Source organism: Geotrypetes seraphini, chromosome 8, assembly GCF_902459505.1.
Source record: "Geotrypetes seraphini chromosome 8, aGeoSer1.1, whole genome shotgun sequence".
Lineage (NCBI taxonomy): Eukaryota > Metazoa > Chordata > Amphibia > Gymnophiona > Dermophiidae > Geotrypetes > Geotrypetes seraphini.
This window is the reverse complement of record NC_047091.1, coordinates 66396720-66639496: the sequence shown is the minus strand read 5'-3', so window position 1 is coordinate 66639496 and position 242777 is coordinate 66396720. Positions and strand designations below refer to the sequence as shown.

At 44.1% G+C, this 242777-nt stretch overlaps 3 protein-coding genes across 5 annotated transcripts; 1 reads left to right on the top strand and 2 right to left on the bottom strand.

Annotated features, from left to right (window-relative positions):
• Window positions 1-15379: 15379 nt before the first annotated feature.
• Window positions 15380-36209, bottom strand: LOC117365189 (phospholipase A and acyltransferase 2-like). Its single transcript, XM_033955268.1, has 4 exons — window positions 36038-36209; window positions 29529-29631; window positions 28543-28814; window positions 15380-17052 (listed from the first exon to the last, which is right to left on the bottom strand). The coding sequence occupies exons 1-4, from the start codon at window positions 36050-36052 to the stop codon at window positions 16942-16944; spliced, it is 501 nt and encodes a 166-aa protein (XP_033811159.1). The 5' UTR covers window positions 36053-36209; the 3' UTR covers window positions 15380-16941.
• Window positions 36210-77511: 41302 nt separating this feature from the next.
• LOC117365405 (forkhead box protein A4-A-like) lies at window positions 77512-109558 on the bottom strand. Of its 3 annotated transcripts, none has more exons than XM_033955816.1 (2): window positions 109337-109558; window positions 77512-78742 (listed from the first exon to the last, which is right to left on the bottom strand). In XM_033955816.1, exons 1-2 carry the CDS (start codon window positions 109475-109477, stop codon window positions 77582-77584), a joined length of 1302 nt encoding a protein of 433 aa, XP_033811707.1. In that variant the 5' UTR covers window positions 109478-109558; the 3' UTR covers window positions 77512-77581. The 3 variants fall into 3 exon arrangements, with proteins under 3 accessions (XP_033811707.1, XP_033811708.1, XP_033811709.1); XM_033955817.1 differs by lacking the exon at window positions 109337-109558 and adding an exon at window positions 95389-95561; XM_033955818.1 differs by lacking the exon at window positions 109337-109558 and adding an exon at window positions 95363-95531.
• On the top strand, window positions 81204-174269 carry LOC117365406 (somatostatin receptor type 1-like). Its single transcript, XM_033955819.1, has 2 exons — window positions 81204-81380; window positions 172465-174269. The coding sequence occupies exon 2, from the start codon at window positions 172928-172930 to the stop codon at window positions 174014-174016; it is 1089 nt and encodes a 362-aa protein (XP_033811710.1). The 5' UTR covers window positions 81204-81380; window positions 172465-172927; the 3' UTR covers window positions 174017-174269.
• The last annotated feature ends 68508 nt before the right edge of the window (window positions 174270-242777 follow it).

Below are 242777 nucleotides of genomic sequence, written 5' to 3'. Positions count from 1 at the left end.
GGGTCAGGGTGGAATGGAAGGGTGGGGGAGGGGGAGGGAGAGAAAGGGGGCCGATGCTGGTGGAATTGGTGTGCAGGGAAAGGAGAGAGAGACATAATGGGGAAGGATACTGGATGGAATTAGGTTGGAGGGAAAGAAAGGGGGCAGATGCTGATGGAAGTGGGGAGAAGGGAGAGGAAAGAGTGAAATGCCAGACCATGGGGGTGTGGGAGAGGGAAGGGAAGAAGAGGAGAGAGATGCCAGACCATTGGAGGAGGGAAGGGAAGAAGATGGATGCCAGAATAATAGGGGTGAAGGGAGAGATGGAAGTGGAATACAAGGAGAGAAGATGCCATATAGAAGGTGAAAAGGATTTAGGTCCCAATTCCTGCCCCATACTTTCTCTGTCTCTGTCATTTGGAAGTCAGGTACCTGGGGACATATCTCAAAGACCAGAAATCATCTTCCAAAACATGTCCAAATTTTATTATGAGTTTCACATCTTTTATATGAATCAGGTTTGTTAGCATGTGTCAGCATGTGACGTAAACACAAACCATATATGGACACAGGTCACATGAAACTTTAAACACATCAGCATTTTTTCTATCTGGAGATTGAAGTCCACTGAGGGTCAGAAAAAGCCTTAACCAGCAGAGCTTCTAATCTAAATCTGTCTGTAAATACGGCTTAACAAAACAATTGAATTCACTTCACAACAACTCTGTTTAAACATTCATGTCAAAGAAGGAAAGACAAACAGGGCCTGGTTTTCTTACAACTTTAAACAACAAATGCCTAAGGAAAATTATCAAGGTTCATGATACGTGTCCCTTCAAATCCCCTCTTACGTCATGAAAATGACGTCATAAATACACAGCATGAGCTGGAAGGGAGTGATACTCTAGATATGTCTCTCAAGGAGGGGTTTTTTAGGAGCTGTAATACGAATAACACAGTACATGAGCAGTCAAGACAAGAGTGCAAATAATAAGAGATTATAACAATAAAAAGGTCTTTTACCCAACCCTGCATTCAACTAAAGTGCTGATCCCAAGAATTAGATAAATCAGAGTTACATTTGAACTCAGCAAAGAGGTCTGCTAATTTCTGAATGTCCATAGGAGGACCTATATTGTCAGAAAGAAAAGTACAACAGCATAAAATACTGAGGAGAATTTAACAGAATTCTCAGCTAGAATCATATCTAGGGCCATATGATTTTGAGAACCATCTGAGAAGTGGAGCCTAATTGATCAGTAATACCTTGCAAGGCGTCCCTAGAATAGTTCACAAAGCGTTGCTGATTATAATAATTTTAACTAATCCGATCAACATTCTTATTAATAGTAATAAAGGGAATAAGGAACTCAAACCCAGCCTTAACCTGAGCTCGGGCCTTAAATTCATCTGGGACCCCTCTTGGGACCCCTATAGCATCTATGTATACATGTGATCAGATTTATATCAAGACAAATAAAAGGAAAAACCATGTGAATAGGAAGGATGCCTTTCAGAAAGAATATGCAGAAGCATAGTAACCTTAACTAAAGTGCACTGGCCTATCCACTGGCTGGGTAGCTTAACAGCGAGCCAAAAGTCTCCATAAAGCCAGTAAATATCAAATCTGATGCAGCAACAATAGGGCATACCTATGAGCCAAGACAGAACAATAACCTGGAGGTAAATTACCTACAAAACTACTCTGTGTCAGATTAGAAACATGACATGTGTAATTGCCCTTATAGATGGTAACGGCAATATCAAGCTTTTGCTGTCCTGGCAACAAAGGGTATTTAGAACACTGCAGTGCACAAAGAGGATAGGTAAAATTAGAGGAGATATTGGTAAATAACCCAAAAAGCATGGTTGGATACCAGGAGGGAGGTCCAGAGGTACGGTTCCTAGATGGGGTCTAGCTTGAGCACATATGTAACAATTACTCTTATTATGTTGATCAGCAGTGAATTTCATCCATTCTAACCAAAGGTTACGTTCTGAAAACCCTACCTCAACAGCCACAATATCTTCAAAAGTGGGATTGGCAATAGCCATCATGTCAGTAAGTTTATTGAATGTAGGGGCCAGTGGGTTAGTATTTTTTGGGGCCCCCACAAAATGGCGGGAGAGGATGAGTGGAGGTAGATAGATCCCGTAAGAAAACTGATGGGTCGGATAGCTAGACCCACCCTTAAACCACATGTCCATAATGTACATACCTTCATCAGTAGGTCTAGGGTTGTCAATAGTAAGAGAAAGCTTAATAATTTGTACAGGAACACTTTTCCTATAACAGTGTCCAACCTTATGAAGGGTCATACAAGTAAGCAGTGATTTACCATTGTGGTCCACTGTTTTTCAGAGTATTTTCTAGTTTATAAACCCAGTCAGTATCAATATTCCACCCTACCATTCCCCAGAATGCACACTTAACCCCCCAACGTGAGTCAGTAACATATATATATATATGTCTTTAGTTTTAGGAATCTCTGAGGACCAATGGCACAGCCTTGGGATATCAATTGATGAACAGTCCGCAATGTCACAATACTCAAAGGAGAAGGTGGCAACTTGCACACTGCTGGAATTATACCATAAGGTAGCATACTATCAGTCTTTTCTGGATTCCAATTGAAGGACAGCCTTTGCGAGGGAGTAGTCCAGCTTGACGTCGTGTTCGCAAAGAGGTGTTGGGGGTGCTGTTTACAGCAGGAGTGTCATTTACAGATGGGTATGGGCAGAAAGTGTCGTGGACCCAGAACACATCATCCCTGTAGACCCAGTTAGAAATGATCCATACAGGGAGAAAAACTAGCAGCAGCGGTGCCAGTAAGAGAATGATAAAGTTGGTAGAATGCTGCAATGAAATCATCATGTTGTTACACTAGAGGAGGTGAAATCTGCGCAGGGAAGACTTGCTTCTGGGGTTTTAGGTTAACCCTCTTCAAGCGACTTGTGTGGATCCAAACAGGAAACTCCTCAGTGAGTGCAGCGGGCCTGGTCACAGCGATCACAGTAGTGGGAAGGCCAAAGGGGAAATCCGTCTGCTTCCGAACCTTGGAAAGCTGCTGGATAATCACCAGGCTGGAAAAAATGGGTAGGAATCTGTGGAGAGAAAGGAGAAGTGCAAGACACGTTTCTTTGAACAAGCCCTAATATTTCAATTAGCTTTTAGACGTATTCCTCCTGTATCAAGGGAAAATCTACCCATGGGGGCGGGGAAAGGTCATCCCGTGAGAATCTCAAAGGGAGAGCAGCCAGATGTCTGTGCATACAGAAAGAGATACTTGAAAAGAGATGCTTGAAAAGCATTCCAAATATCATTCAGCAGCTGTACTCCAATGTGATCCAAATAAGAGATAGAAAACAAGAGAAACCATGTTGCCTGTACTGAATGTGGCAACATGTAACAATACCAATTCATTTACTTAGCATAGCTATGGCAAAAGAGAGACAATACTCAGTTACTTAAGGTTCTTAATTGAACAATCCAAAAGGATATGTTTTTATCGTGCTGCATATAACTATTATGCACCTCAGAGAGACCATACTGATGTACTGAATGTATTCAGAAATGTATATTGAATGGATCATATGTAGGAAACACCACGAAATAAACGCTGTATAAAGTAAAACTTTTTCTTAAACATATAACCCTTAACTAAACTATATTCAGAATATAAAAGCTATAAGTAAAAGAACATTGCGCAGTTAGGCTAGTAAGAAGTGGAAAAAGAGCTCTAGAAATGGCCAATATTATGTATCCTGGGGTACCCACTAAACTAAAACAAGTAGACATGACACAGACAAAACATAAAGTTTTAAGCGTGGAGCTATTACTCCATCTGTCAAGTGTGCAGGGCTGAATTTAACTCTGCAAATAAACACATTGATATAAAAAAACCAAAACTACAAATAATGTATATCATAACCATCTCATATTTGGAAAAAGGCATAAAGCTAATGTCTCTTTGGAGAGTCTCTATCTCTGCAGTGATAAAGAGGACCCGTGGAAAACATTAGAAATATCTGTGCCAAAATTGATCTGGGATGGCTATGTATAAATCCGGAAAAAACATTTTAAATTAGCAACATCCTAATTTCAGCTAAAACAATAGAAAGGAATTGTATTTTCCAATTTATTTTCAATTCACAACTGTGCCAGCTGTAATTATCGAACTATATATCTCTGTATCAAGGAGCAAAAGGTCAAGAATGAAAATATCACTAGCAAGAAGTTAAAATGTCGAGCGAGCACTACGATAACCAATACCATGATATTGGGCAATGAATAAGGGAGAGCTAGAAGCTGGTATCCAGGGTTTCCCCTCTTTGCGCCAAAGTCCGTCTAAAAGGGCGGCTTTGGGCACCTGCCAAATGCCAGGCATCAAATTCAGAGGAAGCTGTGAAAAAAGAGAGGAAGAGAATCCTGTTCACCCATGAGTCCCAAAAGCCCATTTAAAAGAAGGGCTTGTACATCGTGAAAAGTATGAAGGGTAATGGGGTGACCTAGGGTCAGAGAAGTAACCATCTCTACCACCATAGCACAAGCAGCCAGGGCTTTCTTGAACAGGAGTGACTATAAAAAAAAAGGCAACAGAGCGTAACTTACCGCCATGTTCTCCCTTCATGGTGTTACAATAGTCCCAAACAAAGAGATAAAACATGTGGGCATAAGCAGGAAAACCCAAACTTGAGCTAGAAACCAAAGCACATCTTAAATGTCCAACATTTCATAAGTCCATCTGATAAGAGCAGTCATTTCAGAAACCAGGGTCTGTCTCAAAATCTGGTCATAGAAGGAACAAGCAGAGATCCATTGGCGGCAGTGACCAATCATAGCAAGAAAAGTAAGCATGTCTTTCTTGGTAGCTGGGCGGGGCAGACCCAGAATAGCAGCAATGCAGAAAGTGCAGATTTTCCTCTGACCATGAGACAGGACAAAACCCAGGTATTTCACTTCAGATGTACACCAGTGCAGTTTATTTCATGACACCTTGTGACCACACACAGACAACCATTATAAAAGGTGCAAACTATCAGCCTGACAGGTCTCCTGAATTATGGAACACAAAAAGTTGTACAAAATGAGAATAGGACCATGAGGGGCAGTGCATGACTTGTAGAATAGCCCGAAGGACATTCCACACTAGGTATACTGTTGCTTAAAGGTGAAGGCAAAAAAAGAGCTGAAAAGCCTCACCAACAGGGACTAAAATAAAACATTCTTTAGGACAATGACAGAAAAAAAAATCATTGGCTGCCGGTGGAATGGTGGAAGAAACATAAGTGCAATGAGAATTACCAAAACACTAACAGCCCTAAAATCTAGGACGAAACGGGGAATGCCATCAGCTTTGACAACAAGAGCGATGGGCGTATTATAAGAAGAGATGGTGGTTTAGATAATGCCGAGAAAAGTCAAGAGACAAGCAGTGGAATCTCACCTTACTGCTTGATAAAAACCAAGAATGAGTAACTTCAAAGAAGCACTATAGGGGGTCAGTGGAAGCCCAAACAGAGAAGTCTGGGGGAAGGGACAAAAACATTCATGCACACACCCTGATAATGAAAGCTGCTTGTATACAAGCTGCGAAGGAAAGATCTTAGACTGATTCAAACAGCGCTTTCACTTCATTCCACATAACAGCACGTCCTACCTCAGTATTAAAGATTGTTAATGTGAGCTGAAGGAAAAATGTCATACATACACACAGCCGTACAAGTCTCATTTGTCTAGGAGTATCCTAAGTGCCTTTATGACTCATTACAAAACCAATATAACAATGCAAAAATATTCGCTTATCTTACCTTATAAGCGAGGTACAGTAATAAGAGACAATAAAATCTTATACTCTATAAAAGTTTTAACCTTACAAATGACAGAGTGGGCAGGGGGGGGGTTCTATAAATAATTTCATTCTTCCCGAAAGAATGGCAGCTGCTTATATATTCACGAGGGGCGCTTACCGAAAGTACCCCGAGATTTTTCCCAAAAAAACTCCATAATAGAACCCAAAGCTTGAACTTAAAATAAGGGGTGGGTACAGGTCACCACTACCTAGTGAGTATTAAAGAACAGAAAAAATTCAGAAATACTCACAAAATATTGGTGATATCATCTGCCCATCCCGGACGAGCCCCCAACTGAAAAGGATTTAGGTCCCAATTCCTGCCCCATACTTTCTCTGTCTCTGTCATTTGGAAGTCAGGTACCTGGGGACATATCTCAAAGACCAGAAATCATCTTCCAAAACATGTCCAAATTTTATTATGAGTTTCACATCTTTTATATGAATCAGGTTTGTCAGCATGTGTCAGCATGTGACGTAAACACAAACCATATATGGACACAGGTCACATGAAACTTTAAACACATCAGCATTTTTTCTATCTGGAGATTGAAGTCCACTGAGGGTCAGAAAAAGCCTTAACCAGCAGAGCTTCTAATCTAAATCTGTCTGTAAATACGGCTTAACAAAACAATTGAATTCACTTCATAACAACTCTGTTTAAACATTCATGTCAAAGAAGGAAAGACAAACAGGGCCTGGTTTTCTTACAACTTTAAACAACAAATGCCTAAGGAAAATTATCAAGGTTCATGATACGTGTCCCTTCAGAAGGGGCAGAGAGAGGGTAGACAGTGGATGAAAGGAAGAGAGTGACAAGACTATGAGGAAAGCAAAAACCAGAGAAGACAATGTAGAAAAAAATTATATTTATTTCTTTTTTTTGCTTTAGGGGAGATGCATCGCTGTTTCTATGGTGTTGCATTGTATGCAGAGTCCAGCTTCTTGGTGGTTCAATTTAACCTTTGTCTACATTTTTCTATTTTATCCCCCCTTTTACAAAACTGTAGAGCGTTTTTTTAGTACCAGCCATGCTGGTAATTGCTCAGAATTCTATGAGAGTCTGAGCTGTTACCACCATGGCTAAAAACCACATTACAGAGGGGTTAGTTTGTGATGACATATTCCATACTAGGCGAAGGTGTTTTCTGTGTTCTGTGTGTTCGAAAGACATGGTTTTCAGTTAGGATTGACTGTGTAGGATTGATCTGTACTAGTCTGGCTTGTTTAGTTTTACAATGGGTGTATGTAAGATGCTCCCTTGTCCTAGGTACACTCTTGTGTGATGTGTGGATTGTTACTAAAAATCATGTTTTTCATACAGATGGGGGGGGTGTCAAAAATGATGGGCCTTGGGTGTCACATATGCTAGGTACACCACTGCCTTCATAGTTTATATCCGAGGCATTTACTCACAGGAAATTGAATGAACACGTCCATGCTGACTCCGCACACTCACACCCGAAATTCCTCCAATCATGCATCTCTTGCCTCAGAATTTTAATTTAATTTTGAATGGAAAATGCCGTTAAAGTCTTCCATTTTAATTTGCCACAAATAAATATTTCACAAACTTCTCCCTTTTAAAATCACGTGTTCAGTCAAAGATTTAGGGCTCCTTTTACTAAGCTGCGATAGCAGTTTTAGTGCGTGCTTAGCTATTCAGTCTCCAGAGGGATTGTACAAGAAAATCTGTTTGTGACACCTAATTTCCCTTGTTGTTCTTGATTTGCATAGCCACACCTCGCCTCCAGCCCCCCATCCCCCAACTATCCAGCCTGCTCTTTGTTTTAGGGAATTGGCCATGCCTGAGTTTCGTTTTCCTGTTAAAGTGTCCTTTTCTGGTAAATCACATGTTGCAGTTCTCTTAGTTTCTGCTGTTCCAGGTTACACAGACATTGACTGATGTGCTTGTAGTCACGTACTGTGCTGTACAAACTAAACTAAACAATAGAGCTTGGCATGGTTTACAAATATTAGCAAAGAGAACAAAATACAATATGATTTTGGGATCGTAAGGGGAGAAGCGGAATTTACAACTTTGAAAATAGCCAAGTTTTCAGATGTTTTTGAAATACAGTCAAACCTCGGTTTATGAGTGCAAAACGTTCGCAAAATCTGTGCCTCGGAAACCGAGCTTGACTCGATTTATGAGTGCCCCTCCCCCCCTCCCCCCCGCAATCTGGCATCCCCCCGCTCGCGTCGCCTTCCCCCCACCGCGATCTGGCATCCCCCACTCACCCACCCAAACACATTCTCTTACACCTATCTGGGGAATCTCGGAGAGAGCGAGAACTAGAAGGCCTTGAGCATGCACAGATGCTCAAGGCCCAGCACAAGGAAGAGGGAAGATCTTCGGGCACCGGCACCGGCATATCCTGTGTGTTGGTGCTGGTGCCGGTGCCAGATAGGGTAAGAGAATGTGTTTGGGTGAGTGGGTGGGTGAATGGGGGATGCCAGATCGTGGCGGGGGGGCGATGCGAGCGGGGAGGATGCCGGATCGCGGGGGGATGGAGCAGCGCCGGTGGCCTCGGGAGGGGGGAAGTAAAGTGGAACAGCGCTGGTGGCCTCGGAGGGGGGGGGGGAAAGTAAGGTAGAGCAGCGCCGGTGGCCACGGGAAGGTAGGGAGGAGATGGAACGAATCAAGCGAGTTTCCCTTACATTCTATGGGGAAACTCGCTTTGATATACGAGTAAATTGGTTTATGAGCATGCTTCTGGAACGAATTATGCTCACTGTAGTTGGAAAGAGCCAGATTGCGCAGTTGAACAGAAAGATTATTCCAAAACTCCGTAATTTTGAAAAGTAGAGACCTCCCTAATTTGCCAATGTAGATAACACCTTTCGACGTAGGAAAAGACAATTTTAATTTCTGAGTAGATCTGGTAATATCAGATCTTGCAGAATTCCAAGACAGGGGAATTAAAGGAGGGAAGATGCCATGTAAGATCTTAAATGTTAGGCAGGCGCATTTAAAATAAATCCTGGAAATTATTGGAAGCCAATGAAGTTTTTGCAAAAGAGGAGAGACATAATCAAATGTACTTTTTGCAAAGATCAGCCTAGCCGCAGTATTCTGGATCAATTGAAGTCTTTGTAAGATTTTCTTGGTCAAGCTTAGATAGACCGAATTAGAGTAATCCAGCCTCAAAAGAATAATTCATTGTACAAGAACAACAAAATGTTGTTGATAGAAACAGGATCTCACTTTTCTTAACATATGGAGACTGAAAAAACATTTTTTTTTTACCAGAGAATTAAGATGATCATTAAATGAAAGTGTTGAATCTATAATGACACCCAAAACTTTACTTGAGAATTCAATCTGCAGTGAGGATCCTGAAGGCAATAGAATGGACGAAGGTAGCTGCTCTAATTTTGGACTAAGCCAAAGTAATTTTGTTTTGGACTCATTCATCTTCATTTGTACAGTAAGGGCCCAGGACTGGAGTTTCGTTATACAATCTATTATGTTCTCAACAAGGCTAGTGAGATTCAAGTTTATCTCAAGGAGAACAAAGATGTCGTCTGCATACATATATAGTGTTTCACAGGGAGATAAATGGAGAAGCTTCAAAGTAGTCATGTAGGATAAGATCCCTGCGGGGCTCCGCATAGTGGCTTCCAGGAGGGTGACATAGTGGTTACACAGACACTGACTGATGTGCTTGTAGTCACGTACTGTGTAAAAAGCTAACTGTACATTATGTTCTTCTAGGCTTCCATGGTGCCTTTGTCCTCCATCTTGTCTCTGTCCTCCATTTTGTGTGCACTTTCCTTCAATCATTTTTTTCTCAATAAATAAATAAAATGCTCTGTGATTCTGTACATCCTTCCATACTACGCCTCCCTCTTCAGCAGTCCTTGGACTGGTATACAGTTAAACTGCAGAGCCAAACGTCAGTTGGTGTTCCTGCTTGAGGGAGCCTCCACTACATTGGGATTTGATGCATCGCTGTCCCCACCGGCGATTCTTCCACCCCCGTGTCCAGCTGGGGTGCAGGGTGAGACGATGCTCCCGAGCCAAACCGAAGATGTGGAGCTCGAGAACCTCGAAAGCAGAGTCTCACCCGTAGAACCGAATGTCCATCAAAAGAGCGGCAATGACTACCCAACTGCGGATAACACGGTGGTTATCCTCGACATCATCTGGAAGGCAATTCAAAAACTTACTGACTCTGTTTCCAAATTGACCCAAGAGACAACACTGCTCGTGAATAAGGTGGAAAATTTTTCTCAATCTTTGGATTTGAATAAGCAAGAAACCTTAAGGCATTTCATGCAAGTAGATAAAGAAATTGAGGCCTTGAAAGATTCAGCCTCAGCCATAATGAAAGAGAATAATGTAATACACCAAAAATTGATAGAATCGAAAACTTTAACTGAAGGTTAAATTTAAAGATCTTGAATTTCCCCAAAATGACTGAGATGATATTGGTTGATTTATTTAAAAAATACCAGTGTAAATTTTGGATTTTCCTTCTGCAAATATTCCTCCTTTGAACAAGGTTTTCTATCTAACTTATTCCTAAAAAAAAATAATAATAAAATACTGGTTCCTTCCTCTCAAGAAATGGAAAATCAAGCTCAGATTAAAGGAAATTGAGACTTAATTCAAGATTTGTCAGCCATACTTGTAGAGTCACTTATAGAAATTACTGAAAGATATACACTTTTGGTGTCATTTGTTTTTGAAAATGATTTGAATCTTGTTATGAAGCAGTTTTTTCATAAATCACAATTGCTATTTTATGGACAAAAAATTTGGATATACCCAGATGTTACAAACACAACTCAGGATAAAAGAAAGTTGTTTCTAGTTATGCAGGAGGAGGTTAGATCCTTGGGAGCTTCATTCCTGCTGGTGTATCCATGCAAATGCGTGGTGAAATATCTTGGGTTAAAATACATATTTTATGGACACAATTACAAAACGTGCTACACTCTTGGTAACTTTCAAAACAGAACTAGAGAAACAGGTTATTTTGAAGTTGTATTTTACTAACAAACAAGCTCTGTTTTGTAGCCGAGTGTTAATATTTCCAGATGTCTCTAAGCAGACTCAGATAAAGAGGAAACAGTTTCTATTGCTTAGGCCTAAGGCCCTAGTGGTGGGTGCGACCTTCTTTTTAAAATTTCCTTGTAAATGCCTTATTTCATTTGCAAGTGACAAATGTGTATTTCTGGAACCAGTCCAGTTAGAAGATTTTCTTAGAAATAAACCTTTGCAGATAGTTTCTTAAATTATTATTTGTTTGCTGGAGAGTGTAATTGATGAACTAAAGAATGTGCCACATCTCTTAGCTTGCCAAGATGTTACTTTACCTTTTCTTTTAAGCTTTGGCACTTTTGGCCATTTAATGTGGACAAATTGCCTTTGACTTTATTTAAAGAGCATTTATATGCTATGTTTGAACTGGATATTCCTGTGTTTTTGTTATGTAAATATAACAAATAAATTAATAAAAATATAAAAATGCATATTTTATGAATCTCAACAGTTGAAGGCCTTCGTAGATATGAAAAAGATCACGAGGGGAGTAGAGTCAACTAGAGAATGATAAGAAGTAGCGTTCGACAAGGTTCCGCATGAAAGGCTTATGAGAAAACTACTGAGCCACGGAATAGGAGGAGAAGTGCACAGATGGATTGGCAAATGGCTAGAGAACAGAAGGCAGAGGGTTAGCATCAATGGGCAATTCTCGGACTGGGAGAGAGTGACTAGCGGTGTGCCCCAGGGTTCGGTTCTCGGGCCTATCTTGTTTAATATTTTTATAAATGACCTTGAGGAGGAAACAACAAGCAATATAACAAAGTTTGCGGATGATACAAAACTATGTCGGGTGGTTGGCTCTTTACGGGACTGCGAGGATCTCCAGAAGGATCTAAACCAGCTGGAAGCTTGGGCGAGAAAGTGGCAGATGAATTTTAACACGGACAAATGTAAGGTGATGCATCTAGGAAAGAACAACAAAGAACATGAGTATAAGATGTTGGGGGTGACATTAGCCAAATGCGAACAAGAAAGGGATTTGGGGGTACTGATAGACAGAACCCTAAAGCCTTCGGCTCAATGCGCGGCGGCGGCTAAGAAAGCAAACAGGATGTTGGGCATGATTAAGAAGGGGATCACGAGTAGATCGGAAGAGGTCATAATGCCACTTTACAGAGCAATGGTCAGACCTCACTTGGAATACTGTGTCCAGCACTGGTCTCCATACCTTAAGAAGGATATAGCTCTGCTGGAGAAGGTGCAGAGGCGAGCCACGAAACTAGTCAAAGGTGTGGAAAAATTGAGCTACAAAAAACGCCTAAGAAAACTGGGACTATTCACCCTCGAGAAGAGAAGATTGCGAGGGGATTTGATAGAGACTTTTAAAATATTAAAAGGATTTGACAAAATAGACCAGGAAACAGCATTACTAACATTTTCGGAGGTGACACGGACACGGGGTCATAGCCTAAAACTGAGTGGCAGCAGGTTTAGGACAAATGTTAGGAAGTTCTGTTTCACACAGAGAGTGGTTGGCGCTTGGAATGCTCTCCCGGAGGAGGTTGTGGCGGAGACTACTGTTCCGAGTTTCAAGCGCAAGTTGGACGCACATCTTCTTGAAAATCATATTGAAGGATACGAGAAATCCGGGTCTCCTAAAAGGTGTACTTAAATGGGCCACCGCGTGTGCAGATCGCCGGACAAGATGGACCTTGGTCTGATCCGGTGAGGGCATTTCTTATGTTCTTATCAGTTCTCTTTCATTAGCCTTTTCTGTTAAATATTTTCCTTTGTCACCTCCTTTTTTATACACTATTTACATGCCCCCTCGCCAATTCTAGTGGTCTAAGGAGGATTAGATTTTTTTTTTCTTTTTTTTTTGTATGCTTTTCATAGTGTTGGAAATGTGAAAAATTTTCCTGATTTAATTTTCTTCCATGTTCTGTATCAAGAGTGAATCTTGTTAATATATGTTTAAAAAGATAAAGAAGAAGAATAATAATAAAAAATACTACGCCTCCCTCATTCAGCAGAGAAGTGCATTTAGTCACCTAGGCTACCAGGGAGTTCACTTTGCACTGTGTAAACAATTGCTGACATTCCTGAGCCATGAATATCAGCTCCATGGTTTTTATCTTTTACTCTTGGTGTGATTGCTTTTAAGGGTTTATAATTTATTTATTTACCCTTTATTTTCCAATATAAAAGTCTTTTTTATTTGGCAATATCATCTTTTGCTGGTGCATCAAAGTTTATAATACCACAGTGCTTTTTATAAGTTATAAACTTTTGGTATTTCTTTAGAGTTGTTTTTGTTAATTTGATATATGTCTGTTTTATTTACACACACCCCCACACCCACACACACCCCTTTTACCTAAGCCGCCATAGAGGTTTCTACTGCAACCCAGAGTGCTAAATGCTCCAACGTTCAAAGAATTCCTGTGAGCGTCGGAGCATTTAGTACCCCAGGCCACGGTAGAAACCTCTACCACTGCTTAGTAAAAGAAGGCCCTTGTTTTTTATTGATATTTTTCACATTTCCTATGATGTTCTTATGTACTTTTTATGATTTTTAATTACCCGTTACCATTTATTTTTGTGTTAATTACCCAGATTCCTGAGGCAGGCTGTTTAAGTTGAAACACGATTTATGTCACGTACTCAGTGCATTTCCAATAAAGAGTTCTGTGGACACTTCTGATGCTCTTGTTTTTTGTCAACCCTGCTGTTTATTGCATCCTTGATTCTCTGCAGTGGACTTGCTCCTCTTCCTTTTTTTGTATTAAAATTATCCTCCAAGATACCAATAGAAATGTCAAGAAAACAATTTCCTCTCTGGCTGTAACCAATGAAAGATTTCAAATGAGCATTAACTGTATCAACTAACATGGCAACCATACTATTTTATTAATCGTTATTTATTTATTTACACAGATTTTGATATCCTCTCTTAAAACCAGCTGTTTACAATAGATTTTAAGACAACAAATAAGTTTGAAGTGGGTAAGGAGGACCAACAAAAAGGATACACAGAAAAAAAGAAAAGAAGAGGTTACGGGGGGATAATGGGGCAATGACAAGCATGAGATAGAGAATGGTATGGCAGGCAGAAGAAAGGAAAAATATAGGTCCCAGAGTATTAGTTGAGAAGGCCATCTGAAATAACCACATTTTAACAGCATTTTTATAATTTTGATAAGGAAGCTTTGGTAAGTATCTTGATCAGAAATGAATTCCAAATGTGTGGTCCTAGATAGGAGAATGTAGACTCTCTCATCGTATCAAGACACATATGTGGGAGGCGAGGAGAGAGAGTAGACTAGCTTGGAACAGAGACAGCAAGCAGATGTGCAAGATATAAGGACAGTTGATGAATGAGCTGATAGACTCTAAGTAACATAGTAACATAGTAGATGACGGCAGATAAAGACCCGAATGGTCCATCCAGTCTGCCCAACCTGATTCAATTTAAAATTTTAATTTTTTGTTCTTAGCTATTTCTGGGCAAGAATCCAAAGCTTTACCCTGTACTGTGCTTGGGTTCCAACTGCCAAAATCTCTGTTAAGACTTACTCCAGCCCATCTACACCTCCCCAGCCCATCCTCCACCAAACGGCCATACACAGACACAGACCGTGAAAATCTGCCCAGTACTGGCCTAGTTCAATATTTAATCTTATTTTCTGATTCTAAATCCTCTGTGTTCATCCCACGCTTCTTTGAACTCAGTCACAGTTTTACTCTCCACCACCTCTCTCGGGAGCGCATTCCAGGCATCCACCACCCTCTCCGTAAAGTAGAATTTCCTAACATTGCTCTTGAATCTACCACCCCTCAACCTCAAATTATGTCCTCTGGTTTTACCATTTTCCTTTCTCTGAAAAAGATTTTGTTCTACGTTAATGCCCTTCAAGTATTTGAACGTCTGAATCATATCTCCCCTGTCTCTCCTTTCCTCTAGGGTATACATACTAAAACTAATTCCTTAAACTTGATTTATGTTGATCATAAGAACCTAAGACCACAAGAGTTGCCATACTGGGACAGACTGAAGGTCCATCAAGCCCAGTATCTTGTTTCCAACGGTGACCAATCCCGGTCACAACTAACTGGTAAGATTTCAAAAGAGTACAACAGATTTTATGCTGCTTATCTTAGAAATAAGCAGAGAATTTTCCCACATCCATCTTAATAATGGCTTCTGGAGTTTTCTTTTAGGAAATTATCCAACCCTTTTATAACTCTGCTAAGCTAACTGCTTTCACCATGTTCTCTGACAATGAATCCTATTTATGGAGAGAATTCCAGACATCTCGGACATCATTGTTACAAACTCTTTTTTCAACTCGAGATTGATGCAATGCTATTAGCAAGCTTTCTGTTCACCTTTGCGTGTACACCGAAAGAAGTTATATGAATCCAAGATCCCAAAACTTGGAACTGCCTCCCACAACACCTACGTCAACCGGACATATATTACAACTTTAGGAGAATGCTAAAGAATCATATCTTCTCTTCAAGCTTATAATTCAAAATGCAATGACATTTCTGCTTCTTCAAATCTATAATTTATTGATCATGACCACCGATTAGAAATCTTATAAACCGCATTGAATCCTTGTCAAAATGTGTGGTATAGAAGAAAATGTATGGTATGTTATGGCAGAGTTTAATTACACACTGAGTAAAGAAATATTTTCTCCGGTTTGTTTTAAATTTACTAAGTAGCTTCATTGTGTGCCCCCTAGTCCTTTTATTTTAGGAAAAAGTAAACTAGAGATTCACATCTAGCTGTCCCACTCCACTCAGTATTTTATAGACTTCTATAATTTCTCAGCACACATTATGAATCAGCTTTACTGCAATTCACAGGATCAGCTGGGGATGCTTTAATGTTTTCAAGGAGAGGCTGTCATACAGTACATTACTAACAAAACTTTACATTCAGACCTATAATAGGCTGTCAATATTTAGAATGGTATTGCCAAGGGATGTCAGATTGCCTCCGGAACACTCTAGTTCCTCGGGGGTTTAATTCCTCATACTTCCCGATGTGGCATACCTATTTTACTTTTTATATCTTTAATATTTCATTTGATCTTCTTTTGCTATTAATTCTATTATGCTTATTGTTTACATATTTTATCCATTTCTGTGCATTTTCATTATTTAAATTGATAGTTTAATAACTTAGCTTTTCAGCTTCTGAATGTTGCGTCCCCTTTACCAACGTGTTTCACTCATTCTTTGTAAAAGCTAGGGTATTACTATTCCTGTTAAGAACATAAGAACATAAGAAGTTGCCTCCGCTGAGGCAGACCAGAGGTCCATCTCACCTAGCGGTCCGCTCCCGCGGCGGCCCATCAGGCCCATTTGCCTGATCAGTGGTCCCGACTATTCCTATAGCTTACCTCTCACTCCTATCCCTATAACCTTCCTCTACTCCTATCTGTACCCCTCAATCCCTTTGTCCTCTATCCAAACCTTCTTTGAAGCCCTGCAACGTGCTTCGGCTTATCACAGCCTCCGGAAGCGCGTTCCATGTATCCACCACTCTCTGGGTGAAAAAGAACTTCCTAGCGTTTGTTCTAAACCTGTCCCCTTTCAACTTCTCCGAGTGCCCCCTTGTACTTGTGGTCCCCCATAATTTGAAAAATCTGTCCCTGTCTACTTTTTCCTTTACATGCCGTCGCCTAGGGGCAGGGGCCAGGGACAATCTGATATTCCTTGGCAATACCATTCTAAATATTGACAGCCTATTACGGGTCTGAATGTAAAGTTTTGTTAGTACTGGATACAATAGAAATATAAATTAAGCAATACAGTACATTAGTCTAAACTGGACAAAATGAGGGTACCTATAATACTTATCAGTATTTTAATGCTGGACAGTGGTGATAAGTACTCAGATGCAATATATCCCTGCCTCAAAGAACTTACAGTATAAGTGGGTACCCAAGGTAGGAGGAGAAGCTCAAATTCACAAGGAGTATCAGTGGAAAAAACAGGATTTGAGGCCTAGCTTCCCTGGTTCACAGTCCATTGCTTTCATCACTAAGCCGCTTTTTAAATAAAATGGAAGTGAGAAAATATTCATCCACTAATGCAATGGGGTCATTGTTTTTCTCGTTTGTTCCTTGTTGCCACAAAGCCAACAGCCAATGCAGCAAAGCCAACCACAGCGCCAAGTGCAACCCAGCCAGCAGTGGCGATGGTTTTGTCCACCTGGAAAGAAAGGACAAAACCAGTCAATAGAAAATGTAAATTTTTCAGATGTGACTCATTGCTGCACGGGAACTCTTTTTAGAGATAACAGTCACATTACACAGAGAATAAAGAACATCTTTCAGGAATCAAGATATCAATAAATTAACCCGTGTGTGGTCCAGTGCCATCATTATCCCCTCAGTCATCTCTACTATTTGTTGTTTCTGTTTTTGCTGTTTGTTCTCTTGTTTCTCAACCTAATTGCCATGTGGAGGAAGGGAGGGGAGGGGGGTCTATCTAAGCATTTCTGTTCCTACTATGGGCCAGATGCACTAAAATCAGCGATTGTCTAACAATCGTCGCTCAACTAGTTTTGACTGGTTGACCATGCAAATAAGCTCATTAATATTGAAATGTCATGCAAACTATAGCAGAGCGATCGATGCTCTAACATGGCTTCCTGATGCACAAAAGAAAGTGATTGCTTTTGGCAATCTGAAAAAAGTGACCAGTCAAGACCAGGAACTGACTTGTCCCACTGATACAAAAATATTTATAACATGCCAAATCTTTTTTTTTTTTAAAATTTAATGGGCAGAGATGATGTGTGTGTATTGTACACGCACAATATCTGCCCCATTAAAAAAAAAAAAAAGCTGGTGAAAGCCTTCCCCAACATCCTCCTAACAAACTGGCACTGGGACTGACCCACTCCCACTGCAGCAAAAACGGCAGGAGGGATGCCCACCCCATCCCTCCTGCCATGCAAACGCCGCCCCCCCTCCCCCTGCATGAGAAAAAATTGGCTGGAGGGATGCCCACTCCCTCCGGCCATGCCAACCACCCCCTTGAGAGAGAAAAAAATTGGCAGGAGGGATGCCCACTCCCTCCTGCCAACAGAGAACCCCCACCACACCAGATGCCACCCCCGAACCATCCCCTCCCCTCATCCCTTGCTTCCCAAAAAAGGCAGGAGGGATGTCTACCCCCTCCTGTCACTGGATGCTCATCCAAACTTCACTCTCCCCCCACCAGTAACTTTGTGTGAAGAGAATAGGAGGGAGGCTCGATCCCTCCCAGCTCTGAGAACCGCAGATCCAAAATGGCGGGCTTTCGTCTCCTCGGTGTATCATGTGATGCACGAGAAGGGCTGAAGGCCCTGACTGGCTCAGACGCCTAAGGCCCCTCCCAATGGACCCCTCTAAAGGGAGGGGCCTACAGCTTCTGAGCCAATCAGGACCTTAGGCCCCTCCCCATGCATCACATTATGCACTGAGGAGGGGAAGGCTCACCATTTTGGATCAAAGCTGGGAGGGACCGAGCCTCTGGGGAGGTGAGTCGAGGGGAGGTTTAAAAGAGCATCCCTCCTGCCAATTTTTTCTCGCATGGGGAGGTGGGCATTCCTCATGCCAATTTTTCTCACAAGGGGGGGCAGCATGGCCATTTGCTGGCACGGAGGGGTCAGTTCCAGTGCCAGTTTGTTGGGGGGATGTCGGGGAGGGCTGTCATCAATGGGGGGGTGCTTTTTTCTTTTTTTAATGGGGCATATATTGTGCATGTTTAACACACACAAAGCATCTGTGCCCATTAAAAAAAAAAGTTTCCTGCCCCAAACAGCTGAGTGGCAGAATGCTGCTTTGGGGCTTCCTCTGCCTCTCAGCTATTTGTGCTTCCCCTGCAGGCTCTGTGCATAAGAACATATGAATAGCCTTACTGGGTCAGACCAATGGTCCATCTAGCCCAGTATCCCGTCTTCGCAGAAGCCAATCCAAGTCACAAGTACCTGGCAAAAAACCAAATAATAGCAGCATTCCATGCTACCATCCCATGTCTGTCTCACAGCAATCAATCAGACGGAGGAGATAGGGATTACAACAAACCTCTACTCGATGGAAGGGGTAGAGAGAGGGACAGACACTGAATGGAAGTGTGGGGGAGAGGAGGGATAGCCACTGAATGGAACTGTGAGGGAGAGGGGGAGCAGACGCTGGAAGAAGTGGGGAGGAAAGAAAAAAGGGCACATGTTGGATTGAGGGACGAGGATAGAGTTAGATACTGGAAGGGGTGATGGAAAGAGGTGGCAAGCTATAAGTAGACACAGTGAAAGAGGGAAATTGAGGACTGAATAATAAAAAAGAATTTAGACAGAGACAGAAAATAAATTGAGAAGAAAGACCAGGGAAGAACGGGAGGAAGGGAACGGAGAGAGAGATGCCAGAGCAGGGGGGAAGGGGAGGAGACAGATACTAGACCTAGGAGGAGGAAAAGAGGAAGGAGACAGATACTGGATCTGAGGGGAAAAAAGAAGGAGATATGCTAAAATTTGCTGGGAGGGAGGAAGGAAAGAAGGAGAGAAAGAGGCAGAGAAAGGGGGGGGGGTGTTGTAAGCAGATTAGAAAGACTACAGAGAGAAAGGCCTGGATGAAAGGGGAAAGACAGGAGGAAGATGCAGGACTATGGGAGGTTCAGACAGAGAGGGAGGGAGAGAGAGGGAGACCTGGAACAACGGTACAAAGGAGAACTGACACTGGATCTGGGGAGGGCAATAGAGGGAAAAGAGAGAGAGACCTGGACCCAAAGGGGATGGGGCTGGATTGTGAAAGAAATGTTGGATGCAAAAGAAAGAAAGAAAGATTGGATGTACAGTCAGAAGGAAGTGCAACCAAGAGACTCATGAAATCACCAGACAACAAAGGTAAGAAAAATGATTTTATTTTCAATTTAGTGATTAAAATGTGTCTGTTTTGAGAATTTATATCTGCTGTCTATATTTTGCACTATATGTGTCTATTTTTCTATAGTTACTGATGGGACATTGCATATTTTAAAGTAATCTGTTTGATATCTTTGAAAAAATCCCTGAAACTCGTAAATGATAATTAACATTTTCTCTGCGTACCATGTGCTTTGTGTTTTTTAGATATATTTTATGTTTACCATTATGAATTAATAAGATATTGTGTGTACATGAAAATAAATGGAAGAAATTGGGGACAGGGCAGGGGGGTGGGGCTAGGGCGGGACTGAATATTAATAGATGTCCCGTTTTGATGAAAAAAAATAAAAGGTCACATTAGCCTTACCTCCCAGCTGCTGCTGCTGCTAATCGCCAACAAGAAGTCTTCTTTCTGACATAAATTCTGACGTCGGAAAGAAGACTTCTTGTCGGCGATTAGCAGCAGCAGCGGGGAAGTAAGACTGCAGCGGCGTGGACCAGGGGAAAGGAAGGAGAGAGGCTTTTTTTTTTTTCCACGGCATTGAGGGAAGGATGTAGGCAGGCAAGCTGGCTGGCTTTAACGCGGCAGGGAGGGAGGGAGATAGGTAGGCAGGCAGGCAGGCTGGCTGGCTTAGGGAGTGGACAAAATCTGGAAGGCAGTGGGGGGACATAAGAAGGAGGCACTAAGGACATGGAAAGGAGGCACTGGGGGCACTATGGACACAGGACGGAGGCACTGGGGGCACTGTGGACACAGAACGGAGGCACTGGGGGCACTAAGGACATGGGAAGGAGGCACTGGGGGCACTAATGACATAGGACAGAGGCACTGGGGGCACTAAGGACAGAGGCACTGGGGGCACTAAGGACACGGGAAGGAGGCACTGGGGGCACTAACGACATGGGAAGGAAGGAGGGAGTGAATAGAAAGGGACAATTGTTGTGCCTGAGTGTAGAAAGAAAGAAATGAAATAAAGGATACACAGTCAATTAATAGATGTCCCCTTTTGATGAAAAAAAAAATGGTCATGTTACCTCTGACTTACTTTCTCTGCAGCAGAGTCGGCAGCCGCGCTGAGGTGCAGGAAGGTCCCGTGATGACTTGTCTGCTGGCTATGCTCCGGAAGAAGTAAGTTACGTCGGAGGGGGTAGACCCGACAGACGCAGTCATTGCGGGACTTTGCTGCAACTCCCTGCGGCTACCAGGTCCACCCCCTCCGACTTAACTTACTTCTTCTGGAGCAGAGCCAGCAGACGAGTCATCGTGGGACCTTCCAGCTTGCGGCTGCCGAATCCGCTCCAGAGCAAGTACGTCAGAGTGGGGTGGATTGGCAGCTGGCAGCTACCATCATCGCGGGACCTTGCTGCATGAAGGGAGAGAAAGGAGCAGGACTGCTGGAATGGAACATAAGAACATAAGCATCGCCTCTGCCGAGTCAGACCACAGGTCCATCATGCCCAGCAGTCCGCTCCCCTGGCGGCCCCCCAGGTCAATGACCTGTAAGTGATCTAATGCTCTAAAGCATTTTGTACTGTATAGTAACCCTCTAATTGTACCCTTCAATCCCATTTTGAAACCCAAAATCGTACTCTGCTCTACCACCTCTTCTGGAAGCGAATTCCAGGTGTCCACCACCCTCTGAGTGGTGGAGGGAAAGAAAGGGGCAGGGTGGTATGGAAGGGTGGTGCTGATGGAATTGATGTACAGAGAAAGGGGAGAGACATAAGGGGGAAGGATATTGGAGGGAAAGAAAGGGGGCAGATGCTGATTGAAGAGGGGTGGATGGAGAGAGAAAGGGCAGACATTGGATGGTAGTAGGGTGGATGGAGAGAGAAAGGGCAGACATTGGATGGTAGTGGGGAGCCTATGCTGGATGGAAGTGCAGATGGGAGAGATAAGGGAGCAAATGCAGGAAGGAAATGGGAGGAGAGAAAGAGGGGAGCTGGATGGAAGTGGACAGAGAGAGGAGAAGGTACTAGATCAGGGCTAGGGAACCTTTTTGGCTGAGAGAGCCATAAACGCCACATATTTTGAAATGTAATTCCGTGAGAGCCATACAATATGTTTAAAGTTTAAACATATTGTATGGCTCTCACGGAATTACATTTTAAACCTAAATACAATTAAATGTGTGCATTTTAGGTAAGACCAACACTTTTAAAGTACAATAAATCTCTGAATTCTTTTTAATAACGTTGTTATGCTGTTCCTAACCAATGATGAATAAAGTACTTCTTATCATTAATGCGACTTCTGGTGCTGCATGGTTTTGCTGATGGCTTTGTAGTCTGGTTGATATGTGATGAGGTTAAGTTTCATGCAGGCGTTGAGACTTCCATCCATTAAACGTGATCGTAGGTTGGTCTTGATGTTCCTTAGATGTGAAAAAGACTGCTCACATGCATATGTAGAGCCAAACATTGTCAGTACAGCAATACTCACATGCTGCAGTGTGTGGTATGTGACGGGAAGCGCGTTCCAAGTTTTGACAATCAGCTGGTCCACCAATTTAAGTTTTTTCATTTCTCCCCACTTGTGTTTGCTCACCAAATCTGCTTGCTGTCGTGCAAGTTTTTTCAAATCTTCATTCAGTGACTTGAACTTATTCACCCACATGTCTGAGGCCTTCAGGTCAGCAGCTTGTAGCTCAAAATCTCTGACGGAGACACTGGGGATGTAACTCAGGTCGGCGCTATCCACTGCACCCTCGTGTGGATGAGTGATGAACTTAAAAAGACGAGTGCGCTCACGAAATTCTCCAAAGCGCGCTTTGAATGACTGCAGGAGATTAGATGTGAAGTCCGCTAGCTGCTGAAGATCAAGATGTTGAGCAGGGTCACTTGCTGTGCATGCATCTTTAAACTCCCCCAGTTTTTCAAAGTGTAGTAAACGACCAGTTTCAATGTCGGCGATGAAGAGTTCTAGCTTGTTTTCAAATGTAAACACTGCTTGTTGAAGGGATAAGACTGTATTTCCAACGCCTTGCATTTTCACATTGATCTGGTTCAGATGTTCAGTGATGTCCACGAGATAGTAGAACTTCAAGAGCCACTCAGTGTTAGCTAACTCAGGATGCTCGACGTTTTTCATTTCAAGAAAATTCCGGATTTTGCTCAGACAAGCCGTGAAATGGCTGAGCACTTTCTCTCTTGACAACCAATGCACATTGCTGTGCAGAAGCAGACCAGGATAATTATTCCCCACTTCTTCCAGCAGTGTTTTAAACTGGCGATCATGTAAAGCTCGGGCAACAATAAAGTTGACCACCTGAATGACCAGCGACATCACCTCATCAAGCTGCTTACCACACATCTGAGCACAAAGTGCCTCCTGATGTAGGATGCAGTGAAAACTTAGGACGGGTCTTTTTACATGTTCACGAAGAAATGCTACAAATCCTCTGTTTTTCCCCGCCATGCACGGAGCACCATCAGTAACACCGAAACAAGTTTATCCATCGGTAGATTTTGTTCTTTAACGAATTCAATGAAAGACTTGAATAAATCCTCCCTTCTTGTTGTCTCTTTCATAGGCAAAACAGCAAGTCTTTCCTCATGTAGTGTGCCACCGACAGCATACCATGCAATCACACTGAACTGGGATAAATGGCTTATGTCTGTTGATTCATCCAAAGTGAGAGAAAAGAATGGTGCTGCATTTATGTCCTTCACTTGTGTTGCCTCAATTTGATTTGCCATCATGATGGTACGATCGTGAACAGTTCTTGCCGACAGAGGCATGTCTTTTATTCTTTTGATTATCTTGTCTTTATTAATAATAATAATAATAATAATAACTTTATTCTTGTATACCGCAATACCATGGAAGTTCTATGCGGTTAACAATAGAAGAGACTGTACATTTACAGTGATGTTACATATTACAGTGTTGTTACATTTGCAGTGATGTTACATATATGGTAATGAAAAGGATATACTAAAGAAGAGACTGTACATATACAGCGATGTTAAATATTATAGTGATGTTACATTTACGGCGATGTTACATATATGGCAATGAAAGGCATATGTTGTGGAGGCCAGCACAAAGGCCGGGCAGTTAGATAAAAACAGAGATTGAGTAAGAGAGGCCATAAATGGCTTGGTAAGGAGGGCGAAGTCGGAGGGTTGGAGGCATATCGGGATCGGGAGGGGGGCAGGGGAGGAGGGAAGGGAGAGTTAGCGAAATTTGTCGAAGAGGTAGATTTTCAGTGACCTCCTGAACAGGTGGTAGGGCAGAGAGTTAGAGATGAGGGCGGTTAGGCAATTGTTCAATTTGCCCGCTTGGAATGCTAGGGTTCTATCAATGAATCTCTTGTAGAGACAGCCTTTTAGGGAGGGAAAGGTGAATAAGTGGGTGTTTCGTGTGCGAGAGGGGCCTGCTATTTCAAGGTGCTCAGAGAGGAAAATTGGGGAGGAGCCTGTTAAAGTTTTGAAGCAGAGGCAAGCGAACTTAAAGATGATCCTTGCCTCTACTGGAAGCCAGTGGAGTTTGGTGTAGTATGGGCTGACATGGTCGTATTTTTGAGATCATAAATGAGGCGGACGGCCGCATTTTGGACTATTCTTAGACGTTTGATGGTATTTTTATAGGATCCGAGGTAAATAATGTTGCAGTAGTCTAATATGCTTAATACCAGGGATTGAACGAGTAGTCGGAAGGCTTGGTGGTCGAAAAGTCGTCAAAAAGTTAATTGGCAAAATCAAGCATGAATGTTTTGGCTTATTCCCCATCTATGAATGGCTTTCCGTTTCTCACAATTGCTAAGGTACCAGCAAAGCTAGCCGAATTCCAGTCACCTTATTGGGTCCAAACACGGAGTTGCTGCTGACTAGCTTGCACTCTGCACAATAGCTCTTGACATGCTTTCTTCCTGCCGTCCCCCAAAGGATATTTTGATGCAAATGTAGTATGGCGTGTGTTGAAGTGCCGCTTTATAATTGACCGTTTCATCGATGCAATTTTATCATTGCATATTAGACACACTGCAGAACCTGCTCTCTCCACAAAGGTGAATTCCTCTGTCCATTCCTACTGAAAAGTACGATACTCCTCATCTTTTTTTCTTTTAGCCATATTCTTCAATAAAAGGGTTCTTCAATAAAAGGGCAGGGTAGCCAATTACATGTATAGCTGGTGGGATGGACCCTTACAGGCTGTCAAGGCAGGTTAGGCCCAAGTCAGCGGCTTGAAATTCGGCCACTGGTGGAAAGTGGCATGATTTGTGGCTGCCTGTGGATGCGGCTTCAGGCCCTTTCGGCCACGGATGCTGCGGGGGCCGCAACTGTAGCTAGGCCGAAGCTGGGGCCTCAATTTCTGGCAGCACGTTTTGCATCGGGCCACTGACAGTAGCTAGGCAGAAGTGGGGGCCTCAATTTCTGGCTGTATATTGGCTGCGGGGGCTACCAACTTTAGCTAGACCAAAGCCTCAATTTGTGCCTGCGGCCCGTTCTTCCGCGGATGCTGCAAGGTAGGGTGATGGATCGCCTGTGAATGTTGCGATGCCGAAGCCGGATGTTGCAATGCCGAAGTCGAATGAGGATGCGATGGAGGGCGTGGCCTGCACTCGGCGGAGATGACGTAAGAACATAAGAACATAAGAAGTTGCCTCCGCTGAGGCAGACCATAGGTCCATCCTGCTCAGCGGTCCGTTCCCGCGGCGGCCCATCAGGCCCATTGCCTGAGCAATGGTCTATACCTATCTGTACCCCCCAATCCCTTTTTCTTCTAGGAATCTATCCAAACCTTCTTTGAATCCATTTAGTGTTTTCTTGTTCACAACAGCCTCTGGAAGCGCGTTCCATGTATCTACCACCCTCTGAGTGAAAAAGTACTTCCTAGCGTTTGTTCTAAACCTGTCCCCTTTCAATTTCCCCCAATGCCCCCTTGTACTTGTGGTGCCCCTTAATTTGAAAAATCTGTCTCTGTCTACTTTTTCTATGCCCTTCAGGATCTTGAAGGTTTCTATCATGTCTCCTCTAAGTCTTCGCTTCTCCAGGGAGAAAAGTCCCAACTGCTTCAATCTGTCGGTATATGGGAGATTTTCCATTCCCTTTATCAGTTTGGTTGCTCTTCTTTGTACTCCCTCAAGTACCGCCATGTCCTTCTTGAGGTATGGCGACCAGTACTGGACACAGTACTCCAGATGCGGCCGTACCATTGCACGATACAGCGGCATGATAACTTCCTTCGTCCTGGTCGTAATACCCCTCTTAATGATACCCAGCATTCTGTTTGCTTTCCTAGAGGCTGTGGCGCATTGCGCCGATGCCTTCAGTGTTGCGTCTACCATCACTCCCAGGTCTCTCTCCAGGTTACTAACCCCTAGTGGTGTTCCCCCCATTTTGTATGTGAACATCTGGTTCTTTTTCCCCACGTGCATGACCTTGCATTTTCCCACGTTGAAGCTCATCTGCCATTTTTCGGCCCACTTTTCCAGCTGCGTTAGATCTTTTTGGAGCTCCTCGCAGTCTTCCTTGGTTTGAGCCCTGCTGTATAGTTTGGTGTCATCTGCAAATTTAATGACTTCACACTTTGTTCCCACCTCTAGGTCATTTATGTAGATATTGAACAAGAGCGGTCCCAGCACTGACCCCTGCGGAACTCCGCTCGTGACCCCTTTCCAGTCTGAGTAGTGGCCCTTTACGCCAACCCTCTGCTTCCTGTTTGCCAGCCAGTATTATAATGTCCCCCGAGCGCAGGCCGCGCCCTCCATCGTGTCCACATCCGGCTTCGGCATCGCAACATCCGACTTCAGCATCGCAGCATTCGCAGGCAAACAGCCCGCAGCAACTAATGACACCCTCCATCGTTTGTCCGTGAGCCAGATGTGGCCATCAAAAGAGCCATATCTGGCTCGCGAGCCATAGGTTCCCAACCCCTGTACTAGATGGAAGGGTTGGAGAAAGAGGGTACACGATGGAAGGAGGGGTTAAATAAAAGGAAGGCACATGATGGGGAGAAAATGATTGAGTTAGGAAAACACTGGAGGGGTGAGGGAAAGAGGTGGCAAGCTTTAGGTAGACAGTAAAAAAGGACATTGATGAGAGGGTAGTAAGAACGTAATCTAGACAGATGCAGAAAATAAATTGAAAAGGAAAATGAGGGAAAAAAGGGAAAGGAATTGCAGAGGAGAGGTGTGGGAGAGGGAAAAAGAGGAGAGAGATGCCAGACCAATGGGGGTGAAAGGAGAGATGGAAGGGGGAGGCATACAGTTTCTGGAAGGGGCATAGAAGGAGAGAAGATGCCATATAGGGGAAGAGAGACAGCAGACAGTGGATGGAAGGAAGAGAGTTACAAGAAGATGAGGAAAGCAGAAACCACAGAAGACAAAGGTAGAAAAAAAATTATATTTATTTATTGCTTTAGGAGACATGTGCCACTGTTTCTGTGGAGCATTGTATGCAGAGTCCAGCTTCTTGCTGGTTCAATTTAACCTTTGTCTATGTATTTCTATTTTATCCCCCCTTTTACAAAACTGTTGAACGTTTTTTAGCGCCAGCCGTGGTAGTAGCAGTTTTGTAAAAGACGGAGGGGTTACATATTCCATACTAGGCGAAGGTGTTTTCTATGTTCTGTGTGTTCAAAAGATATGTTTTTTTGTTAGGATTGATCTGTACTACTCTGGCTTGTTTAGTTTTACAATGGGTGTATTGATGTTGTACGGCTCATTGCAGTATGTAAGATGCTGCCTTTTCCTAGGTACTCATGTGTGACGTGTGGATTGTTACAAAAAATTATGTTTTCATACAGATGGGGAGGGTGTCAAAAAATGATGGGTGTCACATATGCTAGGTACGCCACTGAGTACATGATAAGAAGTCCTCCTAAGAAGCACTAGCGAAGGACAGTGTAACTCAGGAAGGTGGGGGTCTGTTCTCCGGAGTTATTAGCCTTAGTATTGGAAATGCATTTGTCAGGGAAATATAGAAAGGTCAGTTTTGGCACCAGGTGACATCACGTTTCAGTATGGCTCCATGATAAGTGTTTACACAAGGGGTGTCCAACCTGCGGTCTGCATACGGCCCCATGAAGTATTTTGTGTGGCCCCGGTCGAGGGTGATGCAGTGTTTTCCTCTGCTGCCCCCGGGTGTTTACCATCTTGCCGGATCCCTCCTCTGTCTTGCTGCAGCGTTTGCGCTTTTGTGCGACCCAAGAAACACCATATAGCCAATAGAAAAGCAAGTATGTAATCTGTATCTTAGGCTACTGAGCTGAAGTGTATAAATGTTATGCTGGCTGGCATAAGAGAAGAAGGAGGGGAGGCGAAGAGATGAATCCTAATACAGAAGCCAGCTACATTGTATGTAAATTATCCTTATCTGCCCAGAGTGCTGCATTTCAGTGTCTTTTGCTAATAAATATATTTCATACCAGTAGCCAAGGAGTGCGAGGTCTATTTCTGTGATGCGATCAGCAGCCTGCCGCTGTCAGTGAGCAGGTTACCCATTCCAGAAGGAAGACTTTTTGGCCAGTCCTGGATTTCTGCCAACCTCATCCTGGTGCATTATGGGACTTGCAGCACTAATTTCAATGGATAGACTACAAATGCTACACTGCTTTGGGATGTAATTTTAAAACCAAGACTGGCCAAAAGTCTCCCTTCTGAAATGGGTAACCTGGTCACCCTACCTATCAGGCCAGGTTTCCTGAATAGTTAATGACCTTCTTTCTTAGACTAAACATACATAAATCTATTTGGATATTCTAAAATGTCAGACCAGTTCAGGAGATCTGGAAGGCGGACTTTGAGATCTATCCCCAGTGAGAAAGTAAATGGGCGTGTACGCACCTGTTCAGACACGGCTTGGTTGTAGCGAAGCGAGGTCACAAAATGTTCACAGTTATTGCTAGTCAAGCTGTAGGGTAGCCTCTCTCCCACCATTTCCTTGGCTCGCTGAATGATTTTGTTTACAGGGTATGGGGTATATTTCTCATCATATTTGTTGTTCACACAGTAGAAATTGCGTCCCACCACCAAAGACAAAGGGTCCTTCCTCACCTCGGCCCACTCAGTTAGGACAGACATGAGGCTGGAAGAACCAGCGTCATCAGCATACTCACCTAAACACCCAAGAAAAAGAGGTCAGAAAAGTACTGGGAAAGGAAAACCTCTGCTCGGGTATCAGCTTTCAACAAACTAGAGTATTTATGTTATTGTTCAAAAGTTTTACCTCTAACTTCTCTCACCTTACCTTCCTCCACATCATATACCTGCATACACTTCAATGGTAACCCTGACTGAAAGATGTCATCAACTAAACTCAGAGAGTAGGACACCAAGGCAGAAAAAAAGTATTTCCACATGTGTTGAGAATATACAAGCTTTATTAATATGCTTACAAAGTCCAAAAACACAGCTGGAAAAGCTATCTGCTATAGGGCCCTTCTCCACCATTATGCTGATTTTTGTGTTGTGGCGATTAGCCTGTCTTGTTTTGGGGAGATATTTCTTCCCCGTGTAACTGTTTTTAAGAAGCTTTTGAAGAGAAATATGGGTGCTGAGCACTTATCTGCTTATTTTGTATGATACGTGGATGAAATTTATATGTGTCTATATTTATGGTTGTTTTGTAATACTTACTGTGAATGTATTACTGCAACCCACCTTGTTAAAGTGGGGCTATAACTAAATAAACTAAAAACCCCTCTTAAAGATCTGATCCCCCCCAAGTCATTCACCTGCATGTATTTCAATGGCATCCACCTCTTAAATATATATTCCAGATACCTTGATCCTGTATTGAGAATTTACTATAGCTTATCTCTTGTCCTTACTTGGAGGTGCCAGGTGGATCACATAGCCATCTCCTATATAAATAGCCCAGTGTTGATAACCGAAGCGGGAAATTTCAATAAGGTCGCCAAGTTTGGGTTTTCTCTGAAAGGCAAAAGAAATCTGTTATTCTTACAGACCTGGCAAGTGCCCCCACCCCTATCCATCTCTTCCTATGTACATTAACTTAATAGTTTCATGGTGAATGTCCTCTAGCAAAGACACTTGAATAACAGTGGTGCCCCAGTAACTCCTGGCTCTGCCCCCAGACCAACCCAGCACTAACCGGACAGTCTCTGGATTTTCAGCAGTCGTATGTTCTTATGTTCCACTACATATCAGCCCCTATGTTTATAAATTTAAGTTTGCTATTAATTTGTCTAAATTTATGAGCCTAATATATGACTCTAGTTAGGGTTACCAGATGTTGGGGGAAAGCTGGACATGTCCTCTTTTTAGAGGACTGTCTGGGTGCACGGAGAGATTTCCAAAACCCGGCAGTTTGTCCAGATTTTGGAAGGCCTCTATGCATGCGCTGATGTCGACATGATGCAGTACTTGTATACTGGTCAGGGGAGTGAGAGTGGGGGGAACCTGCCAGACACATGCACATAAAAGTTCTGTGGTAATTCACTGTGCACATGTCCAAACAAAAAAGTGCCAGCACACATCTGTATCTGTTGTTCAACACAGAAATATTTCTTGTGCATAAAATTTCTTGTGCATAAAATTTTTGTGATGCTGGTTTTTATGTTTGTACAATAGCCGGGTACCAGACGTCTGAGAAAATCTGGACATGTCCTCTATTTTAGAGGACTGTCCAGGTGACCGATGGATTTTCCAAAACCTGGCAGTTTGTCTAGGTTTCGGCCCAACGAACTCCAGCCGCATCAGGAGGACCTCTGAGCATCACACACATCTGCACATAGCCAGGCCCTCCAGATGCAGCCGGAGCTCGTCGGGGAAGAAGAGAGGAGGTTTTGTGGGGGCGGGGCGGAATGGGGAAGGGTTAAAGGCAGAACAGGGTGGGGCCATGTGTCCGGGGGTTTGCGGGCTAAAATATGGTATTCCTACAGATGTGTGCTGATATTTTTCTTTTCACACATGAGCTCCCATCTGTCACTGATCTGGTCACTGAAAAAAAGACAAAACTGTTATTTAACCCCCACAGACCAGCATTAAATCCTCTCAGCCAATCTTTCTACACTGCCTTGGACCTGGTGAAACATTTCACATGTTGTGCACACATTAAAAACTACCATATCCTTTTGTGCTCAGTAGAGGAAGGATTAATGGCCTCATTACTATTTCATTTAAATGCAGCGTTTACCCATCTATATTGCACAAGTTAACTTCTGCGCTTTGTGTGGCCAGTAACATGCACGTACACCTCACAGTTACTCCACGCTACGGCTGATAGTAGCTTTCTGAATTGGACCCCAGTGGAAAGCTGGGACAGACAGCCAGCATAACAATTTGATTTGCACAGAAGACAGATTATTTTTGTGCAAGATTTTTCCACCAGATTCTATATATAGAGGTGCATAATTAAAAAAAAAAAACATCTAAGTCCATTTTGGGCCTAAGTCGCTAGTCATCCAAAGTCCATTCTTAAAAAATACATCCCAAATGGGATTGTTTGTTTTTTGAGAATCGTCTACTTGCACATCCAGCCGTTTGATCGTCCAGACCACTAAGTCATCTATCTTTACACCCCATTCTCGTCCAAAAAATTGTCCAAGCCTAAAACGCCTAGAAAAAGACCTTTTAGACGTGGGAGGAATCAGCAAAGTGATGGACTGGACACCCAGACATGGCAACAGAGTAGTGGGGCACCTTACAGGGCACTGCTGTGAACTTCACAAAAAGAGTGCCACATAAACATCTCACCACAACTCCCTTATAGGTCATGGTGAGCCCCCACAACACCCTCAAAACCTACTATACCCACCTGTCTACCACCCCAATAGCCCTTATGGCTGCAGGTGGCACCTATATAATAATAATAAATTTTATTTTTGTATACCACCATACCATGAGTTCTAGGCGGTTTACAGTACAGTAGGGTTTTGGGGGGTGCACATTTTTCACCATGAATGCAGTGGTTAGAGTGGCTTATGGGCCTGGGTCCTCCTCTCTATGGTTCACTAGCCCACCCCCGAAGACTACCTAAGCCACCTCTGTGCAGCTCTACTAGGCTTTACTATGCCAGGTGCTGATGTTCTGGAGGCAAGTATGTATGTTTTTATTCTGATTTTTAAGGGGGGGGGTCAGTGAGGGTCTGTACTTTGTCCCCGCAGTGATTATCTGGTCACTTTGGATACCTTCTGGGCACTTAGACCTGTTTCTAAATCGTCTAAGTCACAACGTATAAGTTCTGTCTAGGAAGTCCCGTTGAACTTTTGATTATCGCTGCAGGATGACTAAGTCTAGGTTGGCCCACATCCTGCCTACCGCCCACCCTAACCACTCCTTCAGAAACGCCCCTTTTCACTCTGGGGGGTAAAGCGGCACTGAAAAGGCCTAAGCTGTTGTTATATACCCGTTATATATAACCCGTTTCAATTATCGGCACTTGGACGACCTGTCTTTTAGGTCGTGCAAATACCGATTTAGCTGGCTATTTAGATGTATTTCCGTTTCGATTATGAACCCCATAGTATTCAAATTTTTGCACGTGCCTGCTTTGTGCAACCAATTTAATTAACCAGCCAATTAGCAGTGAAAATTGGGTGCTAACAGTCAGTAATTGGCATTAAATATTTGGCAACAATTTGGATTTATGCATGCATCTTGCTAAGCGCTATTCTATAAAGATACATATGTAAATCTTTTAAGTGCACAACTGAAAAGGGGGCGTGGCCACAGGAGGTGCATGGGTGGATCAGGGACATTCACTAAAGATGCATGCAGCATTATAGAATTTGAGGGATCTGTATCTAATTTATGCACAAGGATTTACACCAAATTTCAATGAGCATAAATCCCTGCACCCAAAGTTGAACACGAATCCCAGTGCTATGCGCCGATCTATAAAGGACGCCCAACTTAGTGCACTGTTTATAGAAGCATTTTTTTTTCCGTGCCCACATTTGTGTGCCATTTACAGAATCTAGTTCTTTGTGTCCAGTAACTTCTGGAAAGAGAACATATTCTACAGAAATTCTGCAAATTTCCCCAGTCCTTAACCCAGGGTTCTGCAAACTTTTAAGAAACCACAGAATACTAAACTCAGGGTCGCAGTTGGACAACATCTGGAAATGCGCATACATCTTCATGATGACATCACGTGCATGCGTGACATCATCACATCAACATCCACGCATGCACAGAGGCCCTCCAGATTGGACCCTGAGCCTGCTATTACTATGTCGGTGGGGGGTGCTGGAGGAGAGGTACCGACACCAGCTGACTCTCACATGCCTCTCGCTCCTGTAATTAGTTAGCTGGCATCTCTCCTCCTTGCCGGTGTCTTACGGCACACCCAGAATCTTGCCGTGGCACACAGTTTATGATACACTGTCTTAAACGGATAAATAGGACATTCTTTTGTACAAGCCTTTAACATAGTAAAGACCTAAACAGTCCATCCAGTCTGCCCTATAATTTACGTGCATTACAATTTCATGATTAAAGTGTCTTTTTTTCTTTGTTATTTCTAGGCCACAGACTAGAGAGTTGCGCGGGGACAGAAATCCCACCCGTCCCCGCCAAAGTCCCACCCGTCCCCGTGAGGTATCCTACCCGTCCCCACCTGTCCCCGTGAGGAATCCCTCTGTCCTCACCCGTCCCCGCGAGGAATCCCCTCCGTCCCCACTCGTCCCCGCGAGGAATTCCCTCCGTCCCCGCCCGTCCCTATAAACTTCAGAAATATTTTATTTAATTATGCTACTGAATTAAAGGCTCTGGTAGAAACCCATTTACAAATAAGCAAAAAGACTTTATTAATTTGGAAATATTAATTGGGAAGAATACATACTTTGTAAACGGCTTTCTACCAGAGCCTCTAATGTTTATAAATTTTTATCAACACAACTAATATACTACTTTATCCTGAAGAAAAAAAAAAAAAAAAAGAAATAGAATTATTTTCCTACCTTTGTTGCCTGGTTTCTGCTTTCCACATGTTCTCATTAAATTCCTTCCATCCACTGTCTCTCTTCCCTCTGGATCTTCCATTTGCTCTGTTACTGTGCCTCTCCCTTTCTCCCCCCTTCCAAATTGGTCTGGCACCCATCTTCTTCCCTCCGCTCCCACCATAGTCTGGCATCTCTGTCTTCTTCCCTGCCAGCGTCTTCTCCCCACTCTCTCTTCCCCATGTCCTGTCAGCGTCCTTCTCCCCCCTCTGTCTTCCACATGTGCTTTCAGTGTCCTTCTCCCCCCTCTGTCTTCCCCATGTCCTTTCAGCGTCCTTCTCCACCCACCCCCATTTTCCCCAGGTCCTTTCAGCGACCTTCTCCCCCCTCTGTCTTCCCCATGTGCTTTCAGTGTCCTTCTCCCCCCTCTGTCTTCCCCATGTCCTTTCAGTGTCCTTCTCCCCCCCCCCCGTCTTCCCCATGGCCTTTCAGCGTCCTTCTCCACCCCTTTGTCTTCCCCAGTGCTTTCAGCGTCCTTCTCCCACTTCAGTTTTACCCATTTCCCTTAAGCGTCTTTTCCTCTCCACTCCACCTTTCCTCCCTTTCTCTCTCCCTGCCCCCTTACTTTCGTGGCGCTTCCCCGCCTGCCCGACAACAGAGCAAGCCCGGTCCGACAAACCTCCCTGCCCTTAACCGCGAATCTAAATTACCTTCTTACAGCTGCTGTAAGAAGGTAATTTAGATTCGCGGCTACAGGGCAGGGAGATTTGTCGGACCGGGGCTGTTGTCGGTCAGTCGGGGAAGCGCCACAAAAGTAAGGGGACCTGGCCGGCTGTGCTTCACCCGGGGTGGACCGCCCCCCTCCCTTGGTACACCACTCGAGCCTACTCTCCTTCTCCTCTGCCTGCAGCACAGAGAGCTGAACGGAAGTCTTCCCGACGTCAGTGCTGACGTCGGGAAGACTTCCGTTCGGCTCTGTGCTGCAAGCAGAGCAGGTAGGGAGAAGAGGAGCCACGCGACTGAGTACATCCAGCCCCGCAGGAACATACATCCAGCACCGCAGGAACCCCGCGACCCTCGGAGGCGTCCCCACGGGATCCCCGTGACCCTAGGGGGCGTCCCCACGGGATTCCCGCGACCCTAGGGGGCGTCCCTACGGGATCCCCGTGACCCAAAGGGGGAACCCGCGGGATTCCCGTCGTCCCCGTTCCCGTGCAGCTCTCTACCACAGATCTTAGAAGTCTGCCCAGTACTGTCCTTAGGTTCTAACTACTGGAGTGGCCATCGAAGCTCACTCCAGCCAATCTAAACCATCTCATCATTTGCGGGATTCAGACCATGAATGTCTGTCCAGCACTGTCCTCATGTTCCAAATTGCTGCAGCTCCCATCGAAGCCCTTCCAAGTCATCATCCTAAACTGAATTGCCATATACATGACATCTCGTCCCAGTTTTACATTGGGATGAGATGGGACTTAGGGTTAGATTCATGAACTTGCCCAATCGGGCCCGATCCGGGCAGGTCCGATGAATTTACAAAACTCCAATATGCAGATGGGGGCGATCAGAGGATCTGCCTGGCCGGATCGCTCTATAGCGATCCCAGCAAATGCTGGACCTCCGGGCCCGGCATAGATTTTTTTCTTTCTTTTTTTTAGGAGCCCGTGGTTTTAACCCGCTTAAGCCCACGGGGAATGGTGGGAGAGTCGGGGTAGGCAGGCGATCAGGGCAGGCAGGCAGGCAATTGAGGCAGGCAGGCGAGCCGGGGCAGCGACTATTTTTTATTTTTAAACTTGCTTTCTTTTTAGCCCGGGGCAGAGCAAGCAGGAAGACGAGCATCGGGGTGGCAGGCAGGAGAATTCAGAGGGCAGCAGCGAGCAGGGCTTCGGAGAGTCAGAAAGACTTTTTTCAACTGGTCCCCAGCAGTCGCTTCTTGGGATGATCAGCCAGCCCAGTCGGTTTAGACAATTTGGTTGGTGAATCGCATCCCTGTCTACTTTGCATGCAAGAATTCGAAGCGGATAGCAGGAAAGGTTAGTGAATGGGGCCTGAGGGAAATCTGGTTGCAAAGTACACAATCGGTTTGCATTGTGAATCTAGCCCTTAGTTAGAAAAGATCTTCCCTTCCCCCCCTCCGCCACGTTGGAGCAAAAGATCCGTAGGTGACAGACATATTTATCATTTTTAGCTCAGGCAAAAATGCACATTCAGCATCAAAAATGGGGTGAGACAACTGAACAGAAACAGGAAGAGAAAGAGAAAGAAAAATTCAGCATCAGAAATGGGGACAGAAAACTGAAGAGAAACAGGAAGTGAAAGAAAAAAAAAAAAAAAAAAAAAGATTAGAGGCATGTCAGTGTCATTCAAGTCCCCATCAGGTGATCTCATACCCACAAAATATAAAAAGAATCATTATTAGTCCCCAAAATGCTTACTGTGGAAGGAGGCATCCTTTGCCTGTCAGCATTCAGACTTTGGCGAGCTGCCTTTGCTGTGCTTGCTGTTTTCAGTCACTTTCAGTTTCTGTCTGCGTCATAGGAAAACATACAAGAGAGCAATAATTAACTCTTTCACGTGTCTCAGGAAAATTTAGACTTGCTTCAGAATCTTCTCACATGAATCTAGGTTCTAATCTAGCATTGGAGCGTCAGGGTCTTTGCAACTGGCACTTTTGCCTTAGCACATTTGTGTTCTGAGGTTTTGCGTGCATTCTGCAGCTTCTCTGTAACAGCGGGATCTGGATAGACCCCGTTGTCTGCCCACACATATATATATATATATATATATAACACATAACCACCTGCCCCTTCTTTACCCACCCTCTTAATACTCAAAAAACACTAATGAGTCTTTATGTTGGTATAATTAGCCGCAGCTCAGTTTATTAACCAAACACATAACAAATCTTAACTTCATTAACATAATGAACATTGTATAAACCAAACCCTGAGCTACCGAGTGTCTTAATTTCTTATTCCCTCAACCCCGCCACTACAGCAAGAGTCAGAGGGGTGGCATGTCCCTCATGCCCCTTTTTCCCGGGTCACCTGACCCACCGGGTACGGCTCCCTGCCGTCCCAACGCTCATCACCTGATGAGCCTCCTGACCCTGTAGCTCGGGAATCCGCCTCCCAAACTACAACAGCCACACCCAGCAAAGGGCGGGAAAAACTGCCCTGGAGGACCTCAGGAGGAGTCGAGTCCTCCAGGGTGCCGGCTTTAACCCCTCGCCCCGCGCCACTCCACCAATGAATTTAAACTTTTCTTCATTGACAGGCTCTCCAGCCAATCCCTGCCTGTCCTCTTATGCCCTTCCCCCGAACTACTCTAACCTGCCTACCCCCAGCCGACGGGCGACACGAGGGCTCTACCAGCCCCGTGTTACTTTACGCCCGTCGACACACGGTCTCGGGCTCCCATTTATAGTACCTGCAAAGTTTTTCCCTGATATCACCTGAGTAAACCCTGGAAACTCATATTTTTATTTATTTTTTTAACAAAAAGTATTTCCTGGCTTTCAGGTAGCTGTTTACCCCTCACCACCACCACCACCAGAGAAAGAAACTGGCACAGGATTAAAACAAGTTATAATTTCAAAGCACCATCTCCAGTCTGAAGTACAAAAATTGGCAGTGGCTGGCAGCACACCTGATACAAAAATTTTTGAAAAGCATTTAAGTGGTGTTGGAGGACCTCTTGCGTAATCCACTGTCAGCGAAGGATGAAATCTGGGATAAATTTGATATGTGCATGCAGAGAATAATCAGAGTGAGGAAAGGAACACCAAATAGAAGAAATATATGAAAGAGTAATGCAAAAATCAAAGAGAGACAGAGAAAGAAAATGAAACATTATTTGATAGAACTGAGACACAGAAGTGGAGTAAAGTCACATAAAGGACAATTCTATAAGCTAACCTCTCTATTTAACCATGCGTTACATACATACAGTATGTTTAGAAAACTGGAATATATGTACAGTACATTATGGCCCAGATTCTGTATAGGATGCCCGGGATGGGCGTCCTATACTGAATTGGGCCTACACCCGCCTAAAATAAACCCGATTCTGTAACCAACATCCATGTTATAAATGATGGTTACAGAACCGGGTTACCATGGATGTGGCCGCTATACTTATCATGGCAAGGGATCTCCATGCCGCGATAAGTATAGTGGTCGCGGCTGCAAGTACCCCCCCCTCGAACATCACGACGGCTGGAGGGTGCCCATCCCCTCCTGCTGGGAGAGCCCCTCTCATCACTACGATCGCCGACAGGAGGGTGCCCAAACCTTCCTGCTGGGAGAGCCCCTCCAATACAATTGCCAGCAGGAGGGGTCCCAACACCTCCTGCCGAGAGAGCCCCCTTTCTCACGTGCCTAAACGGTGCCTAACTTTAGACGCATTTTGCAGAATCAGGGCCTAAGTGCTGCATTAGAAATTAAGATGTGCCATGCTGGATCAGACCAAAGGTCTGTGGAACAGGGACAAATTCTGTCCCTGTGTCATTCTCTCCAAGTCTCTATAATATATCACTGTATGATTTAAAACTACAAACAAGAAAAAGCCCACATATTCCACAGTAAAGAAAAAAAGGAATCCCCAAAACAAAGGCAGAGACTGTGGAATCCTATGTTCTTGACATGATGTTGAGTTAAAATCAACACAAAGTATCCTTATAGTCATAGTGGATATTTGTGTTGATTTTAACTCAATAAACATCACTTCAAGGACAATGATTTAAAACTGCACAATACAAGCAACAATAATGCCACATTGCACAGCATAATGAACTTCCGGTGTTTCCAAAGAGTGGCCAAGAACCAGGAAGAATGTCAATCTGGGGGTGGGGCGAGGTCATGTGTTCTCTTTTTTTCACTTCACAGATATGGTAACCCTAACCAAACAGCAACAAAATCAATACTGTTCTATGAATACCAGCTACACCAATATTTATTTATTTATTTAAAAAATTTCTTCACAGCTGGAGAATGGCACGGTGACAAATTTAGTCACCGTTCCCATCCCCGCGAGATACCATCTCCATGTCATTCTTGTAAGGAGCAAGGGAAGAATCAGAGTATGAATGGGCATAGCCACTGGCCCTCAAGCCTTACGTTGAAGAATGCTGGTGTAGAAGGACTGAGGTTGAGATAGACACTAAAAGACACAGGATGGTTTCCTGCGGTTATCTACGGGGACGGGGACGGTGATGAATTTTGTCACCATGTCATTCTCTATTCACCGCTTAATGCCTAAGGAGCTTACAACATAAATATACAGACGTAATCAGTAATAACATTTTTTCTATCAAGGTAAATGCTTTTTTTTTTTTCCCTTGAAAATTTATTGAAAGTTTTACAAAATGCAAATGCAAAAGGGAAAGTGGTACACAAAACAAGTACAATAGTCAATAATGTACAGACAGAGTGTTGGTGTCATATGAAAAGTACATCAATGTAGGTGAGGGAGGGGTATAAAGTATAATACTCAATAATCCCTAATCTAATGTAGGTAGGGGCAGAAAAAAGAAGGATAAGAAGACAGGGGAGGAAAGGAAAGAAAAAAGGAGGAAGAGCAAGATAGAATCTAGGAAAGAGAGGAAGAGGAGAGGGGCAAGAAAGAAAAGGAAGATGGAAAGAGATCCTCAGAGGCCCGGAACAAAGAAAAGGAAGGAAGAAGAAGAAAAAGATAGGAATAAGCAACAAGTAAGTAAGAAGGAGATAAGAGATGCAGTGAGAGTGATAAATTACAGAGAATTCAAGTACTCTGTAAAAATGCTGGCTAGATTAGAGACGGGATGTGAAAGTGAGATATACTTTGCAGGGATTCAGAATTTGCTGGGTGTTATGAGAAACTCCAGAAAAGGAATAACAAGGAGGTCTCCTCAATAAAATTTTATGGGAGGAAGACAGACGACCTGAAACATTTCATAGATACTGCAAGAAATTACCTCCCCTCCTCCTTTTACTAAGCCACAGTAGCGGTTTTACCATAATCCGGGGCACATCGGAGCATTTAGTCCAGCAGAAACCTCTACCACAGCAAGTCATCAGTCCTCCATAGCCCCAGGTACATTATATAGATTGTGAGCCCACCGGGACAGATAGGGAAAATGCTTGAGTACCTGATTGTGAAACTGCTTAGCTAACCTTGATAGGCAGTATATAAAAACCTAATAAACTTGAAACTTGATTATATATAGATGAACATTATAGGGCTCATAATCAAAAACGAAAGACATCCAAAACCCAGAGTTTGGACGTTTTACCTTCCCAGTCGTCCAAGTAGCAATAATCAAAAGCCGCCCAACAGTACGTCCTGCACCGCAATAAGACCAAAGTAAGTCGTACAAAATGGAGGCATTCCGAGGCGGGTATAGGCCGGAAAAGTACAAATACAATAACCAAAATTAAATCAGTTTGCTCTGTGCATTCTAAGTGGCATTTTCACTTAGACCTACCTTGGCTACGTCTAAGCTGGTCCTGATTGTGTGCTGTCCTCTGTCTGTACAGGTAATGGAAGAGAGCTTAAGTTCGTTTGTGTCCCCCTCCCTCTGACCATCTCTACTTGAACGTCCCTACTTCTTTTTTTACACCCGCTTGTCTCCCCACGTTTCATAGACCTCTGCAAAAGCCCCTTTCCCATCCCACTTACTTCCTATCTGCATCTCCAGCTCTGTATCTTCCATCTATTTCATCGTACTCATTCACTGTGGTCTCTGTATCGTGTGGCAGGAGCTGCACAGGAGTGAGTGATCTGTTTCCCCACCTAGCTTCATCCCTGGGGGGAGGGGGAGGGGGGTGTCAGGTGACTGCCTGGCTGGGGCCTGTATAAACTCTAATTAGCTCTGCTTTGTTTGGTAGGTGGTAGTGGCCTGCACCTCTGTGGGCAATGGAAGCCCTGAATGCTGTGGTTGCTGCGGAAATCCTTCTGCAAGGAGAGGAGCGAGATCATGAGAGGCGCCATCACAGAGCCCACCGCAGGAGGGTATTTAGACCGCGTTCCTGCTTCCTTGGCCTGACCGACCAGCAGTGTGTGGAGAGATACCGCTTCGATAAGGCCACCATCCAGGATCTCTGCCTGCAACTGCACCCCCTCTTACAGGCCCGTACTCAGCGCAATAACCCTATCCCTGTGCACCTAAAAGTCACAGCAGCCCTCACTTTTCTGGCAACTGGGAGCTTCCAGTCGGTCCTGGCTGCCAACACTGGTCTCACTCAGCCTGCCATCTCTAACTGCCTCACTCAATTTCTCCGTACCTTCCTGACCCACACTCAAGACTACATCTCCCTTCCCACCACTCCCCAGGCCCTACAGGGCAGCATGAGGCAGTTCTACAATGTGGCCCAATTCGCCTCAGTCATCGGGGTAGTAGACTGCACCCACATTGCTCTCAGACCCCCCTCGGGCAGATGAGGCCAGTTACAGAAATCGAAAGGGTTGGGAACCACTGGTGTAAACAACCAGGTTTTTAGAGTTTTCCGGAATTGTAAAAATTGTCCTATCAGTCTGGTGGAGTCAGGAAGACCATTCCAAATTTCAACCAGTTTGAATGCCAAAGATTTGCTAAGCTTCCCAGTACATTTAAGTCCTCTAAAAGAAGGATATGATAGTTTAAGGGCTCCTTTTACGAAGGTGCCCTAGCGGTTTTAGCGCGCGCTAGACGCTAACACCTCCATAGAGCTGGCGTTAATATTTTCCGTGTACCGCGGGGTTAACGCACGCGGCATTGTAGCGTGTGTTAAAAAACACTAGCGCACCTTCGTAAAAGGAGTCCTAAGTTTCAAGTTTATTAAAAATTTGATTACTCATTTATTTAAAATTCTAAACGATGTACAAAACGGTAAAATTACAGATTTATTGTTGTGGTCCTTGAATAGCATTCCAGCATAGAGGGATAGTAGGGTCGAATATTCCACAGAGGAATTTAAAAACAACACATGCACACTTGAACTGTATCCTGTAACGAACTGGTAGCCAGTGAAGTTTTCTCAATAATGGGGATACATGATCATATTTTCTCTTTCCAAAAATAAGTTTAGCTGCTGTGTTATGTATCAGCTGCAGCCAGGGCAGGATTAACCAATAGGCCAAGTAGGCACATGCCTAGGGCCCGAAATGGTCAGGGGGGGCCCAATGAAGGAATGCACCAACATTGTTTTTTTCCAAACGGCGATGGGCCCCTCCAACATCGATTGGCACCCCCCCTCCCCCCCCCGATCAGCAACACGGGCCCCACCCTGATCGGCAACGCGGCCCCCCACATCGACGGAAAGTAAGACAAGCAAGCAACGTGGGTAAGAAAGGCAACAGGAACTGTAAATTTGCAAGTGGTGCTACTTGCCCAAAGCTTCCCTCTGACACAGTTTCCTGTTTCCACCTGGGCGCATGGTGGGATGGGGTGGGGCAGAGGGCCCAGTGTACTTGTGTGCCTAGGGGCCCTCGATGAATTAATCCTGCCCTGGCTGCAGCCAGTCTAAACTATCCTGTTTAATACTCAAATACTCATGAGACTCAGACAATTGACCTAACATTAAAAACTCCCTTTACCCCTTTTCTTTTTTCCCTTCCCCCTTTCTTTTTATTTCATGCAATGTATCCTTTCCATTTACCCTTATGTAGCATGTTATGTCTGTACTGTTCATGTTAGTCTGTTTCCTACCATTTTTATATTTTTAAAATATTTTTTATTTCTGTATAATTATAAACCGTTTTGCATTTAAAAGACCAAATAAACTTGAAACTTGTAACCCCTAACAAAGGCCGAGCTCTCAATAGCCAAACCATGATCAAAGCGGTCCGGATCCTGCAGTTCAATTGAGCCTTGCGTGAGAAGGCGAGGATGACAAGGGAGCCAGAGCTCCTCCAGATTGTTGTTCTTTATTGTATGGGCCCTAATCCTCTGAGGGGCTCCCTAGCCATTTATTCAGATGTCGTCTGTTTTCTGCAGGGTGCTCTGAGGCTTCAGCCCTCGTTGCAGCTCCCCTGTCTGACTTGGAATCTCAACCTGGTTCTCCGCTCTCTGGCTCATCTACCTTATGAGCTGCTGGAGCAAGCATCCTTAATGGATCTTACGATCAAGACTTTTTTTTCTGATGGCCATTACCTTCGCCCGCAGGGTTTCAGAGCTTCAGGCTCTTTCCTGCCAGGATCCCTTTCTGAGTATTATGGATTCCGGTGTGGTGCTGCGCACTGTTCCCTCCTTTTTTCCAAAAGTAGTTTTGGCTTTCCACGTTACTCAGGAAGTTTGGCTTTCTGCTTTTGCTTCCTCCAGTTAGAGAGAGCAGGATTGGGTGTTGCAGTCCCTGGACATGTACAAGATTCTGTTGTAGTACCTGGAGGTTACAAATGATTTTTGTCTCTCTGACCATCTCTTTGTTCTGGCGGGTTTTGCCCGTAAGTTCAGGTTGGCTTTCAAGGCTACATTTTTCAGATTGATCCGTATGGCCATTTTCTCTGTTACATAGTGGCTGGAAAGAAGCCCCCCTTCGTGGTGAGGGCTCATTCTATCAAAATCATCTCATCCTCTTGGGCAAAGTCATCGGTGATCTCTTTGGAGGAGATTTGCTGCCTGGTCCTCTTTGCATACATTCACCAAGTTTTACAGGATCAATGTGGCAGCCAAGCAAGATGCTGCTTTTGGCAGCCGACTTATCGGTCCCACCTGACTCTCTGAGCTGCTCAGGAATAGAGTGGGATAGTACAAGAACAAAAGATTAGGTTCTTACCTTTGCTAATCTTCTTTCTTGTAAAACCACACTCTGTTCCTGGAACCCGCCCTGGGATTTGTTGATTCATTGATTGCCTGCCTTTACAAGTACAGTCCTAGTAAGCTGGATTTCTGTTTTCTGACCAGCCTTTATAAGAGTGTCATCAGAATGGGTTTAGCACTTAGTTTTGGGAGGTCCCTAGTTCAGGTGCCCCTTTCTGACAGTGCAGGTTATGTCTCCTTATAGCACTCTTTTTCTTCATTCAGGTTCCTAATGTTTAATGATCTGTTTCAATTGTTGCTGTTTGTTCTAAATTTCTTGTTATGAGGATTAGACTTATTTGTTGGGGAGTGTCCCTGTACCCCTCTCTTTTGTCTTTATCCTCTACAGATGTTCCTGGCTGCTTTGTCTAGATTCCTGGGGCGCATTCCTAAGGTAGGAGGGGAGGGGCTCAAGACTCTGTGTAATGAGACTTCCTACAAGCTCTGACGAGTATGGGAAAATAACCCATTAGTCCTTTACTCTGCCTTCTTCTTAAGCACTCCTGGTAGGGTTACCAGATTTTGTCTGTAAATAAAGAGGACACGTGGCCCCGCCCTGTTCAGCCTCCACATGAACTTCATCTCTTCTTGCCTGAGCTCAGGGTCGCATCTGGAGAGCTTCTGAGAATGTCCAGATGCAACGTAATAAAATCACATTACATCCGCGCATGCATGGAGGCCCTCCAGACGCGGCCCCGAGCTCAGGACCTTCTAAAACCTGGACAAACTGCCGGGTTTTGGAAATCTCTCCCCTTCCCCTCCCGGGCACCTGGATAGTTCTCTAAAAAGAGGACATGTAACCCTTACTCCTGGCATTCTTTCACCATTATTGAAACCTCTCTTTTAGGGCTCCTTAAGTATCCTTCAAGGATTCTCCACACTAAACCATGATGGTCAGTGCTTAAAGAATATTGATTGGTTAGTGTTCTTTGGCTTGCAAAAGCCCTTCAGATGTTGATCTCTTAGCATAGAAAAGTTCTGCTTCGCATAGCGAGTGGTGAACGCCTGGAACTCTCTCCCGGAAGAGGTGGTGGAGGAAACCACCATTCTAGGATTTAAGGAAAAATTGGACACACATCTTCTTGCAGGACACATTGAGGGATACGAGTGGCTAAGATATTCGCCGGGGTATGCCTGGCTGAGCCTCCGCATGTGCGGATCACCGGACTAGATGGACCCCAGGTCTGATCCGGTGCAGGCATTTCTTATGTTCTTATGTTCATAGCTTTCTCATGTAATGAAACCCTCTCCCTCCCCTTTCTTCTCAGGAATGGAGGGATAAATTAAAATTCTCTTTTCCATAACACAAAAAAATGAGCTGTTCTGGTTCATATGCAGTGATATTCCTTTTTCTGCACTTCTGCCTTTGGCTGTAAAAATTTAAACGAAAATCAATTCAATCACTGAAAATTAGAATTTAATATAAGGCATAAAGAGTAAAGAGCATGGATTTGATATACTGCCTTTCTGTGGTACAACCAAAGCAGTTTACATATATTATATGGAGGTACAAGAGAAGACTCTACACCAGTTAATGCACATACACAGTGGCGTAAGGGGGGGCAAGGGGTGGTGGTCTGCCCCAGGCACCATCTTCCTCGGAGCGCCGGCACCCCTTCTCCTCTCTCTGCCCCCCTTTGCTCTCCTCCCCCTGCCGCGTGGGTGCCCCTTCCCTTCCCTTGTACCTTTTTAACTGTGGTACAAGTAGCCACCATCTTGCTGCCTGCTTCAGCACTTTCTCTGATGTCACTACCGGGACCAGCACCTAGGAAGTGACGTCGGAGAGAGCGCCAAAGCTGACGTGGGCAGTAAGTTGGTGGATGATTGCGCACGCGCAAAGCAAGATGGGCGGGAAGGAGTGTCACCGCACCGGGCACTACTCACCCCTGCTCCAACTCTACACATGCAATTGTACACTAGGAGAATAGGCAGCCTTTAGTCTTCTCCAGGGCTGTCTAGCTATTAATTAGGAAAATTTCTTGACATATACCTCCAGGGGGCACTGTTACAACATGACACACTCCTCCGACTGCTCCGTTGGATATCTCCTTTCTGCAGAAGCACAAAAGATTTTCATTTAAGTTGATCAATTTCTCCAGGTGTTTGCATCAGTAAAACTCAATGCTAAATAGCCAAGTGATGTAAGTGAATCAATCGCTTGGCTATTTTGCATGGGGTTTTACTAATTTGCATGGCTGGATCGGATCGGAAAATGGACGATCGAGGGGAAAAACACGCGGTGGGCCGTTTAGAGAATCGGGTCGGTTAGCAGCGATCGTCGCTAAACCTGTTAGCGACGATTGCTGACTTTAGTGAATCTAGGGCCATGTTAGCATCTCTCAATCGTAATTAACATCAGTTTCACATGTAGGTTTGTATTGGGGCAACTACACATGGAAGTGGCTCTATTTACACGTGAGAACTGCAAAATTGCCACTGCTTGTTAAGTACCTACACCTCCTCTTGGAAGGTACAGGGTCTGAGACATTCATTTCTTCATTGTGTAGAAGGGGGGAATAGTTTAATGGTTAGTGCAGCAGACTGTGATCCTAGGGAATAGGGTTCAATTCCCACTGCAGCTCCCTGTGACCCTGCTCAAGTCACCTAACCCTCCATTGTCCTAGGTACAAAAACTTAGATTGTGAGCCCACTAAAGATAGAGAATCTGCATGTAACATGTTCAACACTGCATACATCTAGTACCGTTCTAGTAATGATTAATAGCAGTACACTTCTCCCTCCGTATTCGCGGTTTTGATTATTCACGGTTTTTAACTTGCTGGCTCCTCCCCCCCAAATTACATCAGCTTGCATAGAGAAATCGCTGATTCCAAGCGTTTACAGAGAAAATCGCTGATTCCCAGCACTCTCTTCACCGTGTTTTGCCTCTCCTTCAGGAACAGGCCAGGTCTCTCACCATGTTATTCGCGGTTTCACCATATTCACGATGGTGTTTAATAGAAAACAGCAAACAACATATGAAAAAGTTATTCGCGGTTTTTCAGTATTTGCGGTTCTGTTAATCCCTTATCACAGCGAATACGGAGGGAGAAAAGTGGCGGCTCCCACTGTATTTGCTAACAAATAAAATACATGTGTACTCCTGCAGGTATTTTAGAATAGCTCTGGGTAGGAAGATCCTTTTTTTAAACTACCACCAGACCTGAGCACATCCTGATCTCAATGTTCTATGAAAAATAGGGCTCTTAACTCATGTTGATTTTTTTTTTTCCACTGAAGCTGAGTTTCAAGGCTTGTAATACCCTAAACCTCACTCTATGAACTTCTGTTCTCCCCTCAGGGAGTTGAACTGGCTGAGTGGTTTCCACCCAGCCCCAGAATTTACAAGGTCAAAGAATGAGGCTGAGGGGTGACCCTTTATGCACACAGAACAAATTAATATCCAGTAATATCAGCAGTAAAATCCTGCACCACTGGGAGTGGGAGGCTCCTGTCCCATCTGATGCTTAACTTTTATCAAGCCTGAATATTTGGGAGGAGGGGGAAAAAAAGATCTGGAGGAAGAGAGATGATTTAATCCCTTGTTAGCACAGTGCTTTCTGGCCACACAGGAGCAGAGAAGAAAGGAGATGCACACAACTGGCTGTGTTATAGGATCTAATAGGGCTCCTACACAGAATACAAAGAGAACACACACAGTGTGCACTAAAATCTGGTTTAATGATCACACACTCACTCACAAAAGCAAGATAAAGCAGCAAAGTGTACTAAAAGGAGCAAATTGAAGACCTACCCTCTGCCTCCTCCCCTGTCCTAGATACATTAGTAAAGGAAGTCCCCTGCGGGTGCCAAGGTCTCCCTGGCCATTGATCAAGTTTATTTTAAAGAAGTTGTTCACTTTCAGCTTTTTGTTTTCTCCTTAAAGGAAATTGGAGAAGGAGCAACCAAGCACAGAGGAGCGAATTTAGGCCTTTTATTGGCATCTATTGCAGCCCAAATATAGAAACAGAAACATGATGGCAGATAAAGACCAAATGGCCCATCCATTCTGCCCATCTGCAGCATCCACTATCTCCTCCTCTCCCTAAGAGATCTCATGTGCCTGTCCCACGCTTTCTTGAATCTAAACATAGTCTTTGTCTCCATCACTTCTACCGAGAGACTATTCCACGCATCCAGGGCCGGATTACCCAATAGGCCAACTAGGCACGTGCCTAGGGCCCGAAATAGTCAAGGGGCCCGCTGAAGGACAACTTACCATGCCATTTTTTTCAGACAGCAACGGGCCCTCCCTTTTCCCTCCCTGCACGGCAACGAGTCCCCACCCGATGACAACAACACCGCCACCCCCCCCAGCATCAACGGACAGCAATGCAGCCAATGAAGCTCCAAGAAGGTTCTGCGATGACTGCGTCTACTGGTCCATCCCCCTCTGACATCACTTACTTCTTCCGTTGCTGGGGGGGCCGGCGTAGTCATCAGGTGGGGGCCCGTTGCCTTGCAGGGAAAGAAGGGGGGCCCGTTGCCGTCTGAAAAAAAAAAAAATGGCTGCATTGCCGTTGATGCCGGTGGTTGGCTGCATTAGTTTCCGTGGATGCCGGGGAGGGTGTTATTGTCATCGTCGATGCCGGGTGGGGGCCCGTTGCCGTAGGGGAGGGGGCGCATTGCCGTTGCTGTGTGGAAAGGGTTGTAGAGGGAGAGAAAGGGGGCATATGCTGATGGAATTGGCGTGCAGGGAAAGAGGGAAGGATACTGGATGGATTTAGGTTGGAGGGAAAGAAAGGGGGCTAATATTGATGGAATTGGTGTGCAGGGAAAGGGAGAAAACAAGGGGGAAGGATACTGGATGGATTTAGGCTGGAGGGAAAGAAGGGGGCAGATGCTGATGGAAGTGGGGGGAAGAGAGAGAAGAGAGTGAAATGCCAGACCATGGGGGTGTGGGTGTGGGAGAAGGAAGGGAAGAAGAGCAGAGGAGAGAGATGCCAGATTATTGGAGGAGGGAATGGAAGAAGATGGATGCCAGACCAATGGAGGTGAAGGGAAAGATGGAAGGGGGAGGCATACAATTTCTGGAAGTGGCATAGGACAGGGTAGTTGGGAAGAGAAACGGAAAGATGATGGACCCTGGGGTGGTGGGGAAGGAGGGAGAGATGCTGGATGAAGAGGTAGTTGAGAAAAGGACAGATGGTGGATCTGGGATGGTAGGGTCCATTGACAAAGCTGCGGATATGGTTGCCAGTCTCACTTTGAACAACTTACATAATACTCCTATTTGTTTTCAAAATGAAGTTCTCCCACTTACCTGCCTTCTTAGATAAATATCTTATCTCACATACCCCTTCTAGGGCCCTTAGATCTTCCGATCAGAACTTACTGACGGTTCCCTCGATCAAAGATCTCTATTATACCAGAAATACTATCTTTTCCGCAACAGCCCCTTCCCTTTGGAATGCAATGCCACCACATTTCCGCCATGAAAACTCTCTAACCAAATTTAAAACCAACCTCAAAACATTTCTGTTCAAATATGCATACCAAAACTGCAGTAAAGAATCCTTTCCAAGGAAAAAAAAAACCCAGAACCACTTTTATGAAGCGACCTCCCTTTCCTCCTTTATTCTCCACCCCTTCTTCCTTTCTTCTTATTTTTATTTTTTGATGTAATTAAAATCTCTCCCCTCCCACCTTCTCTTGTATCTAGCATGTCTAAACTTTGTCCTTGTCTAGGCTACAACCTGCCTTATTTTTATTTCAATTTTTTTATGTTTTATAAATTTATAATATTGTAAACCAGCCAGATACCTGTGATGATCGGTATACCAAATTATAAATAAACTTGAAACTTGACACATGTGCAGAATAGTCCATGGAAAGAGGCATAAATGTGCGCATGTGTCAGGAAATGCTACGTCATAGGTATGCATACGTATGTGTCAATCATAGGTGTGCCAATGCTATTGAATGGAGGAGAAGTGGGGAGGGGGCAGAGAATTACCAACAAACTATGCAATTGTCAGCTTTCAACTAACATGCATAAGATGCGCCTTTAATACATGCACTCAAGATGTGTGTTTTTTCATTTGCTATCTTGAGATTTTTTTTTTCCATTGGTGAATATAGGATACATTTACTGAGAAATATGATGGTGACATCTGCCAGGATATGTAGTTTATTTTTTTTATTTCCATGTCATGCAATCGTCAACCCCAGCCCCAGACACACATGCCTGAGATGCGCTTTTAACAGTACTGGCACCCCCAGACCAGCTGGTAATTTTGGGGCGTTAAAAGTCAGCGCTTCAGTTTGTGCATCACCAGGTGATGTCAGAGCATCACCCAGAGTCTTGTTTTAATATTGCTGACTTCGTTGTACACATTTGCATAGCAGAGTTGGAGGCTGCTAAGAAGCATGGAAAAGACCACAGTGAGCATAAGAAAATAAGAATAGCCTTACTGGGTCAGACCAATGGTCCATCAAGCCCAGTAGCCTGTTCTCACGGTGGCCAATCCAGGTCATTAATACCTGACCAAAACCCAAGGAATAGCAATATTCCATGCTACAAATACAGGGCAAGCAGTGGCTTCCCCCTTATCTTTCTCAATAACAGATTATGGACTTTTCCTTCAGGAAATTGTCCAAACCTTTCTTAAAACCAGCTACGCTATCCGCTTTTACCACATCCTCTGGCAACGCGTTCCAGAGCTTAACTATTCTCTGAGTGCATCAGTAAATAAAATATTTCAACGCTAAACCAGTTAAAACTGCTTTAGTGTCAATCATTAAATGCATGGTAGATTTAGAACATTGGGGCTCCTGAGTTACTTGCACAGTCCTCTCTTCCCTACTCCAAGTCCCTGCTCCTAGATGAACATAGGACATGGTCTACCCAGTTGACTGTCTTAGGACACACAACCTAGCATGATTACCTCTGGACATTGCCCTCTGTATCTACCCCAAGCAAGCTGTGATGTTAGATATCTTTCTTGAGAAGATACAAAATATTGATCTGAGGCTAACTGCAGGACTCCCAGACCAACGAGAGCCCAGCTGGCATTGTCGATGTTATCCACCAGTATCTGGGTACTTAAGGAGCCTGCTCAGGTGTGTGGCTGGGTACTTAAGGAGCCTACCCATAGGAGCAAGTCTGGACCCTTTGGAGTACATAGGAGAATGCTGGGCTTTATAGAAGTGAGATACTTTCTGTGTAGTGAGTACATTTTACAGTTGAGATGGGTAAACAAAAGATCAAGAGCTGGGGTCCTGTTGTTTCCTTTCCTGTGGTTCCTGATCCCATGGATAAACATGATTGTTAACACTGGTGGGGCTTAAGGCCAAGTATGGCTTAACTTTGAGGTGTCTCATGAAGTTTTTTGGGGGGGAAGGGAGCCAGTTTCTCTCCCCCCACCACTTCCTATAACTTCTATAAATTCCTCTGTTAATAACTATTGGATGATTTCATGTACTATTACCACCAGAGCTCTTGCAGGAGTCAGGGGCATACCCTGAAGTGTCCTTGAATGTAGTATCAGTGCATAAAATGGGTTTAGTACCATCACTGTCTGAATCAGCTCAGAGATTTCATTCAAGATGGAAATATTTCTTTAGAAGATATTTGGCAAGTAATAACAGAAACAGAAAAAAATGGTTCAAGGGATGGTAGCTCAATTATGCAATTTTACCAGACACTGGCCTGGATGCATTAACTTTCCAATCATCTAACGATCGTTGCTAAACCATTTTGACTGGTTTAACGATGACCTAAAATGCCGACATGATGTACACAGTGGCCCACCGTGTGCTTTTCTGCGCATTTGTACATTCTCCAACTCTGTTATGCAAATGACCTATTTAGTATTACAACAAGGTCATTAATATTAAAGCTAGCCCACCGATCGATGCCCTAACTTCGCTTAGCCATGCACTAAATGTACAGCTTAAAGTATCTGAACCACTCAGAGTTATAGGCCCCTCCCAGTGCATCTCCATTGGCGGTTCAGGGCCCCGTCTGGAGGGCCTTCACGCATGAGCGGACATCGATGTGATGACACCACATATGCATGTGATGTCATTGTGTCAATGGCCTTGCACTTCCGGATGCCCTTGAGCCACAGTAACCACATTTAGTGTACCACAGCTTTGCAAAGATTGCGAGACACTGGGCTAGAAAAAGGAATTTGTGTTTCCTCAACTTTCTGTGCACCCAATTAAATGAACATAAGAATTGCCACTGCTGAGTCAGACCAGTGGTTCATCGTGCCCAGCAGTCTGCTCCTGCAGCGGCCCTTAGGTCAAAGACCAGTGCCCTAACTGATTCCAGCCCTACCTGTGTATGTTCTGGTTTAGGAGGAACTTGTCTAACTTTGTCTTGAAACCCTGGAGGGTGTTTTCCCTTATAACAGCCTCCGGAAGAGCGTTCGTTTTCCACCACCCTCTGGGTGAAAAAGAACTTCCTTACTTTCGTACGGAATCTATCCCTTTTTAACTTTAGAGAGTGCCCTCTTGTTCTCCCTACCTTGGAGAGGATTAACAACCTGTCTTTATCCTCTAAGTCTATTCCCTTCATTATCTTGAATGTTTCAATCATGTCCCCTCTCAGTCTCCTCTTTTCAAGGGAGAAGAGGCCTAGTTTCTCTAATCTCTCACTGTACGATAACTCCTCCATCCCCTTAACCATTTTAGTCACTCTTCTCTGGACCCTTTCGAGTAGTACCGTGTCCTTCTTTAAGTACGGCGACCTCACATTTTATTTGCTAATTATTATAAAAGGTTTTAAAAAGTTCTAATCGTGATTAAATTCGAGTTAATAAATGTTTCTATATCTCTAACAAATTAGGGTGTCTTATGGACTTTTCAGAGCCATCAAGTGCTTTGGGTTTAACAATTATCTGGAAAATTTTCACATTTCTGATTGGGCGACTCTGGTAGAATAATTTGTCACAGAGAGTGATAGAAATCCACTCTTGAAGACTTATTTTCATTGTAATGAATCTCTCTTCTGTGATATGAAATTGCAGGTGCCCTTGATGTTTTTGGAGCAACTCAGGTAAGTAGGAAATAATTTTTGGCCCCTAAGCTAAATTCTTTGGCTATAGGGGGCATCATTCCTGAAGTATTCCTACAAAAAATTATTTTCTTTCTTCGGCCCTTACATTTGGGAAATGATATCCAAGTCTCTCTCTGACAGTCTAGTACCTACTGCTTGGAAAACAGCTCTTGTTTTCCCAAAACTCAAACAACATAATCTAGATCCTTCTTTGCCTAAAAATTACCGCCCTATAGCCAATCTACCTCTAATCTCGAAACTAACGGAAAAAATTATTCATACCCAACTTACAGAATTCATTGAAAAAACCCATGCCCTACATCCATGCCAAAATGGCTTTCGCGCTTCACATTCAACAGAATTGTCTCTGTTAGGCCTTATCTCAACGATACATTATTACCATGACCATCAAAAATCTGTTATTCTCATTTCTCTGGACCTGTCCGCAGCCTTCGACACTATCGACCACTCTCTTCTTATTAATAGACTTAAAGACTGTGGTATCACAGGCCCAGCTCTTTCTTGGTTCACATCCTACTTTAATGAACGCAGCTCTAAAGTCCATGTAAAGAACAAAACTTCTCAACCTATATCTCTAACATACGGTGTCCCACAAGGTTCGATTCTCTCCCCACTACTATTTAATATCTTCCTGTCTCCTCTACTTACTTTAGCACAATCTATTGGATTTACAATTTTTGCCTACGCTGATGATATACAACTCCTTCACCCAGTCAACACCACAAACATCTCAGACATAAAAGACATAAACGATAAATTAGACACTATATATGATTGGCTTTTCTCAAATAAACTCTCCCTTAATATCGATAAATCTCGTGCCATCCTAATTCCAACTAAAAACTGTGCCCCCTTACCGGGACAACTTTCCATTAATTCCATTCCAATACAAATAGAAACAAAAATAAAACTATTAGGCGTCATCATTGATAAAGACCATATCAGTTCAATTGCAAAAATTTGTTTCTTCAAACTTCGCATTATTCGGTCACTACTCTCAATCTTAGAGACCGATTCAATCAATATCTTAATCCATTCCTTAGTCATTTCTCACTTAGATTATTGCAACTCTCTTCTCAACGGTCTCCCCCAAAAAGAAATCCGACGCCTACAATTAATACAAAACACAGCAATAAAACTCATTCACAAAATAGGCAAATTTGAGCATGTTACTCCTCTTCTCAAAGAGGCACATTGGCTCCCCGTTACCCACCGTATCACCTATAAAATCATACTACTCTCCTTCAAAATAAAACACTTTCACCAACCCTTATTTCTCGACAAACTTCTCATTCCCCAATGTTCCCCATGCATTCTAAGGTCAACTGATCAAAAACTTCTCTTCATTCCCTCCATAAAAGACTTTTACTACACCCAGAAAACAAATTTCGTAGTAACTGCCCCAACATTATGGAACTCTTTACCACAGCAACTCCGTGATGAACAACATTTAGACAAATTTAAGATAAGCCTAAAGACTTTTTTATTTCGTGACGCCTTTGGCTACGTTTAGACTTACCTTTAACTCTCCCCTTTTGTTTCTTTTTTATTTCCTTTTTCTTTCTATTCTCTCTCTCTTTTCCTTTTCTAATACAACCAACCGCTTTGATAAAGCGACCCACCCTATATGTTCTTTCCCCTTTCCCACTGTCTCCATTTCTTCTCCAACATGTAACTTTTCCCTTCCCTTCCCTTTTACCCTCACTTTCAAGTCTGTCCAGTCGATGTTATTTATGTTCACCTAATCATTTTTAATGCTTAACATTTTATCTTACTTTTATCTCTTTTTAGATTTATTGTAAACCGTCCAGATATTCTTTGATGGTCGGTATATTAAAAACCAATAAACTTGAAAATTGAACTTATATCTGATAAGAAATAAACAGTGTGGAGGTTTGTGGGGTTGTCACTGTTAGAATGCTTTTGCTTTCCCTAACCCCCTTTACAAAACTAGTGCAGTTTTTAGTGCCAGCTGCGGTGGTAACAGCTCCGACACTCATAGGAATTCTCCCCCTTTTCTAAAACCATAGCACGGTGGTAACAGCTCTGACACTCATAGAATTCCTATGAGCATCGGAGCTGATACTGCCATTGTCTGCGCTAAAAATCGCTTCAGTTTTGTTAAAAAGGGGGGAGGGGTCTATGAATGTCAGAGCTGTTACCGCTGCCATGGTGGTTACTGCCGCCACGCTAAAAATCCATGCTGTGGTTTTTGTAAAGGGGGGGAGAAATCTTTATCATGGAAGCGGGATCAGAAAGGCACAGCAGATACTGATGGTGTGTGGGGAGGGAAGATGGGAGATGCATAGGGAACTCTAAAACTGTTTATAATGTTCAGAGTGGCTGAAGAAAGCAAGGCATTTAACAGCTAACTTGAGTGGATTTATGTGGTGGGTTTGTGAGATCAGCCTTCCTGTTTGCCATCTCAGTGGCAGGTTGGGCGGGGAGGCAAAATCTTCTCAGCAAACACAGATGAGTGGGAGGGAAAGAGAGTAATACACGAAATGGGCTTTTATTAGGAAAAGATATTTCTGATCCAAGGACTGATTCCAGTGATTTATTTAGAGGCCCAGATGCTCAAACGTTTTCCTTGCAAGTAAGAGTGGTTAAAGCCAGGCGTACTTGTAAGGAAGCTCTATTTCCTATGCCGAAAAGGGTTCTCCACTAGCTTAGCTGATGGGAGCTCTGCTCTCCCAGTGGGTTCCCCTGATATGTAGTTCTCAGTAGCTGGCTGTTTGGGGCTTCCCTTGCCAGCTCAGCTGATCGGGACTCCAGAGTCCTGATCAGCTGAGCCAGCAATGCAAGAAGGAGCAGAAAAAAAATAATGAGCTGTCAGGAGGGATGGGGGGAAGATCTGTGCCTACCCTTTTGCTCTTCTGATTAGGTGCTCTACACAATTAGTAAGCATGATTTGCATGCTATTGTGCTAAGCCTGGCAAAAGATTTGCATGCTATTGTGCATAGCCTGGCAAAAGAAAAATGCTTCTAGTTCTGCTTTCGTTGTTGGGTTGCTAAGAGCCAAGCTGCAGGTAGCAGTGCTAAAAGGAATCGTACTCCCTGCAGGTCACCACAACTTCTTATCTGACTAAAAGACTCCTCCAAAGGCCACTCGCTGACTAAAACATGGACAACACACACACACACACACGATGCCCCTTTTATTTTGTTTACCCTAATTCTCATTCTGCTAAAGACCCCTCCCTCACTCTTAAACTAATTTAAAGTTTGTTTGCCTTACAGTGCTATAGAAGTGATAAGTAGTAGTAGTAGTTGGTAAATGGGGCAGAAGCAGGAAAGCAATCAGAAGCACAAACAAGTGAAGGAAAAAACATCAAAGAGGAAGGGGCTCAGAAATTCCACTTAGGTCCCGATGCACAAAAATCGTCTTAAAAATCTTGCGGGTTGCTGTGGGGCCGATAAATTGTCCGATTTGTAAATGGCATTTGATGTTCATATAATTTCACATGCAAATGAGTTTCCTGGAGTTCCGCCATAATCCTGTCGGATCAGACGTTGGAGAAAGCGACTGACACATGCGCAGAGTCAGCCAGGGAAGCCCCAAACAGCTGAGTGGCAGTGGAAGCCTTGAAACAGCCTCCTGCCACTCAAATTTTCAGGGTAGAAAGAGTAGTTTTGGGGGTTTTCTTTTTTTATAATGGGCACAGCTGTGTATGTGTTACACACGCACGATATCTGTGTTTTTTTTTTTATTATTTAAATCCTGGGAGGGGGTAGGAGGGTAGGGTTTTTTAGAATTGTTCAATGGATATATTTTTATGTTCTTATCAGAATTTTATTTATTGATTAACTAATGGAAGGGAGGGGGGAAATAATTTTTTGTTAATAATCTTGGTACGTTTATTGTGCTTTAATTTTTTTTTTTTTGTTCAAAATATTTTTATTAATTTTATAGATAGGATAGTAACAATAGAAAAAGCTTCCGAGGAAGTCCAAAAAGAAATGGAAGTGACAACTCCCATCAAGTATATCAAATTACATTATATGTAAATGATTTATTATGCACAATTGTAGTATTAAAAATGAATAAAGATTAAAAAGAAAAAAAGAAAAGTCAAATTGAGACCCTTCCCATTGACAGCCCACACCCCCATACTTAAAAAAAAAATAAATTAGCTGGAGGGAAGTCCACTCCCTCCTGCCTCAGCCACCTGGAATCCCCATATCCCTGAACCCTCCCCACCTTTAAATTAAAGAGCAGTAGGAGGGATGCCCACTCTCTCCTGCTGCCAGGACTCCCTGCAAACCCCCAACACTCCCATGAACCCCCAACCCCCTCCCTACAAGCCCATACCTGTCAGATGAAAATCCAGCGGGAGGGATGCCCACTCCCTCCTGCTGCTGGGGCCCCCCCATGATTCTCTGACAACCCCTCCCCCCAAACCTCAGAAAAACATCCCCCCCCCACAGCCCTGTATCTGTCAGATGAAAATCCAGCAGGAGGGATGCCCACTCCCTCTTGCCAGCAATGGCCCACTCCCTCCTTCAAAATGGCGGGCATTCCCCTTCCTTCAGTCAGGCTACTTTATGGTTGTTCTAAATTTGATCATGTTACATCTCTTTTAACAAAAGACTGTGGATGTGGATGTTCTGAAAGTTAATTTATTATTCGCTCTTCACAATAAAAACATAAAAATAAAAGTCTGAGTTTGTAGTACACGTGTGATTGTCCTACCGGACAAAGAGGAGGAATGTGTTTGGTGCATGCGCACAAGACCTGTACTGTCGAGTTAGGATAAAAATTTGAATCGAAAAAATTGTACTGTAATTATGGCAAATTATAACCTATAAACTGTATATTATGTACACTATCGGCCTCTTTTACAAAGCCACGCTAGCAGCTGTGCTGTGCTAATGGCCCCGAAGCCCGTAGAGATTTAAAGGGCTTCAGGGCCATTGCTGCGTGGCTTTGTATAAGAGGCAGTATATGTTAACCTGTAACCCATTCTGACACTTTGGGGAGTATGGGATATAAAACGAATGAAATAAATAAATAATCATAAAACTATTGTGCACCTATGCCAGGCAAGCGCCTTTCATCTGCACCTATAAACATTTCAGGCATAGAAGAATAACGCCAATGTCTACTTGCACTTTCTATTTTGCTTGGACTCCACGTTTGTTTCGAACTGTTAGTGTTTATCAGCTGTATGGGCTTCCTCCCATTTCTATAAGAACACAAAACCAGCAGTTTAAAGTGAGAAATTATGAAGAAATCCTCTCTTCAAAACCTTCAACACCACCCCCAAGTGGGTGGTAAGCGTCCAGCGTTAAGGGCAGCGTTTGTTTCTGACACTGTTCTCTGAGCATTGGGAGGGAATACTAAATGACATCTGACATTTAAATACAATTTGCAGCCATCTTTGGTATGCACATTGTTTCCAGCCTTAGAGCCCTCTGAACATGCACGCTAGTCTGGCACTAAGGAGCTAATTCTACAAATGGCGCCCCGATTTTAGGCGGCCTACTGCTGTCTAAAAGCCAATTGGGATGCAAATTAAAAAAAAAAACAAAAAAAACTCCCAAGGCAGGTCGCCTACATTGTAGGCACCTCCGGGAACTTAGTGAGGCATGAAGGGTCACCTAACCTCGCCTAAGCCAAGGTATGGGTGTGGTTTCACCCGGAAGTGGCCTTAGGTGAGCTTAGGCAGCCCTAGATGACCCTAGACGCCTCCCTAGGCCCTCGGAAGGCACCTGAAATGTAGGCCAGCATTATTGCTGGCCTACATTTGAGGCACCTTCAAGTAAATGTGGCCGCTGAACTGTTCGGCAAGGGCACCTCCTTGCCGCGATCAGTTTAGTGGCTGCAATAGGGACCCATCCCCCTCTGCAAAGACTACTGGCAGGAGAGAGTGCCCAACTGGCAGAAGGAGTGCCCAATTCCTCCTGTTGCAACCCCCCCTGGCAGGAGGGGCCTAAGGGATCTGGCCAATCGGAATCTAAGGCCACTCCCAGCACATCCCACAATGCACTGGGAGAAAGGCCTTAGATCCCGATTGGCCCAGGCACCTAAGGCCCTTCCCTTAGGTCCCTCCATGGTGCATCCCACAATGCACTGGGAAGAGGCAGGCTTGCCATTCAGATGAAGGTGGGCCAGCCAATTACTAAAGGTAGGGGGGGAGTTCAGGTGGGCTGCGGGGGTTCAGATAGTCTGTGGGGCTTCCAACATAGGCAGGATGCATTAGAGAGAAAGAAACTCTGGAGCTGCAGGGCTCTGTGCTTGGACCCATGCTCTTCAACATCTTTATAAACGATCTGGACATAGGTACGACGAGCGAGGTGATTAAATTTGCAGACGATATGAAGTTATTCAGAGTAGTGAAGATGCAGGGGGATTGCAAAGATCTGAAACGTGACATAATCAGGCTCGAGGAATGGGCATCGATATAGCAGATGAGGTTCAACGTGAATAAGTGTAAAGTGATGCATGTCGGTAACAAAAATCTCATGCACAAGTACAGGATGTCCGGGGCGGTACTTGGAGAGACCTCCCAGAAAGGGACTTGGGAGTTCTGATCGACAACTCGATGAAGCCGTCCACGCTGTACCGGGCTATGGTGCACCCTCACCTGGAGTACTGCGTACAGCACATGAAGAAGGACACGGTACTACTCGAAAGGGTCCAGAGAAGAGCGACTAAGATGGTTAAAGGGTTGGAGGAGCTGCCATACAGCAAAAGATTAGAGAAACTAGGCCTCTTCTCCCTCAAACAGAGGAGATTGAGAGGGGACATGATCAAAACATTCAAGGTACTGAAGGGGATAGACTTAGTAGATAAGGACAGTTGTTCACCCTCTCCAAGATAGGGAGAATGAGAGGGCACTCTTTAAAGTTGAAAGGGGATAGATTCTGTACAATCGTAAGGAAGTTCTTCACCCAGAGAGTGGTGGAAAACTGGAATGCTCTCTCTGAGTCTGTCGTAGGGAAAAACACCCTCCAGGGATTCAAGACAAAGTTAGACAAGTTACTGCTGAACAAGGACGTACGCTGGTAGGGCTAGTCTCAGTTAGGGCGCTTGTCTTTGACCAGAGAGCCGCCATGTGAGTGGACTGCTTGGCATGACCCAGCAGCGGCATTTCTTATGTTCTTATGTAAGCTGAAGAACCCTAGCTTTTCCTCATAGAGAATAGTCCCATCCCCTTCATCATTTCCCTCGCCGTTCTCTGTACCTTTTCTGATTCAGTTATATTTTGATTGAGTTGCGGTGACCAAAATTGCACACAATATTCAAGGTGTGGTCACACCATGGAGCAATAGAAAGGCATTTTAATATTTTCAGTTTTCTTTTCCATTCCTTTCCTAATCATTTCTAACCTTCTGTTTACTTTCTTAGCCACTGCTTTACACTGAGCAGAGGGTTTCAACACATCAACAATGGTGGTGACTCCTAATGTGGGAACCCGCACCAGGTAGCTCTTCTCTCCATGCATCAGGTTGCACATGCTCATATTAGAAATCATCTCCATTTGCATGCCCGATCTCCCAGTCTCATAAGGTCCTCTTGCAATTTTTTCACAATCCTCTTGTGATTAAAGAGCTTTGAATAACTTTCTACCTTTTCTAATTCCACTATGGGGCTCATTTTCAAAAAAGAAACACATCTAAAAAGTGGCATAAAGGGGCAGACCTTCCAAATCACTATTTTCAAAACCCTTTTTATAGTCGGATTTCTATGCTGTTTGTATGCATCTGAATCTCAAGGGGGGGGGGATGCTAGAGGTGTGGTTTGGGCAGGACTAAGGCAGGCTTATGATCTGGATGTATTTCTGCAATAATGGAACATTGCATTGTATGCCCAGGGCACAATTTGGATGATTGAAGCCAGACCTGTTTTAATAATGAATAAGTGCCAAAAAGGTGTCCATGTCAAATAACCACTGGAGCAGTGGTTCCCAAACTTATCCTGGGGGACCCCCAGCCAGTCAGGTTTTCAAGATATCCCTATTGAATATGCATGAGAGAGATTTGCATACCTGTCACTTCCATTATATGCAAATCTCTCTCATGCATATTCATTAGGGATATCTTGAAAACCTGACTGGCTGGGGGTCCCCCAGGACAGGTTTGGGAACCACTGCACTGGAGGAATGAAGGTTTGACCCCACCTTACCCTGCCAGTGATTACTGAACCCTTTCCAGCCCCCAAAGATGTGAATGAAACAGGACATACCTGCTTGTATGACAGCTTCAGATGTTATGGCCAGTCCTAGTAGAGCAGCAAGCAAGTTTCTGGAGTTGCCTATTGGGTGGTGTAGTGATCCATTGAGATGGGGACTCAGGCCCATACCACACTCCTACATTTGTGGTGGAATATGTGAGCCTTCGTCAACCCACCCAAATCTTACCATACCTATATATAGATGACACCTACAGGCATAAGGGCTATTGTTGCTGTGTATAGTTGGGTCCAGTAGGTTTGGGGTGGGTTTTGGAATATAATATAATATAAGGGTGTTACGGTGAGATGTTTACCTAGGACTTTATATGTGAAGTTCACTGCAGTGCCTCCTAGGGTGCCTCATTGCTCTGCTGGAATACCTGTGTGGTCAGTCTACTATAACTGCTGACCCCCTCCTATGCCTCAAAAGCTTGTATTTTTTGTTTGGTTTTTTTTTTAATTTTTTTTTTTTAAATCAGTAATTCAAATAGATAGACACACTGAGGACAAACACATCTGAGAAATGGCCATTTTCAAAACAAAAAGATGAATGTGTCATGTTTATGGTCTAGATTTTCGTGCGTGTTCCACAAAACATGTCATGGATCCATTAATGGATAAACAACCCAGTAAACAATTAAAATCATTAGGTCTTAATAATCTTATACATTCATGTGGATTGAAAGATATATGGCGCATTTTTCATTTTAATGCTCGCGAATTTTTGTTTTGCTCCCAAGTTCATAAAACATTTTCAAGAATTTATTATTTTTTTGTTTCGAATCATTTAGTTCAACAGGTTACTAAAGCCAGCATAGACCCAATCCTTTTGACAGATCATGCTAGAATTTGGATAGAATATCAGTTCACTGGGAAAGATTCTACTAGACCTGTTTGGAGATTTAATAATACATTGTTTGCAGATTCAAACTTTCTTGAGGAAATTCAAACTAAAATGAATTCTCTTTCTTCCTCCCCTCTTAAAGTCAATCAATTTGTTACCTTTGCTTAATCTTCTGTAAACCGCATAGAACTTCACGGTATTGCGGTATATAAGCTGTTATTATTATTATTATTTTTAACTCAATGCCTCGGAGGAAATCTCTTTGGAAACTATATGGGATGCTTTCAAAGCTACAATGAGAGGGCAAATAATTTCATATTCGGCATATATTCGGAAATTGCTAAAATTAGAATTTTCCAATTTGGAACAAACTATTTTGACTTTAGAGTCACAAATGGCCTTGAAATGGGAACAAAATACTTTACAGGCCCTTTTGAAAACTAAATATAAATATAATGAGATTTCCTCACAATTGGCTAGGAAAGATTTGTTTTCTCAGCAGGCTCTGTATTATGGAAACTTGAATAAAGCGGGAAGATTATTGGCTAACTATCTTAAAGCAAAAAAAAAAAAAAAAGTAAAGATTGCTGCCATAGATGAGAAAGGTAAGATTCATACTCAAATTGAAAATATTTTAAAACAATTTTTGGATTATTACAAAGCTTTATATTCTTCTGAGCTTTATTCAAATAAAGAAATTGAGGGATTAGAATTTTTAAAATTAATTCATGGGCCAAAAATTCCCGAGCATATAAAAGGAAATCTTGAAGCGCCTATATCACTTAAGGAACTCCAGACAGCATTGAAGTCCCTCAGAGTTGGATCCGCTCCAGGTAGTGATGGATTCACAGTGGAGTTTTTCAAATCATTTCAAGTTATACTATTACCTCATCTTCTAAATTTTATATCAATCACAAATGACTAAAGGTTATATTTCAGGTACTATGGTGAAATCTTTAACCATTATTTTGCCGAAGCCAAATAAAGATCTCATGTTGGTTTCAAACTACAGGCCTATTTGTTTAATTAATGTGGATGGGAAACTCCTGGCTGAGTTATTGGCTCTAAGACTAGCCAAGGCTCTCCCTTATATGATTGGTATGCACCAAGCAAGTTTCGTTGCTCAAAGGCATTCATCAAATAATACCAGATTGGCATTACATATGCTAAATTTAGCAAAACCAATGGATGATCTGGCCATCTCTGTTTCTTTGGATGCAGAGAAGGCCTTTGATCGTGTAGAATGGACTTTCATGTATCAAGCGATGGATTGGTTTGGTATAGGATCCGGATTTATACAAATGATTCAAACCTTGCATAGTTCCCCCTCAGCCAGATTATATATTGATAATACATTTTCGGAGCGTTTTTGTCTAAAGAGGGGAGTTAGACAAGGGTGTCCCTTATCTCCTTTGCTTTTTGATATTGTTTGGAACTCTTGTTGCTGGCCATTCAGCAGGCAAAGGAGATACAGGGAATTCCATATGCAGGTCGGGATTATAAGGTTTCAGTCTATGCAGATGAAATTTTGCTTCATTTGATAAATCCTGAATCTACCATCCCGCATTTACTGGAATTGATTAATCGATTTGGCAAATTTTCTGATTGCAAAATAAATTTGCATTAAATGTGCATTGTGTAAAAGGCTTATTTGATCCATTCCCATTCCTTTGGAAGAGGGTATAAAATATTTGGGTATCATGATTCAGAGAACATTGGAGACACAATGACAGTAAATGAAAAATCCCTATTATTGAAGGTTAAAGAAATGTATGAGCATTGGAACCCATTACATCGTTCTTGGTGGGGGAGAGTCCAAACTAGAGAGTTGCGCGGGGATAGAAATCCCACCTATCCCCGCCAGGATTTTCTCCGTCCCCACCCGTCCCCACCAGGATCCTCTCCATCCCCACCCGTCCCTGCCAAGATCCTCTCCGTCCCCACCCGTCCCCGCCAAGATCCTCTCCATCCCCATCTGTCCCTATAAAAAGCAGCAATTACTTCTGACGGGATCATCAATTCCACAGTTTCTTTTGTGTTTGTGCTGCTGTTTTCCTTGTGGAATCTCTTTGGTGGAACCCTTTTTTTGTTTTCTGTTCAGGTAATTAACTTAACAACCCCCTCTTTTACTAAGACTGACGTGTCCATTATATGGATGAACCCTGCTTCCAAAGCCTTCCATCCCCGTGGGAGTCCCGTGGGCCAGAAGGGGGTCCCCGTGGGAGTCCCGTGGGTTGGGGAGGATTCCCGCGGGACCCCTGTGGGACCCGCAGGATTCCTGCGATCCCCGTTCCCGTGCAGACCTCTAGTCCAAACCATCAAAATGATGATTTTGCCTGTAGTTTGCTACCAAATGAATATGTTGCCGGTTTATTTCCAAGGGTCCTTGAATGGGATCCTTACAAAGTTTATTTGGCTGGGTAAATCTGTTAGAATAGTCTTAGTATCTTTGCAAAAACCAAAATCGGTGGGGGTGGGAAGTAAAATTTCCAAATTTTTATAGATATCATTAAGCTTTCATTATGCGTCAGGGTATGTACTGGATCCTTCCTGAACTCATGGAGCATATTCTAAACTGGCTTATTTTAGAAAGGCAACTTATGTCCTCATTACAGTTCTGCTTTTTTATACTTAACTATTTAATTAACCATTTAGTTATCCAATTTATTGTCCCATTACAGTTGAGCCACATTTTGAGTATCAAGTTGCCTCGAATATACAAGGACAATAGTATTCTTTTTTGCCACATGGAATACATTAAAATTCATTAACAATTTAACATCTATACCAGTACAACAATCCACGTGTCAATCCTTATGGTTGCACTCCAAGATTCAGATTGACAAGTCTAAGATCCTCTGGAAGCATTGACTGCAGGCAGGTATACATACTTTGGATAATGTGATCTCTAATGGGAAAATGCTAAATTTATTACAATTGCAACAATCATTCGGCATCTCAAAGTCTCAAGCATTTAAATGGTTGCAGTTGAAACAGACCATTCAGATGCTGGCACTGTCATCTAGAAATAGGGACACTGGATCATCTGTTGTTCTATTGTCCTTTGATACTCAATTTTTGGAAGTCGATATGGGGACATATCAATAACATACTGGAATCATCGATGTTGTCATCTGTGGGATCGGCTTAGTTTTACCTTTTGGTGGGTGAATTTATGTTTGTGTTATAAGTGTGAGAAAATGAACGCTGACATGTTGGGGGCATAATAATTTATTCAAATTAGTTTGGGGGTCTATTAACGACTTTTGTTACTTCGGTATAGTTGTCTTTTACCTTTAATTTCCTTTAGATTTATGCACACATCCAGGGAAGGGTGAGAGGGGGAGGGGGGTTATCTCCTTTGTTTTATCCCTTGATTGAATGTACTGGAAGGAAGGGGGGTAATTCATTTTGTATTGTTACTGATGGGTTGTAAGTGCTGATTCTGTTTATTAATGTATGTATAATTTTATGCACTTTGTATTAGCCTTGAAAATTTAATAAAGTTGGGAGCTTACCTAAGATGGCGGCTTGAAGCAACGCAGAGACGCTGTCGGCAGGAGAAGTGTGTTTCCTTAAGTTACCTGATGGTAAAAAGAAAATCAAAACCCCGGGTTCTCCCGGGTGAATCTTCATTACCTGCTGGGCCGATGGACGCCTTTGTGGAGCGTAGTGCCCGAATTCAGTTACCGGAAGAATTCCTGGCAGGAGGAAGCGCGCTGACTGAGGCATGTGGTCATTCCATACAGGATACCACCTTATCCCCGGAGGAGCGGAGCCCACCAGTACGTCCCGAGGTGACGGAGGTGCAGTTGGAGGCGGGGCTGGCCTGAGACATTCCCCTGATTCACCACCAGAGCGGGGAATCCAAATCTGAGTGGACTCAGGAGAAAATTCCAACATTGCCGGTGGGGTAAGTGGATGCAACACACGGTGATGAGGCTACGAACATTTCAACGATAGCTGCTGCTCAAGGAAATGTGATTACGGGGGAGCTCAGGTTGGAAGTTGCTCCACTGCAGAGACCTAAAGTCTTTACCATAGAAACGATATGGGAAGCTATCTCAAATCTTCAGTTTTCTTTGGGCAATCAAATGCAGCAATTATCTAACCGGTGTACATCAGTGCTATCTGAACACTTGGAATTAAAGAACAAAACCTCAAGCTGAAATCTCTGGAGGCGCAATCCCTAGTTTGGATTAAAGACAGTGGAAACTTGCATTTCAAGTATGAAATGCTAGAAAATGCAGTTAGAAGGTGTAATCTTAGGGTTATAAATTTCCCCAAAGTAATGTCTATTTCTGCATTAGATATGTTTAAAAGGTATTTGAGAGAAATTTAGAAAGTACCTGAGACATCATATCCGCCTATATCCAAAATCTATTACCTGCCAAATAAGCTAAAATCTCAGAGTCCTAACCAGCAGAATCTTTCTGCTGATAGTCTGGACTTGACTAATTTACTGGAGAGGTCGGAAATGGATGTCCAGGTACCAGCAACATTACTTGTTTCTTTTGCTATTGATACGGACAGGGAATGGTTGCTAAAACTTTTCTTCAGATATAGAGAGGTTTCCTTTATGACTTATGAAGTGAGAATGTACCCAGATGTATCTAGGGCTAGCCCAGAAAAGGAGAAAACAGTTCTTGCTTTTAAGACCGCAGGCTTTGCAGTTAGGAGCGACTTTTGTCCTGTGCTACCCTTGCAAATGTGTATTAGTATATCAGCAGAACAGATATGTTTTTTATGAGCCGCAGCAATTATCTAAGTTTATTGTTTCTAAAGGTCAGATATCATCACAGTGAGGATTGAATCCAATATTTCTGCTCAATGATAAATGGTTCTGGGACTATCAAGCCGAGTCTTTATTTTCCTTTTTTCTTTAGTTATTCTTATGATGTTTCTCAGTCAATTCTCTGTAATTGTGGACTAACCATACTTTGATAAGTTGTTATTATCCTGAAAGTAGGGATCATGTGTTTTTGACCCTTTATGATGAATCTGTTTCAGTTCACGGTATTTTTTCTTTTTGACGGATATTGTTGTCAAATGTTTGAAAATTATAAACAAAGAATTAAAAAAAAAGAAAAGAAAATTTAATAAAGTTTAAAATAAATAAATGGTTGCAATTGAAACAGGCCATTCAGAAAGGGTTCTCTTAATGGCAAAATTTAAAAACTCTATATAGCTTGCCGGGCCTATACTTACAGACAGATTTGCTAGGGCATCAGGCTGCCAAGTGGTATAAATTAATATCTGAATATTTGAACAAGAAGTCTAAAACTAGTCTAAAAGACATTTGGAGCATTGAGATAAAGCAGCAAATTTCTGCTACTCAGTGGCCACGGATTTGGATTTGGAGGATGAGATGTACAGCGTCAGCATCTATGAGACAAACTTAGTTTTTTCTGTTACATAGAGTTTTTTGGACCCTAGTTCATTTGCAGAAGTTAGACAGTTCAAAATCTAGTTAAAAGTGTACCGGGCGGTCCAAGATGGCGGCGTGAACTGGAGTGTCGCTAGCGAGTCTCTGTCTTTTTTCTTTTGAATATGCCGCATACTAAAAGGAAAGGGCAAGTCCGGACCATTCCCCCACCGGCTGGAACTTCAACGCCGTTGAGACAGACCTTGCTAGACTTCACTCCAAGGACTCCTCTTCAGGCTGGAATGCGAGGCTCGTTAGAGTTGGCATCCCGGGACTTGGGCATCTCTCCTGAGCCGGAAGTTTCTCTTTCGACTCCTGACCCGGTAGCACCTCCGTGCCCGGCAGCTAATCCGTCCATGCTAGAGGGAATTCCTGATGCTGAAGTGGCTGCAGGAATAACCTCTTCTGAGGGGAGCAGGACGGAAGGAGAAGAAGCGATGAGGAATGTAAAACAAGCAAGGGAAGAAGTTAGCCTTTTGGTTCTCTCGACTCCACCGGAGGTGACCCTGTTCGATGTCTGGAAAGCAATCCAGAGAATGGATGGAACTATCCGAAGAACTGTGGATGAAACAGCTTCATTGGTAAAAAAGGTAGACTTTTTGACTAAAACAGTAGAAGATTCAAAAACGAGAATGAATCTAAATTCCGACATGTAAATGAAGAAATTACTTCTTTCAAAACTGTGAATGCTGGATTGATAAAATATAAATTATTGGTATATAGGAAGATAGAACAATTAGAGAACTATAATAGATGATTAAACCTGAGATTATTGAATTTTCCAAAAACGTCAGAAATTTCATCTGTTGAATTACTTAAGACTTATTTGGTTCAAATCCTGGGATTTGCCTCTGATCTTATTCCTCCTTTGAATAAAATCTATTATATACTTGCAGCTATAAAGAAGACAGGGAGCAAAATACCAGGAGTAAATCAGTTACTTGAAGTGGGGAATATATCAGAAATTTTGGAAACCTCTATAACAAAAATTGAGGAAAGAGCTACTTTACTTATTTCATTCGTATTCCAACAAGATCTTAATGCAGTATTAAAGCTCTACTTTCGTAAAACACAGGCTCTGTTTATGTGGCAGTGTATTTGGATTTATCTGGACATCAATAAAGAGACACAAGAAATGAGAAAGTTGTTTCTTTTAATGAGACAAGAAGTGAAAGATCTTGGAGCCACTTTTCAATTGGCTTACCCTTGTAAATGTCTAATAAAATACTTAGGGACAAAATATACCTTTTTTGTTCCAGAACATCTCAGGAACTTTCTAGACTTGAAGAAGATCGTCAGGGAATAATGGGTAATGTAATATAGGAGGAGTTAATCCGTAAAGCCATTTCTTGTTATTTTGATCTATGTATTCATTTATGAAGTCCTATATCTTTAGACCGTCACCCACTGTTTAGGTTTGGGGTCTAAGAAGATGTTTCACTATTTAACACTTCTGTATGAAATGATGTTATTATTGTATAATTTTCTTCGTGTTTCCTAAACAAGTGTAAATTGCTTGATATTATTTTGAAATGAAATTAAAAAAAAAAATAAATTCTAATAGATGCTGGCACTGTCATCTTGAAATAGGGACACTGGATCATTTGTTGTTCTATTGTCCTTTGATACTCAACTTTTGGAAATCAATATGGGGACAAATCAATTTGATTCCGTTGTCTTATGAGGTGGTTATCTGTGGTATATTGTAGTCACCTAAACCTCCATTAGATAAATATAAAAACAGACTACCGTATTTTCGCGGATATAACGCGCACCCGTGTAAAACGCGCACACGGGTATAGCGCGCAGAAATCACGATGATATGTACAAAAACTTTTGTATACCGCGCTCACGGGTATACCGCGCATGATGCCCGACGCCCCTTTCGCCCGCCCTGACTTTCCGTGCGCTGTCCCGACTCTCCGTTCACCCCCCCCTGACTTCCGTGCACTGCCCTGACTTTCCGTGCGCTGTCCCGACTCTCCGTTCACCCCCCCTGACTTCCGTGCACTGCCCTGACTTTCCGTGCGCTGTCCCGACTCTCCGTTCACCCCCCCTGACTTTCCGTGCACTGTCCCCCCTTGAAGTCCTGTCCCCCCTTGAAGGTCTGTCCCCATCCTGAAAGCCTGATGCCCCCCCCCGACGTCCGATACATCCCCCCCCCCGGCAGGACCACTCGCACCCTCACCCCGAAGGACCGCCGACTCCCCAACAATATCGGGCCAAGAGGGAGCCCAAACCCTCCTGGCCACGGCGACCCCCTAACCCCACCCCGCACTACATTACGGGCAGGAGGGATCCCAGGCCCTCCTGCCCTCGACGCAAACCCCCCCCCCCCCCCAAGAACCTCCGACCGCCCCCCCAGCCGACCCGCGACCCCCCTGGCCGACCCCCTCACCCCCCTTCCCCGTACCTTTGGTAGTTGGCCGGACAGACGGGAGCCAAACCCGCCTGTCCGGCAGGCAGCCAACGAAGGAATGAGGCCGGATTGGCCCATCCGTCCTAAAGCTCCGCCTACTGGTGGGGCCTAAGGCGCGTGGGCCAATCAGAATAGGCCCTGGAGCCTTAGGTCCCACCTGGGGGCGCGGCCTGAGGCACATGGGCCCAACCCGACCATGTGTCTCAGGCCGCGCCCCCAGGTGGGACCTAAGGCTCCAGGGCCTATTCTGATTGGCCCACGCGCCTTAGGCCCCACCAGTAGGCGGAGCTTTAGGACGGATGGGCCAATCCGGCCTCATTCCTTCGTTGGCTGCCTGCCGGACAGGCGGGTTTGGCTCCCGTCTGTCCGGCCAACTACCAAAGGTACGGGGAAGGGGGGTGGGGGGGTTGTGGGGGTCGGCCAGGGGGGTCGCGGGTCGGCTGGGGGGACGGTCGGAGGTTCTTGGGGGGGGCGGTCGTTGGGGGGGGAGGGGGGTTTGCGTCGAGGGCAGGAGGGCCTGGGATCCCTCCTGCCCGTAATGTAGTGCGGGGTGGGGTTAGGGGGTCGCCGTGGCCAGGAGGGTTTGGGCTCCCTTCTGGCCCGATATTGTCGGGAAGTCGGCGGTCCTTCGGGGTGGGGGTGCGAGTGGTCCTGCCGGGGGGGGATGTATCGGACGTCGGGGAGTCGGCCGGGCAAGAGGGCTTGGGCTCCCTCTTGCTCCGATCGTGGATGCGGGTGCGGGTGGGAGCGCGTGCGAGCGGCCGTTCGGGGTGGGGGTGCGAGCGGTCCTGCTGAGGGGGTGAATCGGGCGTCGGGCGGGGTGGGAACTATGTTTTAAAACTTTTGTATACCGCGCTCAGGCATATAACGCGCGAGGGGTATGCGCGGTAGGTAAAAACGCGTATAACGCGCGCGTTATATCCGCGAAAATACGGTATTTTCCTTAATGTCAGGGATAACCATGCAAATGGTGACCAAGAACTGGAAAAATTGGGATAGACTTAATTTCTCCTTTTGGTGGGATTCTTTATGCTTATGTTAGAAGTATGAAAAAATGAATTCAGAAATTTTGGGTAATAGTAAGCTATTTAAATTAACGTTTTTTGTTAACACTGATTAGCTGGATTATCCCCTTATTTCCTATTTGATTTCCACATCCAGGGAGGTGGAGTATTATATTTTGTTGTATTCACTGACCAAATGAAAGTGCTGTTTATGATTTTAATTGTATGTCTGAAGTAATGCACTTTGTTTTATGTTCTTGAATTAGGGGGGGGGGAAATGTTTTGTGGTATTTCTTTGATCGATTGTAAGTGCTGTCTAGAAGTCAATTGTATGTATATTTTAATGCACTGTTTTCAAATGGAAAATTAATAAAGATTAAAAAAAAAAAAAAATCTCAACTCAGATTTAGGGCTCCTTTTACTAAGTGGCTTTGGTGCGCGCTTAGTGCACGCTAAATTTCCCCGCGCGCTAGACGCTAACACCAGCATTGAGCGGGTTTAGCGCACGCTAAAATTCTGCGCGCAATAAAAACGCTATCACAGCTTAGTAAAAGGAGCCCTTAGACATCATATTGAAAATGCCCCTCCATAAATTCTTGCCGATGCAACAATTAGAATTGCAGTCAGGTACAGGTGCTGATATCGGTGGTACCTGGTTAACTTCTGGCAGCTGCCTTAAATTCTGGTATTCAGTACTGATATCCACTTGCAGCGTAATGTAAATACCATGGTTACCATTTGAAGTCGATGCTGACTGCAGTGTTTAAATATCAGATAGCTTTCACTAAATTGCAAAGTAATACATGTAGCAAACTTTTTCAAGGGGGACAGTTTTCAAATTCTTTACAAATGTGACTTACAAATGAAAAAAAAAGTTGCAAAATGCAGAAATGGCATCTCAGCATATGTTGAGGCATTTTGAATGCATGTTTTTTTTCGTGGCAAAGCAACATCTGCAACCTTATACAAGGCAGACAAGCAGTTCTCACATCCACCTTTCACCCAACTGTCTACTTTTCATGCTTGTTTTGTTAACGTTTCTGGTCCTGATTTATCTCTGTCAGACTGTTTATTGATTTTCTGTTTGGATTATGATTAATGGGCCTAATGTTGTTTTCTGTTTTCTTTTAAATATACCATCACAAATAAAATTGTTTCTGCCTCCACAGCTCTGTGCATAATTTTTATGCACAGAATATGCCATCATGGGTTTTATGCCTTAAATTTATAAGTGCACCAGAAGTCAGACTTAAGAAGGGGTCGGTACAGGTCAAGCAGTAAACTTATATCTAATGGGGCTCATTTTCAAAAAAGATAAATGTCCAAAAGACAGCAAAAACCTGCACTTGGACATCGTACTAGTCAAAATATCCAAATGGGCATTTTCAAAACTGACTTTTTAGACATCTTTCTAGCTATTTTGTCTTCAGTGTATCTCAGTGGCGTACCAAGGGGAGGGTTGGGGGGGAAGTCAGCCCTGGGTGCACGCCTTGGGGGGGTGCACAGCTGGCTAGGTCCGGGTCCTCCTGCCCTACTGTGCAACTGGACCTGCACCTCAGCACCTCCTTCCTTTCCCCCGGTCCACGCCACTGCAGTCTTACCTAAGGTGAACGGAACTGTCCCCTTTTTAGATCCCCTGTCCCGTTGTCCCCACGCACAGCTACGGGACGTGAAATGTCCCATTTTCAGGGATAGCGTCCCAAAGCTGTCCGTGGGGACAACGGGACAGGCGATCGCTTCCCCTCCCTCTAGTGTCGAAGCCTGCCCCCCCCCAGACTGGTCCCCGCTGCTGCTGCCTACCACCGCTTCAAACACCCCCCTGGTTTTGAAGGCGACGTTGGACCGGCACGCTTAGCTGTTCTGTTCTCATTTCCTCTAACACCGGCCCTGCAGCTCCGGACTTCACCACACCTGCTTCCCCCCCCCGGATCGCTATCATTTTAAATGTTATGGCAGCCACGGCGCTGTATCCATCAGAAGAGACTTCTAACCTCGGCCTGCCTTGGAACTCTTCCTGCAGCCGCCCGCCTAGGCGGGAACAGGAAGTTGTAGTTGCAGGAAGAGTTCCTGGGCAGGCCGAAGCTAGAAGTCTCCTCTGATGGATACAGCGCCGTGGCTGCCATAACATTTAAAATAATAACAATCTGGGGGGGGAGCAGGTGTGGTGAAGTCCAGAGCTGCAGGGCCGACGTTAGAGGGAGTGAGAGCTGATGGTGCTGCAGGGTCCCGCGGGGGAGGGAGGAAGAAAGAAGAGTAACCGAAGCATCGGCAATTTTGGGGGAGCAGGTGTGGGGAAGTCTAGAGCTGCAGGGGAGAGTGTTGGTGTACCCAGCTGGAGGGAGAAGGAAGATGAGGGAGGGAATGAAAGGAGATGCCAGGGCTTGGAGGGAAGGAGGAAGGTATGCCAAACTAAGGGAAAAGGAAGGGGGAGATGTCATAGCATGGAGGGGTAGGGAAAGATGGAAGAAAAGGAAAGGAGAGAGATGCCAGAGAATCAGGGAAAGGAAGATACCAGACTGTGGGGTGCGAAGGAAAGAAAGGAGAAGAGAGAAATGCCAGAGCATAGGGGATGGGGTGGTGACAGAGAGAAAAAAATGGAGAGGTGGCAGAGCTGAAATCAATCATGTACAAAGGAGAGAAGGGGCACAGGATAGATAATTATGAAAGGAGCATAGAAAGAAGGAAGATGCCATATGGAAGAGAGAGAAGTCAGACATTGGATGGAAAGGGCAGAGAGGGCAGTGACTGGAAGGGGCGAGACAGAAGGTGAACAGTAGATGGAAGGGGTAGAGAGAGGGACAGACACTGAATGGAAGTGTGGGGGAGAGGAGGGACAGCCACTGAATGAAAGTGTGAAGGAGAGGGGGAGCAGATGCTGGAAGGAAGTGGGGAGGGGAAAGAAAAAAGGGCACATGCTGGATTGAGGGACGAGGGAAAGAGGTGGCAAGCTTTAGGTAGACAGTAAAAAAGGACATTGATGAGAGGGTAGTAAAAACATAATCTAGACAGATGCAGAAAATAAATTGAAAAGGAAAATGAAGGAAAAAAGGGAAAGGGATTGCAGAGGAGAGGTGTGGGAGAGGGAAGGAGAGGAGAGAGATGCTAGACCAATGGGGGTGAAAGGAGAGATGGAAGGGGGAGGCATACAGTTTCTGGAAGGGGCATAGAAGGAGAGAAGATGCCATAGAGGGGAAGAGAGACGGCAGACAGTAGATGGAAGGAAGATGAGGAAAGCAGAAACCACAGAAGACAAAGGTAGAAAAAAATTTCTATTTATTTAATGCTTTAGGATACATGTGTCACTGTTTCTGTGGAGCATTGTATGCAGAGTCCAGTTTCTTGCTGGTTCAATTTAACCTTTGTCTATGTATTTCTATTTTATTCCCCCTTTTACAAAACTGTGGAGCGTTTTTTAGCACCAGTCGTGGTGGTAGCAGCTCTGATGCTCAGAATTCTATGAGCGTCAGAGCTATTAACTCCGTGGCTAAAATCCACACTACAGTTTTGTAAAAGAGGGAGGGGTTAGTTTGTGATTACATATTCCATACTAGGTGAAGGTGTTTTCTGTGTTCTGTGTGTTCGAAAGACATGTTTTTTTGTTAGGATTGACTGCAGGATTGATCTGTACTAGTCTGGCTTGTTTAGTTTTACAATGGGTGTATTGATGTTGTACTGCTCATTACAGTATGTAAGATTCTGCCTTTTCCTAGGTACTCATATGTGACGTGTGGATTGTTACAAAAAATCATGTTTTCATTCAGATGGGGGGGGATGTCACATATGCTAGGGTGTCACATATGCTAGGTACGCCACTGGTGTATCTAAATCTTAAGGGGACGTGTCAGAGGTGTGTTTTGTGTGAGGTTAAAGCGGGCTTAGTACAAAACATCCAGGGCACAGTTTGGACATTTTGGGCTAGACCTGTTTTTAAAACAAATAAGGGACGAAAAGGACCCAAACTGACCACTGGAGGAATGAAAATATGGTCCCTATACACCCTCACAATGGTCACTGGCCCCCTCCCAACCCCTAAAGATCTGCATGAAATAGTACATACCTGCCTCTATGACAGCTGCAGATACTATGGCCAGTACTAGTAGAGCTGCAAGCAGGTCTCTGGAGTAGCCTGGTGGGTGGTGCAGTGGACTGCAAAGAAGGGAACCCAGGTCCATATGTCACTCTAACTAGTACACTTCTGGTGGAAATTGTGAGCCCATCAAAAACTGACTGTACTGCCATATAGGCTGTGGCTTCAAATCCCTCACTGCTCCTTGTGACCCTGGGCAAGTCACTTAATCCTCTCACTGCCCCAGGTACGCTAGATAAAGTTTGAGCCTACCGGGACAGATAGGGAAATATGATAAAGTACCTGAATGCAAACCACTTGGGATATAAGTGGTATATAAATAAATATAGGTGACACCTGCAGGCATAAGGGCTATTGGGGTGATAGACAGGTGGGTACAGTAGTACGCCTTCCAAGCCGCCAAACTAAACCCTTGGCTAGTCCAAATGGTCCTCAAGGCCCACAACTACCTCGACTTCAAAAAATTACTCAAAACTCACCTATTCCGAGACCAAGACCCTTAATGCCCCTTTCCAATCCTCTTCCCCCCCTTCTGATCCTCGCCCCTCCCCTGTTCTCCCTCCTCATCCCACTACTTCTCTCCTTGCTGTTCGCAACTCTATGATCAATTTGATATGTAATCACTTGTAAATACTCTCTCCTTGCTGTCTGCTACTCTATGATCAATTTGATATGTAACTACTTGTAATCTCTGTTTAACTACTCTATGATCAATTTGATATGTAACCACTTGTAATCTCTGTTTAACTAATGTGAACCGCCTAGAACTCTTCGGGGTATGGCGGTATACAAAAATAAAGTTATTATTATTATTATTATTTGGGGGGGGGGAGTTTTAAAGGGCTCACCATATAATGTATGGAGGTTATGATGAGATGTGTACCTGGCACCCTTAATGTGAAGCTCACAGCAGTGCCCCACTGCTCTGCTGACATGTCTGTTTGGCTGGTCGATTAAAAATGCTGCCCCCTCCTTCACACAAAGGGCTTCTTTTGGACATTTTTAATTTGGTCCTTTAATTAGAAATCCAGTTGGCCAAAGCATCTAGCTGGGCCATTTAAAAAAAAAAAAAAAAAGATAGATAGATATCTTGCAGGTTTGAAAATGGACATTTCTGCACCCGATTTTTGGACATTTGTCTCATAACATCCAAAGTTGGACTTAGACATCCTATTGAAAATGCCCCTCAATGTGTAGAAGTTATACGCAAGGTGACTGAATTTCACTGCTCAAGTTAGGCCAGCAAAACAGTAGGCTTAATCCATATATAAGAGTAGTGACATGGTTGCCACTTATATCCAACTTCATCATTTAAATGGTTGGCACCAAAAATGTATGGAATCTACAACAAAATATTAGGGAGCAGATTATATTCCTCTGTACCTGTACTAAGCATGTTTATGTTCTTTGGTATATACATTTCCCTTCAGATTTCATAAAAATACAAACATAGAAACATAGAAATAGACGGCAGATAAGGGCCACGGCCCATCAAGTCTGCCCACCCCAATGACCCTCCCTATCTATCTTTGCGGATAGATCCCACGTGTCTATCCCATTTGGCCTTCAAATCTGGCACGCTGCTGGCCTCAATAACCTGAAGTGGAAGACTATTCCAGCGATCAACCACCCTTTCAGTGAAGAAGAACTTCCTAGTGTCACCGTGCAGTTTCCCGCCCCTGATTTTCCACGGATGCCCCCTTGTTGCCGCGGGACCCTTGAAAAAGAAGATATTCTCTTCCACCTCGATGCGGCCCGTGAGATACTTGAATGTCTCGATCATACTTGAATGTCTCGATCATATGTCATAATTAAATAAAATCAGATCCCTGGGACAGTTTTGTGTGTGATCTTATACCCCCTTTTATTAAATTTATTGCAATGTATTATGACTCATTTTCTTGCTCTGATGATTTGCCTTATTAATACTGGAGCTGGTGGACAGTGCACAAATTTAACCAGACAACTCTGTCCAGACATTCATCTGCTCTGCTCTGATCTGTCTCAGCTTTTTGTGCAGATGTACTTGTTCATACAGATTCAGCAGGTTAGTTCTATCCAGCCCTTCCTTGGCACACAACCCTGACCTGGCCCCCTTTAGCCCAATAGCAATTTTATGCAGTTACTGAGACAAATAAAGGATATTTTTAAAGGGCCAGATGATTCATCTACATCTTTTAAAACAGTGATTGGTTTTTCTCTCTTTTGGATAATTGGAATAGAAAAAACAGAGAAATAACTAACGACACAAATTTCTAATGATAAAATCCTACTGCTGCTCCTTGTGACCTTGGGCAAGTCATTTAACCCTCCACTGCCTCTCAGGTACAAATTTTCAACACCTCCCCCCCCCTCTTTTTACAAAACTGTGCTAGCATTTTTAGTGTAGGCAGTGGTGGTAACAGCTCCGATGCTCATATGAGCATCAAAGCTGTTACCACTGTGGCCGGCACTAAAATCCGCGCTACAGTTTTGTAAAAGGGGGGGTTAGATTGTGAGCACTTCTGGGACAGGATTTAACTTACCTTGAGCTACTACTGGAAAAGGTATGACATAAATCTAAATCTGAAATAAATAATAACATAGGCCGTTGTATCTCTGCTCACCTGGATACACACACATACATCTTCGGTGTGAGCCATGGGTACAAGATCACTTCCTGTAAGTATCATTGTGAAGTTCTCTTTCTGCAGTTGACCTTCACATTCCAAAGCAACACAGTGACTATTCTACTGTGTCATTGAAGGTCTCCTTAACATGTTGCACATTTCCAATGTAATTTAAGCCAGGATTGGTTTAGTTACTGATGTTGGAGCTCTGAAACCTTAGAATCTTAACTTCTGAGTTTCTGGGGAAATTGATGGTGAGAGAAGAAGGATATTGTTCCACATGGCAATTTGAGGGAAGAGTAGCTGGCTCAGACAGGGCATAAGATTCTGTTATACAATGGAGGCAGCTGATGTGGAAAAATTGGCTAATTTTAAGGGGTCAGCAAGAGAGATACCCTTCTCCTATGAATGGGGTATACCAAAAGTAGAAACATTCAGGTAGAATGTGTAAGGCAAGGAGAGGGTTTTGAGGCCATGAAAAAGATTGGCAAACTGAAACTAGTTCTTTAATTATATATTAATATCAACATGGCTTCAAAAGCATAAATTTAACAATATTTGTGTGTACATATAGATATATATAGGAACAAATTTAAATACATTATTATGAACATACATATAGACCAGCTTAAGAGCTCAGAGGAAACTAAGAAGAGGCTGAGGGTGTAAGTTTATATAGTGCAATCCAGGACTGGATGGCATAGGTGGAATCTCTAGTCCGGGTTTGGCATCGGTGGGGTGAAAATTGCTAACAGCAGCTGAACCATGCCCTGAATAATGCCCAGCCTGCTCCTGAGGAAGCGGGAGGTTCGTCCCAAGGCATGGTTGGTCTGAAGACACTAGGTTCATATTGGGAAATGGATTGTGCAGAGAGAGTGGATCAGACTTCAGGTGAGCATTGCTGCTGGACTGGCAGAGGAAATTCTCATCAGGTGGGCCCACACTGTGGAAGAGTTGGTGAGCTGGAGAGTTCCTTGGATCTGAAAAGGGGCTGAGGCTAGGAGAGGTGGTTTGGGTCTGTTGGGTCATGTGATGTCTTCCCTGATCGATGCTGGCAAAAGAGCTGGGTGACTGGGCAGGAGAACTCCCATCAGCACTGGAGGATGGAGAACACATTGGCTCATTTGCTTGCTGACTGACCTCATCATCTTGGCCTCGTTTGGTACGGTCACATTTGAAGCGCTTCTGTCTCCTCAAGTAGCATCCATTTTCAAACATGTTTCCAGAGTCAGGGTGGAGGGCCCAGTAGGAGCCCTTACCGGGTTTCTCTGGGGACCTTGGGACTTTCACAAAGCAGTCATTGAAGGAGAGGGAGTGCCGGATGGAGTTCTGCCATCTTTGCTGGTTTTGACGGTAGTAGGGGAAGAGCTCAGTGATCCACTGGTATATCTCATTCAACGTCATCATTTTGTTGGGTGATTGCTGGATTGCCATGGTGATGAGTGAAATGTAAGAGTAAGGAGGCTTGGCTTGTGAATAATTTCTACGGTAGGTCCGTGGATCCTGCTGCAATTCAAGACCATCCTGCCCATAGACTAGGGCACTCATAGAAGAATGGGGAGACATGTGGGAGCATTGGGACCTCATGTTCACACTTTGGTTCAGATGTCCTGACATATGTGGAAGGCCTGGAGGTAAGGAACCTATAGAGCCCATGCTGCTCAGGAGCCCTGGTGCAGAGGTGCCCACTCCACTGTTGATGTAGGGCATGGCTGCTGCTGTTGCTGTAGGTCCCTCTCTAGGCAGGAAGGAGCAATTACCAAGACTGGGTGCCAGGGTAGACATGCTTGGGTAGACCTGAAAGAGAAACAAAGCCAGTTAACGGAGACATTTGGACATTCTTCTGCTAATCCCCTGTCTTTTACCCTCCAGGCATCTACTAACCTCGCTTTCTCAACAAACAAGAGGACAGATCTCTTTACAGTACTCTTATCTCAAACAGAGGGACTGACAACTCTGATTCTCTAGAGCCAGAACTGGGAGATCTGTGAGGAATATTCAATGGGTGGACTCAAGAACTATTTTGATCTGCATATTTAGGCTGCTTGCTATTCATTGCAGTAGGACGTGGTAAAAACAGTTATTGGATTTGAAAAGATCTGGATAAGTTTCAGGAAGAAATTTCATAAACAATTATTAACCACTGCTTACGGTATCCCCTGGGGTAAGTAGTCTTGCTATTTTGAGAGGATCTTGCCAGATACTTGTGACCTAGATTGGACACTGTGGGAAAGAAGATAGTGGGCTTGATGGATCTTTGGGCTGACCCAGTATGGAAGGTCTTATGTTTTTATGTTTTGTGGCTCTGAGAGATTGGAGTTATCCACCCCTTGTTAGTTAAATCTCTTTGTTGCCTAGCTCTACTCATTTATTGATTTTCTTAATTGTTTGTATTATTGACCAACTTTATAGGTGATGTACAGCAGATATAGTTTGACATGGTTACTGTGGATGGGCAGACTAGACAGGCCATTTGGCCTTTATCTACCGTCATGTTTCCAACTTACAACTTTGTTAACAGCAAAACAATAGTTAAATGACCAAATATAAGCATGAATACAATCAATGAGGTAAACTTGGGAGATGGCAAATTGAATCCTAGTAATTGGATAATATGATATAGTGCTAGAAGTATACACATTAAAACATCACAATAGAATGACAGAAATATGATAAATAGCAGCACAGTATAAATGATACTCTAATCGGCAGCGTAGATAAACACTCATATAACATAGAAATAAAGCCAAATAAAATAAATTGCATGAATTATTTTCATGAGGGTACAGATAGTTCTCCATAGATAAAGAGGGGGGAATGCAGGCATGTTCCAGGTGACATCATGCCAGACATTCTCAAAGCTCAGAGAGGTTTCAAATTACCGATCTGAGCACGTGCAGGAAATCTCACGTTCCCTTATTTCAGTGAGCCTCATCAGTCTATTTTTCTGTGCACCACTGCTGGCAGCTTTTTTCACACCTTGAAGCCGCCTCACATTCTGACTTTTTGACTTTTATTTTTTACCAAGTTTCTCACAAAAACAAAACAAAACACCAGTATGTCTAAGCCAGACATGTCAAACTCTGGCCCACGGGCCAAATCTAGCCCGCAGACAATTTCAAATTTCCCCTAAAGCTGGCCCCCTAAAGCTGTTCCCTCTGGCACGGTCCCGCCCCTCCACTGACATATGGGACCGCGCCACAGGGAACGTGCAGCTGAGGCTACAGCGGCCTGCTAGAATCGCTACTGCTGACCAGCGATCCTCTGCAGGCCGCGTGAACCTACAGATGATGCGGCATGAACCTGCAGAGTCAGGAAAGGTATTTTGGGGTTTTCCTAAAGGGAAGGAGAGAGATCAAGGAGGCCCACAAAGAGAGAATTGGTGTCTCAGAATTATATAGACACAGAAATATCTTCCATTGATCCCCAGCACTGGGAAGCTCTCATATACACACAGGGCAAGCAGAAGAAGAAATGAGCTGCTCAATTCATCCTTCGGACTCCAGAAAAGAAAGGGAAGAAGAAAGAAGGAGACCATGGCGATAATTTTATTTTCTGTTTTCTGATTACAATATGTCAGATTTGAAATGTGTCTCCGGCCAGAGCTGGTGCTAGACAGCGAGCGTGAACTAGGACCTAAAAGAGAGAGAAGTCTTTTTTATTTATTTTGTTTACATCACAGAGTCGGCGTGGGGTTGGAGAGGTTTTAACCCTATACTTCTACTAAGACTAAGGGGCCCTTTTATTAAAGTTCGCATTTAGCGCACTAAATCGGTTAGCATACCTTAAAAGAAGGACCCCTAAGTATCTTTTAAAAAATTTGGCCCACGACTTGGCCTTTTTTTCAGATTTCGGCCCCTTATGTGATTAAGTTTGACACCCCTGGTCTAAGCCATCATCTGATTCCTCTCTTTTGGCTCAGCAGTCACTTCATTCTCTGGCCACTGTTCCAGCTGCTATTACCACTGTGACAGGGATCTGGCTAGTCCTACTGGCTAGTCCAAGGAGAAAGTCCCTGTAAGCCCCAGTAAAAACCCAGTGACCAGGTCTAGGAAACATCCTGAGCTAGGTGAAAATCCTGTGAACAGCTTTAGGAAGGTCCCTGCCCCTTTAAGAGTATCCAAAGCTCAGGCTGTTACTGAAAGGACAGGGCCCTTTAAGAATTTGGCTAACCCTGCTAGGAGAAGGCGTGGCTTGTTGCCGAGGCTTCCATTTACAGAGCTTTCCTCGTCAGATAGAGAGGAGAGGCAGCTGGGACAGGAAGCTGAAGAGAAGCTGGGAAGGAAGCCAGTCCTTCTAATTGAACCATGGCCAGCACAAGAAAGTTTCCCTGCAGATTGAGAAATGGAGGAACCAGAAATCCAGCCTGAGGAACAAGACATGGAATGCCAGGTGGACTATGACCTGCCTAACTGGGAGGAACACTTAATGGAGTGTGAGTAGGCTATTAAGCCCAGAAGTTTTCCTTGTTTTTTTGAACTTTTGAATTTATGGTTTGGAGCAGTTTGTGCACTGCTCTGACTTGTGCTGGGAGCTACAAAAGTTACACCAGAGCTTGTCTATTGGGAGGGCGGCAACACCTGTGGTGAACAGGCTCCTCTTCTCCCAACCTGTTGGGGTTTTGACTCTACCCAACAGGGACACAGTCAGAGCCAGAGCCCAAGAGAGCCTTTTACAAGAAAGTGGTGCTAGGTGCTTGGACTGTTTTGTTAAGCCATGAGTATAGCCAGAAGACTAAATTAAGGATTTTTGTATTGATAGCCAGGACTAACTCTGAAAGCACGGTTGGTGCTGCAGCGGGACTTATTTGCTTCCTTAAGAAGAGTGAAGGAAATTCTTGAAAGTTTGTTTTCCACTTGTGCCAAAATTCTGACATATTTTTGTTGTTTGAAATTTTTGGATATTTCATTGAAGTGGTTTTGTTTGAACAACCTGGACATTTTGTGTACAATTTCTGGGCTACAATAAGAAACCTGTGTTCCACTATCCTTATTTTAAACTCAGGACTAGGATTCAGCGAAGCCATTTGGCCTAGCCAGGATCCTTGTCCCACACCACTCAACTAGCCTCTCAGCATGCCTCTATCAAGCGCCCTGCAACTGATGACTCCGGACAATTGGTCCCGCTGAATCAGGAATAGAGCCTCCAATCACCCCCCCTTACCACTTTTATTTGCCAAAGAGCCCAACAACAAAGAGAACAGCAAAAGAGCACCAACTTCCCTCCCCCCACCCACCCCCGTTCAGTGCCCACGTGCTGGCGGCTGCGGTGCTGATGCTCCTGCAGGATTTGCATAAGTCAGTTCATCCCAATATTAACTGCGTCTCAGTCCCACTTACCCTCCCCCACCCCCATTTTCTGGCTAGCAGCTGCGGGGTTTCACCCTCCCCCCCCCTCCCCAGTGTTATACCGGTACCAGTTCAGTAGCAGCGGGCTGGGGGTTCTGAGGATGCAAATGTCCGACCCACTTGGCTTTGAAGAGTTGGGGGAGAGGGTGGTAGCGAGAGGTCTTCTGATAAATTGCTTGCCTGCCCTGAAATCACTGGTTATTTTTAGTAAAAATGGTGGCAGATCCCTAAAACCATGAATAACATATTGAAAAGTTATTTGCGGTTTTTCCGTATTCGCGCCTACATCCGGAACGCATCAACCGTGAATACGGAGGGAGAAGTGTACATAATAGTAACCACAAAATTACACTACACAAAGCATATTCTTTTTTCCCCTCCCCACCCCTGCACAGCATTTCTTCCTCTCTCCTTCACCCCCATGTGCAACATCTCTCTCTCTCTCTCCCTCTCCACCATCTCTCTTTCTCTCATTCCCTCCCTTGTTGCAAAGGGAGTGGGGAAAGAGAGAGAGGGATCCAGGGTTCATCTCTCCAACTCCCTCTACTGCCACATCCAACATTTCTCCCTCTCTTATCCCCCAGACTGTGTGCAGCACCTTTTGCCACTGCCCACTCACATGCCCAACATTTCTCCTTCTATCACCCCTCTCCAGCACCATGCCACATATTTTCCTCTATTCCTTTCACTACCATGTCCAACATTCCTCCTTCTTGCATCCCTTTCCATCTGTCCCACTGTTCCCACTCTACCACCACATCCAACATTTCTCTCTCTCATCCCTCTCTACCTCACTCCTCTCCCACCATCAAGTCCAACAGTTCTCCTCATTCTTCCTTTCCCCATGTACACCATCTCTTTTCCTCTCACACCCATTCTCAACAATTCTCTCTTTCTATTCCCTCCTCCACCTCAGCATCTCTTATTTGTTTATTTATTCATTCATTCAATTATCTATGCCGTTCTCTCAGGAGAGCTCAGAATGGTTTATATGAATTTATTCAGGTACTCAAGCATTTTTCCCTGTCTGTCCCAGTGGGCTCACAATCTGTCTAATGTACCTGAGGCAATGGAAGGATTAAGTGACTTGCCCAGGGTCACAAGGAGCAGCATGGGTTTGAACCCACAACCTCAGGGTGCTGAGGCTGTAGCTTTCTCTCCCTCCCTCCATCCTTCTATCCTATGTCCCAAATTCATGCCTCCTCCCTCCATTCTGTGTCCCAAGTTTGTGCCCCTCCCTCCATTCTGTGTCCCAAGTTCACACTCCCTTCTTTATTTCCTTCCATGTCTCAATGCACTCCTCTCACTCTTCCCCTCCCTTCTGTGTCCCAAGTTCATGTCCCCTCCCAAGGGTGTGTACCTGTGCTCTGGCCAGCTCTAAGACATCGAAGTAGCCCTCCTCCTCCTTCCTTCCAGCTGCACTTCTTTTTTCACAGGCAGCAGCAGAATATGGCCAGAGGTCCTGGTGTGCTGGCTGCACGGCCTGCTATCAAAAGATGAGCAGCCATGCAGCTTTAGAGGGAACATTGCTTTATTCCTTTTCACTTTTTATCTAATCAACTTTCTATCTCCTTCTCTCATCCCCTAGCTTTCACATTTCTCATCCTCCTATTCCCTTTTATCCGCTTCCCATTACCACATTTCTACCCTCGTATACTCATTATTCTGCTCACTCATCTCCTTGACATCAATTTCTAGTATCTCCCCCTCTTTGCCATTTACATTTGTAACCCAGCATTTCCTTCCTCTCTTTCTTTCTTTCTTTCTCTCTCCCTCCCACAAGTCCAACATCTCTCCTTTCTGCTATTCCTTCATCCCAAGTCTGACATCTCACTTCCCTCCCCCCTTCATGCCCTGAGTCCATATCCCCTCCACCTTTCCCTGCCAATATCTCCTCTCCCTCATCTGCTCTCCGTGAGTCGTCCATCTTTCCCTTTCCCCAATTTGTCCACTTCACTAAATACAGCTTTCTCTCTCCCCATTTTGCCCCCTCCACATCCATCTCTCCTTCCCTCCTTCCTCCTTCCCTTACCCCATTCCTGAGTTTCACATCTCTCCCTCCTTCCCTCATTTGAGTCCAATATCTCTCCCTTCCCCCACTCTCTCCATCAAGTCCACCCCTCCCCCAAATCTGAAATATCTCAGGAGAGGCCTTATTTCTAAGCGGCACTCCAGTGGAAGCAGCATCTTGCTACCAGCCAGTGTACCTGCAGGTCGGCTTTCTCTGTTGCATCCCTTCCCTGAGATCTACTTCTCCCCCCACCCCCCCACGCATCTACCTTAAATTTCTTGTAAAGGTTGCCAGGTGATAGAATCTATTCACAGCTCCACCCTGCTGTTGGCCCTAGTGTCTTCTCTCCACTGCAGCCCACCCCAGCGGAAACAGGAATAGAAAAGGCAGGCAGCAGTGGTAAGAAGACACTGGGGCTGGCGGCAGGGCAATGCTGTGAATCAGTTCCACTGCCTGGCATCTTTTACAAGAAATTTAAGGTAGACGTATTGGTTGGGGGGGGGGGGGAGGAGAGGAATAGATGTCGGGGAAGGGACATGGCAGAGAGAGCTGACCAGCAGGTAATCTGGCCGGCAGCAAGATGCTGCTCCCATGAGAGTGTTGCCTGAGGCAGCCACCTAAATTGGTGTTTCTATCCCTGTTGGCCCTGTTACTACCAGCAATTTGGGGGAGGCTATGGCCCCTGTGGGCCCCCTTCCATCTATGACACCCATCTAGCCCAGCATCCTGTTTCTAACAGTGGCTAATCCAGGTCAAAGGTACCTGGCAAGAGCCCAAGGAGTAAGTATGCTGCTTATCCTAGGAATAAGCAGTGAATTCCCTCAAGCTATTTCAACAATAGCTTATGGATTTTTGTTGTAGGAAATTATCCAAACCTTTTTTAAACCCTGCTAAGGTAACTGTTTTCAACGCATTATCCAACAACAAATTCCAGAATTTAATTACATGTTGAATGAAGAAATATTTTCTTTGGTTTGTTTTAAATCTGCTACTTAGTAGCTTCATCATATGCCTTAGTCCTAGTATTTTTGGAAAGAATAAAAAAGTGATTCATATTTACCCTTCCACTCCACTCAGTATTTTATAGACCTCTATCTTATCTCCCCTGAGCTGTCTCTTCTACCATTTTGGAGAGGTAGGCCTGCTGGATAGGAGGGACTGGGCAAAACAGACCAAAATTGTCCATTAACCAATTCCAACACAAGACAACAGCGGTGGAGACAAAAAGTCAGGATGGCAATGATCACGTGTAATGAATCTATTGCAATAACAAATGGATGACACTATAATATTGGAAACAAAAGACTCAACACGATTCGTGTTTCGGCCCCTGAGGCCTGCATCAGGAGTGTATAAAACATAAAAACAATAAATCGATTAACTTAAAAACCTAATGAAATTAAAAGAATGATGTAAAATGATTTGCATATACGAAACATATATTTACATAAATAAATGCAAATGAAAAATTATGCATAAAAAATAAATATATCAAACAACGTAAGTAAAATTGAGATCATAAAAAATGTTTACAAAAATGAATTACAGATTATCATACAAGATAAATATATGCATGTACAACAAATAAGTGACTAAAAAAAGAGAGAAGCAAAGTACCCAATTGCTATGTTGGTTTCACAAACCTATATTGTTCAGACCAAAAATCAAATCTTTCTGAAATACAATAAAATAAAACCTATAACCTATTGTCAAGTTTTGTCCCTTTTGGTTCCTTCACTTTCTCCCTGCCCCTGAGGGTATTCCTTTCAGATCCTTTGTCCCTGTTACACTTTTCCTTCCATCAAAAGCATGCGCCTCTCCACTTCCTCTGAACAGAACTTGTCTTTTCACCTTAACCCACCTGAGCACGTGTGTAAATGATTCAACCTCTCACCTCTGTAACTTGGAATACTTTAATCTACCTAATCACTCCCTCATCTCTGCCATAAATCCTTCTTCCTCTCAAGCTTCCACACTTTCATCTCCTGCTGCAATATTCACAACGACAGTCTCTTGCGTGTATGTCTGAGAATCTACAAAACTGTGTATAAATCAGCTACACTTATTTAATAAAGTAAATTTCAGAAAATTATAGAGACTTCCCTGTGTGTCAGTGTGCTTTAAACTGCAAACTTTTGTAGAACTTCATTGCCATTTTAATCTCAGCCAGATTTTTAGTTGATATTTCCTCCACTATCGTTTTTTCCTTATTCGTCTCATTTACTGTCACATATTGTATTTCTTCCCCCATTTCCCTTTTGGGTTTGTTTATGTCTAATAATTGGTCTATGTTAATGATGTTGTCTCCCCGTATTGAGAGATGTATTATGTGTTTTTAGATATGTTCATCGCTTTATATTAAGATTAAGCGACATCAAATTTTAATGAAACTTGCTACGGTTATACTCTCTGGAGAATATAGCATACGTCTGATTTAAGAGTCTAGGACCAGGACAGTATGCTATGGGGCTCATACTAGTACTTTCTACACTGGATTATTGCAACATCATTTATATGGGTATACCCAAAAAAAACAGTGAGGAAACTTATAATAGTTCAGAACACAGCAGTCCGCTTGATATTTCGATTGAAAAAAGTGACCATGTCAGCCCCTATTACAGACTACTGCCAGTCGAAAGCACGAATAATATTCAAATTCTCTTGCATATGCTTCAAGCTAGTATGGGGACTAGCACCTACATACTTGTTATCACACTTCGTATTATACAGTCCCACGAGGCAAACCAGAAATTGCAATCTATTCGCATATCCAAACATTACCGGCTGTAAATACAAAACCTTCCTGGATAGAACTTTTATGTACCAAGCAAACAAACAACAACACTGGCTGGACAACTGCATAAATGGAGCTAGACTGACCTACATCACCTTTAGAAAAACCATAAAAACTGTCTTATTCGACAGATATGTCACCTAAACATCAACTACACCAAACACTAATTCCAATTCTATTTTCCTAATATGTCCCCCCTGATAAATTCTAAACAAACTGTATTATGTAATTTCGCCACTTTATCTAAAAGGACCCCTCTGAAACTCTAAACAAATTGTATATTGTAATTGCTGCTTTTTAAAATTCTGTAACTGTAATATTGTAATTGCTGCATTTTAAGATTCTGTACACTGTAATTTCACTAACTATCTGCATATTGTAACTCGCTGATTGTCCAGCTCTCTTCAGTTGTAAACCGCCTAGAAGTCACACGATTATGGCGGTATAGAAGAATAAAGTTGTTATTATTATTATTATTTTCAAAAAACATAAACCGGCACTTAAAAACAGTGGCATAATAAAGGGGGGAGGGGGCGGTCCACCCCGGGGCGTCATCTTCCTTGGAGCACCGGCATCTCTCTTCCTCTCCGCCCTTCCCCTGCTGCACACACCCCCTTCCCTTCCCCTGTACCTTTTGGACTTTGGCATGAGTAGCCACCAACTTACTGCCCGAGTCGGCTTCGGCGCTCTCTCTGACACCACTTCCGAGACCCGCACCTATGAAGTGATGTCAGAGAGTGCCAAAGTCGACACGGGCAGTATGTTGGTGGCTGCTGGCGCCGAATTTAAAAAGGTATGGGGAAGGGGCGTACGGTGAGGAAGAGGTCGGGGGAAGGGGTGCCGCTCATCCTTGCAACACCACTGCTTAAATGCCTTACTAGCCAACGTAGAACTGGGCATTTTCGAATCACTGTATGGGAAAACTTCAATACTTCAATCGAATATTTTCAAGTTTATTTTGTTATCCCGCCTTTTCAAAGTTTCAAAGCGGCTAACTTTATAAAACATTTGAGTGGGGTAAAGACAATTAAAACAGAATAATAAAGACATTAAATATTAAAATAACATCATTTAAAAAAAAAAAAAACCCAGAACAAAACCAAAAACAGCAATGACTACAACAACTAAACATTAAAACATATGACTGTACTGACACAAAAAGGAGGGAGAAGAACTACAATATTTTTGAAAGGAAAGAACAAATAAGGATAAAACAAAAGGTAGGGTGGCCACAGCAGATTTTCTGAGCAGAAAGGCTGGTCAGAAAAAAATTCTACTATTTGATTAAAAGAAAACATCCTTAAAAGGACGGTTGCGCTGCAAAAGCATCTTCAAAGAGCGTGGAGGGGCATAATTTAAAAAAACGTCTAAGTCCCCTTTTTGCCTAAGACCCTAACGTTGAAAGTAGAAACAGGGAAAATGTCCATTATCAAAAAAAAACATCCAAAAGGAGGTTTTTTTTTATTACGGCCTGCCTCTACGTTCATCTGTTTAAATGCCCAGACCACCACTACGTCTACACTTACCACATATAATGAACCAAAAAAAGGCCTAAGTCCCAAACGCCCAAAGCCAGGCTTTTTAGGCGAAGGAGGAGCCAGTCCTCCGCCTAAAAGCTGGATTCTGTAACTGGTGTCTGTAAAAAACAACACCGGTTACAGAATCCACACACCCCCACCCCAGCAACTATCGCGACAGGAGAGGTGGTTCATCTCCTCTGCCGCGATAGCAATGCCACCAAACGTGGTACTTAGGATCACTATCGCGGCAGGAGAGATGAGCCGTCTCTCCTGCAGCAATCTATCCCTCCCCACCGCCTGACAACGATCTGGGCAGGAGGGAGCCCAAACCCTCCTGCCCCAGCGCCCCCCATCCGCCCGACAACGATCCAGGTAGGAGGGAGCCCAAGCCCTCCTGCCCCAGTGCCCCCCACCCGCCCGACAATGATCTGGGCAGGAGGGAGCCCAAGCCCTTCTGCCCCGGCAACCATTCCACCACGCTGATCCGATCTGGGCAGAAGGAGCCCAACCCCTCCTGCCCAAGTGACCCCCCACCCCCACCCCCACTAAGATACGGGCAGGATGGATCCCAGGCCCTCCTGCCCTCGGCGTACCCCCTTCCCATGATCTCACCCCCACGAACCCCAGATCAGCCCCCCGCCGACCCCACTCATGTGTCTAAGGCCCCGCCCACACAAGGGGACTAAGGCTACTGGGCCAATTCCGGTTGGCCCAGGCACCTCAGGCCCCATCTGTGAGCGGGATTTGAGGTGCCTAGGCCAATCAGACCCTAAGGCCCGCCATACAATGGATGGCGGGCCTGTCGGATGGACGGGCTTGGGACCCGTCTGTCCGTCCAACTTTTTTCCAGATACGGGAAGGTGTCGAGGGTGGGGGTTGTCAAGGGGTTGGTGGGGTGGTTGCGGGGTCGGCTGGTGGGGGGCCATCAGCTCAGCAGCCCTTTTTTTATCACTTATACCTGTTTTGACTTGGTCTAAGTCAAAACTTATAAGTGCCGACTAGGCAACCTGCCTAAAGTTTTGGTTATACCTGCTGTACGCCTATGTCTAGGTCGGCCCACCTCCCGCCCTTTCCCCTCCTCTAAAAACGTCTCTTTTCGCTCTATGTGTTTAGAGGCAGGGGAAAGACCTAAGCTGGTTTTAGATATGTCTAAAACCAGCTTTGGTTATGGGTACTTGGACGATCAGGCTTTTTAATCGTCCAAGTATCCATTTAGACCACTTTTTAGATGTTTGGGGTTTTTTGATTATGAGCCCCATAGTTTTTAAGCTTGATTTAAATTTCTCTAATGAATTAATTTCTCGAATATAAGCTGTCACTGAGTTCCATAATGTGGGTGCGGTGACAGGGAAAATGCAATTAATAACTCTTAATGATGGGATTACATGTAAGTTCTGGTAAGGTAAACGGACTGTATGATGGATGGAGTCTATTAATGAATTCCGGTTGCCCGGTTTGTCTAATTTTAAAAGTCAACAATATTATTTTATAAGTTATATGATGTGAGATTGGGAGCCAATGGGATTTAATCAGTAAAGGTGTTACGTGATCGAATTTTTTTTGCATTATAGATTATTTTGATGGCTGTATTCTGAATTAACTGTAGGCGTCTGACTTCTTTTTTTGTAATTCTGTTATAAAGAGCATTGCCATAGTCTAGACAGAAGATGACAAGTGAGTGGATAAGGACGTTGAAAGATGCTTGATCTCGAAAATTAGTGAGAGAATGTATCATTCGTAAATGGAAAAAGCATTTTTGTACCACTGAACTAATTTGATCATGAAATGAAAGTGTATCATCTAGGATAATTCCCAGAAGTTTAATAGTTTTTACAGATTGGATGGGTGTGGATCTAAATTGTATAGGTGAAAGCAGTGCTTGACCCTTTTTGAGTGGGAAGACCATAGATTTAGGTTTTTTATATTAAGTGAAAGCATGTTGGAATCAAGCCATCTACTTATTTTTCCAACTTTTAGTTGATAACTGATATGTCATTGGGGTCATTCAAATCAATTGGATGGGTTAGCTGTATATCATCAGCATAAGCGAAGACAGTAAAAGCCATTCGATTGTCCAAGAGTGATCAGGGGAGCTAGGAAGATATTAAAGAGTAGGAGAGATAGGATAGACCCTTGAGGAATACCAAAATGATTAGGAAACCTGTCTGAAGAAGATCCATTGAATGAAACTGTAGATGAGCGATCTTTGAAATATGAAATAAACTAATCCAGCACTTGTTCTGTTATACCTATTTCTTGTAAACGGTTGATAAGCAGTCTATGATCTATAGTGTCGAAGGCTGAGGACAAGTCAAGTGAAATTAGAACTACTGAGTTATGGTGATCCAAATGATATATGATGTTGGTAACCAGTCCGATAAGTGATAATTCAGCGGAGTGGTGTTTTCAAAAGGTTAGAGTGAAGTACATTAATACTTTCCACAAAGTTGGAAATTTGGGGAAACACGATCTTTTCGGTGACTTTGGCTAGGAACGATATGTTAGAAATGGGACAGTAGTTAAATATTTCGGAGGCAGTTGTTTTGAAGTCTTTAATTGATTGTTGCCTCTTTCCAAAGTTTTGGAACATAACTCAATGTTAGGCCAGTGGATATGAGATCAAGTATATGTGGACTGAAAATCGAAAAATATTGTTTCAGTATGAGCGGAGGAATAGCCTCAGAGCTTGAGACCTTTATATTCATAGTATTGATGGTCTTCTGAATCTCCAGAGAAGAAGGAATTTTAAAATGAGAACATTTAGATTGAAATAGGTCAGAATTCTACAAATCAGAATTTTGCGAATCTGTGACAGAAATAATGCTAAGATTTAATTGAGAAAATGCAGCTCTAATGTTCTTAATTTTATCAGTGAAATAATTGGCCAGAGATTGTGCAGAAGGCAGATGTAGTGAATCACGCTGTTTTTGATGATTAGTAGTCAAAGAACGAACAATTCTATAAAGAGCCGCTGTATTCTTAGTTTTGGAAATTTGTTTGGTGTAATAAATTGTTTTTGCTTGTACTATTTTTGTTTTATAGTAGGTTGCATGTTCTATATAGCACCGATGGTCGTGTAGGGTTTTATTGCGCCTCCATTTCCTCTCCAAAGAGCGTAACTGTTTTTTGATCAGAGTTTAGTTGAGTACCATGGGTTTCTTAGTCAATGAGTAGATACAAATTTAGTTTGAAGCAGTGCTAATTCATCTAGAAGAATAATTAAAGAGTTGTTCCATTTCGCAGTAAGTACTTTTAATATTACTTCAGAGGTAGCATCCATAGGAGAGACACCAACTGGCCTAGGAAAACTCAGAACTCAAAGGTTTAGTCTTCTATTGAAATTCTCTATTTGTTCCAATTTCTGATGTATAGATAAATTATATTTAATTATAGCAGTTACTGTCTTGTTTAATTCTCTTAGTTTGTTTAATATCAGAAAAGTAATCCCTTTGAAAACTTTCCAAAGATTGAGAAAGTTCATCCATTTTACCCACAAGTAGAGATATATCCTGGGCAGATTTTAACATTGTAGTATTAAGTTTATGAAGGCTACAAAAATATTTACCAAACTGGAAAGTTATTGTTGTTTTTTTAACTTGTCCCTCATGAATATGCATGGGCAGACTGGATGGACCATTCAGGTCTTTATCTGCCGTCATTTACTATGTTATATAAGAAAAAATTTGCACGCACCTGATCAATCCTTAGAGGGCGCATTGGCTGTGAATAAAATGCTAAACTGTGGCAATGACTTGGGTTTGGGGAGAAAGAGTGATTGGTGAGATTTGCAGTGCTACCCCTAGTATTTCTTTTGCCCACTATTACTACTTATTTCTATAGCACTATTCGACATACACACCAAACACCAAAACGCTGTACTGTACACCAAAACATGGAAGAGACAGTCCTTGCTCAAAAGAGCTTACAATCTAGTTATGACAGACAAACTGGATAAAAATGTGCATCTATACACAGTGCTCAGGTGAGGGAATTATAGAAGAAATGATAAGACAGATAAGGGCGTTAGCAGGTGGGTTGGAGCTAAGAATTAAAAGCAGCTGCAATGAAGTGAGCTTTGACATACTGAGTCAGGCAGTTAGGACCAGGAATATAATGCAGCAAGCTGGAGTTGGCAATAGAGGAGAAGAGTACATATAAGAGGGACTTACCTGATAGGCGAAGTTCCTGGGGAGGAGTATAGAGAGAGAGGAAAGAGGAAAGATACTGAGGAGCTGCAGAATGAATACACTTGTAGGCCAGTAAGAGGAGTTTGAATTGTATGCGGAAATGGATAGGGAGCCATTGAAGAGACTTAAGGAGAAGGGTTGTGTGGGCATAACAATATTGGCGGAATATGAGGTATGCTGCTGCAGCAGAGTTCTAAATGGATTGAAGGGGAGAGAGATGGTTTGGCAGAAGGCCAGTGAGATGCAGATTGCATTAGTCTAGGCTAGTGTTTCTTAACATGCGGTAAGGGTACGCAAGCCTCTTGTTGGGGGTAGGCAGCACCCTTCCTCCCTTCCTCCTTAATGGCCACCTCCGCCACAGAGGATCCCATGCCATCCTTATTGCCTGCCTGCTCACCCACCTCCGCTGAAGCCGCTGCCATCGGCGGAGATCCCATGCCCTCCTTCCTGCCCACACCCCTTCACCAAAAGCCATCCCAGAAGCCTTCCCTCTGATGTCAGAGCTGATATTAGAGGAAAGCCTTCTGGGTCAATGGGGGATTCCAGTTACCTCCTTCCAGGTGGGCTGTTCCTTCCTGCCTTCAGTGGCACTTGTTGCAGGGACGTGTCAGTGGCTCTTTCATACTGCACGTAGCTGACCCGGAAACCTTCTCTTCAACATCAGAGGGAAGGCTTGTGGGTCAGCCACATGCTGCGTGTAAGCCGCTGCCCGCACGTCCCTGCAACAAGTGCCATTGAAGGCAGAAGGAGCAGTCCAGATGGATGGCCCTGAAGGAAGTGAATGAGTCCCTGGAGCAAGCAAGTAAGGGAGAGAGGGGAGATGATCTGGGACAAAGGGAGAAAGGAGGGGGGAGGAGCGTGTTAATTTCGGTACAAAGGCTGGAAGGCAGAGGGGGCATGAACTCGTGACACAGAAGGAATGGAGGGGCATGAACATTGGACACTGAAGGTCGGGAGGAAGGAAGAACTAACTTGGGACATAGGAGGGAATAGAAAGGGAAAATTGTTGGGCATGAGTGTGTGAGTGAGAGGGAAAGAGATGGTGCACATGGGAAAGGAAGAAAGGAAAATTGGGCATAGAGAGAGAAAGTGGAGTGAGGTAGAGATGCATGGGGAAAAGAAGGATGAGAGGGAGAAATTTTGGATATGGTTGTGGAGAGGGAACAGAGGGAGCGATTGAAGGGGATGCAAGGGGGAGTAATGTTGGACATTGGGTAATGTTGGACAAGGGAGAGATGGAGGGAGAGATGTGGCATTGTGCTGGAGAGGGGTGAGAGAAGGAGAAATGGGCATGGGGCTGGTGGGCAGTGGTGAAAAATGTTGCACATGATTCAGGGGATGAGAGAGGGAGAAATGTTGGATGTAGCAGTAGAGGGGGTGGGAGAGATGTACCCTAGATATCTCTCTCTCTCCCCACTCCCTTTGCAGCAAGGGAGGGAATGAGAGAGAGAGACATGTTGCCAATGGGGGTGGAGGACAGAGGAAGAAAAGTTGGACTCATGGAGGGACAGCGAGAGATGTTGGTTGGGGATGGGAATAAGGCCTGCAGGAGAGGAAGCGTGCAGGAGGCAGAAAGAAAGAAATATTGGATGCACAGTTAGAAGGAAATGCAACCAGAGACTCCTGAAATCGCCAGACAACAAAGATAGGAAAAAAATATTTTATTTTCAATTTAGTGATCGAAATTTAGGGTTCCTTTTACAAAGCTGTGCTAGGGCCTTAACGTGCGGAATAGCGTGCGCTAAATTGCTGCAAGCGCTGGCTGCTACCACTTCCTTTTGAGCAGGCGGTAGATTTCCAGCTAGTGCATGCTATAGCGCGTGCTAATCCGGTGCGTGTGTTAAAACCGCTAGCGCGGCTTTGTAAAAGGAGCCCTTAGTGAGCGAAATTCGTCAGTTTTGAAAATTTATATTGTAGCCCACTGTAGCCCAGGACAGGGCTCAATAGCACTCTCAGTGGTTACTACAAAATAGCACACCAGCGTGTGACCCGAAATGGAGTCACCCTGCAGGACTGAACTGTTTTCAACAGGAACAAAAAATCCCAAAACAAAACACAACAATTGAAGTTCATAGGAAATAAATCAATTTTACTCATTCCTTCCTGAAGGTAAGTAGTTCATGATACAGCTGCCAAACTTGTCAGAATGTTCCCAAACAGCAGCAAACAAAAATATCAAAATAAGCAAGCAAACAAACAGCATACAATAAAGTTCTTGGCTTGCTCTCAGCAATGATTTAGTCTCAGCTGTGTCTGAGAGTTCAGCTCTCCTCAGAGCTAGTTCTGACTGCTCCCAGGCAGGCAGTTTCAAAAACACAAAAAACAGTTCATGGCACTTATTCAGTAACACTAGTGCTCCAAGTTCATTAAAGCCTCTGGCCAGTTCAATTCACTGCCAGGACAGGAGAGTGTCAGGTTTTGCACAATAAAGCCTCTAGACAGGCTTTCAAAAATTCCCTCCCAGGGTGATAGTAAAACCTCTCCCAAAAACCACACTCCTAGCTTGCACAACAAAAAAATAGTCCCCAAACAGTCCAGAGCAAAAATCACAACTCACTGTTCATAGGTGAAAGCCCAGCCCACCTGCATGGCTTCAGAAACATCAGGAGCATACTCTGCCAGACTCTCCTCATACTCCATGGGCTGTTCTCCTGGAACTAGCAGCTCTTCAGCTTGTCCAGCCTCTAACAGCTCCATTGGAATGGGTTTGTTGCTCCTGCTTGGCTCAGGGGACTCTCTAGGGAAAAAAGGCTTAAACCTCCTCCCTAGCTGGCCTGCCTGTCTGTTCTCAACTACAGGTTTAAATACTTTAGGGTGACGCCCTACTCTGTCTGAGTCGACAATGTTCCAAGGGCCTCTTGGGCTCCCCCGGTGGCTGGATGGGTAAATATCATTTAACTCTTCCTCAGTTAATTCAAGCTCCCTCTGGTGGTCAAAGGAGATGTGATCAGGCTCAGGAGCCTGAGGGACCTTGGAATCTCCCTTCCTGGTTTTCCTTTTCCCTTTTTCCCTTGCCTTAACTGGGACCTTGGCAGGGAGAATACCTGGCTGGTCACAATATCTACTGTCTATATTTTGCACTATATTCGTCTATTTTTCTATAGTTGTTACTGAGGTAACATTGCATATTTTAAAGTCATTTGCTTTAACCTCTTTGAAAAAAAAATCCCAAATATATATATTTTCTCTGAATACAGTGTGCTTTGTGTTTTGTTTTGTTTTTTATTTTGTGGTTACCATTATGAATTAATAAGATTATATTATGTGTATATAACATAGTAACATAGTAGATGACGGCAGACCCGAATGGTCTATCCAGTCTGCCCAACCTGATTCAATTTAAAAAAAAATTTTATTTATTTTTATTTTATTTTATTTATTTTTAAATTTTTTTCTTAGCTATTTCTGGGCAAGAATCCAAAGCTTTACCCGGTACTGTGCTTGGGTTTCAACTGCCAAAATCTCTGTTAAGACTTACTCCAGCCCATCTACACTCTCCCAGCCATTGAAGCCCTCCCCTGCCCATCCTTCACCAAACGGCCATACACTGACACAGACCGTACAAGTCTGCCCAGTAACTGGCCTAGTTCAATATTTAATATTATTTTCTGATTCTAAATCTTCTGTGTTCATCCCACGCTTCTTTGAACTCAGTCACAGTTTTACTCTCCACCACCTCTCTCGGGAGCGCATTCCAGGCATCCACTACCCTCTCCGTAAAGTAGAATTTCCTAACATTGCCCTGAATCTACCACCCCTCAACCTCAAATTATGTCCTCTGGTTTTACCATTTTCCTTTCTCTGGAAAAGATTTTGTTCTACGTTAATACCCTTCAAGTATTTGAATGTCTGAATCATCTCCCCTGTCTCTCCTTTCCTCTAGGGTATACATATTCAGGGCTTCCAGTCTCTCCTCATATGTCTTCTGGCGCAAGCCTCCTATCTTTTTCGTTGCCCTCCTCTGGACCGCCTCAAGTCTTCTTATGTCTTTCGCCAGATACGGTCTCCAAAACTGAACACAATACTCCAAGTGGGGCCTTACCAATGACCTGTACAGGGGCATCAACACCTTCTTCCTTCTACTGATTACGCCTCTCTATATACAGCTCAGCATCCTTCTGGCAGCAGCCACTGCCTTGTCACACTGTTTTTTCGCCTTTAGATCTTCGGACACTATCACCCCAAGGTCCCTCTCCCCGTCCGTGCATATCAGCTTCTCTCCTCCCAGCATATACGGTTCCTTCCTATTATTAATCCCCAAATGCATTACTTTGCATTGAATTTTAGTTGCCAGGCATTAGACCATTTCTCTAACTTTTGCAGATCCTTTTTCATATTTTCCACTCCCTCTTCGATGTCTCCTCTGTTACAAATCTTGGTGTCATCTGCAAAAAGGCACACTTTTCCTTCTAACCCTTCAGCAATGTCACTCACATACATATTGATTGGCCCCAGCACATTGATTGGCCTCACATACAGGATTGGCCCCAGCACTGAACCCTGAGGGACTCCACTAGTCACCTTTCCTTCCTTCGAGCGACTTCCATTAACCACCACCCTCTGGCGTCTGTCCGACAGCCAGTTTCTGACCCAGTTCACCACTTTGGGTCCTAACTTCAGCCCTTCAAGTTTGCTCAACAGCCTCCTATGAGGAACTGTATCAAAGGCTTTGCTGAAATCCAAGTAAATTACATCTAGCATATGTCCTCGATCCAGCTCTCTGGTCACCCAATCAAAAAATTCAATCAGGTTCGTTTGGCACGATTTACCTTTTGTAAAGCCATGTTGCCTCGGATCCTGTAACCCATTAGATTCAAGGAAGTACACTATCCTTTCTTTCAGCAACACTTCCATTATTTTTCCTGAACTGAAGTGAGGCTCACCAGCCTGTAGTTTCCTGCTTCATCCCTGTGACCACTTTTATGAATAGGGACCACATCCGCTCTCCTCCAATCCCCAGGAATCACTCCCGTCTCCAGAGATTTGTTGAACAAATCTTTAATAGAACTCGCCAGAACCTCTCTGAGCTCCCTTAATATCCTGGGATGGATCCCGTCTGGTCCCATCGCTTTGTCCACCTTCAGTTTTTCAAGTTGCTCATAAACACCCTCCTCCGTGAACGGCGCAGAATCTACTCCATTTTCTCGTGTAACTTTGCCATGAAAAATGAATGGAAGAAATTGCATTACAATTAGTATTATTATTATGAAAGTGGGGTCTGGGGCAGAGCTTGGCCAGGGGTGCTTGATTGATATTTGTTAAACTTAAGGGGTACACTTGGCTTGAGGCAAAAGATGATGATGGTATGGATGAGAGCTCAGAAAGAAAGGGACAGATTTTAGCAATGTTGTAGAGAAGAAACGACAGATTTTGGCAGTCTGTTGGATTTGTGAACAGGAGAGAGATGAGTTAAAGAGTACCCTGAGGTTGTGATCTGACGAGACAGGGAGGATGAGGACATTGTCCATAGAAATAGAGAATGGGGGAAGAGGAGAGGTGGGTTTAGGAGGAAAGATAAGGAGCTCAGTCTTGGCTATAAGCTAGATTCACTAACCTGCCCAATCGTAACCGATCCGTGGCTGATCTACAGCAGGCTGACAAATTCACAAAGGGCCAGCCTGCAAATGGGAGCGATCGAAGGAATGCCCCCCACCAACTGCACGGTTCGCTGGAGAGCGATCCTTGAGCATGCACAGACCATCTTCCTTGACTGTAGATGGTCTGCACATGCGCTGGCCCTTCGTGCCCGGCCGAGCTTTTTTTCTTTTTTTCCTTAATTTACTGTTTTGGTTTTTTTACTTCGTAAGCCCATGGTTTTAAGCCGCGTTTCGATAAAAAGTCTTCTTCAGGGGTCCCTGGCTCACCACACAATTGTTTCCCATGTACTCACCTTTATAGGACCCCCCAGGGACCCCTGAAGAAGACTTTTTGTCGAAACGCGGACCATGTTGGATCCTGTATCCCTAGCGGACTAGGTCCTTTAAGGCTCTTATGTGGATGATTTACTTTTATGTGGATGGAATTATTTTATGTGGATGATTTCAGTGTACCTTTTGGAATTTGACACTTTCAAATAAAGTCCATTTAGGAACATTGTCACTCCACAGAGTTTTTTTGGGTTTCTCTGGATTTTCAAGTTTCAAGTTTATTAAAATATTTGTTATACCACTTATTCAAATTTCTAAGCGGTGTACAGCAATAAAAAGTAAAGTTTATAAAACAAACATTTAGTATTAAAATAATAAAAACAAGACAGTGTTAGTCTAATAGGGGTTAAACAGGGAGCACGTAAGTTGACTACACACAAGTAGGAAAGGGGGAAGAACTACAATAATTTAAGTAAAGAGAACATTAAAGGTAAAAACACAAGGTAGGTAGGGAGACTAGCATAGTTTAGTCCTGAAAAGGACAAATTTTCTTCTTTGTGGACATTTTGGGGTCGATTCCTTTTGTTTTTTACTGTTTTCAAGATACATCCCTTTTGGTGCACATGGATGGCTCTTTTTCATTTTGAGACTCAGTTAAGAAAGACGTTAAGTGGAGTTTTTTATGCCATTGAAAATATGAGACAGCCTTGTGATACTGTGTGTATGAAGCTATCATGATGGTTTTGAGGCTTTATTCTCCACTTTTACTGAGCCTAATGAGCTGCCTTCCATTTGACACCTATATAGCAATAGATTCGTTATTTTTTGTATCCCCTGTGTGGTTTGTGTGATACAGAAAACCTACCCATACCAACTATTATTTACATATAGAGTCCCACTACCTTGTGGCCACGAAAAGGTGTCTTACATATGCTAGTGAATAGAGCGCTAAGATTTTGTGATCCAGACAATCTTCTGAAAGAAGAGGACACCCTCCAGAATACATTCTTAGCTAATAGCTACATTAGAAAAGACACTTCTCAAGCCCTAAAACTTCTGGGCATCCCAACCCATAAAATCAACAACAACCAACAACCATTTGATGAAGATTTTGTGCTCCCCTGTGTCCAAGGAATGTCAGAAAGCACAGAAGAATTGCTAAAGAACAACATCAAAAACAGCCTACAGTGCACCACAGAAGCTGGCGCAAGATACCCTAATAATTTCAATGGAGACAAAGGGCTCATCCTGAACAAAGAATGGCACATACTCATTCAAAAAAAAAAAATTAGTGTCGAGGACAAAGGGCTCCTTTTATGAAGGCACGTTAGCGGTTTAACGTGCGTAATAGCGCACGCTAAACCGCCGGATGCACTAGCTGCTACCGCCTCCTCTTGAGCAAACGGTAGTTTTTCGGCTAGCGTGGAGGTTAGTGCGTGATTAAAAGTCACACGCGTTAAAGCCGCTATCATGGCTTCATAAAATTAGCCCAAAGTCTTCTTCCTCCCTCCTTCAGTTTTAGAATATGACCTACAGAAATTCCTCACCCATCCAGAGGCAAAACTGCCCCAATGAATTTCCAGCCTGATTCCCGCCAAAATTCAAATTTGTAACCAAAAGATTTTCCTGTCTCAGTTTCCCACTGAAATCTTCCTTCCTTCCTGAAGAAACCACACATCGCATACCTGAGCCAATCAGGCTGAAAACCAACGATGATAAAGACAAACTACAGACCTCACAGCATACCCTGAAGAAAGCCACAGCACAATGGCTGAAATGTCAGCTCTACTTATTCAGATTCGACAAGTCCTGGACAACTGCAATGATCAAATATTCTTTTTTTTTTTAATTGAAATTTTACAAATACAAAAGTATAAGAATAAACAAAACAATAAGCTGCAGATACCAAAATATACATAATAATATGCAAAATATAATATAGTTAATATACAAAGTAAAGTTAATTAGGATTTACATGAGTCCTTACATATTCATCAAGAGGGGTCCAAATTTTTGTGAATCTGGTTATGTTATTTTGTTTGAATTATTATTTCCTCATACTTTCTGATGACACAAAGGTGATTCCACCATTCATAAAAATTAAGCCTAGAATTAATTGTCTTTCCAATTGGAAACAATATGGTGGATAGCTAAGGCAATCATGAAACCAAATATTTTTTTATATAATGGTGGTATTGATATATCTGGATTAGAGGAACACAATATGATTGATTTATATGACATGGCCAACTCATTAATATTCATGGTTAAAATTGAGCAGATTTTGAACCAAATGTCTGACCAGTAAACTTGTAAGTTAGGGCATTCATATAAGAGGTGTATTAGAGTCCCAGGTTGCTGTTGGCATGACCAACAGAGCTCTGAAGTCGCATGTAACACTCTAGCCATTTTAGCCGGGGTCCAGTAAGCTTTATGCATCAAATATTCTATTTATCCACCTTTTCATTGTTAACACTGGCTCTCTTCATCATAATCAGTGCTTTATCTGGATCAGAACACTACTCACAGGGCTGCCCTAGTGGGTCTGGAGGTCCTGTCATGCTGATGATGAGGATGCGAAGGATACTGCTTATTGGTGACAGCTGATTGCCAGATTCCGGCTCATGATAGAAAGGCTCTGGAAACAGCCCAGTGAATAGCTCCTGGCCCATAACTGTCCCTACAATGCCTACTCAGATGTTCTTAACTGCCTTTTTGACAGTATGGAAGGTGAAAGTAACAAATTGTGATTGGCACTAATATTTTGGAAAGGGATATAAAATAGAGGAGGAGGAAATCCTAAAATAGTTTTGAATGTAGACTCCCTATTGGCTGTCCCTGAGCACATCACATTTCTGCAGACAGGAATCTTAATTCAGAGCTGCCAATTTACCCAATTCCAAGAAGGATATCTCTTTCTATACCCTTTAGCGCTATATAAATGTTTAATAGCATTATTAACAGGAGCTGTGAGGGACATCTCTCTCTATACCATGTAGCATGATATAAATATTTAATAGCAGTACTAATAGAAGCTGTGAGAGTCATTTCACTCTCCATCCTGTGCACTATATAAATGTTTAATAGCAGTACTATAGGAGCTGTGAGCGATGCCTCTCTCTATACCCTATGGCACTATATAAATGTTTTAATATCAGTACTAATAGGAACTGTGAGGGACATCTCTATTCTGTAGCACTATATAAATCTTTAGTAGCAGTACTAAAAGGAGCTGTGAGGGACATCTCTCTCTATACTCTGTAGCACTAAGGTGGAAATTCTATAACCAGCGCCTAAATTTTGGCATCGGTAGGCACCCTGCCAATGCCTAAGTAATTGAAAAATGCAGTTAGAAATGGCAGGGTTGAAGCGCCTACTGACACCTAAATACAAGGCGGCTGAAATGGCCACTGGAATTGCGGCTAGGTAGCTGCCTTAGGCCGTGGAATGCCAAAGTAAGCGTGGCAAACGCCAGAATTGGCATTAGGTGGGCTAAAGCAGCTACCCAGCCGTGAATCACGCCAAGATAGGTGACTGACATGTAGGCCCAGAAAACCCTGGAACGGAACCCCCGTGAATTTCGGGGGAGTACTGTACCTATTAAATTCAATTGCACAATGTAAGAGACATACCTCATACTCCAATAGAGACATTATCAGTAGTGCCTACTCATTCTATTGTGTACAATTCTGGTTGCCCTATCTGAGAAAAAGATATAATGGAACTAGAAAAGGTTCAAAAAAAGAGCAACCAAGATGATAAAGGGGATGGAACTCCTCTTGTATGAGGTAAGACTAAAGAGGTTCGGGCTCTTTAGCTTCGGAAAGAGACTGCTGAGGGCAGTGGCGTAGTGAGGGTGAGAGGTTCCTGGGGTGGTGGCGCTCACCCCTTTCCTTCCCCCATACCTCTTTAACATTCAGGGCGCAAGCAGCAACCCCAACCTGCTGCTCACACCAGTGCTGGCTCTTCCTCTGACGTCACTTCCTAGGCGTGGGTCCAGGAAGTGACATCAGAGTAACAGCCGTTGCTGGCGCGAGCAGCAGGTTGCCCTGGATCAATAGTATGAAATGTTGCTACTATTTGAGTTTTTTTGCCAGGTACTTGTGACCTGGATTGGCCACCATGAAGACAGGATACTGGTCTAGATAGACCTTTGGTCTGACCCAGTAAGGCTATTCTTATTTTCTTATTAACTGTCTCTCCATAACCCCATTTAAACACTGAGAGCACAATATAAAGAGGATTTCTGCTCCTAAGGGCTCCTTTTATCAAGCTATGTTAGAGGCTTTTTAGTGTGAGCCGATGCAATAAATGCTCTGACGTTCATGGAATTCCTATGTGCATCAGAGCACTTACCTCGCCAGTCCGCGCTAAAAACCTCAAGCGAAGCTTGATAAAAGTGTGTGAGTGTGAGGGGGGGGAGGGGTTTTGAAATTGGCTTAAACAAAATCAAATTTCGCTAAAATCCTACACTTACCAGCTTAAAAAGTGGACAGGCCAAACGGGCAGATTTAGGGCAGGGGAAAAGTTGGGAGCAAAAAGGGTTCTTAAAAAAATTGGCACCCAAAGATAAACACCAGTTGTGCATGTTAATTATAGAATAATACCACATACAATTGGCTCTACTAATTGGCATTTACATGCATAAATGTTAGGTGCTATTTTAGAACATATATATGCTTAGGGCTAGGGGCCTTTTGAGGTCGTGTCCGGGGGTCTGGACGGTTTTTCAAAACCCAGTACTTTGGGTTTTGAAAAGAAATCGCGTCGGGAAGGGGCTGCAATGCGGAGATGTCGCACATGCGTGCATGCGCGTGATGTCATCGCGTCACTTGCACGGATGCCTTCCTGCCTGACGAACAAGCAGCAGGAGGCGGAGCTGGGACGTAATGTGGCGGGGATGGGTGGAACTGCCGTCGGAGAGGAAGTTCCAGCCCAGCCAGGCAGCAATTGGCTGGCCTGAACTTCCTCTCCGACGGTAGAATTGACGTCAGGGAGAGGAAGGCTGATCGGCCCGGTAGATCGCCAAGGCAAAGTGAGTCTGTCACAGAGCCCAGGATGGGCCTTGGCACCCCTGACCTAGGCCATTTGTGGAGATCTTTGCATGTTTGCCCCTACCATGCACTGATTTGTAGTTTTAGCTTTCTTTCTTTCCTTTTCTGACCTGGAAGTTTCCTCCTGTTTTTTTGGGCTCCCAGTTCAGTCAGAACCAGCATCTATTTGGCTTTGGTACTTTGAGCCTTCATTACCAGTTTAGTGGTCGGTTTGCAACCTATTGTGTATCCTCTGAAAATTAATTTAACACAGTCCTGTTTGTGACACTGTGTTTCTAGGGATGCCACTCACCAGATCTCTGTCTGAATTCTTGAAATTCTGGGCCTTGAGTATTGTCATCTGGTCAGAGACAAGGGATCATACCGGGGGCAGGGTCCCTAGGAGCATGGAGCTCTGTGTGGCTGCCCCTTTTAATATTCAAAGCAAGTTAATCGGACAAAATAAGCTCCTGCCCAGTTAAATCTCTTTGGGGAGCCCAGGAACGCATACTTAATAGCATGTAACTGGACAGTGCCACTGAATATCTGCTCTAACAGCCAGTGCCGAATTTAGACTTGGTGAGGCCCTAAGTTATATAAGCTTGGAGGCCCCTTATTAATAAGTTACACCATATCATATACCCTGAAACAATACTTAAATGGAAATTTAAAAATAATTTTAGAAGACATTGATATTTTCTATGTATAATACTGACAAACCCCCTGTTTTATAAAACCACAAAAATGGTTTTTAGCGCAGGCTGGCATGCTGAATGCTCCCGACACTCATAGCAGTCCTAACTATGTCCAGTTATTTATACAGGAATGGCACTCTACCCAGCTGTACCCAGATAGCTTCCAAGTGCCACCAAACACCCAGATAATCAATGCCACTACCTGGATAAGACCCATAATTGAATATCTGAGTCTAATTTAGCTGACAGCTGATCACCATTGGTTGAATATTAGCCAACAGAATTTTACCCCTGCTGTTGAGTTCTCAAACAAATGATCCTGTAAATCCATAGACAAAAAGGTCAGATTGTGTGCCACATTCAGTGACTGGACTTCAATCAGTGACCTCAATGACACTGTCTCCTATGGAAAAAAAAAATCTGCAATGCCAACTATGTCAGTCACAGATCAGTGAGGAATGCAGCATCTGCCCCTGGAGTTACCTGCCCAGTCTCTGGCAGCACTACCTCCATATAAGGCCTCCCACACTTTACAATATAGTGAGATATCTGCTGCCAGTAAGAGAATTTATTTTCCTGCATTCCTCTTAGGGAATTGCTCTTCTGGACTTCATAGCCAGTGACACTCTTATACAATAAAAGGTCAATATCTCAGAACATCTAGGGCAGTGGTCCCTTTGCAGGGCCACACTTTGGATTTACAGGTACTTGGAGGGCCTCAGAAAAAATAGTTAATGTCTTATTAAATAAATGACAATTTTGCATGAGGTAAAACTCTTTATAGTTTATAAATCTTTCCTTTTGACTAAGTCAAAATAATAATATTGTCATTTATAGCTAAAGAGACATATGATCAAGAAACTCATTTATTTTACTTTTGTGATTTTGATAAACATACCGAGGGCCTTAAAATAGTACCTGGCGAGCCGCATGTGGTCCCCGGGCCGCGACTTTGAAACCACTGATCTAGGGAATCTCCTGTTTAAAGGCATCAATCCTCCCTACTATGGAAAAAAGTGGGCAGTACATGTAAATTTTAACAATTAACCCCCATTTAGGTCCACTGGTATGGAATGCACATACAGAGAGATGCCCTCTATCTTATTGTTACTTTCATCAGGGCTCAGTCCAGTTTAAATAAAAGAAACTGGAGATTTTTCTCAGAAAAAAAAAGACAGAAAAACTGTGCAGGCAGATAAAGCAAAGTCAGGAGTGGGGCTGGCCTGGTGGCACTGTCAAGGTTCAGTTCCCAGGAGGTCTTTCACTCTCTGGATTAGCTGAGATTGGCAATGTTATAGAGGTGAAACCTTATAGCAATACTCAAGGCCCAGAATTTCCGGAATTCAGATGGAGATCCTCAGAAACACACTGTCACAAACGGGACTGTCCTAAATTAATTTTCAGAGGATACAAAATAGGTTGCAAACCCACCACTAAACTGGTAATGAAGACTCAAAGTACCAAAGCCCAGTAGATGCTGGTTCTGACTGCACTGGGAGCCCAAAAGAGCAGGAGGAAACTTCCAGGTCAGAAAAAGAAAGAAAGAAAGCCCAAACTATAAATCAGTGCATGGTAGTGGCAAACATGCAAAGATTTCCACACATAAGACCAAGGATCCTTCTAGTCCAGTAACAGCAACCAGTCCAGGTTACAAGTACCTGGCAGAGTCCCAAAAAGTAACAAGATTCCCTGCTACCAGGGACCAGAGTTGGTCAAGCAATGTATTACTACGTAACGCTTTAGTTTATAGTTTATTATAATTTAATATACCATCTTTCCTGGAGCAAGAACAAAGCAGTGAAGTGAACAATAGACAATAAATCTAAATCTGAGAGGAAAGAATGACAGTTGTCAAATAAAAGGAAATAAGTTGAAGGAAAGTGTATGAAAAGTAATAATAGCAGTAATATACGTATTACTGGCAACACTGGTAATATATTACTTAAAAAAATATGAGTAACCACTATTGAGTAAGTTAGGTACTTTCCAAAAGTAACATAAAACAGTCACTAGTTTCATTAGGAAACAGGAATATGGTAGTTACTAGTCTAGGTAGGTTACTGTGTAAAAAAATGTGTTCCCCTGTGAATTCGCGATTTGCAAATCGTGGACTCTCATTCACAGTATGCTCCAACCGCTTCTTCCTGTACTAAAGGCAGGCTACACCAATCAGGAGCTGCATGTCAAAGCAGCTCTTGATTGGTGTAGCCTGACTTTAGTAACAGAAAGAGGCGGTCCGAGCATACCGCAAATGATTTTATGCACCCGTTGGTGCCCCAGCTGCCCTCTCCTGCCTTTTTACAGATGCAAAACCGCATTTGCGGTTTTTCATAATTCACGGGAGTTCCTGGAACGGAATCCCCGTGAATTTCTGTAATATACTGTATTTGTATATTACACCCAACTCTGCCAGGGGCAGACCTATAGTGATCTGGGCCATGGGCAATAAGGGTCGTGGATCCTTAACTATCTATCAAAAGTTATTAAACAAGATGGACCTTAGGAGAGAGTGGACCACCTCCTGTTCTGGGCCCTCAGGCACTGCCCTATTGTCCCAATGGTCAATCCACTCTTGTATTCTATTTCACCTCAGGAATAAACAGCAGGTTTCCCCAGGTCTACCTTGATCATGGCTTACAGACTTTTCCTCAAACCATTTTTAAGCCCAGTTACACTAATCCCCTACTTCTATAAACTTTGGTGCAAAATTTTGAGATTAGTGTGCAAAACTGTGCAAGTTATGGAACAGTATATACTGTACATAAGTGCTATTCTATAAGTTCTGTTGCGTATAACTGCAAAGGAAGTGTTAACAGGGTAGGAGCAAAGCTGGGTCAGGGGTGGGTCAGGCACATATGTTTATGTTTCTTAAAATTTGATATTCCACCAAGGCTTTCAACAGTTCTTAGCAGCCAACAAATACAATCAAATACAATAAAAAGAAAGGAACTCCAAGAGCTCGAAGTGCCCTGTTGAATTTTTGATTTTTTTTTTTTTTTTTGCGTTTTGACACTGGAGTGCTGGGGAAGGTGGGGGGGTATAGGGTGGGATTGGGGTGGGGGGGATGGTTTTTGACTTGCCTTGTTGAGTACTTTCGTCTCCATGCAGAAACCCCACGGATGACTATCTTATCTGTAGTTTTGTACAAGTTTTGTACGTGTTCCGACTGTTGTATTTCATTTGTATGTGACTTTGTTAAAATTTTAAAAAAAAATTTTGGACAAAAAAAAAAAGAAAGGAACTCCATAATATACAGGAAAGACTTATTCAGTCTATAAAATAGAAAAAAAAAGGTGTCCATATCCCTCCATTTAGAGTTTAGACCAGTGGTTCCCAACCCTGTCCTGGAGGACCACCAGGCCAATCGGGTTTTCAGGATAGCCCTAATGAATATGCATGGAGCAGATTTGCATACCTCTCACTTTCATTATATGCAAATCTCTCTCATGCATATTCATTAGGGCTAGCCTGAAAACCCGATTGGCCTGGTGGTCCTCCAGGACCTAGTTGGGAACCATTGGTTTAGACCATTGATATATAGAGATGTTTCTGTGCCTTGTTAATAAATATGATCATTTATGTACTAAGGGCCTGATTCTATATAGTCCACCTAAACAAATGATGCTGACTAGCACAGCACTAAACAAAACATGATTCTATAAAAGTAGAGGCACTGTAGAAAATCACGCTTACAGGCCACCTAAGCAGTATTAAGCATTGCTAGGCACCCTAACTTTAGAAGAACCCTATTTATGCCGGGGTTTTCATCACCTAAATACCTGCGCCTAAGTTAGGAGCCTAAGTCAAAAACACATCCACGATCCACCCCTAACCATGCCCACCTTTAGGTAGGCCCTTTTTATGGAATTGCGTTTTGTGAGTCCAATTAATGGCAATTTTGAGGTGCTAAGTGCCAATTAAGCCTATTAATTAAGTTAGGCACCTACATCGGCTAGGCACGCCTATGTAGGTGCCTAACTTTAGGTGGACGTTATAGAATCAGGCCCTGCAAAATATTTGTCAACTGCATGTGCAACTGACAGTATTTAGGCCTGAGCATTTACACCAGCCTTTGAGAGGGCGTAAATGCTCGTGCCTAACCCTAGTATTCTAAAACGGCTTTAGCGCCCAACTTTGCAGTTATAGAATACTTGCTTAGCGCTCAATTATTTTGTGTCTAATGTCTGGCACCCTTTCTTGAATCTGCCCCTAATATAACTGCTTTTACCATATCCTCTGACAATTAGGTGGGGAGGAAGGCCTGAGGTAAGAGAAAGCTGTGGGAGCCTGAGAGGTGTGCTGTGGAAGCCAGGAACTGAAGCAAAACTGGGAGTGTGCCTTGGGGAGGTGAGAGAGAGAAGGAAGAAGATGGAGGGTATATGGGGAGGGGGTGGAGAGAACCCTTACATATAGACACTCCTACACATAGACCAATGGTCTCAAACTCAAACCCTTTGCAGGGCCACATTTTGGATGTGTAGGTACTTGGAGGGCTTCAGAAAAAAATAGTTAATATCTTATTAAAGAAATGACAATTTTGCATGAGGTAAATCTCTTTATAGTATATAAATCTTTCCTTTTGGCTAAGTCTTAATAATAATATTGTAATTTATAACTAAAGAGACATAAGATCAAGAAACTGTTTTATTTTACTTTTGTGATTATGATAAACATACCGAGGGCCTCAACATAGCACCTGGCGAGCCGCATGTGGCCCCCGGGCCACAAGTTTGAGACCACTGATATAGACACACACAGCACTCCATCACAGGACACAAACACACTGTTGTAATAGCACACATACACATCCATTTCTATTCCTTCTGGTGGTCACTTGGATGGTGATATATTTTCAGGACTAAAAAGCTCTCTGGCTCAGGATTTAGCTTCAACAAGAATGTTTTAATCCCTGCTAAAATGAAAGCAGAAAGCATACCTGATCATCTGGGTGATAATTCCCCCAGTGCATAGAGTCCTGCTCTTCCAGTTTAATTCCATTCCGCATGGCTGGACTGGGATCTTCTGGCCAGCTCCGGGATGCAGGATAATGCCACAAAGATACTGGGGGCCTTGCCATGCTCCCCCACCCCCTTCACCTCTCCCAAGCAAGGTAAGTTTTAACTTCCTGGCAGGCTATTTATCAGTCCTGAAGGTCATTTAAATATCCTGTCTTGCTCTCCACCCTCTGCTTGCTATCACACTTTCTTTCAAATGGCTTCCCGCCTCCCTATTGCACCTCTCACTGTCCCTCCCAACATATACACACTCCTTCCATACAGCTTCCCATTGTCCACCTGCAGTGCTGCATCATTTAAACACCCCCTCCCCCCAAAAAAACTCATCAACCCCCTACCCACCACCAGCTTCAACTCCTCCTCCTCCTCCCCTCTCCACTAACCCCCCACCGTCTGCCCAAAATGGAAAGAAGGCCCAGGTGCAGAGACACCCCTCCTCCCTTTATAAACTTGGAAAAGTCTTCTTTCTGTACTGCTCTGATTCTTTATTCTTCTCATAAAAGATGATCCTCCACCATATCCAAGTCCCTTTCTGGGCAAAATCAGCCTCTTGGCAGGCAATCCAATAATAATAATTTTTTTAAAAAGCGCCTATAAGAACCAGAATGTATAGGGTTACCATATGGCTCCAAAAAAAGGAGGATGGATTGAGACATCCAGATTTTACTTCTATTGAAAGCAATGAAAGTAAAACCCAGATGTTTCATCTGTCCTCCTTACTTTCTTCCATTGCTTTGAACTGAAGTAAAACCCGGATGTCTTAATCCATCCTCCTTTTTCTGGAGCCACATAGTAACCCTAAGGAATGTATAATTTTCTTATGTGATTCAGTGAAAGGCATCTTAAGCACTCAGCAAACCCTATGGTCTGCATAGAAAGCATAAAACTTTTTATTTTTCTGGTGGCAATTGGAAAACTATCTGGGAGAAAGTTTTCAGAGTCACTGTCTCCTTTTCAGATTTAAAGTTTAAAACTCTTTGGGCTAGATTCACAAACCTGCCTGATCAGACCCGATGAATTCTCTAAACGCCAATATGCAGATGGGGGCGATCGGAGGAATGCCTCCATCTGCCTGCCCGGATCGCTCTATAGCGATCCCAGCACATGTGCAGACCATCTGTAGATGGTCTGCACATGCGCTGGACCTCCGGGCCAGTCGAGTTTTTTTTCTTTCTTTTTTTCTAGGGCAGAGGGAAGGGGAATGTGAAACTGGTGTACTAGCGGAGAAAGCCAGGCCCGGCATAGATTTATTTTTTATTTTTTTAATTGAGCCCGTGGTTTTAACCCGCTTAAAGCCCTTGGGTTAAAACCATGAGCTCGCAGTGTGGGGTAGAGCAGGGTGGCATTCGGCGCAAGCAGGCAGGAAACAAGATCGGGGCAGAGCAGGGCGGCATTCGGGGTGAAGATCGGGGCAGAGCAGGGTGACATTCGGTGCAAGCCGACAGGAAAGAAGAGATCTGGGCAGAGCAGGGTGGCGATTCGGGGCAGAGCAGGCAGGAGAGATTGCAGAGCAGGGCAGAGAGCAGGGCTTCCAGAGTCAGAAAGACGTTTTCGACTGGTCCCCAGCAGTCGCTTCTTCAGTTGATCGGCCAGCCCAGTCGGATCGTGAAATTTATGTTGTGAATCGCGTCCCTGCCTACTTTGCATGCACGGATTTGAAGCAGATTGCAGGAGAGGTTAGTGAATAATGCAGGAGGGAAATCTGGTCACAAAGGGGTCGCAAACTGATCGGTACACGATCGGTTTGCTTTGTGTGCACCTGGGAAACTGCAGAGTAGTAGTAGAGCATAAGTCATAGGAAGTGTATTCCTCTATGCTGCATCTGGACCACAAGATAGAATAAGGACATCTCACTACCTCCTTCCCCACCACAGATTGCTCAGTTGTCAAATAAACACATCCTAAGCTTCTACTTCTCTTTTCCCTACCCATAACAATGTGTTAAAATTAACAGTTTTGCTACTTGAAAGCATTGTTTACAGCATACACAGAGCTGTACAAACTGCAGCACATGGATTGCGCTCGTCTTCCTGTCTCCGGGCTTTTCAGACAATAGGAACACATGTCCTTTGATGCAAGAGAAGAGGCATAGCACAGACTGAGAAAACGCTTTCACCATAGCTCTGATGATAACATTTGAAACAGATCATCAAAAAGTTTATTTTATTCATTTAAAAAGAGTGTGAGAGTCGCTAACTGATAAATAGGAGGACTAAAGGACTGGGGGCTAGATGCACAAAAAACGGTCGATAAGACCGTGTGAGTCACTCTTGGCTGATTTTTCGCCAACTGGAATAGCGACTGATGTTCTAACAAGTTTCCATGCAAATGATTTGCAGGGAGGCTCACCGGAATCCCGTTCGATCAATCACTATGAGAGCAACTGACACATGTGCAGAGCATCAATCGTTCGGCTAGTTTACATGGCATTTCAATATTAATACACAAAGATAGGCTGAGTACTTATTCTTGGGTATAACTTCAATCGTATCACCTCATTCACATCCCAAGCATCTTCCTCCGTATACAGTATTTATTCAACTTTTATTTCAGATATATAAGCATTTCTAATGATTTTCTGATGGACCTCAGAACCACCCACCTCCAACCGTTATAATATGCTTTTTAAACGGGGAGTACTGAGTGTATATCTCCTCACCGGTCCAACTTTGAAATTTTTCTAAATCAATTTTCAATCTTTAAATACTTAACTCATTGAGATTGTACTTATCTCTAAAATGCAGCGGTATTAATGGCACAAAAAGAAGTGGGAACGGACAATGAACACTCCACTGAAAATCACTGATGTAAGACCAACTTGTTTATTTCAGAAAAGGGCTATCAGGTACCAGGTAATTTTTGTGGAGGTGTTGGGAAGTCCAAGTAGATTTTTTTATGTCTTCCTTCTTTTCAATGTATGAGCCAGGATTTCTAATTATTTTTCAGCTTAAAATCTGCCACTTCTGATTTATTTCAGAAGCAGGATCAGTGTTGAGAATGAAAAACAAATGTGTGTGGGGCCAACCAAATCCGAAAGAGAAAGCACACATTGATTCCTGTTTTCTGCACCTAAATATATGCCTTTCAAATAAAAAGCTTATATTTGAAAGTACAGAATGGCACCAATGTGTGCTTCACTTCCTGGTTTACCTGGGCATGCGCAGAAGAGATGTGCTTACCACAAAACTCTTCTGCACATGCCCAGGCATGTTCCTCCCCCTTACTTTTGGTCTCACATCACACATACCAATTGCATATCATTAGCGTTAGGTACTGGGGAGCTAGGTTTTGGCGCTGTTCCCTATAGTGTGGAAGTTCTGAGTATTGGCCCATCAATGAGCCAATCAGCCAGCAGAGGCAGGATTACCATACATCCGGAAAAAACCGGGTATGTCTTCTTTTTAAAGGACTGTCCAGGTGTCCAGGCATTTTTTTTGTTTTTAATTAAATGAATTTCTATTTGTCCGTCCAGGTTTTAAAAAAGTGAGTCACCCATAAGCCTGCCCACCCACTTTGGTAGGGTTACCTGACATCCGGAGAAACTAGGGCATGTCCTGTTTTTAGAGGACTGTCTGGGCTCCCAGACAGACTTTCCAAAACCCGGTGAGCCCCAGCCACATCTGGAGGACCTCTGAGCATGTGCAGATGACATCACACATATCCACACATGCTCCAGACCCTCCATTAATGGCTGGAGCTCATCCGGAAGATGAGAGGAGGCTTTGTGGGAGTGGGGCTGGAGGCGGAACTGGGCCAGAGAAAAATATCGTAACTATACACTTTGGGCTCAGCATAAATTATGCGTCCAATCTCTACCCCTTTCTGAAGTCTGGCTTGTCATCAGTCTTCCTTTCCTCCCGGCTGCCCTGCGCTTCCTCTGTAGTCTCTCCCCTCTCTGCAGTCTTCCAAGGCTCAGACTGGATGTTGGCAGCATCAGTAATTAAGACACCCACTGCCAGCTGGCTCCTCCTGAACTCGTCTCTCTGCCACATCCTGTGATGTAATTTCCTGTTTCCGCGCAGGTGGGACACGGCAGAGAGAGGAGTTCAGTAGCTCACAGGCAGTGGGTGTCTAAATTACTGACACTGCTGGCAATGTGTCACAAAAGTTGAAGATCACGGGGAGAGGGGGGAAGGACTAGAAAGAAATACCAGAACCCCGAACTGCATGATAGAGAAAGATGCTTCTCAGAGGGGGAGGAGAGGAAGAAAGGAAGGAAACAGAGCTGGAGAGCTGGCAGGGCGATCAGAGGAGAGGGTAGGGGGCAGGGTGGAGTGGAGAGATTATACAAAGGAATAAAGGAGAGGGAGAGGCATTAGAGGCATGAGAGAGACAGAGATTGATACTGGGAAGGGGGTTTGCAGAGTAATATGGAGATAGGGAAAAAGGGAGATATTGGATCTGGTGTATTTGAGATAAAAATGAAGAGAGCCAAAGCTGGAATGAAATGAATCATAAAAAGGAGAGAGGGGGGTAAAGACTGGATGGAAAGGGGAGATGTGAGGGCAGATGGTGGATGGAAGGGAGTGAAGAGAAGATGAGGAAAGCAGAAATCAGAGACAACAAAGGTTAAAAAATAACCAAATTTTTTTTTCCTTTAAGGTATAGTAGTATTGTATTGTGGACGGGGCTGGGGCAGAGTGGGTGGGGCTGTGGGTGAGGTCATGTGTCTTCTTTGTTGTCTTCACAAATATGGTAACCCTAAGCAAGGCAGGAAGATGAGCTCAGATTTCCTCCTATGGTGGATCCATTTAGCTTTTCTTCACTTAGGCCCACTATGTGAAAGTAATGTGAGGATCAGTACATTGACACTGAGGGCCCAATGCTTACAGCTCCAGAACCCGGTAAAAAAATACCGAATTAGGAACAATTTTTTTTTTAGCGGGTGATGCTCAGCACAAATAGCATGCAAATCATATGCATGCTATTTGTGCAGAGTAGCCTGGTAAAAGGGGGGAGAAACTGTGCCTGGTGCCTGTTCAGAAGAGCTAAGCGGTCGGCACAGCTCTTCTGAGCAGACCCTGTAGTTCTTGATCTCCCCAGGCTGTCAGCTGTCCCTTGCCTGCTACCACTGATCCTTCCTCGCCACCACTCTCCCCCTGCCAGCTCAGCTGATCATTGCTCATTCCCGCTTGTTTGTTTGTTTTTTTAGTTGGATATGGGCGTAGCTATTGTGCATGTGTTGTGTGAGTGCGTGTCCTGTGCATAGATGTGGAACATATACTCACACAACACATGCACAAACAGCTCCAGATCTGCTGGTAAATTTTTCCCACTAAGAGGTGGGCATTCCCTTTTGACCACTGCAAGGATTGCTCATTTAAATACTAATAAGCTCTTTGTAATGCATCTTGGATAATTTACATCTCCTGTTTAGTAAGGGCCTTAATGCCCTGATCATGCAATTCGATATGAGCTCTGCGTTTGACTTAGTGGACCATGGAAACTGCTACAATGCTTAGATGCAATTGGTATCAGAGAAGTTTTGAGGTTTCCTTATGTCCCGCACGGTGTCAGGTCAAAAGCGCGCCGGGACAAAGGCACGCGCAGACAATTGAGCGCAGCGCGGAAGCGCACGCCGCAGAAAATTACTGTTTTTACGGCTCCGACGGGGGGGGCGTGGGGGGAACCCCCCCACTTTACTTAATAGAGATTGCGCCGCATTGTGGGGGCGTTGTGGGGGGTTGCCACATTTTACTGAAAACTTCACTTTTTCCCTGTTTTTAGGGAAAAAGTTAAGTTTACAGTAAAATGTGGAGGCTTACAACCCCCCAAACCCCCCCAACGCCGGCGCGATCTCTATTGAGTAAACTGGGGGGGCTCCCCAACAAAACCCCCCATCGGAGCCCCTAAAAACTGTAATTTTCTTCGGTGCGCGCCTCCATCTTGCGCTCAGTTGTCGGCGCGCGCCTTTGTCTTTCGCGGGGTTGTCTATGAACTGTCCCGCACCTACCAAGTACGTTTTAATTTTCTCTGATACCTGGAGCAATCCATCTGGCGTGCCCCAGGGGTCACCACTATCCCCATTGCTTTTCAATGTCTACATGTCTTCATTAGGTGCGCAATTGACCCAGCTTGGGATAAACGTATTTAGTTACGCAGATGACTTTACGATCATTATCCCATTTGCTAACTCTCTCTCGAAAGTTACTCCCAAGGAAACAGTACTAAATCTGATGGAGCAATGGATGACTGAATTCAGACTGAAACTTAATTTAGAAAAAACAAAATTTTTTGTAGCTTCGCCACACCCGTTTTATACCAAAACTTCACTATGCATCAATAAACTTACTTATCCTATTCAATCTACTATGAAGGTATTGAGTGTAACACTGGACCACAGCCTAACAATGAAAGACCAGGTGGACTCCATAATCAGAAAGGGTTTTTTCACTCTCTGGAAGCTTCGGTCCATTAGAGCATATTTTGATGTGTCATCATTCAGAATTCTGGTACAATCCCTCATACTGAGTCAACTTGACTACTGTAATATCACCTACTTGGCAATTTCCCAGAAGAACATGCGGCGACTACAACTCATGCAAAATGATCTTCGGGTTGAAGAAGTTCGATCATGTAACACCTTCCTACCGACTTCTGCATTGGCTGCCGATGAAGGCACATGTGAAGTTTAAGTTTGGTTGTTTTTGGTTTTAAGGTACTATTCAGTTTAGTCCCTAAATATAACTGACCTTTTCTCTTTCTCAGCCAACAGACATAAGAGAAGCTCACACTTGAATTTTATTTCCCCTCTGGTTAGAGGATGTAAATTTAAAAGACATCATCAAGGCAGCATTATGGGATAAAGATCTGGAACAATTACTTACGTCTACTTCTTATGGTAAATTTAGGAAACGCCTAAAAACATATCTGTTCCTGAAGTATTTAGCCAACTAACCTGCACAGTCTTATTCCACAATAACTGATCCCTAGAGATGTTAATCACTAGCCTTTAACTTTGTTAACTCCACTCAATTTGTAGCATTGTTTAATCATTGTAAACCGCATAGAACTTCACGGTCCTGAGGGGGTGTCACGTGACTGACTACAAGATGGCTGCTTAGCGTTTTTCCTCCGCTACAGCCCTGCCGATAAAAGATCTTTTGCTGCCCTTTCGTAATCGTGCTCAGCTTCCACATACCTCTTGCAGCCGCCGGAATGTCCTCTAAACAATGTAAGACGGACCCTGCCTCCAACGCGAGCTCTGCCGCGCCGCATCCAGCGCCTAAGCGCTCCAAACAAGAGCCGCCATCTCCCGCCAAGGCCGCAGCCTCCCATGCTTCCGAAAGCGTCGCGTCGATCTCACGCGATCTCCAGGTACTCCGGGAACTTATGCAAGAAAATCTTGCAGCGACCGCTGATATTAAAACAGAGATGTGCAACATTATGCTGCAGTTAAAGCAGCACAACGCCCGCATCGATTTGGCCGAAGAAAGACTCAGCACATGATTCCCAGTTCCTCTCAGTCCAACGCGATCTGCAGAAGATTTCCATCTTACAACATGACCTGGAGGATATTTCCAATAGGATGCGACGGAGCAATGTCCGTCTTATTGGCCTACCCGAGTTAGCGGAGGGGACAGACATAATGGCATTTTTACATGCTTTTATTCCCAAGAAATTAAATCTTCAATTTTCGCCTCCCCTGGAAATTGAGAGGGCGCACAGAGTCCCCTCGGGCCCTCCTGCACCCTCCAAACCTCCAAGGCCCATAGTTATGAAGCTTCTGCGCTATCCACAAGCCATCCAAATCATGCAATCAGCTAAATCTGCTCCTGATCTTACAGTTGACGGCAAACGGATTTTATTTGTCCCGGATGTCTCAAAAACGACTGCACAGAAGAGGAAGGCTTTCCTTTCTATGCGCCCTCAACTCAAAAACATTGGAGCACAGTATGGTTTATTTTATCCAGCCCAAATGCGGGTGACGTATCATAATGTGACTAAAAACTTTGATAACCCTTCTGATTTACAACGCTATCTAGATGACTCGGTGGGCGCTATGACCTGAGCTGCTGAATCAACATTCTTTTTTCTTCTCCACTTGGATGGGCTGCACCCATTTCTTCTTGCTAACATCACAATGGCAGGCTGTGGAGTCTTCTGCTGAGCTCCTCTTGTCAACATGAGACCCCATTTATGGAGCTTTGTTTGTTACGTTTTCTCAGCTTTTTCTGGGCATGAATCACCTGATTTTCTCCTTCCCTTCCTTTTTATTTTGTTTCTGAGGAGCAACTATTCAGATTCTACATCATTCTTGATCCGTCCAGCTGTCTGCAACCCCATTTGGACTTTAGCATTCAAGTCTCTTCTACATGGTTAAAATTCATCTAGTTTCCCTCAATGTTAAGGGCATAAACAACCCCTTAAAAAGGAAAAAAGATCTTACACTACTTCAAACATCTAGATGCTGATATTTGCCTGCTTCAGGAAACCCACCTTTCTACAGAAGAAGCCCAGAAACTAACCGGTGGTTGGGTCCAACATTCCTTTGCTGCACCAGCTCAAAGCAAGAAAAATGGAGTCATCACCTTAATGAAGAGGTCACTTAACTTCCAGCTCTCTTCACACCAATTTGATCCCAACGGAAGATGGTCCCATATTGAGGGCACCATTGCAGGTCGACCATTAAATCTCTTCAACATCTACGCTCCCAACTCGGATGATCCCGCCTTCTTCCAGTCGTTCCAAACTGTCTCCACCTCGTCCTTGACATCCCACACCATATTCGCAGGGGACTTTAGTTTCCCCATTGACCCCTTCATAGACAGATCTTCCACTTGCCGACCGGCCAAGCTTGGGGCCCGTTCTGCAGTTCGCCAACTTATGAATACCTACGGGTGGTCTGACATCTGGAGAATTTTTCATCCTACCACCAAAGACTACACTTTCTACTCATCTCCGCATCATACCTTCTCCAGAATTGACTATATTTTAGGTTCAAAGGACATTGTGAACACTGTTTCCTCCTCATGTATACATGACATTACAATATCAGATCACGCTGCTGTTTCTTGCTCTCTCGACTGGTCTTCGTCCCCCTCCTCTAGGCAATGGCGAATGAACAACTTTCTGCTTCACGATGAAGATTTTCTTTCACACATCACAACGGAATCACAAGCCTTTTTTTCCAACAACCTTGACTCAGTTTCTGAGTTTACTACTATTTGGGAGTCTTATAAAGCTTGGCTCCGGGGTGAGATTATCAGCTACTCTGCCTTCCAACGTAAAAAGCGCAAATCTTCACGCCACCAGTTGGAAACAGACATTCACACCTACGAGACTCAACTGTACCTCCGTCATGATCCTTCACTTTATAAACAGTTGCAACTCCTCAAATTTCAATACAACAAAATATTTAGCTCGCTTGCTTCTGCATCCATCTTTCGACGTTCAGCGACCTACTATGCTTCTCATAACAAAGCAGGACACCTGCTAGCCACCTATCTTAAAGGTAGAAGATCTAAACAAAGGATCACACATCTGAAATCGCCCAATAACCAACTTCACACTACTACTAAAGATATCCTAGAAGACATCCGCATCTTCTACAAGGACCTATATTCCTCTGAATCCTCATCGGAAACCAACTCCATCTCAGACTTCCTTGATTCTTTATGCCTACCATCTCTTTCTGAATCTCAACAAAGTTCATTGCAAAAACCAATATCGTCTGAAGAAATCTGTCATGCTATCTCTTCATTGCCTCCGGCCAAAGCACCGGGTCCCGATGGTTTAACTTCAGAATTCTTCAAATCATTTTCTTCACTCTTACAACCCCATCTGCTCTCCTACTTCCAGAGTCTCCAGTCATCCCCGAAAGGCATCCGTCGTTTCCTCGAAGCAAACATTATTGTTTTACCAAAACCAAACAGAGATCCCCAGCTCGTGAAGAACTACCGTCCTATATCACTATTGAATCTGGACTATAAAATTTTTACCAAAATACTGGTCTTCCGACTAGAGAAGGTTATGCCCTGTCTGATCCATAGGGATCAGGTGGGATTTATGAAAGGACGTTATGGTGCTGATAATACCAGACTTTTGTGTCATATACTCCACTCCACCTCTTCGTCCGCTAGTCCTGCTGTTCTTGTTTCTCTAGATGCTGAAAAAGCGTTCGATAGAGTGGAGTGGAAATATCTGTTTGCTGTTTTGGCTAAATTTGGTTTACCCCCTGAATTTATTCATATGATTTCACTACTCTATAATAATCCTACAGCCAGTTTGATTGTCAATGATGAAGCCTCCTCTCCATTCGTACTACATAGAGGCACTCGTCAAGGTTGCCCCATGTCCCCACTCCTATTCAACTTGGCTCTGGAACCTCTCTTAGTAGCTATTAGACAATCACCTGACATCAAAGGAGTATCCATAGCCAATATTGAATTTAAAATTTCCGCTTATGCAGACGATGTTTTACTATATCTCTCTGACCCGGAAGCCTCTCTGACCTCCCTCATACAATTGATATCCTCTTTCTCAATATTCTCTGGTTATAAGATCAACTGGGATAAAACGGAACTTATACCTCTCAATGATTCATGTCTTCCATTTACTATTGCTTCTCAACCTTTTACCTGGGTATCCACAGGGCTCAAATATCTGGGACTCTCATTCGACAGGGACCTTCGTTCATCTGCGCATTTGATTTCCATAGATCTTCTTAATCATATTTCAGCTTCCCTTTCAAAGTGGTCGCCCCTTCATCTTAATTGGTGGGGCCGCCTAGACACTCTTAAAATGATGGTGGTTCCAAAGCTTACCTATCTATTTAACATGTTTCCTCTCCTGTTCCCTCCTGCTTACTATAAACAAATGGAATCAAAACTATTACGCTTCTTATGGAACAACAAACCCCATCGGATCTCCCTACGCAAACTGAAATCTCCTACCCATCAGGGCGGTGTCAACTTTCCTGACCTCTACTGCTAACACAAGGCCTTCATTCTAAGACAAGGGGCGGAATGGTTTTCCTCTTCCTCCCCTTCTGATATGCCTAACTGGGTAAGACTAGAGACTTCTCTTTTGAACCCTTTTCCCCTTCTTAGACTGATGGGCACTAAAAATTTTCCAAATCTCTCTAAAAACCCCTTAATATCAACCACTCACAAGGTACTTTCTGATCTTGATGCACGTCTTGATATTCCCTGGAATAAGTCTGCCTTTTGCCCTATATGGTTCAACAAACTCCTTTTAATTGATAAAAAACCTATATCATGGCCCTCTTGGTATAGTTGTCACATATGGGATATAGGCTCCTTATGTTATTCGAATGGGTCCTTTCTCACCTTCAATGAGCTAATGACTACTTTCTCCCTAAATCCTTCTCACTTCTACAGATGGCTCCAACTAAGATCCTCGATCAATAAGTCGGGCCTGTATCCACTTCCTTTCCATTTGGCTCCCTCCCTCTATTCGCTTTCCCGTCAATTTTTGTCTACAGGACATACCGCCTCACATTTCTATAAATTACTTAAATCGCTACTCCCCGATTCCTTGACCCCTTTGAAATCTTCTTGGGAACTAGACTTAGAAACATTGATTCCTGAAGAGGCTTGGACTCATATCTTCCATACCACTTTTCATACATCCCGCTCGGCATCGAATCTCCAACATATGGTTTTTTTCCTTCATAGAGCGCATTGGACCCCTATCAAATCACACAGAATCAATCCTTCCTACTCTAACCTGTGCTGGTCCTGTCAAGCTGAAATAGGCACCTTGAAACATCTGCTTTTTAATTGTTCCACAATCACCTCCTTTTGGGCCTCCACTTGGGACACAATTTGTTCCATCTTCCACATTAACATTCCTTTAACTTACCAAATGCTGTTATTAAAATCTTTCGCTCTCTCTACCACAATTGCTGACTCAGACCATTTTCTGTTTGATATTTTGCTTTCCTTGGCTTTAAAGGTTCTGCTTACCTGCTGGAAAGACTTATCCAAGGCTTCTCATTCGCAATGGTGGAACCTTGTATGTCTCACATATAGAACTGAGGCTTACTTGGCTAAGTCTTCCAACAGATTTACACAATTTCAACTGAAATGGGATTTATTGAAATCTTTCCTCCATTCCAATACCTCTTGAATGCTCCGCTCCTCTCTCCTCTCCTTTTCTCTCTCCCCCCTCTCTTCTTATTTTTATTTGCATTCTCTCTCTTTGATTCATGCTTAAACATATAGAATGGTCTTTTATTTTATTATGAAGTTCAAATATGCTTCAGGCACTATCATAGACTCATGTTTGTACACCAGTTATTTACAATTACGATTGTTATGTCTATTTGTTTTCCATGGAGCATATCGTTGTTATAACTTGTTGCATAAGACTGTTCTTAACCATGTCTTGTAAAAATTTAAAAACTTAATAAATAAACCTTGACTAAAAAAAAAGAACTTCACGGTCCTGCGGTATATAAACTGTTATTATTATTATTACATGTCCTCTTTTTAGAGGACGGTCCAGGTGCCTGGGCAAACTTTCCTAAACCTGGCAGTTTGTCCGGGTTTTGGAAAGCCTCGGCGAGCTCCGGTCACATCTGGAGGGCCTCTGAGCATGCGCAGATGATGTCACACACATCCACACATGCTCCAGGCCCTCCAGACGTGGCTAGAGCTCGTCGGGCAAGAAGAGAGGAGGCTTTGTGGGGAAGAGCTGGGAGTGGAACTGGATGGGATCGGAGGCAGAATAGGGTGGGATTGGAGATGGAACAGGGTAGGTCCATGTATCCGGGGTTTTGTGGCCCAAAATATGGTAATTCTAGCATAGGGTTCTCAGTGGCTGCTACCAGGATTGGTAAAAGCTCCCAAGAATCCTTTTGAGCATCAGAGGTTGAGATTCCTTGCAATAAGATTGGCTTTAACCAGTTTTACTTGCATGGAAAGCTTCTCAGCTTCGGGTCTGAGGCTCTAACCAATGAGCGAGGGTGAGAGTGAGAGAGCCTTCAAATAAGCATGACACATTCCTAATGAATGAGGCAAAAGTGTGACAGTGAGAGTGCTTTCAAGTGAGTATGGCACTCTCGTAATGGGTGAGACTTGGCATTTCTGTAGATGTGATAGTTTTCTTTTCTCAGCACAAGGTCATAGAGTAAAGGCAGGATGCACAACACTCTGACAACACGGTAATAAATACTGTGCTGGGAGCGATTTTCATATACAGGGTGATGCTCAGCACAATAGCTTACAAATCCTATTCATATTATTTGTGCAGAGCAGCCCCAGTAAAAGGGGAGGAACTGTGTTTGGCACCTGCTCAGAAAAGCAAAGGAGTAGGCACTGCTCCTCCCCCCTGCCAATCCCTCCTGTCAGCTCTGATTTTTTTTCTCTGCTCTCCCATGCTGGCTCAGCTGATCAGCAGCTCTGGTGAGTCCTGCCACAGTGCAGGATCAGCTAAGAGAGTAGGGGCTGCCAGCTTAGCTGAAGGCTTTTTTTTTTTTTTTTTGTATGGGTGGTCCTAAAATGGGTGCAGCTGTTGTGAGTGTGTTGTGTGCACAGGACATACATTCATACTGGAAAGTCCAGACTGGTCAGAAAATTTTGTCCTGTAAAAGGGGGAAGGTTCCCTTTTGTGCACCACAAGAAGAGCTTTTTTAAATACTAATGAGCTCCTAGTAATGCATTTGCATAGGGTTCTGGGTGGCTGCTAGGAGGAACTCTTTTGAGCATCAGGAGGAGAGCTTTCTTGCCAGTAAGACTAATTTAAACGAGTCTTGCCAGCATGGAAAGTTTTTGAGTATTGGGGACTGGAACTCAGCTGACTGTTGCGCTATGACTCAGGCACTGGCATTCCTAATCCACAAGTTGTAGCTCAGCCTGATTCTCTGCAGGGGTTCAAGATAGCAATATGTTTTTAATCTAAGCTGTCTGTCACATCAATGACTGAAGCTAGGAGACCCTTGGAAGCACCATGAAGACAGCTTTAATGGATTTTGAAATGTACTGGAGGCAGCCCTTGAGATGAGGGATGTATATGATGAGAGGCCCAACACACCTAGCACATCAGAAGACAGCAATGAGGAAAAGTGTGAAGCTCCCTCAGGATTTCTCAGCAAGGAAATATAGTTACCTGTTGCTTCAGAATAAAGAATCTCTCACACAATAAACACAGTGACCCCCATTCCTCCAGCATTTGTTATGATACAATTAATCAGGTTGTGCCAGTTGCCATGAAATAGCAGGGGCTGCATAGAAAGGCTGTAATACATCCTCCCACAAGACACTAAGGACTCTGCAGCATTGCTGAGTGTTCCTGTAACATCCTCCCATGAAACAGAGGGACTGTGCAGAACAGCTGAGTGTTCCTGTAACACATCCTGCCATGAGACAGCAGGGACTGTGCAGAAGGGCCGAGTGTTCCTGTAACATCCTCCCATGAAACAGAGGGACTGTGCAGAAGGGCTGAGTGCTCCTGTTACACATCCTAGCCTGAGACAGCGGGGACTGTGCAGAAGGGCTGAGTGTTCCTTAAACACATCCTAGCCTGAGACAGCGGGGACTGTGCAGAAGGGCTGAGTATTCCTTAAACACATCCTAGCCTGAGACAGCGGGGACTGTGCAGAAGGGCTGAGTGTTCCTTAAACACATCCTAGCCTGAGACAGCGGGGACTGTGCAGAAGAGCTGAGTGTTCCAAAAACACATCCTAGCCTGAGACAGCGGGGACTGTGCAGAAGAGCTGAGTGTTCCAAAAACACATCCTAGCCTGAGACAGCGGGGACTGTGCAGAAGAGCTGAGTGTTCCAGAAACACATCCTAGCCTGAGACATCAGGGACTGTGCAGAAGAGCTGAGTGTTCCAGAAACACATCCTAGCCTGAGACAGCGGGGACTGTGCAGAAGAGCTGAGTGTTCCAAAAACACACCCTAGCCTGAGACTGCGGGGACTGTGCAGAAGAGCTGAGTGTTCCTGTAACACAACCTAGCCTGAGACAGCGGGGACTGTGCAGAAGGGCTGAGTGTTCCTGTAACACATCCTAGCCTGACACAGCGGGGACTGTGCAGAAGAGCTGAGTGTTCCTGTAACACATCCTAGCTTGAGACAGCGGGGACTGTGCAGAAGGGCTGAGTGTTCCTGTAACACATCCTAGCCTGACACAGCGGGGACTGTGCAGAAGAGCTGAGTGTTCCTATAACACATCCTAGCTTGAGACAGCGGGGACTCTGTAGAAGAGCTGAGTGTTCCAAAAACACACCCTAGCCTGAGACTGCGGGGACTGTGCAGAAGAGCTGAGTGTTCCTGTAACACAACCTAGCCTGAGACAGCGGGGACTGTGCAGAAGGGCTGAGTGTTCCTGTAACACATCCTAGCCTGACACAGCGGGGACTGTGCAGAAGAGCTGAGTGTTCCTTAAACACATCCTAGCCTGAGACATCGGGGACTGTGCAGAAGAGCTGAGTGTTCCTATAACACATCCTAGCTTGAGACAGCGGGGACTGTGCAGAAGAGCTGAGTGTTCCTGTAACACATCCTAGCCTGAGACAGCGGGGACTGTGCAGAAGAGCTGAGTGTTCCTGTAACACATCCTAGCCTGAGACTGCGGGGACTGTGCAGAAGAGCTGAGTGTTCCTGTGACACATCCTAGCTTGAGACAGCGGGGACTGTGCAGAAGAGCTGAGTGTTCCTGTGACACATCCTAGCTTGAGACAGCGGGGACTGTGCAGAAGAGCTGAGAGTTCCAGAAACACATCCTAGCCTGAGACAGCGGGGACTGTGCAGAAGAGCTGAGTGTTTCTGTAACACATCCTAGCCTGAGACTGCGGGGACTGTGCAGAAGAACTGAGTGAGTTACCATTACAACAAAGAAATTCCGTCCGACATTTCTAGGCAAGGGACCCTCTGAAAGACTGTATGAATACTATAGATAAGTCTTCCCTCTCATTGCATAGTGCTTCAGTTCTAATCCCCAGCTCTATCACTGATTCTGTGTGAACTGGGATGAATCACATTATTTCATAGTTCTTCGGTTCTAATCCCAGCTCTGTCATTGGCGCTGTGGAATCAGGAATGAGTCACTTTATTTTGCAGTGCTTCAGTTTGAATTCCCAGCTCTGCTTCCAGCTGCTCTGTATCCAAAGAGTGAATGCCAGAGGACCTCACCAAGAGTGTGCGCACACCTCCCAATTCAGATTCAAATGCTGTAACTTTATTTGGCATGACAATTACAAAGGGGTGCAGCCCAACCAAGAAGAGAACGATGTGGATATGGTTCAATCATTGATAAGAACATAAGAATTGCCACTGCTGGGTCAGACCAGTGGTCCATCGTGCCCAGCAGTCCGTTCACGTGGCGGCCCTCTGGTCAAAGACCAGCGCAATAACTGAGACTAGCCTTACCTGCGTACGTTCTGGTTCAGTAGGAACTTATCTAACTTTGTCTTGAATCCCTGGAGGGTGTTTTCCCTTATGACAGACTCCAGAAACAATGTCACAACATGGGATTTCATTTCTGCAAATTGGCACTTACCGATATAAGAAAACACTTTTCAGCTACAATGGCAAAATAATGCTCAGAATTTAGGCAGTTGGGCTGAGAACTTTTCAGCACCCCCTCTTATACTATGGGTTGCAAATAGAAAGAGAAAACGACATAAGATAATTTATAAAGTAATAGTAACAGTATAATAAAGTTAGGTATGGAGTGGTTAATAACACGAGCGATAAAATTCTGGTCCTGATCTGCCCTGCCATATTCTCATGATTTTGGCAACTCAAGGGACTACAGCGGATCTAAATACTGCTGCATGGCTTTTGACAAACTTAGGCACTGTGATTATTTTAACCAGTTCTTCATGCCTTGCACTGGTTACCTACAGAAAAACATTGCCTGTTCAACTTGCCAGTTTTTGCATTTGAGACTTTTCAAGGATTTGCACATCCAGGGAGGGTGGGGGGGGGGGGGAGGTGTAATATATTTTGTTGTATTCATTGATCAATTGTAAGTGCGGTCTATGACGTTAATTGTATGTATATATTTAATGCACTGTTCTCAAATTGAAAATGAATAAAGATTTATTTAAAAAAAAAAAAAAAGATTTTTCAAGGATTGGTTCCAGGATATTTTTTGAAGATTTCTAATTATGTCCCTAATCATGCTTTGCACTCTCAAGAGAAGAGACTTTTATTTATTTCCCTCAGCTAGATCTCTCCGCTTGAACAGACATGTTCTTGTGCATACTCTTATTCTTTTTTTCTTGCCTGGAATAAGCTTTCTTCTCTTAGATATTGGAGTTTAGTTAAGGGTTGTGTGATTTTTTTTTGTATTATTCATTTATGTTCTTGGATTATATGATTTGTGATTGACCATTTGTTTATGGATTATGTTTTAACCTTTTTAAAAATTTTATTTTGATTATGTATGTTTCTTTGTAACTTGTTCTGGATTTTGTTAGGAGGACAAGCTAATCGAAATAAATAAGGCATGCCTTTTCACTGATTTCTGACAATTGCTTCTTGATAGCCCACCCACCATGCAAACTTTGTGCACTACAGGCGTGGCCTGTCTGGTTGTTACCAACATATCATGGCAGACAAATCAGGGTCCTTTTCTGTATCCCTTGTCAGTCATTTAATCCTCCTCTTCCTCCTCTCTCACAACAGTATCTGATCTGTGTATTTGGTCTTGTTTAGACCCAGCTGGAGGAAGTTAGACTGGCGGTCAGGCCCCAGCTGTGGAGTAATTACCTCTCTCCTCATCATTGGCCTTTCACAGAGACTTCCCACCTGGAGAGTGATCCGCTGGCCAAAACTCCCAGGTGCTAATTGCATGACCGCCTACTTTTCATTAGTCAAAGGCATTAAACAGCAAGAAGGGTGTCCTTCAGGCTTTTAAGAAAGGATCTTGGGTCCCAAGCACCTGCTTGACCGCCCTGAAGGCTGGCTGGCAGACTTTTATGCCTTCGGCTAAAGCAGGGGTGTCAAACTCAATCACATTAAGGGGCCGAAATAAAAAACACAGGCTATGTCGCGGGTCAGACCCCGCCCAATCTCCGCCCCAGACCCCGCTCCCATAATAGTACTAATTATAATAACCTTTTTCATATATACACACACAATATAATTTTATTAACACATAATTGTAATGGTTAACCACAAAATTAAACTACACAAAACACACTGTATGCTTCTCAACATTCATTCCTACCAGAACACAGATACGGGACCAAAAACTAAAAGTACTAATATATTTTTTAAAACACTCTAAGATTCAAGATTCTGCATGCAGTACAACCCCCAGAGAAAAAGAAACAAATGTATTTCTTCCTGAGCAGTGCAAAAGATAGACAGCAGATTAAAATGCTCAAAATTGACACAATTCAAACACTAACTTGAAAATAAAACCATTCCCCCTACCTTTGTTGTCCCCCTCCATACTGTGCCTCCCTCCGGCGAGTGTCTAACCTTCTGGCCGGCTCCAACCTGGCCGTTTTATGCGGCCCGCAATCCGATGCCCCCCCCGGTGTCATCTTGTGGCCGGCTCCCTCCTCCTCACAGCCGTAGTGTGCATGGAGCCGCGTGCAGCGGCTCCTTGTGCATCCTGCACCTGAACTGGAAGCCTTCTCTCTGACATCGCAACGTCAGAGGGAATGCTTCTGGATGAGGTGTGGGACGCGCGAGGAGCTGCTGCACGTGGCTCCGTGCATATTACGGCTGTGAGGAGGAGGGAGCCAGCCACAAGGTAAAACTGGGGGCATTGGTCCGCGGGCCACATAAAATGACCAGGCAGCCGGATTTGGCCCACGGGCCTTGAGTTTGACACCTGTGGTCTAAAGCAACAAATCTCAAACTGGTCCTGGAGGTCCACTGAATTTCAGGCTTCTACACTAAGGGGCTGATTCTACATAAGGGCATCCCGATTGTAGGTGACAGTAGGTGTCCTACTGCTGTCTGGCAGCCAATCAGGACACACTTTTTTTTTTTTTTTAGAAAAAACTGGGGCGAGGAAAGATGCTTACACTGTAGGCATTTGTCACATGTCTAGGAAGACGCATAGGTACACTTAAGCTCACCTAAGACAAGGCGTTGTTTCGCCCGGAAGTGGTCTTGGGAGAGTTCAAGCATGCCTATGCGTCTCCCTAGACCTGCGACAGATGCCTGAAATGTAGGCCTGCATTTCAATGTAAAAGTAGACACCGCAGTCGGCTGAGCTGATTGCGGCAAGGGAATCCCCGATCAGTTGAGCTGGCAGGACTCCCTGAATCCGAAGCTTCGGGGAGTCTTTCCAGCTCAGCTGATTGGGAAGAAATGCCCCTGTTGCAATCAGCTGAGCCGCCTGTGGCAGAGGACCCCCCCTGACACCCATCCCTAAAGTTGGCAGGAGATCCCTGCACTGGATTTCACGGTTTTGATATAGTGGATACCGCTGGAAGTGTTTGTGAAAGGTCCGTTGGAATACGGAGGAAAACCAGAGCAAGCTAAGCAACTTTTTTTTTTTTTTCCTTCACTGCTGTGATGCTTTATGAAGTAACTGCCTGCAGAGTGCTGTGTTTAATTTCAATTGCATGAAGAAGATTTAGGATTGAAGTACTTTTTGAATTGGAATATATGAAACATATGAGATCAGAAGCAGTAGGGGTTTGGGAGGTTTTTTTGTGGCCTATGAAGCCAAACTGAGGCCTTTTTTTCTCCCACCCAGTGGATTTTTCTCAAATTTCAATGATATAGCAGTACTTCTGTTTGTTATGTTGAATAAGAGATTAGTAAAAAGTTGGTGATTTCAAGTACCCCAATATTGACTAGATAAATGTAACATTAGGGCATGATAGAGAGAGAAAATTCTTTGATGAAATCAAGGACTGCTTTATGGAGCAGCTGGTTCAGGAACTGACAAGAGGCAAAGCAATTCTAGACCAAGGTTCTTAGTGGAGCACATGAATTGGTGCGGGAGGTAATAGTGCTGGGGAATCTTGATAAGTGAACATAACATCATCAGATTTGATATAATCCCTGGAATAACCTCACTGTAGAAGTTAACCTAAAATTCTCTTCTCTCTGGGTCTGCAGTGATTTTAATTTACATATAGAAGATCCAACATGCCAAAAAGCTCAACAGACATTACAACTAATAGAAGGCCTAGGTCTACACCAAATGGTTAAATATATAACACAAATTAAAGGACATACTTTAGATGTACTATTTGGCAGGGAGGAAGATTTAAGGGACTGTAACCGAACATCTATTAAAGTGCTATGGACAGACCATCACTTAATAAACTTTAGGATTAGACAACCAGAAGGTAAGAATCAATTAAAAATATCCAGAATAAGACCAAAAATAGGGAAAGGTTTCATTGATAGCACCAAATTCAAAAACAGAATGGAAACACACTTCAGAAGTCAAACCAATAATCACAGACCTCACAGAACAGGTGAGACTCTGGGATGAAGCCCTAGAAAATGGTCTAGAGAAGATTGCCCCATTAAAATTGCTGAAATCTAACAAGAGGAAAGATAGTTTCATCCCGTCAGAGGTAGTCATGAGACTAAAAAGGAAACTTGAAAGAAAATAGAGACAATCAGGCAAGGATGAGGAAATTAGGAAAGCCTGGATTAGAGTTAACATAATTTACATTAAAAAGATAAGAGAAGAAAAGAAAGAGTTCCTTTCTAATAAGATCATTGAATCAGGGAATTCCAAAAGAACATTATACCAAGTAGTATATGGGTTTCTGGGGAAATGCAGAAAGAAACTACCACCAAATGCAACCTAACTAGTACACTTCTCCCTCGTATTCGCGGTTTCAGCATTCATGGTTTTGATTATTCATGTTTTTTAGCTTGCTGGCTCCTCCCCCCAAATTACATCAGCTTGCATAGAGAAATCGCTGATTCCCAGCATGTTCTTCACCATCTTTTACCTCTCCTTCAGGAACAGGCCAGGTCTCCCATCATGTTATTTGCAGTGTCACCATATTCACGATGGTTTTTAATAGAAAATAGAAAATAACATTAAAAAGTTATTCGCGGTTTTTCAGTATTTGCAGTTCTGTTAATCCCCTATCACAGCGAATACGGAGGAAGAAGTATAGATTTCAGCAATTTTTTCACAGAGAAAATTAAGAAAATCCAGTCAGACAACGGCATAATTAACAACATTTCAAAAGAATTACATATGTGGGAAACAGGAGACTCAATGGAAAAATTCAAACCAATTATAGAGATCCAAGTAAAGAAACTTCTGAGAAGAGTGAAGCCTGGCCCACCATCTCTTGACCCATGTTCAATATTTCTGATGAGAAATCTTGAGGACTGGAACTAACCTACCTCACAAATATTTTACATGAATCATTACTGTCTGGAGAAGTTCCACTTAAATGGAATCTAACAGTCATCAAACCCGTTCTGAAAAATAGTAACATAGTAGATGACGGCAGATAAAGACCCGAATGGTCCATCCAATCTGCCCAACCTGATTCAATTTAAATTTTTAAATTTTTTTCTTCTTAGCTATTTCTGGGCATGAATCCAAAGCTTTACCCTGTACTGTGCTTGGGTTCCAACTGTCGAAATCTCTGTTAAGACTTACTCCAGCCCATCTACACCCTCCCAGCCATTGAAGCCCTCCCCAGCCCATTCTCCACCAAACAGCCATATACAGACACAGACCGTGCAAGTCTGCCCAGTACTGGCCTTAGTTCAATATTTAATATTATTTTCTGATTCTAAATCCTCTGTGTTCATCCCACGCTTCTTTGAACTCAGTCACAGTTTTACTCTCCACCACCTCTCCGGGAGCGCATTCCAGGTATCCACTACCCTCTCCGTAAAGTAGAATTTCCTAACATTGCCTAGTTAACAATAAAGGAAAAGACCTTGAGAATCTATCTAACTACAGACCAGTAGCTAACCAGTCATTGTTAGCAAAACTTATAGACAAAATGGCCTGCCAGACTTCATAGAAAACACATCAGAGCTAGACCAGGCCCAATCAGGGTTCAGAAGACACCTGACTACAGAGGCAGTATTAGTAGCAGTATAGGACCCAGTCCTCAAACATCAGGCTAAAGGAGAAGATATTTTATTAGGGCTCCTAGACCTCTCAGCAGCCATTACCTAGCTTAACATGAACAGCTAAGATCAAGATGCATGGAATTGGGCCTTAAAGGAAAAGTCTTAACAAGGATAGAGGCATTTCTTTACAGAAGACTAATGAGAGTTGAATCACAGGGAGATATGGGCAACTGGAAAGATGTAGGCATAGGAGTTCCACAGGGATCAGCTATGTCTCCAATGCTGTTCAACATATTCCTACAACCACTGGGAAAATTCATCAGAGAACTGGGTTGGGAATGTTACATCTACACGGATGATGTCCAAATTATCATCTCACTGAAGAAATAGGATGTGAAGACTAAATTGAGGATAAAGACAGGCCTGGATAAGATCTTTGGTTGGTTCCATATAAATGGTCTAGTAGCCAATAGGGAAAAAACTGAACTACTTCTGATTAACAAATGGGGAGGGAACTGCCCAAGACAAAAACTAAAGCTGAATGGAAATACCATAGAGTCAACCACAGAGAGTGTGAAAAACCTAGGGGTATGGCTGAACCCAAACTCTGAGATGTCAATACAAATTCAACATATTGTGAAAAATGCTTATGGCAAACTCTATTGGGTCAGATGACTAAAACCATATCTGAATGATCAAGCAATGTCCAATATAATAATATCCCTGGTACTCTCTATTTTGGACTATTGCAATGTAATCCTGATAGGCATTCTTAACTACATGATCAAACAGATACAGACAGTACATAATGCAGTAGCAAGATTTCTGCTGGGAAAATTTAAACATACAAGTACCACTCCAATTCTGAAAGAATTACACTGGCTCCCTATTGAAAGTAGGGTGATGTTCAAGATCATGTTCTTGACACACAAAGTCATTCATCTTTTAGAACCACATTTAGCAACCAGACTACACAACCATACAACACGCACACTTCGTTCAAGTCAAGAATACTTATTGGAAATACCATCGTTCAAAGACATTAAATACAAAAGTGTCAGGAAAAGAATGTTCTCAGTGATGGCTCCAATGTGGTGGAATTCTCTATCAAAGGAATTAAAACTACAAAAAGATACCAAAAAGTTCAAGAAAGGAATGAAGGCCTTTCTTTTCTCAGAATACTTTAATTAATATTGGACTAATCTGGGGGGTAATATGGTAAATATAGCTCACTACTTCATAGCCTGGGGAAGTAACGATAGAGGTAAGCTTAACAAGAAATGTTGAATTTTCTTCACTACATGTTCTTAAGTCTGCTGAGTTTCTTTGCTTTTCTTTAAGGAAATGATCCATTGCCCTGACGCAGCTATTAAGCAAAACACCAGCCAGCTAATGTTGGCTAGAAAGGACCAGCAGAGACAGCACACAGCAGGAGAGCACAACACTTGCGTATAACACTGGAGTCCTGACCAAGCTAAGTCTTTGCATTTTATTTTGCATACCACTTTGAATAAGAATTTTTTGGCACATAACATAAGAACATAAGAATTGCCACTGCTGGATCAGACCAGTGATCCATTGTAACATAAGAACATAAGCAGTGCCTCTGCTGGGTCAGATCAGAGGTCCATCATGCCCAGCAGTCCGCTCACACGGCGGCCCATCAGGTCCAGAACCTGAATGTAACCTTCTATCTATACCCTTCTATCCCCTTTTCCTTCAGAAAATTGCCCAATCCCTTCTTGAACTCCAATACCATACCCTTACTTATCACGCCCTCTGGAAGCGCATTCCAGGTGTCCGCCACCCGTTGGGTGAAGAAGAACTTCCTAGCATTGGTTCTGAATCTGTCCCCTTTTAATTTTTCCGAATGCCCTTTAGTTCTTATAGTTTTCGAAAGTTTGAAGAATCTGTCCCTCTCCAGTTTCTCTATGCCCTTCATGATCTTGTAAGTCTCTATCATATCCCCTCTGAGTCTCCGCTTCTCCAGGGAAAAGAGCCCCAGTTTCTCCAGTTTTTCAGTGTATGAAAGGCTTTCCATACCTTGTATCAAATGTGTCGCTCTTTTCTGAACCTTCTCGAGTATCGCCATATCCTTCTTTAGTACTCCAGATTCAGGCGTACCATCGCCCGATACAATGGCAGGATAACTTCTTTCGTTCTGGTTGTAATACCCTTCTTGATTATACCTAGCATTCTATTCGCTTTCTTAGCGGCCGCTGTGCACTGTGCCGACGGCTTCATTGTCTTGTCCACTATTACCCCAAGTCCCTTTCTTGGGTACTCTCACACAATAACAGCCTTCCCATCGTGTAACTGTACCTCAGGTTTCTGTTTCCTACGTGCAAGACTTTACATTTCTCAGCAGTCCACTCACGCGGCGGCCCTTGGGTCAAAGATCAGTGCCCTAACTGAGTCTAGGCTTACCTGCGTACGTTCTGGTTCAGCAGGAACTTGTCCAACTTTGTCTTGAATCCCTGGAAGGTGTTTTCCCCTATAACAGCCTCCGGAAGAGCATTCCAGTTTTCTACCACTCTCAGGGTGAAGAAGAACTTCCTTACATTTGTACGGAATCTATCCCCTTTTAACTTTAGAGAGTGCCCTCTTGTTCTCTACCTTGGAGAGGCTGAACAACCTGTCTTTATCTACTAAGTCTATTCCCTTCATTATCTTGAATGTTTCAATCATGTTCCCTCTCAGTCTCCTCTTTTCAAGGGAGAAGAGGCCCAGTTTCTCTAATCTCTCACTGTACGGCAACTCTCCAGCCCCTTAATCATTTTAGTTGCTCTTCTCTAGACCCTTTCGAGTAGTACAGTGTCTTTCTTCATGTACGGCGACAGGAGCTGGATTAAGTATTCCAGGTGGGGGGCATACCATGGCACAGTACAGCGGCATGATAACCTTCTCCGATCTGTTCTTGATCTCCTTCTTCAAGTTTCATAAAAATTTGATTTGATCGCAAAATTATAATTCAATGCGATTTACAAATAATGATAAAATTGGGATAAAAAGAAAAACACATTAATCAAACCAGATAGTTAAAACAACTGTAGACCAACCAAACACAGAAGGTAAAAAATAAAGGTTAAATAAAATTTATAAACAAATAAAAAGGGCGAGGTGATGAAACAATAGGATGGGGAAAAGGTTACCTGCTCAATTTTCACCTATCAGCATTACTAGTACTCTAACACACATCCTGAATATATAAAATTTGCATAACTCAGTTAAAAGCGTCCTTAAAAAGCCAGATTTTCAGGAGACTTTTAAACTTACTAAGTAATCTTAATCATTCCTAGCATTCTGTTTGCCCTTTTCACTGCCGCTGCACATTGTGCGGACTGCTTCATTGACTTGTCGACCAGTACTCCCAAGTCTCTTTCCTGGGAGGTCTCTCCGAGTACTGCACCGGACATCTTGTATTCGTGTATAAGATTTTTGTTACCGACATGCATCACCTTACACTTATCCACGTTAAACCTCATTTGACATGTTGCGGCCATTTCTCGAGCGTGTTAATGTCATGTTGCAGGTCTTCGCAATCCTTCTGTGTCTTCACTACTCTGAAAAATTTGTATCGTCTGCAAATTTAATCAGCTCGCTCGTCGTGCCAATTTCCAGGTCATTTATAAACATGTTGAAGAGCACAGGTCCAAGCACAGAACCCTGCAGCACTCCACTCGTGACGCTTTTCCAGTCTCAGTATTGTCCATTTACCCCCACTCTCTGTTTATTATCCGCCAACCAGTTTTTAATCCAAGTGAGTATTTCACCCTTGATTCCATGGCTGGCAATTTTTCGAAGTAGTCGTTCATGCGAGACCTTGTCGAACACCTTCTGAAAATCCAGATATACAATGTCGACCAGGTCACCCTTGTCTATCTGCCTGTCTACTCCCTCAAAGAAGTGCAGCAAGTTCGTCAAGCAAGATCTTCCTTTGCTGAAGCCGTGCTGGCTGGTCTTCATCAGATTGTGTCCATCTAGGTGATCAATGATGCGGTCCTTTATCAGTGCCTCTACCATCTTTCCCAGTACTGAGGTCAGACTCACCGGTCTGTAGTTTCCCGGATCTCCCCTCGAACCTTTCTTGAAGATCGGTGTAACATTCGCCACTTTCCATTCTTCCAGAATCCTTCCCAATTTGATCGACAGATTGGCTATTAGTTGGAGCAGTTCAGCTATAGCCACTTTCAGTTTCTTGACAAGTTGTTCCAGGAAACAATCGCTTACAGCATCCAGGAACTTGGTCTCCCTAGTGCAGCCGGAGATGCCTAGGTTCCAGTCTATCCCTGGATAATTGAAGTCACCCATGATAACTGCGATGCCTCCCTTGCAATTGCGTTTAATCTCATCCGTCACTTCTCCATAAGTTTCGTCGGACTGCCCTAGGGGTTGGTAGTAGATGCCGGTCTTCATTTCCATTCCATTTGTTTCCAGAATTTTGGTCCATAGAGACTCTGCCTTATTTTTCGTTTCCGGCGTGTTCTCTCCGGTAGACTCAATTCCTATACATACTGAATCACACAGATATTGGATGGGACAGGGGGTTTTGAGGTAATGAAGTAGTTACCCTTTCTAGTGTGTCTGTTTAGTCTGATACTTACAGCCCACAGGGATCTGAGGCTCTTTCCCCCTTTAACCAGCAATAGTAATTATTATTTTGAGACATTATATGAAGGAAGAGTACTCTTCCTAATTCTAAGCAAATTTATATTAGTTAAAAAAACAAGAGAGGAGTATTGGAAGTACTGGGACCGCTGATGTTTAACATATTTGTCAATGATCTAGAGATGGGAATAACTAGTAAGATAATTAAATTTGCTGATGACACAAAGTTGTTCAACGTTGTTAAATCACAAGAGGATTATGAAAAATTGCAAGTGGACCTTGTGAGACTGGAAGACTAGGCGTCAAAATGGCAGATGACGTTTAATGTGAGCAAGTGCAAAATGATGCATGTGGGAAAGAGGAACTCGAATTATAGATACATGATGCAGGGCTCCACATTAGGAATCATTGCCCAGGAAAAGGATCTAGGTGTCATTGTTGAGGATATGTTGAAACCCTCAGCTCAATGTGCGGCGGCTGCTAAGAAAACAAATAGAATGTTAGAAATTATCAGGAAATGAATGGAAAACAAAGATGAAAATTTTATAATGCCCTTGTATCGCTCTATAGTATGGCTGCACCTTGATGGGATGACTTCCCTATGAGGAAAGACTAAAGTGGTTAGAGATCTTCAGCTTGGAGAATAAACGGCTCAGGGTAATATAATAGAGGTCTATAAAGTGGAGTGGAAAGGGTAGATGTGAATCACTTGGACAGGCTGGAACCTGATACTTATTTATTCTTATCCAGTATATATATCCAGTATATACTGTATAAGAATGACTGGTGGGCAAGGGGAGGTTGTCAGCAGGAGGGAGGACTTTTCTTTCTGCTGCTCTCCCTGCTGGTCAATCAGCTGAGCCAGCAGAACTCGGGAAGACCTGTAGTTCAGTTGGTCGGGCCAGTGAGAGTAGCTTTGACAGAAGGGAGGCGCTGCGCTTAGCGATTGCTCTTCTGAGCAAGCGCCAGGCACAGTTCCTCTCTCCCTTTGCTGTCAATTTTCTGCACAAATAGCGTACATATAATTTGCATGCTATTATGCTGAGAATCGCCTGTAAAAGTCAAATTGCTCCCACTACAGCCACTACATCAACTTGCCAGATTTTACTGGCGAGTTTTGAGAATCCGGCCCTCAGGAAATGGATTTTGCCACACTCGCCTAGCAGGGGTATCTAATGCACATGCTCAGAGGGATTTAAAAAAAAAAATCTCTCTGAGCTATTGGGGAGCATTTCCATTCAATAGGAGCTTTGGATTGAAAAGAAAATATAGTTCTCCCCTATTGATTTTAAGATTTTAGTTTGCCATAATTATTATGTTTTTTTAAACTCATGTGAACCATTTAGTTCTTAAGCGGGGAGAGCGTGGTGCAAACTAAACTAAAACTAAACTAAACCTTAAGTTTGTATACCGCATCATCTCCACAGAAGTGGAGCTCGGCACGGTTTACAGGAATTGATATAGAAAGGAACTCCAAAGAAAAGTAGAAGAACTTGGTACAGAGAAGTTTAGAGAGACTTAGTATATCGAAGAGGGAGAGGTCGTTACATTTTAGAGAAAAGCCATGCTTTTAAATGTTTTCGGAAGAGTTGGAGGGAGGTCAGACTCCGAAGCGGTATAGTAAAGCTGTTCCAGAGTTCGGTGATCCTGAAGAAGAGGGATGTCCCTAATTTTCGTGCATGGGTTATGCCCTTTAAAGAGGAGAAGGATAGTTTGAATTTTTGAGTAGATCTGGTGGTGTTGGTTAAAGCTATAGCCTCAGCACCCTGGGATTGTGGATTCAAACTCACACTGCTCCTTGTGACCCTGGGCAAGTCATTAATCCCCCCATTGCCCAGGTACATTAGATAGATTGTGAGCCCACCAGGACAGACGGGGAAAAATGCTTGAGTGCCTGAATAAACTAATGTAAACCATTCTGAGCTCTTCTGGGAGAACAGTATAGAAAATTTAATAAATAAAAGTGGTATAAAACATTTTTAAATAAAATATGTGGCTGACTTATCTTGCTATCCATGGAGAACTTCTGTTACAGGTAAGTAACTTTGCTTTCTATTCCTAAGTGCTCCCAATCCCCCTCCTGGCTCCTGAAAAAGCCCCCCTCCTTCCTACCCCCTTCCCCCAACCCATGAGATTGTAAAACCCTCCTCCCCTATCGAACAACCCCACCTCCCCTGTAATGTAGGTTAGCTCCCTCCCCCTCCCAGAGCCTATCTGTATCTGGTGGTTCTAGTGGAGGTGCTAATGCAGGAGTAAAGCCCACTCACTCCTTCTCCTTGTGGCTGCCATTTACAGGAGGCAGCCAAAGGAGGAGCAAGTGGGCTTTATTCCTGCCCCTATTGCCCCCAGTAGGACTACCAGATATATAGGTAGGCCCAGATAGGCCTACTTACATTGCAGGAGAGTTGAGGGTGTGGGGGTTATTCTGGGAGAAGAATTTACAGTCTCATGGGCTAGGAGGAAGGGTAGGGGAGCTTTTTCATGGGCCTGCAGGGGCATCAGGATGACTTTGAGCTCTACAGCATATTATGAGGGTCCCAGCCAATATTTAGCCGGGGCCTGCATAACTGTTTTATGTGAGCCCTGGCTGAATATTGACCAGAACCCCCATAGGCTCTGGTGGCCATCTGTACCAAATTTAGCCACCAATATTCAGTGCCAATGGCCCTGCATTGAATATCCAGGGTTTATCTAACTGGCAACATCCAGTAGTTTAAAAAAATGCTGACTGCCACTGGCTGAATATTGACCATTCTGTGTTTATCCTACTCATTCATGAATTCCATCACTTTTTTTTATCTTCACAACCCTCCTGAGAGGACATTACCTGCCAGGGAGGTATTTATGAAATAGATCCTGGGCAAGCCACTTAATCCTCCGCTGCCCAGGTACATTAGATGAGCCCACCGGGACAGATAGGAAAAATGCTTGAAGTACCTGTGTGTAAACCACTTTGAGTCTGGTTGTAAACCTTGGTAGCACTTAAAAGTATGCTCTTTGGGCCTGATATTCAGCCGATGGCAGTCAACGATTTTAAAGGTGCCAAATGCCACAGGCAGAATCTGAATGGATGTTCAATGCTGGGCCTAATATGGGTGCCAATGCTAAATATTCAGGTTTTGCCTGATCACTGCAAGTTATCCGAGCACCGCCGACACTTAGCACTGGAACCCAGAAAACTATCTGGACAACTTCCTTATCTGCCTTGACTCCATCTCTGGACCACATTGGCACGAACCAGATAGTACCACAGCAACGTCCCTACATTTTTAATGGCACTATTAGTTATGCGCTGCCAAAAATCTGGCCAGGAAATTTTGAGCATGATCAAGTCACTTGTAAAATTATCCTCAAGAGAGGTAATTAAATGGGTGTCTATTTATAATGACCTCCAATAATGCTCAAATCCTGCACAAATTTACACTTGCTTGAAAGAAAACATAAATGCATCTATTCTACACACGGATTTTCTAAACTGTGTAGTAGCACATACATCACAACTATGCCCCAGCTCCACCCATGTGAATGCCTACATGAGATAATTCTGCTTTTTACATGACTATATCCACACACTTGTACAGCAGTAATTTTCTGCATGTAAAAACATGCTTACATGCAGAAAATGGTTTATAAAATGGCCACATAATGTTCTGAACCTCCAGAAGACTACCCACTCCTTTAAATTTCAAAAATGCTTTAAAGGCATGTAACATGGAAGGCATGGAACACGACAGAGTCAGTAGGCTTTCACCACTACCACCAGCACCTTTGTGCATCTCTTCTGTGGATCTTCATGTCCTGACCACTACTGAGGGTGGGAAGGGAGTGCTAAACTGTAAAATCTGGCTAAATGGGACCAGTGGGGGGAGAAGAGATTTACGGACGTCCTTTGTTAAGGAAGGGGTTAAAAGATGTAAGGAGGATATTGATTCCATATGTGGATTCCCCCTTCAATTTAATCCAGGAAGGAATTAGGGAAGCTTTGAGAGGGCAGGATTTCCTATCCTGCAGTCACAGCTCTGCATTGCATGCAAATCAAGATAGAGAGGGGGCCAGGGAGGGGGGGGGGGCAAGGAATACACAAAGGAAATGGGGGTGGTGTTTTGGGGTGGGAGGCAAGTGTGTTCAGAAGAATGAGAATTGGGAATGAAAAGCAGGCTGCTTATTGATTGTAGTCTAATTAGAAGAAGGATCTATTGCAAGGATTGTGCAAGTTCTTGACAATGCAGGGCAAGAAAGAAGTACTCTTTCCCCTTCCCCCCCCCACCATTCAAACCTCCCTCCTGCCCCGCCCCCTAACTGAATCTGTAGAAGAGCACAGTAAGCAAACGAGGTACTGGCCAGACCACCTCAGTAAAGGAGTGAAAAGTAACATTGTCCCAACACATCCTCACCTCGGCTCTGTGTGTTTACACATGGCCATCACCCCGACCCCAATAAAAAAAAAAACAACAAAAACTAAAAACTGCGGGCTTTCTTCATTAGATGCAGTAAGAGCCATTACCCGGGGTGGTCTCTGTTTTTCAAAGTTGCTCCATTTAAGTCTGGGCTGACGTTTGTGGAGAAGGGGGGGGGGGAATCGCAATTGTCCTGGGACCCTATTTTTTAAGGAGCCTTATGCTAACGCAGGGGTCTTCAAAGTCCCTCCTTGAGGGCCGCAATCCAGTCGGGTTTTCAGGATTCCCCCGATGAATATGCATTGAAAGCAGTGTATGCACATAGGTCTCATATGAATATTCATTGGGGAAATCCTGAAAACTCTAGATCCCCACCCTTGCCTGGGTTCTCTGAAGGACTTGTACGGTTGCTTTAAATCAGGGGTCTTCAAAGTCCCTCTTTGAGGGCCGCAATCCAGTCGGGTTTTCAGGATTCTCCCGATGAATATGCATTGAAAGCAGTGCATGCACATAGGTCTCATGCAAATATATTCATTGGGGAAATCCTGAAAACCTTTGTTCCCCACCCTTGCCTGGCTTCTCTGAAGGACTTGTACAAGGTTGCTTTAAATCAGGGGTCTTCAAAGTCCTTCCTTGAGGGCCGCAATCCAATCGGGTTTTCAGGATTCCCCCGATGAATATGCATTGAAAGCAGTGCATGCATATTCATTAGGGAAATCCTGAAAACCCGAATGGATTGCGGCCCTCAAGGAGGGACTTTGAAGATCCCTGCGCTAACAGCTTTTCAGTCCTATTCAAAATTTTGTGCCCCGGGCCTCAGCATGTTTGACACTGGCCGTGATGTAAATAAAAAATATTATTTCCTGCCTCCCCTTTGAGCCCCTCCCCTTCCTCCTGTGATCCCTCGGTTGCATCTTAAACTGATGTCTAGGTAAAAATACAGTATAAATATATCTTCATTCCCAGATCTCCCAGTTAAAAGAATCAACATTGGGGAAGGGGTTTGAAAAGGGGCTTCTTGTTAGGCAGAGATTAGAAGCTCAAGACAGATGGATTCAGAGAGAACAGTTTAAAGAGTGTTAATGACTCTAGCAATGAGGGTATGCTTTCAACATAACCCAGCATCCTGTGTTTCACACAGGCTGGTCCAGGGCATTAGAAGGAAGTCTGCTTGTCCATGGAGAAAGGTCTGTCTGCTCTCCACTGCCGGCAGCTGTCAGTAAAAGGAGATGAGAGGGGGGGATCCATGCTGTGGCTGCAGTTATTTAATACTATTATCCTCTAGAAGGGAACATTGTCATGGAAATGCGTTTATTGCTGACGGGAAATTGCTTCCAGCATGAGCCACCTTCTCAGCTTCCTCGTCCATTGCCACTCAACTGAGAAGCAGAGTGGCAACGTATCAGCGCAGCAGACGAGTTAGGAGTAGAGAGTTGCGCGGGGACAGAAATCCCACCCATCCCCGCCCGTCCCCATCAGGATCCTCTCCATCCCCATCCGTCCCCGCCAGGATCCTTTCCGTCCCCACCCGTCCCCGTCAGGATCCTCTCCGTCCCCACCCACCCCCGTAAGGAATTACCTCCATCCCCGCCCGTCCCCATAAAAAGCAGCAATTACTTCTGACAGGATCATCAATTCCACAGTTTCTTTTGTGTTTGCGCTGCTGTTTTCCTTGTGGAATCTCTTTGGTGGAACCCTTTTTTTGTTTTCTGTTCAGATAATTAACTTATAAACCCCCTCTTTTACTAAGGCTGATGTGTCCATTATATTATATGGACGAACCCTTCTTCCAAAGCCTTCCATCCCCGTGGGAGTCCCGTTGGCTAGAGGGGAATCCCCGTGGGAGTCCCGTGGGCCAGAGGTGGGTCCCCATGGGAGTCCCATGGGTTATGGGGGGATTCCCACGGGACCCCTGCGGGACCCGCGGGATTCCCACAATCCCCGTTCCCGTGCAGACCTCTAGTTAGGAGTCACTGAAGGGATTGCTCTCTAGTTGTGTCTTACAAATCTTCAAGTCCCTGAGATGCAGTCAGTATGAAGCAGCTTTCAGGCAGCATAGTCCTACCCCCAGTTCCATATCTGTCTGCTTCTCCTCTTGCAAAATGTCCCTCCCCTTTTTTTTTCCTGCATTCTTAATTAGCCACTACAGAGCAACAGTTCTTTTATCAGTACATATCACAGTGGTGGAGAAGTTTGCATTGCTGCTGCTTTTGCAATTGTGTGGGAAAGGAGGGATAGAAGAGATATGATACACACGTTTAAATACTTGAAAAGTATTAATAAAGAAACATATCTTTTTCCAGAGAAGGGGAAATGTTAATCTAAGGCAGTGTTCTTCAACCACCAGTCCATGGACCGGTGCCGGTCCACAGAAATTTCCTGCCGGTCCACAGGGCCGGCATGTGCATTGGGCCCCAGACAGTGCTTTTCAGCCGCTGGTCCACGGTGCGATCGATGCGGCGTTGTCTTCAGGCTGGCTTTGTGTAGTTTAATTTTGAGGTTAACCATTATGTGTTAATACGATTATATTGTGTGTGTGTTTATATGAAAAATGAATGGAAAAAATAGTGTTACAATTAGTACTATTGTGGGGGCGGGCTCTGGGTGGAGATGGGCGGGGTCTGACTCATGACTTAGCCCAGTGTTCTTCAACTGCCGGTCCACAAAATAATTATTTCATTTCCGCCGGTCCATAGGTGTCAAAAAGTTGAAGAACATTGATCTAGAGGACATGAATTGAGGTTGCAGGGTAGTAGATTCCAGAGTAATGTTAGGAAATTCATTTATATGGAGAGGGTGGTTGATTCTTGTAATACCCTCCTGAGGTGGAGACAAAATTGGTGATGGAATTCAAAAAGGTGTGGGATGAACACAGAGGATCTTTAATTAGAAAATGTCGTCCCTCTTCAGCTCTGTCTTGTGCACTGCCTTGGGGCGTGCACCGGGGCGGACCGCCCTCTCCCCGTCCCCCCCTAGGTACGTCACTTGGCCTAAGTCATAGAAATAGAGAAACAATGATGGCAGATAAAGGCCAAATGGCCCATCTGCAGTGTCCACTATCTCCTCCTCTCCCTAAGAGATTCCACATAGAGAATGACACGGGAACCAATTTTTCTCTGTCCCCATGGGAGCTCATTTTCCCGTCCTGTCCCTGCAAGTTTTTTCCCTGTTCCTGCCTCATTCCTGCAAGCTCTGTCCTCATATGCACTGTTTGAGGCTTGTGTGATTAAGGCAGAGCATACAGGAATGGGGCAGGAACAGGGAAAAAATTCATGGGGACGGGACGGGGAAATTGAGTTCCTGCGGGGACAATTTTTCCCTGTGTCATTCTCTAATCCCACGTGCCTGTCCCATGCTTTCATGAATTCAGACACAGTCTCTGTCTCCAACACTTCTGTCGGGAGATTACTCTATGCATCTACCACCCCAGCTGTAAAAAAGTATTTCCTTAGATGACTCTGGAGCCTATCACCTCTTAACTTCATCCTATGCCCTCTCATTGCAGAGTTTCCTTTCAAATAAAAGAGACTCAACTTATGCGCATTTACGCCACGTAGGTATTTAAACGTCTCTATCATATCTCCCCTCTCCCGCCTTTCCTCTAAAGCAGGGGTTCTTAAAATGGGGTCTATGGATGGGTTTTAGTGGGTCCATGAGGATCAGATTAAAATTAACACTTATATTCACTGTACAGCCTGGTTCGGTTGATTTTTCTCGCAGATAACGAGAGAGTAGATGTAGTAGTAGTAGTAGTAGTAGTAGATCTGTTTTAATTTGCACAAGAGGGGGCTTCAGGGTAAAGTAGCACTGTTCGCCGACGATGCCAAACTGTGTAACATAGTAAGTGAAAGCAACCTCCAGGATAGTATGACGCAAGATCTGATCACGTTGGAAAACTGGTCCTCGACATGGCAGCTAGGCTTCAACGCTAAAAAATGTAAGGTCATGCATCTCGGCAGCGGAAATCCATGGAGAACATACTCCTTGAATTCTCTAAAAGAATTCTACTACACCCGAAAAACTAATTTTGCAGTAACTGCACCTACTTTATGGAACTCTCTCCCACAATTTTTACGCGATGAACAAAATTTAATCAAATTCAAGACTAGCTTAAAGACTTTTTTATTTCAAGATGCCTTCGAATGAACCTAAATCACTCTTTTGCTTCTCCCAAATCTTGCTCTAAATTTTTTTTTTTTCTTCTCTTTTTCTTTCTTTCTCTCTCTTTTTTTCTGCTTCTTACCGCGAGTAAGTACTTGCCTCAACAAAGCTACCCTATCCTTCGTGTTCTATCCCCTCCCCATCTTCTCTTTTCTTACTAAATTATGTAATTTCTCCCCTCCTTCCCATACTTTCCTCACTTTCCAGTTTGTCTAGTCTATGTCATTTACGTTCACTTCATTTTATAAATTTTTTAGCCTTTACAAAACATTGTTAACCGGCCAGACATTTGTTTTATGGTCGGGATGTTAAAAACTAATAAACTTGGAAACTTGGAGAAATGCTAGCTAGGACTTCAGAGGAACGGGACTTGGGGGTAATCATCAGTGCAGACATGAAGGCTGCCAAACAAGTAGAGAAGGCCTCATCAAAGGCAAGGCAAATGATGGGATGTATCAATAGAAGCTTCGTCAGCCGTAAACCTGAAGTCATAATGCCACTCTTCAGAACCATGGTGAGACCCCATCTGGAATACTGTGTGAAATTCTGGAGGCCACATTACTGGAAAGATGTGCTTCGAGCTGAGTCGGTCCAGCGGATGGCCACTAGGATGGTCGCGGGGCTCACGGGTCTCTCATACGAAGAAAGACTGGGCAAACTGCAGCTCTATACCCTAGAGGAGCGCAGGGAAAGGGGTGACATGATTGAGACATTTAAGTACGTCACGGGTCGTGTCGAGGTGGAAAACGATATATTCTTTCCCAAGGGACCCTCGGTCACAAGGGGGCACCCGCTCAAACTCAGAGGAGGGAAATTTAGTGGTGACACCAGGAAGTATTTCTTCACAGAAAGGGTGGTAGATCACTGGAACAGACTTCCGGTGCAGGTGATCAAGGCCACCAGCGTGCTCGACTTTAAGAATAAATGGGACATCCACGTGGGATCCCTACGAGGGTCGAGTTAAGGAACTAGGTCATTAGCATTCAGACTTAATGGGGTGGGTCAATAGAGCGGGCAGACTTGATGGGCTGTAGCCCTTTTCTGCCGTCATCTTTCTATGTTTCTAAGAGGATTGTATTTCATAATTATAATGGGTGGCCATTACTTTTTGCATAAAAAACACTATTTTATTTATTTTTCTATACCGTTCTCCCAAGGGAGCTCAGAACGGTTTACATGAATTTATTCAGGTACTCAAGCAGTTTTCCCTCTCTGTTCCAGCAGGATCACAATCTATCTAACGTACCTGGGGCATAGGGGGGATTAAGTGACTTGCCCAAGGTCAAAGGAGCAGTGTGGGTTTGAACCCACAACCCCAGGGTGCTGAGGCTGTAGCTTTAACCACTGCGCCACTTTAAAGTTTAGTGAGCATGAAAAATCTGTGGAGATGGTGATGTTCAAGATGCAGGCTTTATTTAAGAATATACAATTTGATAATCCACATAAAATATATCTAGGACCCAAACCATTGGGAGCTGTGGGCTCAACACGGTCCGTATTTCGACAATGCTGTCTTCCTCAGGGGTCCCTAAAAGTCCTGATATAAAAACATGTGGATTAAAAACTGAGTCGTAACTCTGCGCGGATGAGGATTCCTCAAAAGCGGAAAAAGCTTAATAATACTTTGTGTACTGTATGTCATATATGTACGAGACAATGAAATCTCGATAAATAAAGTACATTATATTCATTGCATGCAAAGTTGTGTTTATGTGAATATTTCTGGGGAAGGGGGTCCATAGCTTTCATCAGATTCTGAAAAAAAGGTAAGAATCACTGTTTTAAAGAATACATATTGAGATCTTTAAGTCTGTCCCCATACGCCTTATAATGAAGATCACCGACCATTTTAGTAGCCTTCCTCTGGTCTGATTCCATCCTGTTTATATCTTTTTGAAGGTGTGGTCTCCAGAATTGTACACAATATTCTAAATGAGGTCTCACCAAAGTCTTATACAGGGGCATCAATACCTCCCTTTTTCCTACTGGCCATACCTCTCCCTATGCACCTTAGCATCCTTCTAGCTTTCCCATCGCCTTTTCAACCTGTTTGGCTACTTTAAGATCATCACATACCATCACACCCAAGTCCCACTCCTCTTTCATGTTCAGAAGTTCTTCACCCCCCAAACTGTACTGTTCTCTTAGGATTTTGCAGCTGAAATGTATAACCTTGCATTTCTTAGCATTAAATCTTTGCCAGATTTCAGACCATTCTTCAAGTTTTGCTAGATCCTTTCTCCATCATATGTATCAAATGCCAAAGAATACAATGGCAAAAAAAATTAAACTGTGTGTACATTTCAATAGACATATATAGGTCGTTTAGGTAATTGCATTAAAGCAAATTGAAAAAAGTTTGGTTTTTTAAAAAATTATTTATCTTTATTCATTTTCATTATAAAAACAGTGCATACAAAAATTGCATAACAAGTTGCCTGAAAAATTCTTATGCCTCTATAGAAGCCTGTAGCAGCCAGTCTGTCTCTCTTCTTTCATACACCTTCCACTTGCCCTCAGCCAACACACCTGTGGAAAAATTCAACTATATTTAAAGATACTTCAAGAGGCAATGTCTCATAATGTAAACTCTAAAACCCTGTCTGATGTTATGACCAACTAAAATTATATTAGTTTTGATGTCACCTCAGTTAGGTCATCAAACAATCACTGTACTGCAAAACACTATAACAAATTTGGGGAAAAAAAACACTCAGAGGGGCATAATCAAAAGAAACGTCTAAGTCCGTTTTGGGCCTAAGTCGCCCAAAGTCAGACACAGGAAAAGGTCCATTTTTGAAAAATACTTCCAACATATTTTTTTTTCTGAAAATCATCCAACTGTACGTCCTGCCTTCTGATCATCCAGACCACTAAGTCGTCCATCTTTATACCCCATTTTTGTCCAAAAATTCATCCAAGTCACAAACGCCTAGAAAAAGACCTTATGGAGGGGCCAGAAATGTGATGGACTGGACACCTACACATGGCACCAGAGTAGTGGGGTACCTTACAGGGCACTGCTGTGAACTTCACAAATAGGGTGCCACATAAACATCTCACTACAGCTCCCTTATAGGTCATGGTGAGCCCCTCAAAACACCCCCAGAACCTACTAGACCCACCTATCTACCACCCCAATAGCCCTTATGGTTGCAGGAGCCACTTATATGGCAGTACAAAAGGGTTTGGGGTTTTTTTTTGGGGGGTGCACATTTTTCACCATGAATGCAGTGATTAGAGTGGTTTATGGGCCTGGGTCCTCTTCTCCATGGTTCACTAACCCACCCTCAAGACCACTTAAGCCACTTCTGTGCAGCTTTACTAGGCTTTCCTATGCCAGGCTGCCAGGTGCTGATATTCTGGAGGCAGATATATAAAGTTGTTATTACAATTTTTATGGGGGGGTGGGTCAGGGATCACTTGGGCAGTGTGTTGGGGTCTGTACTTTGTGTCTGCAGTGCTTTTCTGGTCACTTTGGATACCTTCTGTGGACTTAGACCTGGTTTTAGATGGCCTAAGTCACAACATTCAAATTCCGTCTAGGCAGTGTTGTAGAACTTTCAGTTATACATGCAGTCCCGCCCAAATCCCGCCCTCAACACTCCTCCTGAAACGCCCCTTTTAGCTCTGGTCGTTCAGCAGCACTGTGAAGACCTAGGTCATTTTTAAATACGTTTAAAACCTGGTTCGATTATCGACACTTGAACGACTTGTATTACTGATTGTCCAAATGCCGATTTAGGCCGGTTTTTAGACGTATTTTTGTTTTGATTATGAACCCCTCAACCTTTCCATACCATAACAGTGCTAACTCCCAGGACATAAAGAGCTGCAATCTCATGTGTGAAAAGGTAGCACTGCAAATACACTGGGCTTTCAAACACCAATACACTACCTAATGAAGAAAAATAAATAGGACTGCAACAAGATCTCTACAGAGATTACATACTAGCAGAACAGTGCACTTTGGTCACACATAAAAAATACATGGCACAACAAGTATGACACAAGGGACCAGAAATCAATAAGAGATGAAGGCAAAAAACTGAGCTGGAAACTTCAAAAAGTCTCAGCATACAGCAATACTAGAGAAACTGAAATGGAAATGCAAAATATCAGAGATGTGCCTTTCCCAATGCTGACATATTCCAATTAATAAATTAAAAATAAAATAATTTTCTCTAGCTTTATTGTTTTAGCATTTTATTTTTCTGTTCACTTTGGTATCAGTCTCTCTTCTGCATCTGTTTTTTTCTTGTCTTTGCAGCACTTCCTGTCCATTTGACATTTTTTCTCTCTCCATGTCCACCATCCTTCTCCATCCTAACATTTCTCTTCTGTGGCCCTGCCCTTTCCGTATCTCAATCCAGCCATTATTTTCTGCATTTCTGCTCTGTGTGTATCTTGCCCTGGCTTGCACTCAAACCCCCCCCCCCCCCAACGTTCCTATCCTTCCCCCTTGTCCAGCATTGCCACTCTGTCTCTATCCCTTCTCCCTCCATTCCCAGCATCTCTTCTCTGTCTCCTTGTCCTTCCTCTCTCTCTTCCCATCCCTCCCTCTGCTCAAAGTTCAGCTCTCTCACTGTCTCTTCCTCCTCTCCCCAAGTTAGTCCAGCATCTATCCCTCACCTTCTTCTCTTTCCATTCCTCTTCCTGTCTGTGCCTCCCTCGCCCCCTTCCTGGTCCAGCAGAGCAGTATCTCCCTCTCCTTCCCTCTGGCCCGCAGGTGCATTGTTTCTCGCTTTCTCTCTCCCCCCCACCCCCCCACCCCCGTTCCAGTGTCTCATCCTTCAGTGGCTCACTGGTGCTGTTAATGTGCCTTGTTCATTGCTGGTAGAGACACCACAGTGATTGAAAGGAGCTGCCTTGGGGTCTAAGTGTTCCTTGTGACATGTCCTGCCTCCTCAGATGCAGCTTCCTCTTCTGCATGGGTAGGATGCATTACAGGAAAGCCTGAGGCCTCAAGGCAGCTCTTTTCAATTACTGTAGTGCCTCTACTCTGTGGCATAATAAGAGGAAAGGTGGAGATCCGAGCATTCTGGGCCATCTTATGAGAGGCGCCACCCAGCAGCATTACAGAAGTGATGTAGCTGGCAGGACTCTCTAAGCCCAGCCAGCTTAAGACTCCAGGCCTCTCTCTTTTACTACCCCCCCCCTCCACCACCAGCAATAAGGGGGGGGGGCATCTATCTGCACCTCTCTCCTCAGTATCTCTTAAATCCTTTTATTCTTTGCTGACAGTAGGCAAGGGTTCCTATCAGCTGCTCACACCATACCTGAGCCTTCCCTCTGAAGTACCTTAACTTCCTGTTCATATGACCAGGAAGTTACATCAGAGGGAAGGCTTAGACGGGTGCAAATAGCAGGTAGGAGTTCCTGCTTAAGTACCACAGATCACCACCTCGTAAGATAACAGAATCGAAGACTCCAGAATCAAATTGCTTTGTCCCCATATTGATTTCCAAAAGTTGAGTATCAAAGGACAATAGATTTTGAACCTGTCTAACTTCTGCAAGCGAACTCTGTGTAACAGAAAAAAAACAAGTTTGTCTCATAGATGCTGACGCTGTACATCTCATCCTCAAAGTCCAAATCCGTGGCCATTGAATAGCATAAATCTGCTTTATCTCGATGCTCCAAATGTCTTTTAGGCTAATTTTATGCTTCTTGTTCAAATAATCAGATATTATTAATTTATACCACTTGGCAGCCTGATGCCCTAGCAAATCTGTCTGGAAGCATAGGCTCGGCAAGCTATACTGATTTTTTTAAATTTCACCAATCAGGGATCCCTTTCTGAATGGCCTGTTTCAACTGCAACCATTTATATGCTTGAGACTTGGAGATGCCGAATGATTGTTGTAGTTGTAATAAATTTCACATTTTCCCATTGGCAGGGCAGGATTAATTCGTCGAGGGCCCCTAGGCACACAAGTACACTGGGCCCCCTGCCCCACCCCACCCCACCATGTGCCCAGGCGGAAACAGGAAGCTGCGTCAGAGGGAAGCTTTGGGCAAGCAGCACCGCTTGCACAATTACAGTTCCCATTGCCTTTCTTACCCGTGTTGCTTGTTTGTCTTACTTTCCGTCAATGGGGGGGAGGACCTAGTTGCCGATTGGGGTGGGGCCTGCGTTGCTGATCTTGGGGGGGGGGGGGGGCCCGCGTTGCCAAACGATGCTGGAGGGGCCCATCGCCGTATGGAAAAAACAATGTTGATGCCCTCCTTCATCGAGCCCCCCTGACCATTTCGGGCCCTAGGCACCTGCCTACTTGGCCTATTGGTTAATCCTGCCCTGCCCATTGGAACCTCTTGAAATTCATGAAGGTAGGAATGCTTCTAATGGTGGTAGATTATTCCATAATTTAAAGGCAGCAAAAAAGAAAGCAATCTGACGTGTGGCTTCATAATGTGCCATTGAAGGTGGGGGAAGGACTAGACGGTTTTTATCTAGAGATTGGAGTGCTCTAGCTGAGGTATAGGGGAGGATCAAATTTGCAAGGCACGAGGGTAATCCCTAATGGAAAGCCTTTATATGCTCTTTACTGTGCCTGTATGAGAGAGTGTGTGTCTGTGTGTGCTCCTGTGTATGTGTTGTCATGTATGTGTATTCACTCAGAAAACATAGAACAATTTACCAGCATACATTTCATATAAATTTCAATATACTTATAATGGCGAAGTAATAATGTGCTCTTAGCCCTCCTAAGCCCTCCTCTCCACCTACCCCTGCTCCTTCTGTACCCCCTTGCTCCTTCCTTGCCCTCACCACCACCACCACCACATTTGCACCCTCCCTTCCCCTTTACATCTTTAAATCTTCACCACCACGAGCAGCTTCTCCGCCCTGCTGCTCAAGCCGTCGTCGGTTTTCCCTCTGATATCACTTACTGACCCCATGACCAGGAAGTGGTTTCAGAGGGGAGCCAGGCTGGCATAAGCATCAGGCAGGAGAAGTTGCTTGCGCTGGAGAAGATTTAAAGAGGTACGGGGCGAAAGGAGGGTGCGAACGTGGCAAGGGAGGCGGAGAGGTGCCGGCACTCTTACTAAAATGACGCTCAGGCAGTCCCCTTTACTATGCCACTGTGTGTACTGCTCTACTAGGCTTTAAATCTTTGCGGGGTGGGATGAGGTCAGTGAAATGTGTGTGTGTGGGGGGGGGGGGGGTCACTGCTTAATCCCTCCAGTGGTCATCTGGTGAGCTTGGGTTCCTTTTAGGCACTTAAATGCTTTTAAAACAGGTCTAGCTCCAGACGTCTTTGTTCTGTCTTGGATGTCTTGGGAAATTTTTTTTTTTTTTTTTTTTTAGTTCAAAATATTTTTATTGATTTTATAGATATAAAAAGATAACAAGAGGCTTCCGAGAAAGCCCAACAAGAAAAAACAAGTGACAGCTCTTTTCCGGTATATCATATCTCAATAAGATATTATATCGGTATTAAACATAGAATCAAAAAAAAAATAATAATAAATCTAATATTAATACAATCTTCTGGCCAGAGTACATTGCAAGATAGATAGAGTGGAAGGACCATGAAATAAGTATAATGCCATAATGCAGGCGATTATATATAGCCATAGAGAATACAAAAGCTTAATAAAATCCAATATTATAAACGTGGAGAGGGTCATATTGATTCCTAAGATACATCAGATAAGGGATATCAATGAAAGTGCAAAGAAGTAAAACAAATAAATGAGTGATGGTTATATCAATAAGTAATCTCATAAGTATTAGCTCAAAGGTCTTGAGTAAAATGGTCCATTAGTATCGACCAAGTTTTATCAAAAGTGGATAGTGATTTAGAGCGTTCTGCCATATGCCTCTCATATTTAGCATGGAGGGATACTGAATTCCACCAATGAGTAAGACATTCAAGTCTTAAACCTGCCCAAAGCCCACCCATGACAGGCCTCCAACATGCCCCCTCAAACGTTGGATGCACAGCAGTTAAGAAGCCTAGCAAGACAGAAAGTCAGCTTCAAAAATCAGCATTTGGACGTTTTGGCAAGAAAAACGTCCAAGTGCTGATTTATGCTGTTTTTTGGACGTCTTAGTATTTTGAAAATGCCCCTATTAGTGACCTTGCCCTTATGGTGACATAATGGAAAACAAATAGACCTGGAAACAACATAAGAAATGACATGAAACAAAAATTTCCTAGCTGCACAATTATTGCAGTGTCAATAGCAGACCAACCAAAAACAAGATATGCACTTGAATCCAAAATTCCAAAATGAAAAAAAATCATAAAAGATCCAACATGGCCCTGAGGAAAAAAACATGTTTTGCTGATCAGGCTGCATCAGGGGTGAAAGTAAACAAGTAGCTAGGGTATACACACAACCGAATGGAAATCTGTTTATATGAAATTTGCAGTCATTGCAGTACATGCTCGAGGGTGGGTTTGTGTGTGCATGTGTATGTATATGAAATATGCACATTTGTTACAGTATCTGTTCTTTGGTAGCAGTGTGTGTGTGTGTGTGTGTAGAATAGGAAATAATGTCTAATTATGGATTAAGGATTGTTTGAAAGACAGAAAACAGAGAGTAGGTTCAAATGGTCAATATTTTCAGTTGAGAAGGGTAAATAGAGGGGTTCAAAAAACTCAAATACCCTTAATGCAACTCCTGTTCTCAAAAAAAGAGATTTCGCTTTTATACTCCTTTACAATAGCATAATTTTAAACCTCTTCCTAAGGCTCAACAACGCACTGTGGACTTAAAACTCAAAAAGGCACTACTATGCTTCAGGAATCTTGTAAAGGGGGAGAAAAAACCTCAGACTCGTGCTTGCTGCTAATTTTATAAGCATTCAGGCTATTAGAGTTACCTCATCGGTATTTTTTAAAAAAACCTTCCTCCAAGTATTCCTACCTTCAGTAATAAATATTTTTTCACTAATAAATACTTTTCAATTATTTCAATAAATTTCCATCCACATGCACTGGGAGCCCTACTCTAAACTCCTAAAGAACAGTTATGTCGGGAGAGACCATAAAATCGTTTCCCGCTAATGTAATTGGACTGCGTCCGGATTGTGTGCCAGTATATAATGTTACTAATACTGTTATGATAAACACGTTATCTTTCCCAGCACTGTGCTGGATCAGGCCCACGTGTCTTTCATACACACTGCTGTTCTTGTGGCAAGTCTGCTCAGCCAAAGCCGACGACGGCCAGCCAGCGTTTCGCTAAGCTGCGTCAGGGCTTTCTGGGCTGCACTAAAAAATGATATAAGCAGACATATTCTCAGTTCTTAAACAATGCAAATGAAAACATGCAGTCTTTTAAAACTTCCTGTCTTCAGAACAGATACCAAATACGTGATCTCTGTGCTCACAGGCATTGCAAATATGGCTCAATAGAGGGGTTCCTCAGGAGTTTATGCTGGGACTGCTCTTTTTTTTTTCATACTGCATTTATCAGTTATCTAGAGATGGGAATAACTAGTGAGATAATTAAGGCCGGCCTTAGTCAAGCTGCGTTAGAGTTTTTTTTAGCATGGGCCAGTATGGTAAATGCTCCGTCATTCATAGAATTCCTATGAATGTCGCTGCATCTACCTCACCGGCCAGCACTAAAAACCTCTAATGCAGCTTGATAAAAGAGGGGGTAAATTTGCTGATGACCTAAAGTTGTTCTAAGTTGTTAAGTCACAAGAGGATTGTGAAAAATTGCAAGAGAACCTGGCCATCAAAATGGCAGATGGCAATTAGGGTGAGCAAGTGCAAAGTGATGCATGTGAGCTATAGCTGTGTGATGCAGGATTTCACATTAGGAGTCACCTTCCAGGAAAAGGATCTAGGGGGCATCGTTGAGGATATGTTAAACCCTCAGATCAGTGTGAGGTAGTGGCTAAGAAAGCAAATAGAATGTTAGGAATTACAGTCAGACCTCGGTTTGCGAGCAACGTGTTTTGGAAAATGAGCAAAACACTCCCATAAATCTTACCTCGCAAACCGAGCCCCATCCCGATACATGAGCGAATTAAGCCAGGCGCCGTCCCGATAATGCTTTAGTTTGTTTCTCCCCAGATAATGTTTTTTGACTATCGGAAGCAGTCTCCCCTACTCCTAACGCTCCTTTTGTCAATTGGCAGGTGCTCTTCTCGCGCACATGCGCCTACATTCCACGTGATCTTTTTCTCTCTCAACTCCCTCCCCTTCTGCCGATGCCGCCAGTCGCACCCCCAGTCACGTGAGGTAGTTTTTAACCAATGAGCGGGGGCCAGTGAGCTGCAACTGTGGCTGTTTAGGAGCACGCCCCAGAATTCAACGGAGAGGGAATGTGTCTGTTCCTTTCTGCCCAGGAAATCTACTGTTCTCTGTGCTGCCTGGCTGTGATAAAGGGCTGAGGGGGAGCAGATGCACCATGCCCGTCGGCCTGGTGCCGGTGTAGATGCACCATGCAAACCTTGCCGCCAGTGCCGGTGGTGGCAGCAGCAGAAGAGAGGGTTTGGGGCTTTGCTGACTGTGCTGCTGAGAGGGGAGGGGAGACGAGACATGCCGGTGAGGAACCGGTACAACATGGTGGAGGACGGAGGAGATGCATCATCCTGAAGCAGGGGAGCTGTACGGGGACCCCAACAGAAAGAAGTGACCCTGCTGAAGAGGCTGCGGCACCCAGACATCATCGGGGCAGGTACCCACCCCTGGACCACCATAGCAAACCTTAGTTGTGGCCTATGGGGAACTTTGCTTTGATATACGAGTGCTTTGGATTATGAGCATGCTTCTGGAACAAATTATGCTCGTAAACCAAGGTACCACTGTATCAGGAAAGGAATGGAAAACAAAGATAAAAATGTTATAATGCTTTTGTATTGCTCTATGGTACAGCTGCACCTCGAATACTGTGTGCAATTCTAGTTACTGTATCTAAAAAAAAGATATAGAGGAATTTAAAAAGGTACAGAGAAGGGTGACGAAAATTATAAAAGGGATTGGCATACTGCCTATGAGGAAAGGCTAAAGTGGCTAGGACTCTTCAGCTTGGAGAAAAGAAGACTCAGGGGAGATATGATAGAGGTCCATAAAATACTGAGAGGAAAGGGTAGATGTGAATTGCTTATTCTTTCCAGATTATTTGGACTAGGGAGCATGTGATGAAGCTACTAAGTAGTAGATAAAATATTTCTTCATACAACATGTAGTTAAACTCTGGAATTCTTTGCTGGAGAATGTGGTGAAAGCAGTTAGCTTAGCAGAGTTTAAAAATGGTTTGAATAATTTCCTAAAAGTCCATAAGCCATTATTAATATGGCTTGGGGAAATCCACTGCTTACTCCTAGGATAAGCAGCATAAAATCTGTTTTACTCCTTGAGATATTGCCAGGTACTTGTGACCTGGGTAGGCCACTGTTGGAAACAGGATACTGGGCTTGATGGACCTTCAGTCTGTCCCAGTATAGCAACTCTTATGTTCTTAAATTTGCACAGTCTTTGCAGTACATACTCTACAGGGGGCTGTGTATGAGTTCATATGAGTGAGTGTGGGTCTATGTGTATATAAAATGTGCACAGTTAGAGTATGTGTTCGTTGGTGGGGCTGTGTACTGTATGTGTATGAAATTAACACATTTGTTCTTTGGTGGCAGTGTGTGCGTGTCCAGCTCTGTGGGTACCTTGGGTGCTGAGCACCTACAATATTGAGTAAGCTCCCATCAATTTATCCAGGGAGAATAATTTGTATTGTGTTGTCACTCCTAATCTTTTAAAAATGTTGGCACCTATGGGGGGGGGGGGGTGTATGCAATTTGCACAGTCATTACTATATCTGTTCTTTGCAGGAGCTGTGTGTGAGTGTGTATGTGGAAAGCTCTGGTTATGCAGTGCTTTGTTGTTCTTTTTGATTAATTTACAATACCTTCCTGCCTTACTGTTTGCCTTCCCTTTTTCTCCTGACAGTTGATGAGAAACAGAAAGGACCCTCCATTGCCTGGCTGGGTTGCCTTGACAACCAAATGACTCAGGCCTATGAAATTGCCATTAATGATAAGCAAAATATAAATTACCTATGCATGTTATCTTTAAAACCTCTCTTACTGTACCCCTATCAGCTGGAAGAGTTGACCAAGAGTCAAAGAGGATTTACTGGATTAGTAAGATATTTCTGGTGGCAAATTAACCAGGCTAGTACCAGAGGGTATAATAGCAAAATTGTCAAATGCCCACACTAGGAAAGTCTTCCACTTTGAGAATCCTATCTCCTGTGCAAGAGTGGGAAACTCCCTCCCAAAACTAAAGACTTGGAAGGCAGGATCCCAGAACCCAGTGAGAGCTTGTCATCAAACCTCTGCCAAACCAACCTCCTGGTAGCATTTGTGCCAGCACTGTCACAACTAGGCCTTAGTTCAAAGTTCACAGGCCAACTCTTTCTGCCTGGTGGCTTCACACTTTGCACCATAAATGTAGTGATTAAAGTGCCTTATGGGTCTGGGGCCTCCTCTCCATGGTTCATGCATTTGAAGATAGGAGACAGGAAGAAGGTCCATAAGCTTTTGACCATGCTTCATCAATGCTAGCACAGATGCTCAGGGTGATCAGACAAACAGCTTCAAGACTGTAGCTCTCCACCAACATGGTATGGCAGTACAAATCTGCAAAGTGGTGAGACTGGTAAGGTGCCCCAAGGAGGAGAGGGAAAAGATGCAAGACACACACTGAGAAAACTTCTGTTCCATCTGTTATCCTACAGCAGTCTTCATGGGATTTTTTTGTATGTTTGTTTTTGCAGTTTGCACAGTCAGACACATTTTGGAGTGGAGTGGGAAGAGAGTGAATACCACAGTCAGTCGCTATGGGAGCTACAGGTTATAGAAAGTGTGATCATGAACCTCCATTTCTCTTAGGTACCACCCCCCATTCTTGCACATTTAGAGAAAATATTTATGAGAGTGAATCAAAAATTAAATCAATTGTTAAATTATACAATAACTGGAACAGACCTAGCGAAATACAACGTATGTACTTGTACATTGCCTGTTGGATAGTTCATCCATGCACAGTGCAGCGCTCAGCCTTTAGTTATGTGGCAGCCACAAGGTCAGAAACATGGATGTTCCATTGCAAGATTGCACCATCGAAGAACAACGAGTAGTAGTGCACTTTCTGTGGGTAGGAGTGAAATCTGTGGAACTTCACCATCGGATATTGACTCAGCATGGACATAGCACCATGAATCAACAAAAGGTTTAAAGTGGGAAGAATAGGTGTAACCGACGAAGGTCATTCTGGTCACCCATCAACACTGCACGCACAAGACCATATTGACAGGGTGGATGCCTTGATTAGAGAAGCCTGACAGACAACAGTGTCTCAGCTGGCTGCAAATTTATATATGCAGCTATGGATCTGCATTTGCCATAATGCATGATGACTTGGGATGCAGGAGTCTGTTGCATGATGGGTTCCCAAACAGCTTACTGATCTGCACAAGCAACAGCTGTGTGGAGGTTGCCACCCAGTTCCTGAGACGGTATGAAGAAGATCTGAGTATTCTGGAGAGAATTATCACCAGCGTTGAAACAGGGGTTCATCACTGCAACCAAGAGAACACAAAGCAGGATGAAGGAAGCGGCCGAAAAACTTCTTCTCTGCAGGAATGCAGAAGCTAGTTGAACAAATGCGTCGTTTTGCATAGGATTATGTGAAAATATCGATATGTTCAATTGCTCGGTTACTTTTATTAAAACCATTAAATGTATTTTCCCTTTACTTTTTTGTATATAATGTTCTTCTATGCCTAAAGTCAGTTTTACACACAGAAAAATAGTCCTTTTATAAAACTGCACAGGTCTTCACATGTGTTTAAGTAGACACATTCAAAAAGAAGCACAGTGAGCTTGGTTTACAAGCGAGCCACACTTTAATAGCAACCAGTGTATTATATACAAAAAACATACATGGGACTCGACACGGACCGCGTTTTGGCAATTATGCCTACCTCAGAAGTCCAGGTATGAGTCAATTGGGATTACTCAATGCCCATGGATACAGTGGCAAATCTTACAATATAAGATCAGGAGATGTAGTGAGGAGTAGGCATCCCTTCTGCTGATCTTCATGGGGAGGGAGGGATCGGGGGGGGGGGGGGTCTGGGTGGCTACTCAGGCAGGAAGGAGTTGGCATCCCTCTTGCTGATATTCACAGGGGTATGGAGGGGTCTGGGTGGCCACCAAAGCAGGAGGAAGTGGGCATCCCTCCTGACAATATTCACGGGAAGTGGGGTGGTCCGGATGGTCACTGAAGCAGAAGGGAGGGGGCATACCTCCTACTGATATTGGGGGAGTTGGGGGTTTAGGGGGGTCATTGTCAGGAGGGGCCCATCGTTGGGGGATGTGGAGGAGGGTCTGTGTAACCACCAAAGAAGAAAGTGGGTATCCCTCCTGCCAATATTTACAGGAGGTTCAGGGATGGGGGGGTTTACGCATGGCCTGCCACTTTTTCTTTGTTGTTGTTCAGGGATCATCATCAGGAGGGGATGTCGTCGGGGGGGGGGGGGGGGCAGCATGACTTTTTTTCCAATTTTTTTTTTTTATTCTTTATTCATTTTCCAAACTTACAATACTTACAATTTTAAATAGGGACAGATTGTGTGTGTGTAACACACGCACATTATCTATGCCCATTTAAAAAAAGTTGCTGTTCAGCGCTTTATTAACGCTACCACCAGTACTTCCAGACCTGTCGGAGATTTCAAAGCATTAAAAACCAGAACTTTATTTTATGCGTCATGTGGGCATCGATTGGAGAGCTCATTTTAATACAATTATCGGAGGCTGCTATAAACCATTGAACAGACCGTGATTTGCTTTTTTGGGCATCAATAAAAGCAATACTTTGTCACTAAATTGATTAAAACTCATTTAGCGACAATCGTTAAATGCATTGTGAGTTTTGTGCATCTGGGCCTAAGAATCTTAAAGGTGACAGGAAGTAACCAATGTTCTTTATGTAGTAATCAAATTTTCATGCTCCAGTAATAATCTTGACTGTGGTATTTTGAATTAATTGTAATCATTTGATTGCCTTTCAATAGAATATTGCAGTAATCCAAGTGTGTCAGGACTAGGAAGTGATAACAGGGACCAAACGGAATGGATGAGTTTCAGAGATCTGATTTCCAAAGCACAGCTTTGAGTCAATATTGACTCCTAAGATTTTCATTGATTGAACAAAAAGTACAAGTACACCAGCTATGGATATTGAATATGCTGAAATTTGTGTATCCTTCCCAGAGAATATCAGCTCCTTATTTTTTCGAGGTTTAGCTTTATTCTTCAATATCCTTCTCCCCAGCTGTCCAGTATACCCTCCCCCGAGCCAAGTGTCAAGCGTCTGTCTCCTTCCATATGTGTCCACAAGTTGTCCATCATTCCCCCTCCACTCCCCCTTCCCCTGCTAACACTACCACCCCTATTACCCTGCCACTGTCTTCCCCCTTGAGCATGGCACAGGGCCTTTGAGCATCCACATGCACTCAATTTTTGCTGCATCCTACAGACTTTAAGCCTGTATGAGGGGAAGGGGGGTGTTCAAAGGCTCATTTGCACCACTGCCCCTTGAAGGCTGTTGCCTAGGCTAACACCTAAAGGAAGGTCTGCCCTGCACTCTGCAATTTGCTAGCATTTACTTCAGTATTTTCAACCCCTCTGTATTTTACTGGTATCATCTCTGGTATTTTCAGCCACTGCAGTTTGTCCACATGTTGTTTGCTGGTTTTAGTCCCTCGTTGTCGTCTCCTGGACATATGAGGGGCTGCTGAAAAATTCTCAGCCTAACCAAGAAGAGAATGATGTGGAACCATGAAACTTACAAGTTATTCCACACTTTCTTGACACTTTCGTTTCAATGATATGAAATGAAACAAAAAGTGTGGAATAACCTGTAAGGGTGGAATAACCTGGCTGGGCCTCTGCGTGTGCGGATCGCCGGACTTGATGGGCCGATGGTCTAATCCGGAGATGGTAGTTCTTATGTTATGTTCTTATGTTCTTGTTAAAACGCATGCAGATTGTGAAAAATTGCAGGCGGACCTTAGGAAATTGGAAGACTGGGCATCCAAGTGGCAGATGAAATTTAATGTGGACAAATGCAAAGTGATGCACATTGAGAAGAATAACCTGAATCACAGTTACCAGATGCTAGGGTCCACCTTGGGGCTAACGCCCAAGAAAAGGATCTGGGTATTATTGTAGACAATACGATGAAACCTTCCACCCAATGTGTGGCGGCGGCCAAAAAAGCAAACAAGATGCTGGGAATTATTTAAAAAGGGATGGTTAACAAGACTAAGAATATCATAATGCCCCTGTGTCACTCCATGGTGCGACCTCATTTGGAGTATTGCGTTCAATTCTGGTCTCCTTATCTCAAGAAAGATATAGTGGTGCTAGAAAAGGTTCAAAGAAGAGTGACCAAGATGGTAAAGGGGATGGAACTCCTCTCACATGAGGAAAGACTAAAATGGTTAGGGCTCTTCAGCTTGGAAAAGAGATGGCTGAGGGGAGATATGATTGAAGTCTACAAAATCCTGAGTGGAGTAGAATGGCTACAAGTGGATCGATTTTTCGCTCTTTCAAAAATTACAAAGACTAGGGGACACTCGATGAAGTTACATGGAAATACTTTTAAAACCAATAGGAGGAAATTTTTTTTCACTCAGAGAATAGTTAAGCTCTGGAATGCTTTGCCAGAGGATATGGTAAGAGCGGATAACGTAGCTGGTTTTAAGAAAGGTTTGGACAAGTTCCTGGAGGAAAAGTCCATAGCCTGTTATTGAGAAAGACAAGGGGGAAGCCACTGCTTGCCCTGTATTGGTAGCATGGAATATTGCTACACCTTGGGTTTTGGCCAGGTACTAGTGACCTGGATTGGCCACCGTGAGAACGGGCTACTGGGCTTGATGGACCATTGGTCTGAGCCAGTAAGGCTATTCTTATCTTCTTTCTTGGTCTCTTTTATTTTAATTTTTTTATGTGGTGAAATTGTTTACTTCCTATCTATAATTACATTTCTAAAAAAAAAAAAAATAAATGAAAATACAGGTGCATTCACTAATTTTACTAAGCTATGGTAAGCACTAACGCATGCTTACCACAGGTTTTTAAAATCCACTACCATGGGGTATGCTCAGGTGTCCCATGATAGTTTTGACATCTGTATATGCTTTCCATTGCCTTGAGCTAACCAATTAGTGCATGGTTAGTGTGTGAATCCTTAACATCTACAATGTAAGTATAGTTAAGGGCTCACACACTAATGGAATTATTGCACACATGGAAATTATTGCACACACTAGTTTTTAGCCCATTTCATGAACGGGTGCTAGAGTAGATGTCTATTTTGTTGGGGGGGGGTTCTTTGTCTCTTTCTCCTTGGACGCTGTCTGTCAGTCTGTCATTCTTTCTGTCTGTGTCTCTCTCTGGCCCCGTGTCTGTCTATCTTTCTTTCTGTCTCTGTCTCCCTGGTCCCCTGTATTTCTCTGTTGCGCCATGCCTGCCTGTCTCTCAGTGGCCCCCTTCCTATGTCCATAGTGTCCCATCCTATGTTCTTAGTGCCCTCAGTAGTTCATTAAAAAAAAGTCGAGCTGGGCTCCCCGATGATGCGGGGCCATGAAAGTGATGTCACAGGGAAAGCCAACTCTGGCGCAAGCAGCAGGCCAGAGAAGCTGCTCATTCCGGTGAAATTTTAAAGAGGTAGAGGGAGAAAGGAGGGCGCGAGTATGGTGTGGGGGCGCGGAAGGGCGGGTTGGGGCAGAGATACGGATATGGGTGGCGCCACCATCCCAGACACTTCCTACCCATTGGGAAATGGGTCTATGCACTGAAACCTCAACTATGCCAAAACAGCCATCATTTTGCCAGCCTTGTGAAACCGTCTGCACAATGCGCAGCGGCTGTGAAAAAGGCAAACAGAATGCTAGGAATGATTAAGAAGGGGATCACGACCAGATCGGAGAAAGTTATCATGCCACTGTACTGGGCCATGGTATGCCCCCACCTGGAATACTGCGTCCAGCACTGGTCGCCGTACATGAAGAAGAGCAACTAAAATGGTTAAGGGGCTGGAGGAGTTGCCATACAGTGAGAGATTAGAGAAGCTAGGCCTATTCTCCCTTGAAAAGAGGAGACTGAGAGGGGACATGATCGAAACATTCAAGATAATGAAGGGAATAGACTTAGTAGATAAAGACAGGTTGTTCACCCTCTCCAAGGTAGAGATAACGAGAGGGCATTCTCTAAAGCTAAAAGGGGATAGATTCTGTACAAACGTAAGGAAGTTCTTCTTCACCCAGAGAGTGGTGGAAAACTGGAAAGCTCTTCCGGAGGCTGTTATAGGGGAAAACACCCTCCAGGGATTCAAGACAAAGGGCTCCTTTTACTAAAGTGTGGTAGCGTTTTTAGCATGCGCTGCAGATTAGTGCGCGCTGCTCCCCACGCTACGCGTAAAAACTAACACCAGCTCAATGATAGCGTTAGCGTCCAGCATGCGTGGCAATGCAGCGCACACTAAAACCGCTAGCGCAGCTTAGTAAAAGGAGCCCAAAGTTAGACAAGTTCCTGCTGAACCGGAACGTACGCAGGTAAGGCTAGTCTGTTAGGCCAATTGTCTTTGACCTAAGGGCCGCTGCTGGGCACGATGGACCACTGGTCTGACCCAGCAGCGGCAATTCTTATGTTCTTATGTCTTAGAAAAAGAAAGCTCCTTTCCACAGCTTCCCTCTCCTTTTATCTTTCAATGCTTCCTTTAATCGGTACAGCAAGTTACAGTAGTATTCTGCATTAACTGTTTGGCCCCTTGGAAGACGGTCAGTCAGTACAACAACTTCCTGATCCCCTGTGACATGACCTTTCCCGCTGAATTTTGGGTCTTGAATTTCCTTGGCCTTGGAGAACCTGAGTGCCATCATTGCATGGACTGTTGCTTTGTCTCAGGATTATAGTGGTGTAACCATGTTTCATCAGCAGCAACAAGTTGTTCCAAAATATTTGCACCAGCTCCCTGAAAATGCTGGAAAATCAACTTGGAAGTATCCACTTGATGTCGTTTCTCGTCAGCATTCAAACATAGGACAAAGTACTTAGCTGACAGCCTCTGCACACCCAGCTGCTCATGGATTCTACACCCAACACATTCCCTGGTTACCTGTAGCATCTCAGCAATTGATATAGCCGATATTTAGCAATCTGCCAAAATAAGGTCATGGACATTGCTACATCTGAAAGTTTGCACACCACTTCTTCACTGGGGAGTATGATGGGCATTTGTCACTCACCCCCTGCTTTACGAAACTGTGATAGCAGTTTCTAGCGCGGGGAGCTGCGCTGAATGGCCCACGCTGCTCCCGACGCTCACAGGAACTCAATGAGCATTGGGAGCTGCGCGGGCCATTCAGCGCGGCTCCCCTGCGCTAGAAACTGCTAGCGCAGTTTGGTAAAAGGAAGCCTCAGTGTTTGCACCATACATTCATGGATTTCCTTTGAAGTTTTATTCTGCAGGAATAGGAACTACAGGACGGCTTGGAATTCCACATATGAAAATTTCACACTTTTCCTTTGACGTGGTTCAATCAACGATCTGAAATAATGTCAAAACATAGCATTACGATTCCGCAAGTTGGCACTTTGCAAAATAAAATAACACTCTTTTCAGCTACATTGGCAAAATAATGCTCAGAATTTAGGAGGGAAAGGGAATGGGGACTTGCATACTGCCTTTTTTGTTGCTTTGGCATTTCAAAACCGACATTCAAAGCGATGGGCACTGGAGGAATAAGCGACTTGCTCAGGGGTTTGATCTCGCAGTCTCTGGGTGCGGAGGCAGCTGTTCAACCAATAAGCAACAGCTACAGCTGAGAACTTTTCAGCATTCCTTCATAATACAGTTTTATTGACTGTTATGGGTTAGCATGGATTGTTATAGCACAATTTATTTGAGATATCATTGTGAGGGGTTTGTGGTATTTTCTTTCAGTTTGATACTATGGTTTTATGTGTTACTGTTTTCTTTATGTGTTTGTGATTATATTGATTTATATGCTTTTCCGTAAAATGCCTTGACTGTTATTGGAAAAGTGATATAAAATTACAAATAAATAGAAAGTGTGAAGCCTGTTTGGGCCTGTGATGAAAAGCCACTCTTCAACTGCTCCATGCTATGTTCAACTTTTGTATCAGTGTGATATCTGCAAGTGAGTCCCTGGCTAACGTAGAAAGGGGTGGTGGTGATACATTAAGGAGTAAGATAGAGTGGTGAGAACAGAAAGTTGGAAAGTCACAACTATATCATCTCTTGGTGTAAACCGAAAAGGAGCTGCAGAGGAGGGACTGAGGACGAAGATGCTCTGTAAAAGGGTCCATGTTGGAGGCCACCAAAGAAGTTATTGTTTGGAAGTGGTGTGTAGGTTAATCTTATGAAGACGTGATTGACATGTTAAGAACATAAGAATTGCCGCTGCTGGGTCAGACCGATGGTCCATCGCACCCAGCAGCCTGCTCACGCAGCGGCCCCCACTGCCCTAACTGAGACCAGCCCTACCTGCGTTCGTTCTGGTTCAGCAGGAACTTGTCTAAACCTTGTCTTGAATCCCTGGAGGGTGTTTTCCCCCATAACAACCTCCGGAAGAGCATTCCAGTTCTCTACCACTCTCTGGGTGAAGAAGAACTTCCTTAGGTTTGTACAGAATCTATCCCCTTTTAACTTTAGAGAGTGCCCTCTCATTCTCTCTACCTTGGAGAAAGTGAACAACCTGTCTTTATCTACTAAGTCTATTCCCTTCATTATCTTGAATGTTTCGATCATGTGCCCCTCTCAGTCTCCTCTTTTCAAGGGAGAAGAGGCCCAGTTTCTCTAATCTCTCACTGTACGGGTAACTCCTCCAACCCCTTAACCATTTTAGTCGCTCTTCTCTGGACCCTTTTGAGTAGTACCGTGTCCTTCTTCATGTACGACGACCAGTGCTGGACGCAGTATTCCAGGTGAGGGCGTACCATGGCCTGGTGCAGCAGCATGATAACCTTCTCCGGTAGTGGAATCTGTTTTCCATTCTGAGGCTTCTTGATATGGCTGTCAAGTGATTTAATGATCGGCTGCAAGGCTGACATCTTGCCTCTACAGCGTACTGAGTAAATAAATGTGAAAAAAACATGTTGTTTGTGCCTGACAATCCCTGATAGCACAAGGCTGGAGTAGGGACTGATAGAGAAAGAGTTAATTTTCTCTGATGTGCCCCTTTACCGTCTGGTTGCAGGAGAGCAAGGCCTCCTACTGATGTGGTGCCATGTTTAGCATAGCTATGTAGAGGTGTTTCCCTTGTTTTTTTCTTGGTTGTTCTTCATTATGGCTGAAATGTGAGTTAATGGTGAACTCCCAGGTTGACTGCTGGTCTGTACCACCCATTGAGTGCATATGTCAGCGCAGAGCTTTATATAATGACACCCTGTGTGATAGTGGAGATGCTATGTAGCAATGTGGTAATAGACAGGAGGCGCTATAGATGTCTCACATACCGGGGTTGTGAAATTTACTATATTGAACCCTTCAGTTAACCTGCTTATGTGCAATATTAGTTGTCTGCATGCACATTTCTAGGAGCTGCTTTATCACTGTGACTTCTGTACATCCATTGTATGTTATGGGTCAGAACCAGCTGTCAGCTGCAAACTTTAGCTGTTAGAATACCCTTATAATACAGTATAGTATATGAGGCAGGATCCATCCCTACTGCCCAGGAGGGAAACTCATAAGATATGAGGTGATAGAACATAATCATGTCGGAATCTGAAAAGTTGTGGAAAGTCGTCTCTGGATTATAGAAGACTGCTTAGTTTATCCTTGCTTCTGAAATTTGTTATCAGGGAAACATCATGAAAGTGGATTGGATAATTTGGGTCTGTACGGCTCCATCACAGAAACCCCCTTCCTACTCCAGTTTTTAATGACAATCAGCAAAGCAGGGGCCTTTCCACTTTCAGTGTGCTCAAAATCAAACTGGTGGCTAAGCTACACCATCTTTCAAAATGGGTTATCACCAGTATTTTTGTGTTTGTGTGTGTAGCAGGGGGAGGGGCCAAATTCTGCATGAACATGAATGTCATAACAGCTGAAATGTTTAAAAACACCTGTTGCACTGACACTATGCTGCATATCAATCCCCAACAGCGGCTGGACTACATATGGAGCAGTGTCTCCCTGCTCATACACCTGAGGAGCCCCCAGCATCATTCCCAGGCTGTATCTGCAAACAGAACTCATCATCACTATGGCAACAATTGCACGATGGAGCAACCCTTCCCCCCACAAGCCCACTGATATAGACTATGATGGAATGTGGATGTACAAGGTCCATTCCTAGATACAGGAATGCAAAGGGAAGCAAGAAGTAACCAGGAAAGAATCACAAGTGCAAGGGTGCATCCTGGAGTGTGCAGAGTTGCCCTGACTCAGAAGAGAGCAGATGGTAGGGCTTCAAGCGACATAGCCTTCCGACAGTCACATATAACAGATCTCCCCTGTTATGCATATTCTATCCTGGAGCAGGAAGGGGGTTTCTGTGATGTAGCTGTATGTTCTTGTACATGCATGCACATGTGTATGTCTATTGTATATGAATATCCCATGATGCAGCAGTACGTATGTATGGATTTTGCAATATAAAGGAGCAGTGTATTTGTTGATGTGTGTGTGTGTGTAGCCTGTGTGGATAAATGTGTATTTGCCCTGTGATGAAGCTCTGTGTGTGTGTGATCTTGTGTCCTGTGAAAAAGCAAAGTGTGCTTTTTCTAATCAGGTAGGCTGTCAGTTTATATGACTATAGTTTTTCTGATAAGAGCATACACTATGTGTGCATCATGTGTGCTCTTCTTAAAGTGGACACTCTATTTGCACATAATGCATGCCCTTTCCTGAAAGGGTACATTTGTGTGATGGTTCCTATATGCTTACTTCTTGGGCAAAATTGCCCACTATTGCACATAATGCATCCACTATAAAAAAAAAAAAAAAAAAGCACACTATATGTGCATAGTGCAAGCTCTGAACAACATTAATTTAAAAAACAAAAGAACTTAACAAACATTTTCTGAGCGTCTATCCCTATTCTGGAATGGATGCATATGTGGCATGAATTTATCCAGTTAAGGAGCAGTAGTGTGTGTGTGTGTGTATTTTTATCCTGTGAAGAAGCAGTGACTGTGTGTTTCTGCAATGAAAATATGTATGTATGTGTGTGTGTGTGTGTATATATTTGTATCCTGTGAAGAACCATTGTGTGTGTGTTTGTGTCTTATGAAGTAACGGTGAGGGGAAGTGCTATGTGAAGTATCCTGTGAAGTAGCAGGACTTGTGTATTCTGGGATGTTGTTTGTGTGTTTCCTGTGATGGATGTGTAGGTTCTGTGTGTATGTGCGTGCATGTGTGTATGTTCTGTGATGGGAGCGTGTGTCTCTGTATGTGTATTTGGGTTCCATGATAGAAAAGCGTGTGAGCATGTGTGTGTTTGTTCTGGCATGGAGCAGTGTATCTCTCCATGTTTGTCCCGGTTTAAGAGCGTAGCCAGCAATGCTAACATTTGGTAGAACTAAGGAAGAGGAGCCAGAAATCTTTGCCTGTCCTGAGAGTGCAAAGAGTTAAGTATAGTGAGAGCAGTCATTGGTGCTTGTCTCTGGCAGGTGACTTGCTGCTGAAGGCTGGACCACCTGCCAGAGGCGAGAGGCCAGGGGGACCTACGAGCTGCAGCCCTCCCCTGCACCAGGGAGGGGAGATCAGACCGTGACCTGAGCCTACCTTGGACCTTCCTTTCTCTCCCTTTCTCCCCTCTCCCCGGCAACCCAAGAGGAGGAAAACAACGTCTGTGGGTCTCTTCTTCGGAGATAATGGGAGGGATGCAGCTGAGCCCCAGGGGGTGAATACTTGCAATCGGCACTGTTACCCTGCCGCTTTTAGCCTCCCAGTTATCGGAGGAATAAAGGGAGGGGGCGTGCTTGGGATAGATGGAGGAGGGGTGACCGGGCTTCTTTAACTGCAGTATGGATAGTCAGGCTGCAGGTGCACAGAAACTTCACCTGGGGCACAGGCTGAGGCTGGCTTCGGGATCCAAGCAGTGCTTGAGGATGAAGACATCGGGGATGGCTTGTGCCCTTTCTCCATTAATTCTCATATGTAAGTGCTGCATTATTGCGCTGTGTTTGCACCGTAAGGAGGGGAGGGGGATAGATTTGTGTGGTGAGCTGTGCATGGACGAAATGGGCAGAGGGTTGTGTGTAGAAATGTAAAGTAGGGATTGAAGACGAGAAATGGGGAGCAATCTGAAAGGGAAGGGGAGTGTAAGGACAGGGGAGAGGGTTATAGGAGAAAATGGGAAAGGAGATGCGTGAGACAAAGGAATGGGCAGAGGGATAGGAGAGGCATCTATGTGTGATGTGTAAGGAAGAGATGCTGAGGAGGGTGCAAGGAGATGGGAAGAGAGATGTGAGTGTAAAAGGAGGGTATCGGGATTCGGAATGTATGCAGGTAAAGCAAACAGGTAATAAGGATAGATGGAATACTGTGTACAGTACTGGTCACCGTACCTCAAAAAGGACATGGCAATGCTTGAGGGAGTCCAGAGAAGAGCAACTAAACTGATTAAGGGTATGGAAAACCTTACATACACTGATAGACTGAAAAAGCTGGGGCTGTTCTCCCTGGAGAAGCGGAGACTCAGAGGAGACATGATAGAGACCTTCAAGATCCTGAGGGGCATCGAAAAGGTTGACAAGGACAGATTTTTCAATTTGAAAGAAACCACAAAAACAAGGGGCCACTCGATGAAATTGAAGGGGGACAGGTTTAGAACAAACGCAAGGAAATTTTTTTTCACACAGAGGGTGGTGGACACATGGAACACCCTTCCGGAAGCCGTGATAGGAAATAGCACAGTACAGGGTTTCAAGGAAGACCTGGATAGGTTCCTGGAGGACAAAGGGATTGAGGGGTACAGATAAGAGCAGTGGAAGGTTTAGAGATAAATGTAGAGGTAGGTATAAAATTAGTCAGGGACTGCTGCTCAGGCAATATGCCTGATGGGCCGCCGCGTGAGCGGACCGCTGGGCGGGATGGACCTCTGGTCTGCCCTGGCGGAGGCGACTACTTATGTTCTTATGTTCTTATGTTTCTGATGATTTGCAAGGGGAAAGCTGTGTATAAGAGTTTGCAAGGAGTATAGTAAAGGGATATATGTAGGGGGAGTACAAGGAGACGGTGGTGAGGAATGTGTATAGGATTTGTGAGGGACTGAAGAGAAATGTTAGGAGTGCAGAGGGACAGAGGGATGGAATGGGCAGGAATATATATATATATATATATATATATATATATATATATGTAGGGTGTATGAGAAAGGATGGAGGAGAGAGTTGTGCGAAAGAGAATGGAAAGTGAGGTGTGGGTGAGTATGAGGGGATGGGAAGGGAGGGGTGAGAACATGGGGAGGGGTGTGTGGGCTATGTGAGGAAGGGGTCTAGGATGATTCATTGTGGCCGATTCAACACGGCCATTTCATCACTGAATCAGCCATGAAGAATCAATCCATGGCAGCGCCTGACCTCTTGTGGGGGGGCCATGCCCCTATATCCCCCAAAGTAGGAGCCCCCCACCCCCCAATGTAGGAGGACTCCCTGCCCCGCATACCTCTTAAAAGTTCATTGGCACAAACAGCATCTTCTATCTCCTGCTCACGCCAGTCTCGGTTCCCCTCTAACATCACATCCTGGTCCTGTGACTAGGAAGTGACATCAGAAGAGAGCCAAGGCCAGCTGAACAAGGGGTGGAAGATGATGTTCGCACTGGCAAACTTTTCAAGAGGTATGCTTGGGGGGGGGGCAGAGAGGAGAAGAGGCATTAGCAAGGGGGGATGGGAAGGAGGAAAGGCACTGGGGGGGGGGGCAGAGAGGAGGGGAGGTACTGGTGGGGGAGGGGGAGAAAGAGAGGTTCCTCTCGGCCATCGTGGAGAGGCCAATTAATTGTGGCTGTGATGAAACGTCCTGTGATGAAACAACCGTGACAATTCATCCCATTTCATGAAGGAAGGAGGTGGGGAAGGGGGATAGGAGAAGGAGGCTTGGGACATGTGAGGATGGCGAGAGATGTTTGTAGGGTGTGTGGGAGAAGGTGGGAGGGATGCATGTTGGTGTGGGATTGTAGGAGTAGATACAAGAGGCTTGTGTGGAGTGTGAGAATGGGGAAAGGAATGTGTGGAGAATGAGGGAAGATGGGGAAGGAGGAAAGGGTGGTCTGGATGAGGGAAAATGGGGATTGGGGTTGTGAGGGGATGGGAAAGGAGATGTAGGGTGTCTGGGGAAATGAAGGTCAAGGGGGTGTAGGAGTGGAAAGGGAGCTAGAAAGAGGTGACGATGGGGTGTGTGTGTGAGTAAAAATGGGGAAGGGAAGCATATGGAATGTGAGCGAGTGATGGGAAGAATATATGTGAGAGGATGGAGGAGGGAGGCATGTGGGGATCTGAAGGGGTTGAGCAGAAAGCTGTGTGGGGTGTGTGAAGGAGTATGAGGGATGAATGTGTGTGAGAGGCAGGGGAGATATATGTGGGATGTGTAAGAAGGGTTTGTGAAAGGATGGGAAGAGGAATGTTGAAGGAGGAGTGTGTGGCGCAGTGGTTGAATCTACAGTCTCAGCACCCTAGGGTTGTGGGTTCAAACCCGCGCTGCACCTTGTGACCCTGGGCAAGTCACTTAATCCTCCATAGGCCCAGGTACGTTAGATAGATTGTGAGCCCACCGGGACAAACAGGGAAAATGCTTGAGTATCTGATTGTAAAACCGCTTAGATAACCTTGATAGGCGGTATATAAAATCCTAACAATAAAAATAAAAAAAAAAGTCTGGAGGGTATAGGAGGGGATGGGGAGATATACAGTATTTGTGGTGTGTGTGTTTCATGTTTATTAAAATTTGATGCATGCACTTATAACATAGTTTCAAAGTGAATTACAAGTATAAAAAAAGGTGTAACAAAAACAATTTGCACATACCTTTGCAAAGACAAACAGACTTACAGACCCCGAAAGGATAGTGGGTAGAACTATATAATTTTAGAAAAAGGCAACGTTGAAAGATCATATAATGGGAGGGGACTAAAAAGCAGGAAGAGAATGCTAAAAACAGGAAATCTGCAGAGATGCATTCGATTAGTGAATTTTAATTTTCGAAAGCATCTTTGAAAAGAAATGTTTTCAAGAAACTTTTAAATTTGTCTAGAGCAACCTCTCCTCTGATATATTCCATAATTAAGGCGATGCTGCTGAAAATATTTCTGCTCGTCTTGTGCCAATAACTTTTAGAGATGGTACAGAAAAAAGATTTTGGTCAGTGGATGTAGAGTTCTGGATGGAGTATAGGGAATAACCTAAGAAAGTTTGACGGATCTTAAATGAGAGAAATGCTATTTTATAGGTGATGCGGTGAGATATTGGCAGCCAATGTGCATTTTTTAAAAGATCATACTTTTTTAAATTTGTTATGATTTTTATTGCAGTATTTTTGATAAGTTGAAGTCTCCTTATTTGTTTTTGGGTGATACCTTTTAGTAGAGAGTAGAGGAAAGGGTGGATAAATATGCTGGGAACTGAATAGGAGGAGGAAGACTGAGCTCTGTATCTGTCCTCCAGGTATGCATATAGTTTGAAAATTAAAGTGATCTCTGAACAATCTTAAATGTCATTTCTACAATCCCCTTCATAATCGATCCAATCTCTCCTCCCAAATTAATGCCACTGTTTGGACTGATAAACCCTTCATATGTTACCTCCACAGTCACCTCTCTTGTATGATACACTACTCCTGATTAATCTCACAATATAGAATGATATAGCTGTCCCTGTGTCATCTACACAGTCCCTCTCACACATTTTATCTTCTTCCTGCATAGGTGATTACATGGAGGACATCTGGGATATTTCACAAGATAAACTCCAGATGGAGACTTTCAGTCCTCAGTTGCTATACAATCTAGCTAGGTAACCATCTTTCAACATTCCTAAAACCTTGAGGTCTTCCCAAGCCATGGCACACCCACTGCTTTCTGTTGCCTGCTGACAAATACTGCACGTATAACTCATGGCTTCCTTGGACACAGCTCATCAACCAGTGCCCAGAAAGTTCTCGTTGTGTCTTAGTGAGAGCAGGAGAAAGATGTGGAACTAAAGGGTCTCACATGGCTTTTACTGATGATGCACTTGGAATACCATGAACTTGCTAAATTTTTGCTGTGGAACAGAAATTAGGATATTGGTATTCTAAAGACAAGCAACCTTATTCCTGGCAACAAAGTAGTTCCTGCTGGACAAAAGAAGACTCTAAAATAAATCCCTGGTTGTAACAGACCAAGTCCAATGGAAGGGCTGAACAGTACAAGTGACCAGTTTGCCAGGTTTGACCATAATGTCTCAGGACACTATTACCACACTAGTCAGATTGTCATTCCATCCATTTATGCCATTGTGTGTTGTGTGGGCTTGACAGGCAATGCTATGGTTATCTATGTTATCCTGAAGTATGCCAAGATGAAAACTGCTACCAACATCTACATCTTGAACTTGGCCATTGCAGATGAGCTCTTCATGTTGAGTGTGCCATTCCTGGCCACAGCCACAGTTCTTCAGCACTGGCCCTTTGGCTCCTTCATGTGTCGGCTGGTCTTGAGTGTCGATGGTATCAACATGTTCACCAGCATCTTCTGCCTGACCGTGTTGAGCGTTGACAGGTATATTGCTGTTGTACATCCCATCAAGGCAGCCAAGTACCGCAGGCCAACTGTTGCCAAGGTCATCAATACCTGCATCTGGGTTTTGTCACTGGTGGTCATCTTGCCCATCATCATCTTTGCAGACACAGTCCCAGCCGATGGTGGAGTTGTAGACTGCAATTTCTTGTGGCCAGAGAAATCCAGCTTCTTGTGGCTTAAAGCTTTCGTAGTCTACACATTTCTCCTTGGCTTCCTAATTCCTGTGGTAGCCATCTGCCTTTGCTACTGCCTGATTGTGGTCAAGATGAGGGCTGTAGCCCTCAAGGCAGGCTGGCTCCAGCGGCGGAAGTCTGAGAGGAGAATCACACGCATGGTGCTGCTGGTGGTTGCTGTATTTGTTGTCTGTTGGATGCCCTTCTACATCATCCAGTTGTTAAGTGTCTTCCTTAGTCCACCAGACCCCTTAGTCACCCAGTTCTTTGTGATTCTCAGCTATGCCAATAGTGGCGCCAACCCCATCCTCTATGGATTTGTCTCAGACAACTTCCGTCGTTCCTTTCAGAGGATCATCTGCTTCAAATGGATGGAGGGTGGGCTGGAGGAGCCAGTGGACTATTGTGCAATAGCACTAAAGACGAGGTCATGCAGACCAATAGACTATCAGCATCATGATTGCTTGGGTTCTGAAATGGTCTATCGCAATGGGACATGCACTACCAAGACCACTATGCTGTGAAGAAAGATCTTTCAGAAGTTAGAAAGCTGGACTTCAGCAAACATGTTTATAGACAGAACTGGTGGGCTATAATGTAGCAATATAGCTACAGATTTTTTTCAGTGATCAAGACTGACCATTGTTCCCTCATTTCCTTCTCTTTCTTTTGATATGTTCTCTTTCCTGTCTCAATCTCTGTTCCTTTGTCTTATCATTCCATGTTCCCACCTTTCTCCTTTTCCCTCTGCATTCTCATAGAAACTTATAAATATAGAAAATGACAGCAAATAAAGACCATATGGCTTATCCCGTCTGCTCATCCATACCAAATACCGCACTAAGCTCTACTATCTCTTCCTCTCCCTCAGAGATCCTATATGCTTTTTCCATGCTTTCTTAAAATTATGTTTATATTTATTAAGCACTTGATATACCTCCTTTCGGTGGGAATAATCAAAAGGCTAAATAATTTACTGTAAAATAAGTTCAAAAGAGGAATTACAATATTAAATAAGAACATAAGAATAGCCTTACTGGGTCAGACCAATGGTCCATCAAGCCCAGTAGCCCGTTCTCACAGTGGTCAATCCAGGTCACTAGTCCAGTAACTTGTCCAAACCTTTCTTAAAACCAGCTGCGCTATCTGCTCTTACCACATCCTCTGGCAACGCATTTCAGAGCTTAACTATTTTCTGAGTGAAAAAAAATTTCCTCCTATTGAAACATAGAAACAAACATAGAAACATGATGGCAGATAAAGGCCAAATGGCCCATCTAGTCTGCCCATCCACAGTAACCTTTATCTCTTTCTCTCTCTGAGAGATCCCACGTGCCTATCCCATGCCCTTTTGAATTCAGACAATCTCTGTCTCTACCACCTCTTCTGGGAGACTGTTCCATGCATCTACCATCCTTTCTGTAAAAAAGTATTTCCTTAGATTACTCCAGAGCCTATCACCTCTTAATTTCATCCTATGCCCTCTCATTGCAGAGTTTCCTTTCAAATTAGAGAGACTCGACTCATGCGCATATACATTACATAGGTATTTAAACGTCTCTATCATATCTCCCCTCTCCCGCCTTTCCTCCAAAGTGTACAGACTGAGATCTTTAAGTCTGTCCCCATATGCCTTATGATGAAGACCACATACCATTTTAGTAGCCTTCCTCTGGACCAACTTCATCCTTTTTTATATCTTTTTGAAGGTGCGGCCTCCAGAATTGTACACAATATTCTAAATGATGTCTCTCCAAAGTCTTATATGTGGGCATCAATACCTCCTTTTTCCTACTAGCCATACCTCTCCCTATGCAACCTAGCATCCTTTTAGCTGTTTGACCACATTAAATTCATCACATACAATCACACCCAAGTCACGCTCTTCTGTCGTGCATATAAGCACTTCACTCCCTAATCTGTACCGTTCCCTCGGGTTTTTGCAGCCCAAATGCATGACCTTGCATTTCTTAGCATTAAATTTTAGCTGCCAAATTTCAGACCATTCTTCAAGCTTCGCCTGGTCTTTCTTCATGTTATTCACACCATCCGGCATGCCTACTCTAGTGCAGATTTTCATATCATCCACAAAGAGGCAAATCTTAACCAACAGCCCTTGAGCAATATCGTTTATAAAAATGTTAAAAAGAACAGTCCCAAGAACAGAACTTTGAGGCACACCACTGGTAACATCCCTTTCCTCAAAGTTATCTCCATTGATCACTACCCTCTGTTGCCTTCCACTCAACCAGTTCTTGATCCAGTCCATCACTATGGGACCCATCCCGAGGGTACTCAGTTTATTTATTAGATGCCTGTGTGGAATACTGTCAAAGGCTTTGCTAAAATCTAAATACACTACATCTAGCGCACATCCTCTATCCAATTCTCTGATCACCCAATCAAAGCAATTGATCAGATTTGTCTGATAAGACCTACTAGTGAATCCATGTTGCCTCCGGTCCTGTAATCCACAGGATTCCAGAAACTTGACCATTCCCTGCTTTAAAAGTATTTCCCTGTAACTTCATCGAGTGTCCCCCTAGTCTTTGTAATTTTTGACGGAGTGAAAAATCAATCCACTTGTACCCGTTCTACTCCACTCAGGATTTTGTAGACTTGAATCATATCTCCCCTCAGCCATCTCTTTTCCAAACTGAAGAGCCCTAACCATTTTAGTCTTTCCTCATACGAGAGGAGTTCCATCTCCTTTACCATCTTGGTCGCTCTTCTTTGAACCTTTTCTAGCGCCACTATATCTTTCTTGAGATAAGGAGACCAGAATTGAATGCAATACTCCAGAGTAAAGATAGGGAGCAGAAGAAAGAGAGAAGAGGAGGGCCAGAGAGGCCATCACTTATGCCACTGCTTATTGTGCCAAGACCTAGAAAGCTTTCTTTCTTTTTTTTAAACTTTATTTAGTTTTTAAAGCCAACATAAAGTGCAATACAATTTGCATACAAATAAGCACTTAAAAACAATTAGAATCTATACAAAAAATAAAATTCCCTACCCCATCCAACATTACCATCAGGAATAATACCAAAACAAAAGATATACCCTGCTCCCCTCCTGGATGTGTGGGTGCAAAACAATGGAAAATAAAGATAAAGAGCAACTATAACAAATCTACAAAAGACATCAATGGACCCCCAAACCAATTTGAATATCTTATTATGTCCCAGCAAGTCAGCATTCATTTTCTCATACTTATAAGTTAAGTATAAGCTTGCCCACCAGAAAGGAAAACTAAGCTTTCAAAAAGAGATGGGTTTTCAAGGCTGCATGAAATCTCAAGTAAGAAGGTCAGATCAGAGCAAAAGTGGGAGGGAGTTCCAAAGTGAAGAGGCAATACAGAAGAAGGCGTTATTTCAAGTTGAAAGTAAAAGGCCCATAAGATCAAAAGATATTGCTCGGATGCAGACTGGATGGCTTGAGAAGCAATACGAGAAGGGACAAGCAGAGGCCACACGGGAGGGGAACACAGTATGAAGAACTTTATTTGACATAGTGCTGAATTCTGAAAGAGATAGGGAGCCAGTGAAGTTGAATTACCGTATATACTCAAATATAAACCAGGATTTTGGGACCAAAAATTGGCCCAAAAATAGGGGTCCCGGTTTATATTTGGGCCAGCACTCCCCTCCCCCCAGACTTATTGCAGGCCACCATCGAGCCACCAGACTCTGCACCCTGTCCCCCTCCCTGCCCTGTCCATCGTACCTCCTTTGCCTTTGGAATCCCTGATGCTCAAGAGGTGTAGCGGGCAGGAGCGAGCTTTCTGCACTCCTGCTCCACTGCTAACCCAGTCAGTCACTGCTGCAAGTTCCGGCTTCAACCGCTGAGCGGTACTGAGCAGGATCACACTTTGGTACTGCTGCGTAGTGTTAAGTGGCTTGCTGAATGGCTCCTGCAAATTCTTGTCAAAGAGATGTACATTACATTTAAATATCTATGTAGCATTAATGTGCAGGAGGTGAGCATTTTTTTTAAATGAAGGGATACTCTGGAATGAGAGGGCATAGGATGAAGTTAAGAGGTGATAGGCTCACGAGTAATTTAAGGAAATATTTTTTACAGAAAGGGTGGTAGATGCAATGGAATAATCTCCCAAAAGAGTGGTGGAGACAAAAACTGTGTCTGAATTCAAGAAAACATGGGACATGCACCTGGGATCTCTTAAGGAGAGGAGGAGATAGTGTATTCTGGGGATGGGCAGACTGGATGGGCCATTTGACCTTTATCTGCCATCATGTTTCTAAGTTTCTAATAGGGTACTGCTCCAGCATCTTCCTTAATCTCCAGATCTCTGAAGATCCCCACTTTGCATCCCATGGGCTTAGGCACATAAGACAGAAGGGCAGCTTTACCACACTCTACTCTTTCCACCTCGTCATTCATTTTGCATTTTCTCCCCACATCTTTAAACATATCTCTCTCTCATTCCATAGCCTGTCTCTCAGTCTCTGTCCCTTCAAGCCATGATTATCTATTTCTCTTCTTATCTCATGCTGCTTGTAAACTCTGCCTTCTCTGTATATCTTTATCAGGTCTCGCTTTTGTCCTGCATCTTTCCATTTTGATTCAACAATTTTTATTTTTATATTTTTACAGTTCTGACCTGTGTAATATAAAATCCCTAACCCAAAGAGTTTTCAGTGGAGCTCTGACAGCTGGCTCTTCTAATTCAGCCTTTCAAATGCTATCTTTCTCTCCTTTTCCCCTTCCCCTCCCTCCCCCTCAATTCAGAAAAGGGAGATCTCTGGCTCAGAGGGAAGAGTACTTCTTAACACCATACCGTGACACTTGGTCCATATTGGATCAAAGGGAAAAGTGTCCCCCTAACACCTTATGAGACACTCAGTCTTTACTGGCTCCAAGAGAAGCATGTCCCCCTAACACCATACTAGGACATTGGGTCAGTTCTGGCTCAGAGAGAGTGTGTTTCCTAATACTATACTGGGACAGTACTGGCTCAAAGGGAGAGTGTTACCTAACACAGTCCTGGCACTCTCTAAAGTTAAAAGGGGATAGATTCCATACAAACGTAAGGAAGTTCTTCTTCACCTAGAGAGTGGTAGAAATCTGGACTGCTCTTCCAGAGGCTGTTATAGGGGAAAGCACCCTCCAGGGATTCAAGAAAGGGTTAGATAAGTTCCTGCTGAACCAAAACGTACTCAGGTAAGGCTATACTCAAAAGGGCACTGATCTTTGACCTAAGGGCCGCTGCATGAGCAGACTGCTGGGCACGATGGACCACTGGTCTGACCCAGCAGCGTCAATTCTTATGTTCTTATGTTAGTTCTGGCTTAGAGGGAGAGTGTTCCTTAATACCTACTGGGTCATTGGGTCAGTACCGACTCAGAGGGTTGAGTATTCCTTAACACCACACTGAGAAACTGGGTCAATACTGGTAATGTACTAAATTGTACTAAGGTTAACACAGCATTATCATGTGATACACATACTGTAAACCATGTTTAATTCACACTAGTGCTAAGTTAGTCTTAATGCGATTGTTGTTTTGTCTGTGTTATTGTTAGTACAGAGTTTAAAAAACTAACATGATGAAATGTTAATGAGCTGTACTGCAGATAACGTAATGCAATACATTTGTGCTGACTTGCCCAAGGCATGGTGACATTTTTGAGTTAGACCCCAGGGGTTAACACATGGCCCGTTATGAGTCACAATGGGGCCAGTTGTATAAGATTAGGTACCCCAAATCTGTGCACAAAGATAGTATTTTATAATTCCATTATAGTATAGAGCAGGAGTGTCCAACCTCGACCTTCACCAGGCTGGGCTTTCAGGATTTCCCAAATGAATATTCATGCAATCTATTTGCATACAATGGAAGCAGTGCGTGCAAATAGTAACATAGTAACATAGCTATGTTTTGCTGAACTGTGCTCACCATACTATGTCTCACCATGCTGCGTTTTGTCATATTATATTTTTACCATGCTTTGTAAACTTTGGTTTACACTATTGTAAACTATTGGTTTACACTATTGTAAACTTTGGTTTACACTATTTGCCATATTATGTCTGTACATGTGGTAAAGTAGTTAGAACTGCGGGTTGTAGATTCCAACTCACACTGCTCCTTGTAACCCTGAGCAGGTCACCAGATTCCCCATTGCCCCAGGAACATTAGAGAGATTGTGAGTCCGGTTCATAGTCAGATGCGCGCAAGACCAAAGGCGAGTGAAATCCGCGCAAGAGAAATACCAGTTATACAGCAAGTTATATAACGAGCACAGTCAGGCAGCGAAAGGATGGTGGACTGTTCGGAGCAAGTATAAAAGGAGCAAATGTAACCAATCAAAAAGACGCTAGCGAAGGAAAACCAATCACAAAGATGCTAGCGAAGGGAGGGCGGGCTCTTTCAAGCAGGGAACCCATTCACAAAGATGCTAGTGAAGGGAAACCAATCACAAAGACGCTAGCGAAGGGAGGGCGGGCTCTTCTGAGCAGGAAAACCATTCACAAAGACGCTAGCGAAGGGAAACCAATCACAAAGATGCTAGCTTGGCGCAGTTATGTTGCTCTGTTATCTTTGCGCTCATTTGTCTGCTCCCATTTGTCTTTGCGCTCACTTGTCTTTGCGGTCATTTGTCCGCGCGATTTTGTCTGCACTCGTTTGTCTTGGCTCTATTGTCTAGCGCTCATTTGTCTTTGCGCTCACTTGACTTTTTGCTCAATTGTCATGCACTGAGTTGTCTTCGCGCATTTGTCCGTGCGCGTTTGTCTTGCGCACATTAGACTTGCCACCTTTTGAGTCCACCGGGACAGACAAGGAAAAATGCTCGAGTACCTAAATAAATTCATGTAAACCATTCTGAGTTCCCCTGGGAGAATGGGATAGAAAATTGAATAAATAAATAAATGACGGCAGATAAAGACCTATGTGTGGTCCATCCATTCTGCCCAACAGTCACATTTATTCTCAAGGCAATGAATGTGACTGCTGGACAAACTGGATGGACCACACAGGTATCTGCCGTCATTTACTATGTTACTATCTATTTGCATGCACTGCTTCAGATCTCATGCAAATTCATTGGGGAAATCCTGAAAACCTGACTGGATTGTGGCGCTTGAGGACCAACATTGGACAACCCTGGTATAGAGCCTAAGTTAGCATTTGGGCACCAATACTTAGGCACCAACATTTACACCATGTGAAAGGCAGTTGTAAATATTAGTGCCTAAATGTTGACCCGTAAGCATGCAACTTACGCTATCTGGCCCCCCTTTAGGCACTAAAGCATTTAAGTGCTCACTTATAGAATTGTGTCTAAGTGCACTTAATTGCCTAAATGCCATTTACTTCTGTTTGTATGTGTGGAGGAGCATTTTCGATAGGACGTCTAAGTCTGTGTTTGGATGTTCTGGGAAAGATGTCCAGAAATCCAGCAGAAAAAAATGTTCATTTTCAAAACTGCAAGATGTCTATCTTTTTTTCAAAATAACTTACCTAGACATTTTGGTCTTTAGTATGTCTAAAGACATCCACATGAAAAAAGCCAAAAACAAGCTTTCCCAACATCCAGGCAGCCTGCATTCTTAGCAAACTGTTCAGACAGTTGAGCATAGCAGAGGGGTCCTTCTATGAAGTACTGTAGTGAATGCCACATAAAAAGTCCCAGGTACAGATGTCTGTATAACTTGCTTATATTTTATGGTGAGCCCTCCAATACCCACCCAAAACTTACTGTACCCACATGTACACCACAACAATAGCCCTTATGCCTGCAGGTGTCATCATAATGACGGTATAGTAGGTTTTGGAGGGCTCACCATACCATATAAGCTGTACATGGGACTTTTAATGTGAAATTCACTTCTGTAACCCTTATTTATTTAGATTTTTATCCCGTCCTCCCAGTAGCTCAGAATGGTCTATAAGTGAACATACACAATGGAGTGTAATTAGACATATAAGATATACAATAGGTTTAAGTGTTTGGACATACAAGATTGTGCAGTAGTTTAAATACGGGGAGTATACAGCAAATTAAGAGTAGAGTTTAAGTAGTTTAGTTTAAATACAAGTTATTTGAGTTTAGATCCAATTTATCAGAGTACAGACTAAGAGAGGACTATACTGAGATTTAGGGAGAAGATAGACAGGAGAGAGAAGCGAGAGGTGGGGCTTAAGGGGGGGGTGTAGACTGAGGGTGACCTTTAGTTGAAGAGGAGGGTCTTTACCATTTTACGGAATGTCAATAATGAGTTCTGTAGTCTGAGTTGAGTGCCCCTTTGCTCTCTGGGCTCAAAATGATGTCTGTGTGACCATCTGAAGATGGAGGGGGTGCTAAAAAGTTCTCAGCCCATCCAAGAAGAGAATGACATGGATATGGTTCAATCAATGATCTGAAACAATGTCAAAACATAGAATTCCATTTCTGCAAATTGGCACTTAACGAAATAAGATAGTCTTTATCCCAGGACAAGCAGGCAGCATATTCTCACATGTGGGTGACGTCATCCATGGAGCCCCGATGCAGACAGCCTCGCAAGCAGACTTGCATGTAAAACTTTAGAAAGTTTGCGACTGCCGCACCGCACATGTGCGAGTGCCTTCCCACCCGACGTAAGGCGCATGTCTCCTCAGTTCTCAGTTTTCCGTAGAGCCAAGAAGTCCTCGTTTCAACGCTCTGCTGTACACTTAAATTCTACTCGTGCCTTCTCTCACCACGGTTCGTGTTTTTTCTTAACAGAGTTGCTATGTTTATTGCGTGTTTCATTTAAAAATATATATATATATATTAATTTGTTATTTTCTCTGTGTCATGGCGGGGCCTACCCCGTGGCCTCAGCTTCGATTTAGCCGTGGCTGGTTTTCATTCTATGTCATAGCTGGTCACAGGCTTCAAGAAGTGTAGCCGGTGCCAGCATGCAATCTCCCTCACTGACCCACACAAGTGGTGTGTACAGTGTTTAGGACCTGACCATCGTCCGGAGTCGTGTGCTCACTGTGCTACGCTTCAAACTCGAGCCCTTAAATGTCATCGAGTTCAGGTAGAAAAAAATATTCGGCAGTATAAATAGGCCTTTACCTAAGGCCCTGACCTCAATTCCAGCTCCGATATTAACCCTGAATCCAGTGAAGTCTTCTACAGGGCTACCGCCTTTCACCTCGACCTTAATCAAACCTTCCTTGTATGGAAAGTCCTCGTCTTCGGGGAAATCAACTAAATCTTCTCCTGAGGAGCCGTTTTCCTCACTATCTCCCTCAGGTAAGATAGCTAAGCCAACTCCTCTGGACATGCCACCTTTAGAACTGGTGGTTTTGAAGCTTCCTAAGAAACAAGTCTCTAAATTGAGACACCTTTCTTCTTTGAGGTCTTCTTCCTTGGAGAATATAGCCACACCAAATGTACCAGATTCATTGGTCTCGGTGCTGGTTTTGCAGAATATGTTGGCAACTCTTCTGCATCAGGAGTTCGGTAACATGCTTGCCCAATTTATTCCTGCCTCAACTCTGCTTCCTGCATTCCAGATTGAGCACTCAGCAGTATTACAAGGAGTCGAGTCCTTGGCAGTGTCTCAAGCGCAACCTGATCACTCTATCCAAAGAGTCGAGTCCTTAAGAGTGCCTCTAGATGAATCTACACACTCTATTCAAGGAGTTGAGTCCTTGAGAGTGCCTCGAGCTCAGTCTACACACTCTATACAAGGAGTCGAGTCCTTGAGAGTGCCTTGAGATACCTCATTACAAGGAGCTGAGTCCTTTTTGGTGTCTCATCCTCGTTTTCTGACTTCCAGCCCTACCTGTTCACATAAGACATTGCCCTTTTTGAGGCATAGGGCGAGGACGCCTCAATATTCATCTTCCAGACAATCACAAGGCCGTGATTCGAGACAACCTTCTCCATCAAGGCCCAGGTCTTCTTCTCGAGACAGGTCTAGTTTCTCCAGACATCGATGCTCTTCAAGACCACAGACTCCTTCGTCAAGGAGACCTGTTGTGGAACCTCATTATTCTCGTCAGTCAAGTTCTTCTCCTGCGAGGTTCTCTTCACATTCCAGAAGTGGGTCATCTTTGCCTCTTGACTCAGATATCAGGTATCAATACTCCAGAGAGGCTTCAACTTCATTCTCTGCTATGAGAGGTACCTCGAGGGGTTCTCAATCACCTTCTCCTCAACAAGGACATTTCTTTTCAGACCCAGAATCCTTTACCACGTTTCTATGTAAAATGAGTAAAGATCTTAACATATCTTTAGAGTCTGACTCAAAATACTCTAAGGAGTATCTGGAAGAACTAGGAATGCCTCATCCTCCTAGGGAGTCTCTCAAATTACCCATACATGGCATTCTTTCTCAAGCTTTCAAAAGAAATCTTGAGATACCAAATTCTGTTCCTGCTGTGCTAGCAAAGTTGGAATTTCGATATCGGATGGTCCACTGTAAGGGATTTAAGAAGTCTCAATTATCCCATCAGTCTCTTTTTGTGGAATCTTCCTTAAAAAGAACCAATCCTGCCAAGGTTTACGCCACATCCCGCCTGAAAGAGAGGACAGGACTATGGACAGGTTTGGTCGACGACTCTATCAAAATTCAATTATGACAACCTAAGTTTTGAACTACAATTTTATCTTCACATCTTATCTCAAGCATTTGGTCAACACCATGCCTGATTTTTTCAAATATCTTCCACAACATCGACTTCCAGAGTTTCAACAACTGCACAACACTCTGGGTCAACTTTACATGCATCTCGTTCAATCTGCATAAGATACATTTGAACTGTCCTCTAGGGTTACTGTTTTTCCATGGCCATGTGCCACCTTGCCTGGCTTCGTACCGTGGACATGGATCCTAACCAAGCGTTTATCTGAACATGAGAAGTTGTTTGCTTCCATAATTAGACCAAAGCTAAAGCCTTCCACAATTAAGGGCAATAAACCTGTTCCATCCTACCAGACGCGTTTTCCTCAGGAGGTGGCTCCTTATTCAAAGGCGCCTCCTAAGAAACAACATCAGCAACAACAACAGCAACAAAAACCTCAGATTCCTGCTGCACCCAAGGCCTCTCAGTCTTTTTGACCATCTAACACAGAGCATAACTTCAATCGTTCTACCTCTGTCCTCTCCTCTTCCCATAGGGGGCCGTCTCCATCTTTATTACCACCGATGGGAATTCATTACATCCAACCTCTGGGTCCTCTCTATCATCAGGGATAGTTACTCTCTTCATTTCATCCAGATTCCTCCAGATCTGCCTCCAAGAGAGTATCTTTCCAATCCATCCCAGACTGCCCTTCCTCTTCAGGAAGCTCAAGCTCTGCTTCATCTCCGTGCCATCAAAAAAGTTCCTCTGGAACAGCAGAGCAGGGTTTTTTATTCCCGTTACTTCCTAGTTCCGAAGAAGACGGGCGATCTGTGACCTATTTTGGATCTCAGAGCACTCAACAAATTTCTTGTTAGAGAGAAATTTCAGATGCTGTCTCTGGCATCTTTGTATCCCCTTCTAGATCAAAACGATTGGTTATGCTCTCTGGATCTCAAGGAGGCTTATACCCACATTCCCATTCATCCAGCCTCTCGCAAGTTTCTCAGATTTCGGGTGGGAAATCATCATTTCCAGTACAGAATGCTCCCCTTCGGCCTGGCATCATCTCCCAGAGTCTTCACCAAGTGCCTCGTGGTGTTATCCAGGGACAGCAGGTAGATATTCTCACAACCCACCCACCTCCCCTGGTTGGCTTCTTAGCTAGCTATCTGAACTGAGGAGATGCGCGCCCTACGTCGGGCAGGAAGACACTCGCACATGCACGGTATGGCAGTCACGAACTTTCTAAAGTTTTACAAGCAAGTCTGCTTGCAAGGCTATCTGCATCGGGGCTCCGTGGATGACATCACCCACATGTGAGAATATCTGCCTACTGTCCCTGGATAACACATGTTAAGGTAAGTAACTGTGCTTTTCAGCTACAGTGGCAAAACAACGCTCAGAATTTAGGAAGTTGATTGGTTGGGCTGAGAACTTTTCAGCACTCCTTTGTAATACAGACCAGAATATACTGGGTTTTTTTCACATCTTTGGGTGGTGGAAGGGGGTCGGTGACCACTTGGGGAGTAAGGGGGGGGTCATGCCTAAATCCCTCCAGAGGTCATCTGTCAGTTTGGGCACCTTTATAGCATTTAGACACTTTTAAAGCAGGTCTAGCTCCAAACAGCTAACAAAAGCCCAGGATATTTTGTTAAAGGTTTGATTATGCCTGCCGAGCATCCAAGTCCTAATCCCGCCCAAAACATGCCTCTAACACATCCCCTTAAGATTTGGACACACTGGAGATAAAACCACCAGCAAGACATCTAGAAAATCTGTTTTGAGAATGCCCACTAGGATGTTTTGACTAATAAGACGTCCAAGTGCTGGTTTAAGCTTTCAGATGTATATCTTTTTTGAAACTGAGTCCCTCAACTTCCATTTGAGTGCCTAAATTTAGTTGTCTAATTGGCACAAAACTTTTGGCACACTATATAGAATTAGGGAGAATCTGGCCAATATTCAGTGCCAGCCAGGAAATGGAGAGTGAGAGTGTTTCCTAACACTATCCTGGGACATTGGGGCAGTAGCTGGTTGTCTTCTGATGCATATCCGGGTCAGCAAATAGCCCGGTGACTGGCTATGTCACACAACGTTGCCGACCACCACCAATATTTGGCAGCTCACCGGCCAAGGCACATAGCCAAATAAACTATTCTAAAAAGTAGGTCTATCTTCAGTTACTAAATATTGGCCCAGCAGGCTAAATCCACAGTGGCAAACTTTATCTTGGAATTTCAGTGTCAGTGGCCAGACACGGCCCTGACATCGAATATCTAGGATCACCGCTGACCATGGGAGGTAGTCAATATGTACTCCAAATACCAAAACATAGAACCTCCCCATCCCTGATCCTCACTCACCCTTGTAAATCAAATTTGAGGCCCCCTCTGTCTCTTACTCCTTCCCCATCTGAAATTATGGCACTGGAGAAATGAGATTGACAACTTTGGTTCCACTGGTACCAGTTTTCTTATGTGGCCTTTGCACATACTGTATATGTATAGGAGCAAAGGGCTATGTAAGGAGAGTCTGTGCCATTTTGGATTTGAGGCCCAGCAGGGCAACACATTGTCTGTTTTGTGACTGTAGATGGAGTGTATATCCATTGGAAAAGGGAAAGACATGATGGATGGTAGGGAAACGTAGAGGTGGGTAAGGAATCTCAGTTTCATTAGACCACTCTTCCCTTATCGGGTTTTTTCTATCACGATTTAATGTGCGATAACAGTCAATTGGACATAGTACATTGTCTCATAAAGACTATAAGATCCATCCAGTCTGCTCCATTATTTGGTTTTTACACTACTAAGAGGATATCTCAGCATGGAAGCTTTGCAAGTCAGTTTTTCTTGACTTCATTGGTTCTCCACCAAACTTTAATGCTCTCAACAACTACCTGAATGTCTATCTACCTGGATATCTGTGGTCCTGCTGGATGATACATGGCCACAACCAATCTGCTGGCATCCAGCCAGTTGAGTTCTAGAGCAACATCTTGGTTCTAACCCAGCTAGCCACGGTTTTCCCTCTTGCTATCTTGTTTCTTATTTTCACCTGCTGGCATGGATTAGGCTGATATCTGGGGAACTGGCTTCCAAAATACAAGGACATACTTAGGCCTAGGCACAAGAGGCCCAAAACTCAAACCTATTTGTCAGGGCCCTGAATACTGTTGTCTTTGTCTACTGATACATACATATCTAAAGAGAGATCTCCTGTAGGGGGAGCTTTGCTTTGCTCCCACATCTTTAGAGAAGGAACTTTAATGGCTACCTTATGACTTGCAGTGTCTCTAGGCTGTGCTCACTTCATCTGCCCTTTGTATATTACCTTGTTACCTTGATCTGACTTTTAGTATGGCTTTTCTTATGTTTTTATCATCCTTTGCCTCTATGCTCCAGGCCAGCCTAATCTTTAGACCAGGCAGCAGCTTCACAAGGAAGAGGGAGTGAAAACAAAACAATTGATCCTGACTGTCAGACATACTGAAAGAAGCATCAGCACATATTCTTACCCATACAAAGGGTAGACAAGGCTGCAGCTCTTGCATTGACTCTGCTTCAGCTTCAGGGAGTGAAGGACAGATTACTTGAAAGGTTTTTCCTACTACTGTCCTCTCTAATCTGCCCCAAGCATGCTTGGATATTATGATGGCATTAGTTTCTGGTTTCTACCTCCTCCTTTATTCCAGACCACCCTCTCAGTAAAAATCTCTTTCTCATGTCTCTTCTGAACCCTCCTCCTTGCAAGGTCATGCCCCATTGTCTTAGAAATTCTTTTTCTATGGAAAAATTTCACCTTCCCGTCATTTAAGCCTTGCAAATATTTGACTGTTTCCCTCATATCCTCCCGTTCCTTTCTTCATCTCAAGGAGTACATTTTGAGTGTCTTTCTCTATAGAGTTTGTGTTACAGACCCTGTATCATTTTTATCACCCTTCTCAGAACTGCTTCCAGCCTCTTAGAGAATACTTTTATAAACTTTTCCACATTTGAACCCCATTTTACACATGTAAAAGGGCTTTTGTAAAATTTGTTCAGGGATTTGGTGTGTAAACTGCGCACAGTATGTGGTGTGCCCGGCTTGGCAACCACCTGGGACGAATTACCCCCCTTCTCTGACCAGAGCACCCCCCTCCTCCAGGCAGTGGGGAAGGTACGAGGAGTGGTCGCTGGGCTGCAGTCCGCATGTTGGTTTTGAAAATTGACACTTGGACGTCTCAATTATTAGGATGTCCAAGTGCCAACTTAGGCAGGATTGTGGATGTCTGGGTGTTTTGATTATGAACCTCATAGGCTTTTTATAAAATACTTGCCTTTTATAAAATACTGTAGGCAACTGGTGCCCTGTTATAAAATAATCCTCTCAATCCCCTTCCAAAGGCATGGCCTCTAGAATGAACTACTTAACATGGATGTACATGAGAATAGTTAACATTTCCTCCATGATTTTTCTTATTTTTGTATTGTATAGCACAGTGGTCTCAAATTCAAACCCTTTGCAGGGCCACATTTTGGATTTGTAGGTACTTGGAGGGCCTCTGAAAAAATAGTACATGTGTTATTAAAGAATTGACAATTTTGCATGAGGTAAAACTCTTTATAGTTTATAAATCTTTCCTTTTGGCTAAGTCTTAATAATAATATTGTCATTTATAGCTAAAGAGACATATGATCAAGAAACTCTTTTATTTTACTTTTGTGATTATGGTAGACATACTGAGGACCTCAAAATAGTACCTGGCGGGCCGCATGTGGCCCCTGGGCCGCGTGTTTGAGACCACTGGTATAGCAGTACCAGAAGTGCACAGCTCTGTACAGAGACACAATAAAAGACAATCCCTGCTCCTGGGGTACTTACAATCTAGTTAAAACTCACAGGCCAAAGACAAATAAGTACCTTTGAGTTATAACACTGAGGGCCAGATTCTCTAATATCGCCGGTAAAATCCAACGGGTCACTGTTACTGCCGTAAGTGTAACGATTTTAAAAAGAGTCATTCTCAAAGGACTGCGCATGCAAATGAGGTTTCCGGAGGTTCTTGGAGGGTCGCCAAATTTACATGAGATGAGTTGCTGGTGATAGTGATTGGCACATTCACAGAATAGTCCATGAAAAGAGGCGTAAATGTGCGCATGTACCGGGAAAAAGCTACAGTGTAGGCATGCATATCGTGGGTGTGCTTTATTTGAGTGCAATATATTCACATGTCTTAGGTCAGGGGTAGGCAATTCCGGTCCTTGAGAGCCGGAGCCAGGTCAGGTTTTCAGGATATCCACAATAAATATGTATGAGATGAATTTGCATGCACTGCCTCCTTGAGATGCAAATCTATCTCATGCATATTTATTGTGGACTAGTTTTTTAGCCCGTTACATTAACGGGTGCTAGAATAGATGTGTAGACTTAGGCATTTCTTTCTATATGTCTGTCTTTCTTTCTTTCTCCGTGCCCCCTTTATTTATTTATTTCTGTCTCTCTCACTGGCCCCGTCTGTCTGTCTGTCTTTCTTTCTGTCTCTCTTCCTGCCCACTGTCTGTCTTTCTTTCTGTCTCTCCCCCCTGTCCAGCAGCACCCCTTCTCTGCTCCCCCTGTCTAGTAGTAGTCCTTCTCCCTGCATATGGCTCAGTATGTGGGAGGCTGGGGGCAGGGTTGTGTCCCTTTTTTTTGTCTTCACAAATGTGGAAACCCTAAGTCAACCCCTTTTTCAACATCTCCCAAGTCTGCTGCTGCTCACCTGAAAAAGAAAAAATAAAGGCGGGCCCCTCAAACGCTGACGGTCTTCCAGTACCCTGCCTGCCCCGCCCCTTCTGATGTGTCCGTTCAGCGAATGGCCCTGAAAGTGCGGAAACAATGGCAGTGACAGAGGGGGAAGGCGAAACGCCCTGGAAGAGGGGGAGAACCGAGAGCGCCGGGGGTGGGGTACGGTTAAGGGGGCAGATGCTACCGTTATGCAGGAGAGGGGAGACAGCTGTTGAAGGCAAGACAGGTTGAACTATTTTTAGAGCCGGCCTGACACAGGAAACCTCTTCCAGCTTGTGTGCCCGATTCGAAAGGGCTTCGAGAGCCCCATGCTGCGTTCAATGGCAGCTCGCGCGCCGATGGAGAGAGAGACCGCTCGCGCTCCGCATCCTTCTTTGCTCCACCCGCCCAGAGGAGGGGTTTGGAAGCCAGAGGCGGCAGGGACCAATCGCAGCACCGCTCCTGCTGGCTGCACATCTGGGCTATTCTGGGCAGAGGCAGGAGGGCTGAAAATGTGACTCTGGGAAATTTTGGGGCTGGCAATTAGCGGCCGGTCGCTGTCGGGGCCGCAGAAGCACTGCGCTGGGGCTGCGATCGCCTGGCTAGCGGCGAACTTCGGCCGCGGTACAGCAGGTAAGATGAAAGGTGCGTATGTCTTTCAACAGGGAGCAGGACAGACCGTAAGCCGCGCATGCGCACTTCCTATGTGTTGCTACAGCTCACGGAAAACCGGCGCACACATAGGAAGTGCACATGCGTGGCCTAGCATTTTATTATATTAGATGATATCCTGAAAACTTGACCTGGCTCCGGCTCTCGAGGACCGGAATTGCCTACCTCTGTCTTAGGTGCACGTCACATGCGGTTGTAGCCATTAGGTGCTTGAGTCGTAAAATAGATAAAAGCCCAGCACTTTTACAGCAGTTTCCTTTTTGTGTTGATTTCTGGTACCTGTAGCTGAAGTATAGAATCGTTCGGTGGTTGATTTCTAGTCGTGAGTTTTCATCTGTTTTGTACATTTCTATCAGCCAGTATAATAGCAGGTTGGCAGTAGGTGGGGGATCCGAAGCTATTATACAACTATACTACTATAATTTATATGAATGGTGGGTTTTTTTTTTAATGTTATCATGAGCCACATCCAGAAACAGACGCCTGATACACGCTTTTCACAGTACCGGCACCTCTGGACCAGCCGGTAATTTTTGGGCATCAAGAGCCGGTGCTGCATTTGGAGAATCACTCGGCCATTATGGAGAATCAGTTGGAATGCTCATTTAAATATTAATGAGTCCATTTTACTACCATTTTAATATTTATGACCTCATAATGCATTTGCATGGCAGAGTTGGAGGCTGCTAGGAAGCTTGGAAAAGACCACGGTGAGCCGTTCTGATGATCACGCGGTAAAATAATGCCACGCTAAACCGACTGGAGACAGTTTAGCGACCATCATTAAAGGCACGGTAAGTTTTGAGAATCCAGCCCAGAGACCTGTTTAGGATCAGGGATCTAGGTGTGATTGTTTTATTACCTCCTTTCTCCACTGACAAGCAGAATGAGTCAGCCACGTTCACATGGACAGAAGTGGGCTTCTAAAACTCAAATCTTTCTAAACATGTGCCTGGCAATCCTCATTGCAGTGCCCACCCATTTCCACTTCAGCCTGAATTCTTCCACCCTGTCTAACAGATAGATTTTCCAGCTCTCCACCACACCACACCACTTCACCGTGTTCTTGACTCCCCAGTTTACCTTATGGCTGAGTCAAAGCCAGAATTCAAGAAATGCCCCTAGTGCAGGGGTAGGCAATTCCAGTCCTCCAGAGCCAGAGCCAGAGCCAGAGCCAGGCCAGGTTTTCAGGATATCCACAATGACTATATATGAGATGGATTTGCATGCCCTGCCTCCTTGAGATGCAAATCTATCTCATGCATATTTATTGTGGCTATCCTGAAAACCTGACCTGGCTCTGGCTCTCGAGGACCGGAATTGCCTACTGCTGCCATAGTGCAACAGGAAAATGAACATCACATCATGTTAGATGCTTTGGACCATCCCATCAAATTGAAGTCTGCCCTCACTTTGCTAAGATGTTCCTGACGAGCTAACATGATTTTCTGCTGGAGAAAGCAAAATAATCTTGGCATCCCTGCCACCTGACGCAAAGCATGCTGTGTTTCCCATATTCCTATACATAGAAGACATCCATAAGTGACTTCCTGATATGCCTGCCCTTCATTAGAGAAAATATCTTTAGCAACAAGGTTATAAAGTCAATTAATGTCATCAAAGACGTACCACCTTCCAAACCTTTGCCTTTGAAGACCTGGACTTTACATTCAACACTCAAAAACTCCAAGGAACATTATTGCAAATTGGCCTCTCCCTTCACACCAATCTAAATGATAAAACATGTACTCCAAATGGCAGACTCAGTACCAGAGGCAACATCTGTACCAACAAAGGCCTCATCTGAGGAACGAAAACATCAGATAACTTGGGGCAACATCTCTACCAATAAGTGGTAATAAAAGTCATATAGAGTGACTAACCCATCAGATTTACCTCCATCCCAACTCATTGAGTATTCCCACCAATTGTGACTCCAGAACACCAACACATTTCACATTCCACCATTATTAAAGAACATCTAAGTAGTTTCCTTTCCAAAATATTAGGATTTGGATAAAGAGAGATAGAAAGAGAAAGATAGAAAGGGGGGCTGTGTTACAATCGATCATTATAAGGGAATGAATGGAGGACTGAGGGAGGTACTTAATTTAGCCTAAGATACAAAAGGAAGGTAGGATGTGTGAAGAAGCCATATGGAGTAGCCATGGGCACTATTTTCTTCCATCGTTTAACATTAAGATTCAGGAGTAGATTCAAGAAAAGTCACTAAAAGTTAGGTGCCAATCATTTGGGTGTTAAGCATATATTTTATAATGGCAGTTCTGTATGGAAATATCATTATAGAATACTAGCGTAAGGCTGCATTTATGAGCCAAACTTTAGGTATGAGCTCAGTGCCAGTTTTAGACTTGGTGAGGCCCTAAGCTATATAAAATGTGGAGGCCCCTTGTTAATAAGTTACACCATATCATAGAAACAATTGGTAAATGGAATTTTTTAAATAATTTTAACGTGACGGGTTGTATGTCCCATCATCTGGAATAAGGGAAGAGAAGAGGGTATTGCTTGTGGAAATCCACTATCAAAAGACATCCTGGAACTAAAGATGGAGAATAGGCTCCATTGGGGGAACTAATTTGCATACTAATTTACATATAAAGAAAGTGATTGAAAAAGGAAATGGACCTTGAACAAATGGAGGAAAGTGGGGAAGAGAATAGGAGCTTTATCTGGCGATTTGCAGGACCTCTACGATGAACTGCTAAGGGACGTCTGACCTGAGAGGGGGCCTTAACCCTAACTAATCTAGGAGATAACTAATAAGACTCCTGGGTTGAAAACCACTGGAAGATAGAGCCACCTACCTGAGCTTTTAGCTGATCCTGATGTGGCCATAGGACTATAATAACCTGATATAACTGGACATGTCCACAGTGACCAGGTGGACCCAAGCTATCCACCTTACAATATATAATGCTGACATAATTAGTAATTTGGATCACTTCTTTGCAAAATTGGAAACCTGATAATCCAGAAAACAGAAATGTCATGCTTAAAATATTACCTACATTCATTACATAAGAAGCATTTCACAAGTACTGATGAAAGTAATTTCACCTCTCGGACATTTAAATAAGTTTGCTTAAAAGCCACAGCAAATTTTCAGAGTCCCCCCCCCCAAAAAAAAAAAAAAAAATCCTGAACTTTTGTGAGGCCCCTCCTGATTGTAGCTTATTTAGTGTATAGGTAAATCTGGCACTGTGCGAGCACTTAAACCAGCTCAAAGACTGGTATAAGTGCGTGTTCCTAAATGTGGACCGTTAGGCACGTAATGTCCTATTATGGATTGATAACTGGTTAAAAAATAGAAAACAGAGAGTAGGGTTAAATGGTCAATATTACCAATGGAGAAGGGTTAAAGTGGGGGTTCTTCAAGGGGCTGTGCTGGGACCACTGCTTTTTACCATATGTATCGATGATCTAGAAATGGGAATAACTAGTGAGATAATGAAATTTGCTGATGACACAAAGTTGTTAAATTGCATGAGGATTGTGAAAAATTGCAAGAGGACCCTGCACGACTGGGAGACTGGGCATCAAAATGGCAGATAAAGTTTAACATAGAAACGTGATGGCAGATAAAGGCCAAATGGCCCATCCAGTCGGCCCATCTGCAACATCCACTATCTCCTTCTATCCCTAAGAGATCTCACATGCCTTTATGAATTCAGACACAGTTTTTGTCTCCACCACCTATTCTGGGAGACCCTTTCACGCTTCTACCAACCTTTCTGTAAAAAAAAGTATTTCCATAGCTTATTCCTGAGTCTATCACCTCTTAATTTCATCCTATGTCCTCTCATTCCAGAGCTTCCTTTCAAATGAGACTTGCCTCATGCACATTTATGCGATGTAAGTACAGTCGACTCCGCTTAAGTGCAAGCCCCTCGGACTGGTTTGCCAAGTGCGCTTAATCGGAGTACCATGTGAAGAGAGTCGAGCACCATCATGGAAATGCTTGCATCGATCACTGCTATCACATATCTTAGGACGAGTGACCTGTAATCACGTTTGAAGTTTGCGATTATCCCTTGTTTTTTGTTGCTTTCATATTCAACAGGCAGGCATCTTGAAGCCAACAGCTTTGCTACATTTGAAAGCAGTGTATAGGTCTCTATCGCTTTAATTGGGAGACCATACGTGAGCAACTGCAGAAAGACCTGGAGTACATCACTCTCAGGGGACAGGCCCTTCCAATATATGTACAAGTACTGTAATAACGCCAAAACGGCATCTGACATCAGCATGGTGGACACGTTCAGCCAAAGACAATGACTTTTGCCCACGCGATGCCACGGTGCAGTTCCGAAAGTTCAAACACATGGCCAGGCCTAGACTGCTGTTCCGAAACACGCGGCTCATCTACGTGATTGCTTTTAACCGGAGTGAACTGTACGTGAAAGAATACAGGTGGGACCTGCGACATCAGTGTGCATTAGTGGATTGTGTGCTTATCAGAATTACAACTATCCAGAGTTCACGTCCATTGACTTTAATGTAAAAAAAACCGGGACCATGGTGATAGGCTGCGGATAACCCAAGCATGCACTTAATTGACGTGCACTTAGGTGGAGTCAACTGTATTTAAACATCTCTATTATATCTTTTCTTTCCCGTCTTTCCTCCAACATATACATATTGAGATCTTTAAGTCTGTCCCCATACGCCTTATGATGAAGACCACATACCATTTTAGTAGCCGTCCTCTGGACCGACTTCATCCTCTTTATATTTATTTGAAGGTGCAGCCTCCAGAATTGTACACAATATGAGGTCTCCTACAGGGGCATCAATACCTCCTTTTCCCTACTGGCCATACCTCTCCCTGTGCACCCTAGCGTCCTTCTAGCTTTCGCTGTCGCCTTTTCAACCTGTTTGATCACATATTATCACAACCAAGTCCTGCTCCTCTTTCATGTACAAAAGTTCTTCACCCGCTAAACTGTACCGTTCCCTTGGATTTTTGCAGCCCAAATGCATGATCTTACATTTCTTAGCATTACATCTTAGCTGCCAAATTTCAGAACATTTTTCAAGCTTCGCTATGCCCTTCCTCATGTTTTTCACACCATCGAGGATGTATATATATATTATTGCTTGTTCTGCACGTGGAATTGTTTGAATGAGCACCCTAGAGGCAGGTCTTGTGTGTGTGTATGTGTGTATACTGTATAGACATATATATATATATGGTAAATTTTTTTTTTTTTTTTTACAAAATTAATAATTTGGATCACTTCTTTGCAAAATTGGAAATCTGATAAGCCTGAAAACAGAAAATATACATATAGGGCTCCTTTTACAAAGGTGCACTAGGGCCTTAACACGCGCAATAGCGTTAGTTAAATTCCCAAGCACGCTAGGAGGCGGTAGATTTTCAGCTACTGCGCACTATAGCATGCGGTAATTTTGTGCGAGCGCTAAAAACCCTAGTGCACCTTCATAAAAAGAGCTCATAGAATGTGCTGATAGCAGACCAGTCCCCCAATTACAATTAAAATTCTCCCTAAAAGACCTGCTTTAATAGGTGAGTTTTAAGTACTAGAGGGTGCTGAAAAGATCTCAGCCCAACTAACCAACCGGACATAGAAACACGACAGCAGATAAAGGACAAATGGCCCATCTAGTCTGCCCATCCACATTAACCATTATCTATTTCTCTCTCCAAGAGTTCCCACGTGCCTATCCCAGGCCCTCTTGAATTCTTTTTAGAGGACTGTCTTGTTCCTGGATAGACTTTCCAAAACCCGGCAGTTTGTCCAGGTTTTGGAAAGCCCCGATGAGCTTCAGCCACATCTGGAGGGCCTCTGACCATGTGTGGATGATGTCACACACATCCATGCATGCTCCAGGCCCTCCAGATGCGGCTAGAGCTCATCGGGGAAGATGAGAGGAGGCTTTCTGGAGATGGGGCTGGGGATGGAACAGGGTGGTGCTGGGACACAATGGCTAGTTTCAGTTAGGGCGCTGGTCTTTGACCTGGGGAAAGCCGCGTGAGCGGACTGCTGGGCATGATAGACCACTGGTCTGACTCAGCAGCGGCAATTTTTATGTTCTTATGTTTTATGACTGTAAGTTTATGAGAAGTGGAGGGCCTTTTTCGATATGACATCTAAATCTGAGTTTAGATATTTTGCAGAAGACTCACAAAAATCCAGTACCACACATACCCATTTTCAAAACTGCAAAACATCTATCTTGTTTTTCCAAAAATGGATGTTTGTGCTCTGTGTATCTACATTTTTAGACCATTTTCAGAAGAAAACAAACCAATGAAAACTACACAGAACAGAATTTGTAGTAGACTGGCTACACAGACATCCAGCAGAGCAGTGGCGCACCCTAGGGAGCACCACAGTGAACTTCACATAAAAGAACACGTACACATCTTACCATAACCCCTTTATGATGTATGGCGAACCCTTCAAAATCCACCCAAAACCTATTGGACCCAACTGTACACTACACCAATAGCCCTTATATATGCTGGTGTCACCTACATGTAGGTACAGTGGGATTTGAGTGAATTTTGGAAGGCTCACAGATTCCACCATAAATGTAGTGGTTAGAGTGGGATACAGGCCTTAGTCCCTCAGCTCTATGGCTCAATGCACCACCCCACTAGGCTACTCCAGGAACCTGCTTGCTGATCTACTAGGACAGACCATAACATCTGAAGCTCTCAAACAGACTGGTATGTACTGTTTCATTCACATCTTTGGGATGGGGGAGTGTGGGAAAATCATGTTTATATCCCTCCAGTAGTCATAAGAACATAAGAATTGCCGCTGCTGGGTCAGACCAGTGGTCCATCGTGCCCAGTTGTCCACTCACGCGGTGGCCCCTAGGTCAAAAACCAGTGCTCTAAATGAGCCCAGCCTCACCTGCGTACTTTCCAGTTGAACAGGAGCTTGTCCAACTTTGTCTTGAATCCCTGGAGGGTGTTTTCCCCTATGACAGACTCCGGAAGAGTGTTCCAGTTTTCTACCACTCTCTGGGTGAAGAAGAACTTCCTTACGTTCATACGAAATCTATCCCCTTACAACTTTAGAGATTGCCCTCTCGTTCTCCCTTCCTTGGAGAGGGTGAACAACCTGTCTTTATCTACTAAGTCTATACCCTTCATTACCTTGAATGTTTCGATCATGTCCTCTCTCAGTCTCCTCTTTTCAAGGGAGAAGAGGCCCGGTTTCTCCAATCTCTCACTGTACGGCAACTCCTCCAGCTCCTTAACCATTTTAGTCACTCTTCTCTGGACCCTTTCGAATAGTACTGGGCATTGTGGGCACTTTTTGGGCACTTATTCATTATTAAAACAGGTCTAGCCCCAGATGTCCAAATTGTGCCCTGGACATATTCTTAATTGTTTTCGGCAGAAAAATTACCACTACTAACTCTACTTTACTGTTGAAAAGGATTAAAACCATGGAGAGAGCAAATAACAATCTAGCTGCAACGGCAGCAGGTGGATAAAAAAAAGCCTCAGAATAAAGTGACAGTCTTAAATGTAGGTAGTATAGTGCTGTGATGAAATCAATCATTGGAATAAAGAAAACTCCAACCTATATAACCAAACCTTGCTGCATTTTTGAAACACTCGCAGCTGGATTAAAGGTACACTAGAGGTCACTTATCTGGTAAGGTCCCGTAAATCTGGGCTTCTTCTCACAGCTATATAGCTTCCAAACACTGCCCAAAGATCAGTTCCATTCAGGTGAAAACCCAACATGAAATCTTGTTTCATGGGTCAAGCCAGCTGCTTCAGGGGTCTTCATAAGACCACCTTATTCCTGCCCCCTTGAGATTTACATAAGCTACTGATCAACAGCGTAAATAGCTGTCTAGAATATAATTTTTGAAAATAGCAAATTGGAAGGGTTTGACAAGAAAAATATCTATCTGCCCCTTTTTGGACATTTTCCTTTTCTGAAAATGATTCCCTAAATGTATAAAGTATTTTCTGCATGTAAAGCACGTTTTCCATAGGGACAATTGTGCTTATAAAATCACATGGCCAAATATGTGCATGCACCAACAAGATCATAATGTGGGAAGAGCACATGTAATGTTGCAACAAATGCATACACTATTTTACAAAATATGCATGTCACTGCATAGAACTGTACAGAGGAGGGCAATATCAATGGAAAGGAGAGAGAGGTGAGATGGTGGAAGAAAAGGGGGGGGAAGAGAGAGGGAAGATGCTGGATGCAAAAGAGCAGAGAAAAAGAGAATATACCCACATAAATTTTGGGAAATGTGGGAAATAAATAAATATACTAGATGAAAGAAGGGAGAGAGAGGGCAGATGCTGGACAGATAGGGAGAGAGAGAGAGCAGATAGATGGAAGGAGGAGAGAGAGAGAGAGGATAGATGCTGGATGGGAGAGAAAGAGGGAAGATGATGAATGGAAGGAGACAAGAAAGAGAGCCATGCTAGATGGGAGAGGAGTAAAGATAGAGTTAGTAAGAGACAGGAATAAGAGGAAGTAGAATAGGAGAGCCGGGAAGGTTAAATGATGTTCCCAAGATTACAAGGAGCAACGGTTCAAAGCCGTGCCAACATTTGATCCCAGACAATTAGGCGCAAGACTCCAGTGTGCCATCGGAAAAGTTAATTTTAAAGAGCTCCAATGGGGAGTATGAGGGAGGGAAACCCCCCCCCCCCCCCAGTTTACTTAATAGTGTTCACACTGCCGTTGGGGGGGTTTTGAGGGGTTGGAACCCCCCATTATAGAGGAAACTTAACTTTTTCCTGATTTTTCCCCCAATGGCAGCGTGAACAGTATTAAGTAAAGGGGGGATTCCCCCCACATCCCCGTCAGAGCTCTTTAAAATTAACTTTTACAGCGGCGCACTGGAGTCTTGCGCGCAATTGTCTAGGCTGAAATATCAGCGTGGCTTTGTCTGGCACGCTTTTGTCCCATCACCGGAGCAACAGTGAGATTTGAATGGGGCATCCCTGAATATCAAGCTCTATGCTCTAACCCAGTGTCTTGCAAACCCTGCCAAGCCGCAGCACACTAAATTGCTGGCCGCGGCTCGAGGCCTCCGGAAATGCGTGGACATCACGCATGCATGTGATATTATCACGTCGACGTCCGCTTCTGCCAAAGACCCTCCATAAGGGGCCTTGAGCTGCCAGTGGGGCGTGCTGGAAGGGAAGATGCTTGGAGAGAAGGAGAGGGGCTGGTGCTGGCTGACTGCCTACAGGATGCGCCGCTTGCTGCGAAAGGCATGTCCTGTAGGCTTCTCGCGGCACACCTGGAATCTCGGGCGGTATGTTGGTGTGCCGTGGCACACAGTTTGTAATACACTACTCTAACCACTAAACTACTCCCAACCCATCCTGCACTGAGCCCGTTGATGGGGGGGGGGGGCCCGCGTTGCCAATCAATGCTGGAAGGGCCCATCGCCGTTTGGAAAAAACAATGTTGAGGCCCTCCTTATTCGGGCCCACCTGACCATTTCGGGCCCTAGGCACGTGCCTACTTGCCGCAATATAAATTAGACCTTGGAGCTGAGAAAAACATAGCAATCAGAAACAGGGCAAAACATATTGCACCTTGAAATGGAGAAAAAAAACATTTTGCAGCTTGGAGTGAATGAAGGAATAGCTTGGTGGTTAGAGCACTGGCTTTAAAAAAAAAAAAGAATTCTTGTATACCGCCCTACTAGCAGTTCTACACGGTTCACAAAAGATAGAAGAGAAAACATTACAATTAATAAAACCAATCTCATTTACATTGCATCTAAAAACAGATTAATACAACATAGTTAAAATATAATATCAAACACACAACCGATGTACCTCAGTTAAATACAGCTTATTTAAAAAGAAAGTTGGAAAACGTAACCTGATTTTAAAAAAACCCAACAATCCATTATAGACATAGGCATAGTAAAAAAAAGCATTCTTGTTTATCAAATAAATGAGTTTTTAATAATTTCCTAAATATAGGGTAGGAATAAGCTTGGGCAATCAACGGACTTATCCGGGAATTCATTTTCCCCGCCTGATATTCTAATGTCCTGTCAAGAAAAGTTCTATAACGACAGGCCTTTGGGGTAGGGAAGATAAACATACCCGAATTTCTGGTATGTTTTTTTTGAATTAAACAATTTCAAATAAGGTATCAAATAAGAGGGTAGTAGTCCAAAAACAGCCTTATAACAAATACACCCAAACTTAAAAACCACTCTGGCCCCAAAAGGCAGCTAAAGCAATCTAACATTAAAAGGGCTTATATGATCATATTTTGTAAGGCCAAAGATTAAATGAACTGCAGCATTCTGAACCAATTGAAGTCTTAAAATCTTTTTCGGTAATCCTAAATAAACAATATTACAATAATCCAAGGTAGACAATACTGTGGACTGGACCAGCAACCAAAAGGACTCCACATCAAAATACTTCTTAATAGTCCTCAATTTCCACAGTAATGCATAACTTTTTTTAATTAACAGGTCTGTATGCTTCCTGAAAGTTAAACTACTATCCATAGGTTCAAATCCCCCTCAGAGCAGTGCAAAACATTTAGCAATGGAATTTTTCTTTGTTTTTAACCTTTATTTATGCTTGAAGTACTGTATTAATCTAATCTAATATAATCCTTAGGTTTGTATACCGCATCATCTCCTCGTTCGTAGAGCTCGACATGGTTTACAATAGGAGGCAGTAAACAAATCCCAATCCCTTTCCCTGCCCCGTCTTTATTTACTCATCACTGCATAAAAATGGAACAAGGTACACACATCATTAGCAAATGCAATAGAAAGGGCATGAAATCACAAAAAGCAATTGAAATAAAAAGGAATGTCGTACCATCCTAATCTTCTATAAACAACTCTGGCTCACATTTCAGTATTGAGAGAGAAGCTGCCAGCCTTGTAAAATGGTTTTTTTGTAACCCGACATTTTTATTGCTGCTGGCAATTTCAGAAATTTTTACAAGCCTCCCACCTGGGTGTTTATTTAAGGCATCTGTAAACGTCACGCTTGCCATTTACAGTTGCTGGCAAAGGTTGCTTGGGAAGGTTTGTACTGTCTCCAAAGCAGCAGTTCTTGTCCTACAAGGGAAACCTCATCTCAGATAGTGCAAGGGGCAGAATGTTGAACATGCAGAGAACCAGACAGGATCACAGAAGGGACCCGCTGGAGAGGGGGGGATGGGAAGGAGACAGGTGAGGGGCATGAAGTATTTGGCATGGTATTGAAAGGTGGGGGAGTAGCAGGTATAGAGATAGAGGGATTTCAGAGGACAGATCTGGGTGGACAGAAATTAGGCTTACAGACTGTCTGTCAGCTCTCATGCAGTCAGCAGCAATGTAGTCTCCGGGACATGCAGTGGTAGCACTTATTCATGATTTAAAGCAGTGTATTGCAAACTGTGTGCCAAGATACACGGAGAGAGGCACATTTTGTAGGCAGTCAGACGCCGCCGGCATCTCTCCTCTTTCACCCCCCTCCCCCAAACACACACGCACACACACTAGTGGCTCAGGGTCCCATCTGAAGGGTTTTTGCTTATGTATGGACTTCGACACGATGACATCATGAATACGCATGACATCATCATGTCGACATCCATGCATTTCTGGATGCCCCCCAGCCGCAACACAGGCAGAGCAGGATTAACCAATAGGCCAAGTAGGCACGTGCCTAGGGTCCGAAATGGTTAGGGGGGCCCGATGAAGGAGCGCATCAATATTGTTTTTTTCCAAATGGCGATGGGCCCCTCCAGCATCGATCGGCAACGGGGCCCCCCTCCCGATCGGCAACGTGGCCCCCCCAATCGGCAACGTGGGCCCCACCCCGATCGGCAACGCACCCTCTCCCCCCATCGATGGAAAGTAAGACAAGCAAGCAACAAGGGTAAGAAAGGCAACGGGAACTGTAATTGTGCAAGCGGTGCTGCTTGCCCAAAGCTTCCCTCTGATGCAGCTTCCTGTTTCCGCCTGGGCGCATGGTGGGGTGGGGTGGGGCGGGGCAGGGGGGGCCCAGTGTACTTGTGTGCCTAGGGGCCCTCGACGATTTAATCCTGCCCTGCACAGAGCACCGATTTAATTTGTATATGAGGAGGTTTTTTTTAATGCCTATGAACTTTACCCTACTATATCTGTCACCTGTCTTTGTAGGGTGGAGGTTGGGGGTGAGGCTTTTTCCTCCTCATTTTTTATTCTCCCCCTCCCCATTTTACAAAGCTGTGTTAGGCTTTTTTATCACTAGCTGTGGCAGTAGCTCCGAAATTCTATGATTGCTGGAGCTAATAATTTCAGGTTTATTACATTTTTGATAAACCGCTTATCTAAGAAAATTTAGGCGTACAATAAAATATATAAAGGCGATAATAAAATAGTAATAAAAAACAAACATGGGGTTCTTTTATTAAGGTGTGTTAAATGCTAAGGTGCCTATAGAATATAATGGAAGCCTTTGCACATTAATTTTTAGCGCACGCTAAATAAGTTAGCACACGCTTAATCGGTTAATAAAAGGACTCCATAATTACTTAAGAAATATAATATTGCACATGGGACAAATGGGGAGAAGGGGAGGAAATGCAATGTGGGGCTCGTAATCGAAATGTAAACACATTTAAAAAACCACCCAAGTTGGCCCTTGGACAACCTGAAAAACAGGTCATCCAAGTGCCGATAATCAAACCTATTTTTGGGATGTATCCAGGGACTTTTTAGGCCTCTGAATCCCGCTGTGTGCCCAGAGCTAAAAGAGGCATATCTGGAGGAGTGGTTAGGGTGGGATGTGGGCGGGATGAAGGCTGACCTAGACTTAGTCGATCTGCAGGAATAATCGAAGGTTTGTCGAGACTGCTTAGAACTTATACATTGTGACTTAGGTGATCTAAAAACAGGTATAAGTGCACAAAAGGTATCCAAAGTGACCAGATAACCACTGTAGAGACAAAGTAAAGACCCACACACTCTCCCCCAGTGTTTATTGACCCCCTCACCCCCCCCCCCAAAAGATCGGAATAAAATTGTATATACCTGAGTCCAGAACATCAGCATCTGGCATAGGAAAGCCTAGTAGAGCTGCACAGAGGTGGCTTAAGTAGTTTGGGGGGTGGGCTAGTGAACCATAGAGAGGAGGACCCAGATCCATAAGCCACTCTAACCACTACATTTATGTTGGAACATGTGTGCCCACCAAACCACCCCCCCCCCCCAACCCTACTGTACTGCCACATAGGTGCTATTGAGGTTGTAGACATGTAGGTATAGTGGGATTGGGGGTGTCTCACCATGACCTATAAGGGAATTCTGGTGAGATGTTTATCTGGCACCCTTTTGGTGAAGTTCACAGCAGTGCCCTGTAAGGTGCCCCACTGCTCTGTTGCCATGTCTGGGTGGCCAGTCCATCACAATGCTGGCTCCCCTCCTATGTTCAAAAGATCTTGATCTGGGTGTTTGAAACTTAGACACATTTTTGGTCGAGAATATGGTATAAAGATAGATGCAGTGGCGGTCTGGACGATCAAAGGCCTGGACATCTAGATAGATGATTTTCAGAAAAAAAAAATATTTTGGATGTACTTTTCAAGAATGGACATTTTCCCGCTGCCGACTTTGGGCGACTAGTGCCCTACGTCCAAATCGGACTTAGACGTTTCTTTTGATTATGCCCCTCCACATGTTTAGAATTTTCTAGGCCATGTACAGCAATAATAAAAGAGATATCTTTAAAAGAAACAAAACAAATTAGAGATACAATATTATACAAAACAATGTTAGATTAGTAGTCATTTATAAAAAAACACATATACTAACTACACACAATTGGGAAAGAAGGACTGAACTACAATATTTGAATAAAGCACACTTAGGGGTAAAACAGTAGGTAGGGAAAGGGACTGTAGGTGATTTAGTCCTAAGAAGGACAGTTTTATCCAAAAGCATCCTCAAATAAAAATGTTTTGAGTTTCAGTCTAAATTGCTTTGTCGAAGATTCCATTCGTAAATGATTAGGCAATGAATTCCAAAGGGAGGGTGCAGTGACGGCGAAATTATTGGATCTCAATGTGTTAATTAGTTTTAAAGATGGTACAACTAGGAGATTTTGTGATACAAAGCGAAGAGATTTAACGGGATAATAGGGAGTAAGGCGTCTATCAATAAACTCTGGTTGACTGTGTGAACGAGTTGTAAAGGTCAATAGTAGAATTTTATAACTAGTTCTATGTTCGACAGGCAGCCAGTGAGCGTCGATTAAAAGGGGAGAGACATGGTCGTATTTCTTTGCGCCATAAATGATCTTAATAGCAGTATTTTGTACTATCTGTGGGCATCTTATTTCCTTTTTGGTAATGCCCTTATAGAGGGCATTACAGCAATCTATACAAGAAATTACCAAAGAATGGATTAATGCATTCAGGGGTGATAAATCTAATAATTTGGACAGAGAATTGATCATTCTAAGACGGCGGAAACATTTCTGAACCACCGTACTAATGTGATTGTGATAGGAGAATTTGCAGTCAAAAGTAACTCCTGAAGAGTTATTCCCTCTTTAAAGGGAAAAATCATTAGCTTAGACCAGTTTGCTGCCCCTCAGCCTCAACAAATCCCCAGGTGAGGGGCAGGAGCACTTTATTTATTCAATTTTCTATACTGTTCCCCATGAGAGCTCAAAATGGTTTACATGAATTTATTCAGGTACTCCAATATTTTTCCCTGTCTGTCCGGGTGGGCTTATAATCTATCTAATATACCTGGGGCTTTAGGGGACCTGCCCAGGGTCACAAGGAGCAGCGTGAGTTTGAACCTACAACTTTATTTATTTATGCTGATGACATTCAGCTTCTTTATCCTTTCAATTCTGTGTCCTGATGATCTTTCCTTAATTTCTAAAAATTTAGACGAGGTGGCTGACTGGATAACACTGAATAGGTTGAAAATCAACTCTCAGAAAACATCTACTATGATTTTTGTTTTCTTCTACTAAATGTCTATCATGCCCTCCATGTTTCTACGTGAAAGGTATTACTTTGCCGTACTCTACATTTATTAAGATTCTTGGTGTAACCATAGACAACTCTTTATTTTTTCACTCTCATATTTCTAGAGTTGTCTTTTCTTCATTCTTAAAACTTCATCATGCTTCCAATTGTTTATATAATGCCCTTTAAGTATAATGCACTCTCTTTTCAGATTTAGTCTTCAGGTCTACCTTCATTTTTGGCTTGTCACCTGATTCCCTACTCCTCTCAAAGGAATCTCCGTTCCTCCCATCAAAATTTGTTGACTGTGCCATCTTTCAGGCAGATGTTTTTGGATGTTAATAGGGATTCTAGCTTTTCGGGAATGGTCCCTACTTTGTGGAACTCTCTTCCACTTTATTTAAGGGCAGAAAAATCACTCAAAAATTTTAAGTCACAACTGAAGGCGTGGAGAGGCATAATCAAAACAAGTTTTACGTTTCAAGTTTTATTAAAATTTGATTTAATCATCTATCAAATTCCTAGCTGGAGGTTTCTCTCTCCCCTCCATAAGCTGTTCCGCCGCTGCACCCTTCTAAACTTGCGGTCCTATTGGGGAAGCCCTGCACAGAGTTGGATGCAGGGGAGACCTCGATTCAGTAGGTTGGACTTGCAAGAGCTCAAATAGAGCAGGGAGCTCTGGGAACCGGCTCTAAAACAACAAAATTGACAGCAATTTCACTCAAGAGAATATGGAAGTCTCTTGAGTGGCTGAATTCCTCGGTGGTCAGGTCTTCTCAAGAAATTACCACTTTAGTAAGTACTGTTGATAGCTTGGGGAAATCCTTGAATAAAACCAAAGAAGAATTTTCCACGAAAATAAAAAGTGTAAAAGATAATGTAGCAGGTATCCAGGCTGTAACTAATGGCCTGGCTAATGAAAGGAAAAAAGGAGTGCGGAAGGGTCGCGATCAACCAAACTCAGGAGCAAACAGTTTATTGAAAATACATGACTAAAATAATGCATCTACACGAAGGTATGCAGGTCTAACATAAGAGTCTTTCAATCCTTATGGTAATGGACCCCAACACTGTCTGTGTTTCGGCTGTAAAAACCTTCCTCAGGGGTATATATAGATAAGGCCCAGTAGATGGCACCATGATACAGCAAATAAATCCAAAAAGGAATGCTCTAAACCAGTGTTTTTCAACCGCTGTTCCGCGGCACACTAGTGTGCCGCGAGATGTTGCCTGGTATGCCGCAGGGCCGCCGGGCCCGGAGCTGACAGGGGGCCCGAGGCAGGGGCGCCAGTAGCTCGCCAAGGCAAAGTGAGTCGATCACCCAGGACTCACTTTGTCTTGGCGATCTAATCTATCGAGCCGATAAGTCTTCTTCTCCCCGACGTCAATTCTGCAGTCGGAGAGGAAGTTCGGGCCAGCCAATCGCTGCCTGGCTGGGCGGAACTTCCTCTCCGATTGCAGAATTGACGTCAGGGAGAGCATGCGTCGGCGTCGGCTTTGGGGCCTGTTATCCATTGGTGGGTCCTGTTCCCCGATGGCAGCAGCAGTGGCAGTGGCTTGGGGAATGGCAGGGAGAAAGAAAGAAAGGGGGCAGGCAGGGAAACAGAAGGAAAGAAGAGAAACAGAAAAAAAGAAAGAAAGGTCAGGGAGAGAGGAAGAAAAAGTTGGGGGAGGGAATGAGGTGTGGAGGAGAGAAAGCATACAGGCTGATAGAAGGGAAGAAAGATTGGATGCACAGTCAGAAGAAGAAAGTGCAACCAGAAATCACCAGACAAGGTAGGAAAAATGATTTTATTTTAAATTTAGCAAAGTGGAGGCAGTATTACCACAGTTTTCAAAGGAATTTGCCCAAATAACTTAATAGTTAACTGGGTAAATTCCCAGAGATGAAAACTTCCCTTCACTTACTATGCAAAGTTCTGAATTTATATCTGCTGTCTATATTTTACAATATGGTCCCCTTTTACTAAACCGCAATAGTGGTTTTTAGCGCAGGGAGCCTATGAGCGTCAAGAGCAGCGCTGGACATTCAGCGCAGCTCCCTGCGCTAAAAACTGCTATTGTGGTTTAATAAAAAGGATGGAGGGTATATTTGTCTATTTTTGTATGCTATAAAAACCAAATACAGAGAGAGACAGAGCTGTTGACGAAGAGCTACGTGTGTGTCTTTCTTCGATTCCAGCCAGAATATCAGCTTTGTGTTCAGCCAAACAGGCCCAGGTTTCGCACTGAATAAAGTATTTTATAATTTTTATAATTTTTATTTCGTAATAAAGTAATTATAAAATACTTTCTTTGTGTTTATTTGATTCCTATTCAAGAGAATTACTTTATATATAGTCAATATAGGCAGAGAGTTAAATTTTTTAACATTTTCTAATGGTGGTGTGCCTCGTGATTTTTTTCATGAAACAAGTGTGCCTTTGCCCAAAAAAGGTTGAAAAACACTGCTCTAAACCACTGTTTCTCAACCTTTTCAAGCCAAGTACCCCCTAAGCCTAACAAATACCAACTGAGTACCCCCACCCAAGCTCTACCCCAGACCCACCCAAACTCCACCCCACCTAAACTCCGCCCCAGACCCGCCCAAACTCTGCCCCTAACTCCACTCCCTTAATAATAGTATTAATTGTAATAGGGGGGGAATGCTAAGTAAATTTTTCATACAACATTAGATACATAAAAAGTACTTGTACTGATTAGTCACTAAGGGCAAGTTCTCTCCAACACATTCCCTTCCCCTTCCAGTGGTCTGACATCTCCCCTCCCTTCCTCCTTTCTGGCCCCCTTCCCAGTCCACTATTTCTCCCTCTCTCATCCCCTGGATCATGTGCAATATTTTTCACCACTGCCTACTGGCCCCATGCCAATTCCTATCACCCCTCTCCAGCACCATTCCACATCTCTCCCTCCATCACTATGCCCAATATTCCCCCACTTTGCATCCCCTTCAATCTGTCCCTCTGTTCCCTCACCACCACCATATCCAACTCAATAACAATTAATCTGTGGAATTTCTTGTCAAATTATCCACCCATGCCCCTAACACAAAAGGCACTTAAACCACAGCAGAACCAGGTTTGATTTCCACTGTGGCTCTTTGTGACTTTGGGCAAAACACTTAACCCTCCATTGCCCCAGATATAAAACTTTGGATTGAAAGTCCACTAGCGACAGAGGAAGTACCTTTATGTAATATAAATATGCAAACCACTTCAGCTGCAATGTAACACGGTGACGGGATAATCACGCGCCAGACGCCAGCGCACCGACAATCCAGCGCCAACAATTCGGCGCGTGACAGAAGTGCGTGGGGGAAAAAATAATTTTTAAAGAGCTCCGACTGGGGGTTTGGGGTGGCAACCCCCCCCCCACTTTATTGGTTAGTGTTCGCGCTGCCATTGCGGGGGGGGGGTGTGAGACCCCCCCCACATTATAGAGAAAACAGAACTTTTCCCAAAAAAAATCAGAAAAAGTTCCGTTTTCGCTATAATGGAGGTTTCCAACCCCCCGAACACCCCTCCAACAGCAGCATGAACACTAACCAATAAAGTGGGAGGGTTGCCACCCCAAACCCCCCCCGTCGGAGCTCTTTAAAAATTACTTTTTCCCCGCGCGCTTCTGTCTTGTGCCGAATTGTTGGCGCTGGATTGCCAGTGTGCTGGCGTCTTGCGCGCCACTGACTATGAACCATGTAACACAAAGCTCTGTTTCTAGTAATACTAAGTCAATTATTATCGAACCCCAAACGGTCGCAAAACATGTCCCCCTTACATGTCTGAACTGCACTCACTCCTCCTTCGGTCCTCAGCCCCCAGCAACACTCCTGCAATGGATGGCACAAGCAGCAACCCACATACTGCACATGGCTGACCCAGAAGCCTTCTCTCCGACATCAACTCTGATGTCGGAGAGAAGGTGTCTGGGTTAGCCACTTATGTGCAGCATCTGAATTGCTGCATGTGCCGCCCACCGCAAGGAACGCTATCAAAGGCTGAAGATTGAAGGAGTGTGTGCGGCTCCAAGAAGGTTATTTATTTATTTTATTTTCTAAACCGTTCTCCCAGGAGAGCTCAAAACGGTTTACATTAATTTATTCAGGTATACAAGCATTTTTCCTTGTCTGTCCCGGTGGGCTCACAATCTATCTAGTGTACCTGGGGCAACGGGGGGATTAAGTGACTTGCCCAGGGTCACAAGGTGCAGCCTGGGTTTGAACCCACAACCTCAGGGTGCTGAGGCTGTAGCTTTAACCACTGCGCCACACTCTCCCCTCTTTTACGAGAGTGGCAGGGGGGGGGCAGCAGGAACGCAAGATCCCAGGTGATGGCAGCGGTGGAAGCAGTGGCGGATGGACAGGCGGAAATTGGCGGGAATTGGCAGCCAGGCCACGTACCCCCAACAGGCAGCCCACATACCCCCTGCGGTACGCATACCACAGGTTGAGAAACACTGTTCTAAACAACTTGTTGGGAGCCTGCTGCTCAATCTGGGTCCAAATGTTAGACCAAAAAATGCTGCAAGCTTCTACTAAAGCATTTCTTTTTGGTTTTATTTGCTGTATCTTGGCGCCATCTATTGGGCCTTATCTACGTATATCCCTGAGAAAGGCTTTTATAGCCGAAACACAGACTGTGTTGGGGTTCATTACCATAACGATTGAATACATAGTGATGTTTATGTTGATGTGATTTGTATGCTAAATGTAATGCTTTATTTTGAATGTAAATGTGTAACTCGCTTGGATAAGGGCGGGGGATAAATAAACAAACAAAAAAAGGTCTAGATTCACTAAGTAAACCAATCGTGTACCGATCGGTTTGCAAGCCCTTTGCGACCCAATTTCTCCCCAACACGATTCACTAACCTGTGTAGCGATCTTCTTCCGATCCGTACATGTAAATGAGAGGAACTGCATGCAAAATAGGCAGGGACGTGATTCACTAACCATTTTATCAAATCCGACTGGGCTCGGAAAGAGTGACTGCTGGGGACTAGTTGCAAACGTCTTTCCTACTCTCCTGCTCCATAGAAGCCCAGCTCACAGCCCTGCTCTCTGCTTCCCCAAATCTCTCCTGCCTACCACCCCGATGTTCTTCCCCGATCTCTCCTGCCTGCTCTGCCCCAAATCGCTGCTCTACTCATCCCCAGATTTCTCCTGCCTGCCATCCCGAATCTCTCCTGTCCTTCCCCGCACTGCGAGCCTGTGGTTTTAACCCACGAGTTAAAGTGGGTTAAGACCACGGGCTCCCTTGCCTACAAAAGTTTTTTTTTTAAGTCGTGGCCTAGACCCATTCCCTCCCCCCACGCCTCCCACCCTGCTCCGATGCCTCCCGCACTGATGCCCCACAAAAGGCAGGAGGGATGCCAACTCCCTCCTGCCATGTGAAACCCCATCCCAGCCCACCTCCCTCCCTTCCTGCCTGCCTGCCTGTACCTATACCAGCCGGGCCACTTCCCCCTGTTCCCCCCTACCTTTAAGAATCGTTGGGAGCAAGAGGGGTGCTCATTCCCTCCTGCTCCAGGCCTCCTCCAAGGCTGGCAGGATGACCTCCCCGGGCCTGGGGCGCCTCAGCCAATCAGGGCCTTAGGCCCCTCCCTGTGCATCAAATGATGCATTGGGGCGTGGCCTAAGGCCACACTTGTCGGCGGAGGAAGCGTGGAGCAGGAAGGACTGAGCACCCCTCCTGCTCCCAACAATATTAAGGTACGGGGAAGGAGTGGGCCTTGACCAGTCATCCTGCCGGCCTCGGAGGAGGCCTGGAGCAGGAGGGAATGAGTACCCCTACTGCTCCCAATGATTCTTAAAGTTGGGGGGGAGCAGGTGGGCCTGGCCTGGCTGGCCTGCTGACCTAGGTAGAGCTACAGGTAGGGAGGGAGGAAGGGAGGTGGGCCAGCCAGATCAGGATGGATTTCACATGGCAGGAGGGAATTGGCATCCCTCCTGCCTTTTATGAGGCACCAGCGGGGCCGTGTTGGGGGCGGGGAATTTTGTAGGGGTTTGGGGAGAGAGGAAGCAGTTTGGGGTGGGGGGGCTTTATTTGTTTTTTTAACCGAGCAGATATTTTGCGTGTGTAAAACACGCAAAATATCTGCCTGATTTTTTAAAAATTTACAAGCCCTGACAGCAGTGATAACAGGGTCTGCGTATGAGCCTGGATCGCACATTTGTGATCCCTGCTCGCAAATGGCGTTCCTCCGATCGCCCCCATTTGAATATGACTGATTTGTGAATCAGTCGGACCTGCCCGAATCGGAAACGGATTGTTCCGATTTGAGCAGGTTAGTGAATCTAGCCCAAAGTGTTAGACCTGCATACCTTTGTGTAGATGCATTATTTTATTCATGTATTTTCAACAAACTATTTGCGCCTGAGTTTGGTTGATCGTGTCCCTTCCCCACTCCTTTTTTGTTTCATGTTTTCACACAGTGGCTGCGTTTCCTTTGTGTTGTGGGATATACTGATTAATGAAAGGGCCATATTAAATAGAAAAATTGAACAACTGGAAAATTATAATTGAAAGTTAAATATTCAACTTTTGCATTTTCCGAAGGCTTTTGGTGTGGTGCCCACAGACACGTGGAAGAGATATTTAATTGAAGTATTAAAAATATCCCCTGAACATATACCGACATTGAACCGTATTTATTATTTACCAACTAAGAAAACAGTAGGACCTACGCCAGAAGTAGAGGAATTACCTCAAAAAGTGGATGATCCTTTAAATGTTATAATATTATTAGAAACTACATTGTTTAAATCTACAGAGAGGCAGTGGCGTACCAAGGGGGGGGGGGAAATCCGCCCCAGGTGCATGGCCCAAGGGGGTTCACAGCTGGCCACTCACCGGGGAATAGGCTGCCGCCGGGGAAAGGCTGCCATTGCCGTCATCAGGAACAAGCCGGCGCAGAGTTCTCCCTCCCTGCTTCTCTTCCCCGTGAGCCGACCAACTCTAGCTGTCCGACGTCAATTCTGATGTCGGAGAGGACGTTCTGGGCCAGCCAATCGCTAGAATTGACGTCAGGCAGCGAGAGTTGGTCGTCCCACGGGGAAGAGAAGCAGGACGAACTCGGCGCCGGCCAGTTTCCGATGGCCAGTGGCAGCTTTTCCCCGGCGGCGGTGGCAGCAGCATGTTTTCCAATGGCGGTGGCATGAGGGAGGGCAGGGAGAAAGAAAGAAAGGGGGGGGAGACAGAGAGACAGAAAGAAAGAAAAGGGGGGCAGGGATCTAGAAAGAAAGAAAGGGGGCATGGTGAAAGAAAGAAAAAAATGGGGCACGGAGAGAGAGAGAGAAAGACAAACAGAAAGAAAGGGGGCATGGGGAGAGAGAGAAAGAAGGACAGAGAAAGAAAGGGGATATGGAGAGAGAAAGAAAGAAGGGGGCAGGGTGAAAGAAAGAAAGAAATGGGGCATGGAGAGAGAGAGAGAGAGAGAGAGAAAGACAAACAGAAACAAATGGGGCATGGGGAGAGAGAGAAAGACAGACAGAGAAAGAAAGGGGGCATGGGGAGAGAAAGAAAGAAGGGGGCAGGGTGAAAGAAAGAAATGGGGCATGGAGAGAGAGAGAAAGACAGACAGAAAAAGAAAGGGGGCATGGAGAGAGAAAGAAGGGGGCAGGGTAAGAGAAAGAAATGGGGCATGGAGAGAGAGAAAGACAAACATAGAGAAAGAAAGGGGGCATGGGGAGAGAGAAAGAAAGAAGGGGGCAAGGTGAAAGAAAGAAAGAAAGAAATGGGGCATGGAGAGAGAAAAAGCAGACTTACAGAAAGAAAGGGGGCATGGAGAGAGAAAGAAAAAAGGGGACAGGATGAAACAAAGAAAAAGTTAGGGGAGGGAATGAGGTCTGGAGCAGAGGAAGCATACAGGAGGCTGAAAGAAGGGAAGAAATATTGGATGCACAGTCAGAAGAATAAAGTACAACCAGAGACTGATGAAATTACCAAACAAAGGTAGGAAAAATGATTTTATTTTCAATTTAGTGATCCAAATGTGTCCGTTTTGAGAATTTATATGTGCTGTCTATATTTTGCACTGTGGCCCCCTTTTATTAAACCGCAATAGCAGTTTTTAGCGCAGGGAGCCTATGAGCATCGAGAGCAGTGTGGGGCATTCAGTGCAGCTCCCTATGCTAATAAACGCTATCGCGGTTTAGTAAAAAGGGAGGGGGTATATTTGTCTATTTTTGTATAGTTGTTACTGAGATGACATTGCATAAAGTCATCTGCCTTGACCTCTTTGAAAACCCGCGGAATATAAATGATAATTAACATTTTCTCTGCGTACAGTGTGCTTTGTGTTTTTTAAATTTTATTGTTGGTAGATCATTTTGACTTGGCCACAAAGGTAAGGGGGAGGGAGGAAGGGGAGCTGCTGAAAGACATTTAGTAATCCTTGCAGGCTTGACTGCAGGGAATTATTTTTGTAAAATCATGTTTTGTTATGTGATTGGCATTATTTAGACTTTAATTTCAAGTAATGAATAGAATGAAAATGATATAAAATTACTTGCTTGTTTTTATATGCGTGCGCTGAAGGAAAGTGGAGCGAGAGTGGGCTGAGGACACTGAAGGGAAATGGGGAAGAGAGAGTGGGGAGAAGGCGCTGATTTATAAATTGACAATTGTACAGCATATTGTTTCTTTTTATACTTTAATATAATAAGTTCAATATAAAACAATTCAAAGCTTGTGTGGATGGAATCAGGTGGTTTGTGGGGATGAGGACCGAGCTTACGGGGATTAGTCCAATAAAATGGTATTTTCTTATTTCTCATTATTTGTTTTATTTTTATTTGTTAATTTGTAAAGTGGTGATTGTTATGTATCAGTTTTTTCAAATTTACATCTACTGTCTTTATATTTTGTACAGTATTAGAGGATATGTATTACTGTTTTTGTGGTGTTGTAGTGTTGCATTGTATGCAGAGTCTGGTTTCTTGGCAGTTCAGTTTAACTTTTGTCTACATATTTCTATTTTTAGTTTGTGATTATTCCATATTGGGCGAGGGTGTATCTGTCTGTGTGTATGAAAGGGACATGGCTTTCTAATAGCATCGACTGTACAGGATCAGTTGACTGTGCAGGATCTGGTTTGTTTAGTTTTACAATGTACGTGTTGGTGTTCTAGTGCACAGTTCTTCAACCGCCGGTCTGCGGACCGGTGCCAGTCTGCAAAAAATCTTGCCGGTCCGCAAAAGATTCGGGTCGCCACCGCAGCAAAAGGTGCCGGCGTCAGCTGACGTGCAATTTCCTGTTGCCGTCGCTATGCCGGCACTCCTGCCTTCCACCACCGACTCCTGCCGCATATGTCTCCTGCTCCAACGTATGTCTCCGCACCTCCAGACAAGCAATGGCAGTTCGGTTTCATGAGGCAGCCTCGGGGCCTTTGGTAGGCCAGCCCACATCGCATCATCTAAGCGGGCCGGCCTACCAAAGGCCCCGAGGCTGCCTCATGAAACCGTGGCTAAAATACTGCTTAGGGGCAGCTGTGTGCCGAAGTTAAAAGCACACAGAGCTGCCGCTAGCCTACATAGAGGAAACATTTGCTGGAGAGGGAAGGAGGGAAGGGAGTAGGGTACTCCTGGACAAGGGAGGGGAAGGGGCTACTGCTGACAGGGGAGAAGGGAAAGGGAAGGGACGAGAATTACTGTTGGATAAGGGGAGGAGGAAATGGAGAAGGTGTACTCCTGGATAAGGGAGGCGAAGGGGGTACTGCTGATAGAGGAGAAGGGAAAGGGAAGGGACGAGAGTTACTGTTGGATAAGAGGAGGAGGAAAGGGAGAAGGGGTACTCCTGGACAAGGGAGGGGAAGGGGATACTGCTGACAGGGGAGAAGGGGAAGGGAAGAGAATTACTGTTGGATAAGGGGAGGAAGAAAGGGAGAAGGTACTTCTGGACAGGGGAGGAGGAACATTGGAAGGAAACAGCTGGCAGGGAGATTAGAGGAGGGGAAGGAGTCAGAATGGAATGGAGAGATCAGATGAGGGAAAGGGGAGAGACAGAGGAATGACAAAGTAGAGAGAGATTGATGCTGGGAAGGGGGGTCAGATGAAAAATAAGGAAAGAGGGACAAAGATGCTAGATCTGATGTAGGAGAGAGGGGCATAGAAAGAACGCAGATACCATATGGGAGGGGGAGGGGTAGAGGGCAGACAGTGGATGGAAGAGGCAGATGCTGGATTGAAGAGACAGAGGGCAGACGCTGGATGGAAGAGAGTGAAAAGACGATGAAAGCAGAAACCAGAGACGACAAAGGGTAGAAAAATAATTTTATTTCTATCTTGTGATTAGAATATATCAGATTTAAAATATGTATCCTGCTAGAGCTGATGTTAGACATAACTGGGGAGTGCAAAGCCCAGGCAGTGCGTCTGTAGTTTCCAGCTGGCTTAGGGCTCTCTCTGACCAGGAGGCAGTTGCCCTAGTTGCACTCTCCCTAACACCATTCCTGCCATGTGTGACTGCGGTATTCTGTTAGCATGATATTTGTGTAGCATTCTGTAATAATTTGGCTTATTCAGTTTTCTTGATAGTAGAGGGGATATATGTGAAGGGGAGGGGAGACAGGGGTTTTGTTGATCCTTGCCCTGTATTATTTATATTTATAAAATGACAATTGTACAGAATATTAGTGTTTTTTATACTTTAATAAAATATGTTCAATATAAAATCATAACTATTTGAGACTTGTGTGGATGGGATCAGATGGTTAATGGGACCGAGCTCGCGTGGACGGGGCAGCAATGGGGTTTTTAAAATTTTCAGTCTTATTAGTTTGCCGGTCTACGAAATAATTATTTTATTTCCGCCGGTCCATAGGTGTAAAAAGGTTGAAGAACACTGTTCTAGTGCTCAGTGCAGTGTTTAAGATGCTGCCTTTTCCTAGGTACACTCTTGTTGTGCGATATGTAGATTGTTACTAAAAATCATATTTTTCATATAGATGGGAAGGGGGTCAAAAAATGATGGGCCCCGGGTGTCACATATGCTAGGTACGCCACTGCAGAGAGGGCTATACGATTAATATCCTTTGTTTCTGAGCAGGATGTAAATGTTATTATGAGATTGTATTTTTGTAACCCTCAAATTTTGTTTCATGGGAAAAAAGTTTGGCTGTTCCCCGACGTCACAAGAACCACACAAGAGCGGAGAAAATGATTTCTCACTATGAGAACTGAGACATTAACTCGCGGAGCAATATTTCTTTTGGCATATCCGTGCAAATGTTTGATAAAATACCTGGGAGTGAACTATGTCTTCTATACACCAGCATAGCTATGAGCTTTTCTAGATTGGGAAGGTTTAATGAGCAGCAGTAAGATTATGGGGTTATTGCTGTTAAGTCTATTCCTTAATTGATGTCTTTAATTTGGAGTTTCTCTTCACTCTATCTTATTCTCCTCCTCTTGAGTTTGTGGTCTAAGAAAGATTAATCTTTTTTCGTATTAAGTTTGGCTGTAAAATTGCTAGATTGTTTTTTGAAGTTTCTCATCTGTTTTTCTTGTACAAGAGGACAGTCTTGTGAATTATGTTAAAAATTTCAATAAATAAAAATGTCACTGTGCCTGCAAGTCTCCAAAAGATCCTCAGTCGTACTTTCCAAGGTCATTATTCTAGTAAAACATTAAAGTTCTTTTGAAAATAATAAGCCTTCACTTAGGAAAAGAAAGTTCTGCTCGTATATACGAGGGGAGATTATTCCAAAGAAAAGGTGATAGATAAAAGTAGGCTGCAGAATGTGTGGATTCATAGTGAGCCAGTCTAGGTGAAGGAAGAACTCTCTATGTGAATCCAGGGAATGTAGCAATCACGATGGAGCACAAGGGACGGTAACTGAGGCTAAATATGATAGTTGATCTGTGTATAGAACTTTAAACATTTTTAAATACAAGATTGTAAATTGACATCTGTTATGTACAGGTAGCCAATGCAGAGTAATGTGGTTATGGAGTTTTGCCTTCAAAGTAGTTTTGCAGCAGAGTTTTGAAGGGTTTGTAATCAGCATAACTCTGAGGAAGAAATACCACAGAAAATGGAATTACAGTAATCAATCTTTGAGCTGATAAATGCGTGGAGAAGAGTATGTAAAGCTTGAAAATTCAATGCTGATTTAATAGATCTGATGCATCTCAGCCAATAGAACCATTTTCTAAGAATTTGAGATACATGTAGTTCAAAGGATAATACTGAATCGAAAATGACTACTACATAATGAAAAGTTTCAAATAGCCTAATTTTTTGCTGTGTAGGACCTGAAAGCATACCAGTAATCCAGCAGACTGTAGTCTTAGTAGGGTTGAGAACCATGCCATGTGAAGAAAGCCAATCTGTGATGGAATTAATACATTTTTAAAGAGGTGATAAATCTATACTGAGTGGAGACACAGGAAAGATCAGTAAAATATCATCAGCGTAGATGAATGCTTTGACATTTGTCCTTGGATAAGAGTTGCTAACGGACTAAGGAAGATGTTGAACAAGAGTGGAGATAAGATTGACCCTTGTGAGATTCCACAATCCAAAGGAATCAATGAGGAAAAAGATGTTGACACTTGAAAATTTCTGTTAACAAGGAATAATGTAAACCAAGATAAAACTGTTTCAGTGATACCTATAGACTTCAACTGTGAAAGTAAATGGGAATGGTTGACCAAATCAAAGGCTGCAGAGAGGTCCAGTGATACTAAGAGAACTATTTTCCCTTCATCTAATGATGAATAAAGTTCACTATTTAATGCTGTCACAGTGGTTTCTGTACTGTGATGTGAACAAAATCCTGTTTGACAAGAGTGCAATATCAAGAGTTTCTTTAAAAAAAAAAACTTTATTAATTTTTCAAAAACTAATACAAAGTGCCAGGAATTATATAGATATTAGTAATCAAAGTAAGCACTTAAATTCAATCAATAACAATGCAGATGAAAAATATCCATCACCTCCCATCCAACAATTTAATCAAGGAATAAACCAAAAAAGATATCCCCCCCCCCCCCCACTGTCCTGGACATGTATAAAAATAAAAAAAATAAAAGACAACTATTTTGAAGTAACAAAGGATGTCAACGGGCACCAAACCAATTTTTAAAAATTGCTATGCCCCAACATATCAGCATTCATCTTTTCATATTTGTAACCTAAACATAAACTGGCCCACCAAAAAGGAAAGTTGAGGCGGTCGCAATTTTTCCAATTGCGGGTTATCATTTGCATGGCTATCCCTGTCATGATTAGGAGAAGCCTGCTTTTGTAGCGGTCCATGGAGGGCTTAATATGCAGCAATGTTCCACATATAACTGCCTCATATGTCAAAGCGATTGTTGATTCCAGTACAAGGTTAATCTGTCCCCATATTGACTTCCAGAAGTTGAGTATCAAAGGACAATAGAACAACAGATGATCCAGTGTCCCTGTCTAGATGACAGTGCCAGCATCTATTAGATTTAGAACTATCTAACTTATGTAACCTAACAGGGGTCCAAAAAGATCTATGTAACAAGAAAAACCAAGTTTGTCTCATAGATACTGACGCTGTACATCTCATCCTCCAAGTCCAAATTCGTGGCCATCAAAATGCAGAAATATACTGCTTTATCCCATGCTCCAAATTTCTCTAAGACTATTTTTTTTTTCTTTTCAAGAATTCAGAAGTTAATTTACACCACCGGGCAGCCTGATGTCCTAAAAAATCTGTCTTGAAGCATAGGACCTGCAATATCAAGAATTTCTTGATGTAGTCCAAAAGCTGAACAAAGACCACTTTCTCAGTGATTTTAGAAAGAATACAAATTCAAATTGGATGAAATTTTACCAGTAAATGTTGAGCACCAGATGGATTTTTAAGAATTGGGGAGACATTGGCTGTTTTCCAAACTGAAGGAACTATGCCTTTTGAAAGACTGTTAAGAAGATACAAAACGATAGGTAGTAAACCATGCCTGTGAATTTTCAACCAACTTGAAGGTAAAAGATCTAGTAATGATGTGGTTAGATGAATTTTTGTAATTGTATTTGAAAGCTGTGTTAGAGATGGAATTGAGAATGAAGACCATGTAGCTGTTCTTGAGAGCTTTTGGTGTGTGGGAGAAACATCAATTACTGACTGATCAAAGGGAGTAGATTCCCAAAGGGTTAAGATCTTTGTTTTAAAGTAAGAAGCAAAGGTTTCAGCAGGTGGCAAAGGAGTATCAGCATGATTCTTACTGGATGTGGCGCTGGTGTGAGGAAGAAGGATTCCACTTCGTGCGCAATTGGACAATGTTCTGCTATACAGGAAGGATGGACTCCACCTCAGCAGAGATGGAATGAGGCTACTTGCAAGCAACATCAAGAGAGAAGTTGAGAAATTTTTAAACTCGGAAGAAGGGAAAGCTAAGAGTCGACCGAGAGAGTCGATGGTTCGGGAACCGGCAAGAAGATAGAAGGAAAGACTCACCGGATCACAAGCAAGTCAGATCGAAAAGAAATGCAAGAAAGGAACAGGTCGCAAACTCAAGTGTATGTACATGAACGCAAGGAGCCTTAGAAATAAGATGGGTGAATTAGAAGCTATGGCACAAAAAGATAACGTTGACATCATAGGCATCACGGAAACATGGTGGACTGAGGAAAACATCTGAGACACTGTGCTACCGGGATACAAACTATACCGCAGAGACAGAGTGGCTCAAAAAGGTGGGGGCATTGCCATATACGTCAAAGAGGGAATTGAATCTACAGGAGAGAACACGCCACAACAGATGGATAAGTTAGAGTCTCTATGGGTCAAAATTCCAGGAACAAATGGCCTGGAAACGAAGATCGGCATCTACTACCGACCCCCAGGGCAGTCCGAAGAAATTGACAGAGAAATGACGGACGAGATTAAACGCAACTGCAAGGGAGCCAACGCAGTTATCATGGGTGACTTCAACTATCCAGGAATAGACTGGAACCTAGGCACCTCCAGCTGCTGTGTTAGAGAAACCAAGTTCTTGGATGCTGTAGGCGATTGCTTCCTGGAACAACTTGTCAAGGAAAATACTAGAGGAAATGCAATTCTGGACTTAATTCTAAATGGCCTGCGAGGACCGGCACAAGATGTAGAAGTAGAAGGGACGCTGGGAAACAGTGATCACAATATGATCCGCTTCGATCTGGATGCAGGAGAAAAACATTGGTCCAAAATGACAGCCACGGCACTGAACTTCCGAAAAGGGAATTACAAAGGGATGAGACTCATGGTAGGAAAGAAGATTAAGAAGAGGATAAGCACTGTAAAAACGCTAGAGCAAGCTTGGTCCCTTTTTGAGGACACAGTCACCAAGGCACAAAATCTATATATACTGTGTATCAACAAGGGATCCAAGAGGAAAAAGAACAAAGAACTGGTGTGGCTCACTGTAGAGGTGAAGGAAGCAATCAGAGACAAGAAAACTTCATTTAAGAAATGGAAAAGGTCAAAAATGGACGAAAACTAGAACAAGCAGAAACAACATCAATGCAGGTGCCAAAAGAGACTACGAGGAAAAAATAGCCAAGGAGGCAAAGAACTTCAAGCCGTTTTTTCGATATATTAAGGGGAAATGATCCACAAAGGAAGCAGTGGGACCTTTGGATGACCATGGAATAAAGGGAGCGCTATAGGAGGACAAAGCAATCTCCAACAAACTGAACACATTTTTTGCGTCTGTATTTACCGAAGAAGATTTACACAGCATACTATCAGGCTATATGCAGGAAACGAAGACAGAAAGCTGACAGGATTGACGGTCAGTCTAGAGGAGGTGTATAGGCAGATTGATATGCTTAAAAGCCATAAATTCCCGGGACCAGATGGCATCCAACCGAGGGTCATCAAGGAATTGAAAGGGACCATAGCTGAACTGCTTCAACTAATAGCCAATCTGTCGATCAAATTGAGAAAGATTCCGGAAGACTGGAAGAGGTGGCGAATGTTATTCCGATCTTCAAGAAAGGTTTGAGGGGAGATCCGGGAAACTATAGACCGGTGAGTCTGACCTTGGTACCAGGAAAGATGGTAGTCGCTGATAAAGGACCGCATCATTGATCACCTTGATGGACACGGGTTCATGAGGACCAGTCAGCACAGTTTTAGCAAAGGCAGATCGTGTTTGACGAACTTGCTGAACTTCTTTGAGGGAGTAAACAGACAAAGACAAGGGCGACCCGGTCGACATTGTATATCTGGATTTTCAGAAAGCGTTTGACAAGGTTCCGCATGAACAACTATTTCGTAAAATTGCGAGCCATGGAATCGAGGGTGAAATACTTACTTGGATTAAAAACTGTCTGGAGCATAGGAAACAGAGAGTGGGGTGGGGGGTAAATGGACAATACTCGGAGTGGAAGAGCATCACCAGTGGGGTACTTCAGGGCTCGGTGCTTGGACCCATGCTCTTCAACATCTTTATAAACAATCTGGACATTGGTACGACGAGTGAGGTGATTAAATTTGCGGACGATACGAAGTTATTCAGAGTAGTGAAGACACAGGGGGATTGCGAAGATCTTCAACATGACATAATCAGGCTCGAGGAATAGGCATCGACATGGCAGATGAGGATCAACGTGATAAGTGTAAAGTGATGCATGTAGGTAACAAAATACAGGATGTCCGGGGGGTACTTGGAGAGACCTCCCAGGAAAGAGACTTGGGAGTTATGATCGACAAGCTGATGAAGCCGTCCTCCACAATGTGCAGCAGTGGCGGCGACAAGGGCGAACAGAATGCTAGGAATGATAAAAAAGGGGAGGGGACATGATCGAAACATTCAAGGTACTGAAGGGAATAGACTTAGTAGATAAGGACAGGTTGTTCACCCTCTCCAAGGTAGGGAGAATGAAAGGGCACTCTCTAAAACTGAAACCCCAAACCTGGAACTCTTTCCCCATCCACCTAAGGGAAGAAACTAATGTCGATAAATTTAAAAGTAAATTGAAAACTTTTCTTTTTAATGATGCATTCTTAAATTAATCACAACTTATCCTTATTTTTTTTTATTATCTCTTATCCATTACCCTACCCTCCCTTATGTACTCTCCCTTCATGTCCTTCTATACTTTTATTATAATGTAAATTCCCCCCATAAATTCCTTATGTTTCCAGTATTGTTGCATTTGTCTTAAGTCAAGATTGTTTTATTTATTGTTGTAAAATTTTTAACAAATTAATTTTATTAATATGTACATCGCTTTGAATTCAGATAAAGCGATTAATCAAATCTTTTATTAAACTTGAAACTTGAAACTTGAAAGGGGATAGATTCCGTACAAACGTAAGGAAGTTCTTCTTCACCCAGAGAGCAGTAGAAAATTGGAACGCTCTTCCGGAGGCTGTCATAGGGGAAAACACCCTCCAGGGATTCAAGACAAAGTTAGACAAGTTCATAATGAACAAGGACATACGCTGGTAGGACTAGTCTCAGTTAGGGTGCTGGTCTTTGACCAGAGGGCTGCCACATGAGCGGACTGCTGGGCATGATGGACCACTGGTCTGACCCAGCAATGGCAATTCTTATGTTCTTATGTTCTTACATTTATTATCAGAACCAGCTAATAGCTTTGCAAAATAATCCTTTTTTGCCTTTGCAATTTCTTTAAAGCAGAAATTAACAGTCTGCTTTAAACTGAAAGGAGCTAAGGGGACTGTCTTTTCTGCCATTTGCATTCAGCCTGATGTGTTTGAAGTCGAAGGAGGGACAGACTTGCATGGATCCAGGGTTTTTTCTTACAAGTTTGAGGAATAGATTTGTTTGAAGTTGGAGGGATAAAGTATTCGGATAGAATGTTATGTCAAGAATTGGCAGTATCTTCTAGGCTAAGATCAAATAATTAGGAGCAAAAGAGGTAGCAAGGGGAGGAGGGTAAGTTATGGGATCATGATGCTGAAAACATGCAATTTTGGTTTGTACTCCACTTAGGGCTGGACAAGAATGGAATGATGAGGATCTTCTAACAAAGTGATAACTAGATAGTGGTCTGTCCATATGAGAAACTTTAAAGGTGGCATTTTTCTGAGTTAAGGTCAAGAGTATGACCAGCTGAATGAGTAGGGCCATATCATTGAGAAAAGACAAGAAGAATGAAGAATGTGAATGAGAAGGGAGACAGTATGAGCATTGAAGTTTCCTAAAGAGGGGGAAGGGGGCTGGGTGCAGAGCTTGACAGGGGGGAGGGGAGGGTAGGGGGCTGGGGGCTGAAAGGGGGAGGGAAGGGGGTTGGGTGCAGAGCCTGACAGTGGGGGAGAGGGCAGGGAAGGGGGCTGGGTACAGAGCCTGACAGTGGGGGGGAGGGAAGGGAAGGGGGCTGGTTGCAGAGCCTGAAGGGGGAAGGGGGCTGGGTGCAGAGCCTGATGGGGAGGGAAGGGAAGTTGGGAAGGCAGGGAGGACAGATGCTCAGGGGTATGGGAAGACATATATTGCACATACTGGGAGAGGGTTGGGAAGAACAAATGCAGGGGCTGGGGGTGGTGTAGGAAAGGAGGAAAAGAGAGATGCTGCACAGGTGGAGTAGTGGGAAGGGAGCAAAAGAAAAGCTGCTGGTGGGGGAAGGAAAAGGCACGGAGAATTGGACATAGGTGTGTGGCATGAGAGGGAAAGAGATAATGTACATGGAGAAAGAAAGAAAGAGGGAGAATTATTGGACTTGATAGTCGTGGAGAGGAGGGAGAGAGAAATGTTACACTGGGAGGGAGGAGAGATGACCCAAAGAAGGGAGAGATGGGAAGGAGAGAGAGAGATGCCAGACAACATAATGGAAGGGAAGGAGGGGAGAGAGAGATGCCAGACTGCAGAAAGGAGAGGAGATAGATATCAGACCTCGGGAAGAGGGAGAGAAGGAGAAAGAGATGCCAGACCATGGGAGAAGAGAGAGATTCCAGGCTATGGGAAGGAGAGGAGAAAGATGCTAGACCATAAGTGGGAGGAAGGGGGAAGATAGAGATGTCTGACCATGGGAGAGGGATGAGATGGTGCATAGGGATGGAAGGGAAGGGGAGACAGAGGGAGTAGATGGTGCACAGCAATGGGTACAGCAGGGAAGAGATAAGAAATGCTTCTTATGGATAGATGGGAATAGGGGGAGAAGAAAGGGGGAGGAGATGGTACACATGGATAGATGGGAAGGGAAGACATGGAAAAGTAGATTTTGAGAAGAAAGCAGAAAAATGGAAGAAAGTTGAATGTTAAAAGTTAATGCTAAAGATGGATGTATGGCAGAAAGTGAAGGAGAGAAAAACTGCAAATGGATAAGGTGGCCCCGTATACACAGTTAAGAGCACAGACAGAACCAAAATCACCAGACAACAAAGGTAGGGGGAAATGCATTTTATTTTCAATTTAGTGATTGAATTGTGTCAGTTTTAAGAAATGACATCTGCTGTCTATATTTAGCACTGTTCAGGAAGAAATGCATTTGTTTCTATTTCTCTGGGGGTCGTACTATATGCAAATTCTTGCATCTTAGGGTTTTATTTATATATATATTAGTACTTTTAGTTTGTGGTCATTTATTTGTATAGGAGTTATCTGTGTTCTGCATGTGTGACCAAGGCCAGGTATTCTGGTAGGAATGAATATTGAGAAACATACAGTGTGCTTTGCGTAGTTTAATTTTGTGGTTAATAACCATTATGTATTGTTAATAAGATTATATTGTGTGTATATATGAAAAATGAATGGAAAAAATTGTATTATAATTAGTACTATTATGGGGGTGGGGTTTGGGCGGAGCTTGTGGGCCCTCCAAACAAAAAAGCTTTCCGCTGCCTATGCTCCTGCCGATCTTCAATTTGGGGTTTGTTTTCTTTTTATTTTCATTTGCATGGTGGTGGGGGAGGGGCGGTCCTGAGCTGTCAAGTATTACTTTCCTGTCATTGCCTGAGCCAATCAGTGCTCAGGCACTGGTCAGAAAGTAGGGCAACGACAGCTCAGGTCTGTTGGCAAATTTTGGCTGCAAATGTGGCACAACGAGGTTAGAGAATCACTCTGCGATTATAGAAAATCACTCGGAGTGCTCATTTTAATAGTAATGACCTTGTTGTACTACATTTACATGGCAGTATCGGAGACTGTCAGAAAACTGGGGAAAGACGTTTTAACATGCACACTAAACTGGCTGGAACCGGTTTAGTGAGCATGTTAAAGGTAGATTTTAGTTTTAAGAATCTGGCCCTTAGTTGCTTTGAGAAGGAAGGCCTGGCTCTGTTCACCCCTCCACCTCCTCCCTCGTGTCTTATCTTATTCTTGTGAGAAGAGGCTCTCTCTGCCAGCTCTGGGAACCTTTGGCTGGGTGGGGCATGCCAGATTTTAAGTTCTGAATCTAGCTGATGATTAAACATCTTGTGATTATATTTTGGGGGCCAGATTTTGGTCTACAAAACACAGAGCTGTTTCTTAACTCCACCCTAGCGCTGGGGACAGAATGTGAAAACCACCCTCTCCCCCTCCTCCTTGATGACAAGGAAGGGAAGGAGAGCAGAGACTCCTATAACTTGCTCATTTCCGTCCCTGTGCTGTATGTTGCTGCAGTATTTTCAGCCCCCCCCCATTTTGGCAGTCTCCTCTGGTATTTTCATCTCCCGGGCTCTCTGAATTTTGATGAAATCTCTTCTAGCAATTTCAGCCCCAGAGTACTCTATAGTTATATAGTGTTTCTCTGGTATTTTCAGTCTTTGTGCTCTCTAAATTTCGCTAGAGACTCTTCCAGTTTTTAACATTAAGCAATGGAATATAGTCCCAGTTTCCACACAACCTTTGCTCATACTATGATCTTGTTTGCCATATAAAAGAGACCTGCCTTCTGATCTGGCTCTGAAGTACAACTGGTACAGAATGTCTCTGCCTACCTGGGTCTCTGAAGAATTGCAGCAGAAGACCCCTCCCCCCCCCCCCCTCTCTGCCAGAGCTAACAGTAAGCAGGTCCCACTTCTGGTATTCCTGGCCATTAGAAAAGTTTCATATGGAGGACGGAGAAACAGAGGAAGGGGAAAGTATATTTATATACTCAATGACAGGCCACACTCTTTGTTGTAAAGTATGTTTGTTTTTCTTGGCTAGTTTTCAGTTTTTATATTAAATCCCAAACCTTCTCCCCATTCCACTCCTATATTATCCCTGTGCCCCATAAGAATTAATTTTAAAAAGGCAGATTTCCTGAACTAAGAAAGGTAAAGTTAAAACAGCCACACAAAAAAACACTCTCTATTTTCTGGTATAAGGTTCAAGGAGGAGATGGTGGAGAGAAACCTTAAAATGTTTTGACACGAGGTACTTTGTCAAGGAGAGGAGGCAGCTTCCAAACAAAAGAACAATCAAATTCTAGCCTCTCTCACTGCAATGCAGTTACTCATTCCTCCCATTACAGATCTCACACACCAGGATGGAGTCTCAAGCGAGGATGCTCAAAAGCCCGCATCAAAAAGCGACCGAATCTGAAAACCTGAGACATTCTTAAAAAGTCACGCATGCAAATGAGGTCAGTGGACAACAGCGAAGATTCGCTAAATTTGCATGTGCCCATTGCTGGTGATAGCGATAGGCACATGCGCAGAAAAAAACGCTGTCAACGCCGCCGTAAAAAAAAAACCCCAAAACAAAAGCACAACAACAGCAGGAGAGTTGTCTACAGTCTCCCTCTGCCCTAAAATCCCAGCCGCGACCCCCCCTCTCCCCCCCACAGCAGGAGAGATGCCCACTCTCTCTTGCTGCACTAAAATACTATTTTGTGGGTTGGATAATTTGAATAATGTTTGTTAGTTGATTTACTAAATAGTCATCTGAATATCTGGCCTCGTGTGCTATCTAGTATTTTGTCTTCCAGACACACCCAACTCCATGAGTTCCTGCACTTCTATTAGGCAAGGGGTAGGCAATTACGGTCCTCGAGAGCTGGAACCAGGTCAGGTTTTCAGGATCTCCACAATGAATATGTATGAGATGGATTTGCATGCACTGCCTCCTTGAGATGCAAATCTATCTCATGCATATTTATTGTGGATATCCTGAAAATCTGACCTGGCTCCGGCTCTTAAGGACCGGAATGGCCTACCCCTGCACTAGGATATCCAGGTAGAAGTATTTCTACACATGCATTCCTGATTCTGTCTTTACATCCAGCTAAAAGATGGATCTGGCCACATGCTTTTAACGGTTCATATTACACACTCTGTCATCAACCCCCAGGGCTTTTACAGACTTAAACCATGTGTCATTGAATCACACTTCTACTGTTGCGTCACTATCTTGCATCTAAGGATCCTCTGTGCTCATCTGAGGCCTTCATAAGGGCGCTGTCTGAGAGATCTCTCTTTTCGGTTCCAAAGGGAATTTTGTTCATTTCGCTTTTCTAAACGGGGTCATGAGACAGCAGAATGCCTCTATCCAGGGAGAGAATCACGATTACTATTGATGTGATATGCAGGGCTGCAGCACACCATGAGAGTTCTTACCAAGGCAAGGCACATAGCTGCAAAACTCGCCAGCATGGAACTCCGATTTCAATTTCTGCAGTTTGCTGCAGGTGTGCCAAACTGGAAAGCAACTTAGTGGTGGGACCATGTTTCAAGTTTCAAGTTTATTTTTGACTTATTGAATCGCTTAATTTAATTTGCTAAGCGATTTACAGATAAAAAAAATAGGTACATCAGATTAATTATAAAAGGATACATAAGTTTGACACATTATCATACAAAATAATAAATAAAGTCATACAAACTAACAGATACACAGGGAAAGAAAGGGTGGAACTACAATCGTATATGTAAAAGAAAACATAAATGGTAAAAACAACAGGTAGGGGAGATAACGGGGAAATAAAAAGATAAAAAAGGAAAAATTTGATAATAATCTTTAATTAAGCTTATAAATTAAACGCGTCTTTAAAAAGGAAACTCTTTAAACTGCTTTTAAACTGTTTCAGATCATTTTCTTCTCTAAGATACTGGGGCAAGCTGTTCCATAACTGTGGGGCTATTACAGAAAAAATATCAGGGCGACGAGTTCCAATGACTTTTAGTGATGGAACTGTTAGGAGTTTTTGATTGGTGGATCTTAAAGAGCGTGACGTACTATGTGGAATAAGAACATAAGAACTGCCTTCTCCGGATCAGACCCATGGTCCATCGAGTCCGGCGATCCGCACACGCGGAGGCCCAGTCAGGTATACACCTGATGTAGTTTTAGTCACCCATATCCCTCTATGCCTCTCGTAAGGAGATGTGCATCTAATTTGCCTTTGAATCCTAGCACAGTGGATTCCTTAATAACCTCCTTTGGGAGAGCATTCCAGGCGTCCACCACTCGCTGCGTGAAGCAGAACTTCCGGACATTTGTCCTAGACTTGTCGCCCCTTAGCTTCAAACCATGTCCTCTTGTCCTTGTCACGTTGGACAATGTAAATAATTTATTTTCCTGCTCTATTTTATCAATGCCTTTCAGTATTTTGAACGTCTCGATCATGTCCCCTCATGCTAAGTAAAGTGTAGTTACTTACCTGTAACATAGGTTCTCCGTGGACAGCAGAATAGTCAGCCACATATGGGTGTTGTCCCAACACCTCCCAATTTGCGGATAAGCTCTCCAATAGCTCAGAGAGATTTTTTTTTTTTTTTTTTTCTCTGAGCACGTGCAGTGCCCGGGCTCCACTGGGCATGCCCGAGCCCTACCCATTTCCCCCTGCTTCCCCCTAATCCCCAGGATGTTCCTAGCTGTGGCCGGGTCGGCCGTATGGGGAGGCGGGTGGGTTGTGTGGCTGACTATCCTGCTGTCCACGGAGAACCTACGTTACAGGTAAGTAACTACACTTTCTCCTAGGACAAGCAGGATGAGTCAGCCACATATGGGTGACTCCCTAGCCAAGGGATGTAACGACTGGACCTGCGCCTTAGCGCTTTGTGCATCCCTCGCCTGGCTGTGGAGGCCGAGCCGGGCAGGGTAATCAGGCAAAGCAGGTAAAGTTGTGGAAACAAGGTTTTAGATAAAGTGCTGTGTTAACTGAGCAATAATACTCACAGAACAATGAACTGGTCAATGACAATCAATGAACAGTGAGAAACCAAATGGTCAACAGTGACCATTCGTACTTGCATGTGAGAATTCATACTTGCCTATTCCACATTCAGTCTAGACAGGAGTGCTGGAAGACCTACTTAACTCACAGAACAGCGAAAACTGGTCAATGACAATCAATGAACAGTGAGAAAACCAACTGGTCAACGGTGACAAATCGTACTTGCATGTGAGAATTCATACTTGCCTATTCCACATTCAGTCTAGGAAGGAGTGCTGGAAGACCTACTTAATCAATATCTATAACCCCCTACTTGATCAGTGTTTGTCAAGGCTGTGCTAGTGGTTGCTGTCCCTCCCTGGAGGGAAGAGGTACTTCCAAGACTGCTCAGCCGAATGCATTTGGAGCATGGAATGCTATGTCGAGGCAGTAGTGCTTGGTGAAGGTGTGCATGGAGGACCAAGTGGCTGTATCGCAGATGTCCCCTATTGGTGTGTGGTGCAGAAGTGCCGTTGTGTTGGCTATGGTTCTGCGCTGGTGGGCGTTGGCTCCCACCTGCGGTTGATGCTGCGCTTTTCTATAGGTGAAGGGGATGCACTTATATCCAGCGCGAGCGCCTGCGTTTGGTGGCCGGAAGTCCTGGTCTGTTTTGGTCGTAGGAGACGAACAATTGAGGCTTGTCTAATCTGCTGCATAGTCAGGGCCCGCACACAGTCCAGGAGGTGTTGCTGAGGTGGCAGTGTGCCTCCCTGTGGGGAGATGTAGAGTGCCGGGAGGCACGCTGGAGCCACCTTCGGCAAGAATCGGGGGTGGGTTCTGGGTACCACCCTGTTCTCATGAGGGAGTGTGTCGGTAGACACGATGGTCAGGGTTTTCCCAGCCAGGAATACGGGATCTGCCTCCCCCAAAGGTTTGAAGGGGTCGAGGTGAGATGATGCGGCACCAAGTTGAGGTCCCATCCGGGCGGTGGTGGTCTGGCTGGTGGGTGCAGATTGGACAGTCCCTTCATGAAATTTTGTGATTACTGGATGCCTCGACACTGGTTTGCTGTCTAGGCCAGCGTGGAATGCCGTGATTGCACTTAGGTGGACCTTGATGGAAGTGGGTTTTAGGTCCCCCTGAGATAAGCTCAGTATGTACTGCAGGATGTCCGGTATGGGGCAGTTGTAGGGATCTCGCTGCGTGTCTGTGCACTGGTAGCGGGACCTTCTCCCTTTCAACCCATGGCGTTTTCTGGTTGAAGGTCTTCTGGCTGCCATAAGAGTGTGCTCCACATCTTGTGGTAGGTTCATCCTCTCATCATCCATGCGGTCAGGGCTAAGGAACGCAGGTCGTGGTGGAGGGTAAGGTTCCCGCGTTGTGTAATGAGAACTGCACTGATCGGGAGCGGGGAGAGGTGGGTGAACCGCTATCCCTTGCCGGAACGGGAACCATGGTTGCAGGAGCCCGAACAGGGCAATCATGATCACCGTTGCTCTGTCCTGAAGAATCTTCTGCAGGACTTAGGGTGTTCCAACTCACAGACAGACCGTCGGGGCTGAGACGGCGATGGGTTGATCTCTTTGTGCAGAAGGTCGAGTATTTTGAGTTCGGTTCGGTTGCAAACAGGTCGATGCTCGGTGTGCCCCAGGTGCTGAAGATCTTCTTCATCACCGCTGGGTTGAGACACCACTCATCGGGATCCAGCTGGTGGCTGAGTCTTTCTGCCAGGTCATTCTGCTCCCACAGGAGGTAAGTTGCCTGGATGGGGCATTGAATGGAGTTGGAGAACTCCCACATGTGGCAAGCTTCCTTGCATAGCGAGGTCGACCCTGTCCCTCCCTGTTTGTTGATATAGTGCAAGGCCACCTGGTTTTCTGTTTGGGTGAGGACTGCCCTGCCTGTTTGAAGGTTTCGAGGGCATTCCCTAAGGCCCTGAGCTCCAGTAGGTGGGTAGTCAGAGGTTGGGTACACTGGTCCCAGTGACGTCTGAGGTGCCCTTTCAGGGATCACATGAGTGGTCTGGTGTGCTGCACAACAAAGACCGGAGCGTGCTGACGATGAGCTGCTGGCAGGGATGCACTGGGCCAGCGATGTCATGGCGTCGATCTGGTAGTCCCGTAGGATGGCCTTGGTCTGCGTGGTGTTGATGACTGCCCAGATAAACGATATCCCCTGGGTGGGTATCAGGTGGGATTTCATGTAGTTGATGAGGAACCCCAGTTCTTGGAGGAGGGTTATGGTGGTTGACGGGGCTGCCAGCTGTCGAGATAAGATAGGACACGCACCCCTTGAAGACGAGGATGTGCCACTGCCACGCACTTTGTGAACGCTCTTGGAGCCGTTGAGAGTCCAAGGGGCAGGACCTTGTACTGGAGGCGTCTGTCTTGGCTTTAGAAGCGACGATGCCTCCTGTGGGCTGGGTGCATGGGATACTAGCCAATACTCGGGCTGTAACAGGGCCAAGACTGTACCCAGAGAGTGCATCTGGACCTTGTGTATGCATCTGTTGAGCTTACAGAGATCCAGGAACGAGCGTTGTCCTTGTCCATAGTGACGCGGGGGTTCCTGGAGTAGAAACCCCTTGGTGATCTCCTCTGTTTGTCACCGCCTCTATTGATTCTGCCGAAGCAGGTCCTCTCCTTGCTGCAGGAAAGTTGGGTCGTCAGATGGAGGGTGCCCCGCCCACTCGGGGGGGGGGGGGCGGGAGTGGAGACAAATTCGGAATCCCTGCTTGATGATGCTGAGGGCCCACTGGTTGATGGTGATCCTGGGCCAAGCCTTCGCAGACAATCTGATCCTGCTGGGCCGGAGGGTGGTCAAGGTTCTGTTTTTGTCTTGGGGAGAGGGCTGCCCTTGAATGCCCCTGCCCCTCGGGTGGTGCTTGTTTGCGTAGCAGTTATGTTACTGTTGCGAGCGCTGGGGCACAGACTGCTGCCAGTGTGGACTGGCTCAGTTGTGAGCTGGAGTCTCTATTTTATTTTATTTATTTATTTCCTCTCACTGGCCTCCTGATAAAGCCGCATCTGGAACTGGAGCAGCAATTCGTGCGCTCAGCATTGCGCCCTCGAAGGTCTTTTTCCCCGTGGAAACCAGGTTTTTTCAGGTCCTTCCCTGACGGGGGTTGGAGAGGGGGTCGTGCTGCCCTGTTTCTCTTAAGCTACCGCAATGTCCATGTATGGCTGCTGCGGGTTGTCGAATCCCTGGGCTGGAAAGATCTGGTACTTCAATCCCAGTCTCCTTGATGTTGGTTGCCCTGAGGAGAGAGTCAGCCAAATCTTGTCTCTGCAGTCCAGGAGGTTCTTGTGGACTGGAATCGCCACTGCCTGCGTGAAGTACTGGTACTGGTAGTTCAGGCCTTGTAGTACTCTGTCTTGGGTACTTGTTGTCCACCCACGTGGATCTTGAGAAAGGCTGTGAGTTTCTGGAGGAACTTGGGGTGAGTCATCGTTTGTGGGGTTTTTTTGGGTTTTTTTTAGTAAATATTTATTTATTTTTGTGGGTGGTGACTTGGGGCGTGGCTGGAGGCTGGTGTGTAGCTTGTTCCTCCGTTGCTTGGGTGCATGGCATGCTGCTGAACCGCGCCATGTTGTTGTGCGTGGCTCCCTCTAAAGGGGTTGGAAGATAGGCTTAAACACTTCAAATTCTGTATAAGGTGAAGTCACAAGGATTTTCTTGACATAAGGTGATGTTGTGAGTCACCCTAATTACCTTATACCCACGCTGTTTTCACACTCTCAGCCCTCAGAGATGCCACCAGGGGATCAAAAGATCATATCCTCTGGCTTTATGCACCTAATCGTCATAGGGTTGATACTATACTTTTAGGTATGTTTATAATTTTGTTATTTTTTTCTTTTTCTCTATATATATTTTTAACTCTTATGATAATTTTAAAACAATAAATATTACTAAAGAGTATTAGTACTTAGCTTTGTACGGAGTGGTTGCTGGAAAGGGATAAACAAGCCAACATGTTTCACCCGTGAAGGGGGTTTCCTCAGGGCTACTACCCCTGTAACAAGAAAGGCTCGCTTCAGTAAAAAACTAAGTCAAATAACATACACTTTATGAATATAACAGTTCTACCTGTACCTTTTATGTATATTCGTTTTTCACGACGTGACCACCCGATCTAAGTTTTAAAGATGGCCGCGGCGTGATCAATTGCATCTTTAAATTTCCCGCAACCCGGATGTGGGCGGGGAAAAGGGCGGGACGATATCCCAACCGATGCTGCACCCAAAACCGGGAAGGGGATTGTTTACATTATGTCAGTTCATATTTCTTTACCTCCTATCATCATTTGTTTAAAGGAGGAGTAAGTGCACTCCCAGAAGACATCATAGTAGGGATGGCCATTCAAGTTCTAAGTTCAAACCGTGGGGAACAACCGTATTTAAACGGTATATCCATCTTTGCTCCAGGTAGTTCAACCTGGCTTCTAAATTACCCTCCATATCTTGTATGCATAAGTTATCAATAATTCTCCACCTAATGTGGTCTAACCGATGTTGTTTAGACTGCCAGTGATAGACTAAGGGTGCTGTCAGGATGTCTTCTGGGAGTGCACTTACTCCTCCTTTAAACAAATGATGATAGGAGGTAAAGAAATATGAACTGACATAATGTAAACAATCCCCTTCCCGGTTTTGGGTGCAGCATCGGTTGGGATATCGTCCCGCCCTTTTCCCCGCCCACATCCGGGTTGCGGGAAATTTAAAGATGCAATTGATCACGCCGCGGCCATCTTTAAAACTTAGATCGGGTGGTCACGTCGTGAAAAACGAATATACAAAAAAGGTACAGGTAGAACTGTTATATTCATAAAGTGTATGTTATTTGACTTAGTTTTTTACTGAAGCGAGCCTTTCTTGTTACAGGGGTAGTAGCCCTGAGGAAACCCCCTTCACGGGTGAAACATGTTGGCTTGTTTATCCCTTTCCAGCAACCACTCCGTACAAAGCTAAGTACTAATACTCTTTAGTAATATTTATTGTTTTAAAATTATCATAAGAGTTAAAAATATATATAGAGAAAAAGAAAAAAATAACAAAATTATAAACATACCTAAAAGTATAGTATCAACCCTATGACGATTAGGTGCATAAAGCCAGAGGATATGATCTTTTGATCCCCTGGTGGCATCTCTGAGGGCTGAGAGTGTGAAAACAGCGTGGGTATAAGGTAATTAGGGTGACTCACAACATCACCTTATGTCAAGAAAATCCCTCTAAAGGGGGACATAGTGGGGAATGTAGCCCGCTGAGAGAGGAGTGGATCAGCAGGAGGATTAACTGTGGCTTCTGGTCCCACCCCTGGTGGTTCGCAGGTTCATGTGCTGCTCCACTTGACTGGTTGGGTGGCTCCATGTACCCCACCGCCCTTCTCTGTCCTTCTTGAGAGGGGGGGAGAGCCTGCAGAGAAGGGGCAGGATGCACCCCTTCATCTGTGCCAGTGCTCCTGGCTGCGTTTCCCACTGTGCCTGGAGGCAGAGAAAGAGGAGTGATAATGCCTCTTGAGTGAGCTTCTGCTGCTGTACTGCCTATTGTATATTAAACTGTACAGCGCTGCATATGCCTTTCAGTGCTATAGAAATCATGAAAGTACAGAGTCCCTCATGCTAGCTGGAAAAGCACTCTGCCTAGGTTTTATGAAGAGCAAACAGCTTTTTAGACTGAGGAGTTTCAAACCCCCACCTTTGGAGAGGCATGGTCTGACATGCCGCATCTCTGAAGATATCAGCACCCTGCTGAGAAAGGCAGACTCCTCGTTCCCAACATGAGAGGGGGAGGGGGGTGGGGTGGGAAAGGTGTGAATTGTAGACTCTGCAGGACCCCAAGAGGGAAAGAAACATCGAGTTTTTTTTTGTGTTTTTTTTTTCAGCATGTCCTTTATAAGCTGAACTCTGGGGCAGCATGTCTCCTACTGGGGGGAGAGGTCTGCAGGTCCCCTCCAAGGGAAAGAAGCATGGGAGATTCTTTCTCCTTAAATTCAGATTGGGAGGAGGGTGGGGCTGCAACAGATTATCAGAGGTTTTCCCAAAAACAAGCAGATAGGACTTACCTTTGAACCCCAATCGGCTCCCTGCAGAGGCTGGCTGTAAGAGGCAGCATGCCGTCTGGAGGGTGAAAGCCCGATCTGTTGCTTGCAGAGGCTGTGGATTTACGCAGCAGCATGCAAGACTCCTATCGGCTGCCCTGCAGAGGCTGGTTCTAAGCGGCAACATGCAGGGACTCCGGGAGATATTTCTCTATCGGGCCAAGTGCAGGCGGGGGGATTAGCTGAGCCAGGGCATCCTGGAGGCTCCTTGCCACTGTAGCTTGTGGATCCCCCGCTGCTGCATTCTGATGAGGATGGCTGCTGGAGGAAGATTCTCGGGCCTCACTTCTCTTCATGCCTGGCTGTAAGCAGCAACATGCAGGAACTCCTGGAGAGATCTCTCGGTCTGGTGAGACTCCTATCGGCTTCCTGCAGGGGCTGGCGGCTAGCGACAGCATGCAGGACCTCCGGGTGAGATTTCTCGACCGGGCAAGTTGCAGTCGGGGGGGTTGACTGAGCCAGGATGTCCTGGAGGCTCCTCACCGGATTCGTCTGTGGATCCCCCGCTGCTACGCTCCGATGAGGATGGCTGCTGGAGGAAGATTCTCGGGCCTCACTTCTCTTCATGAAGTCTCTCAGTGCCCTCTTCCTTAGCTTGCGTGCACGTGGTGACATGTGCGCACAATGCAAGCCACACGGAAACCTCGAGCGCCGGATCCAATCAGTGGGCGCACAATTCATGAGGATCCAGTGTGTTCATCCTCCTCCTGCATCCCAGTTGTTTCTTTAGATGATTCAGGCACCTTCAAGTTGATGAGTAGAAAAGTTGTAATGGAGAGCTGTAGAAAAATCCGACCGATGGGAACGGGCGGAAACTAAAGACTGGGGATTAGGGGGAAGCAGGGGGAAATGGGTAGGGCTCGGGCACTGCACGTGCTCAGAGAAAAAAAAAAAAAAAAAAATCTCTCTGAGCTATTGGAGAGCTTATCCGCAAATTGGGAGGTGTTGGGACAACACCCATATGTGGCTGACTCATCCTGCTTATCCTAGGAGAATCTATTGATAAATTGGGGTTTGTTTGTAGTCAATGTTTTAAAAACTAAAAGTAAGATTTTAAAAGTAATACGATGGGCAACAGGAAGCCAATGTGACTCGATCAAGAGCGGTGTAACATGGTCAAATTTTTTGCGGTTTTGTATTAATTTGATAGCAGTATTTTGAACTATTTGAAGACGCTTTTTCTCTTTTTGAGTGATATTTATTAATAAAGAGTTACAGTAATCAAGCTCCATCTCTTCCCTCACTCTTTCACTGCCCCCATCTCTCTCACACAGGGGTAGCTTTCAGCCTAACCTACATAGAAGCCTTTCCCTGTCTCTTTTCTAGGCCCCAGGCTTGCAACAGTGGGCCTCCTGCTCCTCCTGGCTTGGCAGTGGCAACTTTGACTGACTACCCCACTAACTGCTCTTCCTCTATATTGCTCTGCAGTAGGGTTGCCACACCCTAGACCCGCCCCCCAGGCCCACCCAGTTCTGTCCTAGCCCCGCCCCCACTGCCTGCTCTTATCTGCCACACCCCCACTACCTGCTCTTGTCCGCAAATCGCGTAAGGTAGGGAGTAAATCCACACATGAGCGGATGTCAAGTGATGATTTCATGTGACATCTGCGCATGCTCGGACTTCCTCCCTGCCCAATGCAATTTGAGGAAGCTTTTCAAAACCCGGACAGAGTGCCAGGTTTTGAAAAGCCGTCTGGACCCCAGGACATGTCCTCAAAAGGATGGCATGTCCGGGGAAATCCAGACGTCTGGTAACCCTACTCTGCAGCATAGCTCTGCCTTCAGGATAAATGTTTCAACCAGAGCAAATTAGGGAATCACACCTGAAGGTCTTGTTACAGCTAGGCAGCCATTGGACAAAAGATCTATGTCTTCCAGGAATCACTCCCTATCATCTTTAATCAAAGTTACCTAACGAGGCTTCATAAATATTATTCCAAGAAGGAAAGAACTCGCCCCTCAGTAGTAAAGAGTGACATAGGGACAAATTTTTCCCTGTCCCAGTGGGAACTCATTTTCCCATCCCGGCAAGATCATTTCCTGTCCTTGCCCCGTTCCTGCAAGCTCTGTCCTCATCTGCACAAGCCTCAAACACTTTAAAATCACAAGTGTTCAAGGCGTGTGCGGTTAAGGTAGAGCTTACAGGAATGGGGCAGGGACAGGGACAGTGATACAACTCATGGGGATGGGACGAGGAAAAATTTGTCCCCATAGAAACATAGAAACATAGAAGATGACGGCAGATAAGGGCCATAGCCCATCAGGTCTGCCCACTCTACTGACCCACCCCCAAGTCTACTATCCTAGGGATCCCACTCCTGGTGACAGGTTCCCTTGGCTTAACCCTCTAAGGGATCCCACATGGGCATCCCATTTGCTCTTAAATTCTTGCACGCTGTTTGCCTCGATCACCTGCACCGGGAGCTCGTTCCAAGGATCAACCACTCTCTCGGTGAAGAAATATTTCCTGGTGTCGCCATGAAATTTCCCGCCCCTGAGTTTGAGCGGATGCCCTCTTGTGGCTGAGGGTCCTTTGAGAAAGAGAATCTCTTCTTCCATCTCGATACGGCCGGTAATATACTTAAACGTCTCCTCTAAATGTCTACTCTCTCCCTACGTTCCTCGAGTGAGTACAGCCGCAAATTTTTCAGCCTTTCCTCGTACGATAGATCCTTGAGCCCCGAGACCATCCTGGTGGCCATCCGTTGCACTGACTCTACTCTCAGCACATCTTTTCGGTAGTGTGGCCTCCAGAACTGCACACAGTATTCCAAATGAGGTCTCACCATGGTTCTGTATAATGGCATTATGACTTCAGGCTTCCGGCTGACGAAACTCCTGCGGATGCAATCTAACAACTGTCTTGCCTTAGATGAAGCCTTCTCCACATGATCAGCAGTTTTCATGTCTGCGCTGATGATCACTCCCAAGACTCGTTCTGTTGAAGTTCTAGCTAAGCTCTCACCATTCAACGTGTAAGTTCTGCACGGATTTCTGCTGCCGAGGTGCATGATCTTGCATTTCTTAGCGTTGAAGCCCAGCTGCCAGGTCGAGGACCAAAGCTCCAACAAATGTAGGTCCTGTGTCATACTATCGGGTGAATTGCCGTCTCTCACTATATTGCATAGTTTGGTGTCGTCAGCGAATAATGTTATCTTACATTAAAGCCCCTGAGTTAGGTCCCCTATGAATATGTTGAAAAGGAGCGGGTCCAAGACTGAACCCTGCGGTACTCCACTGGTCAACTGCGATGTTTTAGAGAGGGTACCATTAACTACCACCCTCTGAAGTCTGCCACTCAGCCAGTCATTGACCCATGTAGTTAGTGTTTCTCCCAGCCCCATTGATTTCATCTTGCTCAACAGCCTGTGATGCGGGACACTTATCGAAAGCTTTGCTGAAGTCTAGGTATACGACGTCCACGGATTCTCCCAAGTCTAGCTGTTTTGTTACCCAGTCAAAGAAGCTGATGAGATTGGATTGGCAGGACCTACCCTTGGTGAATTCGTGTTGCCTGGGATCCCGTAGATTCTCCTCGTCCAAGATTGTGTCTAATTTATGTTTGATTAGTGTTTGCATGAGTTTGCATACTATTGATCTGAGACTCACCGGTCTGTAGTTTGCAGCCTCTGCCCTGCAACCCTTTTTTGTGCAGTGGAACGACGTTAGCTGTTTTCCAGTCTATGGGGACTCTCCCCGAACTTAGGGAGAGATTGAAGAGTCCTGATAGCGGTTCTGCCAGGACATCACGCAGCTCACTGAGCACCCTGGTGTGTAGATTGACCGGTCCCATGGCTTTGTTCACCTTGAGTCTTGCCAGTTCGTAGTAGATGTCGCCAGGTGTGAACTCGAAATTCTGAAACGGGTCTTCCACGCTGGGCCTTGCCTGCAACTGTGGACCGTGCCCCGGTGCCTCGCAGGTGAAGACCGAGCAGAAGTATTCATTCAGTAGTTCTGCTTTATCGGAATCTGATTCTGCGCAGTTCCCATCTGGTTTTCTAAGGCATACTATCCCATCTGTGTTCTTTTTCCTATCACTAATACACCTGAAGAAGGATTTGTCCCCTTTCTTCATGTTCTTTGCCAGAGTCTCTTCCACTCGAAGTTTGGCCTCCCTGACTGCCATTTGACCGCTGCAGACCTCGTCCTATGTTCTAGTTTAGCTTCCCTAGTCTCCGTTCGTTTGTAGGAAATAAATGCTTTTTTTGTTCTCCTTGACGAGGTGCAAGATTTCTGCGGAGTACCATTGAGGTTTGTTGTTTCTCCGCTGTTTGTGTACTGATTTAATGTAGAGGCTTGTCGCTTTATGTATGGTAGATTTCAGGGATGACCACATAGCTTCCACATCATCGGTCGTAGCTTGGTTCTGCAGTGTCCGGTGGACGAAATTTCCCATGCATTCAAAGTCAGTGCCTCGGAAGTTGAGTACTTTTGTTTTCGTGTTTGATCTAGGGAAACCTTTCCTGAGGTAGAACCACACCATGTTGTGGTCGCTGGAGGCTATCTTATCTCCTACCGAGACCTTCAAGACGCTATCCCCGTTGGTGAGTACCAGGTCCAGGATCGCCTGGGCCCTAGTGGGTTCCAATACCATTTGTTTGAGTCGTGCTCCCTTAATGGATGTTAACAGTCTCCTGCTACCGCTGGTTGTTGCTGAGTATGAGTTCCAATCTGCGTCAGGCATGTTGAAGTCCCCTAGCAGAACAGCGTCTCCCCGTAGAGTGATATTCTCTATTTCTTCAATTAATTTGCAGTCTTTGTCTTCCAGTTGTCTTGGAGGTCTATATACTACACCAAGATACAGGCATTTTTCCCTGCCTCTGGCCAGGTTCACCCAGAGGGATTCCCCGGTGTACTTGACATCTGTGATTCTGGTAGTTTTGATGTCTTCTTTAATGTATAGTGCCACCCCTCCCCCTGACTTTCCCTCTCTGTCCTGACAAAATAAGTTGTATCCCGGTATAGCCATATCCCACCCATGAGAGTCTGTGAACCAAGTTTCGGATATTGCCACCACGTCAAGGTCGGCATTCATTATTTCGGTCTCTAATTCTAGAATCTTATTGCCTAAACTGTGTGCATTAACATATATAGCCCTCCATACCCCGTGATTGCTAAGTCCCTGTGGGGAGTTTCCCACCTGGGGTAGTGTGACTCCTAGAGAATTGTTTGCAATGGGGGCACTTACTTTGGACTTAGAATTGGAGTTTCGACTCACCTTGTCAGGATCGTTCCTTACTGCACTTGTATCTGAGTGGGTACCCTCCCCCGACTTACCTAGTTTAAAGCCCTACGAAGCAGGTAGGCTAGTCGGTGTCCAAAGACGTGCTTACCCCTGCTGGTCAGATGGAGTCCGTCTGGTCCCTGAAGTCCTTGCAACGCCTCTCCATGGTTCAGGAATCTGAAGTTCATTTCCCGGCACCATCCTTGAAGCCACTCGTTAGTCCTCAGTATACGCTCATCCCTGCACTTCCTTTGCCTCTAACTGGGAGGATCGAAGAGAAGACCACCTGCGCTCCTGTCTGCTTCAGCCTCTCACCCAGGGCTCAAAAGTCTCTAGTTATTTTCTCCGGGGTGTTCTTAGCAGTGTCGTATGTGCCAATGTGGATGAGGACCATGGGGAAGTGATCTTGGGGCTTGAGAAGCTTATCAAGACAGGCGGTGACATCTCGGACCCTGGCTCCAGGCAGACAGCAAACCTCCCTTGACTGCATATCCGGTCTGCAGATTGGTCCCTTGGTGCCCCTCAGCATGGAGTCCCCAATGACTATTACTCTGCACTTCTTTGGGGGGAGCCGATCAGTTGTCCCCGGAGTTGGAGCCGTGCGCTGGACTACCTCCTGCTCCTTGTCAGCATCCTCCTGCTCCTTGTCGACATCTTCTACCTGTAGGATCTGGAATCTATTCCTCAGGGTGAGTTGTGGGATGGATGTAAAGCTGCCCTGTTGGTGAGAAAAAGAAGAAGAGGGTGAAGAGATTGAAAGAGGGGGGTGGGATCTCCAATGTTTACCCATGGAGGAGGTCACCAGCTGCCAGGAGTCAGCGTCTCCAGCCATCTCCTGTACCCCAATTGTTGGTTTCAAAGCTGGTGAATTGGGTGTCTTGAGGGAGGACATGTCTTGGGCCAGCTCGGTGATTTGGGACAGCTCCTGGACGTCTCCGTCAACGTAGGCCTCATCCTCTCGGATGCTTCTCAGGCGTTTCACCTCCTCCCTGAGACTCCTAAGTTCCTGCATGATGTCTCTATCTAGCTGGTCGACCTCCTTTGTCTGTGTAGAGACTGTGGAGAACGGGGGGGGGGGGGGGGGGGGATGATCTCGGTCTGCACGGAGACCTCTGTCCGCAGTCCTGGGTCCTCCTCCTTCTGCACGCATACCGTGGTCGACCCCCTGGGTCCCCAGTTGGTCTTGATCGCAGACATGGCACTTCTTGTTCTCCCTGCCATAACCAAGTTGTAGCTGAGGTCTGCCTGATAGTGAGTAAGTTAGAGAGTTAGAAGAAATATCTGTCTGTGAGTCAGGGTGAAATTTTAAGATAAGGTTTAAAGAATAGAGTTTGAAAGATTAGGGTATTTGAGAGGGTGTCTGCCTGTGGGTTAGGGTGAAAGTTTAGAATAAAGTTTAAAGAATAGGGTAAAGATTAGGCTCTTCACAAAGGCGCTCTCGCTAAGGCGAGCGCCTTTGCCGCTCACCTTCGCCGCGCGCCAAACGGCTGCGCGCCGTTGGCTCGTCCCCATGTCATTCTCTACTCAGTAGCATTGATGCCATACTGCCTAGTACTCCTAGAGGTTGCCATCCTGTTAAACCTTCACTGAGACTTTAAGGTGGTGTACTTTTTTTTTTTTCACTGTGACCATCTAGTTCTGCAGGAAGAAGGCAAAGAGTCAGCACTTATTTTGATGTGTTCCTGCTTTGTCCACCACAGGGAGTTTTAATCTACTTTCCTGCTGCTAAATTCTGGCCTATTTTCTAAAGCCACTAGGATGAATATGATGATCATCTTCTGAGAGGTTTTCTTAGTCTTTTGGAAGTTTCACCAGCCACTCTACTGTACATGCAGAATGAAGTGAGTTTTTAAAAATTCTTATGGTACATGCTATAGATGAGTTAGAGGAAAGAATGAAGGTGAAAAAACAGGCCAGAGCGGCCAAGTTACCCATTCCAAGAGGGAGACTTTTTTGGTCAGTCCTGGTTTTTAAACTTACGGTACATCCCAGAGCAGTGTAATATTTGTAG

What these genes read in the sequence shown, in the direction of transcription:
- LOC117365189 (XM_033955268.1), bottom strand. An exon ending in GATCCACCTGGCACCTCCAA is followed by an intron (nt 28,815 to 29,528) that starts GTAAGGACAAGA and finishes TTGGGTGTTTAG; the next exon opens with GTGAGTATGCTGATGACGCT. An exon ending in ACCAAGCCGTGTCTGAACAG is followed by an intron (nt 17,053 to 28,542) that starts GTGCGTACACGC and finishes CTTTCTTTCCAG; the next exon opens with GTGGACAAAACCATCGCCAC.
- LOC117365405 (XM_033955816.1), bottom strand. Translation starts at nt 109,477, where the DNA reads ATGGCAAGGCCCCCAGTATCTTTGTGGCATTATCCTGCATCCCGGAGC. An exon ending in ATTATCACCCAGATGATCAG is followed by an intron (nt 78,743 to 109,336) that starts GTATGCTTTCTG and finishes TTTCTCTTTCAG; the next exon opens with GTCTACCCAAGCATGTCTAC.
- LOC117365406 (XM_033955819.1), top strand. Translation starts at nt 172,928, where the DNA reads ATGGAAGGGCTGAACAGTACAAGTGACCAGTTTGCCAGGTTTGACCAT.